Raw genomic sequence first — 227606 nt, 5'->3', positions numbered from 1 at the left:
GCCCTGACCGTACCCAGGATGGTCTGGATGCTTTGATGGTGACACAGGAAGTTTCTCACCAGGGAGTCGAGGCAGTGGGCAAAGCACGGGATGTGGGTGTAGCCCTCCATCCTCACTGCCTGCTCCAGGCTGGCGCAGCTGCCCGATACCAGGAAGCCTGGTCGCAGGGTGCTGCGGCTGAGCCACAGACGGACCTGCTCCTGCAGCGCCTGCTGCCTCTCCTCCAGGCTGCTGTCCTGGGCCAGGCCTCGAACCAAGAGCACTGCTTGCTTTCGTGGGCTCTCCGATGCCACCTGCCGACTGCCCGGCAGTATTGCACCCCAGTGGGCAGTGATGGCCACATAATCCACAACTGCATCTGGGGCAGCAGTGGACACGGTAAGGTGGACACAGCTGCCCTTGGCCCACTGCATCTCCCGACACACCTGTTCACTGACAGCCTCGTGGAGTAGAGGCAAGGCTTTCTCAAAGAAGAAGGCTGGAGGCGGCACTTGGTAGCAGGGGTTTACCTGGGCCATGAATCTTCTGAAAGGCAGGGAGGAAGTAAAGGAGAATGGCAATGTGAGGCTACAGAGCAACTGTGCAATGCTATGATTCCAGGCCTGTGCTTGGGGCTGGCCAGTGATGTCAGTGCCACCCCGGCCCTCCCCAACTGCCAGGGGTACAACGACAGGTTCATCATTGATGGAAGGGGACAAGGGTGGCAGAGCCAGGAAGAGCTGCTCAGGCCTGCCTGGGCCCGGCACCCTGCCACTGTCTTCCGAGGCTGAGGTGTCCAGGCAGTGTCTTGGGGATGGGAGCCCCTCAGGGGCCAAGCTAGCAGGGCTTGTAGGCAGGCCCTTGTGCTTTCTCTCCTCCAGCTCTCCCTTCTCCCCCGGGCTGGCCACAGCCGGCCTTCTCTCTCTCTCCAGCCCATGCTTGCTCACCAGGTGATGGACCAGGCCTGAGGTCTGGAGATGCCCCTTAAATTTACCCTGTCTGATGCTGGCGTGACACAGAATACAGGTGACATTGCAGACATTTTTGCAGTCAAAGGTAAAGAACCGTCTGATATCGGACAGGGGCTTGTGACTGATTTCCAGAGAGCCAGGGGAATGCCTGGGAGTTCTGATCAGCTTCTTCAGGCAGGGTGGCTTCTGGAGGCTCACCAGGGATGACGTCTCCCCCACAGGAGCAAGCAAATGCCTCTTCCACTTCTTGAGGCATCTCACCTCACTGGCCAGATGGGCTATGAGGATGTCAGCCTGCTTTACCTTCTTGCTCTTGCTCGGCTGGCCCACCTCTGACTGGTCTGGACTGACTGCCTGGAGTGGTGCTGGCAGCCAGGGGGCCGGGCCGGAGCTGAGTACTAGGTCTCTCGCCTTCTTCAGGGTGGGCTCCCCCTCCCGTCTCTGGCCCCGTGCCTTCTGTTTGGACACTTTCTTCTTGGGCTGCACAGGGGGCTCCTGCTCAAGCACAGATATGAGGCTACAGAGGCCAGAGTCTCCCTTCGGCTTGTTCCGCCCCGGGCTGCCCAGGCACTTTGTATGGGAGGCAGGTGGGTGAACATCAGGGCTCCCCAGGGAGCAGGCTTTTCTCTTCTCACCATAGACTGGGAGGCCCAGGGTGCCTTCTTCCGGCTCCTCAAGGAAAACCTGGTCAGGTGAAGAGATCGGGGAGGAACTGGGGAGAGAGTGAGGTCTCTTCCTCTGTAGCAGCAGATCCCTCTCACTCCCCTTTGGAGAGGCAGAGGCTCTGATTTTCCTGTGGCCACTGACAGCCCTCTCTTCCGCATCAACGAACTCCAGGTTATCCTCCGTTGCCAGCAGGCGCCCCCCAGCACCCCAGCCACGTCTGTGAGAAGTACTGGTAGTTCTGTTGTGAAACTTGGAGCCGGGCAAAGCCAGGGTACTAGCCGAGCTCCTGGATCTGATCATGGAGGAGTTAGCACACACAGGTGGCTCCTGCCCCAACAATCCTGAAGGTGTATGCCTCTTGGGGGGCTTCCTGATTTTTTCTACTTCCAACATGCTTGGGAACTTGGGGGAAATGAGCAGCTGGGCCCAGGCTGTAAAGTAAGATGAGAAGAGTGGCTCTCCACTGCCCTACTCAACTCTGGGGACCATGCGGGGGAAGGCAAGGCCAGAGGGAAGCAGTGGGGAGGGGAGGAGGGAAGTGATAAGAGGGTGCAGGCCTGGTGAGATCCTAGGACACCAGCCCCAGGACAGAACTCTCAAGACCACAGTGTCCTTGGGGAAGGTTGACGTTCACTCTTGCAGATGGGATGGAGCAGCCTTTAACAGGAAGCTCACAGCCCTCTGTACATTACCAGTTTCTACGTCTATCCAGGCCAAACTGAGGTTTCTCTCTCTCCTTTCTGTGTTTCCCGAGAACCTAGTAGGCACTTGGCAATTTTCCTCTATTGCAGATGTGCTATAAAGTAGGTGAAGCCCCTGCATGCACGTGGACTCCAGGTACAGACATGTAGTACAGACTCACACTCACAACACGGAAAGCTAGAGCCAATGTGCAGGTATGAAGGAGCACCACCCGCAGATGTGAGACCCCAAGGAGGGGACGGACCCTGCCAAGAAGTCAGGTAGGTCCCCCTAGAAGAGATGCAGGTATCTCAAGTTCAAGCCAGGAGGGAGCACAGCCCTGCTCTCTGCATCCCGTGCATCTGGGCTTTACCTGTCACCCAGCAGGGCACCAGGAACAGGTCACAACACAGGCTACTAGGCCGTGATGTAGCTAATGGCTTTGCTAGATCTCTTGAAATTCTTTTTCTAGAAGTCAGTTTGCATCAGGGAACACAGCACAGGAGCACAGAACAGGAGGCCCTAATGCATGCAACTCAAGCCCTGTAGTGTCCTGTCACTCCCTTCTGTCTGTCCCAGAGAGACTACTGAAGGGCTGCTCAAACTTCCTCACCTCCCACTCCCCCCGAAGCCTGCTCCTCTGGCTCTGACCCCCACCGCTCCCTGACACTGCTCTCGCCAAGGCCACCAGCATCCTCTGTGGCGCCTCTTCCAATAGGCTTCTCTGGAAGCGCTGGGGTGCCGGCCCATGTCCTCCACTGGGAATGCCATCTTCCTGTGGCCCCGGGGCACCACATGTCCTTGGTTATCCTCTTACCTGCAACTCCTTTGCAGCCTCTGGTCTGATCCCTCTTCCTCTGCCCATTCCTCTGCTGTTGGCCGCGGTTCCTGCCTGAGTCCCATTTCCCATTCTATACACCCTCTCCAACTGGGGCTGTGCTCACATACTGACACAGCGGGCCTGTCTGGCTGGGAGCTCTCTTCAGCTTCCCCTTGTCCACCTGCTCTTCCTACAGTCCCCTCAATCTTGTAACTGGGACAGCTGCCCACCCAGATGCTCAGACCCCAAGGAGAAGCACAATCCCGAACTCCCTTCCCTTGTTCGTTCTCCTAGAGACTAGGTCACATTCAGATTCAGTCAAAACAGAAAAGAGACACAAGGAAGTCGGAAGAGAAGTACATGGAAAGGAAATGCAAGGCAAAGCCCAGCACCAGAATGTGTTTCTCTGGACAAAGGAAGACTCAGAAAAAAGTAACCTAACACCCCCCCACGCACATCGGAAAGCAAGTGGGCTTTGTCTCTTCACACCAGAAATAACATACAGATCAAGCCGGAAGATTTAAAATGAGAACATTCTGACACTGAGTGATGTTAAACATTAAGAAGAATCACCTCGAACGGCAGGACTGTCTTTAAAGGTGACATGCCCAGTGACGTAGCTCCAGGAAGACTCTGCCCATGGAGGAGGGTGGGCAAAGTGATGCTCATGCTGACCCCCTTTTAGTTGGGAAAGCCTCAGAAGGACTAGAGGCATCACCGCAGGCCCACTGCCTAGGAGCGCAGCGGCCGCCACACAAATATCTGACCCCCACGGGAGGGGTGCTGTGAATGGGCTGCACCAGGGTACTGATGAGATGTGAGACCCCGTCCTGGTCCCAGAAGTGCCCTGGTGAGGTCAGAACTAGAGCAGGCTTACCTCAGCTCCGATCTTGTGAATGAAGAACCAGACACCCGGAGTAGAAATGAGACGATCAATGGCAGAGTGAAAGAGTAGAGCTAGTGGCAGGCCTCCAGAAGCAGTTTGTAGGCTTCATCCCCACTGAGAACTCAGAGCAGGCTACTGACACCAGGCCCGCACCAGACCTGCCCCCCCTGGTGATGGCTGAGGAAAGGGAAAAACCTGCGTGTTAGGACTGTAACCAGAGCCACACCAAACCTATTCTGTTCTCCAGTTAGCCTTGTCCCATCCATGCATCTGTTCTCTGCAGATACTCTCGACCTACTTGACTAGTTAACAAGAATTCATCAGATACCCACCATGAGCTAGTGCTGTGCCCTAAAGACACAAATACAGGAGAGGAACCACCTGGCTAGCACTAGGGATTCAGGACAAGAAGACAACTTGGAAGTGGGCTCATGGCACCAGAGCAAAGCGAGTGGTGTGTGTGTGTCACAAAGGCCAGGCTTCAGGCTGACCCTCAGATGAACTGAATCTATAACATTGGACTTTAGATTCTGTCTTGAAGGAGTCACTCACTTTAGGCTACGCCTCAGTATCCTCAAATCCTGATGGATTCCCTGGGTAGACCTGGGATCTTGTGCGAGCACTGGCATCGACAGCAATACCACGGCTTTCCCTTCCGATGAAGCCCATCAGGATGATGACTCCGAGGCCGACATCACGGAGAGCCTCTAAGTGAGTCTAAAATGTATAATTTGAAAAGAAAACCATTCAAAAACCCCAGTACTTTGATGATTAGTAAGCAGTTACTTGTGACATTTCTCACAACAGACAACAAATGTACATTTGTACTTGTTAACCCACAAGGTGGGAGGCCCTTGGGGGACCCACTGGGCAGCTGTCAGGAATGTCACAGCGAGGCCACAAGAAGCAGGCAGGGTGCTGGGATGCAGGAGGGGAGGAAGACTGGAGCAGGTAACAGTAGAGGGGTTAGCGCGGTAGGGACAGTTTGGAGAGCCATTCAGGGGGCAGACTATGCTTGAGTGCGGATGTGGAGGTGAACCAAGGCTATGGAGAGGGACTCCCTAATGATCCCATTTACTCATGCAGTTCACTTTTGAACATACTGCTTTGAGGTTCTTCTGCAACAAATCTTTAGAAGTGCATGTGACAGAGTCAGGTCAGAGCTAAAGATACAGACTCAAGTAAACATCTCCATGGGAACTAAGGGAAAAGGCCAGAGGGAGAAGGGAGTGGAGGGCGGTGGCCCAGGCAACGTTGTAAAGGGGCTACAGAAGGAATGGACTTTGAAGGTTGACTGACAGGCAGAGAAGGATGCAGAAAAAACCTAAAGTGAAGGTAGGAAAGCCAAGGGGGGACTTTCCAGACAAGACAGGTAGATGATGAAGGATGAAGGAGATGGAGCCCAGGGCCGTGCAACAGGAGTCGGGGGAATGTAGGTATCTGCAGTGTTGGAGGTGGGCTGGGGAAAGGAGGATCATGCTTGGGGACAGGAGATAAAGGGCTTGGCTCCACCTCTGATAAGAGAAGGGGTGCAGTGGGAAGAGATGTAAGGCTAACTATACAGGAAAGAAGAAGTGATGGGTGGGGGAAAAAAAGTAAGACGATTTATGCCCTGGAGCCTACAGATTCCCAAAGGGAAGCCACAGGTCTCCAGAAACAGCAACCTGCTGGCTGAGCCAAAGAGGGCAGGTGCCTCTGCACTTAGGTGGATGCTGGCGACCTGGAGCAGGGGCTTCCTTCCAAATACTCTCAGCAGCCCTCTTCCCATGTGCATGCCCAGAAGGAAAGGAGCCACTTTTCTTTCTTTCTTTCTTTCTTTCTTTCTTTCTTTCTTTCTTTCTTTCTCTCTCTCTCTCTCTCTCTCTCTCTCTTTCTTTCCTTTCTTTCTTTCTTTCTTTTCTTTCTTTCTTTCTTTCTTTCTTTCTTTCTTTCTTTCTTTCTTCTTTCTTTCTTTCTTTCTTTCTTTCTTTCTTTCTTTCTTTCTTTCTTTCTTTCTTTCTTTATTTATTTATTTATTTAGAGCCACTTTTCTATTGCTCTTCTGTCTGCCTCCCCCAGAGCCTTGTGCAGAGCTCAGCCCATCCAGTAACTACACCACACTCTTCTCAGAGTTTTCAGTGCCCAGTCCAACTGGCAGGCCCCCTCTTGTCTCAGTTCCTGCGTTTTCCACCCATCCCAGACCCCAGGAGACTTCAAAGCACTGGCTGGGCTCTCAAGTCCTAGGCTTCTCATCCCTTCACCCACTTACCTGTGAGGAGAGGAAAAGTAGGTAGGAAAAGAATGGGAGGAGAGGAACATGTGGAAGGAAGAGAGTAGGGCAAACTACTATGTATTTTTGGGTTTTGACCCACATGCAAGTTTGGCTACTTGCAACCCCTAGGGGAGATGTTTTCAGTAATTATTGTGCATCACTGGATTTCACATTATGCAAAAGTGACATAAAATGAGACCCGTTTTATTTATTTTTATTTTTTTTTTTAAGATTTTATTTGTTTACTCATGAGAGACACACAGAGAGGCAGAGACACAGGCAGTGGGAGAAGCAGATTTCATTCAGGGAACCCAACGCCGGACTCGGTCCCAGGACCCCAGGATCACTCCCTGGGCTGAAGGCAGGCACTAAACCGCTGAGCCAACCAGGGATCCCCTGAGACCCGTTTTAAAGCACACACTAGGAGGAACAACCCCTGGGTGGCTCAGCAGCTGAGTGTGTGCCTTTGGCTCGGGTCGTGACCCCGGGTTCCTGGGATTGAGTCCCGCATCACGCTCCCTGCAGGAAGCCTGCTTCTCCCTCTGCCCAGTCTCTGCCTCTCTCTCTCATGAGTAGATAAAAATAAAATATTTTTAAAAATAAAATAAAGCACACACCAGGAGAACTCTTTGCTCTGCTCTATGAGGTTGCTTTCTATAGTGGATCGAGAGCATGAAGCCCACCGCCGGAGTACGTGGGCTGAAATCCTGGCTGCCACCCAACAGCTCCGATACTGCACTAGCGGGCCCCGGCCTTATCGCCAACACCGCAGGGATTAACAGCACCCACCGTCCTGGACTTAAGTGAGCTAAAACACGTCGAGTGTTCAACGGCAGTCCTTGGCACGGAGCGGTGCTGGACACGAACCACGGCTCCGTTCAGGCTGCCTCACCGCGCGTGCTCCAGGCGCCGGGCCCCGGGAAGCGGCAGCCAGCCAGGGAGGGACCCAGCCGGGCCGCCCGAGGGGCGGGGCGGGGCGGGGCGGGACAGGCCGTCCCCGCGCCACCCCCCGCCCCCAGCCTCGGCGTCCAAGTCCGCGAAGCGGCACCGCAACGCCCCGTCCCCGGCTTACCTAGGCGCCCTGAGATCAGGCACGTGAAGCCGGGAGCGGCTCCTGCCGCAGCCCACAGCAGCACCGCGGCCAGCAGCCACCCCACCGGCCACCGCGCTTCCCGGCCCGCGGAGCCGGGGGAGGGGCTCGGCTTCCGGGACGCGCAAGGGCTACTTCCGGGAGCGCCCCGCGCCCACCCCTGCCTGCGGACGGTACGCTCCTCAGGCCCGCGGCAAGCCCCCAGTGCGCAGGCGCGGGCGGCCGAGAGCCGGGGCGAGGGGGTCGCGCGCCAGTCTCACGGGGCCTGGGACTCCGCCGTACTCGTCTGGCAGCCTCCGGTTAGCGGTCTTAGGCCCGCTCCACTAACCGGTCTCCGAGGTCCCTTCTGACCCGGGCTCCCTGCGCCCTGGGGATGTGTCCGAGCACGCCCCGCGTCTGGTGCGCACGCGCAGGCGGAAGGGCCGCGCCGACGGTAACGGCCCTCCCGTTGGGGTCCCCGGCCCGGCCCGGCCCGGCCCGGCCCGGCAGGTTCCCCCGGCGGGTCAGAGTGTCTCCCGGCACAGGTCCCCGCCGCCTGCTGACGCCGCGGAGGCGTCGCCCACGACCCAGGGGACATCCGCGCCCGCGTCCACAGGGCGCTCTACCATCTCCCGGAACGGAATTGTTCGGGGGGCCACGGAGCCCGCGTTCCTTGGGCTGAGCCCAGAAGGACGCATCCGCCGCCCCCCCCCCGCCCCCCGGGCCCATGTCTCGCAGGCTACGGAGTCGGACGGACAGACGGACCTAGCCTTGGGCCGTTCCACCTCTTCATCCTCCAGGGGTGGGCCCGGTTCTCCTCCTCTCCTTCCAGCGCCCCTGCGCTGGCCCCAAGCAAATCAACTCCAGTTTGGGCTAAAAGTAGGACCTCTGCCACAAGAGCACACACATCTTTACACTTTATCGAGTCCTTTTGTATCTTCTGATTCTCTCCATGCCTCAGAGCTGTGTGCCAGCACCATTGTTTTTATTTCTGGGGCTTTGCAAATCGTGACTTTATCATGCTTCCAAGTATCTGGGAGAGTCCTTAGTACTCTGGGTTTTTCAGCAATTTCCTGGATATTTCCTGCCATGTTTATTTTTTTCCTGAGAATTTTAGAATACGCATATTCTTATGCTTTCATTTTTACTAGAATATTTTAGAATATTTAGAATATTTATATTTTACTAGATTAGTAACCCACCCCACCCCCCCACCCCGAAATCTTGAGTGTTTTCATTGACGTTGCATGTGTAAGTTACATCACGGACATTTGGCAGGAAACACAAAATACAGATACATAAACAGGCCCCAGGCATCTTTCGTGGCCCTAGATCCCCAGGTCATAATGTATATATCAAAGTGCTGAAAGTGCTTGCCGCTTCCTTTTCCACAAAGTGGATCAGTATGGTGTCTGAGATGGTAACAACAAAAAAAAAGGCAAAGGCAGCTGAGATCCTGGCAGAATAAAGAGTGGCATGGAAGTAACGTATATAGAAACAATGGGAGGGCACCTGGGTGGCTCAGCCCCTTAAGCATCTGCCTTCCGCTCAGGTTGCCATCTCAGGGTCCGGGGATGGAGCCTCGCATTGGGCTCCGTGCTCAGCGGGGAGCCTGCTTCTCCCTCTCTTATCTCTCAAACCTTCTTGTTTATTTTTATTTTTTAAATATTTTATTTATTCATGAGAAACACAGAGAGGCAGAGATGCAGGCAGAGGGAGAAGCAGGCTCCATTCAGGGAGCCCAACATGGGACTGGATCCCAGGTCTCCAGGATCAGGCCCCGGGCTGAAGACGGCGCTAAACCACTGAGCCACCTGGGCTGCCCTCAAATCTTTTTTAAAAGCATGGTTAATACTCCCACTTGGGCAAGCTCCAGTGGCTCAGTGGTTTAGTGCCACCTTTGGTCCAGGGCCTGATCCTGGAAGTCCCATGTTGGGCTCCCTGCATGGAGCCTGCTCCTCCCTCTGCCTGTGTCACCGCCTCTCTCTCTCTCTCTTTCTCTCTCTGTCTCTTATGAATAAATAAATAAAATCTAAAAAAAAAAAAAAAGCCCCTACTAAAGAGCCAGGCACTTTATTCTCTTGCTTCATATTCACAATCTCTATGAGGCAGACACTATTATTATTACACCAACTGAACAATAAAACAGGATCATAAAGATTTAACTTTCACTCAACTAGCAGTTGGGATAGGAATTTGAACCCTGGTAGCCCAGTTCTTGATTGTGCGCACTCAACCTTGATGCTAAGCTGAGCAGCTCAGGCAAGGTGAGCAGCTTCTGGGAGGCTGAGCAGAAAGAGCGAGGAGGAAAATATACTTGCTGAATCAAATCCTGCAGACCAAGAATGCAGCTGTTGCACGTGGTATCAAAACCGATCAAAGTCATAGCGTCTGCAGTTACCTTTCCAGGTCCAGCGCTCCTGCTGTGGGAGCCACGGAATGGGCAGGTGAAGAGACTTACCACCCCAGTGTCTCCCAGGTCTTTGCCAGGGCTGACCTTGCCTGAAAAGGCTGACCTTTTCAGATGAAGGGACGAGCCTTGCTATCACAACCCTCAATCCTGAGGTTAGGGAGCCAAGGCGGTAGTTCCGAGAGTTTCTGGTAATATCCATTCCAACCATTCCACCTATGATTTTCAGGGAAGATGCTTGGCAGGGTGAGCTCAAGGTTCTAATGGGCTCAATGCAACACCAGAGCTCCCTGGCTCACTTGGCCTCCGATGAGCCACTAGCTTATTGCCGGACTGCATAGCACTGTGATTAGGGGTTCCTCAGATACCCAATAATCCCCTAAAGCTTGGGTGCTTCCTTCTCCCCATGGTGTTGTTTCCAGGTCAGGAGCTCCAGGTCCTACTGGGAAAGGCTCCCAGGGCACCGTGAGTGCCAGCTGCACTCAAGCTTTCCAACCCCTTTTGCAGGACTCGGATTGAAAAATTGATTAAAATGCATCAGTCACATGAGTGGCTGAGATTCTAGAATAGTGGTTCCCAACACAGTAGTGGGGAGGACTTCGCCCCCATTTCAAAATGGCTAGAGACATACATGGTTATCGACCAGGGGCTGGGAGAAGGGAGACATTGGCATTTGGTGGGCAGAGGTCAGGGGTTCTGCTAAACATTCCCAATGGAGGGCAGTGTCCTTGCCCCCAACAAAGAATTATCCAACCTGAACTATCAATAGGGCTGAAGTTGGGAAACCCTGTCTAGAGGGTTGTAGGTGGCACAAGAACCTTTGGGAGGCTTGTTTAAAATGCAAAATCTTGGGCAACCTGGTGGCTTAGCAGCTTGTTTATTTTTTTAAGATTTTATTTTTATTCATGAGAGACCCAGAGAGAGAGAGAGAGAGAGAGAGAAGAGGCAGAGACACAGGCAGAGGGAGAAGTAGGCTCCATGCAGGGAGCCCGATGTGGGACTTGATCCTGGGACTCCAGGATCACGCCCTGGGCCAAAGGCAGGTGCTAAACCACTGAGCAACCCAGGGATCCCCTGGCTCAGCAGTTAGGCCCGCTTTCAGCCCAGGGTGTGATCCTGGAGACCTGGGATTGAGTCCCACATCAGTCTCCCTGCATGGAGCCTGCTTCTCCCTCTGCCTGTGTTTCTGCCTGTGTCTCTGCCTCTATCTCTCTCATTCTGTGTCTCTCATGAAGAAATAAATAAAGTCTTAAAAAAAATAAAATGCAAAATCTTGGGCCACCTGGGTGGCTCAATGGGTTAAGTGTCTGCCTTCAGCTTAGGTCATGATCTCAGGGTCCTGGGATCAAGCCCCATGTCTACACTTCCCATTCAGCAGGGAGCTTGCTTCTCCCTCTGCCCTCCACCCCCACCCTGCTCTGCTTCCTCAATCTCGTGCTCTGTCAAATAAATAAAATCCTTAAAAAAAAATAACATAAAATGCAAAATCTCGAGTCCCAGCAGGCTTTGGAATGGGACCCAGGAATTGTCATTTTCAAGCATATCAGATAATTCTCAAATTAGGTGGACCGAATCCCATCCTGATCCCAAAACTCTGGTCCCTAGACCTGTGCAGGCCTAAGAACCACCCGTGGTGCATGCATATTACAAGCCTCGGATCCTCACTCCGTCCCTGCAGATTCTCTTGTACTGTACCTGGCCTGGTCCTAGCATGCTGTGGGTTCATATTGTTCTGAGTGATTCCTATGCAGGTTCATTGACACAGAAAGTGGTCTGAGTTACCCCGGACTTTGGTCACCTGCCTTCCCTTTTCCGCCATTACATGTGAAGGAAAACTGTGGTGGCTGTCAACTGACTTTGGTCTCGGAAACCTCCAGCTTTGTAAACAAAGGTCACTTCCTAGCACACAGGCATGGAGATGACAACCGCTCCTGCTGCATTTCACCTCTACTACTCATGTTCCTGTTGTTACCAACTATCCTATTTCTGTTCAAAGCAACTAAAACTCATCAAGGGTCTTACTTTAGGGTCTTCATTAAAGACGGTAACCCTGTGGCCTGCAGTAATAGTACACTTCTGTCTGTAACTCCTCTTCCCTCTTCCAAACCCGGGCTGATGGGTGTCCCTTCTGTAGGCCGCAATCTGCCAGATGTCTCAGGGGTGCTGAGGTGGGGAAGAGAGCCTGGAAGGCTGGCATCTGAGCAGCACCAAACTGGCGAGTTTCCTTAGCTCTTTGCCCTTTGGTTTTCCCAAGCACTGCTTGGCACCTAGCAACTGCTCAGTGAACATTAGCCATTGTCGTCCTCACATATCCTCGAAGGATTTCACCCAGACTGTGGTATCCTCTGCCGAACTGCCCCCCGCCCCTCCCCGACTAACAGCCATGTTCTAAGGCCTTGATCTCTAACAGCAGTTGGGAGGCCTCCCCAGTTGGGGCATAGACTGGTCCCTGGAAGTCTAGCACCTTGGTTGAAACACTACCCTCTGGTGGCCACCCTCTGTGTGTGCAGCTTAGCTCCTCTCAGCAGCTTTGGGTCTGCTCTCTGGGCTTGTGGGGTCCCAGGGTGGTTCTAGAAGCTGCTTCCCTTCCGCCTCTGCCACTGGGTATGGTGCAGTGCTCTCCTACTCTCTGCCACTGCCCATATGTAGGGATCTTTTGCTTAATGGAAGTTCTCCAAGCGTCTCTGTCTGAGGCTGACATTTATTGGTGGGCCTCCCATGTGGTGGGCCCGAGATCCTTGAAAATAACTACACAACAACTGATCTCAGCACCTAATGCTTCAATCCAGACTCCACCCCAAGAGACTCACTCGACCCACCTAGCATGGCTTCAGATAGCCTATGGCTGGGGCCTTGGGATAGCCTGGGCCCATTGAGTTCTTGTCTGAAAAGGCTCTAGGCTGTCAGGAGAATTTAGTGTCGGTTCTAGACAATGCCTGACCACAGACCCCTGGCCTTCTGCCCCTGCTCTAGGCCATGCCCAACCAGACTCCTGACCTTCTGCCCTCCGCCCTCTTAGCACATTTACTAAGATTACCATCACGACTCTTTCGTCTGTCCCTTTGAGACATATATGTGTGTATCTCCTGCAATCCTGTCACGTTTTCCTCAAGGACCTGAGCCCCATTCCTCTGAAATGAAATCAGGACGGATCAGGCCTCTGTCCCAGGCTCTGTGGGAGACACCGCTGGCCTAGTGGCACTTCCCGACCAACCCTTTGTGATTTCTCACTTTCCTGATCCTACCTGAGCCCCTGCTTCCCCCCTTCCCTCATCTCCCTTTAAACTGCCCCTCACCTTGGCACGGACGGCACAGAGCACAGATTTCCCTTGCTGACCGTAGTTACAGAATAAAACTCGCTCTCACTGATGGCCAGCTGTGCTTGCTTGACAAATCCTGCCCACCTCACCAAGCACGTGGGCCTCATTTGGGGAGGGCTCCGAATGCCCATGCTCCCGGCTGCTGTCCTCCCAGGATGGCTGTGCGGGCAGGAAGGAAGGAGGAGGGGAGAGTCACTGGGCTGGGGAAGGGGCTGCTGGTCCTGAGCAGCTCAGAGGTGGCCTGGAGAGCAGGGGATGCCTCCCCAGAACACCTTGACCCAGACAGAAGGACAGACAAAAGTCCTGGGAGAGTCTGGGAGGAGCTGCAGCCGAGACGAGCTCCAACACCAAAAAAACTAAGAAGCCAGGGAAGGGAGACAGAGCGGGGAAACCAACCATGTTGCCCCCCACCCTCCTCGGCCCAGGCCAATGATCCTCAGCATCCCAGACCTGAGGCCCTGAGTGGGGGCAGCTGGGGAGCAGGGGGTCCTGGGGGCTGGCCTAACTTAGGTTATAGCCATAGGGACAGAGATGCCACGCAGCCTTACGGGGTCCGTCCCCAGGCCCGGGGCCCCACCCGCAGGGACCCAGGAAAAGCAGCCCAAGGAGTTCCCCTCCTAGAATTGTTCCCTTGACCTCTCTAGGTCTTTCAGAGGGTCCTGCTGTCACTTGTCTTTCTCCTCTCCCCCTTGACTTCTTGGGAGGGGTCCTCTGGCACCCTGGACTTTTCCTCCCCTTGGATTGCTTCCAGGAACTCTGTGATAGTCACAGGTACCCAGCTCCCCTCCCGCCTCCTTGAGAACTTCTTGTACCTTTATCTGCCTACTCTGCGATCACTGACGTTCCTGAAGGTTCTTTCTCAGCCTCGTCTCACACTGCACTCCACCCCATGGCCTCTGGGACCATCCATTATTTCATGCTGAAGACCAACTGAATCCTCAAACCCCTTCTCTAACCACTCGCTGGACATCTCCACATGGATGTCCCAGATGCACCTGATTCGCCAGGAAACAATGGAAACCACAGGCCACCATTCCCACTCTGAAACCTGCTTGTCTGCGGCTCCTCACTGAGCCTAGCCAGCTACCAGTACCGGGACCTCCTTACCTAGTGCTCACCACCCAACCTCCCGCCCAGAACTGTCTGGATCCATCCCGCCCACCCCCACCCCACAGCTGACAGGCTGGGCACCTTCAACTCTCACCAGACCTTCCACCTGCCCACTCGCCTTTGTCCTCACCACCACTTATCTGGGGCCATATCTACAGGCTCCTGTCCCTGACACACCCTATTGAAATCATCCTAGGAATCAAATTGGGCCATGTCGCCCCCCGCCTTAAAACCCTTTTGTGGCTTTGCTCTGCCCTTTGGAGCAATCCAAGCTCCTCAGCCAGGGTACAGGCCCTCAGTGGTTGGTCCCTCATTTCTCCCAGTGCCTCTCCCACCCCCAAACCTCTTACATTTCCACCCATGAACTGCACTCCCCGGCCCTGGGGTGCCAGCCCCCTGCAGGAGGCTGATCATTGCCCAGGAGACAGGGAGCAGGCAGCTGGTGCCCTCGGGTATTTGGGAACAAGACAGGACACGCTCTGGAGATTTGGGGGGCCTGCTTTATTGCTCAGCCTCAGGAGCTGTGCGCTCTGTATCTGGGGCACAGATGAGTGGTGGTCAGAGTTCCACTTCGATAATCCAGTGTCTTTCTTCTCCCGCCAGGACTGCTTCTGGGCAGAACCCGGAACAGCCAGACTTTCTCCTTCAGGTCTCAGGAAGATGTAGTTTTCAGAGTCCATGATGCAGAGCTGTAGCTCCAAGCAGCTGCCAGTCCCCCCTTCTGCGCCCCCAATCCACCCACGGAGTACATGGGAATTGGGTGGGTAGGGGAGTGGCAGCCAGCAGACTGGGCCTCAGCCAGGATGTTGCCACCACTCACTGGCCACTAGACGTGGACTGGGTTTGCAATACAACCCACACTCAATGCTCCCCGCTCCAGGAGGGCCAGAGGTCAGGATAGGAAGGGAGCTGGAAAGGGGGGTGAGGTGGGATGTCAAAGGGAGGCCCCAGTGGAGCTCTGAGCCACAGGCCGAGCCCAGAACGAAGAAATCTATGTGACACCTATCACATTTGATCACTGTTCCAAAGATAATGCCCACTAAATGGAATGTTAATCAAATAAATACACTCAATAAATATTCAAGATTGGTGTCCTCCCCCAGGGAGGTGATGTAGCAGAGCAGGGGTGGGCGAGTGCCTGAGGTCTCAGCCTCAACTCTCCTGGGAGGAGCAAGGGCACGGGCGGGGGTCCTGGCTTCCCTGTAGTCTGATGCCTGCATATTCTGTCTTCCAGGTGTCCTCACTCTGGGCAGACAAGTCTGGTGCTGGCCTCAGGGGCCAGGATGGGCCCACTGGGCCCTGGTGGTGCCCAAACCACTCCCACTCCCAGGAGGGTCTCTCTCCTCCTCCCTAACTCCAGGTGACCTAGCTGCTGCTATTGGGAGGTGGGGGGTCTGAAATCCACCCCACTGCAGTCAAAGGAGGGAATCCAGGTCTGGGGTAGTGCTCAGACTGAGCTTCCACCCAAGCTGTGGGAGCTTATCCACAGAGGAGGGGCCAAGACGGGGGAGGAAGGTGAATAGGTTATGCTGAGGGACAGCTTTCTGAGGAAGCCCAGTTAAGTGACTTTATGACTACAAAGAATCCTAAACATATCAGTTTCAATCCTGATACAAGTTAGTGTGTTGCTTTTTATGTGTGAATGTTTTTCCATTACTTCAACTTTTTCCTAAGTTTCATATCTATGTGTGTCTGAAAATTAAAGAATCCCAGGAAAGGCCTTTGTGACGCCCTGATCGGGCCTCTCCACCTCACAGGGGAGGAGGCCCACGGAGGCAGAGATGCTTCCCAGAGTGCACAGCAGGACAGTGGTAGAGCTGACTCCCCACCCAGGGCCCCCTCCCTGGTCCAGCCCGCCCCAGGCTTGGAGCATCCCGGGTTGAACACCCCTTCTCCAGAGGACATGCGGCCTTTCTGGGGCTGCCTCAATTGTAAAAGCCCAGCCCCACTCTTGTCAGCTCCTGGCTGGGATCTGCTTGGGAGGGGCAGGGGGCAGTCTGAGGGCTGGATATCTTCTGCTCCAGCCTGACTTAGCTTGGGGCTTCCCAAGGCCCAGACGGGATGGAGAAGGCATAGCTCCTGGAACCAGGCAGATCCTGGGGGAGGAAGCAGGGAGGGACCCAATACAGCTGTGAGGGTGGGGACAAAGGGGTCATCAGGGACAGTATAGCCAAAGTCATCCAGAGAGATGGGGGACCTGAAAAGCACATTACATGAAGGGGTCACCTCCTTGCTGTGGAGAGCCCCCCCACCCCTTCCCATACCCTCCCTGCAGAACCTCCTTGTCCCTATCTCTGCCCTGGCCACCCAGCTTACTTTAACTGTCCCTCTATCCAGTTAGTATCTCATGGCCCCTGTGCCTCCAAACTGCCCTCACTCAGAAGAGATTCTGCATCTCCGGCCACCTCCTCTGCAGCCTGCAAACCTACAACCTTGGCTCAGCCTGACAGGTTTCCCCGAGGACCCTGGTCTTCCCTCAATCCAAAACCAGGCAGGAAGAATATAGGTGCTCTGCAACCTTTTTTTTGCCAAATAAATGAGTGCCTGAATCTAAACACGAACGCTTAGGGTATGTGGGTGGCTCAGTCAGTTAACATCTGCCTTCAGCTCAGGTCATGATCTCAGGGTCCTGGGATTGAGCCCTGCATCAGGCTCCCAGCTTGGCGGGGAGGCTGCTTCTCCTTCGCCCCCCACCCCCAGCTTGTGCTCTCTCCCTCTCAAATAAATTAAACAAATAAACAAACAAACATGACTGCCTTGCCCGTTCTCTTCCTACACATCAGGCCCCTTTCCCACCCACAGGGTCTGGGCCCTCCGTACCTGGGGCCAAAGTGGCAGTGGTCACTCCCACAGGAAGCGCACGTACCAGATGGTCTCATTTTTCAGCTGCGGCCCAAAAAGGGGGTTCAGCTGAGCCAGGATAGTGATGAGCCAGCTGCCAGGGACAGCACAGTGAGGGTAAGCCAGGACACAGAAGGAACCCCACCCTCTGCACCCTGCACAGCGTCTGGTCACGTGCTCAACCCAGGAGATATAGGGTCTGTGTTTCGGACCCTATAGCCACCTACACTCCAGCGAGCATGTGAGCTCGGCCTGGGGTTTGTGGGAATGGGCTTAAGTTTGGCTTGATTCCATGTTTTGTAGATTTATAAGGTCCACGTTGGGGCTGGACTCTGGGGTAAGAGAAGTAAGACAGCCTACAGGGGCACGCTGAAAGTGACTCCCAGCTGTGCCCCAGTACATCTCTGGTCTGGGCCCCCCAGCCTGCACCTGGGAGCAGGACAGGGCAGGTCTGATGGGAAGCATGTCAGAATCACCTACTTTTAGGAGCAAGATGAAGGAACCACCTCCTATGAAGGGCTAACAACCAGAGAGCCCCACTCTGAGGCCTGCTGGAGACAGGAGAGGAGCTGTGCTTCAGGCCAGTGACCTTTCTGGGCAGGCTGCACATCTCGGGGTGGAGGGACGGGGCCCCACAGTCATGACTGTGTGCCCACAGTAGCTCTACTCTAGAGCTCTAGAGGCACATTCACGACTTCATATGCCTGAAATAGGTGCCAATGGTGCTCTATCTGGATTTGCAGGAAGGGTCCAGCTGTTTCACCTGAGTGCCCCCACACAGTCTGTCACGTGGCTGACGCCCAGTAAGCTGTCAGAAATCACAGCCTGCTTATCATCAGCATTATTCCCGAGCGGATGTTTCATAAACGTTTAATTTCTAGGCCTAGCATGTTCCTTCGCTGCCCCACCTTTCAGGCTGTGTGTACCTGCTCTGCAGGCAGTCTCCTCTTTCCCATGTGTCCATTTGGTGTTTTTAATTACCCAACACCCTATGCAGATGCCTGTTCCCAGCCGCCACCCTCTCCGTCCTGGTCTCTGAGCCAGTGAACCCCAACCCCTCTGAGGCCCTCCCCAGCACCGATGAGGACATTCTGCTAACCTTAGGGACGCTCTGTCTGGGGAGAATTCTGAAAAACTGTACACTTCCATATATGTAAGCTGCCGTCTAAGAGTCATCATTATTTTTAAGAAGTTTTATTTTTGGTTGTTAATAGGAGGTAGGAAATATTTAACATTAGATAAAGTGGAGAATTGGCTAACAGGAATAAATAGTTCATGATCTAATTAGATAAAACAGGTTTTAACTATAAAACACACCCCAAATCTGAAAGCACTCACATACATTTTTTTTTTAGATGTGGGCCTTTTTCTACGTATTTTGAAAAATCTGGCAGTCTTGAAAAGTATTCCAGTTTCTTTTATTTCTTAACTTTTTAAAGTTACTTTTATTAATCAATTTGCTATTCCAGTTACTTTTAAAACCATCTGTTACCTTTTAACGAATCAGTAGTTCATCACTATTACCTGCCCTATTTTGATTGTTCTGAATTCAGAACAGCCCAACTATGCCAAGCATAACTCATAAAAATAGTGTGGGACCCAGGATGGTGGGAAGCCATACAGGCTTCCCAGGGCTTGAGGGAGAGGCTTCCCTCAAAACCAGAACTTGGACTTATTCCCTGGTTTGGCAGGTAGGATGATTTAAACATGGAGTAAGGTGACATGAAAGGACTGGGGGTAAAAGGAGGAGGTACTACCATGAATGGCACTTTTAGGAAGAGAACATCTGGACATTGAGGACCTGGATGTTGATTCCCTAACCCTGTCCAGGTCTTGAATCCCTTGGGACTATTCTATATCCCCAGGGCCCTCCTCCTAAGTGTGAAGACTCCCACCCATCTGGTATTTCAAAACTGGCCATATCACAACCACCCAGGAGCATGTATTAAAAATATGAACTCCTACGTGCAGACCTTGAAAACTGTGATTTAGTGGGTCTAGGGTGTGGCCCTGAAAGCTGTGTTTACAATCCCTCCAGGAGATCCTGATGCCCAGACTGACCTGGCCTACTACATTCACTTCACTGCAGCCTCTGGACGAGACCAAGCCTGTTCAGGTGACACATTTGGAACCAGACCCCAGAGTCCATGATTTCCAGCCCATCGCTCTCTGCCATCTCAAACCACCTTATTTCCTAGACTTTCTAGACTTAGCCTTTCAAAAGTGGAATCTGTCACCACCAGGACAGAGGGAAGAACAGGGCTCAGGAGAGGAGGGAGTTGGGGAGCAGTACTTACAAGAGGTAACAGCAGACCGCGGTGGCCACCAGCATGGTGATGATCACTCTGCAATGTAAGAGGTTGTCAGGTCAGGATGGGCAGAACCAGCACCCTCTGAAGGCCTGGCCAGGGCCCAAGAAAGAGCTCCTGGTGTTGGCCCCTTACCTGTTGTCTTTCCTGATGCCACCTGAACACAGGAGGCGGAGTTCTATTCAGGGTGAAGATTATAAGATGGAAGATAAAAACTGTTAAGTGTCACCTCGGGGGAAACCCACCCTGCCTCATCCAAGTCGTGTTATGAACTCCCTTCATCTCCCTTCTCCAAAACCCACTTTTTCCACCTTAACACAGCAAGCCACCGCTTTCTAAGAGTGGTCTCTGGAATGTCAACTTCATTGGGTAAGGGGATGGAAAACAGAAGCTGGCAAGAAGCAAGGAGACCAGGAACCATTTCTGAGGCAGCAGGGAGAACATCCCAGGTGGCTCAGCAGTTTGGCGCCTGCCTTTAGCCCTGGGCCTGATCCTGGAGTCTCGGGATTGAGTCCCGCGTGGGGCTCCCTGCATGGAGCCTGCTTCTCCCTCTGCCTGTGTCTCTGCCTGTCTCTCTCTGTGTGTCTCTCATGAGTAAATAAATAAATAAATCTTTAAAAAAAAAAAAAAAAGGGAGTAGGGAATACCTGTGTCCACACAAGGAGACTTGGAGACAGAAGCTTAAAATGCAGCAGAAAAGACTTCAGTTAGAAGTCACCGAGGTTTGCGGAAGAGGTGAGACACTAAAATGGTTCACAAAGATCCACCCAGCAGATCTTGAAGAACAGAGACAGTGCCCGCACACGTCCAAGCAGCCTCCCACCAAAGCTCAACCTAATCCAAACCAGGCCCCAGGACCCCTGGTCTAAAGCACCTGAAGTCAGTGCCAGAGAAATTACACTTGACCCGCTCCTTCCACATTACTGAGCCTGTGGGCTAGTGCTGTGCTGGACACTGGGGTCCACTGTGGTGAAGAAGACAATCCTCCACCTAGGGGAACTTGTAATCAAGAGGAGAGGGCACTTCGTAACTGAGATTAATATGATGCAGACGCTGCTAAATGATGTGACAGGTACAGAAATCTGCTAGGGGCCCTTTAAAAAACAATAATACCAGCGGAAAATGATTCAATGCATAATATGTGCCATGCGTTTCCAAGCATTAAGTGGGGTAACCCTGAGGGCAGCCTTAAAGGGCAGGTACCACCATCATCCACATTCTTCCCGTGGAGAGAGCGAGCTTGAGGGGGTAACATTCGCTAAAGGTCACTGCCTGTGAGGGGTGGACAAGCCTCATTAGTGGCCGGCCTTGGCCTCGAGCTTCTCTGGCCGGAGAGGGGGAGGGCCCTTCACTGCCTCCCGTGTCAGTCGGCTCCCCACCTTTCTGAAGCACCGCCGGCTCCGCCCTCGGGCCCCGACCGCCTGCCTGTCCCGAGCTGAACGCGGTCCGGGCGGGCCTGGGCCCAGTGCTCGCTGCGCCGGCCGCCGCCGGGGAGGGGTCCGCAGGGCGGCCGGGCCCGCGCGCCATCCTTACCCGCGGTTCGGTCCTTTCGGCACGAACCAGGGCCCGGCGATGCCGATGAGGCCCCAGAACGTGGTGAAGATGATGACCGGGAGGGCGAAGGAGTGCGCCGTCATGGCCGGGCGCGGGACACCCAGGCCGGGTGCAGGGCTGAACCGCCGGGGCTCCGGAGCGCAGGTCCCCGCCGGGCAGTGGGCGCCGAGCATGCGCAGCAGGATCGGGCCGCCCGGGGGAGCGCGCGCCGTCGCCCCGCGCAGGCGCGAGCGCGTCAGCCGGAGGGGGCGGGCTTTTCGAGCCGCCCGATTTCGCTTTGCTGGGCTTCATAGGCTTTGACCCGCGAGGCCCATTGGACAGAGGCACGTGTCCAAATAAACTCTGCTTTATTCAGGTAGCAAAAGGCTGAGAATCAAACATGGTTTTTTAAACCTCGTTTGCCCATCTTTGAAACCAGGAGAGGAGAGGACACCCCATTGCCAATCACCCCGAGTATCCTCGGGAGACAGACACCTGCATGAGGGATTGGCCAATCCTCACGCCCGTCTTGCTAAATACTTAGCACCCTAGGAACTCATCATGGGCTGGCGAGAGAAGCCAAAGGTCTGGGGGAGGTCACACTGTCCAAGGTGCCTGGCGGGGTCCCTCCCTCCCACCTGGTCTCTATGGCTACTGGAATCAAAGCATCAGTTATAATGCAGGTTAACTCAGAACGTCAGACCCTGTGGGCATCAGTTATGGGGTGGGGGCGGGGACAGGGGATGCCAGGATCAGAACGTGGAGATGCTATGAGGGTTACCGGAAGGGAGGAGGGTGGAGGCATAGCTAGGACTCCAGGCAAAGGCTTGCTCCGACTGCTCTCCGTGCCCTTCAGCTTGTTTTCTGGTGAGGCAAAAATAGGACGCCGCTCCAAAAAGGTATCTCCAGGCCCTGGATTTGAAATGCAGCAAGTGTCTTGAAACAAAACAAAGAGTTCTGGCGGGGTAAGTGTCTCTGGGAAGGGAGTTCACCCTGTGTCAGCCCTGGATCCTGCACAAAAAAAAATGGGTAGGCCTCTTTGCCATTAGCTAGCATGCCTGTGCCCTTCAAGAGACATGGATAGTGCAAATCTCTACAACGAACAGCATTTTCATCACCCCCTCCAAGGGGCTTGACCTTCTCTCAAAAGCTGGCACTGGAGGCCTCCTCAGTACATGGATGTGGAGGCTGGATGCTTCCCTACCTGGCTTCCACCCGGGTGCCTAGACCGGCCCAGGGAACTGTGTGTGTGGAACTCACACACAACACTGCTTGAGGGACTGGCCTCATGCTCTGAGGATTCTCAAAGAATGGAAGAGGCCGTTGGGGGGGGGGGGGGGGGGGCTTGCCAGAATCACCTCAACCTAGAGACTGGGTGCAGGTGACAACTCCCATTTCAAAGGGTCCTTCTCTCTTCCATCCCACCAATTCACACCCACAGCACTTTGCCTGGGGCAGATTCCTGAACTCTCTATAGAATCTCATGTGAATGGGGAAGGGAGGCCTAGGCTCCCATCTCCAGGGCATGGACAGAGCTGTAGCTCCAAGGGCCCACAGTATACCCCAGACCCCAGACCAGGGGGCTAGGAAAGAGACATTTCCACAGGCTAAATAAAAGGCAGAGAGTGAGAGCGAATCCCTGGCCCAAAGCTGAAGAAAACAGGAAGGCGATGGCACTAAGGCAAAGTTCTAAGGGTGGGTGATGGGAAGGGCAAACTGGAAACATTGGGAACTGGGGCCCATTGTACAGGGTGATGGTGGATACCAGCATCTCAGGAGCTCTCAGCACCCCCTAGGACTGGGAAGAGGACAGAATGATGGCTGAGGGTCAGACACCTTGTTCTTACAGCACAGGGCAGGGACCCCGGGAGCAAGGCTGGGATGTAGCACCACTTCCTGCCTAAGAGGAGAAAGGCAGGGGCAAAGAAGCCCTTCCCTCTCACCTCCTCTTGTTCCCCACCCCTGCTTAGGAAGGTGGGACCTCAGCCCCATATCATCCCCACCAGATAAGCAGCCTACAACCTGCCAAAATGCAGCTGCCATGGAGGGAAAAGTGCTTTACTTCCAGGAGGAAGGGGAGAGGGAGTGAGGCTGAGTGGGAACCTAGTAGTGCAAGACACCCTCTGGGGCCTCCAGGGTAGTGATCCTCAAGTCTCAATGGGCTCACAAAGGTCCTGGAAGATCTAGTGGGAAATGGCTCATCACTGAGCCGCTGTCCCCAGAATCTGATCAAGCTGGGATGGGGTGGAGCATATTTAACGAGACCCCTGATGATGCCCAGGCTGAGTCCCAGAGCAACTTCAGGAAGAGCGGACTCAACCACCAGGCTGATGGCACTTTTAGGGAGCACTGCTTCCCACACTAAGGACGTCGGTAGCAAGGGACAAGGACAAGGGCTGAAGGCAGCTAAGTCCACTCTGTGCAGCCCGAGGTCTGTCAGGGAGCTGAAGGTGCTGTCAGTCTTATGGCAGACCAGGAGCCAGCAGGCACTTGAATTCTCTGCTGCCATGTCATGGACAGGGAAACCGAGGCACAGGAAAGAGGAAGGACTCAGATTAATTACGGTTGAACCTCTGCCTGCGCCAGGGCTGGGGCTGGATCCCAAGCCTCCCCAGTGCAATCCTGGGTGTATCTACTCCTTAGGAAACCGGACTTATGTCAAATCTAAGTGCTGCCACTAAGTGCAGACTCCCTCTGGGAAGGACTTTCCTCTATTGTCCTGGGGCTATAGGACGCTGACCTCTCCTGTCTACTTTGTGCAGAGGGTTTTGCTTGCCTCATCCTGAGGGAGGCCCTGGGAAGAGGTAGAGAATTTTTCTGATGCGAGTCTCTCGTTTGAAGTTGAAGCTTCCTGTGTCTGCCATGGAGCCACAGTGACAGATCCCAGAGCCAGGCCAGTTGTACCCTAGAGCCTGGTCATCCTCTGCTCCTCACTGAGGCTGTGTGCAGCCTCCCTGGGATGCTCCCCAACCACCCAGGGGGCTGGGATGCTCCTATAAGCCCCTAACCCAAGTCTCTCCCACTTCAGAGAAGTCCTCTTACTACCAGAACTTGGGGTGAAATCTTTCATGATGAGATCATTTCTTGAAGCACCCTAAGAATGAATTTGAGATATTTGCCTATGTAAGTGCTATTAGGTCACCACTGCTTAGAGAGGGACCATGGTAAACAGGTTTGTGCTCCTGATGGGTGGTGGGCTTAATTCTCTTGTCACTGCCTGCTCCTGGTGCTTACAGAATTCCCCTGAAAATGATTCTGGGGCAGCGGAGATTCTGCAGAGCCTGTCACCATGATTCCAAGGGGCATGGCAGCAGGGTCATCTCCAAGGCAATCCCTAGGACTCCTGCTCCTGCATGAACTCTCTATCAGGACAGCTCAGGAGCCCCTTGGCTGGTACAGGGCTACAGGAGGCTGTCGGGAGGGTTCATGATGCAGTCCTTCAGGATCTCCTCTGGCTCCCTGTAGGATGGAATAGGTGGCTTCTGGGTCACAGCCTCCTCCATATAAAGCGCTCCCATCTTCTCCTTCCTGAGCCCTGCTCCTTGTACAAGAGGAAAGAGAACCCACTATTACACCAAGGGGAAACATATCAGACAACGACCCCTTTCCCACATCCAACTCCACCCCAACATAGGCTTGGTGAGATGGGATTGGGGCTGCTCTTGGCAGGCCTCATCTAGTCCTACTCTGGTCTTCTCTCACCCTAGGGCACTGGGTCTCACCTGGGGTGCTTCTGCCATCTGGGAGACATGTGGCAATGCTTGGAGATACTTCTGATCGCTACAACTGGGTGAGTGCTATGGGGACCCAGTGAGTCAGGGGTGCTGAAGATCCTACAACACATGGGCTGGGCTTCACAACGAGGAACCATCTGGCCCTCCATAGCAACAGTGCTGAGGTTGAGAACACAGCCTGGGAAGGAGGGCTTTATCATATCAAATGGATACTGTCCTTTGTTTTTTTCAGATGTACTCATCCCACTGCCCCTATGCGAAGATACCCAAGGGCGTCTTTCTCCTTCACCCCCACAGGGCTGGACATGGCTGTGTGTGGGTAAAGGACGTACCGCCTGGCTCCCTGCCTTGGCCCTGTCTCTTCTCTGCACTTCTACCCTGGGCCTCGTGGAGCCTCTGTCAATCCTGAGACCTAGTCCACCGCTGATGGCCACAGACCCAGTGGTAACACACGAGAGCACAAGCACTAAAGGAGACCAGAAATAAAGATGCCCAGGGAAAATAAAACAACAACAACAAAAAGATGCCCAGGAAGCAGCTTCATTGCTGTCGCTGGAAAGTACAGTGAGCAGCCTGGGATCCTCTGTGGTCTTCAGGGACTATTTGAAAAGAGGTAAATGTCTTGTCTGAGACTCAGCAGCTCACCTCCCATGTAATATAACTTTCCATCCAGCCTGCTCCCTACTCCAGCCCTCGGGGCTAGTACTCTTCACAGACAACTCCCACCTGGAATGCTCCAACCTTTCTTCGCAGCCCCTTGGATCCATACTGACTTCTTCCCTCCCGAAACAGTCCACCCAGCCCTGCAGAGAATGTGATGTCACTGCCCTAGCTTGTCCGGTCTTTGGTTATGTCCAATAGTGGCTTAGGCCTCTAGAGAGTACCACTGGCATCACTTGCCAGATGTTGTGCCCTTTGTAGAAGGAAAACCAAAGCACCATGTGATTAACTTGCCCGAGGTCATACACTAGTTAGCAGAACCAGAATTTGAAACTGGGCGGACTGGCTCTGAAAATTCGTGCTCCTGGCCCCATGCCCTGCTGCCTGCAGAATGTGTATCCTACCTCCCCGGCCGGATCAGAAGCTCTTGGAGGGTAGGTGTCACATGTTGAGCACCCATGGGGATACCCGAGACCCCAGACCAAGCCTATGGTGATGGCTGACATTGCCAGACTCTACTAGACTTCAAGGTCAGCATGGGATTGGGAAGACAAGATTCTCTTCCCTTGTTTTTCCCTGTCCAGGAACTCTGTCATACATACTTACTTGCATGGGCTTGGGGTGGCACTTGGGCACACGTGTAGACATGGCTAAAACGCCGGCCTGAGGAGGTCAGGTACCAATGCTGGATGGCAGGCTGGGGGTCGTACTCTGTGACCGCCACCCCGTTCACTGCTGTCATCATGAGCATATTGATCACCTCATTGGAGAGCTTGGTCCGCTCATCGGTCCTGATCCGGTTCATGGCACTGAAGCCCCGCTCACAGCAGGAGGTGGAGACGGGCACACAGACCACCACCGCCACGAGCCTGCTTAGCAGGGGGAAACGGTAGTGCTGGGCCAGGGCGTTCTTACACAGCATGGAGAATGGGAGGTTCTTGGCGATGGCTTTCAGGCCCAGCCACTCCTCCAGGAGTGCTTCCTCGCTGTACCCCGCAGGGAGGGAAAGCTCAAAGTATCTGGCAAGGGCAAGAATATCATCGTTCCCAAAACTGGCAAGTTCAATCCCACTTGGCCAGGCCATGGTGTCGAACACCTCCATGTTCTTGAGCTGCGGGGGACGGTCCATGTCAAACCTTTGCTGGAGGTACTCGATCCCAGTCAGGATCATTCTTTCCCGGTCCGCCTGGAAGCGCTGCTCTGCCACCTCCATTCTGTCCAGGAAGATGCCGTGGAGCTGCCCATCCTGGAAGCCGGCGTTGAACTCTTCCTCTTTGGGCCCAGCCTGGTGACGGAGGGTCTCCAGGGCAACATAGGCCCGTCCCAGTGTGGAGTTCACCTCTGTAATCAGCACGATGTCCTTCTGGCACACCTCAGACAGAGGCCTGTAGATGCTCAGGAAGTCCAAAAGGAAGTGGCAGAACTTGACGAAATGGAAGCTTTTCATCAGCTTCAGCATGCCTTTGGCCCTGTGCCCGGTCTGGCCCCCTGCGTCCGCCACGCCCTGGAGGTGCCGGGCCAGGGCAGGCCAGCTCACAATGAGCGCGTTCAATGTGCGCCTCTTGCTGGCCACCCACCTGACAGCGTTCAGGTCTTTTAGGCGGATGATTTCCTGCTCCAGTGGAGCTGCGCCTTCCTGCAGCTCATTCAGCCTTTTATTTGAGGACTGATAAAACTTGAAGACAGTTCGAATGTGCCGGTCACACTTCTTTACCAGATCGATGCCCCCGCAAGCATCTACCACGGCCAGGTGCAGCCGATGGGCGACACAGTGGATGGGTAGCAGCTGGGGGATGACCTCCTGGAACTTCTCCACCAGACCTCCTCTGCAGCTCAGCATGGTTGAGCCATCAGTTCCCAGACCCACGACCCACCCAGGCTTCCGGAAAGGGATGTCCAGTTCATCTAGGGCAGAGATGATGGTCTCGAAGTACCCATCCACCGTCTCACTGTAGAGAGGGGCCAAAGTGATGTACGACTCTTTCACCTCCGTCCCCTTAAAGTAGCGGATATAAATCCCCACGCAGGACTGGTCAGAGGCGTCTGTGGAACTGTCCAACAACACACTCACGCAAGGGGAGTTTCGGATATCCTCGAGGATCTCCTTCTTCAGAGTCTCAGAGATGTACTTGATGAACTGAGTACATGCGGTGCGATTTCGGTACTTGCCCAGGATCATGGTTCCGGTGCTTTGGAGGAGTTGCAGGATCTTCTCAAAGTCATTTAGAGGCCGCGAGTGGTAGGCAATGGAGTAGGCGGCGTTGAAGAAGTGCTCCATGTTCGCCATCAGGTCACCGGAGATCTCTGGGACTAGCGCAGCCTGTGGGGAGTCTTCCTTGATTTCAACAGTGTTGACACAGAGCTTGTGTGCTTTGCTGACCTCGTGGTATTTTAAAGTCTCCACTTTAAAAGGCCCCGTGTAACCTCGGACTAACCGGGATGATTTGTCATGGAGACTAGGTCTTTCTTTGCAAGCTGAGCAGAAAAGCTTGGTCTCCTTTGGGTCGATTACTAACCATGGGAATTGCCCAAACCATGATCTCTGAATTGAACGGGGTCTGTAAGTCCTCTTGATTTTCCTAGGTCCATCTACTTCGACTTCACAAAGGCTGGAATTGCAGTAGGACCTACATGTCTCCATAGAAGGAGCTAGAAGCACTGCAGAGTCTGCAGCCAAGGCTTGTGTGTCTGCCTCTCTTATGGCCACCATCTTCTTCTTGCCTTTGGAGCAAATAAAAATGTGCTTGGTTATGCTGCTGTAACTCTTCAGGCTCCTATCAGTTAAGACATCCCAATTTACTGAGTATCCCTTATGCAAAGCAGAGATGAATGTGATCCACCTTTCTAGAGATCATTAGTGACTTCTCTTCACACTCTTCCCTATTATTATCTATGCAAGTTAGCCTGCTCCCTAAGAGATGTGTGCTAATCCTCGTGGGCTCTTTAGCCAGCCTCCCCATCTCTATCCACACAGTTACCCTGGGATCATGTGACACCAGATACTAATAAGCCTAAGTAGCCACCTTGGCCATGGATGCTATTGGATAAACAGGTGACTTTAATCCTCTTTCAAGGCAGCACAAAGAAATGAGGTTAAACATCCAAGTCTTCTTATAAGGCTTAGAAAGAAGGGAAGTAGAACAGTACACACAGCAGCTACTAGCCAGTAAGCCCTTGGCTAATACACAGAACAGTGACCTCTCATAGACCAGTGGTGCTGCCACTAAACACCAGAGGAGGAGAGGACAAGGGCAGCTCACAGGCCTGCAGGTCACACAGCAACTCACGACCGGGGCCTCCTGCACGCCTCCCCTGCCAGCTCTGCCACGGATCCTGCTAGCACTTCCGCTCATCAAAGCACCCTGTTTTTCCCCATACTGTCCCCATTTCCCAGGTTATTCGACACTTGGAGGGCAGAGTTAATTTCTTATTCATCTTTGTCTAGCAGAGCCTGATACAAGGCCTGGTGCACAACAGGAGGGGGGACAGGGATGGCTGAGTGAACACTGTGCAGCTTGCCATGGCCACACGGGCCCCAGGATGTGCCCCTCAGAACTCAGTAGGTCAAGACTCACCTGGAGGACGACCTTGCCCCCACCGTGGCCCGTCTGGATCCTTGATCCAGGGTGCAGCTCGACGTTCCAATTTTAAGATCAAGTCTGGTTTGGCGGCAGCTGGCCCTAGGGACAGAGTCACACTGAGGCCACTGCTGTGGACCATCAAGTTAAGTATCCTGCCTGAAGCTATTCAAGGAAACTGAAATATTCAGGGATGCCTCTGGGTCTGTCTCTTAATAAAGTCTATTCAGCTAGAGCTGTGATGAAAACATACCTATCTTGCGTGCCAATCTATTCTTAAAACCCAAGAAGCAGTCAGATTCAGGTGCATCCATGAGCCAGGAGAAGTCACGTCCTTGGCTCTGTGGGCCAGCCACAGGAGCCAGGAGTAGGAGTCAGCTAAAGGCATCTGGAGGGAAGGTGGACATGGGAGGAAACACGGGATGCAAGAGGAGGAGGGGACAGAGGTGATGAAGAAAGTCACACGAGAAGTGGAAGATGGCGACTGGCTGGCACCATATGCTGTGCCCAGTGCCCCTAGAACCACCATGGCTGGCCATGGGATAGGTGTCTGACTGCACGGGTTAGTTCCAGGGGCACTTAAAAGGCCCCTTAAAAATGTCCACCACCTACAATGGAACCTTCAATCTGACTCGAGGAGACTCCTGCCTTTGGGTTAAGCACTGCCCTTTATTTAAGACATGAATATTCTCAGGGATATGAAGAGAAATTGCTTTCTTGATTTAAAATAAAATCCAAAAAAAAAAAAAAATAATAAAAAAATAAAAAAAAAATAAAAAAAAAAAAATAAAATAAAATAAAATAAAATCCATTAAAATAAAATAAAATCCATTAATATTGGTTTACATGCTTGGGTATGTGTGTGAATGTGTGCATAAACTTTCTTTGGAAGGACACAGGAAAAACTGCTAACTGTGGGTGCCTCTGGCGCAATAGTCAGTACTGACACCCTTCAACTTTTGGGTCACTTGGATACAGTCATTTATTCCTATTTGTTATAGGTGTGTGAGGGATCCCTGGGTGGCGCAGCGGTTTGGCGCCTGCCTTTGGCTCAGGGCGCGATCCTGGAGACCCAGGATCGAATCCCACGTCGGGCTCCCGGTGCATGGAGCCTGCTTCTCTCTCTGCCTGTGTCTCTGCCTCTCTCTCTGTGTGTGACTATCGTAAATAAATAAATTAAAAAAAAATGTTATAGGTGTGTGTATGTATCCATATATTTACTAAATCATATTTAATAAAATATAATTAAATACATTGTTAAAGTATAGACTGAGCACACCCTTCTTAAAACATCTCTAAAATGAGGGCATGGGATCCCTGGGTGGCGCAGCGGTTTGGCGCCTGCCTTTGGCCCAGGGCGCGATCCTGGAGACCCGGGATCGAATCCCATATCGGGCTCCCGGTGCATGGAGCCTGCTTGTGTCTCTGCCTCTCTCTCTCTCTCTGTGACTATCATAAGTAAATAAAAAAAAAATTTTTTTAAATAAAATAAAATAAAATAAAATGAGGGCAAAGGAGCAATAATAACACAAAGAAATGTTAATATGTTTTTAGAAGGAAAAGAGACAAAATCGCAAAACAAACAGAGCTGAACACCAAATGCTGGCAAAGGGGGCAGCAAGGAGAAAGAAGAGAGTCTGACTGCAGAATCCCCAAAAGGCTGGAGACTGGAGCCCCAGGCAGAAGGTGGGTAAGGGAGTGGGTAAGGAACAGGTGGAAAGGACAAGTGTGCAGTCTGCCGATACCACTCGAGCCCGGGGCCTCCCACCTCCCCAGGGAACTGGAGAACACCATCATGCTTACCCCCCTTCACCCAAGGAGGAAAATGGAGATTTAGTTAGAAAAACTGAACCAGAAAGTTCCAGACCCAGGGATGGTGGGGACAGTGGAAGAGGAAGAAGTGTTGCAGTGATGAAGGGTCTGTGTTCTGAAAGGTACCACACTCAGATCCAAGAACATAGGCTCGGCTCCTGGCCCTAAGCAGGGCACTTCGGCGAGTCTTCCTTGGAGAAACAGAGTTGTCCCCCCTCTACCCTGGGGACACTGACTGCCCCAAAGGCCCTGGGACACTGACTTTGCAGGCTCTTCAGTGAGACTGGCAGTGAAAGCTACCCCGTGATGAGCACCAGCCATACACAGAGCTGCCAGCCAGGTTCCTCAAAGCTTTACTCTTAAACCTGAATGAATATTTAATTAAGACAAGCCTCTAATATGAAACCAGTAGGAAAAGGGATCAGAGGAACTAAAGAAACCACAGTGAACAAAGCGGAACTCCAGAACACCAGAATTCACGTTCCCAGATAGAAAAGCTGTGAAAGTCATCTGCAAAAGGAGCAATAAGGGCTTTTACAGTAAAAATAAGATAGAAGAGGGGTGCCTGGGTGGCTCAGTCAGCTAGGCTTCAGACTCTTGGTTTCGGCTCAGGTCGTGATCTTGGGGTCGTGGGATCAAGCCCTGTGTGGGGCTCTGTGCTCAGTGTAGAATCTGCTGGAGGTTATCTCCCTCTCCCTCTGCTCCTTCCCCAGCTCTCTCTCTCTCTCAAATAAATAAATCTTTAAAAAATGATAGAAGAAATTAGAACATTCAACAAACTTGTTAGAAAAAAACTTGAGAAAATCTCCAAGAAAGTAAAACAAAAAAGAGAAGCAGAAAATAGAAGAAGAAAAAAATAAAATAGAATCAGAAGCTCAATTTAGGAAGTCCAGTATATAACTAATAAGACTTTCTGGAAGAAAGAAAAGAGAAAATCGATAGGAAGAAATCCTATAAGAACATTTCCCCAAATTGGAAAACATGAATTTTCTCATGGAAAGGAAGCAGTGGATGCCCAGGACGAGAGTGAAAAATTGCTGATGTTGTTAAACAGTTCAGAACACTGGACTAGATCTTAAAATCTTTCAGAGAAAAAAAAATCTTTCAGAGAAGAAAAAAATAGGCTGTGTTCAAAGATTTAGTTATAAAAAGGTGTTTATATTTCTCATCAGCACCAGTAAATCCTGAAGGCAATGCTTTCAAAATACTGAGGAAAACTATTCCCAACCTAGAATTCTATGCCCATCCAAACTTCCAACTATAAGGGCATGTCCTCCCGTGCACCCTGTCTGGGGGAGTTACTGGAAGATGAGCTCCAACAAAAGGAAGATGTAAACTTGGAGGAAGGGATGGAGCCAGGGGAGGGGAGTGGGACAAAGGAAAGTGTGGGACCACAGCTGTGCAGGCCCAGAGCATAACCAGTTTAGACAGAGCAGGAGAAGGGAGACCCGATAACAAACGTCCCCAGAAAAAGACTGAAACTGATCCATCACGGGATGTCCGATCATGAGGAAGAGACTCTCAGAAGGGTTATTATAATTACATGGCAGAGCTGGAGAAGAATCGTTGAGTACAGAAAATCAGTAAAATAAAAAATAAGAAAATATTTCAATTCCAGAGGAGGATGGAGACTCCTACAACAAAGGAAAATCATTATACTATGCTACTTTGATCAAAAATAAGTAATGCCTAACCAATAATTAGGCAAATAATTTATACTGAACTAATCAAGAAAGTGTGATGTACTTGTTCTGAGAGGGTGGAGGGACAGAGTGGGGGCCCGGGGTGGTGGATAAGGGCTGGGCCTGCATCTTCCACGGCAGAAATAAAAAGAGAATCCATCTAAAATCAACAAATAAAGAATAGCAATAAACATATGCAACAGGACATGGAAGTGTGAGTCTGCCTGCCTGTTTTGGTTTAAGGTCCAAAAAGGTAGGAGCCAACTGTCCCTCCTCCCAAAGCCAGACCACCGAGGCCTGACTAGGTAAAGAGGGCGGCTGAAACACTAGGCTGTGACCCAAGCCCTTGGAGCGCTGGGAGTGAAGAGGTCAGGAAGCTATTAGGGGTATTTTTGGAAAGATATGTTAGGTGTATTGTGAGCCCCATGGGGAGGGCTGGAGTGGGCTACTTTTCCCTGATCTTAAGCCTAACGGGAATGACATCCTGACCGTAATCCGCTGGGCTCTGGGGATCCTCCTGAATCCAGGCCTGGAAAATACTAAAGGCAGAATCTGACTGATGGGTTCTTTCATGGTGGCCACGTCAGAAACAGCCTACATTCCAGGGTTTGTCAGAGCAAAGGACACATGTTTTCTGTGGTCCACATGTGGCCCCTGAGGGAAAGAAAAGAAGCCTGGAGCCACCTCAAGGGCCTCTGCCCCTGACTATGTGTTGGCAGCCCAAGAACGAGCCTACATGGGGCTGAACTGCCAAAGCAGACATTCACCCCTATAGAGGGGACTGTAGTGAGTGGTGGTGTGGGGGGAGCGTAGAACCCACAAACTCACCCAGACAATCAGCTTTCTACTATCCCAGCCACAAGTGGATGCCAGGATGCCATTGGCTGTGCCTCTCCTCCCCACTCACCTGCCACTGTTCCCACCCAGGACACAGCAGAAGTCCTAGAACAAGCTGGGGGTAGGAGGAGAGTGCCCTTCTTCCTACCACCAGGTTCCAGATTCCAGACCTGGGGCAGGTACAGCTAGAAGAGGTGAGAAACGTTAGCTTTAGATGAAGTCCAGTTTTCTTACTACTACACAAAGACTATACTTTTGTTTCCTAATTTGGGGGGAGAGTATATATTTTTATATTATTTAAAACTTATTTAAAAGTTTCAATAATAACACGAGGAACTCCAATCACTTACATTTTGTCCCATTGCTGTATCAGGCCGATGTGTTCATGTGCCCTGCCCCTCCTCCCTTTATGTATGTGTATGAATAACATAAATAATATACATGCAATATTTTTCTGAACCATTGAGAGTAAATTGCTTCCATACCCCCTTTATCCCTAAATTCTTCTACGTGTATCACTCAAGAGAAAGGACATTCTCTTCTGGGGTAGGTGAAATTCTAACATGAGCTCCAGTGGCCCTGGCCCTTCCTCATCTCTGCTCCCTGTGCTGTGAGTGGAACCTACGACCTGACATCACACTCATGATTATGTGACATTACATGGCAAAAGAGAGGCCATCTGGATGACTTCACCTGACTACATCTGCCCTTTAAAAGCATAGTCAGTCGGCTTCAAAGCACCAGCAGGGTTTGACACACTGCTGCTGGCCTGAGGATGGAGAAGGCCACGTGGAGGGGACTGAAGAGCAGCCTGTAGAAGCTGAGAATGATCCCTGGTGGAAAACCAGCGAGCAAATGGGGATTGCAGTCCTACAACTGAAAGGAACTGAATTCTGCCAACGACCTAAATGCGGTTGGCAGTGATTCTTCCCAGAGCTTCCTGGAGGGAGGCCAGCCTGATAGACACCCTGACTTTGGCTACGTGAGAACCCAGCTGAGCCCATCAGGACTTCTGCCCTCCAGAACTGCAAGGCAATAAATGAGTTAAAAATTTAGCCACTAGATTTGTGATAATTTATTGTGTGGAACTGATTTCACCTAGCTTAAAAAAAAAAAAAAAAAAAAAAAAAACCAGAACGAGGCCACAGCTTGAATAGAGCCCCAGATCAAATACTCATAATCACACAGTCAAATCCTAAAATGCCCATGTTTCTCCTACTGGGGACACTGGCCTTAAACAAAACTTAAGCTATCTTCATAACAGTGTGATCTTACTATAGCCTCTAAGCCAGTCGGCTACGTGCAAGAAACCTCACCCACTGCTCCTACCCTAAAAAATAATGTACGTTTTTAGTAACCTATCACAATTTTTTAAAAAACCCAAAGTATTCCCTCATTCATATTTTATAAACTGAGCTTTAAATGGTGAAAGCCAAGCTTTAACCACTTTGGATGTGAAGTCTCCCTGTTTGTGAATAGTTCCTTTCTTGCTCAATATAGTATTTGTATCAAGTAAAGCTCTCTGAAATTTTTTTTGACAACCCAAGGGATGAGGAAAAAAAGCTGCACAGAGCTGATCCAAACATGTAGTGATGGAGAAGAATAAAGCTGTCTTCTGAGTGTATCCTATGAGGTTCACTCTTTTGAAAATTATGTCTGCGTGGATTCCTAGAAGTCATGAGGTATGTTACCAGAGGAAGCAGCTAAAAGTCTCTGGGGACGAGGACCCAGAAGCAGAGAAAAGTGGGACGTTTTTGGTTTAAGTCTTGTTAGAACTACGCAGATAAAAGAAGTAATATTTGTAAATATTTGTAAATAATAACTGGAAACACACAGACCAAATATCCCCAAATATATTCGCCTCATTTATATTTTCCTTGGGGATAGGCCTCCTTTGCCTGCCACCCCCACCACATTGGCCCCTGGAATACTGTACCCTAACCAGACTTCTTGAAAGCTGTGGCTACAATGTTGCCAAAACCCTTTTCTTTTTGTTCCTTCAGAACCAGTGAGACAGAAGGAAATTGCAAACAGATTTTTCTAAGTCTTAGTAATGAAAAAATGGCAGAGGGGACCTAACTATAGCAAGATCATGCACGCATGCAACGAGCATGTGTGCATGCAAGTGCGCGCACACACACACACACACACACACACACACACACACATTCCATAGAAATGGTTTGGCTTACAAAGACAAACTTCTGATCTTCCAGGGTAGCTCCATCCCAAGGTGGGCAGGCCATACCTGTGAACCCCTGGGGGACAGCTGCCCTGGGGCCCTACCTTGGTTCTCTTCCAGCTCCCACACTGCCCCCACTTGGAAGCCCTGACATATGGGCCACCATATAGCAGGTGGCCTCCTACAAACCGTATGAGCCACCTGAACTACTCATCTCTCACGGAAGGCCCTCCCACTCAGTTTTGGTTTCTACCAAGAGGCATGACTTTTTGCACCAGCTATGTGAGGTCTAGCTGTATTTGATTACATCACCTGTAGAAAAGGCACTGCCCACTGAAGTGCATGATCTGCCACTTAGCATGTGATGACACTTTTACTCATAAAAACAAGGGCTACCACACAGTCTCTCTATTGGCATGTCTCCTTTTGTTACCGACAAATATTAGTTTCTTAACAGTGGAATCTAATTGAGTTTTCTTTTTGGGGGAAAGCAAGAGATGTCATCAAATATGGCCAAAGTCTGAAACCAGAATTTAAAGTATGGAAATAAAAGAATATCAATATAGAATACAGAATATAAAATAGTTCCAAATAAACAAGTCTACACAAGAAAAGGCTGAAACAGGAAAGCATTGAAAACAAAACACAAACCTCTTCTTTTCTACCTAAACAAAGTGACTGTCCTCTGCAGGTTCAATCCTATTGACAGGACAGCTGATGAGACTGAGGAGGGTGTGACAGGAATGAACTTACCCTGAAAACATTCCATCTGCTGAAAAGCTTCAGTCTATGCAATTTAACTGCCAAACAACTGATGGAAATTAAAGTTCGACTACATCAAATTGAGGCTGTCTTTTTAAGAACGGGTAAAATAATTATAAAATCTAAAAGAACAAACCTGCTAGATGTAAACCCCAACAAGAGCAGTGGAAGAATTAGCTGGGTTTCCTCAAAGGATCTAAGCAAAAGGAAGTCAACAGGACAAATAACCCCAGGATCATAATGCCCCAGCATCTGAGGTGAGCTGAGCTGCAGCAACATGATCTGATCACCCAGGGCAGCCAGTCCCCTTTCTCCAGGCAGTTCTCATGGAGAGAGGGAGCTAGCAGTGACTTTCACAGAAGGTCTGAAAGAGCCTCGCAAACTAGCAATCTTATGCTAGGGGCCTGGGGATGGGAGCAGAGACTTTTAGAAAATTCTGAAACTGTTTGAATGTTTAAGAAGTCTCACCTTATACTTGGTGTATTATCATTATTACATAAACAACATGATTAGCACAAGTCTTGAAACGAACAGAGATGGAGTCCAAGTGGCAATAAACATCTACAAGCAGGAAGTGTAAGGCATATGCAATGCCCAGAATAGAAAGAATTTCAGTTTCTTCTCCAGCTTCTAGCGAGATGGCTGGGATTCCCAGGTCTGTTTTCTTGTCTGAAAATACTACTACTACTACCTGCCTGAGAGGTTTGGTTTAAGGATTAGAGAGAATACATATGAAACTCAACACAGGACCCACGCTCAGTATTCATTGACAGCAGAAGCCACTGTTAGGATTTCCAGACGAAAGAATAAAAGAAAGACACAGAAGCTTCCTAAAACACCCAGGATAAGCAGATGACAGTATTTCAAGATAAAATATAAGAAATATTAAAAATGGATGGGGGATTTTGTTCAAAGGCCAACATAACTTTTCTTGGTGTGATTACAATGGGGTTTTCTTTTTCAAAATCTAAGTTTACTTCAAGAAGTTCTATTTGTAAAAAAAAAATAATTGAAAAATAGTACCAAATACTATTTGATTTTCAACTCTTAAATGGTGGACAATGGTGGATATGAAGTGTGGGAGGAAAAAAAAAACACTTACCCAAGCAAAATAGTGCCTGCACTATGTTTCAACACTGTTTTATATCCCAGTGATCAGCTCAATGCCCTTTAAAAGGTAATTTTTAAACATACAAATGATTTATGTTTGGCCCCAATTATATTCTGATGGCTCCTTAAAATAAATGCTTTTATACCTCACACATGAAAACTGTCAAAATCAGACAGCAGTTAAAGGGTAATCACTGGAGACCTAATTAAGGTCACAAAAGAATCATAAATGCAGTTCTGTTCCTAGATTTCTGTACCCATTTTAGTCCCACAGATGACTGACAAGGACAGCCCCATTCTCTAGAAAGCCTTCCCTGACCCCTGCCTGCAACCCTCAAGCAAAATTGATTGCCCTTCCTCTGATTTTACTTATTGTTCATCCAAACAAAACATAAGCCAGACTGAACTGTCCCTTATTTCCCCCAGTTAGTGAAGATTTCCCCATTCCAGACTTATATGAGTTAAAAAGAAAATGACCAAATGCTTACATGGAGCGCTGCCAGCCCTGGCTGGCAGGAGACACCCTGTGGTCAATACCACTCACCTATTGCTTTCACTACAACTTTCCACAGGGGCCCCAAGGGCAAAGCATGTTACTACTCTGTGTTCAAGGAAAAGCCAACTTCTTGTAAGTGGGTGTATATTTCTTAAAAATGAATTTCCCCTTCATTCTCACTGCTTATAAACAGTGCGGGCAGTAGTGATGCTCTCTGAAGGCATACTTCGTTTCAAGCACCCTGGGCCTAGGGTCTGATGACAACACCTCTACCGTCACAAAGAAACCACTTTTACATCACTTCTGAATGGGGAGCCATACATACATTGCAAACAATAAAAATAAGCACACACCTCAGAAATGTTCAGAAAATAATCCATATCTTAGCTGCACATGGAAGAAGCCCTGGTATAAACTAAGGCCTAGGACATCAATTAAGTCACAAATATTCTTAGTTTTCATTCTGCAGAAGTCACAATGGAGATTGCTGCTGTATTCCTGAGTCGTGTACAGCAGCCTCCTCTGTAAGGCTGCTGTTCATGGATACACTAGGTAAGTAAAGAGCATTCTAGGATGAAAAGTTGTTTTCCACTTTTTGGTGCCCTAAGAACCTGGGGTATCTGATGGAAACAGCAGGCAAAGAGATCAAGAGGCAGATGTAAGAGATGGCACTCTTCTGAGAAGGTAACGAGCACTATCATATTCATCTTTCTCCAAGGTCCCCCCTAGTGACGGCTGAGCCAAGACCACTGACCCTTGCTGGCCGCTGGGCACAAGGAAGCAGCCCCGGCATAGACGAAGGAGAGGCACCTCCATGCCTCTGCCCATGCTGTCCCTCCCCGTCACATCCAGATGGCCTTCCTTCTCTCTGTCCACCTGTCCTGTCCACCAACTCAGTTAAAACATGTCATACTCTGTAAACTTTCCTGATACCTCCCTTCAATGCCCAACAAAATGAAATCACCCTTCTCTAGCAGCCTCTGGGCACCTTTCCTGAACCTCTTTTACAGAGCTTGTGCTATTTTAGAATTTCTTATTCAAGTGTCTATTTCTCCCGAAAACCTGCTAGCCCCTTGAAAGCAGAGAGCTTGCTTCATTTGTGTTCATCTGGTGCATGGGAAGTGTTCAATAACTCTTTGGTGGAGGATGGGTGATGGATGGAGAGATGGATGAAGAGGGGATAAAGTACAGTATCCCAAAGCAGGGAGAGTTCTGAGGTTCAAAAAATAGAATCCCTCTCTGCCTACGTACAGGGAGAGGGCAGAAATGGAAAAATGACCACCAGAGACGGCTGTCCTTGTGGGTTTCCCATGTCAGATGATGGTGGCGAACAAAGGTCTACATGAATCTTTACCCAGGGAAGCCAACAGCTCATAATTCATCCGCATCACGTCTCTGTACAGCTCCTTCTGCCGCTTGACTAGCATGCCCCACTCCTCCCGGGTGAAATACACCGCCACATCCTCAAACACCACAGGAACCTCCTCAAACAGCCCCTCTTCAGAAGGATCCTGCAACAAAGAGCAGCAGTCACTCAACACGCCTCTTCTGCCAGACACCCAGCGTGGTATTCTCAGGGTCCTTGTCAAGGCCTGTTTCTCTTGGGAGGCTTGCCAAGAGGCCCAGATATAATTCTGAGGAATTAATGTATCCATCGAAAGTCAAAGAAGCAAATTTGTGAGGCCCCAAGTTAGTAGGTAAAACACAAATGAGCCTCAGTCTGATCCTACGGTGTCTTAGGAGGAAATAAAAATGCAGTGAAGAACAGAAGCCCTAGCAGAGCCTTACAAAATCACCTTGCCCTCTACAGTCCTAAGGGGGTTCCTTCTACTCATCTATGACTATGCCTCCAGCACCTGCTAAGATGTTCCACTGGGAGAGGAAGGAAGAAGTGGTACAGAAGAACGAGAGATGGTGATATTCAGTGACTTGGTTTACACGTGCCTTATTGCTAAAAGAATTCAAATTACAAATGACTAGACATATTTTATTAGCTTCTAACACTCAGAAGGAATATGAACATGAAGAGTAATGAACTTTGTCACTTTTCTAGCTTCTGGAAAAATTCAAGCTTACTGATTTTATCCGGGCCCTTATGAAGTGAGGTAAGAGGAACACCTGAGCTATTCTCCTTGGAAAGCCGGAAGGGTAGTCAAAATGATTTCTAGTATAATCCTTCTTATGTAAAATAGTTGAGAGATGGCAAAGGATCTCATTACTCAAAATTTCAGATAACACAGTTTTCTTATAGCCAACTTTGCAAAGGATTAAGAACTTACAAAGTACCCGTGAGGTGAGAGCTAGAGCTTCAGGACCCGCTGTGCACAGGGAGCAGAGGGGGAGTGCTGGCTGGCGGCCATGCTCTGGCACAGGCCAGCACCACAAGAGCCCTCGGACTCGGGCCATGTCCATCTCCCTGACTCTGTGTCCCCCCATCAAGTTGAGTTCAATTGTACTTGCTCTACCAGCCTCAGAGCAGCATCAAAGACATTACATAAAACAACGTGTTGTGTGAGGAAATTTTGCAATGTTTAACAGTGCTGGGTGATTCTGAAGGTACAGTTGAAAAAAATCTCTGAAATTAATTATTTCTGGTTGTGTATTATTTATTGAGTTCTGTGATTTCTCTAGGTTGTGGATAAAGATTATCGTCCTGAACTTAGACGTTTCCCTTATATCAGAAATTGGAATGTTCTGTCCCACTAATTATGTTTTGTTATCTGTGAAAGGAGATGAAAATAATAGGGCTGTTGTCTTAAATAAATGAGATATAATACAGGGCACCTGGGTGGCTTTGTTGGTTAAGTGCCAACTCTTGGTTTTGGCTCAGGTCATGATCTCAAAGTGGTGAGCTGGAGCCCTTCATCAGGCTCCATATTCAGTGTGGATCTGCTTGAGATTCTCCCTCTCCCTTTGCTCATCCCCCTATGCGCACTCACGCTGTCTCTGAAATAAATGAATGAATGAATAAATGAGATAACACTAGTAAAGCACATAAAACAGTGCCCGACATACCATAAGCATGCTAGGATACAGAACACACCCTTATAATGTTTGTAGCAGGTATGGCTATTTTAATTTTCCCAACATTGTCATACCACACTATTGTTCCTGGTATGGAATCCTTCCCTTTGAGACATGGCAATCACTACAAGCACATTACCTGGCCGCAGGGTTCAGCAGCGTCATTACACAAAATGGTGACATTTGAAGAGCTGTGTGTATCATCAACAATTTCTTTTTGCCTCAACTCAGAAATGCAGTCTAGATACAATGCTGGAAGTGTTCCATGCCCCCCGGGGTCCTCCAGTTTGGCTGCTGGGCTGGGCAGGAGCTGGGCCACGTTGTCATAGGCTCCCAGAGGTCCTGGGGGGTACAAGATGGGGTAATCTGCCGTGAAGAGGTGCTCCGGGCTGCCCAGTACATCTACAGATTCCTCTCGGATGCTATGGAAACGGTCCGCCCAGATGGGATCCCGAGCTGCCAAGGCATTGACACAGAACAGGTGAGCTTTGCTCTTGGCATGGTATTTGAGAGTCTCCACCTTGAATGGTCCTGTATAACCTTCTATTAATCTTGAGCGTTTGTCCCTGACAGATGGGTACTCGCGGCAAGCAGAGCAAAATAGAGCCGTCTGTTCCTCATTCATGACCAACCATGGGAATTGCGCAAACCAAGACTTCTGGATAGAGCGGGGTTTCAAGGGTTTTTTGCTTTTCCCTGCATAGTCTACCGCAGTGTTGCCACACTCTGTGCTGACATGGGACAGGCAAGCTTTCTTCTGCGGTGGCACGTCCTGTCCAGCTTCTCTGGCTGGACTTTGCACATTCCTTTCTTCCATGCAGCCCACCTTGTTTTTCCCTTTGGAGAAAAGAAACCAATGGAATTTGCTCTGAAATCCTATAATTAGGGCTACTGCAGCTTATGAGCCTCTTGGCTAGAGCAAATAAGAAACCTGGAAATGACATGCAAGAGTGGCACAGACTCTGCTTGGAATTTCTTTCAACCCCCAGCTCCCCAGGCCTACCTCATTTGACCTGGAAGAAAATCACAAGAGCTTTAAGCATCTCCCTCTTTATTAAATTTAATTAATTAATTAACTAATTTTAAGATTTTATTTATTTATTTATCCATGAGAGACACAGAGAAAGGTAGAGGCATAAGCAGAGGGAGAAGCAGGTGTCTCGCAGGGAGCCCAATGCGGAACTCGATCCCGCATCCCGGAATCATGACCTGAGCCAAAGGCAGAAGCTCAACCGCTGAGCCACCCAGGCATCCCTTAAATTTAAATTTAAAGGGCAAATATGGCCAAAAATAGATCTCTAGAGTTTTAGCTTTGCAAACTAAGATAGTGGCGCCACCTTCAGGAGTTCCAACTTATTTATGGATAAGAATGCTGAACTCTGGGCACCTGGGTGGCGCATTCAGTGAAGCGTCTGCCTTCGGCTCAGGTCGCGATCTTGGGGTCTGTGGATCAGCCCCGCATTGGGTTCCCTGCGGGGAACCTGCTTCTCCCTCTCCCTCTGCCCCTCTCCCTGCCTGTGTGCTCTCTCACTTTTGCTCTCTCAAATAATAAATAATAAAAAAAAGAGCATTGAACTTCATAAAATGTCAGTTAAAGAAGGTAATTAAAAACGAAATACTCAAGTCTATGCTCAGCAGGAATCCCCTTCTATGGTAACCCCACTACACAGGCATTTGCACTTTGCTCACGTGTCTTTGGGGCAAGTGAACAACCTACCTTCTGGGTACATGGCTGTGGTCCCCAGAGTCAGCCTTAAGCTGTGATCCATTTTTAAGTAACTTCCCCCTGGGGTTGCTACTCCAGCCCTCCATTTTTTTTTTTAAGATTTTATTTATTTATCCGTGAGAAACAGAGAGAAAGAGAGAGAGAGAGGCAGAGACCTAGGCAGAGGGATACCCCTGCAGGGAGCCCGATGTGGGACTCGATCCCAGGTCTCCAGGATCATCCTGAGCTGAAGTCAGACGTTTTAACCGCTGAGCCATCCAGGGGTCCCTACTCCAGCCCTCCGGAGAAACACAAGTCGTCTCTGACACCATAGCCCCTCCAAAGATGCGAAAACTCTCACAAACTCACTGCGATTTTTCCTCCTCAAGCTAAACTAGAAGTTTCTTTATTCACTCCTCGGTTGAAACGTGGGTTAGGCAGCGCTGAACTCCTCAAGAGCCATTTCCTATGTACCAACATAAGTGCAGATGCCCGGTGGCCAAGGACTCAACAGTATTTGCTCCAGGCCAACAGACCAGTCTACATAACTGTAGCCAACCCAGGAACACAAAGTGGCTAATAAGGAGTAAGTGGGTTCAAAATGAAGAGCCAACCCTGGGAAAACAAAATAAAACAATTTAGTATCTCTGAAGCCTTGGGCTTCCTGTAGTCCATCTGAGACAGGTCACAAGAGAGAGCAGATTCCTATGAGTTGCCTCCTGTAAGAGCTTGTTCTGCCTCCCTTTTCTCCTGCAGCAGGGGCTGCTTAAAACTAAGCAGCATCTCATCTAACGACTAGATGTCATCTGGCCTGGCCCTAGCCAAGCCGGGCTTATCAAAGGAGAAAAGCCAAGAAAAATCCCTAGAACTTAGTGGAGATCTGTTCATTCATTCGGCAATTATTTATTGTGCAATTGCTGTGTGCCTGGCATTGTCCTCAGCACTGGGAATATAGCAGTCGGTAAGCCAGAGGCATGCCTTTATGGAAGTTAGCATATATAATTTTTTATTTATTTATTTATTCATGACAGAGAGAGAGGCAGAGACACAGGCAGAGGGAGAAGCAGGCTCCATGCAGGGAGCCCGACGTGGGACTCGATCCTGGGTCTCCAGGATCACACCCTGGGAAGGTGGCGCTAAACTGCTGGGCCACTGAGGCTACCCGGAAGTTAGCATATATAATTATAAATCAACATATACTCCCAGGCAGGGGCACAGTGGCTCAGCTGTGCTCAGCAGCTGAGCATCTGCCTTTGGCTCAGGGTGTGATCCCGGGGTCCTGGGATCGAATTCCACATCAGTCTCCTTGCAGGGAGCCTGCTTCTCCCTCTGCCTATGTCTTTGCCTCTCTCTGTGTCTCTCATGAATAAATAAATAAAATCTTTATATAAAAAATACTCTTGGGCAGCCCTGGTGGCTCGGCGGTTTAGCGCCGCCTTTGGCCTGCGATGTGATCCTGGGGACTCGGGATCGAGTCCCACGTCGGGCTCCCTGCATGGAGCCTGCTTCCTCCTCTGCCTGTGTCTCTGCCTCTCTCTCTCTCTCTGTGTCTGCCATGAATAAATAAATAAAATATTTAAAAAGAAATATTCTTAGGTAGAAATAAAATAAAGGGAGATGGACAGGTGGAACAACGGAGTAATGCTCGAGGGGGTGTGTATATTTCAGATAAGGTCGCGGCTGGGGAAGGATAGCATTCATGTGTGAGTTGGCAGAGAACAGGGAGAGGCCAAGGATAAGACAGGAGTCCTGGTGCCCATCTTTCCACTCCTTCTCTCCAGCTGGCATCCCTGGTCCTGTGCAGGTCCACACTCACCTGGGTGGTGGCTCAGGAGAGTCCTCTGGCCCTGGACATTGCCTAGCCATGGCTCTGGCCCCCGCTCAAACTTATAGAACAGCTCTGGGTTGGTAATAGTTGGTCCTGAGTCAGGAACAGAGAGAAGCACTTATGAAGTCTTGGATCCAGGTCACATCACAACATAAAGGAAGGGTCTTTATGGGACATCCTCTCCACACCATAAGATCAAGGACACAAGTAGGAGTCTCAATGCTTTAGCATGGTGGTTTGGAAACTCAGATAGAAACTCACATATCCATGAGACCCCTAGAAGAATGGGGGGGGGGGTGTCTAAGCAAATGCAATGAGGCTAAAAAGGTATGAAAACGACTACTTCAGAACAGAGGCTCATAAACTCAAATGCTGAGAGGGACCAGATACCATAACTGAGGAAACCAGGCCAGGCAAGGAGGCTGTGGTGACCTGTTGGGGGGGAGGGTGGTAGCTGCTGCTTCTCTCCAGGGGAGGCCACCACGTGGAATGCAGGGTCAGTGTTGCCAGACCGTCCTGCTTTTCAAGAGAAACCAGAAATCATAATTCCATGTGAAAACTCCCAGTGTTAAATATTGACAATTTATTTAAATATTGTAAAGAAACTGGGGTGCCTGGCTGGCTCAGTTGGAAGAGCCTGTGGTTCTTGATCTCGGAGTCATGAGTTCAAGCCCCATGTTAGGTATAGAGATTACTTAAATAAATTTTAAAAAATTTATTTTATTTTATTTTATTTTTTTAATTTTTATTTATTTATGATAGTCACACAGAGAGAGAGAGAGAGGCAGAGACATAGGCAGAAGGAGAAGCAGGCTCCATGCACCGGGAGCCCGACGTGGGATTCGATCCCGGGTCTCCAGGATCGCACCCTGGGCCAAAGGCAGGCGCCAAACCGCTGCGCCACCCAGGGATCCCAAAAATTTATTTTAAATATTGTTAAAAACCCAAGCAAAAGTCACAAAAGCAAAAAAAAAAAAACAAAAAACAAAACAAAACAAAACAAAAAAAACAAGGCCCATGAGCTGCTACTCTACAAATTTTGGTATAAAAGAACGAGCAGTTTTCAAACTGGTTTTGGCACACAAAGGAGAACACCCAACCCAGCTGCAATCCTTCCACCTACAGAGCTGAGACTGTTGCTCCCATTAGTCTGGGTGGTTCAGTTGGTTAAGCATCTGACTGTATCGGCTCAGGTCATGATCTCAGGATGGTGGGATCATGCCCTGAGCTGGGCTCTGTGCTCAGCATAGATTCTACTGGAGATTCTCTTTCCCTTTCCTTTTACCCCTCTCCCCACTCTTTCTCTAAATAAATAAATAAAATCTTACAACAAAAATAAAAAAAAAAAAGTGAAAGGGTTTGGTCGAAGGCACACCAGTGTCACATGGTGGAGGCTGGAACTAAGAGCAGGTTCCCACATGGCAGATGACACTCTTTCTACTACCATGCACTACCTCCAGTGCCCTACAGGCACCTGAAACAAAATCCACACTGCAGTTCCACAGACCATAGGTGGTGCTTCCCACCTGGAAGCACCCTATAATATGGTGAACCATCCCTATAATATGGTGAGTCATCAGGGTCCAGTGTTGACATGTCCAACTTCCCCACTTCTCTTGGCCAATTAAAGAGGAGAAAAGAAAGGGTGGTATGTGAATCCAGGTGCAGTTAAGTTACAAATGGGACTGAGCAGATGAATAATGTAAACAGGCCTGAAAAAAATGGTAGGATACCAGAAAATTCTCAAGTATGTCATAATTGGATACAGTTTGGAATGGTGGTCCAGACTCAGGTGGTGGGAAAGAGAACAGGAGCCCATACCTAGCTGTGCCACCAGCTTGTCAGAACCACAGATCTCCTTCTGTTGCTGACTCAGCAGCATCCATTCCTCCTGAAGCAAGTATACAGTGATGTCATCAAACGTCACAGGAGCCTGGAGGGAAAAATGGCACCAGCTAAGTACCAACATCCTCCTTAGTTTTCCACATCTGTGTTCATGACCACCTGAGGGCACCTGTACTCTGGGCACCTATCAGACTGGGGGGAGGGGCATTGTCCATCTGCATAGAGACCTTTCTCACCTTCTGGGTCCAAGTCACAGTGGGAATGAGACTTTCTTCTAGGAAGGGCCACACACCGAAACACAAGTCATCAAGAAGGCTGACTCAGGAATTCCATTATCCTTTCCCTGTGTGCTCTTCGCCTGCCACAGTACCCAGCACTTCTCCGCAAGAGCCTCAGCAACAACCTATGGCACATGCTTGTGCAAAATCTTGAACCTGGTAAGGAGAATGTATCTGATTCCTGGAAACAGTCCAAAGTCATTCAGAACTATGTCAATGAAATCAGTGATCAAGATAGGCAAAGCTTTAGAGTAGAGAACCATATCCCATGGGGTTTGTAAAGTGCCTCTGTTCTGCCAAAAAGGGGTATGCAGTTCAGAAAACATTTTCAGGAGTACTGGAGTGAGATGGCAGATTGGACAAGCACTCTGAATTTTGCATCCTCCCTGTGTATTTAAAAGACATTCTCCCCACCAAACATGCCAAAGCAAAACACCCACTAGGGTGGGAAACAAAACAAGGGGACAAAAGTCATACAGTTCTGGACACTGAGGAGATCCAAGAAAATCAAATCCTCACCCAGCAGCAGATTGAGAAATAACACAATTGATAGCAGAAAATCCAAAGGCAGTTCAGGATCTGCAGCGCTGAAAGCCTCCAGCCTGGGAGTGAAGGCAGTAAGGCTAGAACAACAGGAATGCCATTGGCCAGCAAATGCCTGCCCAGATTCCCCTGCATGGCTCTGTGCTACAAGCCCCCTCTTTTATGGACTCAGAGCTTTGGTTAAAATCTGGGTTTCCGATTACACAGTGTTAGCTAACAGTTGGACGAGCAGACAGCAGAGGAAAGACTCTCTCAGGGCCGAAGAAACCAAAACAGATGGTTGCAAGGGGAGGAGGCAGGTAGGAACATGATATGAACGTGAGGCATGGAGAAGAAAACTTTACAAAAATAAAACTATCATTGTAGCCTCAGAGAGGTAAACTGCTGCGGCCATGCAACAAACCATTATAAAATAAATAAGCAAAAAAGGAAATAGAACACATTACTCTTTTATCATTTTAATTTCGTACCACAAACACTTATCACTTATCAATTATTAAACTAGGTAGTTTAATAAATAAGATTATTAACAAAAAATAAATTCCCCACCACCAAAGCAAAACATCTTGGGAAACAATTTCTTTGGGGTAAATAAAAGTTCTTCTAGAGTAACAACTGTGAAAGGGACCCATTCATACCTATTTATGACAAGGTTTAGTATATTTGCCTAAAATTGCCTTGTAACTTTATGGTCAGATTACAAGCACATAAAATACCTATTTTAACTTCAACAGTAAAAACTTCTTGAGAAAAACAATACAGACCATTCTTATCTGTCACTGTTGAGTTGTATACTTAAAAAATAATTTGAGTACTTTTCTAATGAGTCAATACATGTTCACTGCAGAAAATTTAGACAATGAGCAAAAAAAAAAATGTATTAAGATCATCCACAATCACCTTGCTAAAAAAGAATTAGGGATCCCTGGGTGGCTCAGTGGTTTGGCGCCTGCCTTTGGCCCAGGGTGCAATCCTGGAGTCCTGGGATTGAGTCCCGCGTCGGGCTCCCAGGATGGAGCTTGCTTCTCCTTCCTCCTGTGTCTCTGCCTCTCTCTCATTCTCTCTCTCTCTCTCTTTCTCTATCATAAATAAATAAATCTTAAAAAAAAAAAGACTCTCACAGAGTCTTTAAAAAAAAAAAGAATTACTACTGACATTTGGTATGTAACCTTCTAGACTTTTGTCTATGAATATGTATTAATGAATAATTTCAAAAATAAAAATGATTTGGAAACACAATGGTCCAAAATCTTTGGGACACAGCAAAAGCAGTCTAAGAGGGAAGTTTAAGATGAGGCTTACCTCAAGAAACAAGAAAAATCTCAATCTAACCTTATATCTCATGGAACTAGAAAAAGAAGAACTAGAAAAGCCCAAAGAAATAAATTATTAAGACCAGAGTGGAAATGAATGAAATACAGACAAAAAAAAAGAAAAAGAAAAAGAAAAAGAAAAGATTAATGAAACCAAAAGTTCATTCTTTGAAAAGATAAACAAAATTGATAAACCTTCAGTTTTCTTTTTTTTTTTTTTTTTTTAAGATTTTATTTATTCATAGAGACACAGAGAGAGAGAGGCAGAGACACAGGCAGAGGGAGAAGCAGGCTCCATGCACCGGGAGCCTGACGCGGGACTTGATCCAGGGTCTCCAGGATCGCGCCCTGTGCCAAAGGCAGGCGCTAAACCGCTGCGCCACCAGGGCTGCCCTGATAAACCTTCAGTCAAACTCATCAAGAAAAAAAGAGAGAAGACTCAAATAAAATCACAAATAAAGGAGAAATAACAATGGATACCACAGAAATATAAAGGATTATAAGAATACTACAAAAAATTATATGTCAACAATTGAACAACCTAGAAGAAATGGGTAAATTCCTGGAAACATACAATCTTCCAAAACTACATCAGGAAGAAATAGAAATTTTGAACAGACTGATTACTAATAATGAAATTTATTTGGTAATCAAAAAATTCCCAACAAACAAAAGTCCAGGACCAGATGGCTTCACAGATGAATTCTACCAAATATTTAAAGAAGAGTTTAATACCTAGTCCTCTCAAAATTCTAAAAAATAGAAAAGGAAGGAAAACCTCCCAATTAATTTTATGAGGCCAGCATTAACCAAAATCAGACAAAAATACCACCAACCTCCCCCCCAAAAGAGAGAGAGAGAGAGAGAGAGAGAGAGAAAGAGAAAGAGAGAGAGAGAGAGAACTACAGGCCAACATCCCTGATCAACATGGGCAAAAATCCTCAACAAATGTTAGCAAACTGAATTCAACAATACAATAAAAGCATCATTCACAATAATCAAGTGGGATTTATTCCAGAGATACAAGGATGGTTAAATATTCACAAATCAATCAATGTGATACATCACATTAACAAAAGGAGGCATAGGGGCACCTGGGTGGCTCAGTGGTTGAGCAGAGCATGGTCCCCAGATCCTGGGATCGAGTCCCACAACAAGATCCCCACAGGGAGCCTGCTTCTCTCTGTGCCTCTCATGAATAAATAAATAAAATCTTAAAAAACAAAAGTTGGAATAGAAGTCATATCATCTCAAAAGATACATAAAAAGCATTTGACAAAAATAAACATCTCTTCATGATAAAAACTCTCAACAGAGGTTTAGAGGAAACATATATCAACATAATAAAGGCCATATATGAAAAGCCCACAGTCGACATCATACTAAAAGATGAAAAACTGAAAGCTTTTCCTCTAAGATCAGAAACAAGACAAGGATGTCTACTTTCATCACTGTTGTTCAAGACAGTACTGGAAGTCCTAGGCTGCAGCAATCAGATAAGAAAAAGAAATAAAAGGCATCTAAATTGCTAAGGAAAAAGTAAAGCTGTCACTATTCACAGATGACATGATACTACACATAGAAAACCCTAAAGACTCCACCAAAAAGCTACTAGAATAAATTCTATAAAGTTGCAGGATACAAAATTAATATACAGAAATCTGTTGCATTTCTCTACATTAATAGCAACGTAGCAGAAAGAGAAATTATGAAAAAACAATTTCATTTATAATTGAACTGAAAAGAATAATACCTAGGAATAGAAAACTATAAGATATTGATGAAAAAAATGAAGACAATATACACACAAATGGAAAGATATACCATGCTCATGGATTGAAAGAATTAATACTGTTAAAATGTCCATATTATCCAAAGCAATCTACAGATTCAATGCAATCCATATCAAGAACCCAACAGCACTTTTCACTGAACTATAACAAATAATGCTAAAATTTGTATGGAACCACAAAAGACCTCGAATAACCAAAGCAATCTTGAAAAAAAAAGACTGAAGCTGGAGTTATTATAATCCCAGATTTCAAGATATACTACAAAGCTATAATAATCTAAACAATATGGTCCTGGCACAAAAATAGATACAGATCAATAGAACAGGATAGACAACCCAGAAATAAACCTTCTCATAGATGGTCAATTAATTTATGACAGTGGAGGCAGGTATATACAATGAGGAAAAGACAAACTTTTCAATAAATGGTGCTTGGAAAACTAGACAGCTACATGCAAAAGAGTGAAATTGGACCACTTTCTTACATCATACACAAAAACACTTCAAAATGGATTAAAGACCTAAATGTGAGAACTAAAATCATATAAAACTCCTAAAACAAAAAACACAGGCACTGATTTCTTGGACTTCAATCTTAGCAACATATTTACAGATGTCTCCTCAGGAAAGGGAAATAAAAGCACAACTAAACTATTGGGATCACACAAAAATAAAAAGCTCTTACACAGTGAAGGAAACCATCAACAAAACAAAAAGGCAACCTACTGAATGGGAGAAGATATTTTTAAAGGATATATCTGATAAAGGGTTAATATCCAAAATACATAAAGAACTTATACAACTAAGCACCAAAAAAAAAAAATCTGATTAAAAAATGCAGAGGATTTGGACAGATATTTTTCCAAAGAAGACATACATATAGCCAACAGACACATGAAATAATGTTCAACATCACTCATAATCAAGGAAATGCAAATCAAACCACAATGAGGTATCACTTCACACCAGTCAGAATAGCTAGTATCAAAGACAATAACAGAGGCCCTTGGCTGGCTCAGTCAGGAGGGCATGTGACTCTCGATCTCACAGTTGTGAGTTCGAGCCCCACATTGGGTGTAGAGATTACTTTAAAATTAAAAAATCTTTTAAAAAAGAGACAAGATATAACAAGTACTGGTGAGGAGTGAGGATATGGAGAAACGGGAACACTCATGCACTGTTGGTGGGAATGTAAATTGGTGCAGCCACTGTGAGGAGGGGTCCTCAAAAAATTAAAAATAGAAATACTATGTGATCCATAATTCTACTACTGGATATTGATCCAAAGAAAGCAAAAATACTAATTCAAAAAGATATATGCACCCCCATGCTTATTGAAGCATTATTTACAATAGCCAAGATATGGAAGCAACTTGTGTCCATTGATAATTGAATGGATAAAGAAGGGATGCCTGGGTGGCTCAGCAGTTGAGCGCCTGCCTTCAGCCCATGGCGTGATCCTGGAGTCCCAGGATCAAGTCCCACATCAGGCTTCCTGGAGGGAGACTGCTTCTCCCTCTGCCTATGTCTCTAAATCTCTCTCTCTGCCTCTCATGAATAAATAAGTTAAATCTTTTTAAAAAATGAATGGATAAAGAAGATGTCATACAAATATATGTGATCTATTTATCATATATAGAGAGAATGGAATATGCAACAACATGGACGGACCTAGAAGCTATTATGCATGGACGGACCAAGAAGGTATTATTTTTCAGACAAAAAAGACAAATAGAATATAACTTACTTATATGTGGAATCTAAGAAACAAAAATTAACAAAAAAAAAAAACTGAAACAGACTCATAAATACAGAGAACAAACTGATGGTTGCAGAGGAGGGATGGTGGTAGGAGAAATAAGCAAAAGGGATTAAGAGGTACAAACTTCCAGTTACAAAATAAATAAGATACGAGGATGAACAATATAGAATGGGGAATATAGTCAATAATATTTAATAATGTGCAGTGACAGATGGGGACTTCGCTTGCAGTGAGCCCTGAGTAATATACAGAATTGTCCAACCACTATGTTGTACACTTGAAACAAATACATCATATGGCAATTATACTTCATTAATAAAAATTTTTTAGATTTTATTATTTTTAAAAATTTACTCATGAGAGATACAGACAGAGGCAGAGACATGGGCAGAGGGAGAAGCAGGCTCCTCGCAGGGAGGTCAACACAGCACTCAATACCTGGGCCTGGAATCACACCCTGAGCTGAAGGCAGATGCTCCACCACTGAGCCACCCAGGTGTGTCCCAATAATAAAATTAAAAAAAAAAAAAAGAATTGTTCTGCCAAATGTATATGTTTTAAATAACTATTTGCTCTCAAAGTGTCTTCCAAAGCAAAATGTGACTTTGTTTCCAAATCCTGCTGGAAGATCAGCTCCACTAAAACAAGGCAGACAGGAAAGGGGTACACATAAGAAATGGTTAAGGAGAGCCAACATGGGAAGTAGGAAGAGAACACTTGAGATTATACTGAAGGTGGATCTCAGGATGATTACTGTATACCAGGACTAGCAAGGTAGCTGTTCCGATTGGGACAGGTTAAACTTGTGACCAAAGATGAGCAGGGCTCCCTATTCATGCCCATCTCTCCCCCTTTCTTCCTGAAGGAACAGGTGGGCTTATCATGAAAGCCAATGGACCCACCACTTTAGCTTTAGCATCCACAAGGATGAAGAGTATGGCCAGAACTGAATGCTTAGATAATAAGGAAGTATTTTCCCAACAAGAATGACTGCCTTACCTCTGATATTTCTTTTAGCCAGTATGATGGCAAGCACTTTCTGATTCCAAGTGACCTCAATGTAAAGAAAACACAATTTCATATATATATATATATCTCAAAGGCTATATCTGGATGTTCTATTTTAAAGATTTTTTTAAAATTATTCGAGAGAGAGAGAGAGAGAGAGAGAGAGAGAGAGGCAGAGACATAGGCAGAGGGAGAAGCAGACTCCATGCAGGGAGCCTGATGTGGGACTCAATCCCGGGACTCCAGGATCACACCCTGAGCCAAAGGCAGATGCTCAACCACTGAGCAGCCTAGGCATCCCTGGATGTTCTATTTTAGTGGTTCCCATTGTCTACAGGGCAGAACTCTGACTTAGCCCAGCACCAAGTTCCGTGGATGTGAACAACCCACCTTCCTAACTTTAGTTCTATGTATTGCCTCACCTGGAATCTCTATTGCAGACAGATCAGTGTAACTGCAATCACTTAACATATCTTGTACCTTTCCTCCCCCTACATACCCAACTTTTAGGTTCCCTGACTGCCTACTTCCTCCTAGCTACTTAGTCTACCCACTCATCAGGTTCCCATTCACATTCCATCTCTTTCATGAGGGATTTACTAACCACCTGGGCTAAGCATTTCTTTCCCCTAAGCAAAGAAGCCTTGGCACCCCTCATGGAGCTAGAGATACTCAGGAAGCCTATGCTGATTGGCTTATTTTATAACAGCCTTCACCATCACCTACCCCTTCCCCCCACCACATTATGCAGAAAGTTTTTCATAGGCACTTAACTATTTCATTCAACATAGATTTATTATTTGTTTCTTATGTGCTTGGTGCATGGTGATCCTAAGATATGGAAAAACAAAATCACCATTGCCAAAGAGATTAAAATCTATCAGGCGGTGACAGACATCAATAATATAAGTGCAATAATAGGGTAGCCCGGGTGGCTCAGTGGTGCCACCTTTGGCCCAGGGCATGATCCTGGAGACCCAGGATCAAGTCCCACATTGGGATCCCTGCATGAAGCCTGCTTCTCCCTCTGCGTGTGTCTCTGCCTCTCTCTCTCTCTCTCTGTCTCTCATGAATAAATAAATAAAATCTTTTTAAAAATAAGTGCAATAATAGAAATGGCACTTCCATGGAAAAGACAGATGGAGGAAGAACCAGAAATTTTGAGGCAAGAAATACATACACAATAAGTACTCCTAATTGGTAGCACCAAAAATCAAATGTGTCCCAGAGGGCACATAAGGTGTCAGACTGCAGTGTTCTCTTTTTTTTTTAAGATTTTATTTATTTATTCATGAGAGACACACACACACAGAGAGAGAGAGAGAGAGAGAGAAGCAGAGACACAGTCAGAGGGAGAAGCAGACTCCATGCAGGGAGCCCGACGTGGGACTTGATCCTGGGTCTCCAGGATCAGGCCGTGGGACTCAATCCTGGGTCTCGAGGATCAGGCCCTGGGCTGAAGGCGGCACTAAGCCGCTGAGCCACCGGCGCTGTCCCTGCAGTGTTCTTCAGAACATTCACAGCCTGTAGCAGAGGAGGTTCCTGTAATGATGCTACTTTACAAGTCATTTATTCCAAAAATACTGAGAACTTATAAAATGCCAGATGTTGCTCCATTGCTCTAGCTGGGGATATAGCAAGGAGTAAAGTCAGCATACATGTAAATAAAAACACGTGAGAATTTTATATAGTGATAAGGGCTGTAAAGAAAATAAAACAGGATAATGGAATAGAGTGGTGGGGCAAGCTTTGAATTCTATCCATTATTTTGCCAATGGCAAGCAAGATACCCCAAACCTAGCCCAATAGGCCAAGACTGCTTTTAGTTAATAAATACCACAAAACAGCACCAAAAGAAGATACTAATAATAGATCAAGTTACTACCTGAAGTAGACCCCCAGTCTCCCAGCCTTGAGCCAAATATATAAATATGTGTGTGTGTGTGTGTGTGTGTGTGTGTGTGTGTGTGTACAGAATGGAACTTTAGAACAGCACAGACATTCTATCCAGCCTAGTTGCTGCCACTCATTTGCAAGATATCTAACACTGCCAGTTTGTTCAGCAATCACTTTATTTCATCTTTGGATAACCTTCTAATTTCCCAGGTTAGAAAACTGAAGCATTTGGGAAGGGTGAGCATCTTTTTGAGACACTCTGCAATCAGAATTAGTATCAAAAATGAAAATTCCAGTTCCCAGGGTTTTCAAGTAGTGGTTGGGCCTAAACAGGACTTTAAATCTCTCCCCTACCTCCCAAAATGTGTGCATTTCTCTCTTCTCTCATTAAAAGCTAAGAAAGCCCTTTATCTGATACATCATTTGCAAATATCTTCTCCCATTCTGTAGGTTGTCTTTTAGTTTTGTTGACTGTTTCTTTTGCTGTGCAAAAGATTGTTATCTTGATGAAGTCCCAATAGTTCATTTTTGCTTTTGTTTCTCTTGCCTTCATGGATATATCTTGCAAGAAGTTACTGTGGCCAAGTTCGAAAAGGGTGTTGCCATATCAAATAAAGGGCTAGTATCCAAGATCTATAAAGAACTTATGAAACTCAACAGCAAAGAAACAAACAATCCAATCCCGAAATGGGCAAAAGACATGAACAGAAATGTCACAGAGGAAGACATAGACATGGCCAACAAGCACATGAGAAAATGTTCCGCATCACTGGCCATCAGGGAAATAGAAATCAAAACCACAGTGAGATACCACCTCACACCGGTGAGAACAGGGAAAATTAACAAGGCAGGAAACAACAAATGTTGGAGAGGATGTGGAGAAAGGGGAACCCTCCTGCACTGTTGGTGGGAATGTGAACTGGTGCAGCCACTCTGGAAAACTGTGTGGAGGTTCCTCAAAGAATTAAAAATAGATCTGCCCTACGACCCAGCAATTGCACTGCCGGGGATTTACCCCAAAGATACAGATGCAATGAAACACCAGGACACCTGCTCCCCAATGTTTATAGCAGCAACGTCCAAAATAGCCACACTGTGGAAGGAGCCTTGGTGTCCATCGAAAGATGAATGGATAAAGAAGATGTGGTCTATGTATACAATGGAATATTACTCAGCCATTAGAAAAGACAAATACCCACTATTTGCTTCGATGTGGATGGAACTGGAGGGTTCTCAAAGTGTGCTGAGTGAAGTAAGTCAATCAGAGAAGGACAAACATTATATGGTCTCATTCATTTGGGGAATATAAAAAATAGTGAAAGGGAATAAAGGGGAAAAGAGAAAAAATAAGTGGGAAATATCAGAAAGGGAGACAGAACATAAGAAACTCCTAAATCTGGGAAACAAACTAGGGGTGGTAGAAAGGGAGGTGGGCGGGGGGTGGAGGTGACTGGGTGACGGGCACTGAGGGGGGCACTTGATGGGATGAGCACTGGGTGTTATTCTATATGTTGGCAATTGAACACCAATAAAAAATAAATTTATATTAAAAAAAAAGCTAAGAAAGCCTAGGGATACTTAAGTGGCTCAGTCAGTTAAGCGTTTGACTCTTGATTTCAGCTCAGGTTATGATCTCAGGGTCATGAGACTGAGCCCTGGGGCTCTGTGCTGGACATGAAGTCTGCTTAAGATTCTCTTTCTCCTGAGGAGAAAGGGGAACCGTCGTATACTGTTGGTAGGAATGCAAGCTGGTGCAGCTGCTCTGGAAAATGGTATGGAAGTTCCTCAAAAAAGTTGAAAATAGAGCTACCCTACAACCTGGCAATTGCACTGCTGGGTATTTACCCCAAAGATAGATATGTAGTGATCCGAAGGGTCACCTGCACCCCAATGTTTAGAGCAGCAATGTCCACAAGAGCCAAACTATGGAAAGAGTCTAGATGTCCAGAAAGATGAATAAAGATGTAGTATATGTATACAATGGACTACTACTCAGCCATCAAAAAAAAAAAAAAAAAAGAAAGAAATCTTGCCATTCACAACAACGTGGGTGGAACTAAAGGGCATTATGCTCAGTGAAATAAGTCAATCAGAGAAAGACAATTATCATATGATCTCACTTATGTGGAATTTAAGATACAAAACAGGATCAGAGCGGAAAAGAGGAGAAAATAAAACAAGATGAAATCAGAGAGGCAGATAAATCATAAGACTCTTAATCATAGGAAACAAACTGAGGGTTGCTGGAAGGGAAGTAGCGGGGGATGGGGTAACTGGGTGATGAGCATTAGGAGGGCTCCTGATGGAATGAGCACTGGGTGTTACATAAAACTGATGAGTCACTGACCTCAACTAACAATATAGTATATGTCAATTAACTGAATTTAAACAAAAAAATTTTTAAAAGACTCCCTCTGCCCCTCCCCTACCTGCTTGCTCTCTAAAAAATAAAAAAATAATAAAAATAAAAATAAAATGTAACAAAAGCTAAGAAAGCCTACAACTACACAGAATAGCTTGAAATCAACCTCAAATCACTAATTCCAATTTTCAATGCCCATTGCTTATGACCCTTCTTCCCCATTACATTTTGCTCCCAAAACTAGGTCTAATTGAAAGTAATCAGCAGATACTATCTGAGAGTAAGGGCCAGTTCCTTTACTTCTCTGCTATTCCTATAATGCTTAACATGAGGCTGGTGCACCGTTCACCTTCAATCTTTCTTTAGTTAGGTTCTGTGCAGCTTTATTTGTCAGAGGGTTTACCTTGGTTGTTTCAACTGTGAAATGCATCACTGTAGCTTGTGGAGGGGTGCGAGTGTGAAGAGAGGCTTAAGCAGGGAGTAACTTCTGGTAACTGAGTCCTTCCCAGCCTTTCCAAGAGGAGCTACAGAGTGAACACAACCTCATCATCCTTTCTCTCTTTTGTCCATGGGACAATCCTTCCAGGCTTGTCCTCTTACTGAACACAAATCTGTGGGAGGGCTCCTCCGGGGAACGTGGTCACCTCGTGTGTGTCCTGTATCCCACCATCTCCCTCGGTCAACCACTGACCACATATGTTTGTTAACTTTCTTCGTTGATTTTTTTTTTTTTTTTTTTAAGGAGAGACTTCAATACACACTTGAAAACATTGTGGAAGGAATTCCCCCTGTGCCAAAGAAACAATCCTCAAGAACTGGCAGCAGGCAGCAAAGAACATCCAGAAAGATCCTAGTCCCCAAGGGCTGCCACTGTGTCCACGTCAAATGGCTACAACCAAGCTGGTCAAGCCTCCGAGCTCCAGCAATCCTGTCAAACTCGCTTAACTCTACCCTCGAGCACTTTCTCCTACCATTTTTTCCAGCGCAGCCTCCTGCCCCAAGCCTGAAGGAAGTTTATGGCTATACTTCCCGTCAATGCTCAGATACTACACGAAGTAGACACGCTAGCAACTTTAAGTGGGCAAGAAGTATGCCAGATGCCTTCTCTTTTTCTTCTGGGCCCTTTCTTGGGAGGGAGGATGTAGTCATCGCCAAACCCTCACCCTACTCTCGGGAATCCCTACCCCGTTGGCTTCCACTACGGTCCTACTCAGGCTTAAAACACGCTGGGCCTCTTGGACACTCCGGACGGAGCTGTGCGAGGCACCTTTCCACCACCGCACTGGGCGGTCCCCCGCCCCGGCATCAAGCGAGCGCCCACTGCGCTGAGGGCGGCTCGGCGGCGGGAGACAGAGGGGGCAGGGAGGCCGCGCGGGGCTCGGGGCGGGTTCGTTCGCTCCTCCCTGCGACCCCCGCCCGGAGAAGGCCGCCCCAGTGCGGAGGGAGCGGCGGCGGGCGAGCGGGCGAGTCCTTCCCTGCAAGGCTGGCTCATCCGCGGGGCCTCCGCCCGTACCGCCCGCCTCGCGGGAGCCCAGGTCAGGGATCTACGGGACGGGGGAGGGCGGCCCCAGGGCCCTTCCAGGCCTACCTTCCCCGACTCCCTGGGCTCCATGGCCCCGCCTGCGGTGGCCGGTGCTGAGACCCCGCCACTGCCTCCAGGCCGCCCCCTCCCCCCGCGGCCTGGCCTGAGGACGCCGCCGCCGCCGCGACCACTTTGGGGACCGGGGCCCCCGGAGGGCAGGGCGCCCGGACGGGGAGGGCGCGCGGCCGGGAACTGGCTCTCGCACGTCGGGGGAGCAGTAACACTCCCGGCGCCTGGAGAGGCGAGCGGCGGGGACGAGCGTCGTACCGAGCGAACCGCTTTACGGCAGCCGCCGGGCCCGAGACGGCGGGGCATCACGGGAAGCGTAGTCCGGCCTCGTTCAGCGGCTCTCAAGCTGCTATTGGCTCCCGAAATGCGGGGCCCTGATTGGACGCCGAGCAGCTCGCTCTCCGCCCTTCCCGCCTGGCTCGAGGGCGCTGGGGATTCGGTGGCACCTGCGGCGGCACCCTGGGACCCTGCGTTTAGGGCCAAGCGTTCTCATCGCGCTGTTAGACTGCCTGTTCTTGCGTCTGTTCCCTCGCACTTTTAGGGTCGGTGTCAACCTTGAAGGTTTCAGATTTTATTTAATCTAGAAGGGCAATCCTTTTTATTAATTTTAGTTTTTAAAAAAATTTTATTTTACATTCATTCAAAAAAGCACCATTGGTTGCCTACCATGTGCCAGGCACGGTGCAAGGTTTGGGAATGCACAGCTGAATGAAACAAAACTTTGCCTTCAAGGAGCTTACAGTCTACTGGGGAGACAGACCAAAAACAGGTAACTATAAAATAAAGACACAAGGAAAAGGAAAGAGGTAAGCACGAGACCCTACCAAAGCACACTTTGTCACCATCTAGGGTATGGTGGTGGGAGTATATGGGATGGTTGGCCAAGGATTTCCTGAGGGAGTGTCACCTGAACTGGATTAAGGGAAGGTGTTAGAGAGGTGAGGTGCTGTGGGTGGAAGTGCGTACCTCCCAAATTTGTATGTAACCCTTGTGTGGTGGTATTTAGATATGGGGCCTTTGGGAGGTAAACTGGTTTAGAGGAGATCATGAGGATGGGACTGTCATGATGGGAATGGTGTCCTTATAAGAGACACCAGAGAGCTTGTTGTCTCTCTCCGCCAGATGAGGAAACAGTGAGAAGACAGCTGTCTGTAAGCCAGGAAGATAGTTCCCACCAGAACTCAGCCATGCTGGCATCTGGCCTTGAACTCCCACTTGAAACAGTGAAAAAATAAATATCTGCTGTTTAAGCCACCTGGTCTATGGTATTTTGTTATGGTAACCTGAGCTAACTAAAACAGAAGAGGAAGAAAGTTGTTGCTAAGAGGACAGTAGGCCCTAAGAAATAGCATAAGCAAAGCCAGACAGGTGAGCAAACGGTATGTGCAGGGATGGTGTAAGGCAGGAAATTATGGGACATGGCACTGGAGAGATACTTGGGGGCTGGATGTGGAAGGCAGTGTATGCTACCTTAGGGTGTTTGAAATGAGTTTTAAGCTGGTGACTGGTGTGGGCAAATTTGCACTTTAGTTGGGTAAGTCATACTGCAGAGTAGAGGGTGAATTTAAGGAGGAAAGAAAGAAGACCAAACTCAATTAAAATATGCTTGCTCCCTTTTCTTCTCTCTCTCTCTCTCTCTTTTAAGATTTTATGTATTTATTTGAGAGAAAGAGAGAGAGGGCCCGCATGAGTAGGTGGAGGGGCAGAGAGAGAGAGAGGGAGAAGCAGGCTCCCCACTGAGCAGGGAGCCCAATGGGGGACTCAATCCCAGAATCCTGGAATCCCATGACCTGAGCCAAAGGCAGATGCTTAACCAGATGAGCCTTATCTTTCAAAGACATGAAAGAAGACTTCACCTGCCTCTAATTTGACCTCAGTCTCTACTTTCTAACTGATTACTCTTTCCAGCTTATGTCTCAACTCAGGCAAAGCATCCTCTGATGGGAACCAAAACCCTCCCCTCAAACAATAAGGACTGCCCCAAGCTCCAAGACCCCACATGACTGACCTCAAGATAATGATCCACCTGACCTTTCCTGCACATCTGCCTGTACCCACCAACTTGTGTCCCTTATTGTCCTCCTATAAACCTAGAAGTATTTTCAGCATTTTGGAGATAGTCTTTGAGACATTAGTCTGCTGTCTTCCCAGTGGTCGCCTTACTGAAATAAATTCCTTTCACCACTGCTCACCTCCCTGCCTTTAGATTTTGTCAGCAGTGAGTGGCCGAAGCTGGTCTGTTGGGGACCCCCTAAGTCAGATGCTCTTGCACCCCTGTGTCCTGGTTACAGACATAAAATTATAAGAACTAATTAGAACAATATATTGTTTGGTTTGTAATATATGAGTGTAATATGCATAATAATAATAGTATAAATAATAAATAGTAAAGTGCAAAAATCTTAACTGTGTAAATTGATGTGTTTTTTTTTAAGATTTTATTTATTTATTCATGAGAGACACAGAAAGGAGAGAGAGAGAGAGAGAGAGAGAGAGAGAGGCAGAGGGAGAAGCAGGCTCCGTGCAGGGAGCCTGACGTGGGACTCGATCCCAGGTCTCCAAGATCACACCCTGGGCCGAAGGCGGTGCTAAACCGCTGAGCCACCCAGGCTACCCTAGATGTGTTTTTACGTGTTCCAGGTAGCCACCACTCAGATCAGATACAGAAAATTTCCAGCACTCCAGAAAGCTCCTGTGGCCCTCCCTTTATGTATACATACAGGGAAAATGACAGGAAGTAAGGAAGTGATTATTATAAAGGCGTTGGTAAAATTAACTATTAAAATATCTGATGTACTTTTACATATGTGTGTTTTAAGTCACAATTTAAAGTTCTAAATAAAAAATAAAATTTTTTATTTTAAATTTTTACTAAATTTTTACATTGCCACACTGATTGTTAAGTATTTTGATTATCACCCCTGAGTAGGTCCCAAGTAACCATTCTCTGCTATTCAGCTCTGTTCTCCTATCCAGGGTTGAAGAGAGCTAAACTCAGCAGGGGTTGATAAGAATACCTTTTCTAGAAATGTGAGAGTTCAATCCATGTGAGTAGAACTGTAATATTTGACCTCAGCTCAGGCTGCCATAACAACATAGAGAGAAATTTACTTTCCTGGAGTTCTGGAGACTGGAAGTCCCAGATCCGGTGCCAGCATGATTGGTTCTGGTGTGACTTCTCTTCCTGGCTTGCAGGTGTCACAGCCTCGCTGCACGCTGATAATGACCTCTTCTCTGTGTACTCATGGTGGGGGGGCGGGATGAGCTCTCTGGTTTCTCTTCTAAGGACACTAATCCTATCTGCTTTATGACCTAATTTGACCTTAATTACCTCTGGATAGGCCCTATTTCTTATTTCCAAATATAGTCAGTTTGTGGCTTTGTGTGCTTCCAGCAGCCTCCCTCTGGCCAGGTGCAGTTACTGGGAGGGGAGCCTGTGTTGTTGAGAAAGAACAATGAGACAAATGCACAGAAATGAGACGGAAGACTCCAGGTGGCCTTCTAATCTCCAGCTCCCAGCTCAACCATAACTGTACCTCTCTGTATGTACCCTGGAAAGCTGTATTTCTACCCATGAGTTATTTCTTCCCTGTCTCATTATAGCAAACTCTTCTCAGGGTTTAAAAATTGGAGGTGACGGTGCCTGGGTGGGTCAGTCGGTAAAGCATCTGCCTTCAGCTCAGGTCATGATCCCAGGGTCCTGGGATCAAATTCTGCATCAGGCTCTCTGCTCAGCAGGGAGTCTTCTTCTCTCTCTACCCCTCCTCCCTGCTTGTGATCTCTCTCTTCTGCTTTCTCTCAAATAACATCTTTTAAAAAAAAATAAAAATTGGAATTGAGGTGGTTGAGACAGCTAGCATTGTTAATTGAAAAAGTTTCTCCATGAAAAGGTACAGAAAGATGGGGCATCTGGGTGGCTCAGCGGTTGAGTGTCTGTCTGCGTTTGGTCACGATCCCGGGGTCCTGGGATCGAGTCCCACATTGGGCTCCCTGCGGGCAGCCTCCGTCTCCCTCTGCCTATGTCTCTGCCTCTCTCTCTCTGTCTCTCATGAATAAATTTTTAAAAATAGGTACAGAAAGATGGGGCAGTATCTGGAGAGAAGTGGGGATCAAGAGATCAAGAGAGAGAGAGTGGGATCAAGACAGGAGGCTAAATATGAGACACAAGATCATGTTTCTGTTTCTGCTTCTGATGGGAAAGGAACTGATGGTTTAAGCATAGGTGGGATGATGCAAGGAACCAGGACCACAGTACCAAGGGCCCTTTCCAGGGGTAAGGGACACTTCTAGATGACACCATGTGGGAAGAAGGAGAAGATGGAGTGGATGGAGGTTTGTTTTGTAGATTTGTTACAGATTTTCCCATCTGATGACATCTCTGTGATACAAGGTCATCTCGTGGAAGTGAAGAGCAGGGTGGGAGGGCAGCAGAGAGAAGGCATGCATAGTCATTGCAGAGAAAAGAAATAGAGTTCATGGGGAAACAGAGTAGGTAGGATGGCCAGATTGAATTAAAGGCCTGTTTGAGGTTTGTGATCACAAACATAAGGTAAAAACACCCCATCTGCAAAAATTCTGTCTAGAAACTCATTACTCTGAGTTGGAGTATTGCCAGGTGGGTATGAATGGAGTTAGAAAAGCAAAGGATTTCATGGTACTTGCATTGGAGTGATTTAGAATGACAGGCGGTTCTCATTTCCAGCTAGGCGCACATGGAATTACCCACAAGGCTCCCAAAGAATCTGATTTAATGGGTTCAGGATGGGGCCTGGGCATTGGTAGGGTTTCAAAAGCTCCTCGGATGTTTCTAACGTGCAGTCGGTGCTGAGAATCACCGTGCAGACCATGAATCCTGAGGGGCAACAGGAGGCAGCTAATGAAAAGTGAGAACCTGGTAGGCTCAGTGAATTTGAAATAAATGATAGCGGTGGGGAACTAGAGCAAGTAAGCCGGAAGGATGGGAAGGCATGATCGGTAAGTAAATATTTGAAAGTGTTTGCAGACGGCTGAATTGTGGAATGAAGGGGAAGGTCATTGCACTTGAGGCAGTGAAGACTGAATGGATTATCCACATGGACTCTGAGTGTCCACGACAAGGACACTCTGAACTGAACTGAAGTCTTCTCTGGATGATGGGGACTGGCAGTTGGAAGCAGGAGAAGGTGGTGGGGCTGGGTGGCACCAGCTACACAGGAACTCTTTGCGGGAAAAAGGGGCAGAACTGGCTAGCAGAAGCCATGCACCAGAGAGCTTCAGACTTTATATGCAACCTGCTGATGTGGAAACAGGCATATACATGGGAAGTGACTCGCCCAAGTTCACCAGCATGACAGATTCACAGAAGCCTCCTGGAGACAGTCCTTGTGCAGGGCTCAGACCCATTCTGCCCCCCTTCCCCCTCTGGTCCCCAGAAGCAGACTCTGCACACAGGCTTGCTGCGAATGTCACTTTATTTGGGATATGCTGGTACCAGGGCATGGAGTGGATTGGTCAGCCGGGGAGGAAAGGGACAGTGCCTCTAAGCCTGGTGATTGCATCAGTGGGGCAAGGCAGCCTCATGCAGCTGAGCCATCAGTGCTTTGAGAAATCACCTCCTGGAGGATAAATGAGGGGGAGAGGCACTAGCAAAGAGGCAGTGGTCAGGCTGGGGAGGGATGCAGCTGGAGGGAGGGTGGTGGAGCAAACTGGCAGGAGAGGAAGAAGCCCAGAGAAAGACCAGCTCTTGCCCTGTACCCTACCCAGGCTAGGTATCAGCACCCCTGCACCTGTTTCTTTCCCCTGCCACAGTGTGGCCTCGGGGACCTAAGGATAAGCAGGCACCTGGCAGGCGCTTCACACCTGTGCTCTCCCTCAGCCCTCCCAAGAGCCTGTGGGCATTGTCGGCCCGGTGGTAAGGCTAAGGTCACGGGTGCTCAGCAAGGAAGGAAAGATGGGCTGGTTTGATGGATCAGCAGCTCTGATGGACTCCAAACCCCCAAGCTTGTGTCTATTGGAGGAGAACTCAACAACAGAGCAGAGAAGCAGAAGGAGCAGGTCGGAAGGGGTCAGGGAGGAAGAATCCCATGGGGGCCTGTGAGTTGGGAAATGGGTGCCTTTGGGAAGGCCTGCCCCTGTCCCCACTCCACCCTGGAATTCCCCCCACCAGCGCCCCCCCAGACCCACCAAGGCAGGCGCTGCACTGGCAGCTGCGGATGGCCGGCAGCACCACCGGTTCCATGCGGCCGCCGGGACAGCGTAGATTCAGGATGCGCACGGGGCTCTCGGGGTCCAGGCTGTAGCTGCAGCAGCCGCACTGGCTCTGCAGGTACGGCTCCTGCGGGAGGGTTCCGCTGAGCTGGACAGCTGGATGGGGCCAAGCAGTGGGCCCCAACCACCTGTCTCCCCCCACCCCACCCCAGGGCCTTCCCCAGTGGAGGGAGAGCCAGACCCTGACACTCCCTGTCCAGCTGGGCCAACCCGTGGGGGAGGGGGAGGAGCAGGGTTGTGCCCTCTGGGTCCCAGGAGAACAAGTGCAGGGCAGCAGTCTGGCCATCCTCTGGGACATGCTCATGATGCCTTGCCAGGAATGTCCGGGACAATGCTATGTCCCACCGAGCTTTTCTTCACTACCTGATAGGCAGTGATTTTAGAGCCTAATTTAGCTCCTTCATGCCCTTCCTGTTGATGTCCTGGTAGGCCCACAGCAGAAGCAGTCCGTCCCTGCCCCCCTGTCTGTCCGTCCCCGTTGCCGCCCGCCCCCGCCCCCCGTAGGGGTGGAGGCCTGCAGTAAGCTCTTGAGCCCAAGCCCTGCTGAGGGGCACGGAGCCAAGCAGTAGGTGGAAGTCACCACACGGGAAAATTTCATCCCTGGCTTATCTTCCCTTGAGATCAACCTCGTCCCTCATCTCCCCTGGGCTTTGCTCAGGTCTAGGCTCGCAGTGGTAGGCCCTTGGGGGTGCACAGCAGCCCCCTCGCTCACCTCAGGCATGACATTGGTGCTGGATGGGCAGTACCCACCACAGTAGCTCACTTCCACCTGGTCTAGGTAGCAGGGGCCTTTGGTGAGGTTGCGCAGCTCTGTGAGATGCCGGCAGGAAGCTGACTGCTCCTCTGTGGGGAGGAGCAGGTGAGTGCAGGAGGTGGGGGCAGGGCAGAGAAAGAAGGCCCCCCTGAGGGGACTCCAGGTGGAGGGGACAGCGTGTGGACCTGAGGGGTACCTGTGGCGGCTGGGGCAAGGGTGGTCAGGTGCCGTGGTGCAGCACTGGGGGTCTCCACTTTGCTAATCCCCATGGTAGGCAGCACCGGGGAAGGCAGGCCTCCTAGGGTGGGCATAGGGGCCAGTTTAGGAGAAGGGCCCAGAGCAGGCAAAAGCATGGCAGGAAGTACCCCAGGTCCTCTGCATACCCAGAGTCACTTGGCGGCAAGTGGGACAGCAGCTCCCTGGCTCCTGCATGGTCACCTCGTCCTGCAGAGGGAGTGGCCCCCCAGTCCACTCAGGAGGACAGCCCAATGCCCAACACTGCCTGCTTGAGGCCCTAAGACCAGCTTCTGGGAAGGGACTCAGGAAGGAACCTAGGGAGTTCCTGGTTCTCTGAGAGGGCAGCAGGGCTGCTGGTGGGTACCTGGGCACAGGTGAGGGGGGGGCAGCGCTGGGTGCAGACACTCCTCCCATGGAGGCAGCGGCAGCTTTCACAGGCCTCCTGCCATTCGGATCCAGGCTGGGGAGATAGGAGACAGCCTCTTCTCCATCTCGATCTCCATCACTCTGCTTGTTCAACTTTTCTACACTACTGCCATCCCTGAAACCAGCCTGGGGATCTAGTCAGGACAGTGGCCAGAGGCTGAAGTCAACAACAGGACTTCAGGAGGGAGGTGGGCCGGTAGAGCCCAGAGACTGTCCAGTGTGATAGCTGATGACCAAGCTGCCCACTGGGGCAGGCCCTGGCATAGGGGGAGGAGCCCGTGGACCAGAGGGAGGCCTGATGGGAGGGAGGCCTGATGGAGGGAGGCCTGGGTTGGGGACGGCTGGGTGGCACAGAGGGGCTGTGGTGTCTCACCGGGTGGGGATGCCCGTGGCGCCAGCACTCGCAGTGGTCTGTGGGCACGCAGAGGCCTGCCTGGCTGCGCAAGAGCCCGTGCTGGCACACACAGCCTGGGGCCTGCCCCGCACTGCAGTTGCCCAGAGTCTCCGTGGCGTTGGGCTCCTGGCACGTCCGCTCGCAGGACCCCAGGTCCCCGGGGGCTACCTGCTGCCACATTTCTCCAGAGGGACACTCTGCCAGGGAAGACGCCCCACCACCACCACTCGGGTCAGCCCTGGGTGCAGCCTTGGCTCTCCCCACTCCCACGCTAGGCACCTCTAGAGTCCCTCCTCCCTCCCAGAGCTGCCCATTCGGCTCCAGCAGCCTCTGGACTTCTAGGCCTCCAATCACACCCCTCTGCTCTTATCTACCTTCCCAAATGCTAGTGGGGCCTAACTCGAGTCTTGCCTTCTCCAAGAAGCCTCCCCTGACCAGGCCTGTCCACTTTGACCTCTCCATTTGTGGCAATGATTTCCCACCCTGTGGGTGTAGTCTGCTTGTCAGTGGGCCAGAACCATCTCTTATCTCTGTTCTGGTGGGTGAGTCTGCCCTCAACAGCCAGGCTGGGGTGCTCGGGGCTCACCATACCTGTGTGTCTCTGAATCTGCACAGAGCCCAGAGCACCAGGGCTGGGCACGTGTGAGGCCTCAGCAAAGGCCTGTTGACTTTGATCAGATGGGGGCAAAACAGTGCAGGGCAGACACAACCCTCCTGGGGACTGCCAGATGAGGGTCCTATTTTAGCTCTCCCTCTCAGACTTGGCTTTCTCCTCTGTGGGGAAAGAACCCTCCACCTCCTGCTTTGCTCACAGCCCTGCTCAGTACGCACGCAGGAATGCCCCCAACACCAGTGTGGACAGAGCTGGGAAGGGGCTTCTTGAAAGAGATAGCATTGCCAAGGGCAGGCAGGACCCTCACTCACACCAGGGCCAACCCCACCCTGGCTTTGGAAGGACCGGCAGGGGCCCAGACAGCCACAGCTCACCATGACAGTCAGCTAGAGAGCAGCGGAAGGCTCCCTGTTGGCAGATACTGGGAAGAGAGAAGCGTGTGTTCGGAGGCATCCCAGGCCCTGCTCCCCACCCCTGTCCTCAGCAACCCTGCCCTCCACACCCTCCCTACCCCTAGCCCCCCCTGCCCTCACCAGCGGGTACAGTTCCAGGTGAGCACAGTCCCTGGGGGAAGCTCCCTGGACTGCTCTTCAGGGGTCAAGGTGAGGCCCCACAGCAGAGAGCTCTGGGTGCAGGGGCACGCAGCAGGGGGCACACACGTGCCATTGTGCAGCAGCTGGGGTGGTATAGGCTCCAGTTATACTCAGATCACCACTTCTCTGCACCCCCCCACACACACGGGAGTCAGGACATGGCACCTTAACATACCTGCTCTCCGGGGCAGCCACAGCCAAGCTGGCAGGGCTCCTGCACACAGTTGGCACCGGGCTGCAGATGCGAGCAGAGGTATGGGCACGAAGTGGCGCAGGCCCTGAGCACCTGGCCGGGTAGGCACTCTGGGGGGCACACAGTGAGGTGGAATACCAGTGAAGGGGCTGCCCAGGCCCCACCACCTGCCCTGGCGAACTCCAGCTGGGACAGGGGCCTGAGCTCAGTGGCCCCAGAGGGAAGGACAGGCACACGGCACCCCAGGTACTCACCAGGGCAGGGCTGCAGGTTACATCCCTGCCGCTGCTCTGTGTCCTGGGCCTGGCAGGGTACCCCCACAGGAGCCTCCTTGCAGCTCCGGTGCCGCATCATAGTGCCCCCACCACACAGAGCAGAGCAGTTGCTCCAGGCAGACCAAGGCCCAAGGATGGGGCACTCATGGGATGGGCACATCAGGGACCCGTTGATACAGGTGCTGTGGACAGGGGTCAAGGGCATGAGTCAGGGTGAAGAGAGCCCTTGCATCCCTGTAATGCCCATTGCCCTGACCTGCCCCGAGCCCACCCAACCAGAGCTCCACATCCCTCCCCTTAGCCACCAGTGGGCAGCCATACCAGTTTTTGCAGTCCAGATGTACCACCTCGGCTGGGGCCACCACCCATGAGGCGTTGGGGCTGGGGAGGCCACAGCGGCATGAGGCGATGGGCACGCAGTGCCCATCCTGTATCAGTTGGCCAGGGGGGCAGCGGCAGCCTGAGGGTGGGGGAGGGGACAAGCAAGATTCAGGGCAGGCACCCACAGTGGATCCTTCTGGCAGCCAGACCGAGTCCAGAGCCTCAAGCTGACACTGGAGTACCCTTCCCGCCCTCAGTCCCCCAGTCCCCACTTGATCTGGTCCCCATACTGTTCCCACTGCTGGGGCACAGGAAGGGGTCATGCTAGCCCCCTCTGTGTGGACACCACCTCAGGAATCCTTGAAGCTGCTGAGAGCACCCTCACGGACACAGTCCACCTTGGCTAAGGCTCACTCTATGCAGGAGCCCTACTCGGTTGCTGAAAGTGACTCAAGGATCCGCTTTGCTGCCCTGGAACCCACGATCCAGTACAGCAGCACACCCCCTGCCCACAGGTCACATGCTCTCTGGGAGCAAGAGGCAGCAGAATAGGATGCACCAGTCAGAGGCCCTAGGGTTCCCAGGGACCTGGGTGGCATGGTCCCTGCAGACACTGCACGCGGTCCCAGAGGTCAGCACAGCTTCGAGGGCACTGGTTGGCACAGTCAGGGGTGGGCACGGTGTCTCGGGCTTTGCAGCTCTCCCCTGAGGACCAGAAAGTAGGAGTCTGTATTGGGGGCCAACTCTGTTGTGCCCCCACGACAGCACCCTGTGCTCCTCTGCGCGCCTCCAGGAGCAGAGGCAATATCCCCCTCGGGTGCCAGCTTGTATGCTGCTGTCCCCACGCCTCCTCCAGATGGCATGATGGGGTTACCTGGGCAGGGCCCCACGTTGCAGCTCTCAGTCTGAGCCCATGGCTCTCGGCAGACCCCTCTGGGGGGCCCCCCTGCCTCCCTCCAGCGTAGCCGGAAACCCCCACTGCAGGGCACCTGGCAGGGGCTCCAGGGCCCCCAAGGACTCCACTGGCATAAGTCTGGGGAAATAAGATGGAGTCAGTACCCAGGCCCCCATCCCCTCTGCCTCTGGCTTCTACCTTCTACTCCAGCCCTACAGACACTATGACATGCCCTGAGCCCCTCAAGCACCCTTCCTCCTCTTTTCAGCGGCTGCATGGATGCTCCCTGCTGCTGCCCCACCCAGCGGGAAATCCAGCAGGCCCTGGAGGCAAGCAGGAGGCTTAGCAGGCCTGTTAACTGCCTGGCTACTGAGATAAACAGCATGGCCCAGCCCCCCTGGGGAGGTCCCCCACCACTCTCATTTCAGGCTCCTTCCTGCCCTGTTGATCTCTGCCCTCCTCATTACCATGGCAGGCCGTAGGGTCTGGGCAGAGGCGTTGCTGGCTGAGTGGTACAGTGCAGAGGTCTGGGTCCCCAGCCCACGGCCTCCGCGTCTCAGGGTCCAAACAGAGGCGATGACGGTGCTGCTCCGAAGCCAGCAAGGGGGCCAAGGTGGGGGAGAGGCCAGCTGGGTGCTGAGACCAGTGCTCCTCCAGAGCAGTCCTGGAGGCAGGAGCCAGCACACCACGGGGCAGGCAGGGCCCACAGGGTGACCACTCAGACCATTCACTCAGAGGCAGAAGACCTAGGAAGGGCAGTGAGTGGGCATCCTTCCCAGTGACCCTCCCCCAGACCACAGACGCCAGTGGATGGGAGGGAGGAGCTCTAGTTATGACCAGGAAGGGTTGGAAACAGGAAAGGCTGTAGGAGGTATGGGGGAGCCACCGTGGGGTGACCAGCTGGCCTGGTGTGTCTGGGACTGTCAGGTGCCAGCACTAAGAGTTCCAGATCCAAGAACCTCCTCCCCCCCCCCAATCCTAGGCAAATGAGGATGAGGACAGATGGTCTCTCAAGCCCAGAGTTACCTTGACAGCCCTGGCTGGTGCACTGCAGCTCTCCGCGCTGGCATTCACTGTGGGAAGGGGTGGTTACGGTAGGACTGGGGGGCCAAGACTCGGCCCAGAGCAGTGGTTGGAGGGCTCACGTAGGGGTGACCTGAGCTCTGGGCTCATTTGGAGCAGGACGAGGTTGGGGTTGGGCCCGGGGCCTGGGGGATTTCCCTGTGGGGCCTCCCCACTCCCCATTCCCTGGCCCCAGTCCTCTGATGCTACCTCCCCACCCTCATCACTCACCACTCTTTGCAGCCCAGCTGCAGGCGGTCCCCGGGAGCCAGGGTGACCCTGGCTCCTTCTCCTGTGATGTGTAGGCAGCTACACTGCTCTGGGGGAATGCAGCCCCCAGCCTGTTCCAGCAGCCCCTGAGCAGAAGGGGACACGGCCACTGTGTGGCAGCCACCTCTGTACCCTAGTGCCAGTACTGTGTCTGCTCGCAGCAGGTGCATGTGATGATTTACTAAGCAAATGGATGGGCACATGGGCAAGAGGCCAAACGCCAGGGACTCTTAAAAGGTGTCGTGGGGAGGGGTGTCACAGAGGCATCACAGAGGGGAGGAAGTGCAGGAGTGGGACAGAGACCCCCTTCTCTTGGGGCACATCCCCCCCCCCAGTCCCACCCCTCACCTCAGGGCAGTAGCAGCCGGGCTGGCAGGGCGGCAGGTTTTGGCAGAGCCCATGGCTCAGGTATGTGGCACAGAGCCCGGTACAGGGGGAGCCACACGCCTGGAACTCAAAGGGAGGTGGGCAGCTGTCCTCTGTGGGGGACCAGAGGCTGGTTGGTGACAGCCTAGAGACACCCTCCACCCCGCTGAGCCCAAAGCACACAGTACAGGATCCCACCAAGGCCCCTTAGGGGCTCCTTGTAAACCTGTCCCCATGCGGCCGGTAAGGACTGACTAGTGTTGCTGTGGGTGCCTCTAGGAAGGGTTGTGAGGGTTGGGCCTTGGAGAGCCACATAGCTTGCATAGAGGGAGGATGGGGCCTCGGGGAACTAGGGGCCTGGCAGGCGCTCCTGGGCTTGGCAGATGGAAGACGAGAAGGTGGCTACCACAGGGGGTGGGCAAGACTTCTGTGCCTGGGCGTCACCACACGTGGACACAGCCAGCAGCTACAAAGTGGGGAAATCACAGCAGAGCTGGGAGGGGAAGGAGCAGCTGAAGGTGACAGCAGTTGAGGGTGAGGCAGGAGAGTAACTGGGCTGCAGAGGGCAAGGGTCAGTGCAGGCAAGGGCACCTGCTCCAAGGGCCTAGGGGCATGCATGTTTGCTCGGAGAGGAGCTGGGAGGCCCTGCCAGGGCTCAGTTGTCTAGCTTCTTGCTCCCGGCGCCTCACCAGAGCAGTTGCTGACTGGGCAAGGCCGGAAGTGGCCGTCCAGTCGTGTGCAGGGAGGCCTCTCCCCGGCCCCTCCGGGCGCTGGACCCTGGTGCCGGTAGCGCTGCTGGACGGGCACCTGGCACGAGCATGGTGTCCAGCTGCTCCAGCTGCTCCACACGCACTCCTCTGGGGACCAAGGTGGGGGGATGCCAGCCTGGCTCCTCCAGCCTCTGTTCCCTCCCACCCCTCCCCTCTTCTCCCAAACCCAGCCAACACCCTGCACAGGGCAAGAGCAAAAGGGAGCTCAGACAAGTCCTGATCCCCTGTGCTCCCTATCACCCAGCAGCAAGGTCCCATCACCCAGCAGTGAGGGGCACAGCCCAAAGGGCTCAAGGGAGGAGATGGTGACAAGAGAAAAGAAACTAGACAAAATATCAGGGGGATAGATATACATTTGGGGGGTAGAATCTGGGGTTTGGGAAATCACATTACTCCCTGAGTTTTCCCGAGGCAGGGAACAGGTGATGGGGCTTGGCTACACCATGCACACTCACCCAGGCAGGGTCCTGGGTAGCAGGCCTGCGTGTCCAGGTGGAGGAAGGTGCCATTGCAGGTAGAGTCGACTTCAGCCAGTGGGCAGGGGCAGGACCCAGAGCGGGAGGCCAGGCCTGGGCCGCAGCTGCGGGAACAGGGCCCCCAGGGGCCCCAGGAGCAGGACTCCAGCAGCCCCAGGCAAGGCTGCTGTCCACAGCGCTGGGTCTGGGTGCCAGGGCCCAGGCAGGGGGCTCTGCTGTGGCCAAGACCCGAGGCCATGCAGCCCCGGGTGCGAAGCTGGTTTCCACCTCCACAAGAGACAGAGCATTCAGACCAGGGGGACCACAGCGTCCAGGCCCCAGGGACTGTAGGAGGGCACAGATGAGGTTAGAGAAACTGGAGGGAGCAAAGGCCCCGAGGGCTGTGCGAGGTCCGTACAGAGGGTGGCAGCTATAAATAGGGCTGGGAGGGAAATAAGAAACACAACGCAAGCAAATGGCCAGCATGAAGCTAGGAGGGCGAGGGGAGGTGGGACTGGTACGAAACCCCAGACCTGCACACTCGATGTCTTCACAGATGATGCCCTCCGGGGTGCAGGAGCTGTGAGGAGGAGCCTGGACTCAGGGATGCTGCCATAGGGCAGGACAGTATGGACCACCCCTCCCCGCCTCTGCCCCAGCTTACCACTGCTGGCACTCGCCCTGCAACCAGCTGTCCCCCAGCGTGTGGAGGCGGCCACCATGCAGGCACAGGGGTGGGCATGGGGGCTGAGGGCAGGGCTGGCTCTGGGACTGCTCCTCCCGACACTCCGGGGCCCATGAGCCCGAGGTGGAGGACCTGGGTGGGGCCCGGGGCAGAGAAGGTGAGAGACACCCAGGGTCCCTCTTCACTCACCTCCTGGTGAGACACCTGATGGGCAAACCTGGGGTGGCTAAAGAAAGCAAGGATGACCAGGGACAAAAGTTGGGGCCAGGACACAGAGGGTATGCCACGGGGTAGGGGCAGGATCCAGGACCTCCATATCAGAGAGGGAGACTGAGTCCGGGCAGCAGCAGACCAGGGTTGGGGAGGGGATGCCAGCCTGGCCCAGCCCCATACCGGAAGCGGCTCTGCTGCCCCTCGGGCCCACATGAGCGGCTGCAGGGACTCCAGGCTGACCAGCGGCTCCAGGCACAGTGGGCAGGTGGTGGGCAGGGTTGAGCCATGCAGGAGAACCGCCCAGCCTGGCAGGTGCAGGTGTTGCAGGCCTCCTGGTGCCGGCTGCCCGGGGCCCAGCTATGGCCCTGGGCATCTGTACACTCGCAGTGCTCAATTGGCACACAGCCACTGTCCTGCTCCAGGAAGCCTGCGGGGGAGGCGGCCCTCCAGAGCTGTGCTGGCACCCCGCTCCCACCTGCCTTCCCACTGAGCCGCTGTGACATGCCACGGGGCCAGGGCAGCTCCTACCCTCAGAGCAGCGGCAACCCGGCTGGCAGGCCTGGCCATCTTGACACACGATCCCCTCCTGGAGGTCTGAGCAGTGGCGGGGGCAGCGGTCAGCACAGCTGACCATGTTCATGCCTGCTGGGCAGCCCTCCTCTGGGCAGATGGGGAAGACCAGAGTCAAGAGGGCTCTGGGCACCGGGGCTCAGAAACACTCCACCTGCCTGCCCGGGAACCACTCTTACCTCTGTGAAGCTATACTCCCATCTTTCACCCCACGTTGGTGCCCACAGATACAAGAGGCCTTGGGGAGACCCCCGGGATTGGGACGTTTTGAGTGCCAGGGAGTTCCTTTCACCTACCCAGGGGATCCCAGCACCTACCCTGGCACCCAATACATGCTGTTGACCTGGACTGAATTTGTGAAGCCAACATGCTCACCTACCTGGCTCCTCTGTATTCACCTGGAGGCCATACAAGAGTAACCAGGGTCCCTGGGGCCCCCAGAGCTCAGAAGGACCAATAACTGGAGCAGAAGGTGGGAGGAGCATGTCTGACTCTGTCCACACCCCAGGTGCAGCTGCACTCAGGACTGGAACCCTCAAATCCTCCAAAAGCCTTGACCTGCTGGGTGGTTCCAAGCAACACTGCGCCTGGTCCATGGAGGGCACCCCCTACCTGAGCGAGTCCCCCCCACCCAGTGCCAGACCCCGCCATCTACCCCTGTGGGCCTCAGTTTCCTCAGCTGGCTGGTGAGGGTCTCTGCCACAAGGCATCATGGAAATTAAATTAGGAGGGGCATGGGAAGACCCGTGCCAAGGGCAAAGGCCACTGGGATGTGGTATCCCCACTGCCATACCACAGGGCAAGGGGTTGCAGAGCCGAGACTGGTGCCTCTCCCCAACACAGGGGGCACCCCCGTTCTTGGGCGGGGGGCTTGAGCAGCTGCGGCTCCTCAGGGACCGGCCCCCCCCACAGCTCCGGTCACACCAGGACCAGGAACTCCAGCGTGACCAGCCTCCAGGCACTGCGTGGAAGAGAGAAGGACCTCATGAGGGATCTAGCTCAGGCAGGCGGCCCCTCCATAGACCAGGAGCCCTGGGCAGGGTCCTGGAAGTGCCACAGGGGCACGTGATGCCAGGGAAGGGCATGCTCTGGTCCTCACCAGTCCTTCTCACCTGGGCAGGCCCGCAGGTTGCAGAAGCGACGCTCCTGGTAAGCAGTCAGGATGTCCGGGCACCAGTGCCCACCGGGCCCCGGGGGACGGTATGCCCGTAGTCGGCGCTGCTGGCCTACCCCGCAGCTTCGAGAGCAAGGTTCCCACGGAGCCCAGGCAGTCCAGGAACAGTTCCCGGCCACACAGCCAGGGCTGGGGCACGGGGATGGCTCTGCGGGCCAGGGCAGGAGGAACGAAGCTGAGCTGGAGCCAGCCCTGACTCCTCAACCTCAGCCTGGGTGCGGCCCTCCTCATCTGCTGGGCCAGCCGTGACCTCATCCAGACTTTTGGTTTGTGTTGAGGGTCTAATACTGGCTGTTGTGGGACTTTGGTAACTAGGCCTCAGTGTCCCCACTCTCACAAGGGGCAGTGGTCCCAGACTCACAGGGATGCTGAGGGATCTGGGTGGGAAATTGGGTGAATGTTGAGGACACACGTAAGGGAGGATGTGCTGGTGTTTGTTGGGCTCCCCAGCAGCTGCCAGGGCTGCACAGAGCACCCCGGGGCCCAGAGTCATGCAAGGATTCATGATTAGATATCGTGCTCAGAACTCAGTATCTGCTTAAAGGGTTTTGGAGGTTGGACATGGGTTGGGGGTCAGAGTGAGCTGTTGGAAGGAGGATGATGGGGTTAGAGGGGATGGCCGTGGTTCAGACATGGATCAGGTCAGAGGTCAAGACTGGAGGCACACCTGTGCAAGAGGGCAGGTTGCAAGGGCGCTCCTGTGAAGCTTCACCCCCAGTGCAGTTTGCCAGGCAGAGGCGAGTGCGGCTGCGCCAAGCAGGGTGCGTGGGGTCTGTGCAGGTGTGAGAGCAGGGGGACCATGGAGACCACGGGCCCCAGCCGCCTGCAGGGAGAAGGGGGAGAGGCATCTCCTGCTGAGTCAACCCTGGGCTCCTGAACTCCCAGGAAGCAGGGCTGGGAAGGGAGGAGGTCCTGAGCGTGTTCTTCCCAAAGAGAGGCCACATGGGAGGGGTAGAGGCAGTCAGGGGTTGGGACCCAAGGAGTCTGGGCTACCTGGAATGCTTGTTACTGGCTCCACTGTGAACTCTCCAGCCCCTGTGCCAAAGAAAAGCCCTGTTCAGGATGCTTCTGAGTGTGCAGTACACCAGGACCAAACCACTGCTATCTGATTCAGCCCTTCCCTCAGCTGGGTCTCCTGTGGACCCTGAGGCCCCAAACACAGCCAGACTTGCACTTCCCGATTCCCTCACCTGGGCAGTCGGGGCTGAGGCAGTATTTGAGGTCCTGGCGGGGCCCACTGCAACCCAGGCTGCCTGGAGCCAGGGAGGGCTGCATACACTGGCGGCTGCGGGTTCTGGTGCCCAGCCCACCACAAGAGCGGGAGCATGGGCCCCACAGCCCCCAGGGACTGAAGCCATCAGCAGCCTCAGAGCAGTCCCCCACGGAGCAAGACAGCTTCCCATGCACACAGGAGCTGCGGAAAGGGCACGGGGTTGAGGGGCTGCGCAGGACAGACTCTGAGAGGAAGGGGTGTGGGCAAGGGTCTCCACCCCCTGGACAGTGAAGAGATGGAGCTGGTAGTCAGGCCGGGCAGGGGCGGAGCAGCCAACACCCACCCCCCATTCCAAACCTCCCCCACTCTCACCATCCCCTCACCAGTTACTGCAGTCTGTACGAAGGCTCTGGCCTGAGCCCAACTCATCCCCAGGCCCAAGGGCCCCACCATCCTCTCCCAGAATAGGTGGACGAGCCCCAGGGTCAGCACCCGCAGCCCCCAGCTCCCGCAGCAGTGAGGCTGGCAGCACACAGGGGCACTCCTGGTGGGTGGGAGCAGAGGAGGAGGTGCAATCACACAGACCAGGTGCCAGATCTCTGCACCTGTGCATTGCCTCCAAGGGGTTGGGGAGGAAGGCTCCTGGTGGCTCCTTGGTGGCAGCAGGGAAGGGCTTGGGCCCCAGAAGAGCATTCCCTGGAGCAAGTGGGACTGTTTCCCTGAGTCAGGGGAATGAACATGAGGGACTAGTGGCCTACAAGCTTGACCCGAATGGCCAGTGGATTTCCTGCATGGGACCCAGGCTGGGTCAGCAGAGGCCCTCACAGGGTGGCACTTGGAGGGAACACGGAGCAGCCAGGAAACAGACACCTGGCTCCTAGCTTCACCAGTAACTAACTGTCTGTGTGTGTGACTCAGTCCCTTTTCTTCTCTGCAGCTCACCCAGTGTCATCAGCTCAAAGTCAAGCAGATGGGACCAGGTGGCTGCTCGGGCCCTTCTGGGCATGGCATTCTGGAACTCTGGCTGGGGGCAGCCACCGGGCACTGGCTTCAAGAGTAGGATTAAAGACAGGGAAAGAAATCCCCACGCATCTGTAGAGCTCAGCAGAGCACTGTTGGCACCTGTCTGCGGTCTGGACCCCACAGCGGGAGACAAGGAGTCTGGGGCCAGCCAGAGTAAAGGGAGGGATATGCTTCCCCACAGGGATGTGGCAGGGAGAGGAGGGCAGTGAGGACCCACGGTTCCCTGCTGTGGCCTGAATGGCGTGGGGAGCCCGACTGCCAGCTGCTGGGCATCGAGGAGCCAGAGGGGGCACCTGGCCGCCCGTCAGTCATGGACAGCTCCACCTGGAGTTGGGAGCCAGGGAGAGCTGCTGATGAAGAGCAAGGTCCCCATTCCAGGGAACCAGCGACATCCTGAGGCAGTGTCTCCCCAGAGTCTGCTCTGGGAGCTGAATGCCAGCCTGGGGTCACACAGGGTCTGTGGGGGTGAGCAGCTGCAGGGGAGAGGGAGGAAAGGCAGGGGAGGGGAGGCGGGGGCCTTGGGCTCCTGGCTGAGTGGGTTCTGACCTGGACACAGGACAGGCGGTGCTGGAAGGTGCCCACGGGGCAGTGGCAGCCCTCCTCGCAGCCAGCGGAGAAACAGCCCACCTGCCACGTGACGTGGGTGCAGGAGAAGGGGCACCCCTCACTGGGCTGGCACTCCCGGTACAGACGTCCAGCTGGGCAGCCTGCCTCTGGGGTAATCTTTGCATCAGTGCCCAGCGCTGCCCCGCGCAGCCCTAGATGGCCCTTCTCCACCCACCCCACTGCCCACGCTCCTGGGGCTCCGCAGCTGGGTCAGCAGTCCCCTCCCTGGGTTATGCCCCTCGGGGTCCATGTCACACCCTCCCACACACTCCCCTCCCTGAATCTGGCTACTCCCTCCTCTACTTGTCCATCACCGGCCCGAAAGGGCAGCATACAGGGCTGGGTGGATGGGATGAGGAAGGCAAAGACACAGGGGTGTCCGTGTCAAAGGCCAACAGGGGAATCCAACCTAAGTTGGACCGTCCAGGGTGACCCTTGGGCTGGGACTCACCTCTGCAGACCTGGGTGTGGCAGGTGCGGCTCTGGCGGGCCAGCCCAGGGCAGGGGGGCCGGGCACATCTCCGGGAACGAAGCTGCTCCCCACCTCCACACGAAACACTGCAGTCTTCCCAGGGGCCCCAAGAACCCCACACACCAGGGCCAGGGCAGCCAGGCACCTCCTGGCAGCGCAGGATGCCCTCCACACAGGTGCTGGGGACAAGGGAGGGGGCTTGAGAAGCAGGACCCTGGCCAGCTCCCCCAAGAGCCCTCTTGCCCAGCTCTGCAGCCCAGTCCCTCCCTGCTTCTCTCAGCTCACCAGTTGTCACAGAGCCCAGTTACCACCTCTCCGGGCTCCAGGCTCTCCCAGGAGCTGAGCCCAGGCCCCGCTGACCGGCTCTGGTTCTCAGGAATCCCTGAAGGCATGAGGAGGGTGGGGGACCCCAGATAGCTCAGTGTGTTCGCCAACCCTGAATCCCTCCTCCTGCCCCACTGCCTTTTCCTCCCTCCCTATCAGCCTTCACCCTGTGATGCCCCAGATTCCGGGCCTGGGAGATGGAAGCCCCAACCCGGAGCAGGCCAGGAATGCTGTGGGACGCATGGGAGACTAACTCCAGGAGCGTTGGAGAGGACAGGTGGTCCGTTCCCATCCTATAGCTCCAGGCTGGGCCTCTGGGGGGCAGAGGGGTAGAGGCCAGGCAGGAGGGCACTGCTGTGCTTGGGGGTCACTGGGAGAGGACAAAGGGAAGCACTGACCCATGGTTCCAGGTTGGTACTGGCAGCGGCAGTGGGCAGGAGGCACACAAATGCCATCCTGGGACAGCTGGCCAGGGGGGCACCCACAGCTGGGCTGGCAACCCGTCAAGCCCGGCTGGCACACACTCCCAGGAGACAGGTCCTGGCAGGAGCGGGGACAGGGCCACCCACAGGGGAGAAGACCCTGGCCACCCCCGCAGTCTGTGGCAGGAGGGAAGCAGAGAGGGTGATGAGCAGGGGCCCATCCTGAAGGATCCCAGCACACAGGTGACAAGCCCTCCTGCCACGTCCCCCACCCCTACCCCTGCCACCCACCTGCTCTGACCTTCCACCCTGCCCCAGGATTACGGGGTGAATGATCTAAGGACTGTTCCTCAAAGAAAGTGACATGCCAGTGTATGCTGGGGTCAAAGGTCAGAGGCAGTGTCTCCCTAGCCTTATAAGGGGACCCTCCCAGATCTCTGCAGAAACCCTCACCTGTGCATTGTGTGGCATTGTCCTGGCAAGGGCGACTCTGCCTGTAGCTCCCAGGGCAGGGCCTGCCTCCCTCCGGGGTTGGGGGCCAGACACACGCCCGGCTCCGATGGGACTGCCCCAGGCACGGGTCACAGGGAGACCACAGTCCCCAGGGGCTCCAGGCTCCATCCACTGTGCCAGGAAGACAGAACCATCTGCCCTAGGAGGCCTGGGAGGTGCCTGGCCTATTGAGATTTGAGCAGACTAGTGGGGGCATCTCACCTGGGCAGTCGGGGGAGCTGGGGCAGGCCTCCTTCTGATGCTGGGCCCCTGCCTCCCCTGCTTTCCCGGGGCATGGGGTCCCCCCGTGCTGAGGAGTAGGGCAGGTGCAGACCCTGGAGCGAGTCCTCGTCTGGCTCCTGCAGGGCTGGGAGCACGCTGTCCACTCCGACCATGGACACCAGCCACCAGGCACTGAAGGGGACAGTGGTGGAAGGGCACTGGGGCACAGGCATCTCCTCCCTGGTCCCAGCCCTCTCAGTGATGCTGGCCACTTTTCCTCACTTCCTCTGAGCTGGGACATACGTACCTGGGCAAGGCAGGTCTGTGCAGTTCAGCCTCCCCTCTGAGCAGGTGCTAGGCAGGGCATGCAGGACAGGAAGGAGGGCAGCGTCTCAGCCCTGCCCGTGCCCTCCACATGTACCCCTCCTAACCTGCCTATTCCCTTCCCCCTATACCCCCTCCTCCCCTTCAGGGGATCAGATGCTACCTCTCCATTCTCCTGGGCCTCCAGACCCTGCTCCCTGTCCTATTCAGGGGCCTCTAGGTGTCCTGTGGCTCCCTGCTGGTCGCTGGCTGATGTGTCCTACTGGGGGATGACCATAGGTAGTCTGCTGCTGGCTGGGGCCAGACGGTGAGCAGAAACACCATGCTTATCACCCCTCCATCCACTCCAAGCACACACCCAGCCCCAGCCTGCCATGTCTCCCAGAGAGCCTCAGTTTCCCCACCTATTAGACAGGGGTGAAAATCCCTGCCTGCATCTTCTCAGGGATCATGGGAATCTAACCTGCATTGGCTGAGACTCAGGAGAGCTCAGGTGCCCCCTGCCCTCACCCTGGCACCTCTTTCTGCTCACCAATAGTTGCAGCCATCGGGCCTGGGCAGCCGAGCCCCTGGCTGGTGCCGCTCCCCGCTCAGCAGGTCCAAGCAGCCACAGTGGCTGCGCTGCACGCAGAAGGCCCCATCGGCACTCAGCACCTGGCCTGGAGGGCAGTAGCAGCCTGGCTGGCAGTGCCACTCGCAGTGCTGGGGGTGGGGAGGCAGCAAGGGAGGGCTCGGGTGAGCAGAAAACAGGGCAGAGGGGGCAGGGAGGGGTGCACTGGGGAGTCAGCGCAGAGCCCCATGGGAACGATGAAGTGAAGGAGGAGGTAGCTCACAGTCATTCTGTCCAAATACAGTATCTGCTCGTCCCCTCCCGAGGGGAGGAGTGGGGAGAGGAGACAAGAGCCTGAGAAGGTCTGCCCTGGGCGAGGGTAAGGGGGTAAGGAGGGTGTCCTCCAAATGTGAACCCTGTGGAAGGTTCAATGGGGGACCTGGTCAGTGCCTGGGAACCAAGGCATCCCTGACCTCCCTGGAACGTAGGAAGCATGGCAACAGAAAGCTGGCTTGGGCAGGGGGTCACCTGGGAAGGTGCTGGGGTCCCTTGGGGGAGCCAGGAACCAGGTATTGGCCCTTCTTCCTCCTTGCTCACCCTGACCCCTCTTAGACCCCCGCAGCAGACCTCAGGGCACCATCCCTTGAGCATCCCCGATCCAGGTCAGCTTCCTCCCCGCACTGTAGGCTCCGTGCTCAGGGGCCCCTTGTATCTTGCCTCTGTCCCTCTCCAGCATCCTGGGCAGGTGTTCTGTGAAGTCACACCCACCAGGGCATGGATGCATACATGCGTGCACACACATGTACCTTCAGAGTCATGATCCACACACCGTAATGCTCGTAGTGTTTCAGATGACATCATGGGCTCATTCCCCCCTTCGCACGTGTTTATGCTATTTTTGTAATACAGTCTTTGCATTCAGAAAGGCTTGATGTGATGAACGCAAGATTGCTGGGTGAAGTTCACTCCAGAACAAAGGGAAGCCAGCCCAGGGCCGCACTACCCCACCCCTCCCTACAAGTGCTATGCTGCCTCAGGCCCAAAGGGGTCGTGACCCAAAGCCATACCCTGCCCTCCGGCAAAGTGACCCTCAGGGCCACTGGAGGGCATTCATTCTGAGGGAGCCAGACTCACCACGAGGTCGTCACAGGAGCGAGGACAGGCAGGGCCACAGGGGCTGTACTCTGCCCCCTGAATGGCAGTGCAGTTGGTCACTGGTGAAGGGGACGGGATGGGCTGAGAGCTGTGTGCATGGCCCTCTCTGGCCTGTCTCTCTGTCGTGCTCCTTGACCCCCGTCCCCTCGCTCCTGGCAGGTACCTGGGCACGGCAGAGCCTGGCAGGCCTCTCCCTGGGCCTGAGGCCCCTCGCAAAAGTCCCCCAGGCCCTGGGGAGGGGGCTGGTCACAGGCTCGCATCCGGCTCCGCAGGCCTCCCCCACAGCTCCGGCTACAGCTGGACCAGGGCCCCCAAGGACCCCAGCCCCCAGCTCCTGGCGTGACAGCAAAGGAAAGGAAGCAGTTGTAGGGGGCAGCGGGTCTTGCGGGGGCTGGGGGCCAGCTGGGGCAAGGCAGCGGGCATCCATGGACTGTGGAATGCACTGTCTTGGGCACCGGAGGACTCACGGTCACACCCTGGCAGGAGGCAGGGCTCCTCCTCAGCGTCGGGGCCTGGGCACAGAGGTGTAGGCAGGTTTGGTGGAGATAGCGGCGCCTTGAGGGTCAGTTCCGTGGTGGGGGGCCTGGTGCAGAAGCGGTGCCGGTGGCGTCGGGCAGGGCCACAGGAGGCAGAGCACTCGCTCCATGGGGTCCAGGGTGACCACAGGGGCTGACCTGGGGTACACAGGAGGGAAAGGCAGAGCGAGGATGGAGTGAGCACAGGCCAGAGGTTCTGGCCTGGGCAGAGCACCCTCCTCCCTTCCCCCCTGCTCTGCCCAGGTGCTTTCCTCCCCTGATAGGGAGCCGGGTATGGGGCCCCCTTCTCACCCTCCTCACAGGGCCAGGAGGTGCAGTTGGTGATAAGCCCAGAAACACAGGAGCTGGAAGAAAGCAGCAGAGGTCAGGGTGCTGTCACAGGCTGAAGCCTGAACACTCAGGATTCAGGATGTGACCTTATTTGGAGGCAAGGTCTTTACAGAGGTGATCAAGTCACAGTGAGGGTGTCAGGGTGGCCCTGGTCCAATATGACTGGTGTCCTTATACAAAGGGAAACATGGACCCGGCACAGAGAGGAACAACATGGAGACACAAGAAGGTGGCCACGTGGAGGCACATCGCAGGGATGCAGCCACAGCCCAGAACCCCAAGGATCACCAGCAGCCACACAAGAGAAAGGCCTGGAGCAGACTCTGCCTGGCAGCCCTGAGGAGGAACCACCCCGCTGACACTTCGAGCCTTGATTTCTAGTCTCCTGATGTGTGAGAACACCAGCCTCAGGTCTGTTGTTTTGTTGCGACACACTACAGACCAAGACAGGTGGGGAGAGAAAAGATGGGCACGGAGGGCGTGGGCAAGGGCCTCGGGGAGCTGGACAGCTGTGCCCAAGGGGGCAGGGGGGTCTCCACAGCCCCCTGGTGCTGCGTGGGGAGATGGCAGGGTGCTCTCAGGTCACGGCCATGGGTGGGGACTCCTTACCAGTTCTCACACAGACGAAGCACCACACTGCCTGGGGGATAAAGGCGCCCACCGTGGGCACAGGGGCAGTCCTGGGAGGGCACACATATGTTGTTCTGGAACCAAAAACCTTCCATCATCTTCTGGCTTCCAGGTGGGTCTGGCCCAGCCTGTTCCCCACCGTCAGAACCCAGCACCCTTTCTCAGGCTCCCACCCTCGAACCCCACCCATGCTCCTTCCGCAAACAGCCCATCTGCTCCCATGGCCGCTCATGGGGAAATCCATGCCAGCGGTTACAGGAGGGGCAGGGATCCCTATTTCTGGAGCAAAAGACCATCTCCAATTGCAGGACAGGAAACTGAACTGTCAAATGCCCACAAAATCAGCCAACAAAATACAAAACGAGCAATTCATATAGCAATGATGTTTTAAAAAAAATGCCACATTTTCATCAAGGAAATTTAAACCGGTGAATTATACACACAAGGAGTTTGGACAAAAGTTGCTAGTGTCCCAAATTTTAAAAAATTGCCATCCATCAGCACATGATTCAAAGATCAAATGTACTGAGGTGTGAGCCGGGCCCTGGGAGACACGTCAGCATTTTACAGACTTCGGTGGCTAAGTACATTATTACCCCAATTTGACAAAGGAAGAAACTGAGGCACAAGACTATGCAGCCCCAAGTCACAGAGCTCCTAGTAGAAGAGTCTGATTTGAACCCAGACCCCCCTGGAGTCTGGCCCCTTGCCCACACCCTGGGCTTCAGCAGCTCCTCTGTAAACCCTCCCCACCGCCCCCTGAGCTTTGGTCCAGATTTCATGGTGCCCGCCTCATTTCCCAACCTGGTTCCCACTGCCTTCCCACTGCCTTCCCACAGCTGCTCTCCACACTCTGAAGTCTCTGACAGTCTCATCAGGATCACCTCCTCCAGGAAGCCCACTGCCACCAACCCAGCCCCCGCCAGTCTGCATCCCGAGCTCCACAATATGCAAAGCTCACTTCCTGTGTAAGAATGGTTCTATCTTCATTCGAGGTGCTCTGGGTCTGATTTCCCCAGACTAGAGGCTTCTCGAGGGCAGAGTCTGCTTTTTCCCTATGGCGTAGCCCCTCTAAAACTAAGTGAGCAAGGCACTCAATAAATAATGATAACGTAAGAGAAGAGAGCAGCTCAAGTAGGCATGAATCATAACGATCTTCTAGACCTATCACTATTTCACAAATGGCAAGAAAGGCTCGTGGAGGCATGAATGTGACTCACTCAGGGTCACCTGCCGGCTGCTGGCAGAGCTGAGCTGTGACCCCTGAGTTCAGTGCTTTTCCTTTCAACCCTGAAGCCCTGTATCCTTGATTCTGCCCCTGCCTGGGTCCTAAGGAAGTCAGCTCACCAGCAGGAGTGTCCCGGATGGGCAGTAGCAGCCGGGGTGGCAGGTCTGGTTAATCCCTGGAGGTGCACTGAGCTCTGCACAGGAGGCAGGACCCTGGGCACAGTCCAGCCACCGCTTGCCCCCGGGACACATGCCAGGCACAGGTCCTGGGAACACAGAAATTGGTAGCCCAGCCCCAGCACATTTGACTCTTCCCGGGGCTCCCAACCCAGGAGAGGCACTGGCTCTAGGTGGGGCCAGGGAGGTCACAGGGCTGCATGGGAACTCAGAGGGGTACCTGGGGTGACAGGGAGGGGTTAATAGGGTGGGATGATTCCTGAGGGCCGAGGCGCAGTGGAGGAGGTGGGTGCCGCCCTCACCTGCACAGGGCTGCAGCCCACAGCTGGAGAAGTCTAGAAGGCCAGGCAGGCCACTGCCTCGGGTGCGGTTCCGGTAGCCACTGCCGCAGGGCACAGAGCACGGAGACCAGGGGCCCCACTCCCCACCAAGACCTGGGGTGGCAGCCAGGTCACTGTGGGTCTTGCCTCCCACATTCACCCCTGTCCTCCCTTCCACCCAGACCCCCTAGGGCGTCCCCCCTTCTCACACCTGCAGCATCATGGCCCCCCATCCACCCAGACACCCTAGGGTGCCCCTCCCTTCCCACATCTGCAGCATCATGGCCCCGCTCCACCCAGACACTCTAAGGTGCCCCCTTCTCACACCTGCAGCATCATGCCCCCCCCAACCAAACACCTTAGTGTGCCCCTCCCTTCTCACACCTTCAGCATCAACAGCCCCCCCCCCGACACCCTAGGGCACCCCTCCCTTCTCACACCTGCAGCATTACAGCCCACCTCAGGAGGCCTCACTCCTCTGCCTGGAGCAGGGCTGGCCTCCACAGAGGACCCCTTAGGGAAGGGTTTTGGGGCTCTCTGGGGACACTTCCTAGCATCTTTTGGGGGTATGGGGAAGTGACTGGGGATGTTCCTGCCTCCTCTCTGGAGGGTTCTGAGGGCCTCAGTCCCAGCTCTTACCCCGACACGGCCGCAGGCTGCAGAATTCGGCCTCCATGTTGGGGCCCTGGCATGCAGCACCCCCAAAGGAAGCTGGAGGCGCAGTGCCTGCCCGGAAGCGCCGCCGAATGCCCACGTCGCAACTGCGGCTGCAGAGACTCCATGGGGTCCAGGGGCTCCAGCCACAGGCCACTGCCAGGGTGGGTATGGGGAGGGGCAGAGTAGGTGTGAAGCCAGGTCAGGTCATCCCCAGTCCCCAACTTCCCTGGGGCACCATCCACAGCCCAGGGGTTGATCTGAAGGGACCAGCAGCCTCTGTGGTCCCCGAGGACCCACCACTGCAGATTCCTGGGCATCAAGGGTACCTGGGCAGGGCTCCGAGGTGCACACCATCTCACCAGACACACAGGTGCTGCAGAGAGAGGACCCGTTGTGGCCACAATCAGGCCCTGCCTTGTGCAGCTCAACGCACCTGTCCCCAGGGGGAAGCGACAGGCACCACCATGTCCAGTTGCCCCGTGTTTCCCTTGAACTTCATGAGGCGGCTGAGGATTCTCGTCCAGGCCCTCTCACCCAGTCCCACCCAGTAAACTACCCAAGGCCCCAGGCACAGCGCTGTCATTTGTCTCTCACTTTGATCAGAGAGTCACCTTTACCTAACTTGCATTCTGTTTGCATTTGTTACAGTTTGGAAAGGACTCTGAACAGCTCGCAGAGCCAGGAAGAAGCGATTTAGAAAGAGTAGACCCTAGCATGAATCTTTGGGAAGAAGAAGTATGAACTTTTCTTTCCTTTTACTTTTCTCTAATCAATGTTTTATTTTTTTATTTATTTTATTTATATATTTTTAAAGATCTTATTCATGAAAGACACAGAAAGAGGCAGAGACATAGGCAGAGGGAGAAGCAGGCTCCTTGGGGAGCCCAATGTAGGACTCAATCCCAGTACCCCGGGATCACAAACTGAGCCTAAGTCTCAACCACTGAGCCACCCACGTGCCCCTCTCTCTAATCAACGTTTTAAAGCCCACTGCTCAAACACAGGGAATTTCCAGAAAAAGAATGTAAGAAAGAAAAAGCCAAAGAGGAAGCGGTGGGGGAGAGGAAGCCGAAGGGGATCATGGGTGGGGGGGCAGGGGATGGGGAAGAAAAAGGAAGAGGAGTAGGAAAGATGGAGAAAATGAATTTAAACGTAAGAAAAGGAAAACAGAAAATGCGGAAAGAATGGGGGAGTGCGTCCCCTGCTGGCAGGGCACGGGGTCAGCGTGGAGCCGGGAGATCTTTGAGCAGAAATCAAGTGGATCCCAGGTAGGAAGTACACCCAGGAAAGGGAAGTGGAGGTGACTGGAAGGGGAGGCTAGAGGACCCTCTCCAGCCCCTACTCCCTTCCCAAATCAACTCCCTTGTCTGAGCCTGAGACTCCCCACAGATGCCCAGCCAGGTGTCTCACCCGCCTTGGTATCCCTGGGGCCCAGGCCTGGCACCAGCTTGACCCCCGGTGTGTGTCCAGGCCTATCCACCCCTGGAGCCACCAAGCAACCCCCCCATGCCCCCCACCCCTCACTGGGGGTCGGAGGCCTACCAGTTGTTGCAGGAGTCCAGCAGAGCCACTGCTCCCAGTGGGTAGAGCCTCCCATGCAGCTGGCAGGGACACCGGCTACGGGGCAAGCAGCTGGCATTGTGCAGGAAGAGGCCAGGGGGGCAGGTGCAGCCAGGGGCACAGAAGCTGGTGCACTCTACCCCCGGGGCCTGAGCCAGGCACAGCTGAAGGCAGGGGCCCCCGTCCTGCTGGCATTGCTCTGCTGAGCGGAACACCATGTCCCCCGGGCATTGAGCTGGACAAGAAGACAGAGCAGGTCTCAGCATGGGCAGGAAAGGGTCAGGAGATGGAGGGGTGAGGGGAAGTTGCAGGCAGGTGACCGGGGTGGGGGGAGCAGGAGTGAGAAGCCAGAGGAAGCCCCTCTCGCTCTCCACGACCCACCCCCCCCCAGCCCCCCGTAGGCTTGCTCTCGTGTCTGGGAGGTTGCTGGTAGATTCATAGCTTTGGCTGACTTTAATACAAATATCCTTTTTTTAAAAAATGATTTATTTCTATTGCGGGGGGGATGGGGGGGTGGGAGGCACACCGGGAGAGGAATCAAAGCTCAATCCCAAGACCATGAGATCTGGGCCTGAAGTCAAGAGTCGGACGCTCAACAGACTGCACCACTCAGGTGCCCCAACACAAATATCCTTGAAAGCAGAGCAGTCACTGGGCCAGGAGCAGGGCTCAAAGGAAAAAGGAGAGGGACACGGGGCCAGGGGTTTCTAGAGAAGGGCTGGCTCTGCTTCTCGAAATTCCTGCAGTGAGTGGTTCTGCCCGAAGGCTAGTCTGACTTCCTTAGCCACATGCCTGGGAAGGAGACTGGCCAGGGAGGAGCAAAGAGCCTGAGCCTTGGGCCGCAGCCCGTGCCTGGTCCTCAGGGCACAGGAGCCAGAGGACGGAGACCAGGAAGCTCCGCAGTTTCTTAGCTCAGGATAGGGCCCGTCCTGGAGCCAGAGGTCAGTGATGTGAGAAGGTGGGGTGAAGAGAGGTCAAGGCCAGGGGCTGGCTGGGTGTGGCTGGGTAGAGAAGGGCAGGGGCTGGGGGAGGTTGCACCTGTGCAGGGCTGTGTGTTGCAATCCCTGGTCTGGCTGTGAGGTCCCTGGCACTCGGGGTCCCCAGAGCAGCTGCGCCCACGTATCTGGATGCCTCCATCACAGGGGGCTGAGCAAGTGGACCAGGGAGCCCACAAACCCCAGGTGCTTGGCACTGTCGGGAAGAGCCAAGTCTATCACCATGCAAGCGAGCAAAGATGTGGGCAGGGGATGGGGCACGGGAGGGCCGGGGCTGTGTGCAGAATCTCAACTGTAGCTTCAGCTAGGATTGTCCCAAGCACCCCTGCAGACTAGGCCCACCCTGTTAATCCCAGGGTGGGGCTGGAGGAGAAACTCTGGGACAACAGGTCTGCTCTAGTCCCTCTGCCCCCTCCCGTCCCAGGTGTTCAGAATCTGCCCAAGGGGTCATTCTTCCCCTCGCTCTTCATCCCACCCCAGTGATCAACCCACCCCAGGGACAGAGGGGGGGCATACCTGGGCACATAGGGGGGCTACAGGGCTCCTCCTGGGTGGCCTCTCCTGGGCAGGATGTGTCCCCGGGGCTGGGGCAGAGCCGGAAACGACTGCGCCAACCGGGGCCTCCTCCAAGGGTAAGGCAGCTCCGGGAACAGGAGGACCAGGGCGCCCAGGGGGTCCAGCCCAGCACCTCTGGAGGGGAAGAGGGCACAGGGGTCCTGCACAGGAGTCCTTGCAGGGCTGAGAGACTTGGGAGACTGGGCCGGGTCTAAGATGGACTTGTAAAGATGGGGAGTGCCTCTCTGGGTTCAGACATGGCCTCTGCCCCTTTGGGACCCCCACCACTCAGCCCGGGTCTCACTCTCAAAGCACAGCCTCCTGTTCAGCCAAGCTCCAGCTCAGGCCACACCTCTATCTATGGGCCCGGCTGGCACCTCATGTCCACTACCCACCCTCACATTTTCCCCCAGATCAACTCTTCCAGAGTCTTCTAAACACCTGTCCTTCATTCAGCTTCAATGCTGGGAACCCAAGCCCCCACAGACACTGTCAATTAGACACCTGTCAGGGCCCACTGCCCCCTTCTTCCCTTCCCTGCTGTAAAAGCCTGGCCCAGACCCCATGGAGCCACGCCTGCGCCCCTGACTCCTATTGTTGCCTCCGCCCCACCTGCCTGCTTTGCAGTCTCTGCTGCACCTGCTCTGCCAGAGGGGACCCCAGGTAGTGGGAGAGGGAAACGCTCTGGGCTCCTTCGTGTGGCGTCTGTGTCCTCCTGATTGGCTACCCCAGCCTCACACACTCGGCCAACAGGACCAGCTTCACCCCTGCTCTCAGACACCCTGTTCCCGCAAGACCAGCCTGCTCTTGGCACGCGGGCAGGTTACATGGGGAGAGGATGCTGCCCAGGCCCCATCCTCTGTCTTGTCCCCGACCAAGCCTCATGTGTCAAGGCTACTTCCAGGGCCTCTTGGACTGGAAGGCCGCCCTGACCACCATGCAGCGGGGTCGGTCACGCTGTATTCCTAGGGCAGGACTTAGTAGGAGGGAGGCAGGCATGGGGTGCTTGAGGGGTGGGTAGCAGGCCCTCGCATCCTGGGTCCGATCCTGGCTCCTGACCATACCTGTCCCGCACTCCACATGGCAGGCCTGCAGCTCCTGACTGTTGCCTTCACACGGGGCACCCCCGGAAGCAGCCGGTGGGTTGGAAGGGGATCTGGGGGGAGACGCAGCCTGAGCACCCACTGTCCTCATCCTGCCCTCACTCCTGTCTTCTTTGTTCGAGGGTCCTCCAGCCACCACCCTCCCTCCATGACCCCTTCCCTTCATTCTCTCATACTCCTCCCCCTGCCCCCACCAATGGCTCCACCCCGCACACCTGAACCTGGCCCTCACTCCAGAGCCACAGGAGCGGTCACAGGGACCCCAGGAAGACCAGGCTGACCAGCCGCAGGGCACGGGGCAGTCCCCTGGTTCACACAGCAGGGCCCCCTTCTCACACAGGCTGCAAGGGAGAGGGAGGCAGAGGAGGTCAGGACTGGGAAGGGGGGTGGGGAGGGGCCGGTCCCCTGACCTAGGCCTTCCCCACCAGAGCAGACATCCTCACCAGCGGCTGCAGTTGTCCAGGAGGAAGGGCACCCCTGGCTGCTTCAGCTGTTCACCCACGAGGCAAGGGCACTCAGAGAGGGGCAGGCAGCGAGCATCGTGGAGGAGGAGCCCAGGGGGGCAGCGGCATCCTAGGGTACAGGCAGGAGGACACTCAGCCCCAAGTGGGGGGCAGTGGGAGGGGAGGCTGGAGACTGAGGGCCAGCAAGCATCCCACGCTCCCCCTGAGGGCTCCGCCCGCCTCACTCCTGCTTGCTGGGTGTGCCTCACCCTCCAGACAGTGCCCGCTGCAGCTTCGGTTGGCCTCAGGATCCATGCAGGAGGGTGGACACGGTGGCACAAGCCCCTTCTGGCACAGCTCAGCACTAATATGCACACGGCCCAGCCCACAGTCTGGCGGGAGATGGGCACTTAGGCAGGGTGGGTACAGGAGGCCCAGTGACCTTCCCCATAGCCCCACCCCCACGGGGCCCCATCTTTGGATGCCCCTGCAGGGCCCAGCTCCCTCACCTGTGTCACCTGTGCAGGGCTGCAAGCTGCAGGGTGCTCCCTCCTGGGAGGCCCCAGGGCAGGGAGCACCACCATTCTTGGGCGGGGGGTCCACACAGTTCCTCTGGCGACTCCGATGGCCACCCCCACAGGAGACACTGCAGGGCCCCCAGGGCCCCCACACAGCCCACGCCCCAGCCACTGTGTGGGAAGAAAGAATGGAGGTGGAGCAGGGCAGCCCGAGGAGACACAGACTGTGCAGGAGAAAGCCAGGCTGAGCAGAGAGGACCTGGACAGTGGCCAGCTAGGTGGCCTAGGGCAGCACCACAGCTTCCTCTCCACTAGGAAACCTCCGCTAGGTGGGGGGATCTGAGTAAAGACCTCCAGGTGCCTCCCAGGATAAGGCTCTGGTCCCTGGAAGGGGCTGGGATGTGGGAGTCCTGGAGCAGAGCGTCTCCTGGTGGCAGCAGACACAAACCAGGTTAGGAGGCCAGGGGTGGGGGTTCCAGAGACCCCAGTGCCCCGCTCTGCAATGCAGAGGCAAGGTGGGGACTGTTCCCTCAGATCTACAGAACGAAAGGTCTACGAGGCCTTGGGCACAGCCTGGTAACACCCTCACTCTGAAGTGGGACCGCCTCTGGGCTCTAGTTCCCACACTGAGGAAGTCAGAGACCCATCCAGGGCCACTCGGGCAGGAAGAGGGCAGGGCCAGGGGCAGGCTCCCTGATTAGCCCTCTGGAGGTACAAGGCTGTGACATCGGAAGGGGCTGTTCTCCTAGAGTCCCGGATAGGAGCTTGGACCCTGGGGTCCCCAAGAGATCAAGGCTGTCCTCCCCGGTATGGGTCTGGATGGGAGCCCACCGCAGGTGTCCCACCCAGGGGAGGAGGCCAGGGAGCCGGTTACCTGGGCAGGCCTGCACGAAGCAGGGCTGGCTGCGGAGCCTGTCGGATGGGCAGCTGCCCCCGGGCAGGGAAGGCCGCAACACGTCCCGGCGCTGGGAGGCGAGGCCCGGCCCGCAGGTGCGGCTGCAGCTGCTCCAGGCAGACCAGGGCGCCAGCCTGCAGTCCACTGCAAGGGGACAGGTGTGCAAGACTCAGAGCGGGGCTCACGCAGGAGCGGGGCCCTCAGAGGCGTCCCTGCCAGGGACCTACCACAGCCATCCTCGTCAGAGCCGTCCTGGCAGTCGGGCCGCAGGTCACAGCGCCGCTCAGCCGGCAGGCACTCACCACTACCACAGCTCAGCTGGCTCAGGGAGCAGAGGGCTCGCGAGGCCGGCAGCCCGGGTAGGGCCGTGGTGGGCACCGTGAAGGGCACAGGGCCCACTGCCCGCGAGGTCGGGGGAAGGGAGCCACGTAAGTGATTCCTGACCGGCTGATAGACTGAGCCCCTTCTGCCTCAGACCACGAGCAGAACAGCTTGTTGACCAGAGGTCCTGCCTCTGTTTCCTCCTGAAGCTTCCCATGCATGTTGGATAGATGGATGGATGGATCATGGATGGATGGATGGATGGATAAAGAATGACGGATAGGGTGGCTGAATGTATGTTGGAAGGCTGGCTGGCTGATGGATGGGTGAGTGGATGGATGGATGGACAGATGGATGGATAGATGGTTGGATTAATGGATGAATCTCCTCAAAGATCAGACAGGGTTTGTGAAACAGGCTAGGACCTAAGACCTATCCCTCCTGCCCTCTTGTCCATCTGCAAAGACACACACACTCCTGGCTCTTACCCACTCTTTCTACTCTCTGCTCCCCTCCAGCCTCTCACGGTTCCTTCCCATAGGAGCTAGGAACAGGGGGCAGAGACTTCCCCAAATCTAAAGCCCTCCTGCCACTGCCACCCCTGTGACTTCAAACCCTCCCCAAGGGCCCCTGCTCACCACAGTGCTTCTCGTCAGAGCCATCCAGACAGTCCTCCCTCCCATCGCACACCTGCTGCTGCTCCACGCAGCCCAGCACCTCACAGGGCACCTGGCCTGGGCTGCACCACACTGGCGGGAAGGGCTCCAGGGTGACACTCTGGCCTGTGGGTGCCACTGCAGCCAGCTGATGGGACACCTGCCCACCACGCCTTCCGTCCCTCAGCCCCCCACCTCCCTCCTCCTGACAGTTGTTGTGCCTCCACTTCCTGCATCAGGAGGCTTGGCCCTAGGTCCTCCCAAAACCCTGCCCTCGTGCCGTGTGATCTTGAGCAAAGTGGCTAACCTCCTGGGGCCTCTGTCTCTCCAACAGGGACGTTGTTGGGATGTGTGGACTTAGTGGGTAGAAGATCACAGAATCTTACCAGCAGGGGCCCCTGGAGTCTCTGGGTACTTGGGGAGCACTGTCACGGCTGCCATTCCTGGTCCTGGGGATGTGGCCTCAGGCTGGGTTGGGGAGGGTGTGGTCCTGGTCTGCACAGATTCCCTAGGACTCAAGTGAGGAGCCTCAGAGCCTGGGACCTGAGTCACTGGCCCTTTCTCTGTGGGTGCAGGAGGGAGAGGGGTGAGACCCGCCCACTCCCCTTCCATGAGATGAAGCAGACAACAGGTTCTCCCAAGGGTCTCCGGGCTGGGCTGGGGGTGGTGCAGGGTAAGACCAGACCACACCCTACCTTCTGAGGGCCTTCAGACCACAAATGAAGTGGGATTTGGTCCAAGGAACACAAGAGGGTTTTCCATGAAAGTAAAAAAGAGCTTAGTTTTGGTTTTGTTTTTTTTGTTTTGTTTTGTTATGAGCTTTTGTTTTGAGCTGAGAGATGTACCCTCCTCTCAAGGACACACACATGGCAGCTTCCAAGTAAAAGTGACAGGACAATGTTGAAGGCCCTGTACCCAATGACACCCTGGAAGCTACAGCAGAAAGGGGTTTGAAACAAGAGATTAGTGTTAAAAGACAGTCATTTTTCTAGAAGCAGATTTAGGATGACATTAGAATTCATCACATAGTCTGCGTGTTACAGACTTAAGCAATGGTACAAGTTGCTTCATCTGCTTTTCACAAAAGACACAGAAACATGGGCCAACCAGGCTCCTGGACGGCTTCCACTGGAGCTTACCAGAAAGGGCTGTGCACGTTGTCTATAAGACCTCTTGGTCTTACAGATGGAAAAACGGAGACTGGGCAGGTGGTGAGGCAAACCCAACGTCTCCCAAGGGAGGAGACCAGCTCCAGGACACAGCTGACTGCCATGACAGCCCACCCCTTCCTTGCCTTGCTGTGAGACAACTGGCCTTGGGCTCACGCCCAGGTGACAGCTCAGGAAGGCTGGTATGTAACCAGCAGGGAGCTCCTTCCTTGGCCAGTTTAGGAACATGCTAATTTGGTGACCCCAACCTCCCTGTGCCCACTTAGAGACCCTTCAGAAAGGGGTGCCCGGCTGCCTTCATGAGGGAGCAGTGGGGCCAGGCAGCATTCCACAGCCCCAGGGAGACCTGTCCTGGCCAGGGGCCTGGGGACAGCAGCCATACAGCAGGGCACAGGCTCAGCCCTGGGAGCCAGCCTGGGGCATCCAACCCTGGAATCTGGGAGGGCGAGCAGGGGCAGGATTTGGCCAAGGCGTGGTGACCAGGTCTTCCCTCTGGAGGCAACCCTACTCCAGTGAGGGACGCCAGGGGCCAGGAAACTGACTACTGAGATGTAAGGTCCCTTGCCCTGGGGGCTGGGGACGAGGGGCCTGGAGTTTGTGCACATACCTGTGGGGGGTATGGGTGACCCTTGCCAGGGATGCCAGCCTTCAGCCTCTGTCAGACCCTGTGGATGGAGAGGGCTCAGCCTGGGCCCTAAGGCAGCTCTGCCTGGCGACTAGGCATCCACGTCTCATTCCCACTGGGAAGCACCTGGGGCCCATGGCCCCTCTCCTGTCCCCAAAGTGCAGGGTAGAGCTGAGAGCAGAGCCTTACTCCCCCACACACCTCCAGGCTGGACCCCCCCTGGTCCTGGGAGTTCAGGGGTCATTCTCACTGCCCCACTCAGGATCCTGCTTCGGCTCTTGCCCCTCAAACCCCCATCTTCCCCCAGCATCCACACCGGTGGGCCTCAGTGTTGCGATCACTCTCCCTGCTGGGTTCCTGACCAGGCTCTTCTCCAGAGGAAATGCCTACCTCTCATCTCCACATTATACAACCCCCTCATCCTTCCGTCCTTTTCCAGAACTCTGGGGACCCCAGGGACAAGTAGGGCTCTTCCCAGCTCTGAGTGCCTCATGCCCTGGTGCTACTACCCAGGCCAAAGACCTCTCTTGTCTCCCAGACTCCTCCAGGCCAGGCATCTGCCCTGTGCGTCTCTGCCCCTCTGGCAGCCAGAACCGGGCTGGACCCCAGGAGGCTCACAGGCTGAGGCCAACCGCAAGAGCAGACCAGGGACGCATAGGAAGGCAGTGCTGGCTGCAGGAGTGAAGAGATGGAGGATTGCAGGGTGAGGGAACATGGCTGCAGAGGCCCTGGGGCAGGGACTCCCCATGCCCTACACCCCATGTGCTGGGCCTCAGGTCCCCACTCACCTCCCTGGGCTGGGTGGAGAGTGCTGGGGTCCTGGCCGTGGACCAGACTCTGAGAAGAAAAATAAGGGACTCTGGGGGGCTCTCCCAACCTCAGAGTCCCCAGCGGGCAGGGTGGTCAGTGCTCTCTCTGGGGGCAGGGCTGGGGCACCCCAGAAAGGCACTGCCTGCTAAGACTAGACACAGGCGATGGTATCTCAGTGGTTTTCAATGATTAACTCCCCTGGAGGACTTGTAAAACAGATTTTTGGGTCCCACCCTCGAGTATCTGTCCCAGTAGTTCTGATCTGGGGCCTGAGAATCTGCATTGCTAGTAAGTTCCAGGGGATGCCAATGCTGCTGGTCCAAGGCCACATTTTGAAAACCACCAACTTCCAGACTCTAGGCAAATGGCATAGAATCTTAGACTCCCATAGTGGGCAGGGGCCTCCAAAGGCATCCAGCCACAGGCAGTTGGTATACAAGGCCCTGGGCACCTCGGGGCTGAAGATGTTGCAGAGCATCTGTCACAGGGCTGGTCCCTCTGAGGCTGAGCTGGGTAGCAGGGTACCCCATACCTGCCAGTGGTGGCGGGGTGGGGCCCACAGCCCTCCTCATCTGAGCCATCCTCACAGTCCTTCATGCCGTCACACAGCACCCCTCGTGGAGCACACTCACCAGAGGCACAGCGGTGCCAAGCCTCTGGGCACAGGGGTGCTGCCAGCAGGGACACAGGTGGGAGAGGATGGCTGAGTGCTTCCCCCCCAACAAGCTGTCCCTCCCCCAGCCCACCTGTACTTTTACCTGGCTCACAGCCCAGCAGCTCCACCTGCAGGGAGATGCTGTGGTCACCCCTGGGGACGTGGGGCCACACCCGTACATGCCGGGCTTGTATCATCTGGCCAAACATCTGCACTGGGGGGCGCACATCATCCCTGTTCCTAGAGAAAAGCTGCAAGGACAGGGGCCCTGTTCACCAGGCCCGGGCTGGCCTGTTCTTCAAGCTGCCACCCTGACCCTGCTGAGAGACCCCGCCTGATTCAAGTCTCCCAAACTTCAAGGAACCAAGAGCTCCTGCTCTCCTGGCATTAATCATCAGGATCCCTTAAGGCTGTGCGTTCTGGCCCTGGTGTGTCCCCAGAGACAGAATTAAGAGTCAATACGTGGTATAGCCTGATTCCTCCCGCTTCAGGAGGCTTGTCTCCCGTGGGGGATACAAACCCCAAAAGGGCAAGGCTGTATCTCAGCTGCTCTTGAAATGATCCCTGAGATCCTCAGTGAATTTGACGTCACCCTACCCCCCTCCCTCCACAGAGCTTGCACCCTTGCCCTGCACCTGAGCCACTGTGGTTGCTTCCTACACCCTTTTGACAGCCCCTGCTACTGACAGGTGTTCAACAAGCCTCAAAGGTAGGAATGTCCCTCAGGAGACTGGAAGGCCCCCAGGACGAAGACTGTGGGACCCACAAAGAGGCATGGTGGGTCACTGGCCCAGGAGGCTTGGGCAGCAGTACCTCGGCTGGGGGCAGGCTACCAGGCAGGATGTCACTATAGTTGTGCCAGTGTAGACCATCACTGCTGAACTGGAGCAGGTCCAACGACCCAGCCCCCTGCGTGATGATGCCTGGGGGGTAGGGCAGGGGTCAGAGCTGAAAGAATGAGCCCACCCCCAGCCCACCATCACTGCCCATTCCTCCAGCCCCCACCCCCCACCCCACGGACCAGTGAGGTTCTGGGGCAGCAGCAGGTCCAGCTGCAGGTAGGCGGGCCAGGTGTGCTGCTGAGTGTAAGTGTTCTTTGCGATGTTCCGACCCTGAGAGCCAGGCCCCGGGGTGGAATCCCCCAGCACAGCAGCCTGGGTGGGGAGCTCCGGCTCCAGGCTTCCCCTGGGGAGTCGGGCCAGGCCCAGAGGAGAATAGCAGGGGTCTAGGTGCAGAGCAGAGAGGGGCTGGCGTTGGAGACGGCAGACGGTGGCAGGAGCCCTCCAGGGGGGATAGTCGGGAAGTCACAGGGGAGCTGAGGGATGCCAAGGGCCCTGCAGTTGACCTCGACCCAGGATGGAAGGGGGTGGTCCCAGGAGGAGAGTCAGACAAGCAACTTAAGCCATGATGACTTCCAGATCCTGAGGATGACCATCCTCCCGTGGAAGGTGGGCAGATCCCAGAAGGCCTGCCTCCCCCTAGGCTGGAGACCCCTGGGCAATTTCCCATCTGCTCTGCAACAGCATGTGGCCCTCACCTCCAGGCGGAGGCAGAACGTAGGTGACCAGAGGGGGTCCGATCTGGGGATGGAAGGCTGGAGAGGGGGTAGGAGTGGCCATGGGGTGGATCATCTGGTTCTCACCTGTGTAGGAAGACTCAAGGGTCAGGAGGGGAGAGACCTGCAGAAAGGCTCGCACCAGCCCCTGGCCCAGCACCCAGGGCTCTCCCCTTCTTGGAGCACTTTCCCTCCCAGGACTTCCCAGGAGCCCCCAGAACAACCTCCCAGTTGGGAAAGGCTCATCCTCCTTCCCTTGGCTTGAGCTGGGGGTTTCCACTTCCACCGAATATTTATTTAGAGAACACAGAATAAAACCGCCAGCCTGAAACTACATCAGGGCCGGGACCAAGCAGCTGCAGTTCCTAATCCAGGGCTGATATTGCTAATAGGGGACCTTTGTGGGCCCTAGAAAAGGTATCTCTGGATAGAAGCAGCCCTGTGGTTGGGGTCTAGCTCCCATTTGCTGACTAACTTGTGTAGTGAACAATCTATACAACTGTGTATGCTGCCTCTCCTCTAACCTCAGCAGCCTGTAGGTGGACTTTTAGGATGAGCAATCTGGACCCATAAATGCCATTAGTTTCCAAGCCTTTGTACTTTATTGTTTCATTTATTTTTATTTTTTTTAAGATTTTATTTATTTATTTGAGAGAAAGAGACAGAGATAATGACAGAGAACACGAGTAGGGAGGAGAGGGAGAAGAAGGCTGCCCACTGACCCAAAAGGACAGAGAAGGCAGAGATTGAGACCTGACCTTAGGAGGGCAGAGACAAGCCTTCCCACCCAGAGGGCCCCTTCCTTCCCCAGGATCCAGGACCCAGACTCCTTCCACCCTGAGGCTGGGGTAGTTGCTCCCTCCTCGGGGCTCCCTCTGAGTACCTGCCCTCCTCCTATCCTAGGAGTTCCCCAGCCATTCCCCAGACCCACTCACCAGGCTGGGCGCAGTAGCAACATGAGTCTCCCATTCCCTCCACCAGGACCCAGCCCTGTGGACACAGAGTCGGGCTGGACATGCTGAGCTGGCAACCCACCAACCTCTGACCCAATCTATCAGCAACCCTGGCCTCTGCACACTGCCACCAGCCCCCCAACCCCACCCCCCACCTCACCCCTGCTACCCCAGCCCCAGGCCCCTCTGCCCCCCTCACTTGGGGGCAGCTGCCCAGCGGACAGTAGAGGGAGCAGTGCACGGTGCTGTTGTGCAGACACTGGCAGACTCTGCAGGGGCCCTCTCGCCAGCGCTCCCCCACACCGCGGACCCGGCCCTGCTGCTCACAGCCCGCACAGGGTTCCGTCTGGCACCTGCACAAAGGGCCGCCACCGGCTGAGTGGGCTCACCTAGGCAACCAACTTGTCCTGATGTGCTGGGAGTGAGTGGCCTCCCAGGGCTTGGAACTTTCAGTGATAAAACCGGGAAAGTATTGGGTCAACTGGGAAGCTTGGTCTCCCCATCACCCAGATCCCACCTCTGCACCAGAGAAACTGCAGCTGGCCCATGAGAGAGGGGCATGGAAGCAAGCTATGCCGAAACACTGGCCAGTGGAGCCCCTTTCAGAGGGGGTTGGGCAGCCAGACCCCACTACTTTCAGAGGCATGGGGATACAAACCAGAGGACCCATACCTGCCCCTAGACTTGTGGGCTCCCTAATTCCCCCTTTGGACCTGGAGGACATAAAACTGATTCAGGGGTTCCCCAAAGATGTGCTGGGAATCCTGGTGTTTAGGCTAATAGGGCTCAGAACAGGGAGGTTCCTCATCTGGGGTCCATGGTGCACTGGAAGCATCTCGAATGAGAAAGGGCACACCAGTGGCTTCCTAATTGGGAGCTGGGGTTGAGGGTTGCAGGTCCCCCTGGGGTGGGTGCAAGTACCTGCGGGCCTTGCGGTGGATGCCACGGCACTGGCGACCTTGGCCGGAGAGGCGGGGGTTGTTGGGGCTCCGGAAGGACCACTGAATGTTCTGGCTCCCACAGGGGCCCAAGCACTCAGCCCAGGGGGACCAGGAGGACCAGCCACAGTTCACTGAGGGAGAGCCAAGAGTCAGGGGCCAGAAGAGGGTTGGGTACCCCACCAGCTGGCCCGGGAGGGGACGAGGGACCCCTTAGGAAAGGCCAAGGGCAGGAGCTCACCAGCGCAGTCTGGGTCGGGCCGACAGCGCTGGGGCCGCCCATCTTGGCAGGTGCAAAGTTGACAGTTGGCCTTGATGCGCTGCCCAGGCCAGTACCGGGCTCCGTCCAGCAGGCAGGGGCACTGCCGGGGCCACACACACCGCCCCTCACTGCCCAGCACCTGGCCTACAGGGCACCAGCAGCCTAGGGGAAGCCCAGGGTGAGGCTTTCCTGCAGAGAGCTCTGCCTCTGCAGATACACCTGCCACCCCCTGGGCCCAGGGCCCCCCTTACCTGGGCTGCTGCAGGGCTGGTTAGCTGAGCACACAGCCTGACCAGAGATCTCATCACAAGTCAGAGGGCAGGGGGCACAGGGCCAGAATACCAACTGCCCAGAGCAGGTGGCATTGGGGCAGCCATCCTGAGGGCAGGGCCCTGAGAGGAAATCAGAACCAGAGTCTGGGAAAGTGGGTCCCCTGCAGAAACAAGCCACCCAGGAGCAACCCCTCCACACCCTCCTCCCTACAGTGCTCTCCTTCCTTGCACTCACTGATCTGACGGGTGGCGTGAGGGCCCCCAGGTAGCATGGCACAGGTCCGGCCCCCGTTCTGGGGGTGTTGGCACTGTCGCTGACGGGTCATGGTACCCATACACGGCTCAGTGCACAGGGACCAGGGAGACCAGGAGGTCCACTGGCCATCCACTGTGAGGAGGAGGGGCAAGACAGGTTGGTGGGGGTAGGACATGAGGCCAGGCTGTGAGCCCAGTGGTCTTCCTCTCCTTTGCTCTCTCCAGGGGCCCCCACCTAACCCGCTGGCCCTCCCGGGCACCCCAGGCCCCTCACCTGGGCAGGCGGCTGTGAAGCAGGCCTGCGTCTGGTGCTCAGGGCCCCCACAGCGCTGCAGCACTGGCAGATGAGGTGGGGAGCAGTGGCGGCTCCGGCCCTGCACCCCAGGCCCACATGTCTGGCTACATGGTCCCCATGAGTCCCAGGGGCCCCAGGCCCCACAGCCCTGCTCTTCTGGGGAAGGCCCTACATCCCCTGCCAATTTACAGTCAGGCTGTCCATCACACACCTAGGGAGGGAATGGGAATTAAGGTTCCTTTCGAGTTGGGTGGCACGATGGCTCTGCCTCCTGTGCACCCCCCCACACAACCTCACCAGCTGGAAACTGATGCAGAGGCCATCAGGACAGGAGTATTCTGGGCAGGGAACCCTTGTTCCATTGGGGCTTCCTGGGGCTGTCACCCCCTCTGAGGGGAAGAGAAGAGAAAGCAGACAAGGAGTGAGAACTGCACCACATGCCTCACCCCCCACCAGCCTAGGCCTCCCCCAGGGGAACAATGTCCTACCACAGCCCAGCTCATCTTTGCCCTGGGAACAGTCAGAGATCCCATCACAGTGCTGCTCGGGGTTTAGGCACAGCTGCAGAGCTGAACCACACCAGAAGAGGCCACTGCATGGGGGCAGCTGGGTGGAGCCTGTGGGCACCAGAAAAGTGTCCTGTTGTGCCCTCTCTCTGCAGAGGGGCTGGCAGGGGGAACCAAAGGCACTGAACCTGAACCTAGCCCAAAGACACCTTTGGGAGGGGTCTGGGAGGGGCGGGCAGACCTGGGGAGGGGTGGAGCCTTGGGCAGCTGTCCCCTCCTCCCAGGGACAGGTGGTGGGAGCGGGAAGGGTGGATTTGCAGGGGCACAAGGGAACCCCCAGGTCTGGTGGGGTGGGGCAGGAGGGGTAGCCCCCAAAACAGGCCCACTGGGCATGCTCACAGACCCACTGCCCTCGGCTTTATCCCTTCTTGCCCAAATGTGGGCCAAAGCAAAAGCCCCTTTCTTCTCTCCCTTGGGCCTGGGTGGAAGGGCAAAAGTCTTCAAAGACAGTGTCATGAAGATCAAAGGAGGCTCTGACGACCGGACACCTCCGTGGCTCTTCCCCCGACGGACACCTCCGTGGCTCTTCCCCGGCTGTGCCGCAGGGGTGGGGGTGGGGGTGGGGGTGGGGGTGGGGGTGGGGAAGGACCGGGTCGGGCGGCTGTGCAGCGCCGGGCTCTCACCGCAGGCGTCAGGGCCCTCGTCTGAGCCATCCGGGCAGTGCGGCTCGCCGTCACACAACTGTGCGGGGGACACGCAGGGCCAGCCGCAGCCGTGCTCGTCGCTGCCGTCCGCGCAGTCCTCCTCGCCGTCGCAGAGCCAGCCCCGGGGCGCGCATTCGCCGCTGCCGCACGGGAACTCAAGGGGACCGCAGGGCGGCGCTGCCACGGGCACCGCGCTAGACCTGGCTGCCCGCCTCCCTGCGCCCTGGCCCTGAGGGTCCTTCCCTGCGCCGCGACCTTCCCCACCTGCAGCCCCTCCACACCTCCAGGCGCTCCCGCACTCCGCTCCTGCACTGGTTTCCCAAAAGCTGTCCCCTCCTCGCCCAGGAATTCCGCTCACCACCTCCAGCCCCCTCACATCAGTGGGAAGGCCTTGGATGTCACGAAGTTAGATCCCGACTCTTCCAGCACCACTCAAACCCCTTTCAGGTTGCGAATTCTAGTGTCTTGGGGGCCTGGGTCTGTGCTACCTACCCCCCCAACCCCTCAAGCCCCCCACCCTGCACCTGCCTCAGTGCCTCCCTCTGAGATGCTCTCCCCACCTCTCTTTCCCAGGCCTCTAGACTCCAGCTTTTTCACCCCCTTTCCCCCAGCACACTCACCGGAGCTGGCACCGGCCAGGGGAGTTTGGACAGTCTCCCCAAAGCCAGCGGAAGAGCCAGGCAGAGTGCCGGCCGGGGGGGTGGGCAGCAAAGGGAAGGGGCAGTGCCCAGGTCCCTCGTCAGCTCCATCTGGGCAGTCCCAGATCCCGTCACACAGAAGGATGGCCCCCACGCAGGTGCCATCAACACAGGACACCTCCCCAGGAGTGCAGTGCAGCTGCCCTGCAGCCAGGGAAAGGAGGGGTGGTCCCAAGGCACTGCCCCTTAAGCTCACTGTTTGGGGTGCCCTTATTCACACCTCTACAGGTGTCAGTTTCCTAGCAGGAACCTGAATTGCTGAAGGAGGGGAGGCAGGAAGGTTGGGGCTCACAAGACAGGCCTTGTGGGAGGGGGTGCCCGGTGGACTGGAGTCCAGAGGGGAAGACCACTCACCCAGACAGGCCTCTTCATCAGCAGCATCCGGACAGTCGGGATGCCCATCACAGAGCAGCGCAGGGGGCAGGCAGCGCCCATCAGTGCAGGTCAGTGAGTTGTGGGGGCATGGGCAGCCCTGCTCATCTGTCCCATCTCCACAGTCATCCTGCCCGTCACAGAGCAGGGCCAGGGGCAGGCAGTGGCCAGAGCTGCAAGACATCTGCCCCTCCCCACAGCCTGGAGTGGCGCAGCCTGGCATGAGGCAAGCAGATAGGGTCAGGATGACAAAGGGTCCTAGAGAAGCCCCCCACCCCCACCCAGAAAGACCAGAACAGCCCTGCCCACCAGGCATAGCCACTGGCAATGTGAGCTCAGAAAGCCACTCTAGCACAGGTTTTAGTTACCTGTACGAAGACTGACCCATCACTCAGCCACTGCCCCACGCAGGCAAGGACACTCACCCTCCTCGTCTGAGCCATCGCCACAGTCATCCTGGTTGTCACAAAGCCACCTGTGGGGCACACAGTGCCCACTCTCCTGGCATGGAACCTCTCCCTCTACACAGCCAGGCACCGGTTCCTCACAGCGTGTACTGTCGCTCCCACAAAGCCACTGACTGTCCTGGCATGTGCTGAGCACACAGTGTCCTGGGATCAGTCACAGTGCTGGGCTTTGGCAGCCCAGGGTCATGGGGCTCCCCCGAGGCCCCCCCAAGGCCCCCCCACTCACCAGTTCCCACAGTTGTTTTGCAGTATGGTCCCCGGGGGGAAGAAGCTGCCGCCTGACTCACAAGGGCAGGAAGCTGGTTCTAAGCAGACTCCTCCTGGGATCACAGGGGGCAAGACTGGAGCAAATGGGGCACAGCAGCCCCTAGCGCCAGTCCTGTGGCCATGACCTTGTGGCTCTCTTCCCTGTCCCAGCACCACCAAGCACCATCCCCTATTACCCCCCACAACCCCTACCCCCGCCCCTGATTCTGACTCTACCCACCATGCAGCAGAGTCCCCTCGGGGCAGAAGCAGCCCTCCACACAGGCAACAGCCTGGCAGTGCCACCCAGGCTCAGTACCATGGTCATGGCAGGTGGAGGGACATATGGGGCCACAGGCCTCATATACCTGGCCCCCTTCACACTGCAGAGCTGGGTAGAGAGGAGAGAGGCTTGGGTCAAGGTGGTGCAAGGGCATCAGCAGGTAAGCCAGCCCAAGATGATACACACGGAGCACACGGGGCAGCATGGTGTAGACTCTTGCTGAGCCCCTCTCAGGGCTGTTTGTAATGTGAAAGTTCTACAGGAAGGCAATCTCAGTGTGCTTAAAGTGTGCGCACCACACATATTTGCCCTTGAATGAACACACAGCTTGCTTGCAGGCCAGGAAGAGCATCCACAAAGGAGCTGAGGGCTTGGTGGAATTGGGCATCGGGGACTGAGGGCAGGGCACACTCACGGCAGAGCTCCTGGCTGCGCCAGCGGACATAGAGTCCGCGCCGGGCACACTCATCTGCATAGGTGGCAATGGCTGAGCAGAGACACTCACAGTCACCCCCCGAATCGCAGCTGTGGAAGGGATTATTCAGCCCCTGGACCCCAGCCCCAGCCCCTCCCACCCGTTCCCACCCCATCCCTGGCTCACCCCTCTCACCCGCAGGCATCATACACACACCACTCGTAGTGCTGCTGTGGGGGCACCTCCGCATGGCACGGGGCAAAGAGCGACTGCAGCATCACCCCGCAGCGGGCATGGGCCCAGTCGGCCCGATGGGCGTTCACCTGCAGGCACAGCACCGTGGACCAGCCAGACCCCATCTGCTGCACCCAGCCCCTGAATCCTCCCCGCCCTGCAGGTTTCTGCAGCTGTCCTGCACACCCTTCCCCCCACCTGCCCATGCTCACGGTACAGGGGTGTGCCAGGTCCCCTGGCTCGGGGCAGAGTGGACTCAGGTGCCAGGAGTGGGCAGCCAGCTCAGCTGTGGGTTCCAGGACACCCTGGCGGCTCCGCAGGTCATTGCTGGCATCTCCATCGAAATCTCCACACAGCCCAGACACACGGCCGCGGAACTGCGGGGCCAGCTGCACCAGGACCCGGGTGCCTGGGCAGAGAGGGCAGCAGGGTGCAGCTTTGTGCAGAAATGACCCTATTGGCCCTCATCAGGGCCAGGGGCAGGGGAAGACCAAGGCTGGGTACTTTGTGGGCCTGTTTGACCATCAGCACAGGTACTACACCTGTTTGTTTTTGTTGTTGTTGTTTGTTTTGTTTTTTGCAGAGCTGGTGATAAGACACCAGCATCTGGGGAGCTAGGGCAGAAGTAGGAGCGCACCCTCCTAACTAAACCCAGGTCATGGGCAACAGGGAAATTCCAGGTGGGAACCCCCACTTCAAGACAGACTGTGGCACCCACCAGCCCCAGAGGCTCAGAGGGCAGCCCCGCTGTGCTGACCGGGCGACCCCTTCCCACATCAGGCGTTTCTTTGGTTTTCCTCAATTTCTCAGTGACTGTTCTTTCTAAAATGCCAACTGCTTGGGTTTGGGTAGTGGGATGTTAGGTTTATTTCCATTTCTTCTTTCCCAAACTGGGTATTTTCTAAATGTTTCTTTGGCAAGGAGGTATTGCTTTTACATCGAAGAGAAACATAAGTTTAAAAACATAATTTGGGAACTCCCACCAGTTGTAAGGAAGAGGAAGAGTCTGTGGGGTGTCAGCCTCATGACACTAAGGAGACATGGATCAGATGGCTAAGGGTGGGGACCTGACCTCCATCCCAGAGCAGGCTGAGGCCCAGGCGGGTCGTGAGCAGCAGGAAGAGACCAGCACGATGCAGGCTCAGCCCAGGGCCCGTGTAGACCTTGGGGGGTGTTATGCTCACCCCATTCACCATCACTGCCCGGCCTATGGAGGAAGACAGGTATTCAGGCTCTCCCTTGCACTGTAAGGGCTCCAAGAGGCCCTCCCCAGCCTGCCTCCAACCTTCCTTTTGCTTCTCCAGCTGTGTGACCTTGGGCCAGTCATTCGACCTCTCTGGGTCTTAATTTCTTGGAGCCTTCCAGATTATGATTCCCAACCAAGAGGAGAGAGGAGAGGTGCCAGCCCCGCTGCACTGATGGTAAGCAGTAGAGAACCCCAAGGCTCTGGCCCCCCATGCAGAAGTGTGATGCCACCCAGCGTGCCCCTCCCTCCCTGGCAGTGTCACCCTTCCACGTTGCAGCCACCTCTGAGCATGTGCACGACAGTGCTCTGTAGTTGCACGGTCAGGGCTTTGGTGCAGGTGAGGCCGCTGGCCCTGCAGGGCAGGTTCTGGGCAGACACCGTGAACCGACCACTGGCCTCGCGCACCAGCAGATATTCGCAGGCTCCAGGGAAGGTGAAAGCCAGCCCATCAAAGGTCACGTAGTGGGGGGCACCCGATGCGTGGCACCGTCCACTGCACTGGTGGCCTGTGCAGTGCCACTGCCGACCCTGACATACACTGGGATGGGGGTGGGGGCAGGGAGGCAGAGTCATGAGGACATGTATCCAGGGGATGAAGCTGTCCAGGTTCCAGGTGACAGACCCAAACTGAGGCTTGGGGGAATCCTGGAAAGCCCCCGTTGCCCAGGTCGGTCTGGTTATCCCACCTCATCCTAGTTCAAGGGGCTAGACATACCAAATGTTGCAGTCCTCCTGGATGGTGGCGTTGGGCAGATACCACTGCCCACCGTGACGGCAGGGGCAGAGCTCAGGAGGCACACAGCGTTCCTCCTGGGCAGAGGCCGGGGACAAGGGGGCACCTTGGAGGGCTGCCAGACCCACCACCCATTGTTTCGGGCAATGCCCCGGTTAGAGCAGGCCCCGTGGTGCCCTGGGCAGCCCCCTCCCAGACTTACCAGCAACACAGTCCCTGGGGGACAGACACAGCTCCCTGTGCTGTCTGGGGGGCAGGAATGGTTGGCACTAGGGCTGTCACAGGTGAGGAGGCAGGCACCGGGGACATAGACGAGCTCATGAGGGCAGAATGTCTGCTGGGGGCCACAGTGGTGAGCAGAGCAATTCCAGAGGCCCCTCTCCTGGCAGACACTGCCGGGGTGGGGAGGGAGGTAAGAGGCAGTCCCAAGGCAGGACTCACCTCCAGACGCCTCTGGTCTGACCTGGGAGTCTCAGGAACCCAGGGAGTCTGAGGCCCTAACGTTGACTCCTGACTCCGTTGACTCCAGAGACCTGAGCATCTTACCCCCACACCCCAGTTACAAGCACAGGAAGTGGGGCTGCTCCCAGCACCAGCCATACCTGGGACAGACATGGTCAGCATTTCCTGCTTCAGCACCACAGGGGCCCTTCTCTGGGCTCTGGGGTTCTCAAAGAACCCCATTCCCAGCCCAGGTAGGAGAGGGATTCTCTGAAGTCTCATCCTCACCCACCAAGCTCTGGCCACTGATCCTGCTTCCACAGGCCCAGAACTGGCCTTTACTTCTCCCCAACCCTTGGAAGAGCCTCTGAACCACACTCAACCAGAATTCAGAGATCTGGGTTCATAGCCCTGCATCCCTAACAAGCTGTGTGACCCTGCAAGCCGTTTGGCCTATTCAAGCCTCAGTTTTCCCACCTGCAAAATGGGAACAATTCTTCTACTTCCTACTTTACTAGGCCATTGTAAGAATTCATTAGAATTATAAAAGATAATGTACAAGAGTGCTTTAGAGGTCTGAAAAACGCTCCACAACTGAGAAGCTATCAGTGCTTTGCCGCCCTGCGGGTGCATGCCATATCCTAACCCACAGGGCTACAAGCCCAGCCTCTTTGCTCTAACTGTGCCCCTTCGCCCCCCAGCTCTTTGCCTTCCACAAGGCCGCTGCCCTTACCAGTGGTTGCAGTCCTTCATGGTGGCACTGCCAGGAACATAGCGATGAGTTCCAAGCTGGCAGGAGCACATGCTGGGGGGCACACACTCGCCCTCAGGGTCCCATAGCAACCCTGGCGGGCAGCTGCAACCAGCCACACAGCTGCCCAGCTCCCCACAGTCTTCTGGCTCCCCACAGTTGTGACCACACGCTGGGGCACACTCCTGATACTCCTGGCCCCCAGGACACGGGACAGCTGGGCACAGAGACACACACAGGTCAGGGGCCTAACTGCTGCTGCTCTACCCACCCTTCTGGAATTCACACCCCCTATGCCTCTGAAAGAAGGCACACTCAGACATTAGAGGTTCTCCTGGGGGCCTTCCCCTGCTGCAAAGCTTTTGGATCCCTGTGCACTATTCCTATAAGGGGCTGGGAAGAGGAGCCTGGGGGTGGGGCTGGCTGGCTGAGCCGACTCACGGCAGAGTGTCTGGGTCCTCCAGAGAGATGGGGCACCCTCTTGGGCACAGCGACGAGCAAAGGCAGCGAGCACAGGGCACAGGCAGTCCTTGCCGGGAGCGCAGCCACACACGGCTGCCAAGCAGCGCAGGTGGAACGGCTCCCTGTCTACCAGCCCTTGGCATTCCTTAGGGGGGAGAGGAGGAAAAAATTGGGTTGGCTCCTCCTCCACAGATTCGCCTGTGCCCTCCAGTCCCACTGCCACCTCCCAGTGCTTGGTAGCCCTGCCACGGCAGGGAGCAGGGCCCTCCCAATAGCCCAGGATGAGGGCAGAGCACTTTTGGACCCCATTTTACAGGTGCAAGCAGGAGTACCCCCATCTGGCTACCTGGAAGGCTGGGCCATGCAGGACGGCACAAGCTGTCTCGGCGAAAATGCGGTACTGACTGTGGGTGCTGCAGGGGGAGAGTGGGGCACTGTCTTCTGAGGGGCACCTTCCCTCTCCTGCCACCTGGAACTTGATAGCAAAGGCTGCAATGCTGGTCTCCACATCGCCAGCAGGTGTCAGGAAGTCGTCCTGCTGGTTCCATGTGAAGGTGCCACACAGACCCTGCACCTAGGGGAGGGGGCATGGAACTGTCAAATCCAGGCCCACTAGAGCCTTGCCCAGACACTTGCCTGCCCCCCCCCAGCACACCTGATGGGCATGGCGGGGGTCCAGAGTGATGTATGTTGCAGAGTCAGACACTCCCCAGAGGACCTGGGCCCCAGGCCAGCGCAGCAGTAGGAAGGTGGAGGAGGCTCGGGAGACACGGAGGCCCTTAGGCCCACTCCACGGCACGCCCACATCCTGCCCATCGATGAGCACAGCCCCTGGAATAGGGCGCCTGTGAGGGGCTGCCCCTGCAGGGTGGGCTGAGGAGACCTGGGGGGTGATCACACTGCAGGAGAGGGCTACCTGAGTCTCTGAGCTGGATGTGGGTGTCCCCCAGAGAGACAGAGACGGCATGGAGGCAGCTCCCACTGTCACAGGCCCCGTGCTCCAGCACAATCAGCAGCTGACCCTTCAGGTCCTGGAGCAGAGGGTAAGAAATGTGGGAGGGGGTGGGGAAGACCTCAAGGACAGGATCTGTTCTGCACCTTCTCCTGTTCTGCAGGGCACCTACAGGACACACCTGGAGGCAGCTCCCATTCAATGCAGGCGTGACCACCTTCTTGTCCCCCAGACTCTCTGTGAGGTATAGGGCTTAACTCTGGCAAGCACGGGCACTTGTGAGTGTATCTATGTGTGTGCGTGTAAGTATGTAGAGGTGTGTGTGCATGCATATGTGTGTGCACACAGGCGTGTGTGTATGCAAGTATGTGGAGGTGTGTGCACACTGGAGCAAGATGCCTCTCCTCTTCTCTCTCGGTGGGTATGTACGCTCATCTGTGTGTGTGTGTGTGTGTGTGTATGCACACGCTAAATCTATGTGCACTTGCATGAGCCTGCGGCAGATGTACCTGAACTCGGTAAGTCACCTGACTTTACTGGGGGGAGGGCTGGGGAGGAAGGAGAACCCATATGTCTCCTGGGGTTGTTTTACAGGAAACAGCCTGTGATAAGCCCAGCCTGTCCCATCTGTGAGAAGGGACTTCGAGGATGGGTTTTGCTTTGTGCCCCCGGGCTGCCTAGCGTGGCGATGACCCAGGACCCTTCATGGGAACCTAAGGCGGAGGGAAGGACCCCAAGGGGAGGCTTCAGGGGTCTGCGGCCAGCCACCATCCCTCCAGAGGCCGTTCCCTCTCAGCTTTTTCCGGAGTAGCAACTGTGTACTTCTCATTGGTTTATTTAGAGGTTTCCCGACAGTCACCTCTCCCCTCTAGCACCCCGGAGTTAATCCCCCGACCCACCTGCACCAGGACGGAGCTGCAGCCCGGGCTGCCGCGGAAGGAGAAGCTCCGCCCATCAAAGGTGAGGTAATGCCCGTCCCCGCCCACCGCGCACTCGGCGGGGCAAGGCGCCTGCGCGCAGAGCCAGCGGCCGTCCTGGCACACGCTGTGGGCACAAGGGGTGGGGGGCGCGCCCCGATCCAGCTCTGATCGTGCCCCCCAACCCCGAGGCCCTTCCTCCCCCAGCCACCTCGCTGACCCTGCTAGGTCTGGGGGTCAGCCGCTGGAGGTCACGGGCTAGGTCTTTGGGCAGGGCCATCAACTATGCGTGTGCCACGAGAGGTCACAGGCCCCTGTGAGAGGCCCCCGGAAGGGGAGGCAGGTTGCGGAGAGAGTATAAGGGGGCACTCCGAGGGGCCCACGCGGCCTCCAACCCCAGCCAAAGGGCCGGCGAGGCCCGCGAACTCACCACAGGTTGCACCGCTGGCGCACGGTGTCCCCGGGGGCGTAGCGCCGGCGCCGGTGGTGGCAGGGGCAGCGGGCGGCAGGGACACAGAGGGCGCCGTCCCAGAAGAGGCCGGCCGGGCACTCGCAGCCGCTCACGCACGCTTCCCGGCAGGACCCCTCCCCTCCCTCTGCCACCGCGGAGCAGCTGGGTGGGCAGGCCGAGGTGCAGTCTGAGTACAGCTGGCCTCCAGGGCACAGACGCTCTGCGGGCCCAGGGCCGGGAGAGGGCTGTGAGGTCCCGGTGGGGTGGGGGTGGGGGGAGGGCTCCTCCTTCCAGACCCCTTGGGAGGACGCCCAGCGCTCCAGAAACCGGGGCCACAGGGCTGCTGTCAGTGGGTTCCCCGCCCCCAGGGTGGGGAGGCTAGGGACTCTGCAGAGAGGGGCAGGCACCAGCCCTACCACAGAAGCCTGGCTTCCTCCAGCCCACGTGGATATGCTGCTTGGCACACTCCTGGGCATAATTGGCCAGGGTGGCGCACACGGCTTCCCTCCGGCCCTCTCGCCCACTGCCTGCTGGGGCCCCCGAACAGTAGGCAAAGATGCAGGCCTGGTAGTACTCGGCAGGGGGAGCCTGCAGAGAAAGGACAGCCCCTCAGTCAACCAGCCTGGCCAGCACGCCCTCCTCTTGCTTTAATCACACCCGGACTTATAATCAAACAGAATGAGCACCAGAAGGGACCTCTGAGATCACACGTACATACAAAGCAATGACAGGACCAGATTCCCTGTTTGGCACCTCACTAGCACCCATCCTTCCCACCTCTCTGGTGGTGGATACCACCTCCACCCCCACCCATACCTGCACATGGCATTCCCTGAATGGACTGTCCAGCAGTTGGTGGCACACATCCTGAGCTTCGGCCTCTGTGCTTGCCTTTGTGCCCCTCAGGGGGTCCTCACAGCCCTGGGCTGCCTCCACCGAATCCAGACACCCAGGCTGGAGACATTTAAGTCAGGTCAATGGGGGCTGAGGGACATTAACTGGGACACCAGAGAAGTGGCCACTACCCTCATGGCTGCTTCATGGCCCACTGTCATGGCCACCAGCCCAGACATCCTGGAGTTTTGGGGAGCCACAAAGTTGTAACCTCTGGTAAGGGGTGAGGGAGCTGGGGTCACATCCACCCCCAGGCAGGAGGTTTGATAACTAGCTAGTTAACCAAAGCTGGTCAGTGACCAGGTTGTGGTGTGTGTCTCCTGGGTGGTCAGTTCACCACATAAATTCCATGGGACCCTGAGCCTGTCCCAAACCAAGGACCTGGGACAGAGCAGGCCCAGTGATGAAGACAGAACAGAGGTGTGGAGATGTCAGAGAAATGAAGAGGTGGGGAGGGACAGGGCAGGGAGCAGGGGCTCCCTGAGGGCTATGGTCTCACCTCTGAGTCAGGGAGCCTCCAGGAATTCCCAAAGGTGGCAGCTAACACAGCCAGTCTCCCTCCAGGCTCCAGGAAGTCATCTGGGGAAGGGTAAGGCAGGGGTGCCTTGTCTGGGCTCTCCAGTCTTTCCTTCCCTCCTGTACCAACCACCACAGCATGCCCACTTACCCTCAGGCTGGCCATTGTAGACGCCACAGAGACCTTGAGTTTGTCCCTGGAGCTCATAGTCCACAGAAATGGAGACCGAAGTAGATCTGTCCAGGCGCACAGTGACCCCCAGGCCCCCTGAGACCACCAGCCAGTCTCCTTGCCACTGCAGGCTCAGCCCTGGGCAAGAGAAGGCAGGGTCACACTTCCCACTTCTCCCACCAGGGCTTGGACTGCCCAGGGAAGGAGTGGCAATAGAATTCTGACAATGCTAGAGAGTTCTGCACTTCATATTCTCTAAAGGAGAAGCAACGGGCTTTCCATCAGAGCCCTCTCTGAGAAGTTTGTGGACACTACAGATGCCCTCTTGAACAAGAAACTACAAGTAATAGGTGAACCACAAAGCTCTTGTGAGCACACACGCACAACCCCACCCCGACCTCACTTCATGGACTGAAAACCAGGAAAAAAGTTCTGGTAGGAGAGGCTCCCGTCTAGTAGCACTAAGCCCTTCCTCACACCACTGGGAGGCAGGTGGGAAAAGAGTGTTGTTTTTAATTTTTAAAAGATTTTATTAAAAGATTTATTTATTTGAGAGAGAGCATGCAGGTGCATGAGCACAAGCAGGAGCAAGCAGGGGACAGGGGACAGAGCAGGGCAGGGCAGGGGTGGGGGAGAATCCCAAGCAGTCTCCACACTGAGCTTAGAGCCTGACATGGGGCTCCATCTCATGACCCCAAGATCGTGACCTAAGGTGACATCAAGAGTCAGATGCTTACTCAACTGAGTCACCTGGGGGGCCCCTTAAAGATTTTAAGTAACCTCCACACCCAAGGTGGGACTCAAGCTCACAATCTTGAGATCAAGAATCCTATGCTTTACTGACTGAGCCCAGGCAGGCATCCTGACACCCAAAGAGGTGAAGTAGAGGGACTTGCCCCAAGCAGCCCTGGGAGGGTATGACAGGGGCGCCATGCAGGAGTCAGCTTGGCTTCCTCATTTCCAGATACCTCCCAGCAGCAGTAGGTATGGGGCAACAGGCTCCCACTCAACTGCCCCTTTTGCAGCCCCCTGCCCTGAGGGCTAGGCAGGCTGTCCCCAGGAACAGTGAGGCACTGGGAAGTCTCCCACTCCCTATAGTACCGTGGAGCAGCTGGGACTCCCCATCAGGTACCAGCTTCCCATTCACAGAGACATTTTTGCCTTGGATCAGCACCTCCTCTGGTCCCATCACTACTCGAGCCTTGGGGGAGACACAAAATGGAAGAGGTGTTCAGTGGCTCACCTTCTCCCATGTCCAGCTCCCTCCCTGTGTCCTTCCCCCTCCCTCACCAGCTGACAGTGCCCAGGTTGGGGGCAATGCCCCCTGGGCGTGAGGTGGACAGCCCAGGTGGAATCAGCAGCTCCCGCCAACAGGTAAGTGCAGCGGCCCAGGAAGCGGTAATGGTGCCCATCAAAGGTTCGGTAGTGGAAGCCTGACCAGGTGGCACAGGTGGCTGAGGGATGCTGGCGCTGGCTCCAGAACTGGGCCACGGCCCCCACCAGGGGCTGCAGGAGGGCTGGAGAGGGAGAGCTGCCTGGAGGAGAATCATCAACTATGAGCCTCTGCGTGTGAAGGCAGGAGGGTAGAGGATGAGGGCACGGGGCTTCTTCCGGAGCAGGAGGCAGGTGGAGAGTGTGTGTTCACTCTAGAGGCAGGAGGGATGGGAGGTGACTCTCCCAGAGGACCGGGGAATGGGCATGGGCCCTTCAGGAAGGCCCAGAGCCCAAGAATTCTGTAGCAGTGCCTGCAGGGGGAGAAAGTGATAGCCAGGGCAGCAGACTCACCTGGGCCGTGTGGGCTAGAGCAGCTGAGGCAGGCCTGGGAGCGGCCATCCTGCCAGCTGTGTCCCCAAGGCCAAGCACAGCACTCTGCCAGGCTTCGTGCAGAAGCATTAGCTGAGCCTGCCTGCAGCTGGCACTGCCGTGTGGCAAAGCAGTGGCCCCCAGGGTTGGCCTCTGCAAGGGCTGTGGGGGTGGAGGGAGAGAATGGGGCAACCCACAGAGTCAGCCTGGACCCAGCTTCCCTCCTCAGGCGGCCTCCACAAAACCCCAGATTTTGGTTAATAGCAGGTACTTACCCAGGGTGCAGTGGGTGCCCCCCCAGCCTGGACAACAAACCCTCACTGTCCGGTTCCTTGCAGTGGGCCGGATTTCTGGGGGCCTGGGTCCACCGAGCGGGCAGCAGGGAGAAGAAGTTAGTATTCAGCCCAGCCCTGTCTCCGTCCCCGTCCCTGAGGATGGCCTGGGACATCCAATCTGGTCATCTATTCTCTGAGTGACTTTCTCATGTGATTGCCCTTCCAGGTCTCAATTTCCCTTTGTGCAAAGTGAGAGTGATGTTGACAAAGCAGACTGGAGACGTAGTACCTCTCCCTGTGCTGCCTATGCCCAATCCCACACTCCTGACTCTTCTTGAGCCCAGCCAGACATGTTTCCCAAATGCCTGCTTCTCCAGGGCAACCCCCCCCAATTCACCTTCCCCTCAGAGTATTGGCTCCATTGCTCTCCTTCTCAGCAGCCAACCCAGACTCCCACCCTCACTTACTTGTAGATGGGACAGAGCCCTGCACGTCCACCCCAGGACAGGTCCAGTTGCCAGCCCAGGCGCTGGTAATGATAGAGGCTGGTGCAGGGCACCAGGTCCTCCTGGCGGGGGGTCACTTCCTCCTCCACCAGGAAGGTTTCCATATGCTCACACCACCGCCTGCCCACAGATGGGAAATGACAGCTACTGTAGCCATCAGCCCCTCTATTGCCAAGAAGCCCTGTCCTGTGATCCCACTCCCAAAAGAGACCCTCCCAGGGAAAGTTTAGTGAAATGAAGAGGAGGCTGGTTGGGAGCAAGAAGCCTAGGGGACAGCATCTGGCTGCCCCAGAGGGTCCTGCTCAAGAGGCAGAAGCAGAGGATCTTAGCTAGAGGGGCCCCAAGCTGGGCTGCTTACCCGTTAGCCAGTGCCCACGCCATCCTAAAGAGGAGGGCGGGGAGCAGCATGGTGCTCCCCCCAGGTCAGCTTTGGGGAGCTGTGAGGCTTGGACTTGGGGAAGGGAATGCTGTGGCAGGCGTGTGCTCTACAGCAGCCAGGTGGCAATGTGTCCAAGGCAGCCCAGACAGCTAGAACAAGGCCCATGGGGCTGGGGAGGCTTTATCTCAGCCCCATGCCCTGGGGCACCAGCTGCTCAGAACCAGATTGGACCTGCCTGCACATTGCACAATCCCCTTGGAGGCCAACTCTCCCTGGAAACGATCACCTTCCTGCCCCTCTTGTGTGTGCATAGATGCATGTGTGTGTGAACGCTCAGTGGGGGAGCGCATGTGCCCAGGGCTACAGCCAGACACTCTGAGCCTCCGATATTTTCCCCTCAGGCTGTACCACAAATTAGTGTGGACTCTGGACAAGCCACTCTCTCTTTCTGAGCCTCAATTTCCTTGCTAGTAAAAAAATTTCAGGGGCTTCCAGGGATGTTTGCTTGGGTGGGACTCAAGGGCTCCACTTTGAAATTGTGTGTGTGCAGGGGCACCTGGGTGACTCAACTGGTTAAGCATCAGACTCTTGATTTAGGTCTGGGTCATGATCTCAGGGTTGTGGGATCAGGTCCTATGTCAGAGCTCTGCACTCAGCGGGGAATCTACCTGAAATTCTCTCTCCCTCTGCTCCACCACCCACCTCGCTCTTGACCATGTTCTCTCTCTCTTTCTCAAATAAATACATCTTAAAAAAAAAAAAAAAGAAATTGCGTGTGTACGCGTTTTTCTGAGGATAGTTCCATAACTGTTATTAAATTCTCAAGAGGAACTGTGACCCCACAAAATGGTTATGTTATTGTATAAATGACTGATATGGTCTTCTTTTTTTATTATTATTATTTATTTATGATAGTCACAGAGAGAGAGAGAGAGAGAGAGAGGCAGAGACATAGGCAGAGGAAGAAGCAGGCTCCATGCACCGGGAGCCCGATGTGGGATTCAATCCCGGGTCTCCAGGATCGCCCTGGGCCAAAGGCAGGCGCCAAACCACTGCGCCACCCAGGGATCCCGACTGATATGGTCTTCTAGCCCTAAAATTCTGAGTATGATTCTCTCCCTGCTCCCTTTCCTGCTTCCTCCTGCCCCCTCTCCCACTAGGCACTTGGGAACCAGTGAGCAGACGGAGCTGTTTCCAGGCTGGTTGGACTGTGTGGAGACAGGGGGGAGAATGTGTGCCCTCTCCTCTGTGGTCTGACTCCTTAGGGGGGTGATTATGTGCGGCTGGCTGGGTCCATCCCGGTCTCCTTTTGAGAGAGTCTTCTAGGGTTCAGAACCAGGAAGCCTGGGCAAGGAACACAGCAAGCCTCAGGGAGGATCAGCAAGGGTGGGAAGTGTGTGTGCTGGCAGGGGAGGTGCATAGGAGACAGAGGCCTGGAAGGCAGTCCCCCCCCCCCCCCCCAGTGCTGGGGGCGAGGCAGCCTCATGGGATAATCTAAGTATCCGGTTGGGGCAACAGCTGGCCCAGGTGAATCCTGGTTACCTCTTGGTTACCAGCTTCCAGGACACCCAGGCTGGAATGTGGCCCAGGCCTCAGACTGCATAAATCTCCAGACCCCCATAGTTACCCCACCTAGGGTGAGAAGGCTGCTGGGAACCAGAGCCATGCCAGGGATTTCTCCTGGGCCCACCATTGGTCCTGTGGCCCAAAGAGGGTACAGAGAGTTCCCATCGGGAGCTCTCAGGTAGAGTCCTCAGAAAAGGCCTGGGTTGAACCTTGGACATGTTGCTGTTCCCAGTCTCTCACTCATGTACCCTATACACTCTCTCCCTGTGCCTCGCATGCTCACACCCCCACTGCAGGTCTCCCCAGGGCAGACAGGTGTTCACAGGCTACCCTAGCACAAAGAGACACATTCTGCTCCCAGGGCCAAAAGCTGGCTGTGCACCGACTTGCTGAAGCAGCCTATCCAGGAGACTGCAGAGCCTTTCCCAGCTGATTCCGAGGTACCTGTGCACTTCCAGGTAACACCTACTCCCATGCCTCTCCTAAACATCAGGGAATATTGACGGTACCCTTGCTGTATGCTGTGCTTCTTGGAAGACTCCCTCCCAGCTCTGGATTCCAACCACAGGTGATAAAGGCAACACTTGGATTGGGGAGAAACCCAAATCACAATTCCCCTTTCCCCTAAAGGGGGCAGGAGGGAGGAAGCTGGTAGCCAGGGGAGATTGGAGAGAAAGAAAAGGGAGAGGGGGCCTGAAATAACCAGCCCACATTTCAGCTGGACAAGGACAGGCTCCCTATAGGGAGCTTTCGGAAGGAGTCAAGTGCCAGGGTGGCAAGGCCGAAGAAAAACATCCTAACCCGGGGCGGGGACCCCAAGTCCCCCAGAAGCCGGATCTGAGGGCTAAGGGCATACCTCCTCACCTAACTGGTACAGGTTGCCAGGCCAGTGGGACGACCAGCCCCTACCGCGCCCAGAGAACTCTCCCCTCCCCGCAGCCCCCTCCCCGGACCCCGCCCTCAGAGTCTCCGCCCAGCGGGTCTCCAGCCTCACCCCCTGGTGCCTCCTCTCCAGCCCCGCCTTCTCCTGGAAACCGGCTCAAAGCCCCCACCCCAATTTCTGCTTCAAAGGGCCCGTTCTCAGCGGGCACTGAGGCCCAGCTCTGTCTCCCTCAGCCGCCCCTCGCTGCCCCAAGGGACCCCCGCTCCAGTCGCAGGGGTCGGATCGGGTCCTCCGGAATCGGGGTCGGCGGTCGTGGGTCGGAGCGGATCCGGGGGCACTCGGGGTGGAGAGCAGGGGCGGGGTCGGAGTTTCCCAGACCAGCCCCGCGGACCCACAGTCCGGAGACTCGATCCCGCCGCGACGCGCGGCACAGATTCGCTCCCGCGGGGCGCTCGCGATTCAAAGGCTGCGCCGCCGACACTCAGTGGCCCCCCTCCCCCGAGCACGCCCCCTCGTCTCCCCCTCCCCAACTCCGTACCGCACCCTCCCCTCGCGCTCCACCTTTCCCCTGGCTCCTCCCTCGGCGCCAGCCAGCACCCTCCCGCGCAGCCCGCGTGCCCTTCCTCCCTGCCTCCTCTCCCTCCTCCACCCCTCCCCCCACACTCCTCCCTTCCCTTCCCCCCTCTTCCCTCCCCCCCCCCGTTCCTAGGCTCCCACTTTCCATCACCTACTCTGGGCCTCCGTCCCTCCACACCGTCACCTGCACGCCTCCCCCCGCCGTGCGCCCTCCCGCAACCCACTCCCGCACCCCCTGCCCCTACCTCCCCCACGGGGTACCCCGCAGCTCTCCTCCCGCTTCCGCGCTCCCCTCCCCCCCGCCGGGCGCCGCTTCCCCGCTCCCGCTCCCTCCGCGTCTTTTCCTCTCCCCTCCCCGCGAAGTTTCGGGGCTGTCAGTCTGTCAGTCTTTCGGGCAGTCGGCACCCGAGCTACAGGCAGCGGGCGCCATTGCGAGCAGGACCGGCCGGGGCAGGAGGCCGGGGCGCCTGGGTCCCGCCACAGCGGGGAGGGCCGACCCGCCAGCCCGCCAGGTACGGGCCGTGGCGGCGCCCAGCGGCTGGCGGCTCCGCCCGCTTCCCCTTCTACACCGACACTCAGTCACTGCCCGCTCCGCGCAGGTGACAGCCCCGGGGGTGGGGGCGCTGGGAGCGCCGGAGGGGCTGGGGGGTGGAGAAAGGGCAGGGAAGGGGCTGGGGCCGGGGGAGGGAGGGGCAGGGGCTGGGGAGGGAGGGCCCGGCTTGGGGGTGGTCACGGTAGCGGAGGAGAGAGGGCAGACCCGGGAGCCGGAGGGAGGGGCGGAGGCCGGAGGGGGGAGGGGGCCCGGTGGGAGTCCGGGGGAGGCGGTTGGGAGGCTCCCGAGGGGAGGGAGTGGGGAGTCTCCGGAAAGGGGAGGAGGAGTGTGGGAGGGGGCCGTGGGGGAAGGGGGACCCCCGAGGGATCCGGCCGATTGGGAGGGGCGGGAGAGCAGGGCGCTGACAGGTGAGTCCGGGAGCCTGGGAAGGGCCGGGCCCGGAGTGAGGTCCGGGCGGAGAGGCTCCAGGGGACCCACGGAGGCGGGGAAGGGGGTGGGACGGGAGGGGTCTGGGCGGGAGGAAAACTTGGGGGGGGTAGAAGTCAGTGGGGAGCAGAAACCGGGAAGGTAGCCTCTGAGAGAGGGGAGGGGAGCAGAGGTATGTTGGGAGGTAGGGGTGGAGAGGAGCCCGGTCCGCCAGAGGGTCCGGGGCGAGCCGCAGCCTCCGACTCCCAGGCTCGGGGGAGCCGGGGGACAAGGGAAGGAGCGCGGGGAGCGGACTGGAGGGGGGAGGGGAAGAGCGGTTCTAGGGACTGGGGACCGGGAGGGTAGGGAAGCGAGAGAGAGCCTGCTGGGGAGGCAAAGGGGGAAGGGAGCCGGGGGCCTCGGAGGGGAAGGCGAGCTGCAGGAGGGAGGAAGGGAGGGTGAGGGGAGGAGGGCTGGGGAGGGGGAAGAGGGAGGGAGCCGAGGTGAAGAGAGGAAAGGAGAAGGAAGGGAAACCGGAGTGGGGGAGGAGAGGGAGAGGGGAGGGGAGTGCGGGGTGAGGGAGAGGAGCGGGGAGGAGGAGGGCGGCGTTAGGGAGGAAGGAAAAGAGGAGGGGGAAAGGAAGGGAGAGGGCGTGCAGTCGGGGAGGAGGATGGAGCCGGGGGAGAACCGGGAGGGAAGGGAAGGCGGCCCGAGCTCCGGGAGGAGGAGGAAGGGAGCCCGGTCGCCGCCGAGACTGCCAGGAGCTGAGGGTCAGGGGGGCGGTGGCTGGGGAGGGCCTACCGGAGGGGGCCGGGGGGGCGGGCCGGCCGGGAGCAGGGGGAGGAGCCGGAGGGGCGGGGCAGGGGGCGGAGCTGGGGAGTCGGCCAGCTTCGGTGGGGAGAGAGGGCGGAAGGCAGAGGGAGCCCGAGAAGGGAGGGGCAGAGGGAGAGCTGCCAGGGATGGGGGGGAGGGGAATCTGCGGGGGGAGGGGCAGGGAACCCGCTGAAGGAAAAGCTGGGGAGGGGTCCCGGGGGCGGGGTGTCCCTGCGGGGGGAAGCCCTGAGGGGGAGGGGCGATGGTTTTGGGGAGAGGAAGCGAGAGCCATTTCCTGCCTTCAGTGAAGACCCTCCTCTGAGGGCCTCCCCGACCGGTTGCCCAATAGTGACACTCACCTCCGCCCCTTGGCTGGCTCCTATTTCACCAGCTCCAGCAAGTGACAGCTGGAGGGCCCAGGAGATGAAGTTCCCGGCTCCCCACCCCGATCTTCCACTCTCCACCTCCTCCCCAGAGAGTCGATTGATTCCTCACGTCCCCAGGCAAGGGCACGGGGGGGTGGGGACCACTGGTGGGCTGGGCCTGGTGCAGAGACCCATCAGGTGAGGGTGGGGGTGCAGCTGATATCTGGAGCTGACCAGGGCGTGCAGGAGGGGCTTCAAGACCTGGTCCTTGGCCTTTGAAGACCTCTTGGCTTTCTGAAGCCCATCTTCCCTCATTCCCCTTACCTGTACCTGGGGACCTCACCTTTGGAGCTCCTGGGGATAGCTGATGGGGAGAGGTTGGGCAGAGCCAGGGCCCAGGTGGCAGCTGTCCAGAGATGAATGCGAACAAGGATGTGTTTTCTCCTTAGGGTCTGTGGCCTGATCCCCAGGAGGAGCTACCCTGGGTTGCCATGAGAGAGACCTTTGAGGCCCTCAGTTCCCTGGGTGAGCCAGCAGCATTCAAGGAACATGGGTGGGTGGGAGCCAGGATTCAGGGGCACCCTGGGCCGGCTGCTTCCCTACTCTTCAGACAGCAGGGTCATCCTCAGGGGACTGCCACCCTGAGACCCCAGAGACCCCTGGGAACCTGTAGGGCAGCATCAGCTCCACCAGGGTCTATTTCAGTGCCTGGCCCTGTGGAGGCTGTGCTGGACTGCATGTGCACATGCCTACTCACAGAGCACCCGAATATTTAAATCTGTTCTAACTCTTCCTTCACCTGCCCTTGACTCAATGCAGAGGGGCTGAGGTTGATACCTGGCCAGGCTGCTGGGGGGCCTGGCTATCCCCTGTCATGCTGGCTAGAGACCCTTCCTTCCTGAGCAAGTTGGAAAAAAAAAAAAAAAAAACTTAGATTTTTTTTGGGGGGGAAGGGGAAGAGCCCTTCCCTTTGATCACCTGTTCTGTACTAGATGCTTTACTTGGTCCCATCCTTCCATCTGTAACAGGATTCTCTGTGGGACAGCCGGAGATGGCCCCCCAAAGTGAGCCCGGGGAAGGGTCCCATAACCAGGAACAGATGTCCCCTTCCAGGGAAGACAGCGTGCTGGGCACATGCTCTGGTAAGGAGGTGGGGACCATGAACAGTGGCTCAGGGTGGGATCTACCTTTCCTTCTTCATCAAGTATTTGTTGAGTACCCACTAAGTGCCAGTGTGCTATTCTCGATATTTGGAATACCTCAATGACCAAACAGACAAAGATCCTTGCCTTCCAGGAGTTTAATCTTAGAGAGGGCAGAAAGTCAGCAAACAACAAATGTGTAGGAAGGGGTTCTGTGCTATGGGGAGGGGCGGGGATAAAGCAGGGTGAGGGAGCCTGAGGTGGAGCTATAGGGGAGGGAGTGTTACAGGATTAAATAATATGAGAGTAGGCCCCCCTGGGGGTGGGTAAGAAGGTAAGATTTGAGCAAGATTTGGAAGAGGCAGGAAGGTGGCTAAGTAGCTCCTGGAGAAGACACATAAAGCAGGCCCGTAAAGCAGGCCCGTGTCTGGCTTCTTGATATTCTGATCTTCTGCAATGATTTGCCTGGAACTTGGGTCCATCTGGTGGCTGGGAGGTCTGCATCCCTCCTCCTAAGGAGTCTCAGGGCAGGGACCTTTCCTTGCTTCCACTATCTCACACACCTATTCCAGAAGCTCCTCAGAGTTGTGGCTCTTGCAACCCACAGAGCCTTTGCCCCTGCCCTGCTGTAGGAGCCTGAGGCTGCCCTGGGGCAGCTGAGAATTCAGTCTCTGCATGTGTGATGTGGGACACAATCCTGACAGCAGGGCTGGGACTCGGGTTTTGAAAGTCCCTGCTTGATAGTACCAGTGGGGCCTCTGTGCATCTGTGATGTCTTTGGAGTCCTTGAGGTAGCCTGTTCTCTGCCAGGGCACGAGGCCCCCAGACCAGAGGAAGGCGGCCACACTAAAGAAGCTGAAGCTCCCTGCAGAGGAGGCCAGGCATGCACACCACAGAAGGCTGAGCCCATGGGCTCCTGCCCAGGTAAGTCCTCCCATGTCTCTAGCCCACCAGGGGCCCAGGCAGAGGGGATGGGGGCCTTGTAAACTCCTGTTATCTGATGAGGCAGCCACTTTGGGTTCTTCCAACCTAAGATGAACCAGTCCTTGACACCTTTCTGTTATAGAGCTTCAGCACCCCCGGTGGGGGCGGGGGAGGGAACATTCCACATCCTAGATGACAGGACTCAGAGAGGCTGGTCACCCAGGGAAACTGACCCTTACCCCCACATCCTCTAGAAGTCTTAACTTCTTCTCCTACCCCCCACCCCTGCCAAGTATGTGCTTATTGATGACTTGAATCACCATTCCCAGGATGACCTACCTTTTCGTTGCCTCTCCACCAAACAAGCTCCCTTCCCCAAATCTCCACTGATCTCAATCTCAGTGGTACCCAGATGCTCCAAATATGTCACAGTGGACTCATCTCCCCCACACCCAGGGTGATCGAACAGTTGACTTTCTCTCTCCACAATGCTGCCATCATTTCCTTTTACTACCACCAACCATATCACCTTCTGCCTGAGTGATGTCATTTATTCCAGGGGTTTATGGAGGGCCTGCTAGGTACAGACTGTGTTAGGTAGAAGGGAACGAGATTGCTCCTGGGCTGGCACAGACCTGGTTTGAATCCTTGCTCCATGTTGACTAGCCAAGTGATCTTAGGCTCCTTCACCTCCAGGAGCTGGTTTGTTCACCTGTAAGCAGGGAGAAGAACCACACCATGGTTGTTGTGAAGCTTTGTGACAGTGGATAGTGTGTCATCTGTGGCTGGCACTCAATAAATGGTGGCAATCCTCATTTTTATTAGACACATAAAGAAATGGAACACAAGATGTCTGCCTTTCAGGAACTAAAGTCTAGTTGAGATGGCATTAGTATGAACTAGAATAAAGAATTAAAAGAACAAATGACAATAAAGCCACATTGCAAGTAAGCATAACTGTGTTAATAGTAAGTGCTGTAGGTGTATAAGTGATCCTCAGGCATTGGATTTGTCAGATTTTGTTGATCTGTGCTGCATTTTGAGGGAGTTGTGACATCAGCCCTGATAGCAGGGTGGAGGTTGGGAAAACATTCTAGGCTGAGAAGAAACTTTAATACAGAGAAGTCAACATGTGGCTGGGGTTAGAGCAGACCAACTTGGCTGTAGGGGAGCGTTTATGCCTGAGGGTAGGAAGAAAGTTGGACTAGGTTGGGGTGAATCTCAGATGCAGCTCAAACTTAATTTATCTTGGAAATAACAGGGCGCTATTGATGGTTCTTGAGTAGAAGACTGGTGTAATGGAAACAAAAGCAGTAGGACAATAGGATAAATAGTTGTTTGGAACTGATGGACCAGTATAAAGAAACCAGGAGTAAATCTGTGACAGTCCGTGTGCACATGTCCAATAGTGCTCAGGCTATTACAGACTTATAGAGCCAGACAGGAACTCAGATCTGGTTCAGTGGTGCTGAAAGAAGAATGATTTGGGGAGCTTTAAAGAAAGAGAACAGATTCGTGCACCCTGCTCCCACAGAAAGCCCCCCAGGAGATGATGATGTGGCACCATGGTTAGGAACCATGAACTAATACAACCCTTGCGCCTAAGCAAACTAACTCACGTAGCTCAGAGTGGTAACCAAGGTCACACTACTAGCTGGTGGCAGAGGAGTACCCAGTGGATGTTCCCAGTCTGGGACCTGAGCTTTTTTTGGCTGGACCATCGCAGGGCCCAAGAAGGGCAAAGCTCCAGTGGGACCCACCTCAAACCTGCTCCCGTGGAGGGCCCTCTCTGCTTCTCCAGAGGTTGGCACTGCTCACTGGTTCCCCAATTCCCAAAAACTCCATTCTCATCTTCCTAAACTGGGATTTCTCACCTGGCACCAGAGGCAAAATGAAGGGAGTAAGGGGCAGGGAGAGCCTTTGAGGGGCAATTCCCTGGCCACTGGAAGGTTGTTAGAGCTGCTCAGCTGATGGGAGACTGTGGTTCTGGAAAGGGCTGGAAGATGGGGTGGGGGGGGGGACAGCTGAGGTGAGCAGAGGAACCTAGAGTGAAGCCTGAGGACTGCATGAGCATCGTTTATATTCAGGAGGCACAAAAGTACCCCTTTCTACAGAGGCAGAGAGGAACACCCCCTCAGCCCCAGGAAGCCAGGAGAAAGCCCCAGGAGGGACTGGGGGCTCTCCCCACCTTTCTTGGCTGCAGAGAACCACGGAGGGGGACTGAAAGGCGACCTGCAGGTTTGGTAATTCCCCGGAAACTTCCGTTAGAATGGAGAGAACAAAAGCCAGACCTCGGGGTTCCAGAAGCGGTGGTGGTCGTGTTGGCCAATAAACGTTGCCTGAATAAAAGTGGGGCTTGATCGGCTCCTCTCGTTTTGACTTCCCAGGTGATGAGTGGATGATTCGGAAGGTGAAGGTGGAGGAGGAGGATCACGAGGCGGAAGAGGAAGTCGAATGGCCCCAGCATCTGTCGTTACTCCCTGGCCCCTTTCCCGCGCCGGACCTGGGGCCTCTGGCCGCCACGTACAAGCTGGAGCCCGGGGTTCCAGGGGCCCTGGATGGGCTCGCGCTGGCCGGGTGGGCCCCGCCTTCGGAGAAGCCCTACGGCTGCGGGGAGTGCGAGCGGCGGTTCCGGGACCAGCTGACTCTGCGGCTGCACCAGAGGCTGCACCGCGGCGAGGGCCCCTGCGCCTGCCCGGACTGTGGCCGCAGCTTCGCGCAGCGCACGCACCTGCTGCTGCACCAGCGCAGCCACCTCGGCGAGCGGCCCTTCCCCTGCTCCGAGTGTGACAAGCGCTTCAGCAAGAAGGCTCACCTGACCCGCCACCTGCGTACGCACACCGGCGAAAGGCCCTACCCGTGCGCGGAGTGCGGCAAGCGCTTCAGCCAGAAGATACACCTGGGCTCGCACCAGAAGACGCACACGGGCGAGCGGCCCTTCCCCTGCACCGAGTGTGAGAAGCGCTTTCGCAAAAAGACTCACCTGATCCGCCACCAGCGCATCCACACCGGCGAGCGGCCCTACCAGTGCGCGCGGTGCTCGCGCAGCTTCACGCACAAGCAGCACTTGGTGCGGCACCAAAGGGTGCACGAGGCGGCCGGCCGCACCCCGGCCTCTCCCGACGCGCCCGCTTCGCCCGGTTCCCCCGCTCCGTCCCCCACCCGGTCCCCTCCCGGGCCCAAGCCTTTCTCTTGCGCCACCTGCGGCCTGAGCTTCGGCTGGAAGAAGAACCTCGCCACGCACCAGCGTCTGCACCGCGGCGACGGGCGCCCCTTCGGGTGCGACGAGTGCGCCCTGGGCACCGCCGGGGACCCAGCGCCCGGAGGCACACCGGCGACCCAGGGCGCTCCGGCCAGCGAGCTGCCTTGCTGCCCGGACTGCGGGCGCGGCCTCGCCCCCGGGCAACACCCGGCGCGGCACGGACGGGCGCACGCGGGCGAGCGGCCCTTCGCCTGCGCGCAGTGTGGCCGCCGCTTCGGCTCCAGGCCCAATCTGGTCGCCCACGCCAGGGCCCACAGCGGCGCCAGGCCTTTCGCCTGCGCGCAGTGCGGCCGCCGTTTCAGCCGCAAGTCACACCTTGGCCGCCACCAGGCGGTGCACACGGGCAGTCGGCCCCACGCCTGCGCCGTCTGCGCCCGCAGCTTCAGCTCCAAAACCAATCTGGTGCGCCACCAGGCCATCCACACAGGCTCCCGCCCCTTCTCCTGCCCACAGTGCGGCAAGAGCTTCAGCCGCAAGACCCACCTGGTGCGGCACCAGCGCATCCACGGCGAAGCGGCCCAGCCGGCCTCCGACGCCGACCTCTCAGCCCCAGCCTGGCCCGCTCCGACAGAGGTAGGGGCGCCCCCCCTTTTCTTCTGAACCCTCTCCTCCCCAGGACCCTTCCTCGGCTCACTGGTTGGAGAGATCCATGCCGCAGATCTTCTGGGCGGTGAGCACGATGGCCTAGGTCGCGATGGCTGTCCTTCCCTCCTTATCTTGCCGGAGAGAAGTCCGGAAAGGATAACCAGCTTTGACATTCTGTGACAAAGACAATGCTAAGAATGAACACTTGCTGGGAACGGTTCAGGCCCCAGTCCTGGAAAGAATCCCACCAAGAGACCCCATCAGAAAGCAGACATTTGTTTTTTGGAGCCCACGCTGGCTACGGCCTGGCTGGGTCAGCAGCCTCTACAGGGGGAGTGAAAGAATGGTTATCTGTGTGAAGTGTTATTAAAATTAAAATTTGAAGTTCTGGGGCTATTAAATGAGCACAGGGTGGGAACCCCTTGCCTCTTCTCATCCACTGCCCACCTCAGTCCTCCCAAGGACCATCCCTTCCTATCCCGGGTAAGCTAAATTTAGCCAGTTGCTGAAAATGGGCTCTACCAAATGAAAATATAATAGAGTTAATTGCTAAACCACTATCCCGGCTGCTGCTTCTAGATCAGCCATTTGATGGAAGAAACATTAACATGCATTTCTCATTGGAAGTGTTGAGGCTAGAGCTGTAGGGAATGCAGAGGGGGCAGGGTGCCCTTTGGCCATTCCCACGAGACAGTGTCACACACCGTGGGCTCTGGATCTTTCCCAAGGGGATCTTGGGACAGCAGCCCCACCCTGCTTGGCAGTGTGAGGAAGGACAAGAGCAGCAGATGAAGGTTGCTTTCCCAACACAATTTCCCCTAAGTTCTGTCTTTATGATGGATGCCTGATCCAGATGTCCCTGTAACTGCACGTGCCCAGCCAGGGCTGGCTGGCTGGTAAGCAGTGAAGAGCAGAGTAGGACAAAGGGGAACATGCTGGACTTGGAGAAGGCTTGGGCCTGACCCCTCCTGTGCCTCTTGTAGGACCTGGAGCAGAGCATTCATTTTCCTGGGACTCTGCTTTCTCATTACCATAGATTGTTGGTTGATGAGGGCTGAGGCAATTTCCAACTCTAGCATTACTATCACCAAAAACAACCTTAGCAAATATTTACTGGGCGCCTACTGCATGCCAAGCACTATGCTAGGTAGTAAGCGAGACAGACAGACTTGCAAGAAATGTAAGAAATCCTAGGCTAGGGCGAGCTGAGAAGCCTTTGGTGAAGGCACCTAAAATCAAGGAAATGTTGAGAGGTTTGCAAGATGAGGACACCTCTAATGTGAGGCCTAAAGAATGAGCATGAGTGGCCAGATGAAGGGGGAGAGGATGTGCATGTAGAGGTCCAAAGTCTAGCACAGTTGGAGTGCAGAGTGAGCGTGGAATGAGAGGGCTGCCCAAGTAGCCCGGGAATGAGGACGAGGACAGGTAGACCTGGAAAGCCTTCAGCACAGATGAGGGAGTTCAGATTTTACCCAGGGGCAGCAGGAAGCCATGCAAGGGTTTGGGCAGAGCAGGAATAGGATGACGTTGACATGGATGCATTTTAGAAAGATGACTGGCTGCCTTTAAAGAGGGGCTGACGGGAGACCTGCAGGTGTGCAGTCCAGGTGACGGGTGGTGGAGACTGTGGACCACAGCTGTGCCAGAGGAGATGGAGAGAATAGAAGACCGAAGAGACACTCACCAGGTACAGGATGGAGAGGGAGATGGAGGGTGGCGAGGTTGGCCTGATTTCTGCTTGACAGTGGCATTCCCCTGAGATGGGCAACACAGGAAGAGGAGCAGTTCTGCCCCCCGGGGAGCAGTCTTGGATCTGCTGAGAGGATGGAACCAGTGCGTGCCTAGTAGGAAACAGGCCCTGTGGGTGCAAGCTCCGAAGGGGGCCTGGGCTGGAGAGAGGTCTGAGGCCCATTAGCATGTTTCTCAAGCTGTGGGGCAGTGGATGATCCACAAGAAGTGAGTGTGGAGCCAGCAAAGAGGGGGCCTGGGACAGAGCCCTCGGGACACTCATGTTCAGGGGATGGTGTGCAGAGAAGCCTGGAAAGACTGGGAGCGTGCGGTGCCAGAGAGCGAAAAGGGAAACCCTGAGATGCACAGCGGGGCTGAGCAAAGGCAGTGTTTCCAGATAGAGGAAGAAGTCAGCAGCTGAAGGCTGTCAAGAGGTCACGTAATAAGAACTTCCAAATCCTCTGGATTTTGCGGCAAGGAGATCGTTGGCGGCTTTGGTGAGAGCTGCTCCCGGGGCAGTGGGGACAGAATTCAGGTTGCAGTGGTGAATCACAAATGCACAGTTCCACAGAAGGTAGAAGAAAATGAGACCAAGGTGCCAGTAAGGTACAAGGTGCTACTGAGGTAGGTTAGTTAGGAGGCCTCTCTGACTATAAAGTGAAGGAAGACACACACGTGCATGGGAATGCAGTTAATTTATCTTTTGTGGCCAAGAATGAGTAGGTGATTCCAGGTGAGACTGTGGCGTGTGGCCATAAAATAGGGGCTATTGAGTTCGGCCCTGGCAGCATTTTGAATACTTGGAAATTTCACTTGAAACTCTGGACTTCCAGCTTCTCTTGTGAAAAGTTGGAAGATTTGGCCACTTGTGGCTGGAGCTGAGTGGAAGTGGCCTCTTCAGACACAGAGAGAGGTGCAGTGTGTTGGGCCCTCAGCTCGCCCGTTGGCTTTGCTCTCTGGGGTTACCTCCCAGGCCTCCCAGGCACTGAATTTGTGATTCCTGCTAAAAAAAAGTCATCTCACAGACTTTTCAAATCAAACACATGAAAGCAACATTTATGTTGGTTATACCAATGTTTATATTTCTCTAAACATTCTGGAATTAAAAAAAAAAACATTCTGGAATTCTTGTGTAAAAACAACTTTTAGGGGCGCCTGGGTGGCTCAGTTGGTTAAAGTATCTGGCTCTTGATTTCGGCTCAGGTCATGATCTGAGGGTCCTGAGATGGGGGCCCCCCATTGGGGTCCATGCTGGGCGAGGAGACTGCTTAAGATTCTTTTGCTCCCAAGGTGCCTGGGTAGCTCAATCCGTTGAGCATCTGACTCTTGGTTTTGGCTCTGTCATGATCTCAGGGTCCTGAGATCCTCCTCTGCACTCAGTGGGGAGTCTGCTTGGGATCTCTTTCTCAAACTCCTTCTGCCCCTCCTGCTTATGCAAGCATGCTCATTCTCTCCCTCCCCCCTCTTTCAAGGAAATAAATCTTAAAAAATATATATATTCTTTTGCTCCCTCACCCCGCCCCCCAACACTGGTGCTCTCTGTCTCTATCTTAAAAAAAAAAAAAAAAGAATAGCTTTTCTATCCTGTAGCATATTTGGCGAGACATTTACAAGACTTCCTGTTCTTTTGAATCTCCTGACAAGGTGTATCTTTGTCCTTTGAGTTTGTTTGCAAATAGTCAAAGCATTTAGTCTCGAGCCTGGTGGTAATCAAAACCAGAGATGATGAGGGTGCCTGGGTGGTTCAGATGGTTAAGCATCTGCTTCGGTTCAGGTCATGATCTCAGGGTCCTGATATTGAGCCCCGAACTGGGCTCCCTGCTTGGTGGGGAGTCTGCTTCTCCCTCTCCCTCTGCTCACAAAAAGAAACACAACAAAGACAGGAGATGATGCTAAAAAATGCAGTGTGTCTTCAATGAAAGACTGGGATTCGTGAGGGCTGTTTGCAGGGAGGAGTTCCGAGCAGTTACAACATGCACCGCTCACGACACCCCTGGTGTGAACCAGCCCAGGTATGACTATCTTGGTAAAGCATCAACTTTTTTTACCTTAGAACCACATCCCAGCATGTGAAAATGCTCTGAGAAGTAAAGCACAAATGTACTATTTCTACATAGAAAACAGAAGGTTTTATTAATTAATTGAAATTTATTTATTTTTCTCCACTCCTGTTCCAAACAAAGATTGATGGCAGCCTCTGGGTGTTAAGTACCCGGTCTTTGCCCCCCATATGTACCAGCCACAGCTGAACCTCGGGGTGTTTGATTACACCACGTGTCATTCAGGAGGTTGCATTGGACATGAGAGATGAAGGTGAAGGAAATGCCACATGAGCGCTTAGTAGTTTTGTGGCTCTAAAGTCAGGAGACAACAGGGTGGAAGATGTGGGTCTGAACACGAACTGAGCAGAGACGGGGTCCAGCTAAGGACTGAGGGAGAGGAAGGATCCAACTCAGCCTTCTCCCCACCCACCTCTCCCCTGTGCCCCTTGAAGCCCCGTGGACTCCTCAGATCCTGGTCTCTCACAGCTGGTGATTCTCCTTTTTCTCCTAAGTGCCATGGAACCCGTGCTTCCCACGCCTTTAACATGGTGAAATGCACATTATGTGAAGTTTACCATTTTAACCATTTTTAAGTATACACTCCAATGGCATTAAGTACATTCACAATGTGATATAAACATCACTGCTAGGATTCCAGAACCTTCTCATCCCAAACAGAAACTCTGTCCACTGTTTTTTATGTGATGGCACATGGCAATAAGGTTACTCTTAGGGTCAGGGAGAGGGCAGTACAAGGCCTGCAGTGTTAGGGGTGGGGTGGGGTAGGGGGTTAGTGGGTGCAAGGGGGGCTGCCCTAGATCCCAGCCCACTGTCCTGGTAGCTGGAAGAATGAGCTTCACATCCCTATAGCTGCCAACAGGTTAGAAAACTCTTCTACCCCACAGATCCGAGTTCTTGCCTGTGAGGGAAATGGAGTCCAAACTAACTTACCACGGAAGCCATGGCTCTCTAGCAGGTTTCCCTGGACTATAATAGTTCACAGAGATGACAAACACCATGGAGGCCTGAACCCCACAAGGCATCCACTAGTCTTTCCTCATGATCTAGACTTTATTAGACTTTATTAGAGTCCTCAGGCCTCTCTGTATCCCACCTCCACCCCATCCTAAATGGATGGGCCAGGGACAACTCTCTTATTGCTATCATTTTATAGGATTTTGGGTGGCCATCAGCACTCAGAGGATCTGTACACATAAGAGCAAGGGACTCATTCCTGATGGACAGACACTTCCCCCATCTCTAGGTCTTTTCCTACCCCCCCCAATCTCCTAACCCCCAACTGACCTAACTGGGAGGTCTTAGATGGAACACATCCCCATAGCCATTCTGGTGATGACCATGTGGCCGGGGGAGGTGGAGAAAGATGAAGAACTGTGTTGGCCTCCTGCACCAGAGCATACGGTGACCAAAAGACGATGCTTCCTACCTGCTTGTGACTTCAAGACCATTCCTGACAGCTCCACCACTCCTTCTAGCATGAATAGCAATGAGCGGGCACCCAGCGCTCCCACGCACTCCATTCCTGCCTTGTTGTTGCTTTTCCATTTGAGCAGGAGGGGTCAGTGAAGGAGCCAGCCTGGTGTGTGGTGGATAAACACACGGCGGGTGTGCTTTGTATCGGGAGATATTCAGATGCTCACACTGTTCCTTTTGTCTTTCTAGGGGACACCAGGCTTGGGAAATTAAATTAGTTTTTTTTTTTAAGATTTTATTTATTTATTCATGAGAGACACACACAGAGAGAGGCAGAGACACAGGCAGAGGGAGAAGCAGGCTCCATGCAGGGAGCCCGACGTGGGACTCGATCCCGGGACTCTAGGGTCACGCCCCGGGGTTAAGGTGGTGCTAAACCACTGAGCCACCCAGGCTGCCCTAAATTAGTTTTAAAGAGGGTATTTGGCAGCAATTAAATGAGCAAAAGGAAGTGGCTAAACTTATGAGATACTTAATCTAGGATCTAGTGAAGTCGGCCTATTCCATGTTAGTAAGACAAAAAAGCTTCCATGCAGTCAGCCCCCTATTTCTTCCCCTTCTCCATCGGTAGGGCTGGACAAGGAGAACCATGGGTCAGAGGGACCTGCTGGACATCTCTGTGAATCTTGAGTCAGAAATCTCCATATGTTCCCCAGGCTTGGTTGGTCAACTCTGTAGGCAGGGACACTCTGGCGTTTTAATCTTCCACCTGTTAAGACTGGCTGAGCTTTAATGTCTATCCAGCCTTGTGCAGACACTATAGGGAATTAAATGAAAGATCTTGCCCTCGTGGCATTTAGAGTCCAGAGAGAAGACAGGCAGCTTGTGGCTTTGGGGCCCGGCATTTTGGCTGCTCGAGGAGACTCCAAAGAACCAAAAACCAAGGTCCTGACTCACAACGCTAAGCCTTAGGGACAGAGGGCTGGAGCATCACCAAACACCTAGACCCTCACATGCAGTGGTGTGGCTCAGGGATGAGCACAGGAGGAGTCCAGAGCAGAGGAGGCAGCGGGCCAGAGCAGTCACAGGTGGCAGGGTAAGGAGGAGGGTCCTGAGTGAGTCTTGAAGGATGCTAGGCCCGGAGCAGACAAAGAGGAGATGGGATAATCCAGAACAATCCAAGACAGCAGGTAATTAAGTGCTGAGCTGAGCAGTCAGGAGCAGTGGGGCAGGCGGTATGGGGAGGGTTTGTTGTTACTACCACTAGTAATAATGGTAGCACATATTTACCTAATACTTGCTATGTGCCAGGCCCCAGCCTGAGTTCTTTGTATATACATGTGTGTGTATGTACATATATGTAAACACAGGGGCCCCTAGGGGGCTCAGTCAGTGAAGCATCTCCCTTCGGCTTAGGTCATGATCTCAGGGGCCTGGGATTGAGGCCTGCATCAGGCTACCACTCAGCAGGAAGTCTGGTTCTCTTTCTCCCTCTGTCCCTCCCCTCTGCTCATTCTTTCTCTCTCTCACTCAAGTAAATAAATAAAATATTAAAAAATTTAAAAAAATAAACACAACCAATCTTCACAATAACTACATTATCCTCACTTTATAGATGAGGAAACTGAGGCACAGAGCAATTAAGTCATTTGAATGAGGTCACTCGTTCATCCAATAAACATGCCTTGAGTACCTGCTATGTGTCTGGCACTGTTAGATGCTGGGAATAATAGTCATAAACTAAACTATCTTGAACACTTACTTTGTGCTAAGTACTCTACAAATTAAGGGTTTTACAGGGGCTGCCCTCTTTTTCTTACCACCATCCTATGAGTGGGCATCATTGTCCTTGGTTTAGTTTTTCTTTTCTTTTTTTTTAAAGAATATTTATCTATTTATTCATGAGAGACAGAGACACAGGCAGAGGGAGAAGCAGGCTCCCTGTGGGGAGCCCGATGTGGGACTCAATGCCAGGACCCTGGGATCATGACCTGAGCCAAAGGCAGACACTCAACCACTGAGCCACCCAGGTGCCCCTTATTTAGCTTTTCTGAGCAGGTAAAAGAGGCTCAGCGAGTCTAAGTAACATGCCCACAGTCACACAGCAGTACATGATGAAACTAACCCAGTGGTTCAGTTCTAGAACCTGTCCTTTTTTAAAAAGATTGTTTTAAGTTGTAGGAAAATACACATAGCATGAACACACACCATCTTTACCACTTTTAGGTGTACAGTTCAGTGGCATTCAGTGCGTCCACACCGTTGAGCTACTGTTGCCACTATTCACCTCCTGAACTCTTTTTGTCTTGTGTGACGATTAACATTATGTGGCAACTTGGCTGGGCCATGGAGCCCATATATTAGGCCAAATAGTATTCCGGATGTTTTTTGGGCAGTGTTTTTGGATGACATTAACATTTAGATCGGTGGACTTGAAGTAAAGCAGTGCCCTTCATAATACGGGTGGGCTTCATACCACCAGCTGAAGACACGAGCAGAACCAAGGCTGACCTTCTCTGGGTAATAGGCCTTCAGCCAGCAGAGGTGTATGATGCAGGACAGGCTCTTCTTTGGGTCTCTCTACAGGTCCACGGGCTCTGGCCTCCCCTACAGAGTCTGACTTGCCAGTCTCCATAATCACATAAGCCAATCCCTTATAATAAACCTTTCTCTTTCTCTATGCACATCGTCTTAGGTCTGTTTCTTTGGAAAACTTTGACTGATATATCTTGCAAAACTCAAATTCTGTACCTATTAAACAATAGCTCCCCAGTCACTCCCCTCCCTCGAGTCCCTGGCAACCATCACACTACTTACTGTCTGTTTCTACGAAATACGAATACTCTAAGTCCCTCAGATAAGGACAAACACACAGTATTCTTTTTTTTTTTTTTTTTTGACTGGCTTATTCAGTCAGAGTAATGTTCTTAGGGTTCATTCATGTTGTCTCATGTGGCAGAATTTCCTTCCTTTTTTGAGGCTGAATAATATTCCATCGTAGGTAGATATCACATTTTGCTTATCAATTCATCCATTAAGGGACACTTGTGTTGCTTCCACCTCTTGGCTATTGTGAATAATACACTAGGACCATGGAGGTGCAACTATCTCTTCGGGTCCTTGTTTTGAATTCTTTTGGGCATATGCCCAGAAGTGGAATTGCTACATCACAGGGCAGTCCTATTTTTAATTTTTTGAGGAACCACCACATTGTTTTCCTCAGTGGCTGCACCATTTTGCGTTCCTATCAACAGTGCATAATGATTCCAATTTCTTCACATCTTTACCAACACTTGTTTTCTGTTTTTTTGATGGTAGCCATTGAGTGTAAGTTGATCTCTCATTGTGGTTTTGATTTGCATTTTCCTAGAGCCTGTACTTTTGTACAGCAGACTCTGCAATTTTCTTGCAGAGAGGATACACACATTCCTGGTCTTCAAGGAACTCAAGTGGGTGGATATATTAGGTCAATGTGTAAGGGAAGTTATGTGAAGGGTCCTGGGATGAAGGATAGGAAGCAATGAATTACACCTGTGGGGCCAGGAGGGCCTCTCTGAGGAGGTGGGGTAACTTGCTGACACCATGTCCCTTGGACTGGGCTCTCGGCCATATGGTCCATTCCCCCACTGCATTAGTGCATGCCTGTCTCCTGGGAGAGAAAACAGGGCTCCTGCCCCAGTGGCCCAAGATAGGAAGTCACATTTCCTCGTGGCCCAGACCTGAGCGAAACCACGAAGCCACTGAAAGTGGGCCTGGGGATCTGTTGCAAAATGTTCCCTTTCCAGGAGCGATTGTGAGTTATGGAGTCATCATGAGTGGTGAGAAAGAAGTCTAGGTGGAATGGTGGTCACCAGCTGTGATTTTGAGCAGTGAGCAACTGTCACAGGATGAAGTTTAGTCTCCATAGTAAACATATATTGTGACATCCTGAACAGAGGCACTGGGAAGAGGTGCTGGTGTCCAGCAAGTGAATCGCAGAGGGGGTGAGACAGGGTGGAGGAAGGAAGGACAGGTGTGTGTGTGGAGGACATTAGCAGGACCTCAAGATGTGTTCATGGAGCAGGTGGGTAGGAATCTGGGACAAGAGCCTATGGTTCACAACTTTATTTTATTTATTTATTTATTTATTTATTTATTTATTTATTTATTTTAGATTTTATTTATTTATTCATGAGAGACACAGAGAGAGAGAGGCAGAGACACAGGCAGAGGGAGAAGCAGGCTCCACGCAGGGAGCCCAACATGGGACTCGACCCCGGGACTCCAGGATCATGGCCTGGGCCGAAGGCGGCGCTAAACCGCTGAGCCACCCGGGCTGCCCTGGTTCACAACTTTAGTGATGCTGCCCAGCTTAGGCCCATCTCCAGGCTCCAGGATTGAGGGCTACCTGCAGGCTGCCTGCCTAGCTTGCCTGCTCTGCTTGCTTCCCCTGCGCCCACGCGCCCACACAAACCCAGCGTGCAGGAGTCTACTACAGGGCTCCTTCACCAAGGGCACTGGATTACTTCCCAGGACTGCTGTAACAAAGTCCCACAAACGGGGGAAACTGAGATATGTATTTTCTCACAGTTCTGGAGGGTGGGAGTCCAAAGTCAGCGAGCTGTGTCTTTGACGTTTCTGGGGGAGGATGCATTCCAGGCCTTTCTCCCAGCCTCTGGTATCACTGGCAATCCTTACTGGCCATTCCTTGCTTTTGTGTAAACGAGTAAAGGAAAATTCATTCAACACGGAGTCCGAAAACCACGAAGGGATGGCTCTTCCACACTTCTTCCACCTGTGGCCGCCTACATAGAGCCGCAGGAAGAAGGCGGATTTCCTTTCTGCCCCACAACTGCTCGCTGCCCTCCCCTGCAGCCAATGAGAGGCTGTCACTTCAATCACCTGCAGCCAATGAGACATTGTCACTTTTTTTCCAAAAATATTTCTTTATTTCTTTATTTCTTTCTTTATTTCTTTCTTTATTTCTTTATTTATGAGAAAGAGGCAGAGACACAGGAGGAAGGAGAAGCAGGCTCCATGCAGGGAGCCCGACGTGGGACTCGATCCACGGTCTCCAGGATCCTGCCCTGGACCAAAGGCAGGCGCCAAACCGCTGAGCTACCCAGGGATCCCCATGAGACAGTGTCACTCTAATCACCTGCAGCCAATGAGAGGCCGCCACCACTCTGGGCCTCCTATTTTCCTCCAATGAACTTTTGTCGTAACATTCTCTCCCAGTTACTCCCTCCACTTTCCTCTATAAAGGGTCGGCGTCCACCTTTGCTCACCAGACTTGTCCACGGTCTCCCATCATTCGTGTGTTTCACGTGGCAGTTCCTGCACTGTTCCCAAATAAACTCTTTTGCTGCTGGATACTCACTCGTTGTTTTAACTTCTGACATGACAGTTGTAGGCTCATTGCTGCGATCTCTGCCTCTGTCCTCACGTGGTCTTCTCTCTGCATGTGTCTCTCTCTGTGTCTCTTCTTAGAAGGATCCAGCCATATTGGACTAGCCCACTGTAATGGCCTCTTTTTAACCTGATGATATCTGCAAAGACTGCATTTCCAAATAAGGTCACCTTCACAGCGACGGGGGTAAGGCTTCAACACCTCTTTAGGGTACACGGTTGAATGGAGACCACGAGCTTCACTGTGATACCACATCTGGAGGAGGAGAGAAGGAAATGCAGGGTCCTGGCATTGGGCGGGGATGGGACAGGGACCAGACAGGGACAGGGCCGGTCTGTCCACCAGGGGAGGGCTGCAGGCAGCAGGATTCTGATCAGATGCTGGCAGTGGTGGACCTAGGCTCTCCAGGTGCTCACATTCCCCCAACCTCTTGCATCTCCACCATGATCGGATGAACGTTTTTAGAGATGCATCGTAGCATTCCAAAAAACCCCAAAAGATAATAATTTTGCTTTATGTTCCTTTATTTTACAAGTAATTTTTAAATTTATATGTTCTTCTCTAATAGCAAAAAGGCTTTGACGTGACCATAAATGAAAAAGCCCAGCTGACTTTTAGGTCACTGCAGGAGCAAAAGAATGGAGCACTCTTCCAGCAGACATGACCATTCTGTTTAGTGTTTCTGTAAACGATATGTGTGTGCACATGTGCATGTGAGCACCTGCCTGCTCTGAGGCTTATTGGTGAAGAGACAGAGCGTGGAGGAGCCATCCAGGGGTGAGGCTTCCACAGAGGGTGAGCAGTTTGAAGGGGAGCTGGCAGGCGGTGGATTGGAGAGATGGGGGCACTGGGAAGGCTCCCCACCAGCATCCTGAGTGGGGGGGGATGATTCCAAGGGCCTGGGGCAGGGGGAGACAGCACCCCCACCCTCTATTCCCCTCCCACCCACCTCCCTAATTGGGCCCAGGGTGGGAGAAACAGCTACTCTTCACTCCCTATGGATCCTTGGAATTAACCAACACGTCTTACACTTCGCAATCAGAGGTGATCACTGTTATAAATAGGTGACATCCTGTCCTTTCCTGAGGGCTTGTATCTGGGGAAAGGCTGGTGTGTGCTGGTCTGTGCCTTACACAGTCCAGGAACAGCAACTGCGGGGGGGTGGGGGCGGAGGGTGTCAAAGGGCACCAGGGCTCTTCAAGAAAAGGCATTGTTGTCAGGCACCAGTAGAAAGCTTTTAGGAAACAGGTTTTCCCAACTACCCAACTGAGGGCAGGGCTTCGGGCTGGGCTGAGGTCAGCGTCGGGGCAGGGGCATTCCTGGTCAACACCAGGACCTGGATTTATGTCATGGACTTATGTAACATCATTATGTAACATCATTAGGAGCACTGCAAATTGGATTCTCCTTCGGGCTCTCCAGAAGCCAGGCCCTGGGCTCTCCTCCAGCCCAGCTCGACAGTCACTGCCTAGCTCAGAACCCCCTTTCTCGCGCTGGGATTTCTCCTCCCAAGGTTTCCCCGAAGGCTGTCGAGAGGCCCTCAGAGACCACCACCGTGCTATGGCTTCTTCCCAGAAGGGCTGTAGTTTTGGAGGATGAGGCTGACCCTCTCTGGGTAGGCTGGGCCGTTGTGGGGGGGGATCCTTTCTTCCAGAACAATGGGCCTTGGAGCCGTCCACACAAGTCCAGGCTTGTGGGCCCACCTGGATTATCGATATCTTTCTTCTCCTTTCAAGTCTGGCCTCCAGCTGCTCCCATGTTACCATTTATCCAACAATTGGCAGGTTGGTGTTCCTGTAACTTGTTACTTATGTAACCCGCTATATAAACTTTCATTCATTTCCTGTAACTTAAATACATCTTTCCCCCGAAAATCCAAACTCTGGAGCGGTTTTGGAGCGGTTGGCACATTGTGTTGTCTGCTGTGGATGCATCTGTCTCCTGCCACGGGTTGGGAGCTTCCCTGGTGCCCAGCTTGGCACCTATCACCTGGCCAGCACCCGATACATGTTTGTGGTTTTCATCCAAAGCCCTCCACACTCAGCCTCAACAAACTTTTTTTTTTTTTTTAAGATTTTATTTATTTACTAATGAGAGACACAGAGAGAGAGGCAGAGACACAGGCAGAAGGAGACGCAGGCTCCCTGCGGGGATCCCGATTCAGGACTCAATCCCAGGACCCGGGCTCAACCACTGAGGTTGTCCCCCCACCCAACAAACCTTTTTAATGTATTTTCCAGACTTCTGGGTACAAACCCTCCCTTACCCTGACAGACCTTGCTCTTGTGTCCTGGGCATGCCAAAGCCTTTCCATCTCCCCTTCTTGCCTGGCTTGGTCTGCCCATCATGAAGTGCCCACCCACACTGACTTCCTCTTCAAGTCCAGATAGAGACCCCCTCCCCAGGGTGGCCTGTCATGAGAGCCCAGCCACAGGGAGCGTCTTTCTATGTGCCTGAGGACCTGCTGTTTGCTACTTTATCAGATGCTATCTGCATGTGGTTGTTGCCATATACCTAAATCCCTGCTTGCTGTGCCCTAGGCTCTTGGTGAATTCTCCAAAATCCCCTTTGTATATATGCTACCGAAGTGAGCATTCCAAAATCCCCTTTGATGGGGGAACTGTTATCATCATGTCCCAGGTACAGAAAGTGAGGTTCAGAATGGGGAAGCCACTATGGGTGTGAGGGCCTTGCCTTCCCCAGCGACCCAGGAGCAGCTCCAGGGCAGGAGTCGAGGAGACTCGTCTGGATTCCTGGGACCTGGGGCCTTCACGTGACTATAAGCTTGCTGAACTGCTGGGGTAGTGGTAAGAGGAGACCCTTCGGAAGGCCCACCTATCTCAAAATCTCTGCCCTGCGAGGGAGCCCTAGTGCCTAGAGTCTACCTGTTCAGAGTTAAAGCTTTGGGCTAAGTTGCAGTAACAGCCAAAGCACAAATCCTGGAGAATTCATAAATATTCTGCAAACTACTTTTCCCCCTCGGCTGCCAGAATGCTTAAAGCTAAGCTTACTGGTCGGGTCCACTGTCGGAGTAAGATGTCTGGTGTACACCACATATTTTCTGTCTCCCCCACTTGAACAGCCTTAGTGTAATGTGCCATCGTTTGGGGGTTCTTGGGGCTGCTCTCCAAGTATGCTCCTCGATGAGAAGCCAGCCACACAGACTGACAGGAACAGAGTGCCGCATGGGGGGAGGGTACAGAAAGGGAAAGCAGGTGTCGGAGGGGACTAAGAATTCCCTAGAGCAGACGTTCCTAACCTTCTGTATACCACCAAGCACACCATCAAGATGTTTAAAGCTTTCCTCAGCAAAGTGGCAGAGATAATAATTTGCGTGTCAGCTCAGAGGGAACGTGGACACACATGCAAGCCCGTCCATGGCCCTCAAGGTCCCTGAAGCTGGCTTAGGAACCTCTGCTGTCTGACCAGTTTTAACCTCTCATCCTGCACAGGTGAGAGCAAAGGCCTGGAGAAGGAGACAAGTCCCCGCTGGGACTGCAGGATGAGGGAAAGGAGAGATGGAATCCCAAGGTCTTCTAGGGCAAACCCTGCTATCAGATGTCTGGTTTTCCCTGTGTCGCTGGGCTTGGGCTGCCCCTACCACAGGAGCAGCCTAAACGCAATTTGGGAACCACTGTAGGGCCAGAGGAAACACCCCAGCTCTGCAACCCCCTTCCTGTTTGGCAGGCTGGGGAGGGTGGGATATTCAAACCTACAGCACAGGGTGCTTAGGATCTGGCACCAGATCCACATTCATAATTAGCTGAAGGACCCCCATCCTCACCCCCTGCTTCACCTGCAAACCCAGATGGAAGCCCACCCCACCTGGCTAGGCCCAGAGTAGGGTGGGACCCAGAAAGCCCAGGGCACTCTGCAGGTGCACACTCTCGAGCTGCCCCTATCTGGGTGGAACAGGCTGATTAGGGGCTCCTCACTTCCCAGCTGCCCCACAGCTGCCCACCCGATGCCCCATTCACCTCGGCCGTGCTTTGTTGCAGGAAGCAAACAGAGCAGCAAGGGCCCACCCTTGCCCCCACTTGTATTCCCAGTCAGCACGCAGGCTTCTCTTCTCCTGGGGCCATGCTAGTCTTGTGAGCTTTCAACATCTCGGCGGGGGTGATGCCTGGACAGCCACTGCTGAGTGGGACAGGGAAGACGGCCAGAAACTCGAAGGATCCATTTTAAGTCAAGTAGGTCCCTAAGCATCCCCAGGGAGAAACTCTGAAGACTGTCCAGTATCACTGTGGGGATCTGCCTTTTGCAAACGCAACTGGTTCGTTAAATGAGCTGGGCTGGGTAGTTGGTGAGCAAGAGGCAAGAAAAACACTATTTTTTCTCCCATCATCACCGTGGAACACATCCTGTCAGACCCGTCTTCTCCATTGTACCAGATTTACACTGTTAAGCAACAAATCACTGCTAAATGGACCAGTCTGCTCCTGGCTCTGTGGGTTGGCACCCTGGGATGGGCCCTGTGGACAGGTTTTTGGCTGGCCTCACCTAAGATCCGAGTGTTTGGCAGTCATCTTGTGGCTTTGGGGGTTGATGGAGCCCGGATGGTACCAGGGGCTCCCTTCGTGTGTCTGGGGGTTAGTGCTGCTACCCAGGCTGGGCCACTCCTGCTCCGGGAGGCTGCCCTGGGCTTCCTGACATGGCGACTTCATATTTTGAGAGGTGGGAGCAGAATCTGTAAGGATTTGGCTCCAGAACACACACAATGTCATTTCTGGCACATTGTCTTGGTCAAATCAAGTCACAAGGGCAGCCGAGGTTGGAGAGGTGGGAAATCACCCCCGAGGGTGGGGGGACAGCAGCAAAGTCATGTGGCAGAGCAGGAAGGGCTACAGCCACCCCCGTGGACAATCATCACTCCCAGACTGCCCAGCAGCGCACCCCCTATGTCTCGGGTGACGGAATGGTCCCATCTTCAGTTGGGTTTGATCTAACCCTCTCCCACTCAGGGCCAGACTGCCTCTAGGCCAACGAGGAAAGAGCCCCAGGTATCAATATTTCTCCACCTCGACCTTGCCTCCTCCTCCTCACTGTCCCTGCCTCAGTTGGCCCTCCCAAAGGGATGACCGGGGTAGGAGGGGTCTTCCTTAGGCTAGGAGTGGTGTCACCTGGCGCAGTGTCCTCTGAGGGGCAGGGAGCTGCTGGAACCCTGACTTTGTCTCTCCCAGGTGCTTGCTGGGCTCCTCCAAGTCGCTCGCTCCCCGAGGGGACCCCGCAGCCCATGCTGCTTCCCAGCGAGGGCAGTGCACCCTCTGGATGGCTGCTTTCTGCAGGAGTGGCTCACAAGATAGGTGGTTCTCTCAGCCCTGCTTCTCTGCATCTGTTCATTCCTTCTCCACGGACCAGCCTTCCTGCCTCTTTATTCCCGTGGCATGGTGAGAGTGGCCTCCCCATGGCTTCCACGTTTACTTGTTGCCAGTGTGGTCAAACGACCGACTGGCCTCAGTTCCAAGTTCCTAGGAGAGGACATTGGCTAAGCTGAGGTCACGTTCACCCCCGCTTTGATCAGCTGTGGCGGGGGGATGGTATCACATGGTCTAAAGTAGTAATACAGGGGCTCAGCGCCTGGCATATGGTGAGCACTTAAGAAATATGAGATACTGTGGGCTATTTGTACTTCTTTATATTCTTGCCTTTTCCATATCTTTTTAAAAAGATTTTATTTATTTATTCATGAGAGACACACAGAGAGAGAGGCCGAGACATAGACAGAGGGAGAAGTAGGCTCCTTGCAGGGAGCCCAATATGGGACTTGATCCCAGGATCCCAGGATCACGCTCTGGGCCGAAGGCAGGTGCCAACCGCTGAGCCACCCAGGGATCCACTAGCCTTTTCAAAGTGATTATTTTTAGGGGCACCTGTTTGGCTCAGCTGTTGAGCATCTGACTCATGATCTCGGCTCAGGTCATGATCTCAGGGTCATGATACCGAGCCCCAAGTCAGGCTCCACACTCAGCAAGGGTTCTGCTTAAGATTCTTTCTCTGTCCCTCCCCCAAAACTGAACTAATATTCTCCTGCTGACCAGAACCCTTACTGATAACATAAAGTCAACTAACACATACTTTGTATGTTATATGTATTATTTACTGTATTCTTACCATAAAGTAAGTGAGAGGGAAAATGTTATTAAGGAAATCATAAGAAAGAGAAGATACATTGACGTACTATACTGGGTTTATTGAAAATAACCCATGTGTCAGTGGACTACATGGTTCAAACCTGTGTTGTCCAAGACCAACTATGCAAAGGATACAAAGGGAAAGGGCATCTTCATAGGGAAGAGATCTAGTGGGTTCCATTGAAACAAACGATAACATTTATCATCATCATGGAACAGGTTGACACATATGCTTCCTGACATGAAACAATGGGAAACAGTGCTCAACATCACCTGTCTAGACTCACTCAATATGTTGAACCTGAATCCAATCATGAAAAAACAGGCAAATCCAGGTAATGGGATGTTGTACAGGGCAAATTCTCTGACCTATTAAGAAATGTCAATGTCATAGAAGAAAAAAGAACAAGGGCAAGTTCTAGATTAGAAGAGTCAAAAGAGGGGCACCTGGGTGGCTCAACTGGCTGAGCATCTGCCTTTGGCTCAGGTCATGATCACAGAGTCCTGGGATTGAGCCCCACATCCCGCTCCCTGCTCAGCGGGGAGCCTGCTTCTCCTTCTGTCTCTGCTGTTCCTCCTCCCACTTGTGCTCTCTCTCTCAAATAAATAAATCTTTAAAAATAAAAGCGATGAAAGAGACATGCCAATCAAATGCAATGCAATATTCTTAGTTGAATCTGGACAAAAAAATTATAAAATCATTCTGGAGACAATTGAAGAAATCGGAATACAGACTATGCATTGTGCAATGATTTTCTTAATTATTTATTTTAGGGAGAGAGTGCACATGGGGGATGGGCAGAGGGACAAGGAGAGAGAAAATCTGCAGTGCTGAGCATGGAGCCTAACATGGGGCTTCATCTCAAGACCCTGAGGCCAGGGCCTGAGCCAAAACTGAGAGGGATGCTTAACCAACTGAGCCACCCAGGCACTCCTGTGCCGTGATGTTATTGTCTCAATGTTCGGTTTCTTGCGGGGCGTTAGTAATACCATGATTATGTAGGAGATTGTTCCACTTAAGATATATATGATGAAATATTTTGTAGTGAAATGCCATAATGTCTGAAATATACCTACAAATGGTTCACCAAAAAAGGAAAAAATATCTACATATAGAGAGAAAGGGAAAGACAGAGAGAGAAGGAGAGAGAGAGATAAGGCAACCGTGGTTAAACATTGACATTTGGAGAACTCTGGGTGAAGTGTCTATGGCTGTTCATTGCACCATTCCTTCACATTTTCTGAAGGCTTGAAATTAAAGGGAAAACTATCAGTTCCACTCCATGATATACATTTGTAAAATGGATACAGCGATGGACTGTTAGTGTCAAAGAAGTTAAGCGTTTCGAAGCAATTGGCCTGGGGATCCCTGGGTGGCTCAGCGGTTTGGCCCCTGCCTTTGGCCCAGGGCCTGATCCTGGAGACCCGGGACTGAGTCCCACGTCCGGCTCCCTGCGTGGAGCCTGCTTCTCCCTCTGCCTGTGTCTCTGCCTCTGTGTGTGTGTCTCTCATGAATAAATAAATAAAATATTTTTTTTTAAAAAAAGAAGCAATTGGCTTTTCCCTGTCCAGATCCCTAAAATGCACACATATTCAGTGATCCTATTTCTGGAGATTTAAAAACAGGGGGAAGAAAGCCACAAGCACAGCTGTTCACGGCAAGCCAAACATCAAACAGCAGAAAGATGTCTGAGTAAGTGACGGGCCTCGGTGTCGCGGGGACTACTAGTCAGTGATGGTATTATCCTGGGAAGGGACAGGATCACGTGGAGGCGACACAAACGAAAGGGGGCGACAGAGAGCAGCAGCCAGTTACAGGCCGAGGCCCACCCCCCTGCCTCCGAGATTCGTGATTTAGGACGCGCCGCGAACTCGGGAGCTCTGAGGCTCGGTGCTTGAACCCATAAAACCGGGCAGCCCCGAAGCGCAGCGGTTTAGCGCCGCCCGCGGCCTGGGGTGTGATCCTGGGCCTCTGAATAAAAAAATAAAAAAATAAAAAATAAAAAAGCAAAACAAAACAAAACAAAAAACGGGATAACCAACTTTACCTCTCAAGAGTGCCTGACGATTAAATAGCCCGCAGCACCGTTCCCGGGCGCAGGGAGCGCTCACTGAACGCCCGTCCGCTCTGTCGTGACTTGATCCCCTCGGTGGGGACACCGACGCTGGACTTTGCTAATAATGTGGACTCGGACAAAACGTGGGCATGGAGGGCGGAAGGGCGCTGCCGGCGGGAGCCGCGAGGCGCCTGCGCGGGCTCCGCTCGTACAGGGAGCAGGTGTCCGTGGGCGAGCGCAGGGTGGCAGGTGTCCCGCGGGCCGCCAGCAGAAGGCTCTGGGCGCCGGCCCACCGCCTGGGACCTGGGTCCGGGCACTCTGGGGAGTCTCTGGAGCAGCTGCCCCTCCCAGCCCCCCAGCAAGGGGGCCGCAGGAGCCGGGAACACGCAGGCTGGGCTCCCGTGCAGGACCGGGGACGCCCCGAGGAGGAGCAGGTGGGGCCGATCCCCCGTCCTCCGCGTTCCTTCCTGCGCCTGCGGCCGGCCGGCTGCGAGTGCTCGTCCTTCCCTGCAGGGGGCGCCCGGGCCCGGGAACCGAAGCCCCTTCCGTCGTCAGGATCCCAGTTGGGGCCTGGGAGCTGGGAATTCCCGAGATGCAGCTTCCTGGCCCCTGCCTGGGTCCCACTGAGCCCGCGGTCCCTGGCGAGGTGACTGGGAAGAGCCTTCTTTGCTGCTCACAACAACCTGAAAGTCGATAGTAGGTGATAGATGGATAGACACATGGCAGACAGACAGACCGACATCACTGCTAGGCCCCACTCCAGATCACTAGAACTAGCATCCCTGTGAGTGGGCTCCGGCCAGATGGCTTTTAAACCTTTCCCAGGTGATCCCAATGTGCAGGCAGGGGTGAGGACCGCTGCTCTCCCGGCCTGTGCATCACCTGAAACACCGCCTCCAGATCACCACCAGGCCCTAAACATTTTACAGATTTAAATCCAAGGCTTTTAGAAGTACTTGAACCATTTCAACAAATTCATTCCAACAGCCCTCACTCCTGTCCCAAATCCAAGTGAAAGCATTATGCAGATACTCAGTACATGTTTAGGGAACCCCGACTGCGTCCCTCCCTCCACTGTGGGGGCACAGACAGTATGTGTCGGCTCTGATTCGTGGTTTATAAAGGGGTGGGGAGCAGTCAACAAATAACATACAAATAAACGTTGTGGGTTAGGTTAAACTTTGATGTTTTTTCTTCCTCCCTGAGTGGCCTCAGGCTCCACCAAATCTAGCTTGAAGATGCAGCTTTAAGCATGCTCTTTATCTGCATGTTTTAGGGCCTCACTTTGTTCTGAAGCCAGATTACCCCAGCTCCAAGTCCAACTCCAAGCCCAGCTCGGTCCCCTTCCAGCTGTATGACCTTGAGCAAGTTTATTAACCTCTCTGTGCTTCAGTTTCCTCCTCTGTAAAATAAGAATGGTAATAACTTATTCACATCTACCTAAACTGTCATGAGGAATAAAGGATGAAGAAAACCATTAAAAAGTGCTCAACAGTTTTCTCCATGTAAATCTTTGGTGGATATTGTTCTTAGATATTTGAATTTTGTGTTACTATAAATGAAAATTTAATTTTTTATTTTCTGTCAGTTGTGGATACGTGCAAATACAATTTATTTTGGTATACTGGGTGTGAGCCAGTTACCCTAATAACTCTTAAGGTTAATTGCTTATCTATTGATTCCTTTCAATTATCTATGTATATAGTCATATCCTCTGTGACCAATGACTCTATTGTTCCTTCTGGTCCTCATACCTTCCTTTAGCCATGGCTCACTATCCTGGCTACAACATCCATTTTAATGCTGAATAAGAGTATAAGAGTGGGCCTCCTTTTTGTGTCTGATCTGAGCAAACACTTCAAGATGCCACCATTAACTATTAGTTACTATAAGCCTTTTTTTTTTTTTTGGTAGATAATCAAATTAAGAAATTTCCTTTCTCATTCTGGTTTACTTACAGATGTTAGCTCTTATCAAATGATCTTTCTGCAGCTATAGAGATGACCACATGATGTTCTCCTTTATTATCCTGGGTTACCACTAGTGATTTTCAAATGTTAAAACCATCTGTGAATCTCCATGATAAACCCAACGCTGTTATATTTTATTCTTTTTATAAATTGTTAGATTGATAAACCTTTTTTAAAAGAATTTTTGCTTCTCTGTACACTTTTTTAGGTTAGTCTGTGATTTTCTCTTGTATTGTCCTCAAGTTTTGGTTTCAAGATTATGCTAGTCCCATACAAGGAGTCAGAAAGTGCATTCTTTGGAATACTGTGTTTGTGTGACAGTGGACCTGTCGGAAGAACATAGCTGAAGACCAGGAGGTTCTTACCACTCATTTTATTGCTTATTTTTCCACTTTCTTAAAAAAAACACCTTGCATTTCCTATACAGTCCGATTACTGAAATAATCTCCTCAAATATGAAGTAGAATTTAGAAGTGAAACCTTCTGGGTCTGTCATTTCCTTTATGGGACATTTGATCATGAATTCAATTTTTTCAATGGTATGGAACAATTCAGATTTTCTATTTCTTCTTGAGTCTGTTTTGTTAAGCTGTATTCTTGTGGGAGTTATATATTTGAATCATCAAAATTTTGGCCAAAAGTTGCTTGAAATATATTTTTTTTATTTGGTCTGTAGCAGCATCTGTAGTGATGTCACTTTGTTCATCCTGAGATGGTTATCCATCTCACCATAAGCCGGGCAGTTTTATTAGTTTTGTGGGAAAACTCTTTTCTTAATTGGGTCTATTATAGGTACACTTTCACATTAATTTCTTTTTACACGCCCTTGTCATTCCTGTAAAGATTTCCTTTGCTATCCTACTTGTACCTCCTTGTAAATTCCCAGCCTTTAGTTTTTCACATACCCGTGAATGTCTTCATATTTCTAAGTACTGATTTAGCTTTGTCCTACAAGCTTTGAGATGTGGTTCTTTGTTATTCTTTGACACACGGGTTATTTAGGAGCATAATGCATTTTTTAAAATATGATTTCTCATTTAAAAATTGCTTCTAAGGATCCCTGGGTGGCTCAGTCAGTTAAGCATCTGGTGGTTTAGCACCTGCCTTTGGCCCAGGGCGAGATCCTGGAGACCCGGGATCAAGTCCCATATCAGGCTCCCTGCATTGAGCCTGCTTCTCCCTCTGCCTGTGTCTCTGCCTCTCTCTGTGTCTTTCATGAATGAATAAATAAGTAAAATATTTTTTTAAAAATTGCTTCTAGGGATGCTGGGGTGGCTCAGCAGTTGTGTCTGCCTTCAGCTCAGGGCATGATGCTGGAGTCCCAGGATAGAGTCCTGCATCGGTCTCCCTACAGGGAGCCTGCTTCTCCCAATGCCTATGTCTGCCTCTGTGTGTCTCTCATGAATAAATAAATACAATCTTTAAAAAAATCGCTTCTAGTATGGAAGCAGTAAAAGGTTTTTGATAGTAAAATATGGTCAGAGAACATATTCTGTATAATCTCATTACTTTTAAATTTGTTTAAACTTGCTCCAGGACTTAGTATATGGTCACTTTTGTAAACGTCCTGTGTATACTTGAACAGAATGTATGTACTGTAGTTCTATGGTTCAGTGTTCTAGATATTCATCAATCAAGCCAATTTTATTAGTTGGCTTACTCACGTCTATATCTTTCCTGATTTGTTCTATGAATTTCTGAAAAGGGAAAAAAATAAAATTAAAATTTCTGAAAAAGGTATGTTAAAAATTCCCAAATCTGATTGTAAATTTGGGTGTTTTTCCTCCTAGTTCTTTAAATGTTGATGCTAGTAGAGGGAAGATGAAATGATTAAAAACAGACAAAACCCACAACATTGTCAATTAAAAAGAAGACAGGAGAGGTGCCTGGGCGGCTCAGTTAAGCATCTGACTCGATTTTGGCTCTGGTCATGATCTTGGGGTCTGAGATAGAGCCCCCCAGGGTGGGCTCTGTGCTCAGCAGGGAGTCTGCTGTCCCTCTCCCTCTGCTCCTCCCCTGCTTACTCTCTCTGCCAAATAAATAAATAAAATCTTAAAAAAGGAAAAAGGCAAGAGGGGGGAAAAAACAGAACAAGTGAGACAAACATAAGCACAAAATAAGACCATATATTCAAATCTAACTCTATCATAATTAAAATACACATAAATGGATTAAGGTCTCTAACTAAACAGAATTTGTCAAGTTGGATTCAAAAATAAAAGCCAACTGTAGGCTCTTTACAGAAGCCACATCTGGAACAGAAAGATGAAAGGTGGAGGAAGGTGGAGTCAAGTCTGGCCTGGGAGGGAGTGGTGACATCAGGGGACACGGCAGGCAGCAAACCATGGTCCTTACACCCCCCACCACGACAGCTCCTCTTCCAGTGGACCCTCTGACCATCCTGAAGCCTGGAGGCTTTGGGGAGCCCGCTCTGATTCTGATAGATTAAGCCTCTTCTTGCTTTTCTGGCAGGCAGCAGAGGGAAGACTTCAAGGACCCCTGAAATGTGGGGTAGGTTTGTATCCAGGTGCACCAGGAGCCACTGGCCAAACTACTTCAGGAATGACTACACTGGGGCAGGCAGGGCTGGAGCCTTCTCCACTCTAAGCCCTAAGCCCCAACCCCTGGGGCCTGGAATTCCTGAGTCCCAAATAGCCCCTCTCTTCCTCTCACCAAAGGGGACCACGTTTCCTCGTGAAGTAGGTGAAGGAGATGCGTGCAATGTACTAAACCGCACAGACTTTCTACCAAATTAGTGATTCTAGATTTTCCAGTTAACGACTGAAAGAGGGTTTTGTGCTTGGGCGGCAGTGGACCTGTGAGACGAACACACAGATCAGGAAGCTTCTTACTGTTCATTTTATTACTTGTTTTCCACATTCTTAAAAAAAAAAAAAAAAAACTTAAACTTCATGTACGGTGGGATTGGATTTGGACCACCCAGACCGGGCTCACCCTGAACATCCTTGTCTGCAGTACAGGTGAAGGCTGGCAGGAGGGTCACCCAGCGGAGGAGGGCGCGTGCCCCACTGCCAAGCACCGACAGGGGTGCCCCTGCAGGCTCTGCCAAGGACAAGCTGTGCAAATGCAAAGTCACTTATACCCTCTGAGCTCGTTTGCTCCTTTACGCCTGCCGCGCAGGGTCTGAGTGATGGCTGATACTCAGGAGGTCCACAAACAAAACCTTAAGATGCCATTCAAAGGTGGGTGCTGGGCCACCCCCATGACCGCTGCTGAGAAGGGGGGAGAAGGAGTGCACAAAACCTCTTCCTGCTGACTGCACCCTTCGTCCCCTCCCAGCCCTGTCCTACCCTTTCCATGGTCCCTGAAGCCTGAAAAGCAACGGACTCCTCTTCCTGAGGTCTTTGAATGGAAAGTCTAGAAGTTTTCTGTTCCTTATTCTTTTATCAAGTATGGCTAGATGTGAAGAGACTGCCTATTCTAAACATCTTACTACTGTGATCTTCTAGACCTCAGCTTCTGAGACAGTCATCTTAGGACTTACTCCTGACCTGGAAACATTTCAATGCTTCCCGGCACATCCCACCCCGCCCCACTCCATGACAGACTGTCAGCCCCAGGTCCTCTCCCTTCCCTCCCACCTCAGCAGGTGCTGCTTCCAGAGGGGCGACCAGGAGCATGGGCCTGGCCCTGTGTGCGTCCCCAGTCCCCTGACCAGGCACAGCAGCCACAGGACCTTGCTTGTGCCATGGGGCTACAGCCCCTGTAGGGCCTGGAGCCGGCCTGCACCTCTGCAGTGGCACCTGTGTTCCCTGACAGCAGAGCTGACCACATCAGCTCAGCAGGGTGGCCCTGCCTCAGCAACCTGGACACAGACAGTTCCCGAGGATTCCTCACATTTAATAAGGATGGAAGTGGGAACGTGAGCCTGGGGGGAACAAGCTGACCCTGGGGTAGGACATGAGGCAGGTCCTTCTGGCCTAGAGACGCCTTAGCCATGCTCACTTCTCCCAAGATGAATTCAAGAAGGCATAACCCAGTCTCTTACACGTGTTAGGGTTTGAACTGTGCCCCCAAAATTCATGTTGAAGTCCTAAGTCCCAGCACCTAACAGCAGGAAGGTCAAGTCACAGTGAGGGCGTCAGCATGAGCTGAGTCCGACAAGGTCCCTACAGAGGCAGTATCCCGAGTCGTGCGTACGGGGGTGGACAAGCAGACCAGTGACAGTGGGAGGGAGCCCTGGGGCAGACTCTCCCTCACTGCTTCAGCAGGCACCTGCCCTGCCGCCACCCTGACCTTAGACTGTGGCCTCCAGGCCATGAATGACTACCTGTGCTGTGGTCCGTGGGCCCCGGAACGTGCACTGCTCACCCAAGGGCCCATCTGGGAATTCCGTTCCACAGCTGACCTTCCCACCTTTCCAGAGACTGAATTCCCTCGAGGGTGCACAAAGGCAGGCAGATGAGCCCACTGGGTGCTCATCCTGGTCACAGAACCGACGGCGGCCCTGGTCCAGCTGCACCCGCGCCCCTTCCAAGAAGCTGAGGGCCTTTCCCTTGGTACCCCTACTTCTCCACTTAGACTCTGCAGGCAAATCCAGCATCAACCAAGGGGCAGGTTTCTCTCCAAAGAAAACCCACAGCCCCTCTTGACCAGGAAAGGGAGAGCTGAGCCCTCCTTAGTGCTGAGCCCAGGAAGGGCAGCTGCGAGGAGGCAGGGCAGCCGCTGGAGCAGCCAGGAAAACGTGGCATGCATATACGCGCGGGCACCCCAGCCACCTGCAAGCCAGGGCTGTCCCAGTGGGAAGGACAAGCTGGGGAAGCAGCATCTGAATGAACCTGAGCCAAGAAGGCCAGAGGCGTGGCTGAGATGCACACCAAAGAGTGGCCTCCCTGAGCAAACAGCGTCCTGGGGTCAGGGCTGGTCAGGCCAGTGGCAGAACACCCAGCCCCCTCACGGCCCGGAAGCGGGGAAGGTTCGGCTGGAGCAGGTTGAGGGGGTGGGACAGCCCCTAGGAGAAGGGGCCAGGGTCGGGACATCATCAGCAGGACCAAGCTGCTGAAGAAGGTGGCTAGGGGTCCCCCGCCTCGGGACCCACAGTTCCTCCTCGCAGGTTCTCTGGACCCCTGCCATCAGGCTGCTTGCATCCTTGGGCCAGCTGAGGGTCCCAGGTGGCACCACTGCTGAAAACCGTGGCTCTGCATCTCCCCTGGTTGTGAGAGAAGCCATCTGTGGGGGTAAGGCAGTAGGCACTGAAAGGAGGGGCGGACTCTGGTGACCCCCCGTGTGTCCAAGGGAGGCAGGCACAGGCACCCCAGCACAGCAGCTGCGTGCTGAGGAGAGAGGCTGCTGGGAAGGGCTGGAGCTGGGCCCAGAAGGTTCTGCCATGGGGGCATCTGGCGGCAGCTGAGATACTGGGCGGAACCTCCTGGAGAGGCCCGAGGCGTCACCGGCCCTGCAGCTGTCCGCCTGACCACGCAGGATCTTTGGTTTTGGCCTGGTGGGGCCCTTCTGCCTCCAATAGGGCAGGTGTCTGTGAGCAGGGCCGTTAGACCAGCGAGGTCCCCGGGAGGGGGCCCATGGCCAGGAAGCCTGGCACTTGGACCCAGGGCCACGGGGGCGCTTCCCGAGCCGATCCACCTGGGTCCTCATGGTGGCTACTTCCTGAGACAGGCCTGCCAGGGCCGTGGCGAGCCGATCCAGCTTCTCTGAGAGGGCGGCGCCAAGGCTGCGGAGCTCTGGCTGCAGACCACTTCCGCAGGGGCAGGACTGCGGGGGCGCCTGAGGCAAAGCCGGAGGGATGGCAGCCACAGGGGGTGGCTCAGGCAGACCTCTGGGAGGCGGCTTCCCGTGCGTCCTTGCTAAAACCAGAGCAGGGACACGAGATGAGAGTTCCTGGGCTGTCAGAGCTGTCTCCCCCTGGGGGGCCCCTTCAGCATCCTCCCCACCCACTAAGGCCCAGCCTCATATGGGACGAAGTAACTCGGGCTTGGGAATGTCGATGCCAGTGCTCATGACATCAAAGGTGGCACATCTCCTGGCTGCTCCCCAAATTCATGGACAGGATAAACCACAGCCTGGGTCTCAAACTCTCCTAGGATGGTAAATGGCCTGCCCACCTTCTAGGAAAAGGTTCAGCAGCTCTCTGTGACACCTCTGAGAGTAAGTGGCATCCCAGACCACCTAACCCTGCCCTACCGTGTCACTAGGCTGGGTCTGGAAATGCTCAGTGGACAGCAGGGGGCCAAGGCCAGAGAGCCTGTGGGAGAGGAGCCCAGGATGGTCAGATCGGCCTGGGGCAGGGAGGCTTTTAGTGCGGTGAGCAGGGGGCTGGTCAGTACCCAGGGCTGCTGGTCATCAGCACATCCCTCCTGACCTCTACCCCTCCATTCTGAGGTCAGAGTCACAAGATTTTAGATCTTAAGTTACTTTTTTTTTTAAATCACCTAATCCTTTGCTGTAAGGCCTCTTGGAACTGGCCTCCACCCTAGGCAAACCTCACAAGAAAGCCCTGCTACTACCAAGGACTGGTGGGGTAGCCTGCTTTCCCCTCCTTCTCTGCACCCCAGCCCAGCCCTGCCCCCCTCCCATCTGCACCCCAACCCAGCTCTGCCCCCGTCTCTGTACTTCCAGGCTTCAAACAGAGAAGTGGATCCTGGAGCACCACAGAGGGGCTGGAGTGCTACCTGGCCAGGTTCTCCAGGAAGGAGCTAAGCTAAGGGCAAAGATGTTGGCTGCGTGGCAGGTACACTTCTATCTGAGCAGGAGGCAAGGGGCGGGGTCACCTCAGGACAGCTCAGTGCTCTCAGGAAAGCACTGCACGTTCAGAGCAGCAGAACCTGGGAGCCAGCACTGGGGCCCCACTAAGCTGCCGGTGGGAGGGTCTGGGTGTGGGTCCCACAGGGAGCTGGAGCCCAAGCCCCACACACCCCCTCCGGGCCCACACACCCCTTCCGGGCCTCCAAGTGTACAGTGAGGAGCTTCCTCATGGCAGGTGTGACACAGAAGCCCAGCTCTTGGCTCCTGGGATGCCCTGGCCAAGTCGCTCACCATTACTGGGCCTGTTTCCTCATCTCTCGGGAAAAGTCTCCTCAAACGCCAGACTTTGATTTTGGGCATTATCTACCCTGGTATCCTTGCTTCTAAAAAGTACCCGTGGGCTTTGATGAAAAAGCCAGCTATTTCTGTAGGAAAACACTGAACAAAACAGCAACCTGAAGTTCAAGGTGAGACCCTTCCTACCTGTGACCCGAATAAGCCTGCAGGGGTGCTAGGTAAAAGCTTTCCCCAGGCTTCTGGCTAGCCTGCCCCGTGAGGAGCTGAGCAGGAGGGAAGGAAGATGGGTGACCACTGTAGACGCTGACCCCCTGCCCACCACCCTGTGCCCTCAGCGCTCCTGAAGCCACCGGTTCACCTGTAACACCTGGTCTTCCATTTCCAGGCCCCAGACCCCTGGATTCTTCACTGACCCTGGGCTTCCAGGACAGGGGACCGTGGGCAGATCCAAGAAGCTTGCTGGGGCCCGGCCCGGGCCTTTTCTCTGGCTGAGGGGCAGGGCAGGGGTTCACAGCTGCCCCTGTAGAAAGAGCACAGACCACCTGAGTTGTGGAGACCCACTCTGATGCGTGGATATTGGGACAGAGCCTCAAAAGAACTGAATTTTCAGGGCGCCTGAGTGGCTCAGTCACTTAAGCATCTGACTCTGGATTGGGACTCGTCATGATCTCAGGGTCTTGGGACGGAGCCCCAAGTCAGGCTCTGCACTCAGCGTGGAGTCTGCTGGTCTCTCTCCCTCCTCTCCCCCGTACCCCCTGCTTGCATGCATGTGCTCTTTCTCAAATAAATAGTCTTCAATTTTTTTAAAAAATTGAACTTTCAGCCTTTCAAACAATGGTTAAATAGGATGCAAGACAGATACACTGGGCCCATCAGGGAGTCCAACCCTGGCTGATGGGCCCCCGGGGCAGGTGTGATGAGGGTGGACTGGACTCTTCTGGAGTCCTCCACAGCAAGGGTGTGACACTTCTAGCTCTACTGCAGGGGGCCAGAAGCGGCAGATGGAGAGGGCGGTGATCTGCAGGCCCCATGCTGGGGGTGGCCTGCAGGCCGTGGGAAACTGCTCTGTGCCCAGCCCCCTCTGCCATGTCCCACTAGACCCACTGAGCCATGAGGAACACCGGTACGGCCGGGCCTGTGCAGGAGCCAAGGACCACATAGAGCCACTGGCCTGAGTAGGTGGGGAGTTCCCTTCCCTAACTATTATCCCACTTTTACCTCCTCCAGCACTGCCCAGAGGGCCAGGCCGGCCCGGGGTTTCCGGGTACACGTTTCTCCAGGGCAACTGGGACCTGCCTCCTGTCTTTTCTTCTGCTCTTCCTGCTGGGAGACACACTGGGTCAGGCCTGGACTAAGGAGCCAGGCTGCCTGGGAGAGCAGACACATTTCTGGCATTCTTGACAGGACAACCTCTAAATCCTCCCAGGTGGGCGAACCTCACTGTTGACACAGTTTTCATTTGTTTTCAAATTTTGAAAATGCACATTACTATCACCATCATCGTCTTACATACATACATACGTGTGGACACGCAGCGCAAGTGCCTGACTTGAACCTTTGATCGGTGGGCTATCCATTCAGAAGACACCCATCTCAGACAAACATCGCCAGCTGCGTGACATGGTGACTCACAAACCCACCCAACAGGGAACCAGGCTGCCGACCCATAGATATCCCTCTTTCAGAAGGCCCAGGGTGACACAGCTTTAGATAACCGGCCACCTGAGCAATCCCGCTTCTCCCTCGCTGTGCCCCTAATTCCTGCTCTGATGCTTTAAATTCACTGGTAAAGAGTGAACCCGCCAAACCCAGACACCCCACCCTTGAGCCAAATAAAGGCAGAGTCCCAGGTCCATGCCTGCTTTTCCTCTAGCTCTCTAGCTGCGACCACCCCATGTGCCCCTCAGGGACTGTGGGTAATAAATCCCATTCCTCGAAGTTCCCTAATGGCTTTTGCTTACATATGTCCAATGGTCATAAGAAGCACAAGGACTAGCCCCAGGGATGGTAAACGTCCATGGGGCCCCCTACGAGGGACATGGGCTGGGCAAGTGCCTCAGGCATCCCTCGCTGAGAGTGTCACTACTGACAGGCTGGGACCGATAGTATATATGCATATAGATGTTATTAGCGCATACAATGTGTAGTGTCAGAGAGAATGTACACACCTTAAGTTCATTGCCATCTAATGAAGCTCACTTGTTTAACAATCCTGGGATCCTATGTCCTACCTTCTCTCACAGACACAGCACAACTTACAGGGAACTCAAGCATGACAATAGTAGACAACTATGACAAGAGCCAGGCAAAGCGAGAATCCAGGCCCTCTCTCAGGAGCCCCCGCGCTCACCTGCATTGAGGCCGCAGTGGTCCCCAGGCTCTGCTCTCCCTGGGCCTTCACCAGGGCTGCTGCCAGTGGGGGCGCCGCCAGGGCGCGGGGACAGAGGGCCAGGACCCTTGTAGCCGGGAAGGCGGTCCCTCTCTGGCAACACAGAGCTGGTGTCAGAGCAGTGGCTACATCCCCCAGCAGGGATGGCTCCCTGGCCTATTCTGTCCCCCGCAAACTCACCCTGTGGGAACAGCTGCCAGAGCTCGTCTCCTTCTGAGCTGCTGAAGCTAGAGCTGGAGCCGGGGCTGGGGCTGGGGCTGGGACCTGCCAAGCAGGCAAAGCGCAGGGGCCTCCCAGGCAAGATCCCCTTCAGAGAGTTCTCCAGACAGTGGAGTGGGGAGGGCTTCATGGCTGCCCCTGGGCAAATGACAACAGAAGAACATTCTATCCCTTAGCCTGGCGGTGGTCAGGAGGACCCTCTGCCTTCATGAACAGGCATGCAGAGCTGGTCCCCCTTCAGGTCAGCTAATGGCCCCACACAAGCTCGGGGAGACCCTGAACAGCTCTCGCCCTTGCCAGTTTCCCAGCTGCTCTAGAAAGCCAGCGGGGAACATTCCTGAAGTCTCAAGTCCCTGGTACCAGCCTCTAACAGACTGGTTCCAGACAGGCCCCAGGATTAGAGGCAGGCACTTCACTCGGGACTAGTGGTCCAAGAGCAGAGACTCAGTCACATCCACGGGAAGCCCCCCAGGGACCGTTTTTTCTTCTGGGAACATTTAGAAACACCACGTTTATCCAGATGAGTCAGACCCTGCCAGCCTGCTCCAGCAGGCCCAGGAAGGAACACGGCTCCAAGTGCACAGGACCAGCAGCAGAGGGAGACCCCACCACCCCAGCAGCTACAACAAAGCAGATAATCAGTCGTCTCCCAGAGAAACCCGGTGGCTGCAGGGAAACCATCCTCCCCTGTCCTTTCAGCGATCGAGTTTCTGGTCTTCCTCCAGCACACCTCAGGGCACTGCAGCCAGGGGCACTGGGCTGCAATGTGAGGGACAGAGGAGATGGACAGGAAATCTAGTCCCTCGTCGAAGATTTTACTGGGAGGGAAGACGTGCCACCAAATACCAGGGCAGATGTCAGCTCACCATCTTGGAGCCATCTCCATGGCCCCGGCCTGGGGGCCCCGGGGTCTTTGAGCCCTCGCTGGTAGCACACAGGGACGGGGACGCTGCTAGAGGTGAGTGCCTGTGGGCTGGCCAGCCGGAAGCTCCTGGTGGGGGCCTCTCCCTGCCCCTGTCCCAGGTGGGCTGGCTCACAGGCCTCGCCTCTCAGCCCTGTTTGAATGAGAAGCCAAGAGGCCTGTCAGCCCTGTGGGGCATGGATGCAAGAAGACACTGGACAGAGGACAGCTTCTGCCCCTGTTGGCTTCTTGGGCACAGGAGCTCCAGTTGTGGGATGCACGCCAGCCCTATAGGTGTTCCCGGGAGCCGCCCCCAATCTCCCAGGACTTGTTTATCCCATACCCAGCCCCCTGGACTCCTGGAGGCCCCCCAGCTCAGCCACTGCTCTGGACCAAGGTACACGGGGACAACACAGCCAGGATTGAAAGATACTCCACTGCCAAGGCCCTGGCTCAGGCCTGGACTTGGAGCAGCAGACAGTGGGGCTGGGTATCCTGCCCTGCCTCCACCTACCACCCAGATGCTGGCCACGCCCTTTGGCTTCATGGCCTCACACAAGCCTCTGCCCAGGCCATTTCCAGAGCATCTTCTCCTCTGAGGGCTGGCTGTGGGCCTGCCAGCTGCATGGGGAAGCAGGGCTGGCACTGGCAGGGCAAGAGTCGTCTTTCCCTGCTCAGATGCTGGGGAAGCCGTGCTTTACCTTCCTTGTCCGCCGTCCAGTTCTTGGGCTCTGTTCTCTGTGGCCCCCTGTCCCCTGCTGAAGACCAGGACAAGGCTGACTGTGGCCTGAGCACTGGTATCTCTCTGAGACAGTTCTCCAGGCCCTGGAGCGGGGAGCTTCCCACTGGGCTTCCTGTGAAAACCCAACATTTGCAATCTTGGGTAGTCAGAGGTCAGCCTCCACAAAGCCCAGGAGCCTTGTCTACATCCTCATGTCCAGGGAAGCTGGGGCCATGGGAGGAGGCACAGGGCACTGGACCTGTCACGCCAGGCACCTGGGCCCAAACACGGGTCAGTCCTGGCTCTGGGCAGGCCTCCTTGGCCTGGCCCTGAAAGAAAGAAACCTGTCCCAGCCATCTCCACAGAGCCTGGTCAGTGGGCGGTGACAGGGGTGATCAGACACAGGCACAGGCTGGGCTCCCTCATGACACCCTGCTCCACCTTGGGATGGTTGCCACCATGCTGCCCCGGCCACAGAGGACCAAATGCCATAAGGCTCCCTTGCCTGGTCAGAGGGAAACACTACAGGTGCCCTCACCACAGGTATGATGTAGCAAGCTGAGAAGGCCAACACTAGTGTGGTCGCAACTTGAGAAAAAAAAAAATCACAAATATCCCATTTCTAGTGACAGAGCTGTAGAAGCAGCTGGAAGTAGATGAACCAGAAGTCCAAAAAAGGAAAAGCCCCTTCTACATGAGCTGACATGGTGGACACATTCTTTCCTGAATGCGTTTGCTGACGCGGGGCTGACAGGGCATAGAGAGAGAGAATGGGAGTTTCAGGCTGCGGCATGGGGCTGGAATAGCAAAGTTCAACTATAAGAGACCCCAAATGCAGTTACCCTGAGTTCTAAGGCAGCACAGGGAGCTGGGCTGAAAGCTTGTAGAAGGCAGCATGAACTCTCCTGTGGTTTGCGTTATTTAGAAAGCAAAGTACACCAACGGGAGCTGTGCAAACAAGCACCATGCTAACCCCTATGGATGGACACTGCGCAGCGGTTCGGAGGAACGGGGTGCTGCCAGTGTTCAAGAAACATGCAGAGAAAATTCGGGAAGATGCCAAAGGTAAATGGTAAAATAAAAAGCAGGGTGGAAAAAAAAAAAAAAAAAAAAAAAAAAAAAAAAAAAAAAAAAGCAGGGTGGAGGTGTGTATATAACACTACTGGCTGTGTGAGGGAACCAGCACTGGGCCATGCAGGGAATGCCTCTGAAAGGTAAGAGAACTCAGCTGTGGTGACTTGGGGTGGGGATAAGGGTGGGGGGTGACAGCATCTCTCCTCTATAACCGTTTGCAGCTTTTGAACAAAACCCTGTGATCACCTATTAAAAACCAAAACTTGGAACGCCTGGGTGGCTTAGCAGTTTAGCGCCTGCCTTTGGTCCAGCGCATGATCCTGGAGTCCTGGGATCAAGTCCCACATCGGGCTCCCTGTGTGGAGCTTGCTTCTCCCTCTGCTTGTGTCTCTGCCTCTCTCTCTCTCTGTGTGTCCCTCATGAATAAATTAATAAAATCTTTAAATAAATAAATAAATAAATAAATAAATAAATAAAATAAAATAAATAAATAAAAATAAAAATAAAAACCAAAACTTGGGGCACCTGGGTGGCTCAGTGGTTGAGCGTCTGCCTTTGGCTTAGGTCATGATCCTGGGGTCCTGGGATCAAGTCCCGCATCAGGCTCCCTGCATGGAGCCTGCTTCTCCCTCTGCCCGTGTCCTTGCCTCCCTCTGTGTGTCTCTCATGAATAAATAAAAAATTTTAAAAACCCTAAAAGTTAAAAAAGAAAAGGTGGCTGCACTTGGGGAGGAAAAAGCCCCCACAGCCAGAGCCAGCCAGGGCCGGGCGCAGGAGTCCAGGCTGCCACGGGCACCAGGGGGGCCCCAGCGCTGCTCTGTAGGCTCCAGCCAGCCGGGGGCAGAGTCCTGGGGGCAGCTCCAGGCCTTTTGCAGACAACACATGACGCAAGGTCTGGAGGCGAGCAGCAGGGGACCGGGTGTCTGTGGACAAGGCAGACCAAGAGCACTCAAAGATTCGAGTGGGGGCAAAGGTCAAGAGGGGACACTAGAGAGTCCTGCAAGATTCCAAAGAGGTGTGACAGCTCACCATGGACACCTCCACGCGGGAAGCTGAGGAGAGACATGGGTCACCAGAGACATTCCTTAGGGTGGTTTTACATGAACTCAGGACATTTTTTCCTAAGTTGGAAACATCAGTTTGATGTTATAGGCATTTCCTTGTGTCTGGGATAAGGAAAGAGTTGTCACAAAGGAGATGACCTTCTATTTTTTAAAGGATCTTAGATGTTGTCCTACCCCTTCTGAGCCAAGTCACTAAAACAGATCCTCCACCCCTCCACCCCCGCCCTGACCCACTGCCGCCCTGCAACAAGCCCTGTGTCTGCTCCTGCCACAACACCCCCGGCTCTGCTCCAGAGGGCACAGCAGCCTGGGCTGGTTGGGTCCGACATGATGGCGGGCAGGGGGCCCTCTCGTCCTTCCCCAGGACTGACCCCAGCCTCAGGCCAGCCAGCTCACCTTTTCCAGGCGGACGCGCCTGGCTGCCCCCAGGGCTCTGGAAATCCAGGTCCCCATCGGTGCTGCTGGATGAGGAGAAGCTGGGAGGGGTGCTGTGGGGACCTGAGGGGAGGACAGGGCTGCCTCTCACATAGCCCTGCAGACTCAGAGCCAGAAGAGGCCCCACAGTCACCTCTGCAGGAAACAGCACAGCTGACATCAGGAGAAAGCCATTAGCCAGGCGGTCCCCTGGGCCCTGGGCTATGGGTGGGCACCCAGGACACCTACCCCAGAGGATCTCGCACAGGGTCTCCCCTTAGCTTAGTGGCTCAAGCACTAGTTAAACCCACATGAACCCATATGTTTGTCTCATGGGGCTGGAAAGCAAGTAAGAGCCCTCAGAGGGGGCGGCAGACCAGAAGAGTTTAAGTGGCTCCCACCACACTCTGGAACTGTTTGGGGAGAGGCATCAGTGAGAAGCTAGGAAGGCCATGCACCTCCAGAGGCCCAGGATGAGAAGCGGGGGACCCACCGGCGTCCTCAGCACCCTGAGCCCAGGGCCCCATTTACCTTCACTGTGTGATCTACAGGACTGCAGCTGGGGCCTCTGGGACCCGGGGTCTCCTGGCTGAGAGCTCTGGAATCCAGAGGCTGCCGGCGGCTGGGGAGGTAACGACCCACTCAGGGGAATGCCCTTCAGACAGGCCTCCAGGGCTTCCAGGGGTGAGCTCGAGGCACTGCTGGCTGGTACAGGGGAGATGGCTCTATCACCATCTCAGGCACATTCCCCTGGCCCAGCCCTAGGCTGGCTGCCCCAACCTGCCTTCTTCAGGGATAACACCCTTGAGGGAGACATGGATTAGCTCTCTGGTCCTGCAGGGTAATGACATGATCTGTACCCCAGCCCAGGGGCCGGGTGGACAGACCCACACATTATGTAGTGGGGCCAGCTTCCTGACAGATAGGAAATCTCTGTAAAACAAGAGTATCTACAATGGAAGGCTGCTGGATGAGGCGGCTATGGGTGAACAGAGGGGAAGTCACTGCCTGAGAAGGACAGCCAGGTCCTCCCTCCATTAGCCAGCAGAGCCTCGGTGGGGCCGAGAATCCCACTGGAAGACTTGAGAGATGCTCCCAGGCCTCACCTTGAGCTACGGGGCTCCAGCTGGGCACTTGGCCCCCTCTGGTCTCTCTGTCACCCCCCTGGCTGCTGGTGGCAGAGGGGCTGTGGGTCCACTTGCTGAGCTGACAGGATGCAGGAGCCAGGGGGCTCTGGGTCCAGCCATCTTCCATCTTCACCACAGACAGCACATGGCTAGCTCCAGGACCAGGGCCAGGAGGAGGGGTCTGGAGGGGTCGGGGCCCTGTGGGAAGACCCCATGAGACCTTTATAGGGTCAGGACCAAAGCCCCTGGCCTCCACAGCAGTCTCTAGCCCCAAGGCGGTCACCCATTAAACACCAGCAACTCACCCTCCCATCGTGCCCTGGCCCCTCTGGGGTGCCTCCAGAGGCTTCTACTGAGAGATGTCACATCGGCTTCCTCAGGTGGCACCAAATCTTTCCTCCAAGGCTGGTGAGCCTGTCTCAACTCACCTTTATCAGCAGTGTGAGAAGCTGCGGTGTATGGAGATGCTACCCCAGTCCACATAAACATAACAACATGACAAGAACGCCCAATTCAAAAGTATGCCCCAAGGGTCTGTGGGGCCAGCACTGTTCTCAGCCTCCCCTGCCTACACTTCCTCCCTTCTGGAACTTTTAGCTCTCCTCTAACAGCCAACCTGGATCATGAACACAGACAGATGAAACACCTCCTACATGCCCAGCTCCGTCTACAGGGAGAGTCCCTAACGTAGCATCTCTGACCTACACAGGAGGTGAGGGCCTGAGGGCCTGATGCGGAGCCCTGCTTGGAGCAGGGGAGGGGGGATGGCCCTGGGGCCATTCCTGCCCAGCCACAGGCATTTACCTCCAGAATTCCTTTGGCAGGCCCCTGGATCCTCCTGCAGCTGTGGGTCCCTCACTCCTGAGGGGCCGGAACGTCTGTGAGGAGCCTCCGGGATCTCCTTCAGACAGTTCAGCAGACCCTGAAGGGGACAAGCCCCAGAAACTGCCTCTGTCTTCACTGTAGGAAACAGGAACATATTTTCACCCTGAGCCCAGTCACAACAAACAACAAAAGGTAGACAATCCAGGTAGGGGCCAGAAATCTGGAAATGTGGGTCTTTTTGCAACTCACTTAGACTTGCACAGGCCACTGTCTTCTTGGTGTTTGGTTTATAAATGCCTGTCCCGGGGCGCAGGGGCAGTACAGGCGGCTGAGCACCTGACTCTTGGTTTCTGCTCAGGTCATGATCTCAGGGTCATGGGATAGAGTCCTGGGTCTGGCTCCACACTCAGCGAGGAGTCTGTCTAAGACTCTTTCTCCCTCTCTCTCTGCCCCTCTCCTCACCACCTCCCTCTATAATAAATAAATAAATAAATCTAAAAAAAACAAAACAACAACAACAACAACAAAAAAAAACAACCTGTTTTCACACCCAAACCAGACAGCTGGAGGGAGGGAAGATGTGAGAGCACAGTACCAAGGCAGGGCACGTGGCGTCCCTGCCAGCACACGGGAAAGGAAGTGAGCTGACAGGTCCCTATCTGCCCTTGGTTCCCTGTGCCCCAAGCAGAGCTTCTCTCTGCAGAGGACGAGGCTTTTCTCACACTCACTCACACATGTATATTACTGTATCCTAGCCTCACTGTACCTGAAGGTGGGAACAAGTATCCCCTTTTACAGATGGGGAAACCAAGCCTCAAAAGCTTCAGGAGGCTTTCCTAGTCTTTGCAGCTAACAGGCACCAGGCTCTAGGACGGGGCTCCTGCCCCCACTGCACCACCCAGTCCCCCCCACCCCCTGCCGACTCTACACACCCACTTAGAGTCAATGCAAAGTGACATTCAGCAGCTCCTCCTGAGAGGTTCCATATTAGGACAAGTAAAAATCACAAAAGGATCCAGGGAAAAGTATTTTTGAGTTTCCTTCTACCAGCTGACCAAATGTCATTCTGCTAAGAAAGCCACCTGGATCTGGAAATAGGAAATAGGAAATAGTGGAGCAGGTGTGTTGGGAAGGTTCCTTTGGGAAGACATTGTACTTACAGAGAAACAGCTACAAAAAGACAATTCGAGCCTTTCAGAGGTTTCAGAAACCTTGGCCTGAGGAGACAGGTCCCCAGGGACTCACCTTCCCAGGGTGGGCTCCCAGGCCCCAGCTCCACTCTGGTTAGCTGAGAGGTGCCCTGGCCAGGGACAGGAGGTGGCAAGCCTGGAGACACCTCAGGGTTCTGGGGCCCAGGCATGAGGATTTCCTTCAGGCAGTTGATAAGGCCTTCCAGGGGGCTGTTCCCAGGAGAGAGTCCTATGGCACCTGCAAGACCACCTGTGTGAACAGGCACAACACCTGCTGCATAGGGCTGTCAGGGGGCCTGACACACCTGTGTGAACTGAGCATACCTGTTTCCCTTCCCCGCTCAGCTTCAGGGCACACCCCACTCTCAGCAGAGCCAGCCTCTCACCTGTCCCCAGAGTCCCTCTCTCCTGTTTTCCATTCTCCTTCTTCCTGCTGGAGCTCCTGCTGGAGCTAGAGGTAGGAGGGCTGGGCTCCCCAGCTAGGGCTTCTGGGCCTTCCTTCTCTGTAACTCTTGGTTTGTCAGCAGTTTCTGTTACAGGAGAGACAGAAAGAGGAGACCCCTGGGTGGCTCAACCCCAAGGTGCCAGCCTTGGGCCCAGGGCGTGATCCTGGAGTCTCGAGATTGAGTCCCACATCGGGCTCCCTGCATGGAGCCTACTTCTCCCTCTGTATCTCTGCCTTTCTCTCTCTCTCTGTGTCTCTCATGAATAAATAAATAAAATCTTTTTTTAAAAAAGGAGAGACAGAAAGGTCTTTCTAACCCTAGCTCCTGACTGAGAGGAATTGCCCCAGATCGGTCCCCATAGAGGGCAGGCCTCTCAGTCCCTGCCCCCTATCCCATCCCCAAAGGGCAGCCAAGTCCTAGAAACTTGCATTTGTGGCAGAGTCAGTCTCTGCAGGCTTGTCCCAGGAGTCTGTCCTGGCACAGGCATTATATTTTAAACACCAAGACTGCTTGCTCTGAATAACCCAGAACCCCCCAGTTCCAGCCTCTGACTTTGGCTCAATAAGTGAGTCCAGCAGCCTTGACACGCAGGACCCAATCTTGTACTCATGCTTCTCAAATTTCAGCACATGTACCCGCAGAGCAAATCTGCCAGAGGACACCCAAAATCATGGGCTAAATGGGGTCTGTTTTTCAGGGGTGCCAATTTTAGTCCATACCCATTTAAATATTTTAAAATATTTTAAATAGGGGCACCTGGGTGGCTCAGTCAGTTAAGTGTCTGCCTTCAGTCAGGTCATGATCTCAGGGTCCTGGGATCGAGCCCCACATCGGGCTCCCTGCTCAGCAGGGAGCCTGCTACTCCCTCTCCCTCTGCTGCTCCCCCCACTTGTGCACTCACTCTCTCTCTGTCAAATAAAGAAATAAAATCTTTAAAAATAAATAAATAAAATATTTTAAATAAAAAACAGATATTCCAACAAATACAAAATTTGCAAGAATCTTTTAAAATACAATCAGACTCTACAGAGAAATTCTAGTGGCTGCCCTTGCCCTCTGCTGCTCTTGGGGCTGCCTTGGTGAGAAGGTCTGAGACTCAGAGCAGGTGCACACAAGTGTATTCCTGTGCCGATGGGCCTGCATGTTCCCTAGGCCTGCGGTGCTCTGCAAGCAGGGCTGGGAGAGAGGCTGCTCAGGGGCCAAGCATCACACTTCCTCTTTGGTCTACAGACAGGGGCCTTTGTCCTACTCTTTGGGGAGCTGGCCCCCATTAACAATAAGGGAAACTGAGTTCCAGGAACAATGAAGAGAGCACAGAGTCCAGTCTGCCTGACTCCAGGGTCAGAGGCCTGGCCCCGCTGGGTCACACTCACTGATGGGGAGGGGGCTTCCCTGTCCACCGGCTCCAGGCAGGCCACTGGATGATGAGCTGCTGCTGGATGTGGCAGCCATGCTGGGCCAGCCAGTAGGTGTTTCTGGAAGGCAGCTGAGCAAGCCTCCGAGAGGGCAAGTCTCCACGGTCACAGCTGCTACTGGGGAGGAGGAAGAGGACACCCGAAGCTAGATTTAAGCCCAGCAAGGGGTATGCCCCCAAAGTTGTCCCATCTGGGCCTTCCTTGCCCTGTTCCATTACAATGACCCAGATGTCAGCATCCTCTGCATCATCATTCCTCGGCTCTGAAACATCGATTCAGAGTCTTGTTCTGATGAGACCACCTCACCCCTACTTTCTTTCTAGGTCATCTACCATCCACTGAGCAGGCTCGAGGGCCAGGGCTGGTGGGCACAGACATCTCGAGGAGGTACAGTCTGAGAGCTGAAAGCACCAGCTGAGCAGAGCAGGGTTAAGGACCGAGAGTCTGGTGATGTGGGAGGAGCACAGGCTGAGGGGGGGGTACTGGGCCCCACTGGCCATGCTGATGGGGCACAGCTTCCTCTCCTCATCTAAGAACAGGGACTGACCTCACCTGCCACACAGCCCTGACGGTGTGGCTGAAGCCCTGGAGAAATGGGCACGAGAAAGGCCAGGAGCCAGTCTCACCCATGACCCATTCCTTCTTGGGGGCAGACGTGCTACTGGGCATTTGTGCAACAGGTGACCCTAGCTAGGGTCTGGCCGGGGCTAGGCAGGCACCCGGCACCCAGCTGCGACTCCACTTCACCTGACTTACCGTCAGGGCTGCCCCGTTCCCCGTCCAGGCTGACAGCTCCACTCCCACTCTCGCCCTCTGGGCTGACCTCCCCAAACAGGAACTCTGGAATCTCCTTGACCAGCTGCACCAGGGCGGTGAGGTGAAGGCTGTGCGGGGGTGCTCCTCCTGCTGGAGAGGCCACAGTGAACCCCCACGCCCTCTGTCAGCTTGGCACTGACGCTTCTGCGCACGACTTCAAACCAGCCTTTTACCCCGTGAGTAGCAGCAAAGGAAAAACTGAGGTCCCTGAAGTGAGAAGGATCTGCCCCAGGGGACAGCCAGGACCAGGGGCTGGGAACTCCAGGTACTATCCCTCGGTACCCGGTACCTCTCTGAGGGGAATGCCAAGGAGAGCTGCTCCCTCCCACCAGCCAGACCCTCTGGCACTCCTACCCTCCCAGCCTAACCAGGGCTAGGCCCGTGGGCCACATCCCCCATCCAAGGCCTCCAGAAGTCAGCCCTGTGGCAGCACTCAGGAGCTGCCAGCTGGCTCTGCATGGTGGGTGGCAGGAAGAGGGCTTGAGTAGGGGACACTCTCCAAGAGTGACCCCAGGTTTCTTCCTGGCTTTGCATACAATGGGCAACAGTGTGCCAGGTTCACAGCCTGGGGGGCAGGGAAGGAAGTGGGCAAAGGGTGAAAGGTCTCGGAGAGGTTTGGGTATAGAGCATGGCAAGGGCTGAGGTCACAGCATTCCCTGAGGAGTAGAGCCAGGGGCTGAGGACCACACAGTGGAAGGGACAAGGTTGCCCAGGGGGACCAGGATATCCAAAATGGCCTGTCCCTCATCTGCCAAGATTACTCACCCAGGGGGCCTCCTCCCCTAGGAGGCTCCTGTCCCTCACCAGCATAGCTCCTGCCTTCCATGGTTCCTCCAGGCTCCGTAGGAGACAAGAAGGCAGAGAGGGGGAGCCGCTCAGCTGTCCCTGGGAAAGAAAAGAAGGAGGCACAGCCCCCTGGGAATGGAAGTCGGCCTCCACCCACCTACCACAACCACGCAGGCACCTGTTTACAGGTGTGTTTGTGTGGTCCTCCAAACCTCAAGAACCGTGGGGCCACAAGATGCTCAGAGACCAGGCTGCTCAGTGTTCCGCCCATTCTGGAGTGCCCCAACTGAATCTTACCCAGAACCCTGGGGCAGGCTATCAAAACAACGATGGAACAAAAGATCAGTGAGGCCCCCAGTTCAGTCTGAGGCTGTTGGACCATCACCTCAGATGGCATTCATTTTGTTGGTGAGACTAAGGCCTGGCAGGCCCTGGCTGATTCAGGACTGGCTTGGTCCTGGATCGCGCCTCCTGTCACTTGTCAGCGGGGCCGGGACGCTCCTTACCCAGGGAGCGCAGTGTCTCATAGTTCTCCCGCATCACGTCCCGGTAGAGTGCCCTCTGCCCTTCGCCCAGGAGCTGCCACTCCTCCTCGGAGAACCGCACTGCCAGGTCCTGGAAGGCCACGGACACCTGTGGGCACAATCTCGGGGGAGTTGGGGGTTCCCTCCCAGCGCCACCAGTCTCTCTGTGTCCCCAGGTATCCACCAGGAAGTGGGGAGCAGTGAGAGTATGGTGCGGGCCTGATGGGTGGGAGCAGGTGAAGGCAGGGCGGGAATGTGCTCAAGACACAGTGCTGGGGTTTGGACTGTGTCCCCAAAAATGTATGCTGAAGTCCCTCCCCTCGTCCCCCATGAACGTGGCCCTATTTGGAAACATGTTCCTCACAGATGTAGCTGAAGAGGAGCAATAGGGTCACACAGGGAGGAGAAGGTCAGGTGACAATGGATGCAGAGAATGAAATGACGCAGCCACAAGCCAAGGAAAAGGCAGGACCAGCAGAGGCTGTAGGAGATGGGAAGGATTGTCCCCTAGAGCCTTCAGAGGGAGCCCAGCCCCCCACCCCCGCCCCACCATCACCACCCTGGTTTTGGCTCCCTGGCACAGGGAGAGAATCCACCTGCTGGTAAAGCCTGCCTGGTGTGGTTCTTTGTCACAGCAACCCCCCAGGAGCCCTCACACTCTGTGACCCTCAGCCTGGGCCTAAGAAAAGGTCAACTCCAGGCTGGGAAGCCCAGCCAGCCCTAAAGTCACCATGCTGGAGAGTTACTGGAGGTAATAAGCAATCTTGGCCTTGAATGTGCAAGGCCCTGGGGTCCTATCACTACAACATTAAGACAAGATACACATAAAACAGGTAAGTCTGATAAGGAACCAAACACTCCATACTCTTAGTGGGGGATGACCCAACAGCCAGGAATCAAGTAAGCAAAATGTTTATGCGGCCCCTCCCAGCCCCACAAGGAAGAGAGCGAGAGAGAGAACACCTCAAACAGCTTGGCAAGTCTAGAGGAGGCAGATCCTCCTGTACCAGGACAGACAGACGGCTGTGTGACTGGGAATGAAGAAAACCAGCAGCCGATGCACCTGTACTGGTGGCCCTTGATCCTCAGACCCCAAATCCTATGGCCACAGTTCTACAGACCCTCTGGCCCAGCCAGGTCAGTGCTGGTGTCCAGCTGTTCTGCTGGACTCCAGGCCCATGCTGGGCTGAGCCTGCCCTCACTTCCCTGGCCGCGCTTGACCTCCAGGGCCACGGCCAGCCACAGTGACCCCCATGACCTTTTACCACCAAGCCCGTGCAGCCCGTGGGTACTATGCACTGCAGGAACCCATCCAGGCCTCCATGCCTTGGTCGCCACACTCCCCCATTCTGGCCCCCTCCCTGACCTCTCCACTCTTCACCCCTGTAGGCTTGCAGCCTGGTACGCTGTGGTCTACTCTGCAAGGAAGGGCTCTGAAGAGACCTGGGATCATCCTTGGACAGTATCCCCTGCTTTGTAAGACATGAGAAACATTCTGTCCTCACTTCTTTAAAAATCATCCCTACGTGGGCATTAAAATGGCGATCAGACCCTAGAAGATTACCTGCGTCTGAGAGGCATGCACTTAAAATTACAGCAAAAATGACCTTCGTGCAAATTAAGCAAACAGAATATCAATTATGGGAAGGGTCCCTCTGCTGTAGAAACAGATGCTAAACTCTTTGTAATTAAAATTATTGAACAAAATGAAAACATTCCTAATAACGCAAAGAAGTTAATCTACTGCCTTGTTTCATCAACTCAAGTCAGCAACTTTAAAAACCATCTCTGTGGACAGCCCCGGTGGCTCAGCGGTTTAGCGCCACCTTCAGCCCGGGGTATGATCCTGGAGACCTGGGATCGAGTCCCACATCGGGCTCCCTGCATGGAGCCTGCTTCTCCCTCTGCCTGTGTCTCTGCCTCTCTGTCTGTCATGAATAAATAAATACTATTTAAAAAAATAAAAACCATCGCTGCTAACCTTGGCATTGTCACTGATGGCATCTGCTCCCCACACACCTCTTACCTTCTGACAGCTGGCACCACCACATGGTCACAACTGCCCTCCACTCTCCTGCTGAATTGGTCAGGGCCCTGTCCACACACCTGGCTGGAGGCAGCCTATCCACAGACTACCTGCTTTCAGTCCAGAGGCTCCCAAATGCCCTCCCGCCCACTTGGCCAGCCAGCAGACCTTCTGGAAGTCCTCTCCACCCCGATAGGCCAAGTATAGTTGCTCCCTTTCAGGAACACATTCAGACACCCTCAAAAACATCTCTCAAAGAGCCATCCTCATTTTTCCTGGACTTTGGACAGATACAACATAGCCAATGGTAGGGTCTATGCAGAACAGCTAGCGGATCAGGCCTGAGGCCACTGTCCCTGCAAGGTTGGCCTTGGGCTACTGTTGGGGAACTTGGATTTCAGGAGGGTGGTTTACTGGGCCAACTATTTGCACAGCGTGGTTCATGCTGGGCATCTACTTTTGCTCTGGGACTCTGGTCTGTGTTAGGTGGAAATAGCCACATGACCAGCCACCAATGGAAACCCTGAGCGCTGAGTCTCTAGTGAGCTTCCCTGGTAGACAACATTTCTTTTCATTCATTTCTTTCTTCCTTTTTTTTTAAAGTAGGTAGGCTCCATGTTGGGCATGAACTCACAACCCGGACATTAAGAGTCACGTGCTCTATGGACTAAACCAGGTGCCTCCCTTAGTAGACCACCTTTCACACCAGCCATCACAACTCAGCCGGAAGAATTATGTACATCCCATGTGATTCCACTGGGAGAAGACTCTGGAAGCTCACACCTGGTCTCCTGTATATTTTGCCCAATGTGCCTTTACATTTTATTTTGCTTTGTGTCCTCTCACTGTAACAAATCACAGCTGTGAATATGAGTCTATGCTGAGTCTTGGGAGTCCTCCTCGTGAGGGACTTGGGCCCCAATACAGGGTCCCCTTATATTTCCTGACAAGACACAGACACTTAAGGGCTCAGAGTATGCCCCCACCTGGCAGGGGACCTCATGGCCCAGCCTTGTTCTAGGTTTGAAACCTCATTCCCCATTGCTCAAGCCACTCCCTTCCATCCCAGAGCTCATGGCCCACCTGCCTGGCTCTGCTCTCTGGTCTCTCTGCTCCTCCAAGATACACTCCCACTCTTCTCTCTCTCCTAGGCTGAGGAACGTCAGGGCTGATGGAGCAGGGGGACACCTCAGTCAGAAAGTCCTCATCTGCACAGTAGTCCCAGAACTTCAGACTTGTCCCAACTGGCTCAGTGTCAGAATGGGCACAAACACTGTCTTATTGGCTAACCACATGTGTTTTTGCTTGAACGTTTCGGTCACTATGTTTAAACATACATAGATGCTGTTGTGATGAGTACGTGCACATCCTTTAAAAGTAATACTGAACTGATTTTAAAATATTTGCAAACACTACAACTGAATGTACTAAGTATACAACTATGTAGGGTTCGGGGGAGTTTTCAACATTAAGGAAGAGGATCCCAGAGTCAGTGAACAAGGTTGGAACCCCCTATTTATCACCCCACTCACCCACTGCTCTGGAGGAGGAAAGGTGGGGAGGGGCAGGAAAGGGCCAGTGGGCTACAGTTATTCTGCTGTCTTTTGTTTGCCACACAAAAATTTATTAAACTCCCACTCTGGCCAATACACCAGAACAAAATAAGGTGTCCCCAGGACCCGGAAACTAGTCAAACCAACCCCACAGGAAAGATTAGCCATCTGCAGGAGGGGGCCCAAGCCACCGGCAGACATGTACAGTCTGGGTGCCCTACCAACATCAGGCTCTGTACCTTCGAAACAAGAGTTCTACCCAAAACACACCCCCAGGAGGCCAGTAAGAAGAGACCAGTCAGGGTGGCCTCAAAGCTCATTTCTTCTTTACCTTTTGGTAGCACAACACATGGCTGGTTCACCAGGTCCAAGTGAGCTCCAGGGAAGGTCATGCTGATATCAGCTACTGAGCATGGAGGATCTTCTTTCTACCAAGGCCACTTCCCCAGCCCGGGATATTAGCTGATGCTCTCCTGTGCCCTCTCTATGGGACATAGCTCATGTGAACTGAAGCCAGCCTGAACATCTCCCATCTGACAGTGACAGAGATCACGGGCATGTGGCTACTTCTCTGCAGGCAAGGTTTCCCTGACACATGCTATCCTACATGTGGCCCAGGTATGTGAGACACTCAGCCTACCTTGGCTCCACCTGCCTTTCCCTATCACCTCTAGCTTGAACACTCACAGGTTACTGGCACTCTGCTAGATACTGAGATGTGTCCTCACAGGCTCTATTGTCAAGGTACCCAAACATCAGAAGTGTGATCCTTCCTTTCCGAGCATTTCAGAGCTCTCGTTGATTAACAAGGCGGATCTCCACAGGCAGCTGGTCAGACCAGTTGGTAGAAAAATCACAGGGCCAAGTCTAGGATTGGGATCTCTGAACTGAGATCTTTTCTGCTCTGCTTAATTGTGACTATCACCAGTAATCTTGGTACACCTTAAGAAAACAAGCATCAAACATCTAATTTTAGAAATTATCATTACCCAGTAAAGTCTGTAGTGGCAGATCTTGAGTACAAAGAAATGTTCCTGTTGACACTGCTAAATGGCAGAGTCCAAACGGCACTGCTCTGGCTGGGGCGGGGAACATGGGAGGAAGGACCCAGCAGAGCCATGTGAATGTTCTGGGGAGCTAGTTTATCCCGAGATGTCAGCAGACAAGTTCTCTGTTTAACAAACGGAGTGAAAAATACTCTCTCCTCGGCCTTATCAGAAGCTTTTTAGAACATAATGACTGAAAAAATAAAAGTGCTTTTAGGTTCAAATGATTGACTTCACGTTCCTTTTAATTAGGTCTGACTTCTCTGCCCCATCCTTGATTTACTAAATCATCAGTAAGCCCAGAAATCTAGGTTTTCAAGCCTCCTACGACTCTGACAAATTCTTAGTTCAGAGCCACAGGCCAGGGGAGCACTGCAGCCCTGTCACAGGCTGGAGGCCTGCCCAGCCCTGCTGGAAATGAAACATATGCTGGGGCACAGACCCCTGAAAACAGGCTTGGCCCTCCTTCTTCCCAGTAGCCAGCTCTCAAATGCTGTGCATTTGTGAACCAGAAATCAGACAACTGCCTAGAACTTTAAAGGGAGGGATCTTTTTTTTTCTTTTTAGATTTTATTTATTTATTCATGAGACACACAAAGAGAGGCAGAGACATAGGCAGAGAGAGAAAGCAGGCTCCTCCCAGGGAGCCTGATGCGGGATTTGATCTCAGGATCCCGGGATCATGCCCTGAGCGGAAGGCAGACACTCAAACGCTGAGCCACCCAGGTGTCCTGGGGCAGGGATCATTTAATGCTGATTTCCACCCAAAACAGGATGGCTCTTCAATTCCTCCTTGAAGAGAATTTCTCCTTCAGTAATGGGTGGCTCACCACATTCCCAGCAGCTGGTCCTATCACTGGCCCAATGTGGCATTTAAATCCTGGATGTAGGGGTGCCTGGGTGGCTCAGTTGATGAAGCATCTGCCTGCAGCTCAGGTCATGATCCCAGAGTCCTGGGATCAGCAGGGAATCTGCTTCTCCCTCTCCCTCTGGCCATCCCCCCTGCTTGTGTGCACTCGGTCTCTCTCTCTCTCTAAAATAAATAAATAAATAAAATCTTAAAAAAGAAGTGCTGGACACACAGATGAGCTACTGCATGGGAGTTAGGGCTGGACTTCAGGAACCAGACTGCTAGAGTTCCAATCCCTGCTTTGCTCCATATTAGCTATGGGACCTTGCTAAACTACTTAACCCACTTGGGCCTCGGTGAACTCATTTATAAAATCAGGATCATAATGACCTACAGCACAGGGATGTTGTGAAAAGTAAGTGAATCAACATAGGAAAAGAGGCTAGAACAAATACTGGGATGGACTAAGGGCTATTAGTGTTACATGGTCAAATCTGTCTGCTTGACGTCCACCTGCAGGTCAGAGCCTGCCACCTCCAGCTACACAGAATGGGCTCTTCAGCACACACTACTCCTGACTTTGCCTCTTTATCTCCTGGCTAAATATACTTTAGACAGCTGGAAGAGATGGATTCCAGGTCTTTCACCATCTTAGCATCAAGACAAATTCTCCAAAACAAAGTTCTTATGAAATGGAAATGGGAACTGACTATGGCCAGAATAGGTGGTTCAATCAATGGCCTCCCTCTGCCCAGGAAAGGTGGAGGACAAGTGGGGAGTATGCTTGCCTTAGAGGATGTTGTCTTGCAGTCTGGATCCACTGTCCTCCCTGGGCCCTACTTCAACTCCTTTGGGCTTTCAGGTCTGCCTCCCTCCCTCAACCAACAGGAGAAAAGCTTTCTGGATTGACCCAGGGCTGTTGTTAACTGTGCAGCCTCTGAGCTCACTGCCACCATGCTGTTCCTCCTAAAACATTCCTCCTTACCCTGTCACTAGCCCAACAAGAAAACCACAGCTTTGGTGCCCACAGGACCTGTCCATCTTTCCACACTCCTTCCCAGCCTAGATCAAATCCCCCAGCGTGCCTCAAGTTTGGGTTCCCAGTCTGGACCCTGCACCCTGCTGCTCCCACTTATGGGCTGTGCTCACACATCCCTGGCCTTTGGGGAGTCACACTGGACAGGAAGACAAGAGGCCTTCCCTGTAACTCTCTCTCTGTTATCTACCAATCCCCAAAGCCACTCCTACCTACCTTCTCTGTGAGGCTACACAGTGTGAGGATGCATCCTACTCGGAATATCAGATCTGAAGGACTGGTGGTCCAAATCCCTCGTTTCGTAGAAGAGGAAATTGCAGGAGAGCTTAGCACAGGACCAGTGGGCATACCCGAGCAAGGGTATCCTTGGGCTGCTTTGCTGCACAGCCAATGCTGCAAGGAAGGCCGCCCCTGCTCCCACAACATCCACTTTTCCTGGTTTCTCTCCCGATTGCAGGCCATGAATGACTGGAGGTTCTGGCTGCAGGCGGCTAGGTCTGGCCACAGAATGTCCCAGCCCGCTATCCCAATACCCACCCACCTCCAAACCATGGAGTCTACAATTGGCTGAGGATGGCCCAAGTTCATGGCCACCAAAATTACAGAACTGGCTCCAGGCGTCCACCCAGAGGAACTGCAACAACTCCCCATTGGTATCATCATGTTTTCCTGGCATCTCCCCAGTCCCGCACACAACTCGCCCAACTCGTGACAGATGTGGCTCTTCCTCCAGCTCTAGAATCTACAACCTGGGAGTTTGTTTCATGTCCCCTCCCCCAAGGATCCAGGATCCTACCCAGAATAAAAGCATCAGATTTACGCCTTCCCCTGAGGCCTTGATGCCCACGGCTCCCAGGATAACTAATAATTAAAAGAAGCCAGGCCGAGGGAGGGCGACGCGTAACCCCAAGGAACGAGTTTCCGCAGGTGGAGACAGGCTCCGCGCACAGGGCACTGGGGGTCAAGGGCTGGGGAGGGCGCCGGGGGTCGTCCGAGGACCTAGACTCCTGCGCACCAGGCCCGTCGGGCCGAGCGCAGCCCGATACCACAGTTGGTGGATGCCGGGGTCTTTGCCCCCCCGCCGGGGGACGGCTCCACGCCGCGCCCAGCTGACCCGCCGAGGCGTGGGTCGGTCCGTCTGTCCTCCGGTTCGCCTTACCTGGCGCGCCATCCCGGGACTCAGCCTCCGCGCTCAGCTTCCGGCGCGGCCCGCGGCGCCCGCTCCCCGGCCGCAGACTGTGCCGCGACCCTAAGCGACAGCGGCGACCGAGGTCAGCGCGGGACGAAGCACGGCTGCGGCCACGGGCAGCGGGGGAGAGGCGAGGCTGGGCACGGCGCGGCCGCCGGAGGCCCCCACTGCAGGAGGGGTGGTCCGGCTTCCGCCCGGAGACCCCCGGCCTCGGCGGCCCGCTGGGCGCAGGCGCGAACTACACTTCCCAGAGGGCGCCGTGGCGCGGGCCGGGGGGCGGAGCCGGGGCCGTCTCCCCGAAGCCTCCTCCCCACCTGCTTCTCTCAGGACCCCAGGAAACTGCGGGGAGGGGCTCCGCGCCGGGTCCCGCCTGGTGGCCAGCTTGCGGGTGTGTTTGTCCGAGGTACGCATCCGTCCGTCATCATCCATCCATCACCCATGCGTGCATCCAACAGTTAGTGAGCGCATCCTCTGTGCCAGGTGCGGATGCTCAGATGAAGCGGGACCCGCCTCTCCCAGAGATCACATCCCGTAAACCAACCGTTTCCGAGGCCAAGGGGAGGTGTGTGTGTTGGGGGAGGGGGCGGGGGGGCTGCAGGGCGGACGGCGCGGCCCCGCGGTCTGCGGTGGGTGCCAGACCCCCGCACATCCAGATCTGCCACCCAGACTTGTGCCCCTCGCTCACCAGAGCATTGAGCCCGGTCATGACATCTCGTGTGACCAATTGCTGGTCGATTTGGTTGATTTAGGTGACCCCAGAAGCTCCTGGAACGTAAGAGGGCCTCAAATAAGTGTGTGATGAGTGAACAAAGCATGAGCCCCTTCACTTCCTGGCCAGGACGCGGCGGGCTGGCGGTGGGGGGCAGGTCCGCCGAGGACTGGGAGCCTCGTCCCGTCTCTGGAGGACCACCCCCTGTTGGAACAGCTCAGAGAAGGTGGGCGTGTGGAGCTCACCCCGCTCTGTGAGACAGAAGCAGGGGTGCAGCGAGGCGGAGAGGCCCGCCGCGGGGGGAGCCCGCTGCCCCCCATTTCCCTGCCCCGTAGGTTCTCTTCCTCTGGAATATTTGGGGAAAGAGAATTTCTCGCCCAGAAGTCTCAGTGCTGTTCCCGGAAGCAGCTCTGGCCCCCCGTAGGTCTCTCCTGGCCTTGCTACTGGTCACCTCCCGGAACTCTGGGGTACAGGGTTGTCATCCTTGGCCTGGCCTCCACGGAAAGGCGTGAGAGGAGACCACTCTCAGTTCCTGCCCAGCTTCACCCCCGGGCCAGGCCCCCTCCTTCATACCTAAAGAATCCCTGGCACAGGACCCGTGTGTGTGTGTGTGTGTGTGTGTGTGTGTGTGTGTGTGTGTGAACCGGGTGTAGGAGGATGTGAAGATGTCACAAGCTTCTCACTGCTTGGAAAAGGAAAGCTTAAGTTCAGCATCTGATCTCAGGATCCCTAAAGGACATAGAGCCAGTGGTAAGCCCCTTGCCTGTGCTGTGTGACCCACGTTCCTGCTGAGGTAGACTTCCTCCTAGTAGCCAATGTCACCCTTCTCCCAGAGCCTGCCTGCACCCCACCCTCCATCTCAGGATCCCTAAAGCTTTAAAATCACTTAATTTAGAAAAAAGTAATGCCTCTACCCAAGACACACCTTTACTGCTGCATGTAGAATCTTGACACCTCTTTGACTCAACCTCACCCTATCTAAGTAGGCTTAGACCCTGCTTGTAGACTCTGGCTCAGCCATTCCTAATATTAATTCACCAACATCCAATTTGCTGAATGACCAGTTTGCCAAAACTCAATTTGCTGAGTGGCCAATTCTCCCCATGATTGAGAAACCTTCCTATCCCTCTACCCCCAAAGTTTTATTAGTACCTCTGACCCTATTCCTGCATCACCCCTGTCTCTGTATCCGCATCGCAAGATGATTGTGGAGAACTGTCCTAAATTCCATTTAAAGTGTTTATGTGGCAGTTCTGGACACGGACAACGGTAGGAGTGCAGATGGAACAGATTTTTTTTTAATTCTCAATAATTCAGATGGGTTTGGAGCAAATCAATAATCAGTGGTTTCATTTTCATCATATTTGGCTTTTGGCTACCTGGCTATTCTGTGAATTGATTTTTGGTGAATAAGCCAGCTAAAGTTTTCCCAAATAAATTGGCTAGCTTCCTTTTATAGATAAATGGTACTGTCCACTGCTCCATGTGAAAATGGCTGCAATTTTAAAATATTTTCTATTTTTCATTATTTCTTTTTCTACCCATGAGGTTATTTAAAAGTACTTTTTAGTTTCAAAATGTATGGGTCCTTTTTAGAGTTATCTTTTTGTTATTGAGTTTTACCTTGTACTAAGAGAATGTGGTATATAATGTCACTTTTTGTTTAGGATTTTCTGAGACTTGCTTTGTAATCAAGTATGTAATAAATGTTTGAAACTTTGCTTTGAATGAGCATGTGTATTCTAATGTTGGCTGTAGGGATCTAGTTAGGTCTATTAAATCAAATTTATTGATTGTGTTATTTGTGTCCTCTCCATCTTATCATTTTATGCCTTTTGATGTATCAGTTACTAAGAAAGATGTATTAAAATATATTAATGTTGTGGATTTGTCCATTTCTTCCTGTATTTCTGACAATTTTTGCCTTATATATTTTGACACTGTGAATACAAGTACAGAATTGTATTTTTCTGAGAAAGTTCATTTTATTATTATAAAGCAACAGTCTTTGCCCTAGGAATACCTTTAGTCTATAATTCATTTTATCTGATATCAATATAGCTAAACTAACTTTATTTTGGTCAGTATTCATTTGGTGTATATTTTCCCAACTTTTCACTTTCAAACTTTTTATTTATGTTTCAGGAGAGCATTTTCTAAGACCATATAGCTAGAGTTTGTTGTTGAATCCAGAATGACAATTTCTGTCTCAATTGGCAAATAGTCCAGTTGTATTTATTGTGATTAGTAATATATTTTTATTCATTTCTACCATCGTTTTTGTGCTTTCTATTTATTCTGATGTTTTCCTATGCCTTTCTTTCCACTCTTCTATTCGATTGATCACTTTTTCTTTATACACCTTTGAGGAATTCACCTTGATTCACATCTTTCTACTAATTTGAAAACTATTTAATTTAGTCTTCCTTTTCTATATATCTAGGGATAGCTCTTTAAATTTTTACACACACATCTGATTTGATATAGTCTAACAATAATTAGTATTTCCACCCTCTTTCCACACAAAAGAAGGATTTCAATGTATTAGTTCAATCACATCATTCCCCTGTCTTCTGTGTAATTGTTCTCTATGGTTAAATATTATTTTTAAGCCCTCCTCAGCTCTTTTTTTTTTTTTTTGTCTTGTATAATTGGTGCTGTTTGGATTTACCAATGTGCTCACTAGTATCTTTGTTCACTGTTTTTCCTCTTGCCTCTTTCCCCTTCCTTTTGGGTTCAGTGTTCTTCTTTTGGAATTACAAGTTTTAAAGGTTCTTCCAGCAAGGATATCTTAGAAGTAAATTATTTCAGCTATATTTCTGTCGCTTTTGACTGATAGTTGAACTGAGTAGAGAATTCTAACTTATGGTCTTTCACTCAGAATACTTTATTCCATTGTCCACCAACCATCATTGCTTCTGTTGAAAAGTCTGCTGTCATTCTAATTATGCCATCATTGTACCTGATGTGTCTTTTCTATTTAGCTGTTTTTAAGATCATCCCTTTGGGGACGCCTGGGTGGCTCAGCTGTTGAGCGTCTGCCTTTGGCTCAGGATGTGATCCCAGGGTCCAGGGATCGAGTCCTGCATCAGGCTCCCTGCGGGGAGCCTGCTTCTCCCTCTGCCTGTGTCTCTGCCTCTCTCTGTGTCTCTCATGAATAAATAAATAAACTCTTAATAAGAAAGATCAGCCCTTTGTCTATGGTATTATGAAGACACTGCAATGGGCCTAGGTGTGGCTTTATCTCTTTTGGGATTCATTCCTTAAATCCGAGGTCTTTGTACAAGCCTGGAAATTTCTCAGCTATTATATATTTTAATGTTGCTTCTCCCTTGTTATGTTTTATACTTGTAGAATTCATATTTGACATTTATCAGAACTCTATTCTAGTCTTAGCCACTCTTTTTTGTTTTGCATTTTTTTTTACACATTTGCATTTCATTCCTGGAATTTTTAAAAGATTTATATTCTATTTCATTTACAAATCTCTCATCTTTCTGTCTAATCTGCTATTATACTATTAATTTCAGTGATTGTATTTTTCATTTTATATGTATCTGCTTCATATTTTTGAAAGTCATATATTCTCATACATTCAATTTCCTATGACTTTAATAATTTTGACCACACTTACTTCATAGTATCTATATGGTAATTCTCCTGTCTGACATTCTTTATTGTGTCTGGTGGTCTTCACTCATGGTTGGCTGATTCCTTGTTTACTTTATTATTTTTAATTGTGAACCCACTTTAAGACAGGTTTCATCCATGGGAATTCTGTGTGGCCTGACTTGCAGATGTGCCCTTCAGAGTTTGTGTCTGCTTCTCCACAATCATTGTTAGCCTGGGCACACTTTTTATGTCAACTTTTAGCTTGGGGAATTTCTGAACCATGCAGGTAGCATAAACTCAAAGTTCTAACAAGTATAGATCTGTGGTTATGAATTTTCAGGGGAGATTCCCTTCCTCCCTGAGAAGAGAAAGACCTCTTGTCTGTTTGTGCTGGTATTTTACTAGCCCACCCTTCTACTAATGGTGTGGCTCTCTGGGAATATGACTTTACTTGCAAGAGGGGTGTTTCAGATCTAGACCTAATCTGGATCCACATGGCTCTTAAAACTCATCACCTCAGCTGTCCCACCATAACCACAGGCATTCTTGGGGTTAAGACTTTAGTTTATTCCCCAATCAAGATATCTTTTATTGTCATGAGAGCTCATCTATACCTGTGATTGGATATTTGTTTGACAGCATTTGATAAAGTGATATTTTATCTTTCACTTCTGGGTGTTTTGAGGTAGAAGGAGTTTTAGATTATCTAATCTAACAGATTTCTGTAACAGAAATCTTTTTATTTTAAAATGACCCTCTCTTTTGTCTAGCAATCCTTATCATACACTTGACCATTTCTTCATTTGACTGTTTTACCCACCACAGACAGTTCTTCCCAACTATGTCTTTCCTGTGTCTGGCATTGAGTGGGAATCAAAAATGTCTTGAGTGAATGGATGATTCTAGATAAACAGGTGGATGTCAGCCACTGCTTTGATGTCAGGAAGCATTGTGAGGATGGAGTAGGGGCCAAAGAGCCCATCCATGCCTCTTTGGGGGAAGATGGATTAGAAACAGTGGTGTGGTTCGCACCAGAGAGTCACTTGTTAGCATATCTTCTTCATCCCATGTTCGAAGATCTTATGTTTGTAGCTTGAAATTGGTCACAGTGAGATTATTTGTACCATGAAACTGGAAAACACTAAAAATAAAAAATACCCTCCACCAAGAGCTGGTTGTTAAATATTTACCAGCATATCACTGATGTAGAACAATAAAAACATGTAGAAAAAGTACGCCTATGTAGAACAAGACCCATGGTAAGTGAAATATGAAGTCAAAGTTGGAGGAATCTATCACTGTGGGGCTGTGGTGTTCGGTGACAGGGTTTTAAGGTACCCTTGACTTTTTTTTTTTTTTTCCAGATTTGGGAAGTCTCAATATCCCCAGGCTCAGTATTAGGGAAAGGAGCTGAATCTTTAGTACCAGCTTCCCTGAACAAAAGTGGGAAATGGCAGGGGGCACCTGGATTTGAACCAGGGACCTCTTGATCTGCAGTCAAATGCTCTACCCCTGAGCTATACCCCCTGATGTAGGTGTGGGCCTAAGTAATACCTTTAACCTGTGCAGCCACACCCAACACCTATAAATTTTTGTCATAAATGTTCATTGGCTGGGCCTCCTGGAAGCTGCCAAGACTACCTCACCACAATTTTACCTCTCTGATGCAAAATGAGCAAAAGCCTCCCCCCCTCCCTGTAGCTGCCTCCCTGCTTTTTTCTAGAAGAGCACTGATCCCAACATTTAAAGCTGGAAGGGTCTTCAGAGTCACTAGTCTGTGCCATTCACAGCGAACATCTGAATGCAGATATTCAGGATTACTAGTCTTCCACCACACAAAGCCCTCTATTGATAGGATCAGAACCTAAATCCACTCTTTCTGACTTTATTGAACCAATGATTCTCTTAACTTCTTCACATCCCTATCTTCCATCAGTCAAAAAATGTAAAGGCCACACAATTGGAGCCATCTGAATAGATTTATACAAACCTGAAGACCAGCAGAGGGACTAGAATGCAGGCTTCTAGAGCATGAATATGCCACACAGCTCAAAGACCACAAGGGGAAAGCTAATGGAGGACACCAGGATTTGACTTGGTGCATGGACTACATTGGGCCAGTCTCAGATTTTTGTACTTAGGAATCATCTCAGGAGCTTGTCAAACATGCAGATATGATCTGGGGTTAGGAACAAACTCCTTATGGAAAGTCAGGAGACCCTCTTTGAGAAACACTGTCCGCAGAACCATCATGGCTTCCTTTTGTACCACCTGGAGAAAGACTCAGGTACTGAAACACCCAAGAAAGGAATGGGTTCGGAATTGGAGCACCCCCTCCAGGATCAATCAGGATTAAAACCAAAGACGATGGTCAAACTGCTTGTCATCTGAACTCTGCCCTAGATCAGTGTTTCTTAATTTTAAGGTGCCTCAGAATCATTTGGAGGGCTTGTTAAAACTAAGATGGCTGGGCTCCACCCCTAAAAGTTTGTAAGGACAAGGTCTCAAGTAATCCTGGGGCCTCACCTTGAGAAGCACCACTCTAGACCTCTACACATCTGCAGCCACAGCCAGGGCACCTGTTCACCGGTGCCTCTTCTGCATGGTCACCAGGCACTGATGCCTTCACTCCACCAAAGACAGTGTCCTGAGGTCCCTCTCCCCTTTCTCCTAGTGCCTACCTGGGACCACTGGGATGCTCTCAGTTGTTAGTCAGTCACCTTCTCACTTTGCCATTTAGGAAACCAACACCCAAGAAGCCTTCCACCCCTCACCAATATGGGGAGAACTTGTTCAAGCAAGTAAAGCCAGAGATGCACCTGTTTTGTTTGGAGCAGCCCAGTGTGAGTTCAAAAGCTGAATTCATCTCAGAAAAGTCAGGCTTGAGGGGATTGGTTGTAGAATTATTCCTATTTACAAATGAAATAGAAGGCGAGAAGGTATCCTTGGCCCCACAAAGGAAAGTATCCAGGTGAGAACATGGAAATGTGGAGTTCTCCAGAGATGCATCCGAACATCCTTGTCCTTGGAGATTTCCTTAACAGAAATTTGCTTTTATTCTTAACTTGCTGTTTTGTTTAGTTTTGTTTTGTTTTTAAGCCATGAATTGTGAGGGAGACAGATAATTAACAAAAATCTGTATTACTATAATGCAGGTCGTAATGGGGACTGCGAGGAAAACAGAGCAAAGCAAGGGGATAGAAATGACAGGGTGCAATTTAGACAGAGCCACCAGAGGAGGCCTAACTGATGAGCTAATGGCAAGCAGAGCCCTGAGTGCAGGGGAGAAGCACCGGACGGCTCTGAAGTGGCACCCTTGGAGGAACACTGAAGATCAGTGTGGCTGGAGGCAAAAAGGGAAGGAGTTAGGGGAGGAAGCAGCCAGGGCCAGCTCCTATAGATCCTGTAGGCTGCAGCATGGACTGAGATTTTGCTCTCAGGGGAGCAAGACTACCAAGCCGATCGGGAAACATTTCCTGACTCATGTCTGAAATACACATAGGGGAAAACCTGTCAGGAGAGTATGATAACAGGTCACATGGGCCTGGACCAAAAGTCATGGTAGTGGGCCACGGGAACTGCTCAGATGCACACACGTCTGACACCAAAGCCGACAGGACTTGCTGCTGGCTTTGGATGCAAAAGATAGAGGTGACCTGGCAGGTATTTGGCCTGAGTTACTGGGAGAATCATACCACTTAGGTGGGCAATGCAGGTGGAGTGGGGAGCTGGCCTGGGTGAGAACTAATAATTCTCTTTCTCCCATATTCTGTTTGAAAGGCCTAGTAGATCTCTGAATGAAGATATCAAGTATGAGGTCCTGGCTCAGAGAGGAGGCTGCAGGGCTCACTGGCTCATCCATGTGCATTTCAAGTCTCTTCCCCACACGATTCAGCTGTGGATTTAATGAGATTCTGCTTTCTGATCTTGTACATCTCAAATGTCCTTTCTTTGCCCTTTTTTTTTTTTTTTTTAATATGATAGTCACACACAGAGAGAGAGAGAGAGAGGCAGAGACACAGGCAGAGGGAGAAGCAGGCTCCATGCTCCGGGAGCCTGACGTGGGATTCGATCCCGTGTCTCCAGGATCGCGCCCTGGGCCAAAGGCAGGCGCTAAACCGCTGCACCACCCAGGGTTTGCCTTTATGCTTAAATATTATTTTCCCTGGGTTCAGAATTCTAGGTTGGAAGTTGTTTTTCTTCATATGTAAAAAAATACTTATTTTATAATAATAGAAAATATCAATAAAGACAACTATATTATTCAATTATTCATATCACCAAAGTGTCAAAAGTTTTTTAATTTCAAAATGCCATGGTTCAAGGGTCTACACAGCAGAAAGGTTATGTACATCGGTGCTTAATACTTTGAATTATAATTCTCAACTACAACTTATTTTTTTTAAATAACACAGTAAAGGAAGGAATTACATGATTTAGAAAATATGCATTTTAAACAATCCTGAATAACTATGACTATCCTGGGTTTAATGTGAGAATATTTAGGTCAACACACAATGCAAACAGTACATTTGAGGCTGTGGCGATTTGAGATATACTTTGAGTTTTTTACTTTGGGGAAAAATGTGTGTGTGTATGTGAGGTTCCTACTAAAATATAAATCTGCCTGTTAGATCGCTTTAATTTTACATTATATGGGGTTTTTTACTTAAATATACAATTTTAAAAATAAGAATGTTTTCCTGATAATAAAGCAACAAAGATGGTATAGATCACCGGACAAGATGGATGAATAACTAATTGCGCATAGAAGAAAAACAAAACAAAACAAAACCAGCCCAGCTGAAACATAGCCTGTAGAGGAGTCGGTAGAGGAGGCTGATGACCAGAAGCATGCAGTTCCGCAGATTTCCTGAGAATGAATGGCAGTTAGTGTACTGGACACTGGGGTAGTGCAACCTTAGTGAAAAGAAGCAAGTTAGGAAACTCTAGCGGCTGTGGGGGTATAGCTCAGGGGCAGAGCATTTGACTGCAGATCAACAGGTCCCCGGTTCAAGTCCGGGTGCCCCCTGTCGGTTTTCTTTCCTGGTCATTGTGAATGACCTGAGTGATTTCACTCCGTCTATTATTAGGTGGATTTTAAAGTTGGGCTGGCTCCCTCTTGAAGGGCTCCGCGGACAGAAAGTGCGAGAGGGTGAAAAGGTGGAAAGGCCACCTTGTTAAGAATTGGAGGTTTTGTGGTGACCCTCTGACCGGCGAGCGTGCTTGGGGAGTTCCCTTCTCTAAGGAGGGAGCGGCAGTTAGGGGTGCGTGCGGGAGCCGCGCGGGGGCGCTGCTCGTGAGCACCGGCCCTGGGTCTCAGCCCCCACCCGCTGGGCACTCTGTTAATGGAGGCCCGGGAAGGGGGGAGGGCATTTGTATTGTAAAACCGAGGCGCCCTCTCTCTCCCCTTCCTCCAGCAGCCCCCCCAACCCCGCTGCGCCGCTAGATAATCTGACAGGTGCATTGGGGAAGGTCTAGGCCTGATGATTCCAAACGTGTTTGGTTCTCAAAGCCGGTGGCCTGGGCAGGGGCCTGAGAAGCTGCCAGGTGCAGACGGAGGCCTAGAAGGAAAGGGTCTCCGCCCCACCCCAAGTGTCAGGCAAGCCCACGGAAGACGTGGGCGACTTGCTGTGTTGGATTCTGGATATTGCTGCGGGGGGCGGGGGGAACAGCGCTCAGGCTCCTAGGGGAGTAGTTGGAACATAGATCAGGTGGTCTCGGAAACATCATCCATTGAGCCCTCACATGCTGTCATTACAAATACGTATGTTTGTAGACTTTATTTCTTAGAGCAGTATAAGGTTTACACTACCCAGAGTAGAAAATACATAGAGTTCCCCTATTCCCTCTTACCTAGTCCCACCCCCACCCACAGGTTTCCAGTCGTTAACATCTTGCAGGTGTGGTACATTTGTTAAAATTGATGGACGAATATCTATCCGTTATCATTAACTGATACCTATAGTTTACATCAACGTTCCTACTGTTTTATGGGTTTTGACAAATGCATGACGTCATGTATCCACAATTACCTAGCTTCATAGGGATAGTCCCACTGTTCTAAAAATTCCATCTGCTATTCCTAGTCATTCCTCTTCCCTCCCGCCAACCCCTGGCAAACACCAATCTTTCACTGACCCTAGTTTTGCCTTCCCCAGAATGTCACAGTTAGAAGCATACTATATGTAGCCTTTCAGGATCAATGTTTCACTTAGCTATAGGCATTTCAGGTCCCTCCATATCGTTTTGTGGCCTGATAGCTCATTTCTTTTTGTGGCTGAAAAATATTCCATGGTATGGACCTGCCATCTTTATTTAGACTTGTTGGCATTCCAGATAACCACATCTTTCTGCAAGAAGGGAGGAGAGAAATTAAGAGTACACTAATTTTGACAAGCACTGAGTAACATATGAAAGTGCTGAATCCCTACACTGTACACCAGAAACTAATATAATGCTGTATGTTAACTACATTGGAATTTCAAAGAAGAAGAAAAAGGAGGAGGAGGAGGAGGAGGAAGAAGAAGAAGAAGAAGAAGAAGAAGAAGAAGAAGAAGAAGAAGAAGAAGAAGAAGGAGAAGAAGAAGAAGAAGAAAAGATGGAGGAGGATGAGGAAGTGGGGGAGGAGGAGAAAGAGGGGGATGAGAAGAAGGAGAAGATGAAAAAGAAGAGGAGGAGGAGGAGGAAGAGAAGAGGCAGATTAGGCCACAAGGCAAGTCCCTGGCAAGGCTATACAATTTCCCCCAGTCCCTATTCTGGCTTTGATCCATAATCATCTCCATACTGGTGGTAGGCATATGCAACTATCTTTCTTACACCTTCAACATTTGAAATTCCTTTCCACTTGGGGGGCGGAGTGTCCACCACTGTGCATGGCTGGTGGAAACCAGGACCTACCTCCACTACAACAGGCAAAAGTAGCAGACTTTGCCCTCCCACCAACCCCAGCCGTGCCCTAAGCTTCGCCAATCACATGCACAGGTTAAGACTCGGAACATGGCACAAGGTACACACAGGCAGGAAGAGGCTGGAATCTATTCCAGGGGAGCCAGAGCTCTGGCATGGACAGTCGGGCTGATGGCTGCACCCTGTGCAGTGGGGGCATTACCAGCCCCCTCAACCAGGAATCTGTTTGGGGGCAAATGATTCTGACCCGGCTGCCCTTTAATTCTGCCCATTTTCAGAGTATACCTCCTGAGGGTTCTGAGATTTTTGTCATTGTCCCGGCATTTCCTTATTTGCTTCAATTAGCCACTATCTGTTACTATTACTGGGACAGAATGCTGGCTGTGTGAAAATTAATCCTAGAAGTCAGGTGAGGGAAGTGAGGGGACCATGGCGTTGGTTATCTGGCCTTGTTGGGGTGAAAACTGGGAACATCTGGCCAGTTATTCAGGATTTGGAACCTGGCTGTCATTGACATACCATGACCAAGCAGGAAAGTTGAATATTGCCTGGGTCCCCTGGAATGAAGTACCCAGTGAGGGCCAAGCCCTGCTCTAGTAAGTTACCACAGAACACCAGGAAGCAACCTACAGTAGAGTGGCTAAGGGACTCAGACAAAGAAAATGAAGCTCAAATATGTAAAGGCTCTCCTCTAGTCAGCGCTGAGTGCAGACAGCCTTGTCTCTTACCTCTGAATCACTGAAAAAGCCTCCAAGCCAAAGCAGGGTGTGATCTTACAATGCCAGTTAAATGCACAGCATCATTGTGCCATGCGTGACAGATAGGACACTAATCAGCAAAAAGTGGGATCATCCCACCCACTTAGCACTTATTCAGTGGACTCAGAAACAAAGGTGAAAACATCAGGCATGGAGGCTAGAACCAGCTCCGGCAGATGGATATCACCTCACCTGGGGAACCTAGCCAGGCTGGGCAAAGGGCCCCCACATTCCAGTTACATCCTCTAAGGAAAGGATGGTGTTGTGTAGGTGGCTAGTAACCAGCAACATGGGAGCAGGTGGATTGTAGTAGAAATATCATGGATGGGCACTGCTTTATTCTCACCAGAATACTGATTTTGAGTTTACGTTGTGTTTTTGAGGTAAAACATGTTACCTGTGTAGCGCAGTAATAATAGATGTGAGCTGCAGAGCAATGAGAAAAGGATCTCCACTCGTCTACTCTATCTTCCATCTCATGGTTCAGTGTCCTCTGTGGTCTCTGGAAGGTGAATCTGGCCAGTCTCTGATACCATGTAACATACCCCTTAGGTGATGCACTGATGCTTTTTAGGAAGGACTGATGTGTGTTCCCAGTATATGAATGGAGGTCTGCAAGCAGGGAGGGCGGGAGGGTGGGGGGACCTGCAGGGCCTGGGCTCTCCTGCTGGGCAACAGAAGAAAGAGATCTCTGATCATGAAGCAGGGACCCTGGGGCCCCCAAACAGCAGCCTTCAGGCCTGCCCTAGCTTCCTCCCTTGTGCGGTGGAAGGATTCAGGGGCTCCTGCCTTTCTGGGGCTGTCTCTCGGAGGTCACACGCGCCCCTAGGGGACTGTCCCAAGAGGGGACGGGTTTTGGAGCCAGGGGAAGAAGTGCGGAACAGGCTGGAGTGCCAGCAGGGGTAAGGCTGGGGAGGATGGCCAGAGCAGACGGAGGAGGGAGGAGGGAGGAGGGAGGAGGGAGGAGGGAGGGGAGGAAGGATGGGGCGGGGTCAGCAGAGCCTGGTGCCTCCTGCAGCTCAGGTGTGGCTGGAGTGGAAAGCGCCTATCAGAGGAGCGAGGGGTCTCTGCGGGAAGGAGAAGGCGGCCTCGTGGGAACAGGGTGGCCTCTGGTGAGTCTGGAGGGCCTGCGGGTGTCACAGGCTTGCTAGCAACGAGGAGAACGTCCGAGGTGCTGTGGAATGCCTGGGTGTGGCGTCACGGTGAAGTAATGTACAGAGCACCCAACCCAGCGTCAGGGGGTATAGCTCAGGGGCAGAGCATTTGACTGCAGATCAAGAGGTCCCCGGTTCAAATCCGGGTGCCCCCTGCTGGAGCTTTGCTTTATTGCCGAACACAGAGGATGGCTTCCCAGATGCCCCACTCTCTTGAATGTCGTCAGGTGCCCTCCCCGCCACTTTTCCCCACACCCTGGCGTCTCAGGTGTCTTTTCTCCCCGGCATATTGAAGTTTGGTAGGTCTACCTCTTAGCTGCAATTCACCCCTCGGTTTCCATTCACCTCTCAGTTTCCGTTGCCTTTGCTTCGTGACTCTTCCGTTTCTCCCCCAGACGTGTGCTCTGCACCCCCTTGCTCTGGGCTAGGCCATAGGTACCAGTCTGGACCGACCCGGAGACAAAACCCACACAGTAACGTAAGTGGGAAGTTTAATATAACGAAATATTGTGTTATGAAAAGAGTAACTACAAAAGTGCAAAACAAACTCCAGTTATCCCGGGGGAGAGGGACTCAAAGGACAAATCTGGAAAGGGGACCCCTCTACAAAGCTGCGATTAGACCCGGGGGGTGGCGGGGAGGTTTGGTTGCAGCCCACTCGCCAGGTTGCCGCAGCCTGCCCTGTTCACTGTCCCCGGGCGAGCGAACCTCTTGGGCACAGGAGAGCCGCTTGGACGTGTGAGGTCTGGAGCGTGCAGCATCTGCACCCGGAGGGCTCGGGGACTAAACCTCGGAGCCGCAGATGCAAGCGGGGTTGGCCTGCGCACGCAGGTGGCAGTTGCTTACGGGGAGTTGGGGCGGTGGTGGCCTGCCCGGCTGTGGATGGAAGATCGCCATGGAACTTCATTCTCTGGGTGCCTGGTGGGCCCTCACACACCCACACCTCTGACCAGCCATGCAGCAGAGACCAAGGGGAAGGAAAAAAAAAAAAACCCACCAACAACACTTGGCAGAAATTAGGGAGACAATCCCCTTTTCTCCTGCGACATCCCTCTACTGACAGCTGCGCCCTCTACTGACAGCTGTTATTATTGCGCTCACTTGCAGGAGAAATGCTTGGAGAAGCCGGTCCCTCCCCCACTGCAGCGCGAGTGTGGGAGCACGAGCGTCAAAAAAAAAAAAAAATATATATATATATATATATATATATATATATATATATATATATATATATATATATATATATATATATATATATAACTGGTACATCGTGTGGTTTGCTTTGGCCAATATGTTAGCAAGTGTGTGCAGGCAGGACCTTGAGATCAACTTGCAAGGTTGGGTTTGTGCTTTGTGCTCTGGCGCTTCGGCTTACCAGGAGATGGGTTTATCCTGTGAGCTGCTGCCGCTTCAGCCTGGGCCCCAGGATAGACACACATGGCCTAACCTTAAGCCCAGCTTAAGGAGCCAAGGCTGGCTGGACCCGCAGCTTGAAGTGGACTTACCCAGACAAGCCCAGCCTAGATCGACTGATTCACATTCAATATTCTGACCCATGGGCATGAGAATAAATGCTTATTGTTGTGTGTCACCAGTTTGGGGTGGCTTGTTTTGTAACATATTGTACATTAGACTGGCAAATGCTAAATTTGACATACAGAAGGGGGCTACTGCTAAAACAAAAGGGTGAAGTACCTGGCATGTCTTCTCAATGAAGCAATGGGTGGCAAGGGAACTCTTACAATCACCTGGGGAAATGGAAAACTATTATTGAGGGCTGAGAAGTCAGAGGCTCATGATAACCTGGAAGGCAGAAAATACATTTGAACTTGTGGAATTAGGGGTAGGATATTTCAAGGAAAAATAGTGAGGGTGTGAGCTATTTTGGTTCAGGCTGTTTTTAATAAGGTGCTACAAAAAAATTGAGGTCAGAAGAGAACTTATTGGTTTGCAGTCAGAATTTTGAGGCAATCTAGACAGCTCAGAATTGCATAGTCGAATCAAGCTTAACGAACTCATAGTCTGAATGCACTTTATCAAGAGCATTGAAAAATTAAACTGGTGCCCAGTACATCCTCTCAGTCGGACAAAAATATTCCTAGAAAGACTAAGGCGTGCCCAAATATTTATAATTGAGCCGGAGGGAGAGCATATGTCAAAAAGAATTGTGATTGTGGCTTCTGGCACATGGAGTCAAATCAGTTGCTGTACTGACAAGAGTGTTACTAGCCTGGACAAAAAGACACGGAGACAGGTAAGTAAAAGGACCTGGCTTCCAGCATATTCTACAGGGGGAAAGCAAACTGAGAAGAAGGCTCAACAACCAGAAAGGACATATTTTCCAATGATCTCTTGAGAAATTGCAGAGAAGGATGAAGGAAAAGGAAGACTTCTCAGAGGGTTGGACCACAAGTCATGCAGTACCATGGACAGGGAGCTCTCCTGAGGTAGCAGAACCAGAGCCTAATCATACTGAGTTTTGGGAGTAGTTTGTTATACAATATTATTGTGAAAAGGCTGGCAAATTCTAAAATTGGGATCCAGAAGGGGGCTCTGGCTGGAACCCAAGGTAGCAGAGTGCACGGCCACTTTGCCTAGCATTTCAATTTCTGTGAGCTAATTTCTATGACTGTGTGTGCTTCCTATCATGATCAGTTTTTGGATGCAAATTGTGTATTACACTAAGTCTGTTTCTGTGCCATCATTGGATTTTGGGTGTGTGAGTGGCAGATCATTTGTTTTTTAAGTTTATAGTTCTCCTGATCAAAAGAAGCCTCCCCTGGATCTAATGTAGATCATAAGATACCAGACTTTGACTGCAGGAGGCTTTGGGGGTCTTGGGATCAAGCTGAGTAGATTATGCATGTGGAAGTAGTTATGACCAAGAGGGCAGATCACAGTAGATTAAAATGTTGGCCTCAGTTGTGTGCTTATTCTGTGTACGTCCTTCGCCGTGAGGCTTTTCAGATGCTGCCGTTAGAAGTGGGACAGATTTCCCTGACCTTGATTTAGGGCTGGGTCCTGAGAGTTGCTTTCACTGCTGGGATGCTAGCAAATGTGATACAAGCAGAGGTTTGAAACCTGCTTGCATAGTTGGTCTTGACTTTTTTTTTTTTTTTTCATTTCTGCCTTTGCCATGAGAAAAGTTGCCCTGCAAGCTGCCACTCCTCCAACTTGGACCCGAGAATAAACAGACTTGGAGCAAACCTAAGCCTAACTCACATAAAGAATCCAAGCACAGATGGACCTTCAGCTTGACGCAGGGCCACCAACCAGGTCACACCCAGACTAGACCCACTGATTGCCACCCATGTTGCTAACATAGGAACATGAAAATGCATGTTTATTGTTGCATGCATCCAGATTTGGGGAGGATTTGTTATGAAACATTATTGTAGATGTAGCTAATCCAGGCAGTATTCTTAGACGTCCTCTCCTTCCCCCTCCTACAGGTAGTGGGCAAGGAGTGGGGAGGAGATTGCAGTTTATCCAAGGAGTTCAGGTTGTGGCTACAGGGTAGAAAAGTGCTATTAGACAAGGGAGGGTCTCTTGGGGAACGGAAGGGTTATCTCCAGCCAGTTTGTGGTGGGCTTGCCAAGTTCATAGGTAGACCAAGAGAGAATAGAACATACAGTATGCTATAGAATGCTTGGATGCAGCAACACAGGTGAACTATGCTAAGGAGGAGCCTGGCTCTAGCAAGGGGGTATAGCTCAGGGGTAGAGCATTTGACTGCAGATCAAGAGGTCCCCGGTTCAAATCCGGGTGCCCCCTACAGATGGCTTAACTTATTGCCAAATGCAAACAGAGGTCTCATTTAGGATCCTGCTCTTTGTAAAGTCACCTACATCACCACCCTCCTTGGATGTTGTGTCAGTTTTCTCAAATGACTTCTGGGCTGTGGGGCATGTCATGGTGCTGTTGCCAATGATGTGTGTGTAGCAGAAGTTCCTTAGCTCCTCATTAAAGTTTACATTATGATCAGCGGATACTCAGCCTGTCCGCACCAGAATTACTTAAAAACAGATAAGCCCTAGGAATTATGATGTTGTAGAACTGAGGAGGTACCTGGGAACTTGTGTTTTGGGGAGGCACACCCCCCTGCCCCCCGCTAACTTTGACTATAACATCCAGTGATTCCAAGTGGCTGGAAAATTATTTTGGAATTTACACTATATAATTTTAAACAACATTCTGGTGCCAAACATCAATGACTTTTCAGGTTAGTGCCTTCAGCCCAGGACTGAGGGAATATAAGAGGTAAGGTGTAGGCACAGACAGCAGCCAGGGGTGCAGAGGTAAGAGAATGAGGACAAGGTAAGGAAGGTGTGGGCATGGTAGCGTGGTGACAGATGGCAGTGGCTCAGTACTGCTAGGTGTGGTGACAGGCATAACTGATAACTCGACTCTGCCTTAAAATCAGAATTGAAACATGCCAATTAGACAAGCCTGAGAAAAGCGTTTGACTGATAACCTAGAGGTCCCCGATTGTAATTCAAATGTGTTCTTTTTCCCTCCCAATCTTGAACCCTCTTTCCATCTTTTGAGGATCCCCAATTACGTGAGCCCTGGCAGAAGAAATGGTTCTCCTTGCAGCTGCAGAAGCCAAAATTAAAGGCTATTTCTCCCCTTTGCCCCCTAGCACTTCTGGACCAACAGGTGCTCCTGACTCACACTACACTCAGATCAAGTGACACAGATTCTAGTGTTGGCAGAGCCCACGCATCGTCCAGCAGCTCCCTAACCGGTCCGAGAGCCTAGCTGGCTGCGTCCCCTTGGATCGCCCCTGTCTCGAGAACCTGAGTCTCCAACTTCCCTGCAGTGCTCCGGGCTGGCTCCCTGCCACCTGGACAATGATTGTCTCACCTTTTTCCATAGACAGAACCAGTTCCTATTTCTGTAACCATGTGCCTACGCTGATACGACATTTGGACCTAGTTGCAGGCCAAAGACCTCAAAGAAAGTGCGGTGGATGTAAGATTGCTTTTCTGACCTACTCAGGATTGAAGACAGTGGAAATCCAGTTGATTCTTCAGGGCTGAAAATCTGCGAACCCATGGGCCCTCAGTGGTAAATGGGCTGATTAATTGACCACATAGATTCAGTTGACCAATGGATCAGAGGCTTACTCATCTGGTAGGCATCTAATGGCTTTTTGTAGCTGACGTCTCTTCTGATTGGTTAGTATCCGTGCTGCCGCGATGGCTAAATATTTTGAGTACCACTCCCGAAATAAAGCTCCCCCTGGAGGACAAAACCTTCAGGGACCAGCTGTTGTGACAAAACAGGATCTAGGCCCAAGCCAAAGCTAAAAACTCCCCCCACTCTACTGAGTGATTGAGATCCTGAAAAACAAAGAGAAGATCATCCAATCGTGATCCTGGTTGGCTTCACAGTTTCACCCACTTCCTGGATGAATTGCCACTTCAATGAAGCTTCACAGGATGTCAGGGCATTTCCTCAAATTTGACAAGCAAATTGCTACATCTTGCTTTCATTTTGGCCTCTATTGGGACCTTTCCCGTTACCCAGGTAATGGTGCCAGGATAGCAAAATACTCAGGTACAAAGGATCTCCCTGAATGGTGAGGTAGTGAGAGGGGTGGGTACTTGCTGTCAAGTTCTACCTACGTGTATGTATGTTTTTATGCTGTTTTTATATTTTATAATCCCCAAAGCTTTTCTCTAATATTTAGCTCGTGGGCACATGGGTGCACAAATCCATACATACACACTTGGCTGTCTCTCCATTTGAATGTATGTGATGCCCTAGCCTTTCTGCTTTCTATTCAACAGTGAACTGAGCTTTGGAATAAGAGATACAGCTCTGTTGCTTAGTTCAAAGGGATATTTAGCAGATGCCTCAGCAAAAGATAAAGAACAGGAAAACACTGAACTCCCAAAGTTCCCATTCTCCCATATGTTCAGATGTGACAACAACCATTTCCATGGTCAAGCACAGTAGCCATTCCTATATATTTGCTGATGCAATGTTTCAATAAAAACAGGTGTTGTGGACATCTAGGAAATTTTTTTGGCTTCACAACACCCATTTCCCTTCCTAAAAAGTCCCAGTTTTCCTTGGATGCGGGCTAGCAGAACTAGAATCTAGGGTCTTCTATACCGAGGAAGTAGCCATGCCCTGGTACTAGCTATCTCATGTTGATGCTCTCCTTAGGATTCAAGCAATGGGCAAGAGATAAAGCACCCAGAATGGCTGGTTCTGGATGGTGTAGATGCAGTTCCCTGACCACTCTGGCCTCTTGCCATGAGTCTCTCAGGCCGACATGGCTATGCCTTTTCCAAGGCTTATTTTCTGCTTCCTAGCAATTCTATGGTGTATTTCCAATCAGTTCTTTTAAATTAAAAAGGCAGTTTGCTGAAAAATACCAAATGGTACAAATGCCTTCACCTTCTTCTTGCTTTCTAGCATTTGGAATGCAACGTGATGCCATGCTTGGACTGGCCCAGTGGATGAGGGACAGAAGCTTTATGAGAAAAATCCATCTGGTTCTAAAGAAATGCAAAAACTGTCCCAAATAATAAAACCATTGGTGGCACCAAAATGAGGCCAGAGATCCTGAATCTGGATGTCTCTGTGTTATGAGACCACCAGCCTGGATACTGAGCCCTTGGGATAGCATCATCAGGAGGAAAACAGGTGGGGTTGGGGGATCCCGGACGGTTGGGACCAGTCTCCACTGATCCATTTTTAATCTGTTGAAATCTGTCTCTTTTCAGATAAAAGCATATCTTTTTTAAGTGACTCCGACAATTAGAATTGTTGCTTTTTTTTTTTTTTTAAACAAAACTAACCTGTGTGGAGAAAAGCAAATAGGTCATTTCAGAGATAGTATGTTTATAATTTGCATATAATTTCTTACAATGATAGAACTACTCTGGTCACAGTCCAGGAGATGGCCTGAGACTGAGGCCTGAGTCTGGTGCTCCAATAGCCAGTCCTTGTATCTGGTCCCAAGTCATCCAGCTGTGCTGAGCTGATGGTGTAGGGCCAACATGGCGCCATGACCTCTCCAGTGAGGCACCTTCCTTTAAAACCAAGCAGTAAAAAAATAAAAAATAATTTAAAAAATAATAATAATAAATAAATAAATAAATAAATAAATAAATAAATAAATAAAATAAAACCAAGGAGTAGGGAATGAGAAGAGCAGAGGGAACAGAATAGACAATGTAAGGCAGCCCAGGGAACCCTGCTGTGCAGAGGGTGATCATCAGGGTGGGACTAGAAGGAGTGGGCAGTTGAAGTAGGAGCAGAGTGGGAGGGAAGGAAAGAGGGAAGATTCCAGCTCTCAACGATGATTGTTGCCCCCCATAGAGACGGAGGAGGTGCAGAGCTGTGGGCAAGTAAGATCTCTAGAAGTCTCTGGAGGACAGAGTAAGTTCAGAGTCAGATAGGGGTCTGTCCAGATGAGGTTAGTCAGCCAGTTCCTCCTAGTTCAGTAGAGATGAGAAGGTACTATGCACGATGGCTGCTCAGGCACAACCACACAGGGGATGCGGTGCTCAGTGGAACACCCAGCAGATGTTGGTGTTGGTGTTGACACTCAACGGGGACAGAGTTCAGGGCAAGGGCATCTGACCCCATGTCATGTAGTCCCTGGTTCAAGTCGATGTGTCACCTGTTGGCCCTTCCCCTTGTTCTGACCACACATTTGCAATCACCCTGTCTGGGTCTGTGCTCCAATGGCCATGAACCTCTCCTTCCTACCTCACCACTTCTCCATACATTGCACCTTCTCTCAGGTTCTATCTTCCATCCAGCACATGGAACAATGAAACATAAAGGGCGAAAAGAAAGGTGAAGGGGGGAGGAGGTCATCTCCCACCCAGTTTAGCGCAGAGATGCCTTTAATCATAAATGTAGATTCAAGTCATAACTTGGTCACTAAACCAGGCATGTTTTATTTGGGCCTGATTTTTTTTTTAATCTTTTTTTAAAAGATTTATTTATTTATTTATGAGAGAGAGAGAGAGAGAGAAAGAGAAGCAGAGACACAGGGAAAACCGCTGAGCCACCCAGGGATCTCCATGGGCCTGATTTTAATGACGGTCTCTCCTCCTCCTCCTGATCTATACCAGGTAGGACAAGCCACAAAGTAAATGGGAAGCTCCAAAATCATCGGGAACTTGTGAGGAACTCCACTTGTCCCTTGCCCCCTTCCCAGAGAGTCTGGTGTAGGGGTTCCCAGGTGAGGCCCAACAACATCTACTTTTCCTAGCCCTACTTCCCCGACCCTAACCTCAGAGGGTCTGTTGAGCAGCTAATTCTGAGTCCTGCTCTTCTAGGTGAGTCTGGAGGATGTCCTAGCTGCAAACCTCAACGTTTTTAAGGCTAGTGCCTCCAGCCAGGGGCTGAGGGATGGAAAAGTGCTGGCTATAAGTAGAGGTAAGGGGCAGGGGTGGACAGACAGGTAGGGCACCTTTGCAGGGCTGTGGGATAGCAGAGTATTACCGAGGACACCTCTGCAGGTGGAGGCGGTCAGGGTGTGGCTCCGCAGGATTAGAGTGCTTATTAGACACCTATGTATGAGTGGGGGTATAGCTCAGGGGTAGAGCATTTGACTGCAGATCAAAAGATCCCTGGTTCAAATCCAGGCGCCTCTTATTATGCTTGCTTTTATGCCCTATAACAGCTGTTGTACCCCCAACATTGAAACCTCTACGATCACTGGGTGTTATACTATATATTGGCAAATCGAACTTCAATTAAATAAATAAATGAATGAATGAAACATAAAGAAAAAGCTATATATATATATACATATACATATAAAAGAAAGAAACCAATATGAAGAGATAAGGGACAGACCAGGACCCCTGGGGTTCACCTCCTGCCTTTCTCACAGATTCAAGTGGGCTCTACCAACCACCCCCACCATGCTGGTCAGTCCCTCTCTAGTGGCCTCCAGTGGGTATTTGTGTTATTCTGTGGCCACCCAGCACCTGAACCCCACCCCAAAATAGTGAGTCTTGGTGAGAAAGCACAGCTCTGCAACCTGCTATACCAAACAGATGTGCCAAATGCTGCTGCCCCCCACTTCCCTCCCACTGCTGGCCTAGGTCCCAGCTCAGACTTTACAGAGTGCGCTTCCTTCCAGGACACAGAGCTCTGGCTCCTCAGCAGAGCTGGTGGTCCATCCAGCGGTCTCTGGGGGCTACAGTGGTTCCTGCCCCACCTGCTAGTTGTAGCTTTGGCTGCGATTTCAGCCACTGGGGGTCCCTTTGAGCCTCGCCCTCCCACCCTCCCTCCAGGACCGTGGGCTCCTGCCAGCCTGCCAACGACTGTCTAGTCTGATTCCATCAGACAGAGGCATGTGCTGGGTTTGTACTTGTGTGGGTGACTCGTACTGGGACCCAGAGTAATTTGCAAGCAAGAGATCCTCAGAAAAATGCAGATGTGTGGGAACCGGGGGTTACCTGCCTGACCTAGTTGTACTGAAGTCAGTAAAAGTCCAGTTCGTCCTTCCTGGTTAGGAATCTAGCAGCCCAGGGTTAACAGAGGCAAAAACAGCCGAATAAAGTGTTGCTTGTACTTGGCTGAAATGAAGTGCCACTGGGAGCAAGGGACCCGTTGGCTGATTCCATCACACTGGGAATGACTGGATCAAAGGTCCAGCTTCTACATTCTCAGTCCTCGGAAGGACATGTGGGGCTCTGATGACCTCAATGAGAAAATCTATTGAAGGCACCTCGTAGCACAGCAGAACCCCAAAGGCAAACCTGGATCCTGCAGGTGCTAAATTCATTTCAATTGGGAGCCTCCTTGGTCTCTTGCGTGAAACTTGGGGCATTTATCTGGGAAGAAGAGTACTCCCCAAATGGTAAAGGGGATTTATGAGAGGATATGGAGAAAACAATCCCAGCTCCAAGTGCTACCAATCCTCATGGGTTTCCTCCTACATCGGGGCTGATAGAACTACTTGCAGAGGGTCCAGCACCCCTGGCCCTGGCCCACCAAATGCAGAAGCTGCCCACTCGCCGTGAGGCTGTGAGAACTGAAAACACCCAGGGGGTCTTCCTGGGCCACCAGGATATTTGTGCTACAGGCTTGGAATCCACATAGCCAATGGCTCCAGGAAGGGATAGTGTAGGGTCCCCTGCAGGGGAGGGGTGTGATCTGACTGTCCTAGGCAGTGGCTCCGCAACAAAGTGAGAGTCCCCACGCCAGTTCAGAAGGCTGTGGGGCTTTGGTACCCCAAACAGGCAGCCTTAGACCCAATCCCTGCCCCCTTAGATGTGCTGAGCCCAGACATGAGGCCTTTCAAGGCAGAAGGGGCTGCTCACTCAGAGGGTGGCTTCAGCCTTCCTGGCCAAATGCCTCCCCCAGGCTCAGCCCCGGGATTTGGCCTTGAGATGAAGAAGCAACATCCAGCCAGTGGTTGAAGAGGTGAAGCTGAGGGAGGGGGGAGCAGGGGTGAGAACAAATGAGCCCAGAAGAGGTGGAGTGAAGAGGGAAGGCGAAGGGAAGCATTAAAGTGTACCATCCAGGGACAGAAAGAGGAGGAGTTACTGGGCAGGCCAGAGGGGGCTTTAGGCATCAGATGAGGGGTCAGTGGGAAATGGGAAGGAGCTTATGATCAGGAAATGGTGAGTCAGCCAGGACAGGGGGCTGACAGGAATAAACAGAAACTACTGGGTCCTGGGGGGGGGGGTCCCTCCCTGGGAGAGGCCACAATCATGAAATGGTGTCAATAGGACACAATTTGAAGTGAGCCCCTGGCTCAAGGGAGGAGGTCTGACCGTAGGTCAGGAGGTCTGAGGTTCAGATTCCCAGGCTGCTGTGAGCCTATCTTGTTTCATGTTGGATGTGAGGTGGACATCATTCAGATCATTATTTGGGAAGGCCTCACTCATCTAGCCCAGTGCAGCCCTGGCTACGGGGAGGCAGAAGCAGCCGACAGCAGTGGGCCCCGTCATGTCTTGTCCCATGTTAGGGAAGTGGAAAGAACCCAAGCCCAGCCATGTGGGATGTGGACCCAACCCTAGTATTAATCAGGTGTGTGTGTGTGCCTGGGCATGTCTCTTAATTATGACCTCTTTTCAAGCCTATAACATGGGCACCAAACTAAATTGGCAGTTTCCAATTCTGACTTTCCACAGGGATCGTCCCATGAGCTTGTTAAAAATAGAGTCCCCTGGCCCCATGCCCAACTGCTCTGATCTGGGCAGTCTGACCTGGAGTCTGTGAGCTGTATTTCCATGAAAGCACACTCTGCTGCTCTTACTGCCTCACACAGCAGGTGCAGTGATGGGCAGTCCAGTGGGGACCCCTGGCCTTGGAGAAGTCCAGAGCCCTCCACTCGACACAGCCCTGGGATGACACTGATGTCTCAGGCTGTGGCTGGCTGGTGGAGGCAGAGGATTGTGCAGAGGGGGACAGTGGACAGGAATGCCTCCTGCTTACAGCAGAGCAGGGCTCATGGACTGACTGGACCTGAGGGAGTAGGTCAGTGTCTGAAGGGGTTCTGGAATTAATTACAGGGGCCAGAAGTCTTCCTGTCAGAGTGAGGTGAGCTTTTAAGGACAGATGCTCCTTACATGTCCTTGTGCTCACTGATTTTTGGAATGCAACTCCAGCTTCCTTATACTCGCTGGAGCTCATGATTCTACACCAAAGGCAGAGAGAAAAGAGGTAGGAAAGATCTGTCTTTCACAGTTTCACTCCTTGGGGTCAGTCCAACAGAGCCAATCAGAATTCCTCCCTGGGGGCATGGGTCTGTGAATCTGGAGCAGGCTAACCTCCCCGTGCTGGGCTCAGAAAGCTAAGCAGCTACCCTACTGCAGTGCCCCCTGCTGGCTCTGCTACTCCTGTATTACAGGGGACCCACCTGTGATCAAAAGTAAAGAGAAAAAAAAAAGTAAAGTTAAGGAAGGGGGCACCCGGATTTGAACCGGGGACCTCTTGATCTGCAGTCAAATGCTCTACCCCTGAGCTATACCCCCTTAACTGGTATAGTGGAATAAATAACACCTTATATCTGTGTTGATACATCAGGGATCAGTTTTCCCTGGTTGGAATGCCTTTGCCAGCTCTGCTTCTCTCAGCTCTGGCCTTCCTCCTGCAGGAAACCAGCCAGGCCTCTCCCTCTACTATATGCACCTGGCTGAGGATATCCCTGGGCACCTTGTTAACCTCTATGGGCAGGGAGAGCTTTAAAATCATCCAGATCACTCTCTCTCCAGCAGTAACAGTTGTTGAGCATCCATGTCAGGCACCCTGGCATGGTGACATAACTGTGACCAGGTGGCAGCGCCTTCCCCTATGCTGAGAGAAGGTCCAGAGCCCATGTCCAAATGTTACTTAATCACATAGAAGGACGTTCAGTTGGTTAAGTATCTGCCTTCGGCTCAGGTCATGATCCCTGGGGTCCTGGGATCGAGCTCCATGTCCTAGGGCTCCCTGCTCAATGGGGGGCCTGCTTCTCCTCTGCTTCTCCCCATTGCTCCTGCTCTGTCTGTCTCTCTCTCAAAAAAAAAAAAAAAAAAAAAAAAAAAAAGAATGTCCATGATACTTTGTCAACTGAAGAGACCGGTTACGAAACAGTGTGTCTGAATGAAATTATAGATGATCTCAGCTTTTTTCGGTGCTCTTATTTATCTTTCAAGTTTTCCATGTTGAGCATGTGACCTTTATAAAAAAAAATAAAAAATAATAAAAATATTACTTAAGAAAAATTATACTCTAGGAGAATTCCACTCCTGGGAGGTTATCCCTCAGGAACACCCATGTGAGTGCACAAAGATGCCCGTATGTGGAAACTTGCTGCAGCGTTTATCTTTCTTGTGTTAGCAATAAACTGGAAACCACCTAACTATCCACTGACAGGAAATAGGTTACAAACATGGTGCAGTCAGAGAATGGGGTATGATGCAACAGAAAAAGATAACATAGGTCCAGAGTACGATCATGGAAAGACTCTTAAACAGTATCATTAAAGGCAAAAAGCAAATTACGTGGCATGTGTATGATGTGAACTCATTTGGGCTTTCAAAAAGACACCATGTATGCATATGATTACATAATAAAAAAAGATTATACACACATACAAAGGCATTAATGTATAAACATTAAATTTTTATATATATATAAAATTTTTTGAGAGAGAGAGAAAGGTGAGGAGGGGCAGAAGGAGAGGGAATCCTAAGCTGACTCCGTGCTGAGTGCAGAGCCTGATTGATCACCCCATCCAGAGGTCACAACTTGAGCCAAAACCAAGTCAGATGCCCAACCGACTGCACCACCTGGGTACCCCTAAAATATATATTTAAATATAGGGGATCCTTGGGTGGCTCAGCGGTTTGGCGCCTTCCTTTGGCCCAGGGTGCGATCCTGGAGTCCCAGGATTGAGTCCCACGTCAGGCTCCTGGCATGGAGCCTGCTTCTCCCTCCTCCTGTGTCTCTGCCTCTTTCTCTCTGTGTCTATCATAAATAAAAATAAATAAATAAATCTTTAATAAGTAAATATAAATTTTTATATGTATTTATATGCTATAGACAACATATCTATAAAATACATATATCATCTTATCTCCTATGGGAGAAAATAAACCAAACAGCTACTGCCAATGAGGGGATTCTTTTATTTTCCAATTTACACATGTAATAACCCAAATGTTTACACATTCCAGCCTTCCAGGTAACTGAGTGGTTAAAAATAACTGAGAGAAAGTGCTATGAGTATTCTTTCCTTTCCTGCCTTCCCTGGACCCCAGCCAGCCACAAACCCGAAGCCCCCCTAGTCTGTCCTTCCCCCCACCACATCTGCGGCAATGTTTGCAGACACTTGTCAATTCTGTGGGTTTTCCTGCCACCTGCCCTCCAGCACTGTCGCTGTGGTTTCACACACCGGTGGTGCACTGACCACCCAGCTGGGATGCACAATGTCCTTGGTTGGTCTGAGCTCAAAGGGCCAGCCCATTGCCCTCCCCAGACCCCAGCATCACCTGGCCCCTCAGCCACACGCTGCCCTCTTCCACACCTGCCTACTCCACCCTGACCTCTCAGCCTGCCCAGAGGCCTCTCGGACTCAAGGCTCTGGTGCCAAGGGGGCACCAAGGGGGCGCCTGATGATGTGTAGACCATGAGGAGTCTGAAAATCATGAGAGGAATGCTCACCTCCTAGGTCCTCAGAGACTCAACAAAACCAAAGGGTGACAGACAGTTCCAAAGGTGAGAAAGGTTTTTATATTCACAGTTGGAGCAAGATAGTCAAGGAAGGGATCGGCCCCAGCTCAGTGATGAAAATCCACACGGCCCCATAAACACTAAGTCAGGGGGCAGGGGTCCCTAGGGAATACTCCAGAAGAGTAAGAAAGAGAGGCAGCGCCTGCACAATCCCAGCGGGCCCCTCAGGGAGGAGGAGGAAATAAACCACCAAGAGAGGTCCAACATCAGAAGGTGTCGTGAGAGGGCAGGGACAGGAAAAGGACAAGCCACCCAGCTCTCTGGCCAAAATTCCCAGTGTTTATGAAACCGGAAAAATAAGCAAGCACTAATTAAGAAATTCAAGTCTCTCATTAACAAAAAGGAATTAGCTCCAAGGAAAGGGAAACTCCAAGGGCATCCCCGAAGATAAAAGGAGTTCTGTTTTCTCAGGCACTCATGTCATGTGCTGATAACAGAACTCAGAGGACAGAGGACAGAGACTCGTTGCCACCTGCTGGCTCTGGACCAGCATCCTGGGTTAGGCAGGGTCCCACTGTGGAGCCCTCAATGGCCACTTCTCTGCGGCACTTTCCCGATGCCCCGTGTAATAGAGATTGAGGCTTTCTTGCTGCCAAATACTTCATTATGAGAACTATCTAGAGTGTAGGTCTGTTGTTGATCTAAGCCCGGAGGGTGGTGAAATGTATTTTAGGGAGTCAGGAGAAAGGTCATAAAGGTGTGAGGCGGGATAGAAATCAATGACTCTCGCTTCTGAATTCCACGCCGGATCTTGGAACTCCTTGAACTCTGAGTCTGTCTACCAACACTCAGCTGCTTGTCCTCCAAACCATGCAAAGTCATTATGCTCCCTAGTTCTGAGATGGGTGATGGAATTCACTGGTCCCTTATGCAGAAGTTTACTTGTGGAGCTTGAACAAGACATACAATGGTCTTGAACAGGGCCTCAGTGTGCACTTGAGCAGGTAGAGAGGGCCCCCTCCCTGAGCCCCAGATCTCGGTGCTTTGCTGGTTCCAGTGGGGGAAAGACAACTTTAGGTCGATGTCTAATAAGGAAGAAGTTTAAAAAAAATACAGCATCCATTTAAATGAGGAATAAGTAGGGGGCACCCAGATTTGAACTGGGGACCTCTTGATCTGCAGTCAAATGCTCTACCCCTGAGCTATACCCCCTTCTGCTATGGTATGATTTAATTAATATTCTTCATTTGTGCAGCCACACCCAGCCTACCTGTAAAGTGATGAGTAACCACTTCAGGAAGGACCTCTCTCGGGAACTGCCAGGCCTGCTTCGGTGAAAACTCACCAACGTGCTGTATAGCAAGCAACAGGCTCCCTTCTCAAAAGCCCCTCAGCCTGTGGGGTTGGCAGCAGCCTGGAGCCCCTAGGGGTGGGCAGCAGCCTGGAGAAGCTTCGACACTGGCTGTTAGAATGCCTGCAGAGGCAAATGTCATGCCCGTCATGGTGAGAACCTAAAACCCAGAAACTTGATGTGATTGAGTATCTATCCAAACCTACTGAATGAGGGCCTGACCCTCACCACCCTTACAAACTGACATTCAGTTCAGGGTACTTTCTACTAATCCACAAGTTGGGACACAAGATGATCCTCCCAACTTCCATTTCTCCGGCTAATTAGACAGAGAATGATCTACTTCAAGAAGTCATCAGAAATAGATGGTTGAGTAGATTTAGGAATCCTCAAGAGCACGAACAGACCTGTACTAACATAATTCGAGGACCAAGAAATGTTACTAGAGAAGAACCCCATTTGACCCAGAGGGGTTCTTATCTGTGGGCAATGCCCCATCACATCTGAAAGATGAATTTATCTTTGATTAGCACCTTTTCATCTCCAGCCTTGCCAAGTCCCTGCTCCCCCTGCTGTCACAGGAGCTGGCAAACGTTCTCTTCTGCAAACCATCTCTCCCTACTATGGGCATTTCCCCCTCTTACCCACCAGCCTTTCCCTTGGAGCCCTGGCAATCTCCTCGGAAGCCAGTTCGAAGCTTCTCTTTTCCCCTCCTGGCCAGGAGGCTGCAGAAACTCTCATCTCTACACTGCTTTCTACCATGATGCTAAACCTCAGGATTTCTTGTTTCTGACAAAGAGGGTAGACTGCCAGGTCAAATGGAAAGGATTCAAGAGCCTGCAAGAGCACAGAACTCTCCAGAGGGCAGAGACTGGGTGCCAGCAAGAGCCCCAGAAGTGAGCACCGATGTAGTAGGACATGTGGACATCTCTAGATTACGGTGGCCTGCAGTGTCAGTGGTACAGGGGTGGGGGGCCATTCCAGAGATGAAGCCTTGACCCCGACATGTGGTGGGCAATCAGAAAAGAAACAGGCTTGCCTAAAGACAGCACTTAGGAGGGGCTAAGCTCTTAAGGAGCAAGTGTACACCCTTCATCTGGTCTGAAAAGCTGCAGGCAGTTATTTTAATTCATGTTGGACTCAGGTGACTGGTGCCCCAGGCTCCTAGTCAAATGTAAATCCTCCCTGAAGAAATGCACCAGGAAACAAACTTCCTAGAACTCCCCTGGGTCGGGTTTTTTAACAAATCTAAGTGTGAGAGAAGCAGAGTAGTATGGAGGCCCACAAGGTAGACTCAGAAGGCAGAGAGAGCCTGGATCCAAGACCTGCCCCAGCTGTGAGACCTCTCTCTCCGCTTTCTTCTCCTCTCTATGCCTCTGCCACATAAGCTGTAAAATGATAATACCATATAGTTGATGAACTGGTGTAGAGATTCGATCAGTTAATGCAGATAAAAAACTTGAACCAGGACTGGCACACAGGAAGCTCTATGTCACTGTTTGCTGAACAAACTTAAAAATGTAGGAGAAAACTAGCTAACATTCATGAGAGTCAACGGAAATAGTAAACATTGGAATGGACCTGCAAAAACTCCATCCATGGAATTATTTGAATAAATCAAGGAGTGTCTTAAAAGAGAGACATGGAATCCAGATTGCAGAGCAAAAGACTCAGACATGATCACGTATCTTTGAAAAATTAATCAGATAAGACGTTCTTGTAATGGAAGATGTAATTAACTTGTTTTTTTTTTTACTTTCTATTGAAGAATTTGTACACAAAGTACACAAATCTTAAATGTATAGCTCAATGAATGTTTACATACACACACACCCAAAACCATCACCCAAATCAAGACACAGAAAATTTAAGCACCTCCTAGGATTCCCTAGCACCCCTTTCCAATTGCCCTCCTCTCCCCAAGGATAACCAGCATTCTATCACCATGGATTAGTTTTGCCTGTTCTTGGATTTATTCTTTTGAGTCTGGCTTCCTTCATTCAACCTCATATTTCTAAGATTTATTCATGTTTGTCCACTCTAACACTAATGTGTTCTTTTTAATTCCTGTTTAGCATTCCATTGCATGACTATACATGATTTATTTATCTATTCTACTGCTAATGGACACTCTAGCTGTTTCCAGTTGGGAGCTGTTAAGAGAAATGCTGGTGTGAACATTTTTTTTATTTATTTATTTATTCACGAGAGACCCACAGGCAGTGGGAGAAGCAGGTTCCCCATGGGGAGAGCCTGATGCAGGGACCTAATCCCAAGACCCCGGGATCATGACCTGAACCAAAGGCTCAAACACTGAACCACCCAGGCATCCCTGGAATGAACAATCTTATATGTACATGTGCACTCTAAAGTCTATAGCTTGGAATATTTTTGTTGAATAAGAGAGGGTTCACATTTTCAACTCTGACTGATAATGCCAGACCATTTTCTGAAGTGGTTATATCAAATTGCACTACCACCAGCAAAGTAGGAGAGATACTACTGCTCCACATCCTCACAATGCTCAGTACCATCAGCCTTCTCCATTTTAACTGTCCTGGTGAGGATATAGTGCTATCTCATTGTGGCTTAAATGGCATCTCCCCAAAGACTAAGGAAGTTTGAGTTTCTTCTTGAATCCCTATTGGTCATTTGGGTCTCTACTTTTGTGAAGGGCCTGTTCAAATCTCTTGTTCATTTTTCTGTTGGGTTGTCTGTATTTTTCTTATTCTTTTGCCCAAGTTCTTAATATGTTTTGGATATGAACCCATCAATTATACATATATCATGTATTTACAAGGAAGTTTGGAGGGACCATGTAAGAGTGGACGTTTTGGTAAAGGAAATGATCTTGGTTGGAAGACAGTAGAGTGAAGAGCTTTACCATTCATTGGGTAGGAAGTTGGTGTACTGACATCTCTAACAGTTAAAATCTTGGATTTTTCCACTGACCCAGCTCAGTCCTGCTAAGCTTGCTCACTCTATTTGTGTAAGTTATATTGTCCTAGAAAATTTTCCATGCCATCTGAATATTATATTTTATTGGCACAAAGTCATTCATAATATAATCCTATGATCTTTTTAAAATTGTAATGAAGTATTCTTTCGAATATTTCTTATATCAGTTATTAGTGTTTTCTCTTTTTCCTTGGTCTTGTCTGGGTTATCATTTTTATTATTTGTTTCAAAGAACAACTTTTGCCTCATTGGTCATATCTCTTGTATGTTTGTGTTCTATATAATCAATTTATGAAAATAAATGAAAAAAATCTATTTATGCCTTCATTAATTCATCTTTATTACTTGCTTCTTTATTTTTCCTTTGGCTTTACTCTATTATCCTTTTCATTTTTAAATTAAAAAAAAAAAATTTAGAAGAGGCTGGTGGGTGCAGAGAGAGAGAATCCCAAGCAGACTCCATGCCCACCAGCACATAAGTCGGGCATGGAGCTGGATCTCATGACCCTGAGATCATGACCGGAGCCAAAATCAGGATCAGTCACTCCACTGACTGAGCCACCCAAGCATGCCCACTGTCCCTTTTATATCTTTTCTGGGATAGTTGCAGAGTTAGTTAACTTTCACCTTATCTCTTCGTAATACTGTGAATGCAGGAAGGCTTTAAATTGCCCTCTGCACACTGCCCTGGTGGCAACTGACAAGTTTCAGTATCTGGTACTTTCACTATCGTGTAGTTCAAATATTTTCTGACTTCCAACTCAATTGCAATTTTTTTGCCTTTTTTGACCCCTGCATTATTTAGAAGTATAGTTTCTAATTTCCAAGAAGATGGGGATTTTCCAATGATTTGTTAGGTTTTCTCATTATTTGTTGTTACTTGAATTTTAACTTAATTTTATTTCAGTCAGAATACATATTCATTGTGATTGAATTGCTTTGGAATTTGTAAAGACTTGCTTTATGTTCAGAATATGAATAATTTGTGTGAACGTTCCATAAATGACTTGGGGAGGGGGGGAGTGTATGTTCTGTAATTGCTGAGTGTAGGTTCTTTATGTGTTAATTAGGCCCTGTTTGTCAATCATGTTGTTCAGATCTTTTATATCTTTCTGATATATCTCTGCTTGTCCTTTCAATTCACAAAAGAAGGATTTAAAGATCTCTCGCACAGTTGGAAGTTTTCCCGTTTCTCCTTTTTTAATCTGTTAATTTCTGCTTAATATGTTTTGAGGCTTTGTTATTAGGTGCATCAAATTTAGAATTGTGGTACTCAACTGGTAAATTGGATTTTTTATCAATACAAAATTATGGTCTTTATCCTTGGTAATGATTTTTGCCTCAAAAACAATTTTGTCTGGTATTAATACAGCTACATGATATATAGTTGCCATAGTTACATTTCTTTCTGTCCTTTTATTTTTAATATTTTTACATCCTTCTGTTTTCTACCTATCTCTCAGGAACGACCTATGGTGGTTGTTGTTGTTTTTTGATCCAGTTATATTCTTTGTCTTTTTACTGTGCCATTTTATACATTTATATTTAATGTTAACACTGGTAATATTTTGGTTTAAGTCATCTTCCTTCTTTGTCCTGAAACTTCTAAGTTCTTTTACGCTCCTTCACTGTCTTCTTTTGGTAACTATAGGAAGAGACCCAGGAGTTGAGAGATGAGATCCCTGCACCCTGGAATGGAACTGGTAGAAATCCATGAGAGTCCAGGGAGCTAACAGATTTCTCTTAGGATAGGATCACACAAAAGATGGTTAGTGTGGGTCTAACAGATCCTGGACCCAGAGTGTATACAAGGGAACCAGCAACTTGTCTGCTATTAAGAGTGACCTAGATTCCTTGGGCTGGCATTTGCCTAGAATAAAAAAAACTGGGACATCGGGAATAAAATCATTAGCTCTTTTCCTGTGCTGACCTGGGTGGGGACAAGAGTCTCTAGGGAACAGCGGTTTTCTCAGTGTCCACAAAAGGTGGAGTCATGGAGGAGCAAAACCTGATCCCAGCTCCAATAAAGCTACATCCCTCCCCACAGCAGATCCTCTGACTCCTTTGGATCACAGGCTCATCAAGGACATGCCTCTCCCCCATCTGTCCCCTCACTCCGCAGAGACCCTACCCCTGCTTAACAGACAGGACAGAAGCAGCCACACCTCAGAGACCCCTCTCTACTTTCCCATTCTTCTCAAAGAAAACACGCCCCGCATCCCTTCCAAGTAAACGACTCCTCTACCCTGGTGCCCACGACTGAAGCTGACTCCGTTTTTTCTCAGTCTTGCTCCTTCCCCCTTGCCAAAAGCCCACTCCGATCTCTAGCCTAAATTAGATTAGGTCTCCCACCTTCCCTGTAGCTATTCTGTATTTCTCTCTGGACAAAAGTCATTCTCATTATCCGACTCTGCTTTCTCACACTGTTCCTCATCCTGTACATCTCATCAGTCACCAGGTCCTGTATAATTGCTCCTGAAGGTTTCTCTGGAATTCCTTTGCTCCTCTGCATCTGCTTCCTTATTCCGTCTGTGACACTGGGCAAGATCTTTATTAGCTTCAGTTTCTTGGTCTTAAACAGGAATACGTTTCTTGTGACAAATATGGTTAACTTCAGATAAAACTGCCAGGCATGGTTCCAGCACACAGTAGGTGCTCAAAAAATAATACCAGTTAAGGAAGAGTCTTGGCAAATTCAGTCATGTAAACATTCTTGCTAATGTCTCCTAAGTGACATCATGAGATAAAGTGATGGTTCTTGCTGCTTCTTTGCAGCCTGCAGGACTCCCTGTGACCCACAGAACAAAGTCTGAATTCCAAAACCTCTCTTACAAACAGACTCTCCTCTGTTGAAGGTCTGCCTCTGACATAAGGTCACGGTCACACGCCCTCCACCCTGTCCCTTGCATAGTCATAGTGTACACACACACACACACACACACATATTTCCAACTTCTTCCAGACACACACACACCCCTGCACGCATGGTCACACACATGTGCATACACGATGACATACAGGTTCTTACAAACATGCACCATACATACCTTTTTGATCCAGAAAGCACTCCAAAACCATGGCATCTTTGTTTCTTTGTATATGTGCTTTCCACAAACTGCCTGACATTCACCTTCCAGACCCAACTGACCCCACCATCTCTGCAGAGCCCTCATGGAGTCAGCCTGGACTGGCCAGGCTCCTTCCTAATATATTTTATGTTGCAAATCACTCTTCCCAAGAAGGAGAGCCTCTGAAAAGGGGAAGGGTCGAAGAAAATATCTGACTAGATTTCACTCACCTCCGGAACCCCAGGCCTGGCCTCTAGCTCAGCATTAAGTATTTGAGGAATTCAATTGAGAGGCCAGATTGCTCTCTGGGGTTTTGCCCTGCCCCGGGAGTGTGACTGATGGGAGAGGGGAGGCTGCAGGGCTGTTACCAGAGGCCTCCCAGGTGGCCCGGCAGGGGGGCGGGCAGGGATGAGGGGAGTACATGCAGCAGAAAGACAAATAATGAATGCATTTTCAGTGGGCTGGCTGCCTGCTGTCTACGGGCCAACCCTACTGATTCATAATGGCACAATCACAAGTGTGGCTTCAACACAGGAAAGACACTTGTTGGGAAGATACGTTCATTCCTCTGTGGGGTGACAGGCTACATAACAGCTTAGATCTAGTACACCACAGTGGGCGAAGAGGTCTCTGCTCACATCTCCATGCCCACTACTCACTCTCATTTCTATTCATTGAACTTGGTAAATGTCAAGATCCCTCTCCCTCCGCAAGAGGGTGAATGGTTGAGATCAGGAACTTTCTGGACCGAGGCAAGGTTCCAACTCTAAGTCCTTATATGACTCAGGAGCCCATGGGCTTCTTCAGCACCAACCAGGTGACTTTTCTCCCAATTTCACGGCTCTCTTAGGTGGGCAGGGGATCTGTCTGAGACATCAGCCTTTATTCCCACAAGCTAATAAACTCAGAAGGCCTGAGGAAGGTAGCCTCTCTCTCTCTCTCTCTCTCTCTCTCTCTCTCTCTCTCTCTATATATATATATATATATATATATATATATATATATATAATGAATAAATAAATAAAATCATTTAAAAAAATAAAATAAATTGGGCTTTGTAGGAACAGTTCCTTAGAGTCTGGAAAGAAATTTAAGTAGCATAAGAAGCCCCAAGAACTCCCTCTTACTCAGGAATCAGCTTATACCGATCATAGCATCTCTGTCACAGGGAACAGAGACAAGCACCACCCTTGCCACTGGTGGCCTAGTTTTATGAACTTCTCCAGAGGACATTGGTCCTAAGGTTTCATATCCACTGGAAAGAATAATTCACTAAGACCAAAATCGTTGCCTTTAGCAGACAGTCTCCAAAATAGTTCGATAATGAAAGGATTCACACAGCCACCATCTGTTCACTTACCTGAGGGCCGACTTGCAGCTAATAATAACTGACATCTGTGTACTAGGTGCTGTTCCAAATGCTTTAAATTCTCTCCCCCCGCCCCCCCCCACACACAAACCCTATGAGGTGGTACTATCATTATCCTCTATTTTATAGATGCAAGGGAGATTGAGCTACTTATTTGGGGTGACACTCTCTACCTCACCCCAGGGACCCTTAGAATCAAATCAGACATCCCCACAAGAACTTCTGATGTCTACCTGTTGCTGCTAAATGTATGCAAGTTGTCTTCACAACTCCAAAGCATGGCAAAGTTCTTGGCACCTACCAATAGTTGATGTTCAGCGAGTCAATGAGTGTAGCTGGATGGTCTATGCACGTCTCCTGGTACCTTTCTTCTTAATCTGGAGCCATCCTAGGGGCAGGGGGAAGGACTATCCAAACTTGCACATAAATAAGGGGGCACCTGGATTTGAACCAGGGACTTCTTGATCTGCAGTCAAATGCTCTACCCCTGAGCTATACCCCCAGGCTGCAGATGCTACATAATTTATACCTTTCATCTGTTTGGTAACACTTAGCTCTGCAAAATGAAGTCATGGCCCCCTTCCAGGACTGACTTTCTGGAAGTTGCCGGACCTGGTTCATGGTAAGATATCCTCCCTCAACTTGCAGCTTTCCAGGCCTTAGTCCCTGGTAGGGTCATTAGCAAGGAAAAGAGAGAAGCCACTTGAAGAATCCCACAACCCATTTCCCATTGCCTTTTTGGTTTAGCCCAAGACCCGCCCAACTATCTCCAAAACTACCCACCCATCAGGGCTCCCAGTCCTTGTCTTTCTCCTTTCAATGAAAACAGAAATGAACTCTAATTCAGACAGTATTGCAGAGCTCCAATAGTTGGGGTTTAGAGGAGCAATACTGCAGAGTTCCCATCTCCCTTGTTAGAATATCTAAGCCAGGCTGTAGACCCAGAAGGTTGAAGCAAGTGTGTAAGTGAGCTCTGGTGTGGGAAAAGACCCCAGAGGGAAATGTCTAGCCTACATTAAGAGAACCTGTATGCTATGATTTGTCTCTGTAGGTCTTACCATGACCCCACTGTGCCAAACTTTTTGGTGGGAAGGAGGGGTGAGGGTAATAATTTAAGGTTACCATTTACTGTCCTATCCTGGGAAGTTTGTTGTATCTATGCTGGTCTACTCTGGGAAAAGCCCAGCAGAATTTCCAGCATGAGTCCCTGCCTTCTCTTTAAAGACCCAATAGAGTTAAAGAAATGAGATATATAGAGAAAGGGGGAAAAGGCTAGATGCCAAGAGGAGGAGGGATACCCAGCACATTAGTATAGGCAATCATGCAAGGGGCAATCCATCCAGATTGCTGTTGTGCAAGGGCCAAACTGTAGCTTTTGATTTCAGGAGGGACCATAATTAGCATGGATGAAAGGACATTGGAATATGGGCAACAGCTGTGAATAGGAAAAACAATTGGGCAGGGGGCACCTGGATTTGAACCAGGGACCTCTTGATCTGCAGTCAAATGCTCTACCCCTGAGCTATACCCCCCTACTTGATAGGAATGTCTAATAAGCACCTTTTACCTTCATAGTCACACCCAGAACTCCTACAACACATTGTTTCTATTTGTCTCTAGAGAGCTGATAAAACGAGCAATTTATTCCTCCACAAATTCAGCCCAGAGAGGTCCTTGTCCAGTCCCTGGAGTCCCCAGCCTTACCCCTCCACATGTCTGCATCTCCCCCCTTTTCTTCAGTTTGTGGTCATAGCAGCAGCCAGAAGAAGCACTGACTAATTACTGCAAGGCCTCTTAGGATTTACTTGTCTGCTTTTCTCTAGTTCTACACCACAAAACAGCAACTTGAAGAGATCCTGCCTAAACTCTTTGGGAACACATGCAGTACTTACATATGAAGATGTCTCTCCAGGGTGTGGGTCTATTCATCAAATTTGGCAGCTGGGGAGGTTAGTGAAATTTCCAGTCCCTGATCTGGATCAAGGAGTTGTTCTAGAAGTATCTCAGAGACATGGAGACATGAGGATTACACAGGGCCTCTGGATTCCAGCCAGGGAACTCTTGAGTTACAGTGAATATCTCCACCCTGAGCTACACCGCCACCCACAGAACATAGATATTTTTAATATTATATTTTTTGTTTTTATTGAAGTACCTTGTGCAATTATTTTTAAAAGTCAAATACTGTTTTTAAAGCTTATCACAAAAAAATCAATCCTTTCTATCTCCTTCCTGCCACTCAGAGGCAACCACCTTCTACCGTTTTGCCTGTTTCTTCTAGTCCATTTGCTGCCATGATTTCAAATAATATAAATATCTCATAATATGTAATATCTAACTTAATCAGGTTTAGACATCAACTGTCTTACTTTTATGATGAAGATTATAACTTATGTGCCTTCTTCCCTTCTCAGTTTTCTATTGCAACTGTATCTTGACTTTTGGTTAAGTAATTTTCTAAGTTTAGTATTTTCATTGTTATTAGTTAGTAATGTTCATAGTGCTAAATGGAACTAAGAATTCTGGTAAAACTTTCTGTTTTTCCTGAAGTTCATGATAACTTCATGTTTCAACTGCTTAGTTTTCTTTGAATACCTAAGATTTTCCACAACCAGAAGAGCCAAAATGAACCCCGAGGAAGCGATTCTAGCTTCTCCATCCCCACTCCCTCCTGGCCTATGCAGAGGTCAGGGTTGAGGAGGGCCTGCTGAAGGCAAGGCCTGGGGACTAGATGGGGAGAGTGACTGGCAAGGAGTCTGCCTAGCAATGGAGCAGGCCTGCTGGTGAGCTGGAAGGCACACTGAGAACAAAGGACAAGCAACAAGACCCTGGGTCTTAGCTTCCAGGAGAAGAGAGGTGGCTGGGCCAGACCAGGGGCCTGATGTGGTAGCTGAGTGAAGACCAAGAGGTCTGCTTCAATTCCAAGTGCCCCTCATGTAGTCTTGTTTAACATCCACACAGACAGTTCTGAACCTCTCATTACTTTGCACCCGCTAGATCCTGAATTTGTAAAGCCTACAAATAAATGCCACACAAGTTGGAACTTTGACAAAGCCCACTTCGGCCTCAGATGGATGAGCAAATCATGCCAAACTCCCACCTTTCCCCTTGGCCCCACTCAAGGGCCCTCATCGCAAGCCATCTCTTACCATAAAGTCCTGACAAGTGCAGCTTCCCGGAAACTCCTGGCTTACCTCAAAAAGACTTGTTTATCCTTTTGGCCCTGAGAAAATAATGTTGATTAAGTAGTGCCACTGGGTGCTCTCCTGGAGGAGAAAGGGTAGAGCGGTCTGGGGTGCAATGCAGTGTCCTTCCCACCAGAGCAGAGTGACCTGACCTCAGTGAGAGATGAAAACTGATGCAGGGAGCAAAGGGGTAAAAGAAAACTCTGGAGGGCTGAGAAAAGATAGAGGGTTTCAGTGGACTAAAACCAAATGCTTGAATATAAAGCCCTTCAACCTCTGGCTCTGCTCCCCTTGGAGCTCCAACCCACTCCATCCACTCTTCGTCCCCAAGCACTTAGGACATCTCTGGAGGCACTTTATGTCCCACTTTGCTTATGCTCTTTCTCCTGCCCAGATTGCCCCTGCCTGCATCTCTGCAAGAGCCAAAGAGGCTTCCTAGAGGAGGCACCGGCTTCCTTCCACACTGTTCAAAATATGCAAAGAAACTGCCTTACTCCTTACAACATAATGTATTTGTTTCTTAGGCTAATATTTTATGTGAGTAAGCAGATTGTAGCTACAATGATACTATTATTGACTATTATTATTCCTTTGTTTTTGATGGGGAGAGGCGGTGTGGAACCTGCCAGGGATTATCAAGGACTGGCTTTAGATTTTTGTTTTTAGCTATTGTTGTGTTTAAATCTATGGAGAGGTCAAATAGAGTGAGAGGTCTCCTGATGTCCTGAATAAGAATTTCAAGTGGAATAAAACAGAGCAGTAAACTGACACATTGAAGTCTGATATAGCTTGCAGGAATCACTTGGCTAGAAGCACCCCCTGCCATATGCTCATGATGTGGGTATATGGACCTGAATTGTGAATGCCTTTAAGGGACAACTAGTCCACCATCTAGATGCTGGCACACAGTCTAAGTGAGCACTAATTAGAACAGAACTGAAACCACTCCTTTCTGGTCTTTCCTCCAAAATTCCACCAGCCAGCATTGAAGAACTCCCTAACCTTGGTCATCTTCCTGAGAAAACATTACAACTTACTCACCCCAGTGGGCCCTACCTGTGTCTGCTTGCTGTTCAGATGGAAAGCAGATGCCCCACAGTGCACTCCCAGTGTCCCTGTTGAAGGCAGGCAACCGAGGTCGCCATGTGAATGCAGGGGGCAGAAAAGTAGCCCCAGGGTGACACAGGGCCTCCTGAGTGCAGTGACTCAAAGCCTCTCATATATATAAGCCAGTTCCTTACAGTCAGCATTCTCCTTGAAGGGCTCCCTCGCCGCCCTCCCTTTAGACCCCCTGCTCTGTGCACTCCCTGCTGAGGCAGCTCAGAGCAGAGAAACTGGAGACCCAGGGGTCTGCTGCATGCTCAGTAGGGATGAGGTGCTCAGTAGGGATGAGGTGTTCTGTAGGAATGACAAGCTCAGTAGGGATGAGGTGCAGGTGAAAGGAGTTGAGTCTCCATCCCCACAATCCCCCACATAGGTGTTCATAGGTGGTGGAGGTGGGACCACGGGAAAGGTAATATCTGCAAAGCTCTAACAGTAAGTGTTAACAGGGGACTAGGCCAGTTCTGGAGAAGTTCACTTGCAGCCCCAAGAAGCTGGAGAGGCTTTCTGGCAAAGATTAAAACCATCTGGGCTCCCTTCTCTCCTTTCAGGAAGACTCAACCCTGCAGGGCCCAACAGCGAGAAGACAGTCATTCATAAGTCAAAACCTGAGAGGCGGTAGGAGGCATGTGGGTTTGCATGGGAGACCCTTGATCTGTAGGTAGACCCCCTGCCTCCACCTGCCCCCACCTGTTCTAGCTGGCTCCTAAGCAACTGGTCGCCCCATCAACACCCTCTGTTTATTTTTAGGCACCCCACGAAACCAGCTCCACTGCAGACTGGATCCATTCCTGCTCACCTTGTCCTTTCTCGGCCCCAACCTCCTTCCACCCGACATCCCTGCAGCTCCTCCTCACCCCAGCTCATGACCAAGACATCTAAAGCCACTGATGTTATCCTAGAAAGGCATTTAGAATGCTCCAGAACAGCGGTTGCTAAATGTGGCAGCCCAGGAGAATCATCTAGTGTTTCTGTGATGTGGGAGGATGAAAAGAAAGAAGAGTGTTATTGAGAAAGAGAGCTTCTTGAGCCCCAGCTCAGACCAGTAAACCAGTCCCTCTGGATTGGGGGCCTGAGGAATGTGTGTGTTTAATCACCTTCCCTGGTAATCCTCCTGTTCAGACATACCTTGGGTCCACATAGCATCTTAATATGGTCATGACTCCAACCACATTTTTGCTTCTGGAACTTTCCACTGCCTTAGCACAGGAGATGACTTAGAGAGCTCCCTCTCTGTCTCCTGCAGCTTTCACAAAGGACAGCATCCCTCAATCTGCCAAACAAGTGCCAGCCAGAAGGTCTCATTTGGTGGGAGTACAAAAGCCAAACTCAGGCCAGGGAGCACCCAGATTTGAACTGGGGACCCCTTGATCTGCAATCAGATGCTCTACCCCTGAGCTATAACCCCTGGTTTACTAGTTGTCTAATAAATATCTTTTCACCTGTGTTGCAACACCTGCCTCCCTTGTGCACTGAAATTTCTATCAATTTTTAGAAAGCTCTGGAGATAAAGAAAGTCTCCCTTCAGGATATTAGCACCTTTTGGCCCTGTTCCTCCATATAGATCCCACCCTCTTCACCCCTCCCACTTCCACCTAACTCTGGCTCCCAGAAACTTCTTTGCTCACAATCTTGCAGTCTTGTTTTTCTTAGCACCGCTTTGAAGGCCCTACCTGAAAACTCATTGCTAAGAGCTGGGCCTCTTTGGCCTTCCTTGCTCTGCTCAGCGAGTCCACCTACTTACAACTTGCCCTCTGCACCCTACTGTCCCACCACGGGATGGATGTGGGGGCTTCCTTCCTCATCTCTCTGCTCTGTCCTCTCGCCACAGTTACCTCCTGGCTTTTGGCAGGGTCCTGACTGAATATAGACAAATGGCTGGAATTATTTAGCTAGAGTGGTACAATCCTCAGCCTGGGGCCCAGGAAGCCACCCCAACTGTCCTAAGGAGGCTCACACCAGAAGGTCCGCACAGTTGGAGCAGCAGGGATGGTGCTGGAGAACCTCTGCTGGATGAACCCCTGCCCTGAGGCACAGCACTGCTGCCCTAGGAGGTGAACCTCCTACTGGCCCGCATACCGTCAAGATCAAGGCCATTGATCACAGAAGTGTAGAGAAAAGACACTCACCCAAAAGGGGCCCAAGGGGCAGTGAGAGTGCGTATTATGCCTATTATGTCTGCGTGCTCAGAGTGCACAGACTTACAAAGGGAAACCGGGGGAAGGGGAGTAACCCCCCATCATTCCTTCAATCTAGTTTAGTGACTTACGTTCATGACCCAAGTAGAAAGTCCTCCTTGTTGAAAAAATAAAAAGCAATGTCTCTGCATCTTTCTACAGGACCCACCACAACAGTAATCATAAAAGTTAGTGTGCGATAAATTTGTTGGATGGAAGCAAAGATAGCAACCTTCACAAAGGCTTCTGTATGCAGTAAATCCAGATTATCTGAGGCGCCACCAGCCACATAAACACCATTGGTGTTTTGGTGTCTGTTCCTTTAAACTCAACACCTCCATGCCACCCCACCCCACCCCCTACCCCTACCCTCCACCCCAAGTTGGGGCTCTCCTCTTTGTTGCCAGAGAGGAGCCAGTTCACCACAGAATGCCCCTTACCAGCTGATCTCCCTTGCTGGTCTTCTGGCTCTTTTAGTGATGTTCCCCCTTCTTACTGAAAAGCGAAAAGGCAGAGAAGGAAGTGGGGAAATCCTCATACTAAAATTCCTCTTGTTAAAAAAAGATTCTCAAAATCCATTAGGAGGGCGTAAAAAAAAAAAAAAAAAAAAAAAACAGCACCACGAATCACGATTCACAGTGGGGCAGCATTGGAAGCCTTCTCTCGAGAACTCGGAAACAAGGCAAGGATTGTACCTAAAACCAGAGATGGTGTATTAGGGCAAAAGAGGGGGGAGGGGAATGGAATAGAAGACACAAAACATCCATTATTCACGGATACTATACTTATCTCAATAGAAAATAACCTACAAAGTATTTGAATTACCGAGTTTAATAAATGTCAAGACAAACCATGAAATTATCAACATCAAATCTACTTCTATACACCAGTAATGAAGAATTAGAAATAAAATATTTGAAAAGATAGCATTTAAAATAGTAACAAAAATATGGGGTCCTAGGAATAAATAAAAGTTGTACAAAACCTTTTTAAATTTTTTTTTAAAAATAAAAAATTTTTAAAGATAGATTTATTTATTTGTTTGTTTATTTATTTATTTATTTATTTATTTATTTATTTATTTATTCATAAGAGACACACAGAAAGAGGCAGAGACATAGGCAGAGGGAGAAGAGGCTCCCTGCAGGGACTCAATCCCATGACCCCTGGATCACGACATGAGCCAAAGACAGATGCTCAACAACTGAGCCTCCAAGGTGCCCCCAAACCATTTTTTTAAAGATTTTATTTATTCACTTGAGAAAATGAGAGAGATCATGTGAGCACAGGAGCAGAGGGGAGGGGCAGAAAGAAGCAAACCAGGATCCCAAAACTATTACCTAAGGCAAGGGCAGACTCCCAACCAACTGAGCCACCCAGGTGCCCCCAAAACCTTTGTTTAGACAATTTTAAAGTTTCCTTGAAAGACATTAAAGGAAACCTAAATGAATGAAGAAATATGCTATATTTTGGATAGGACAAAACAATGATTTTGTAAAGATGTTAATGCTTCCCAAATTCATCTATAGATTCAGTGCAATTCCAATCAAAATCCCAATCATGATTCTCATCACGCTTGACACGCTAGTCCTAAAGGTTTTGTCGGAAGAGAAAGAGCTGGGGAAAGCTAGGGTTTTCCAAAAGAAAATGAGGTAGACAAGGAAACTAGCCCTATAAGCTGTGGAAACTTATAAAGCTGTGAGACAGGGTAGTACTGGCCTGAGGACAGACAGAGAAGGCTATTAAAACCAGAGGAAGATTCTAGAAATGGACCCATCCATAGAAAGAAACCTGCTATATGGGAGAGGTAGCATGGTAGGTAGAGCCGCGGGGAAGGATGCACTTTCCAATACATCTCCATACCCAAAATAAACTCCAGGTGGATCGCAGACTTCAATATAAAGACAAATCTTTTCAACTTTAGAAGAAACTATGAGAAAAACCCTTTAAGGAATTTGAAGCAGAAAAAGAATGTCTTTATTAAGACACACACAGAAAAACCATAAAGAAGGGGCACTTGGGTGGCTCAGTGGTTGAGCCTCTGCTTTTGGCTCAGGATGTGATCCTGGGGTCTTGGGATCAAGTCCCACATTGGGTTCCCTGAATGGAGCCTGCTTCTCCCTCTGCCTGTGTCTCTGCCTTTCTCTGTGTCTCTCATGAATAAATAAATAAAATCTTTTTTAAAAAATGTAGAAAAGGATGGATGCATTCTAGTTCATGAAAATGAAGAACTTCTGTGCGCTGAAATCCTCTGGAAAGAGAGAATAAAGGTGAGTCACATATCAGGAGAGATTTGCCAGTGAAGGTACAGTCAGAAATCAGAAGCAACACTGGGCATTTCCACAGAGAGAATGTAAGGTGGGGAATTGGTTAAGTTGTGCTTAGGATGTGCGAGGAAAGAGAGCAGCAGAGCAATGCACACCTCTTACCCCAGAAAGTGGCGCTCACTCCTGGAGCTGAGAGGGAAAAGGGGAGGAGCTGTGGTTATCAGAATGGAGAAGCCTGCAGGAGGGGCTCTGGAGAGTCAGGGCTCAGACTGGCCAGGACAGGGTTCTGGTGCCTCAGTTTCCTTAAAGGGAATGCTCTGAAAGTCGTTGTGCTTAGGTGCTGGGATGTACAGACACAGGCACCAGCAGATCCCAGCTTTTGTTCCCAACCACCAGCTCCGTCTATCAGCAGTAGCACCCGTGCTGCCACCAGATACCTGCTTGAGGATGAGAACTGGTAGCTAAGCAGAAGTGGTAATTTCCTACCAAGTTTTCACCAGCCCCTTCCTGGTCCCATTCTAGTGGCAGGATGTGCTTGGCTGGATTTCTCTTCATCTGTTTCCACCTTGCCATCCCTTGCCACCTCCCTAGGAGGTGACTCTTCTTTGATCCTCCAACTCCCTCTCCTGGACTGTTCCCTCTACCAGCCCATCACGTAATTGTGCAAGGTCTTATTTCTATAATAATTCCCATATTCAATAACACTTACTGTGATTCCACTGCGTTGATTGAATACTGACTGGTACATTCCAGTGGGTTTATTTTTTAAACTTTTTTCATTTGGGTATGAAACATACAAAAATGCACAAATTGTAAGTGTTCATCTTTATGAATTACAAAAAAAATTATAATAAGCCTGGCAACCCTACATCCAGATCGATAAATAGAACATTATTCAGAAGAGGATGAAAATGAGGTGTGGAGGGGTGGAATAGGGAGTGGCTCTTCCCTGAGTATACATTTTCCTATTGCCTAGACTTTTAAATCACTTTAATATTTTACACTTCAAAAAAAAAAAAAAGACCTGCAATAAGTATGAGGAGATAAATCTAAAAATAAATATAAGCAAAATCCAAAAACCTAATGGTGGGACACCTGGGTGGCTCAGCGGTTGAGTGTCTGCCTTTGGCTCAGGGCATGATCCCGGAGTCCTGGGATCGAGTGCCATATCGGGCTCCTTGCATGGAGCCTGCTGTTCCTGTCTCTGCCTCTCTCTCTGCCTCTCTCTGTGTCTCTCATGAATAAGTAAATAAAATCTTAAAAAAAAAACTTAATGGTATATCTTATGGATAACATGACCACGAAGAAGAAAACATTCTCAGTGCTATGTATTCTAAGGGGAAAAAAAGAGATATTGAACTACAATGAGACATTGAACTTCACTTGGTAAGTTGTTTTGGTATAACTTACAAAATCTATTTTTTTAAGATATTATCCATTTATTCATGAGAGACATACACACACAGAGAGAGAGGCAGAGACACAGGCAGAGGGAGAAGCAGGCTCCATGCAGGAAGCCCGACATGGGACTCAATCCCCGGTCTCCAGATCCCACCCCCGGCTGAAGGCAGTGCTAAACCGCTGAGCCACTGGGGCTGCCCACAAAATCTATTTTTAAGCAAATGAATAAATATATTGATATTTTGGGGAACCAGGGCCCTAACTGTGGGAGACAGGGAATATTAATCCAGAGCGGAGGAAGGCAAGGAACTGGAATTCTCCCCTAGAGAGGGACTGGAATTGTCAGCAGCAGTGTGAACATACACACAAATGTGTACACACATGCACACACAGTTCCTGACTCTGCCCTCTGAAAGGGGCTAGAAACAAAGTCTCTGTGGCAATGAGCACTCCTAATGCTCACATTGTGGTTACTAAATACCATTAAAAGGAACCAGGAACTCTTAGAGAAATGGCTGAATCCAGGGCCCGGCAAAAAAACCTAAAAGGTAAACAACCTAACATCTTGTGCCAGAAGGAGAGAGAGAGCTCCAAAATTGGTGATTACTATGTCAACAGAACACAGGGCTCACTTGAAGATGCCTGGCACTAGCTCAATTTGGGACCATTTGAGCATATAGGACAAACAAAAATAGGAATGTAGCTCATTAAATTAAAGAATCCATGAATTCCGTTTTATTACAGGTTTTGTTTTCTTATTTTAGGTGGAGAAAGGAAAGCTGTTCTTAATCCAAAACAAAGTCAACGGAGGGCGGGTGGTGGTGGTGAATGGGTGACGGGCACTGAGGGGGGCACTTGACGGGATGAGCACTGGGTGTTATTCTGTATGTTGGTAAATTGAACACCAATAAAAAATTAATTTATTAAAAAAACCCAAACAAACAAAGTCAAATAATAAATGTAAAAGGACCAATAGAAATCTCAAATCACCATTTCCTAACCATCAGTGTGGTAATTGATTTTGGTCAGAAACATTCATGGATGCTAAATTTGCAAGATGAAAATTGTTGGGAAACAGGATTATAGAAAGATCCATCAAACATCATTTTGACTGAATAATCAAATTCAACCTCATCAGTTGTGGAGCCAAGTGACATCATTGCCTCTTGATGTAATGCATAGACATAGGATAAACATATATAACATATATGCATAACACATGAACTTAAATATAACATAAAACCTGAGAAGGACTTAGTGTCACCTATGTAGCCATTTTGCGGAAATATTGGACATTAAATAATGAGGAAACAATCAGAAAAATCCTTCTCTCCAAAAGTAAACCACTATCCTGTTAACACATTTTTTGCCCTATTTGTGGACTTTCTATACCCACACCTCCAACGCTTCATTGGTGAGATCCAGCCAAGCTATCATATGTATGTTGACCACAGGGACAGTTCTGCCAAATAACTCAGCAGGGACTCTCCAAAGCTGTCAATTTCACGAAAGAAAATGGAAGACTGGAGAAGCATTCTGGATTAAAGCAATCTAAAACCACGTGACAACCATATAAAGTGCTTAAGGCTTGACTGGACCCTACGTTGGAAATAAAGGACAATTAACAATGACATTCTAGGGAGAACTGAGAAATATAGAATATGGTTGCATAATAAATGATTGGACCATATCATTGATAAGCCTCCTGAGTGTGCTGTGGTTGTATAGAATGCCTTTGTTCTTAGAAAATCAATGTTGAACTACTTAAGAGTGACAGGATGACTTCAACAAAGTTTCTAATGAATCAGAAAAAATTTCATACACACACACACACACACACACACAGCACAAAGGTGGCAAAATGTTAACAACTGGTGACCCAGGAAGAGTATGAAGATTTTCATTGTACCATTTTTATATCTTTTCTTTAGATGTGAGATTTTTCTAAATAAAAAGTTAGAAGAGTATGTTTAAAACTTCAATTATAAACGAAAAGAAGAAACGTCATTCCCAGCACCCCCAAAACCCACCCTTGTGCATCCTCACAGTTGTTAGCATCCTCTCTCCAAAGTAACCACTATTCTAACTCCTGACCTCATCTGTGCCCTATTTTTGAACTTTACATATCTTTCTGCCTTTATTGTTTGTGACATCTAGTCACACTATTGTATGTAAGAAAGGTTTGTTTCCTTCCATTGCCGTATAGTATTCTGCTACAAGAATATTCATTATTTATCTAAACTATTGTTGAAGAAGATTTAGGTTGTTGCCAGTTTGGGGCTATTATAAATAAGCAGCTATGAAAATTCTTGTGCCTGTCTTTGATGAATTCATGTATGCACTTCCTTTAGGAGCACAATTGCTGAATCATAGGTATGTAACCATTCAGTTTCAGTAGTTAATAACATAAAATTTTCCAAAGTGGTTGCATGTACCAATTTATTGGCCATTTGGACAATGTCTTATGTGAAATGCCTGCTCCGCTCCCATTTTTCTATAGGGTTGCCTGATTTTTTTTTCTCACTGGTTTGTAGGCATTTCTTTAAATTTGGACAGAAATCCTTTGTTGATTATATGCATTGCAAATATCTTCCCCTTGACCTTCAGCTTTCTTAAAGCTGTCCTTTGATGAACTGAATCCTTAACTATAATGGTCTATCAGTATTTCCCTTTATGTTTAGTATTTTCTGCTGTCTCATGAGCAAATCATTATATTTTCACCAGATCACAAAGATATTCTTTTAAGGTTTCTTCCAGAAACATATTGCTTATTGTTTACATTCAGAGCTACAGTCTACCAGGAATTGAGTTTGGTGTATGAGGTGAGAGTCTAGACATTTCTCCACATGGTTATCCAACTAATCCAGCCTTGTTAGCTGGAAAAACCATTTTTCCCCTCACTATTCTGTGCACCACGATTGTCATAAATCAGGGCCCCATATATGTATAGGTGTATTTCTAGACTTTCTGTTTTGCTCCATTGATCTACATACTTACCCATCCCTGCTGCACTGATTATTATATATAGTATATCCGGCGGTACAATCCACCCATCCTTGTTCTCCTTCATGAATGTATTGCTGTTCCTGGCCTTTGGCATGTTCATAAAAATTCTGGAATCAGTGTGTCAATATCCACAAAAAAATTATATGGTTTTGGTTGAGATTATTCGAGTCTATAAAGACGGGAGAACTGTTATTGTTACTATACATATTATTATGTATTAATAATTAATACATTCTATTAACTTAGTATATCCCACTACATTCTATGAATTTAGTATATCTACTATTTTTAGGTCTTTAATTTATTCCAATGATGATTTATAGGTTTCTGCAGAGAGATATTGTACATCTTTGATTATTTTTATTTCTCAGTAGTTGTTTTCTTGTATGTTATTGGAAATAGAATTGCTCAAAGTTTTTCTACCTTTTAAATTTCTATCATATGGAAATAGAATTGATTTTTGTATTGTTATCTTGTAACTAGCAACCTGGCAAATTCACTTAATTCCAATGGTTTGTCTGTATATTCCTTTGGATTTTCTGCACACACAATACTATCAACTGTGACTAATGACAATCTTATTTCTCCCTTTCTTATTATTTGTGCTTATTATTCCTTTTTTTTTCTCTCCTTACTGCTCTAGCCAGGACCTTGGACACATAGTTAAACAGAAGCGTTAACTCTGGATGTCGTTTCCTCTTTCCCAGGCTCAAAAGAAAACCTGCCAGTATCTCCTCATTAAACGTGATGCTTACTATGAAAGTCTTTTTTTTTTTTTTCCTATGAAAGTCTTCTAACCCCCTTTATCAGATTAACAACATTACCTTCCATGGAAGATTGAATACTGGCCCCCAAAGATATCAAGTCCTAATCCTTGAAACCTGTAAATGTTACCTTATATGGGGAAAAAAAAAAAAAAAAAGGATCTTGGCAGAGGTGATTAAGTTAAGGATCTTGAACTGGGATTATCCTAGATGATCTGGGTGGCCCTGTGTACTTATTGCAAGTGTACTTCTAGAGAGAGGGAGAAGATTTGACACAGACAAAAAAATATATATAGGACATGCAGGCCAAGATTGGAGGGATGCTGCCACAAATCGAGGAATGCTGGCAGCCACCAGAAGGTAGAAGAGGCAAAGAATGGATTCTCCCCTTGGAGCCTGCTGACACCTTCATTTCTGCCTCAGTGAAACTGATATTGGATTTCTGGCCTACAGAAGTGTAAAATAATAAGTGTGGGTTGTTTTAAGCCACCGAGTCTGTGGTTATTTGTTATAGTAGCCATAAGAAACTACATTGCCCATGAATAGTATGTTAAATGTTTCTTAATCATGAAGAGATGTTATGAGTTTTTCAAATGCTGTTTCTGCATCTTTAAAAATGATTGTATGATCTCCTCCTTTATTCTATTAATGTGATGAATTTTATGGATCAATGTTAAATCAACCTTGACTTATTCCTGGAATAAATCTGATTGGTTGTGATGTTTTATCTTTTTATTCACATCTAGTTCATGAGAAAGATTGGACAACAATAGTCCATTCTTACCTTGTCAGGTTTAAATATCAATGTTACATTGGCCTCATAAAACATGTTGGGAAGTACCTCCTATTTTTCTAATTCTCTGGGAGACTGTATATATGTTTAGTATTACTTCGTCCATTTGGACAAATTCGCCAGTGAAGCCATCTGAGCCTCAAGTTTTCCTTCTGGGAAGGTTTCTAGCTTGAGAGTCTATTTAATAGATGTGAAAATATTAGTTTTCTACTTCTTCTTGGTCAATTTTAATAAATTATGTTTTTGAAGGAATTTGACATTTTCCTTGAAAATTACATCTAATTTTTCAGATGGCTTGGCCTCCAGTTGTTCATAATAGTGCTCTTATATCTCCCTGGTGTCTCCAGGACCTGAACTACTCTCACTTGTCATTCCTTTTTTTTTTTTTTAAAGTAGGCTCCAAGCCCAACGTGGGGCTTGAGCCTGACCCTGAGATCTACCGACTGAGCCAGCCAGGGGCCCATCATTTGTCAGCCTTCATATTATCCATATGTGTCTTCTTTCTTTTTCTCTTGATCACTCCAGCTAATGGCATATCGATTTTGTTACTCGCTGACCAAATTTGGCTTTGCTGATCCTATCCATGAACACTTGTTTTCTGTTCTTATCTGATTTCTCAGCCTTTCTTCTTTTTCTAATACATGAATTTAAGGGTTTAAATTTCTATCTAAAAAAAATTCTATCTAAATGTGTTTGGAGCTGTAACATGCAAACTTTGCATATGTCCTATTTACATTATCATTCATTTCAAAGAATTTTCTCGGTTCTATGAGTCATTTAAAAGTGTGTTAATTTTCCATCCCCCATCCCATGCTTCAGACATTCTGATTTCTTTCTGGAATGTTCTTCCCCCCACCTTGTCTGCTTAACAAACTCCTGCTGACTCTTCACTGTTGGGTTCAAGTTGTGTGCTTTGAGAGGCCTTCCCTGCCTAATACCTCCCCCAGCTGCCCCAGGCAAGATGTAGCACTCCTTCACTCCACTGGATCTTTTCTCCATATCCATCCTCTTCTCATTGTTGGTATGCACATCCACCTCTCACTGAACAGGGAGTTTCTTTTAGGTGGTGATGCATCTGTCATCACTGTGCTGAACGCTGAGCAGTTTTTCTTGAACAGACGAACTCACATGCTTGTTTTCCTAGGATAGTTTTAATTTCAGATGTTCCCTTTTATCCACAGGAATCTATTAAATTGTTCCAGATTTTTCTATAGCTAGGGTCAATTTACATCTGCCAGACTATCTCTTAGTGTCAATAAGTGACATAAAAATCCTTTGTGATACTAAAAACCCTGGGGTTTTTGTTTAGAAAATATGATCACCTTGA

The 227606-nt window shown here is 51.8% G+C and overlaps 5 protein-coding genes, 1 long non-coding RNA gene and 9 other non-coding genes across 41 annotated transcripts; 6 read left to right on the top strand and 9 right to left on the bottom strand.

Moving 5' to 3' along the window:
• Positions 1–14643: 14643 nt before the first annotated feature.
• ATP6V0E2 (ATPase H+ transporting V0 subunit e2) lies at positions 14644–21067 on the bottom strand. Its single transcript, XM_025453402.3, has 4 exons — positions 20847–21067; positions 19302–19349; positions 16984–17098; positions 14644–16360 (listed from the first exon to the last, which is right to left on the bottom strand). The coding sequence occupies exons 1-3, from the start codon at positions 21038–21040 to the stop codon at positions 17005–17007; spliced, it is 336 nt and encodes a 111-aa protein (XP_025309187.3). The 5' UTR covers positions 21041–21067; the 3' UTR covers positions 14644–16360; positions 16984–17004.
• Positions 21068–21197: 130 nt separating this feature from the next.
• ZNF862 (zinc finger protein 862) lies at positions 21198–58952 on the bottom strand. The gene is made up of 9 exons (XM_025453397.3): positions 58644–58952; positions 46078–46189; positions 44647–44772; positions 44245–44349; positions 40863–41560; positions 39054–39210; positions 28816–28920; positions 25847–27961; positions 21198–24387 (listed from the first exon to the last, which is right to left on the bottom strand). The coding sequence occupies exons 1-9, from the start codon at positions 58950–58952 to the stop codon at positions 24248–24250; spliced, it is 3867 nt and encodes a 1288-aa protein (XP_025309182.3). The 3' UTR covers positions 21198–24247.
• Positions 58953–64078: 5126 nt separating this feature from the next.
• On the bottom strand, positions 64079–115846 carry LOC112664146 (SCO-spondin). Its single transcript, XM_049095066.1, has 103 exons — positions 115076–115846; positions 114679–114837; positions 114212–114294; positions 113919–114098; positions 113424–113668; positions 113235–113334; positions 112113–112271; positions 111945–112024; positions 111368–111505; positions 110968–111139; positions 110531–110771; positions 110083–110227; positions 109148–109262; positions 108887–109062; positions 108578–108805; positions 108211–108376; positions 107752–107986; positions 106780–106969; positions 106560–106654; positions 106126–106382; positions 105671–105805; positions 104811–105007; positions 104560–104687; positions 104365–104474; positions 103908–104057; positions 103647–103740; positions 103379–103548; positions 102936–103169; positions 102504–102725; positions 101863–102060; positions 100971–101062; positions 100653–100884; positions 100359–100511; positions 100103–100243; positions 99831–100013; positions 99573–99723; positions 98851–99004; positions 98634–98688; positions 97681–97785; positions 97165–97368; positions 96957–97066; positions 96247–96394; positions 95974–96159; positions 94661–94747; positions 93271–93447; positions 92867–93010; positions 92135–92305; positions 91887–92051; positions 91004–91183; positions 90764–90886; positions 90495–90624; positions 90267–90392; positions 90013–90104; positions 88910–89083; positions 88437–88589; positions 87381–87633; positions 86165–86211; positions 85821–85991; positions 85164–85295; positions 84805–84950; positions 83437–83531; positions 82789–82841; positions 82429–82635; positions 82125–82295; positions 81941–82020; positions 80789–80958; positions 80240–80286; positions 79933–80124; positions 79672–79842; positions 79195–79395; positions 78758–78854; positions 78452–78651; positions 77941–78107; positions 76755–76915; positions 76349–76572; positions 76152–76193; positions 75826–75981; positions 75097–75306; positions 74778–74945; positions 73943–74074; positions 73595–73841; positions 73181–73333; positions 73050–73096; positions 72517–72861; positions 71981–72148; positions 71274–71404; positions 70887–71011; positions 70620–70666; positions 70061–70339; positions 69573–69731; positions 69287–69403; positions 68699–68837; positions 68357–68559; positions 68085–68212; positions 67850–67992; positions 67691–67737; positions 66683–66900; positions 66248–66343; positions 66030–66090; positions 65843–65944; positions 65605–65735; positions 64809–64959; positions 64079–64240 (listed from the first exon to the last, which is right to left on the bottom strand). Exons 1-103 carry the CDS (start codon positions 115123–115125, stop codon positions 64218–64220), a joined length of 15441 nt encoding a protein of 5146 aa, XP_048951023.1. The 5' UTR covers positions 115126–115846; the 3' UTR covers positions 64079–64217.
• A 2430-nt stretch (positions 115847–118276) lies between these two features.
• On the top strand, positions 118277–136728 carry ZNF467 (zinc finger protein 467). 11 transcript variants are annotated; one of them, XM_025453449.3, is made up of 7 exons: positions 118277–118633; positions 120284–120395; positions 120707–120782; positions 121286–121399; positions 122210–122323; positions 124711–126158; positions 136356–136728. In XM_025453449.3, exons 3-7 carry the CDS (start codon positions 120749–120751, stop codon positions 136563–136565), a joined length of 1920 nt encoding a protein of 639 aa, XP_025309234.1. In that variant the 5' UTR covers positions 118277–118633; positions 120284–120395; positions 120707–120748; the 3' UTR covers positions 136566–136728. The 11 variants fall into 11 exon arrangements, with proteins under 11 accessions (XP_025309234.1, XP_025309205.1, XP_025309257.1 ...); XM_025453420.3 differs by having other exon boundaries at positions 118277–118720; XM_025453440.3 differs by lacking the exon at positions 118277–118633 and adding an exon at positions 118802–119081.
• A 12299-nt stretch (positions 136729–149027) lies between these two features.
• Positions 149028–175713, bottom strand: KRBA1 (KRAB-A domain containing 1). Of its 17 annotated transcripts, none has more exons than XM_049094635.1 (18): positions 175520–175713; positions 167832–167940; positions 167305–167424; positions 166480–166629; positions 165682–165840; positions 164249–164392; positions 163918–164112; positions 162652–162807; positions 161827–162045; positions 161252–161425; positions 160703–160894; positions 158149–158301; positions 157413–157601; positions 156508–156684; positions 156289–156420; positions 155157–155261; positions 154297–154458; positions 149028–152743 (listed from the first exon to the last, which is right to left on the bottom strand). In XM_049094635.1, exons 1-18 carry the CDS (start codon positions 175529–175531, stop codon positions 151836–151838), a joined length of 3456 nt encoding a protein of 1151 aa, XP_048950592.1. In that variant the 5' UTR covers positions 175532–175713; the 3' UTR covers positions 149028–151835. The 17 variants fall into 17 exon arrangements, with proteins under 17 accessions (XP_048950592.1, XP_048950598.1, XP_048950585.1 ...); XM_049094641.1 differs by having other exon boundaries at positions 167538–167958; positions 175520–175689; XM_049094628.1 differs by having other exon boundaries at positions 167832–167958; positions 175520–175689.
• Positions 175714–175787: 74 nt separating this feature from the next.
• On the top strand, positions 175788–178141 carry LOC125752613 (uncharacterized). Its single transcript, XR_007402566.1, has 2 exons — positions 175788–176111; positions 176299–178141. It is a non-coding gene; the product is annotated as an uncharacterized LOC125752613 (long non-coding RNA).
• Positions 178142–181325: 3184 nt separating this feature from the next.
• TRNAC-GCA (transfer RNA cysteine (anticodon GCA)) lies at positions 181326–181397 on the bottom strand. Its single transcript has one exon. It is a non-coding gene; the product is annotated as a tRNA-Cys (tRNA).
• Positions 181398–184830: 3433 nt separating this feature from the next.
• On the top strand, positions 184831–184902 carry TRNAC-GCA (transfer RNA cysteine (anticodon GCA)). Its single transcript has one exon. It is a non-coding gene; the product is annotated as a tRNA-Cys (tRNA).
• A 3872-nt stretch (positions 184903–188774) lies between these two features.
• TRNAC-GCA (transfer RNA cysteine (anticodon GCA)) lies at positions 188775–188846 on the top strand. Its single transcript has one exon. It is a non-coding gene; the product is annotated as a tRNA-Cys (tRNA).
• A 3547-nt stretch (positions 188847–192393) lies between these two features.
• On the top strand, positions 192394–192465 carry TRNAC-GCA (transfer RNA cysteine (anticodon GCA)). Its single transcript has one exon. It is a non-coding gene; the product is annotated as a tRNA-Cys (tRNA).
• Positions 192466–197246: 4781 nt separating this feature from the next.
• TRNAC-GCA (transfer RNA cysteine (anticodon GCA)) lies at positions 197247–197318 on the top strand. Its single transcript has one exon. It is a non-coding gene; the product is annotated as a tRNA-Cys (tRNA).
• Positions 197319–200585: 3267 nt separating this feature from the next.
• TRNAC-GCA (transfer RNA cysteine (anticodon GCA)) lies at positions 200586–200657 on the bottom strand. Its single transcript has one exon. It is a non-coding gene; the product is annotated as a tRNA-Cys (tRNA).
• Positions 200658–203979: 3322 nt separating this feature from the next.
• TRNAC-GCA (transfer RNA cysteine (anticodon GCA)) lies at positions 203980–204051 on the bottom strand. Its single transcript has one exon. It is a non-coding gene; the product is annotated as a tRNA-Cys (tRNA).
• Positions 204052–212015: 7964 nt separating this feature from the next.
• TRNAC-GCA (transfer RNA cysteine (anticodon GCA)) lies at positions 212016–212087 on the bottom strand. The gene has a single exon. It is a non-coding gene; the product is annotated as a tRNA-Cys (tRNA).
• A 958-nt stretch (positions 212088–213045) lies between these two features.
• On the bottom strand, positions 213046–213117 carry TRNAC-GCA (transfer RNA cysteine (anticodon GCA)). The gene has a single exon. It is a non-coding gene; the product is annotated as a tRNA-Cys (tRNA).
• Between the last annotated feature and the right edge of the window lie 14489 nt (positions 213118–227606).

The sequence above is a fragment of the Canis lupus genome, chromosome 16 (assembly GCF_003254725.2).
Source record: "Canis lupus dingo isolate Sandy chromosome 16, ASM325472v2, whole genome shotgun sequence".
Classification (NCBI taxonomy): Eukaryota; Metazoa; Chordata; class Mammalia; order Carnivora; family Canidae; genus Canis; species Canis lupus.
This window is presented reverse-complemented; position numbering and strand designations above follow the sequence as displayed.

What these genes read in the sequence shown, in the direction of transcription:
- ATP6V0E2 (XM_025453402.3), bottom strand. Translation starts at nt 21,040, where the DNA reads ATGCTCGGCGCCCACTGCCCGGCGGGGACCTGCGCTCCGGAGCCCCGG. An exon ending in CCGAAAGGACCGAACCGCGG is followed by an intron (nt 19,350 to 20,846) that starts GTAAGGATGGCG and finishes CTTACATTGCAG; the next exon opens with AGTGATCATCACCATGCTGG. An exon ending in GCGGTCTGCTGTTACCTCTT is followed by an intron (nt 17,099 to 19,301) that starts GTAAGTACTGCT and finishes TGTCCCTGGCAG; the next exon opens with CTGGCTCATCACTATCCTGG.
- LOC112664146 (XM_049095066.1), bottom strand. Translation starts at nt 115,125, where the DNA reads ATGCTGCTCCCCGCCCTCCTCTTTAGGATGGCGTGGGCACTGGCTAAC. An exon ending in GAGGACCCAGACACTCTGCC is followed by an intron (nt 107,987 to 108,210) that starts GTGAGTCGGCTC and finishes CTCTGTGCCCAG; the next exon opens with CTGTCCCGTGTCCTGGGGGC. An exon ending in GCCACGGGCATCCCCACCCG is followed by an intron (nt 66,344 to 66,682) that starts GTGAGACACCAC and finishes CTATCTCCCCAG; the next exon opens with CCTGGATCCGAATGGCAGGA.
- ZNF862 (XM_025453397.3), bottom strand. Translation starts at nt 58,952, where the DNA reads ATGCCCCGCCGTCTCGGGCCCGGCGGCTGCCGTAAAGCGGTTCGCTCG. An exon ending in AGCCCAGGGAGTCGGGGAAG is followed by an intron (nt 46,190 to 58,643) that starts GTAGGCCTGGAA and finishes TTTTCCCTCCAG; the next exon opens with GCTCCTGTGACGTTTGATGA. An exon ending in GCCACCCCAAGCCCATGCAA is followed by an intron (nt 24,388 to 25,846) that starts GTAAGTATGTAT and finishes CTCTTGTACAAG; the next exon opens with GAGCAGGGCTCAGGAAGGAG.
- ZNF467 (XM_025453472.3), top strand. Translation starts at nt 120,749, where the DNA reads ATGAGAGAGACCTTTGAGGCCCTCAGTTCCCTGG. An exon ending in CGTGCTGGGCACATGCTCTG is followed by an intron (nt 121,400 to 122,209) that starts GTAAGGAGGTGG and finishes GTTCTCTGCCAG; the next exon opens with GGCACGAGGCCCCCAGACCA. An exon ending in CCTGGCCCGCTCCGACAGAG is followed by an intron (nt 126,159 to 136,355) that starts GTAGGGGCGCCC and finishes TTTATGAGAAAG; the next exon opens with AGGCAGAGACACAGGAGGAA.
- KRBA1 (XM_049094628.1), bottom strand. An exon ending in TAGGGGAGGAGGCCCCCTGG is followed by an intron (nt 166,630 to 167,304) that starts GTGAGTAATCTT and finishes TGGCCTCTCCAG; the next exon opens with CAGGAGGAGCACCCCCGCAC. An exon ending in GGCGCGTCCGCCTGGAAAAG is followed by an intron (nt 158,302 to 160,702) that starts GTGAGCTGGCTG and finishes GGGTTTTCACAG; the next exon opens with GAAGCCCAGTGGGAAGCTCC.